Below are 288,358 nucleotides of genomic sequence, written 5' to 3'. Positions count from 1 at the left end.
TCGTTGGCCAATTAGAAATATGGCTAGACCCCTGCCCACGACCCTTCGCATCCCCATTCATGAACAGGCCGCCCAAAGCAGTCTAAAAGTGTCACAACACAAAACAAACACGCACCCCAATATTTATCTGTTGGGTGCTGCCATCTGCCGATAAAAATGAAATCTTTTGAGCCGCTGCCAACGGTGCGTTGTGAGAGATGGCGCTAGCGTACTTGCAATGCGCTGCTCGGCTAGGTGGTGCCACTCCCATTTCGCTTTACCCTTTCCCCTCAGCCGTACGACAGCGTCGAAAAATGAATAAAACAAGTTGGTGTAGACCCTAAGGCTGGTTACTGTGACATTTGGTTCGGGATGGACTCAAGCCTGTCCCATTTGTCAGAAACCACTTCTTCCGTTCAGTAAGGTTTTAAACGAGAACAGAAGAGCCAATTACAGGAGGCCAGAGGAGAAAGAGGAAAGGCTACGCAGCCCCAAAACGTTGGCGGCCCCCTGCAACTCTCTGCTTCAAGTTGTTCAGGGGGACCTCTCCCAGATCGCGTACATTACCTGCCATAATTAGGGCTGAGTTTTGTACTGGGCATGCAGCAGTTTAATACTGGTAGGAACATTGCAAAATCCTGCCAATGTTGATCAGAAAAATGATACATCGAGATTTTTTTTACGTCTGTCATTTTTTTTTTAAATTCCTGGTTCGATCTACCTTGAAAAATTGGTCACTTATGGCCGCAATCACAAACCAACTTTATCCCTGTCTAATGTGTTCCTTAAGTTTGAGTACCCTCTATGTGCGTTATAAGGGCACCAAAAATGGTAACAGGTGTGTAAGATCACTGCAAGATTTATTCTGTAGTTTGTCTAGTGTACTAGAGGTACAAAACCTATGAGAAAACCGTGAGATAAGGATCAGGTTCGTTTCTGATAAGGGGTCCCATTGCTTTGTGCGTCTTATGCGCGAGGCAGTTTGATCGATCCGCTAAGGTATACATGTGCGAACTGGCTCTCAGCGAGTCTATACGGCCTATGCTCCCCCCCTGAGTCGCCGTTTTTTCAAAAGTGTCACTTGTATCACCTATACAAATCGAAGACGCGAATATTGATGAAAAGGCATGCCACTCGTATCGTATGTTACATCGCAGTCTACGCTCGCTCCATATACGCAGCTGGTCTGACCAGGGGCTTCGGTCTGACCAGGGGCCTCCCTGTGCGTGTGTGGCCGTTATGCATATTTTTGTTTTTGCTAAGGCCAGAAAAGAAGGGGCCGCAGCAGCTTTTAGTGGGGGGCATGTCCCCCCCCCCCCCCATCCCCTTGGTGTCAAACCTGTGGGGGGGCGACGGCCCCCACTGCCTCCCTGGTTCCGGAGCCCCTGGGTATAACAACATCATGCGAAGTTTTGAAGCGTAAATTTGGAACCGGTTGCAAGTGCAAGGCTGGAGTGGAGGTGCGCTGCGAAAATGTTCTGGTCCCGTTGAAGTTTTTTTCGCGTGCACGTTGGCTTGCAGTCGCAACGCTTCCGCCTCCCACAACAAGCCGGCCTCTTCTACGGCACCAACCATGGCTATAGCTATGGCCATTACACAAGTGACGACATTCCACGCACCACTACACATGCCACACATGACGACATGACAAGAGATGACACAAAACGCCTGTTTAATTGAAATGACAGGGTGGGCTTGCAGAATACACATATTATACTGCAACAGGTACGTATAACTGACTCAACGGCTAGTCTGATGACGAAAAATAGGGATTAGAAACAGTAGTAAAACTTGGAGGAGCTTCACTTACAAGAATATAACATTATAAATCGCTATAGTCTACAGTGTCGCTTCTCGGACGGCTTCTGAATAGTGCCGCAAGAAAACGGTCACCTGGGTGCATCTAAAGCGGCCCTTTCGAACTATCCAGGGATGCTTACTACAAGTGCAGCTGCGAAGTGCCCACAGCGCCATAATATTTCCATTCACCAGTATCCACTATACGCATCTGTCAGGCAAGACGCGCACCTGCATGAGCAGTAGCGCCAGCTGTTGATGCTGTTGGTGACAACGATGCATATTGGGCCCGTGCGTCTCTCATATACATATGGTGGTTTTGGGATTTTAAACCCGACATATCAATCAATCAATGAATCAAGCAATCAATCAATCAATCAATGGGCCCGTGTGCTATTGGCCTCTAAACCAACCACTTGTGGGACATTTCACACGTTTTGATGCCTGGTGTAATTCTACGCTTCTGCCGCGCAATCGTATTTGTTATAATTGACAGTTGTAGTTTAGCGTTAGCGTGATAGCGTAGGTTAAGGGAGTGGCGTTACCGTGGAGCAAACGTTCGTTGTGGGAAGCGTCCTATAGTTTAGCGGGATAGCGTTTACGTGGTTTACGTGCCCCGGATGGGATGGTGGCGCCACCTGTTAGATTTTTAATAAGTTAAACAGTGAAAATGAAAAAAAAATTAGAATGTTTGCATATGCCACCGCGCGAAGCATTGTTAGAAGTTTATTTTAGTGATATAAAAAGTAAATAAATATGAACCACGCACAAAACGCGAAAACATCTACGTTGCCGATTTGTTTACATCGATCTTGTAGTTAGGCCTAGGCGTGTTCGAAATGGGAAGCTATCTCAAAAACTACGCCAACTTATCTGTAATACTCGGTCATCGAAGCTAACTGAAGGCAAGCGAAGCCACTTTGAACAGTCGTTTGAGGCGGACAAGGTGAATCCTTCAACAACTACGCCAAAATCACATCGAAGCGGGCGTCCGAAAGCGCCGCCATGTTTACGTACACTACGTACACCTACGGTACCACGGTAACGTACGTATACCACGGCATACGTACAAGCTAAAACTCCCTATACCGTACGGGAAGCTTTGCGGGTGACGTACGTATCTGCGCATGCGCACTTCGATTCCGGTATCACGGTACACCCGGTAACCCGGTATACTATAACTCTCTAATGACACTACTAGCACAATAACACTAGTACAGTGCTCTTTCATTTTTTTTTTCGCGAGAACTTTCAGGGCAGGCGTGGTTCCGTGGTGAAACACCTGTTTGCCACGCAGAATTCTCGGGTTCAATCACTGCTCGAACCTAAGGTTTTAATATTATTTCTTTATTTGCCTTTATTTAGCGTTTTCGCCCAACCACAACGCTGAGTATCGCTCCTATAGCCAATACGACACCTAACCTGCATGAAGCCAGAAATGCGGCGAAGCTATAGTTCTTCAACGCTAGTGCGTTAATAATGAATACTGATAATTCTTACATCCATGTAACAAGACCGATGCTTGGACTACTGGGCTGTATACTTCAGTATTCAGGTTATCCGCACAGGTTATCCAGGTTATCCTTGCGCAAACAAAGAAACGTATACATAGGACGGATGAAGACGGGGTAATGAACAATCTATAAATGAAAACTAACCAATGCATGTTATAAAAATAAATGGTCACAACCGAGAAGCAATCTAAGAGCAACAATATGTCTCAGAGAATAAGTGGAACTTACTGAACGAAAGAAAGTTCAGCCAGTCTGTACGAATTATGATGATAAGAGGATAGTTACCAATCACTAGAGAGGGCAAGGGAGAGAGAATACATTAATTATTACCGCAGTATGGTTGTTGTCCAGGGTTGTTCAAGTGTCGTATAAAAAATATATAATAGTTACGAACCGGCAAATGCTCCACCCCCGTCCAAGCTCTCGATACAGATGGTTGGTCCTGCAGGTGACAGCTTTGCGACTGCCTCATTTAGCGCTTGAATCTATGTAGTAATAAACGCCGAGATGGAAGGGAAAAAATTACGAAATCGTTGCACGAAAACTTAAGCTATTGGTGTTCAAAGTTAATAACAATAATAATTTGGGATGTTTAGCGTCCCGAAACCACGACATGAATACGAGGAATGCCGTAGTTGAAAGTTCCGCAAAAGAGTACACATTCAGTTTTATAAAAAGCAATAGAGACAAAAAGAAAAAAAAATCAACTGCCACACCTTGCCAAATTATACCTGGTGCCTCATTTCCACCTTATTATTATTTTTTACGTAGTTACTTGGCTCGAGACGGTTAAAGCCTTTGGCATGTACAACTTTCATAGAATGCCAACTCCTTATCAGACTTTTGTCATTGTCTTTCCGTCGTCCTTGTTTAGTTACACGCCCGTATCTCTAATTATGCAATGTTAAGAGTAGTAGTAGTGTTAATATTGACAAAATCAATATTATTAATGATAAGTTAACAAGTAAATATAATAGGCAGAGTAGGTTCACCGACTAACAATACTATATAGGGCAGATATCTCGAGAGTATCGTCTACTGAAACAGAATACACAAACAGTGTTGTCACACGCCATGAAAACAATAAATTTAACCATCTAGAATGGAGCACAGTCATGCAGGTGCGTTGAACTAATTGAGCAAAAATCAAAAAGGCGCACTCAATATTAAAAAAAATAAAACGTCTGTAAACACATTCGTGATGGAACGCTTTGCCTTAACGATAAGAAAGGTGACAACGAACTTTAGACTTGCGCATATAAAGGAACATAATCAAAAAGTAACTGCACAAAATAGACAAAGGGTCATTACGCGGCGACAAGGGTGGTCTTTGAAACGCCACATGACATAACGTGTTTCTTTCATCGACCAATCTCGGAGCGGCGCGTCTTTCTAGCAGTGTTATATGAGTCACTTTCGTAATCATGACGTCAGTATGTGAACACGCAGGTCAATAATGACGTAACCTCTTTAGGTTCTTGTTCTAAACTATTTTTTTTATTTTTTCCCGTCCGAGCAGTCTCGGTTAATTGACGTAACGGCATTGCACAACAATGTTTCCGCCGCAGATCAAAATTCTTTTAAGAATTATTGAATCAAGACTTTACAATACCTAAACCAGCACTCTTTCTGATAGAAGCGGCTCGGTAAGTCAAAAAACGCTCGCCCACCCACCCGCCCGCCTGCCCGCTCACCTGAGCGCGCGCACACACACACACGCAGACACACAAACACACACACGCACACACACACACACACACAGCGCGCGCATACAAACACACGCACGCAGCTGGTGATGTAACCTTGTGCTTCCTGTATTAACTTGCCGTAACCTGCTTGCTGATTGATGGCTTCTGACTGTGTCTACAAAACCTATACATAATTTGCTATCGGTAAATATGAATTACTAGCAGTTCTAAGGAAGCCAAGTACAATACACAGCAAGTTTCAGATAATTTATTCAGGCGCTATGGCCAAAACATAAAGTCACTTCGACATCTGTATACAGACGTTCACTAGCTAAAATGTGAATTTATCTGTTCAGATAATAATGAAGCCGTAACGTACAAATTGGCAGTAATGTAGATAACAAAGAACAATTAATAAAACTATAGTATGATTCATCGTTTAATTATAAAGCCTATTCAATATTAGCACTCATATTTTCCAGTTTAATCTTGTTCACATAGAAGTTTGAATTTTAAGAAAATTTCGTTCATTTCTTCCTTAGTTTTTACTATTTATCTTTTTTTAAACACTTGTGGATAGCATCCACAGAAACTTATGCCTCTGTTGGCACCGCCCCTCCTTCGTTTGAAGAACAATCAAACAGATACGTAAGCATTGGCCGTGGTAGCCATCGTTTTACCTTAGGATCGTGTTAAAACCCGTTAGGCTCGTGTAAATTAGAAAACTATTTTATTCATCTTGCCTGAATAAATCTTGTACCCATGTTGCTCTCAATTTAGCACTGTAATCGCCCCGCCGTGGTGGTCTAGTGGCTAAGGTACATCGGCTGCTGACCCGCAGGTCGCGGGTTCAAATCCCGGCTGCGGCGGCTGCATTTCCGATGGAGGCGGAAATGTTGTAGGCCCGTGTGCTCAGATTTGGGTGCACGTTAAAGAACCCCAGGTGGTCAAAATTTCCGGAGCCCTCCACTACGGCGTCTCTCATAATCATATGGTGGTTTTGGGACGTTAAACCCCACAAATCAATCAATCATTTGCACTGTAACGGAGAAACTTTGGCCGAAAGATACAGTAGACGTATAGCGTTTAACCATCTCTTGAACACAAAACGGAAGAGAGCGCAAGCTCCTTCCACCTTTGCCTTTTATCTGAGTGTGACATTGCCTGGTAGATAAGAGACCAAACTCATGAACGCACATTATTTTCGCCTGAAACTTCAGCATTCGATGGGAGCGTGTACAATGGCCTCCGATTTTTTTTTTTACACCTGACGCAAGCAGTCACCACGGAGCCACGCTGGTGTTTTAAAACTGTTCTGTAAAAAAAAAAAAAAACGCAATAAGGGTGTCGTATAGGAAGAGGGGGGGGGGGGGGATTTCTCTTAACGTATGCAATGTTGCATGGCAGAATCGTAGAATCGCACAAAGCGTTGAAACATTGTGAGTAGCGCAACGAGTGGGTGGAGTAAAGCTGCCCACCCACTGCAAAGTGTGCTGTTGCGCAGCTAGGTGCGTGTGGCACCTTAGGCGCTCGTTGCGAGTACTTTGCCAGTGTAGAAAAGAAAGAATTTCGCCTTGGGGGACACTTCACAACCGTAGTTGCAGTAGGCATTCTGTAGATAGAATAAAACGATCATTGCTATACGCGTGCAAACATTCCTTAGCTTCCAGCATGGTCGAAGGCGATGCGCAAGGGGCCTGAATACGCTAACGCATTTTGATTGAAGCCGAAGCTCAAGCTTCCTTTAAGTTTTCTGTGCGGCCGTGTAACGAGAATCATAAAAAAGATCAGGCGTCGACATTAAAACACAACAGCAATCTCATCGAGCAGCTCACCACATACACAACAAACCATATAGAGTTCCAATATATCATAGACCATTGTTTCGCGAGGCTTTGCCATATGAACGAGATGGTCATATCAGCCCTATATAAGTCCTTTTACACCTGTGCTCCCGTCTACCTTCCAAGAAAGAAACAATGAACGAAGGAAACGAGGCAGCCGAGAGGTTTCGGTATTTCAAAGTGGAGGTCGGCGTCTCAAGTGCTGCGCCCGCTCTTCAGCGAGAAAGCAGGTCAGGTGTGTGCAGGTGCGAAATGCGGCATCCTTATAACCTCTCCCTTCCTCACACTTTCTTGCTTTCTCTCTCTCTTTCACGTATTAGCGAAACTGGTGCCTGTAGCTTCCCAGGCTCGGAGGTTTCCAGTCTGGTGCGAGTGTATACATAGCATGCAGGGAGCGGTGTAACGTTCTCGAAGGTGTTGACACTGAGCAAACATATCTTTCTAAGGCTTCCCCGAGATCACGCGTGGTATGTGCTTCACGCGTTTCTGCTAAAGGTGAAGTACCCTATACACTACACATCAGTGGCCATGGCATGAGCGCCCCTGAAGTACTTCCAGGTATTACGCGAGGCAATACCGCGCTTCTGTTTTTTTTTTTCGGGGGGGGGGGGGGGAGGCTATTCGTTTTCATTTTGCATAACTTTCCAGGAAAGCATCGGTGGATGAGATTGCGGCTCGGATTCCCAGACTATATATAAGGAGTGCGCTCATACGCGCGTGCTGTGGCAACAGTTCTCTTCAAGACCAACACGTGATCGGATAGTGTTTGTTCAGCACGTCTCACCGGTGACTTAGCTCGGTCTAAAAAGAGACACTGGCCTTTTTTTTGTGTCCCGCAGTGCTTGGGAAAGATGATCCGGCTCAACGTACGAGTTGCCGATGGATAAGACGTGCATGCAAAAACAAGAGCGTTCAAGTGTAAGAAACTTCAACTTCATGAATTCGTGAAAAATGATAGTCCCGTTATGATGATTGTACAGACAGACAGACAGACAGACAGACAGACAGACAGACAGACAGACAGACAGACAGACAGACAGACAGACAGACAGACAGACAGACAGACAGACAGAGACAGATAGATAGATAGATAGATAGATAGATAGATAGATAGATAGATAGATAGATAGATAGATAGATAGATAGATAGATAGATAGGTAGATAGATAGACAGGACGTAGGACGGCGCTAACCTTGTCTAGTTTGTGTGTATGTAAACCCGTTGAGTGTGGCATTATAACCGCTTATGTTGAACAATTGCGCCTGCAGAGGACAACTGGGTTGATCTTGTGAACTCGTGCTAAGAGATTATGTATACACATCTGAAACGTTTTAAATATTGCATACTAAACATTCTAAAATGTACTTGAGCTAAATCGAAAATACATCTCGCACAGTACTTCGTACCAGAATATTCTGAGCATTTGGCCTGCAGACTGAATTGAGCAAATAGGTCACTTACAAGTCAGTCACTTACCCGAACCTCCACCGGCGCGTTACTAGTAAGTGGAGGTTTACATCATATTTACAGGGTAGTTAGAGCACACTGAAAGGCATGCAAGGCGGAGAAGCTTGATTTCTTATCACACAGCTTCATCAGTGTCTGCCCGACTTTGGTTTCATCTGCGGCGTCGCTTTGTAATGATTTTGACTATTCTAGTTAGGCTTTGGTTGACTGGGGTTGCGCACATGTTAAAGACGATAACTACACAGACATATAAATATTCTTTTTGGAACAATGCGACCACATGTATACTTAGGTGTCGTCAAAAACAAGAAAGCTTAATGAAGTATTATGGAAGGAGTAAGGCGCAAACGATACGAACACAGGCAGAGACATTCGTCCATGTCTCGTCTTATGTTCTTCTCGTTCACGCCTTATGGCTCCCGTAAAAGATGCGCCAGCTATCCCAACAAAATGTTCGACTTTAATGAAGTACGTTAACCAAGAGCAAGCACACATTCTCGCATAGAAAACGAAGCCAAGTCGGTAAAATAGACGAATGCACTCAAGATTCCTCAACGTGATTGTCTTTCTCTTCTATTTTTGTCCATGGGCAACAAAGGAAGTGTGGCCGACATTCTAATTTTAGTCGCGCGTGAAAAAAAAATACCGCACGAACATCCGGGAAGAGAGTTGACAGAGGTCCTGAAAGTTCGTTCTTCGAAAAATACAAAAAGACGCGAAAGAATAAATAGTAACAAGCGTTCAAATTATGATAAATAAGGCGACCGAAAATAAGTCTGGTACATAAGGTGGGCTGTCTTTCAGCTGTCGCCATTACGGCGACGGTTCGTGTTTCGTCTAGTGGGAGGCTACTCGGACCTAGCTGCGGGTGTGCACCTCCCAGAGTAGCACCATTTCCAAGAAGTCACGCTGCATCGGGGCTGGCTTTACGAAGGGTCCCACCGAGGTCAAAATATAGAAGCCTCGACCCCGGACCTTTTACTGCAGAGACGGATCTTGCCTGCGAAGAAAGCAAAGCCGAGCGAGTTCCTGGAACTGTCTCAAACCCCAGACGGAGGAGTTTTTTTACTGAGCCGGCCGGGGAGGGAGGAGCCTGGGCTGTTCATACGAGCCGCAGACAGTTCCCGGACTGAGACACTCGGTGATATAACCTCGTTTCACTCATTTAGTTTGGTGCAGCGACAGCGAAAGGCAAGTATATAGCGAGGAGGAAGCTGTTGCCGGATGGAAAAGTACTAGTCCACAAAAGAGGAGCTCGTACAACTGTGCGTACGTGTCTCGTACTGCATGCCTGTCAAGTTAAGAGACGCAAGCTTTTAGGGCGTTTCAATGCATTGTCAGAGCTGTAAGGTTTTCTTTTACGACATCGCTCTCGCGAGGCATGACGTAACGCTGCACGTCATTGTCGAGTGACGTGTGGACTGTGAGTGACGTGTTCCCTTGTTTCGGTAACCTCGCTGCGTGTGTATAGTGTGCAACACGAAACCACGGATAGGCAGGATTCCACAGACTGCATATTACCCAAGTGTATACATAACGTGCCCAACGCTGCCTACAACTTCGCATCCACTGGCAAAGACGACGGCTGGTTGGCTGTTGGTCGCGTCCAGACGACGACTTGGCTTGGCTTGCTCACTCTCACTGCCTAACCCGTGGACAGACGTCTGTTTGTATTGGACAACGTCTGCTCCTTAGCGGATGACGTTGTCGGCAGGGACACCTTTGTGCTGTTTTTGTTCGTGCCGTGGCGTTTGCTTCATGACCCTTCAAGCAGCGGCGGGGATAGACACCGCCTTCTTCAAAGCGCGGGGCCCAGCCATCTCTTTGGTTCCTTCTTCCACGCCTCGTATGACACCTCGAGCGCATCTCCCTCACTCTGACGCATATCTTGTCGACCGACTCGTTTCCTGCGAATCTAAAACCCGACACTAACGCCGCCGCCAGCTTGCTTGTCAGATCCTACAGCGGACGAGAAAAGGAGGCGTCGTACCAGACGAGCTCGTTCTGCTTTACCGAGAACTGCCAGACGAATCAAAGCAGCCCCTCGGACGTCGCCTTCTGCTTCTTTCGTTTTTGTCCTGCTTATCTCGCACCGCCGTCTGTTCCTCCTTCACCGTGCGTCGTCTGCTCGCGCGCGCCAAATAACCTCGTCAGCAGCATCGGCAGTCCTTTTGAATCTGTTAATGCCGCTGCGCTTGCCTCCGGGTTCGCTTTTGATGACTACTCTACGCTGTCTATCCCTCAGCGGCTATAGGTCACGAGGCGTGTGAAACATCGAAGGCGCACAACTGTGTGGTAATAGTAATAGACACAAGGGGGCAGGATCTACCGATTTCCACTAGAGCGTTGTTTTCCATGTCGCCTGTGCATCATTGGCTTGCCGTGAAGTGAGAGAACCGAAAGGGGCGTTTCACTTCCATGTGTCTATAATTTTTTTTCCAGAGCTGCAGCGCAGATAGCATATTGGTTCGAAACGAAAAGAAGGCACACAGCTGAGAAAGCCGAAGCGTGCTTGTAGAAAGGTCGATTTTTCTGGAGTACGCAATCTCTTTCGACGTTTCAGGGGGCGTGCCTACGTCTGTCGCCAATTTAGTTCCGGGATAGCCAGTAGGGCAGCGCTAGCGTGCTTACACAAAAAGCCAATGCGGCCTGCTGGCAATGAAGTGCACGCGCATGTGATGTGGTGGTGGAGGTAGAAGGAGGGGGTAGGGTTCTTTGAAAGATCTAGATCTTCGATCGCTTCGAAGCCGAGTAGTGACACTTGAAGGACAGCTATCTAGCGCTACCCGAGAAGAAAAAAAGCAGGGAGCAGATGACGAGAGTGGATTCGAGGGGTGGCTTGGGGTGGCGGCGAGGTGAGGAAGGTAGCGGGCGAGCAGGGGACGTGAGAGGTGACGCGAGATCATCGGAGATCAAGAGCTCGCCCAGTTTCGTCAGAGTGGTAGCCCCAAACGCCACCACAACCGTTCGCGGAGGGGGTGCACAGTCAAGGACTTTCGAGAGCTCACGCGGTACACACTTTCTCGGCTCACGTTCAAGCCTACACTCTTGTTCGCGGATGTCTTTTATTTCGTTTTCTAGACGTGGCGTATATATACCATCCCACACCCCACAACTTCATTCGTTTTCGCACTCATAGACAACGCTGTGGCGTCAAGTGCTGCGCAGAGGCCGACCACGTACCTCTCTGAAACCGGATGGCGGCGGGACCGAGTTGGATGTTTTCCAGCGACCCCCTGCGGCGAGAGATAACAAAAAAAGTGGCGACAAAGAACCGCACTTCTGCGGCGAGATCCGTGAGACAACGGGGCGCTCGCAGCGGCGGTGACTGCAACTGGAGTGCCGGTATTGACGAACTGTCTATCCCCGGATCGAAGGAACAAAGGAACCGCGCCTGCATGGCGCGCGTTTAATTCCCGTTCCAGCGGCGCGGTATATGCGGACCTGTATTAACTTTATGCGTGCTTTTCATTTCTGCCACCACGCGTCGTGCAGATCGGCGGCGGAGGCCACGGCTTTCTCAGAAGACGTGTACGTGAGAGCGGCATATTGGAGTGTATGCAAGTACCAGCGTTGCTCTTGTCTTCAGTTCTGTTTGGCGTTGCCGGATCCGCGAGAAATGGACTGCACCTTTAGCTTCGCGCTTTATTGTTCCAGGTGTCGGATCTTTTTGGAATTGAGGATGTAAGAAGGATCGATTGTAGAATGCACACATGACTTATACACAAGTAAGCTCAGCGGCTAATGACGAGAAGGTGTCTATATGCACAACACCCATGGATGTATCTGAGGTGTTAGAGACGCCTGGCACAAGCTACATCTTCAAACATATTGAATGGTAGTTTTTAAAAAAATGATAATAACCAACGCAGCCGGCTAAGATAGATAATTCTTCGAAACTACGTTAGCTCTGCATAGCTATATAAATACGGTTGCTTCAAAAAAAAAAATCCTCATATCCATACTTGCCGCCAAGAACTTCGCACTCGGCCACAGGGCCAATGCGTCACATTGACGTCAAAGATTTCAAGGCCCCAAAACGCGTTTCGGCCAATTCGGTGTCGAAGGTTTCTACGAGGACAACAAACTTGAAGTTCTGATCTGATTCGATAAGGTTGTGATGTGATGCTTGCTCACTGTAAACTGAAGACGAAAAACGTACTAACCTGCTGCTCCCAAGAATCAGGGTTTCCGATCACTGTAGAAAGTTGCTATTACGCGTATATAGATTAATGAGAGCTAACATACAATGATGCGAAGGAAAGTATAGCGTATGGTAGACCATCGAACGCGTTGCTCGAACGTAGCAGTCTAGCTGCCTGCCGGCGGCAAGTCAGCCTTTCATACTATTTTCTTTCTTCACATTTACCATACAGTTACTACATACTAAAACATCCCGTATAGTTTTTTTGGCACCATTGTCCATTAGGTTTCATTATTATTGTCTAACAAATGTCAGCACCTTCAATTTACATTCATAAAATAGATTGCGGAGATTAGTTATGCATATTGCACGCTTGGCAGCGAAATGCCCAAGACGCTCAACTATAGTCGCAGATTGAAGTAAAGCAATTACATCATCGAAAACGAAGAACCAGTCCTGCTCTTCTGTTGTAGCACAGAGCTGATGACTACAGCTGAGTTCACTCGCAACTACATTTCTGCGGACTGTCAAAAAGACGCCGCGTGCCAATCATCCTTCACTACAGCATACAAAAGCCACTGAAACAATAAATTATTACCCCTAAGCAAGAAGAGCAAATAATCGAACGAAGGTGCAAAGCAAAAAGAGAAGAGCGTTCACACTTCGCCTGGCCTGACCAGAGCCGGACACCCTTCCCGACGTCGGACGGCCAACCGAGTAATTATTGATCGAGTACGCGTAGCGGGAGACTGGCGAACACCTCCCCAAACAGCCGTCGTCTTCTCACTTCAGAGAATTGCTATACACCCAAAACCCCTCAACAACACAAGCCCCCGTTGCTGCCCTCCAAGCTCTTCCACATCTCTAACAAGTCGGGCGCAGAACCAAGCGAGTCCTGCTGTCGAGGTTTCGAACGCCGAAGCAACGGCGGACCTGTAAAGCACCTGCGCAAACATTGACAGACGGGGTGGAAGCCGTGAGGAAAGAAGGAAGGGGGGGACGGGTGCTGTGACAAGCTCGGACGTATGTCCTTCCGCACACACACCTCGCCGGGCATAAGAGAGTCCACACAAGAGCACGCTTCAGTACGGCACGCAGGGAACCTCTCATTAGCGTGAAAGCCTTTCACAAACGAGGCCGTACTTCGTGGAAGGCTGGCAGAAGGAGGACGCGAGGAACGGTCCAGGGGGTGCTGCTGACGTCTATTTACATTTGTTTTCTTTCTTCTCGTGATAAACAGACAACCACCATGTTGTGTGCTCCAAGCCTCCTCTATAGAGTTGGTCGTATACTGAGCATATGCTGTCTGCCGCTTCTGCCGTGCTCTTGGTCCGTCAGATGTGACGATGAAGAGCTCAGCCGGACAGCGGTGCATATTGTACGGTGCTTGTTGAATCCACAGGATGATGGAACCGCTAGCGTATATCTAGAGCTGGTCTTTTCGTTATCGCGTGGGCGTTCTCGCTTCGCCCTCAGTGGCGAGCAGCGGAATCTTTTTGTTGTCCTGATGCTCTCACTGTCCGGGAGGTAGCAGCAGTGACTACGAAAGCAGCAACTAGCAAAAGATGGCTGGGGGACGAAGAAACGTCAGCGAAGTGTTTGGCGTGAAGTAAAGTACGCCAGCTGGTGTAGCGTATATAGCGTTAGTCAAATATAAATGTATACCACACCAATGCTCGCAGTCGACTTAACGTCACTTTGCTCTATAACACGCGCCTACACATTCACAGCTGACCTCCGTCGTACATACTCTGTTCTTCTCATAGGCCGAGAGAAAAGAAAATTAGACACGAAAGAAACACGACAATCGTGTTGAGTGCCCATCCGTGTGATTGCTGTCAGAAAAGACGCGGTACCGAGTTGCTGATTGAAAACATATGGAAACCATTCTGAACTCTCTCGTTCAGCTTTACAAATTAACCAATAGAAAGGAAGGAGAAACAAAAATGAATAAATAACAATGCTCTTCAAGCGCAGTAGGGAAGGCGTTGAGCAACAAGGTTGTGCGTACTATTTCTATAGTAATTTTGTCCAGACAGACGTCACCGCCTTTATGTGAGCGTGGCATTTCAGGCATGTCTCCGTAAGCTGAACTTGCGTTACGTTAATGTGATGCTCCCGAGTAAAGGAGATGGTGATTGGATAAACAAAAGTGTCAAATTCACAAAAGGGAGCCACTATGGCAAATTGTATCCCTTTATTTTTGCATCTTGAAAGAGCTTATCTCAATTCCTTCGATCATGTGTGTTGACACAAGGAGGATGTAGTGTTGCGCACAGACCATCGAACAACGCAGTCATTGGCAATGTCCTAAACGAGACATCGACCAAAGCACATTCACAGTCGTCATCATCACTGCACATAAGGTGACTGACGTCAGCATGATTAGGCAGCAGCATAAAAATAATAACTGTTGGGGTTGCGAACATTGCCAAACAACGATATGATTATGAGAGACGCCGTATAGTAGAGGGCTCCGGAAATTTAGATCATCTAGGGTTCTTTAACGTGCACCGAAATCTAAGCATGCGGTCCTCAAGCATTTTGGCGCCCACGAAAAAGGGAGCCGCCGCGGCTGGGATTTGATCCCGTGACCTGCGAAGTGGCAGCCGAGTGCCTTAGCCACTTTAGACCAACGTGGCGGGTCGGAGCAGAATCTCACAGAGCTGAATTTCTCGTGCTTTCTCGTTTTAAGAAACCGTTGCGTGCATGAGCGGTACCGGTAACGGCCGAAATGTATGAATTCAGTGTGACGACGACAACTCGACCATTATCACTAACTTAATCATGTCGCTTGCTAGTTGATGTGAAAGTTTGTTTTGCATTTTTTATGCGTGCGTTGCCAGATCCCCCTGAGAGCTTTTTTTTTTACTTTGGGAACTCGTTCTGTGTTATATTTTCGTTTTATATGAATTTGTAATTGAGCAAGCTTCAGTATTCTAACTGCATTAAGTATTTCCTTAAAGGCAACGTCCAAGTGGGTTCGAATTTGTGAAAAATTGAAGTGACTCGACGAAAATGTATTAAAGGGATCAATTGCGCAGCAGAAAGTAAGGGCAGGGACAGCTCAAGAACGCAGCACACAGAAATTAAGAAACAACAACAGGTAAGAACAAGAACTTCACAAATCAACGATGTTGAAAACAAATAAATGAACTTTGGTCGGCCCGGCGAGATGGGCAGGTTGTACACTCTTAATCACTTGAAGTGCCGGATATAACCAGGAAACCGGGCAACTTTTCGTCTCGTTTTTCTGGATATAACAAGAATTTTAACGAGGGCCTGCTTTTGAAGTATATGCTGTGGCTTCGATATGAAACCGTCTGTGATCCCGAGAAATGTTCATGATGGTTGCCACACCCGAATCTGTGCTGTTTGCGCAGCCTCAAGCTCTCTCATTAGAAGGAAAAAAAAAACAGTGAACATGTATGTGCATGTTTCGCTTTTCCTTCCTTGGGGACCAAGTACGTCCAAATTAATGTAGTGGTTGATTTAGAGAACAATTAGTATCATTAGCTAGATATATCCCGATAACATACTCATGCTTCGCCGCTCTCAGTTATACATTATTTATTGCTTCTCAGCCCATCGAAGTCCGAAAAACTTTGGCTATGTGTACGCGCCGCCTACGTAGAACCGCCCACGCCCTGCATGACTGACTTGCACCTCAGAAAATAGCATTAGCCACGGCCCACCGGTTCAGGCCATGCGGACGTGACAAACTTGAAGGGAAGCCACCCCCAACTCTACACACTCAACCGAAACGCTAACGTTTATTAGCGCTTACTTTTTAAACCTCTCATTCCACGTGGTGGCTCTGACGCTTAAGAGCAAAGTAACGCATAGAAAGGCTTAGTTTCCGGAAGAAGCCGAAACTATGCAGCAAAAAAACAAAACGACCGACTCGCACGTATGAGCGCTTAGTACGCTTAAATATACGTGGATTTATACGCGAGCTGCAATACTAGGAGAGGCAGACGACACGGCCATACCGCGTTCGTCTCGTAGCAGACGACAGTTCCAGTCGCAGGCGCGCGAAGCGCTCCCTGCTACCACGGTCGTTTCGCCGATCTGCCTAATTGCGAGACAGGTCCTCAGCGCGCGCGACCGTTTACTCTCTGTCCCGAAGGGTCCCCGCTGTCGGGGCGCTTGCATTCCTTCATTACCACTGTGTGCCCACTTCGTGCCTCGCAGTACATTTTCCCAAAGCCTCTTTTCTTTCTTTCATCTGTACTCCGCCACCTTCCTCTCCTCCGCGCACCAGGCGAGCAAAGCGAGCGCGCCCCGGGAGTTCACGGCTGGCCGAGCGCGCAATCGCAAACGATGTCAGCGGTCTAATTTGAGGCTCGGGGAATTGGCAGCGCGGTGGCAGCGGTGCGAGACGTTAGGGCTAAGCGAACGTGGCTCAATCGTGCGAGTCGAGAAAAGAGAAAACGAGTGTGGACAGATTTCGGTGGTGGCCCTGGAAGAGTGGCAACGCGACACAAAGAAGGGGTCTGTCTCGCACCGAGCGGCCACCAGGGGGGGCTAGTGAGGTCGACGGAAGAGCGCGAGGAAGATGGGGGGACTTTTTCTAATTTGCATACTAAGCGCGGATGCCGCCGCCACGATGCCACCTCGAGTTCGTGCCGCGGTGACGACGTCGGGTCCTCTTCGGGCAAATACTGGGCGCTAATTGAATTTGACCACCGACAGGGGTCGCGCGCGTGCGGCCGGTTAGGCCTAACGTGGCGGTGACGGCCGCTCGCTCCGTGCCGTTTGTGTAATGAGAGGTTTGACGTTTGTGTTTGCCGGGCCGAACATGCTCACTTCCCAGGGGTTCCGTTGGAGGTGTGGTGACCTGAACTGTTACGGAATGGGGAGTGAGGTCTTTGCTCGGTGGTTGGCGTTTTACCGAGAAATGCTGTCGACCGCTTACGTAGTTGATGTGTCCCTGTCAGGTGGCGCTGTGCAACACCGGATGAAGTCTACGTGATATCTATATAGCTGCGTCGCATATACGATTGTATTAATGGGCGAGTGATTCTGAAAGTCGTGACGAGAAATGCCCCAGTGTACCTCACGACAGTGGTTGCTATTGGGTGACCGTGACGCTGACCAGGAGGGGATGGGGGATTGACACATCAAGACGAGAAATCACCTGCAAGAATTTATTTTTTTATATTTTTGTTGTAATATTTGCTCGTCACTGAAAGGGATGCAGAGAAACTGTTAGAAGTAAAAGTTCATATAAATATCTGCTTAAGCTATTTTACACATAACTAATATGCTACGACCCGAAGCGAGGTTGTTGATATTTTATTTTATTTATTTATTTATAAATACTACAATCCCTAGTCGGGACTTTGGTAGGGTGGGAAGATGAACAATGCATGATCTGGTACTACGAAATGTGTGGAACAAGTGGTAGGCGTAACCAGGTCACATAATTCGTATGACATAAAACAGAAAGTGACCTATCAAAAAAAATGAAACGCGGTTACACATCTGAACAATACACGTACGCATGCATACCAATACATATATAGCAATCCTCAATACAATTACGTGCACACAAGAACAAAATACCGAGTGTAGGTAAATAATATAGCAATAACGAAATGAAACACAAATACATGCATAGACCTTCAAGAATAAATGTGCACTCTTACTAAGTACGCATGTGTGCATATATACGAAATATAAATGAGATCCAGGTTCATGAACACAGACTAGAAGTAAAACTTGCCAATGAAGACTGTAACACTTGCTCATTTGTTAATAAATTCCAATCATTCACCGTTCTGGGGAAAAAAGAATATTTAAATGCATTATTTCGCGTTAGATGTGGTGTTAGTGTTCTATCATGCCGTAGTCTTGTGCTGTATCTAGAGGTGAGTGGCATAACAGAATATGTATCGACCTTAACATGCCCCATTAATATTTGGTAAAGAAACTTCAAACGTGAATGACGGTTTCTAGTGGATAGAGGTTGAAGCTTGGCTCTGGTTAACAGATCTGTTACTGATGTACGGTCATAGCGATTATATATAAATCGTACTGCTCTTTTCTGAATGGATTCCAGTTTATCAATATTTGTTTTGGTATATGGGTCCCAGATAATTGCAGCGTAGTCTAACCCGGGCAGAATAACGGATTTATACGCAAGGAGACGTACAGTGGGGGTGGATAGTTTCAGTGCTCTGCGGAGAAAAAATAGTTTACGTTGTGTGTGAGCTATGACTTGGTCGATGTGTTTATTCCACCGAAGGTCACTTGTTATTAAAAGGCCTAAGTATTTGTACTCGGTTACCTCACTGAGGTAATTGTTTTTGTAGCCGTAATAGTAAGTTAAGGGCGTTTTTTTGCGAGTAATTTTCATTGCTACTGTTTTTTCAAGATTAAGACACATCTGCCAACTTTCACACCATGACATAACCTTCTCAAAAGCTTGATTTAGGAGTAGCTGATCATTCGAGTTTTTAACTTCGCAGTACAGGATGCAGTCATCGGCGTAAAGTTTAATTTTTACAGGGATGCCGTCAACTATATCATTTATGAAAATGAGGAAAAAAAGTGGTCCGAGTACCGAACCCTGCGGGACACCAGATGATACAGAAACTCTACCCGAGCAATGTTGATTAAAAGAAACCATTTGTAGACGACCAGTTATGTATGATGAAATCCAGGATATTAGCTTAGGGTTTTGAAGTACCAAATTTAATTTATAAAGCAGTTTATTATGAGAAACCGTATCGAAAGCTTTGCGAAAGTCTAGAAAAATATATACACAAGTGTTCTAGAACTGCAAAAACAGCTCAAAAAACAGCTGCGCCTTAATGAGTTAAGAACCTGTGAAGTACTTTACTCCACCTGTTGTAATTTCTTCAGGCCATATCTCTTGTTTCATTTTCTCAAAGTCGTCGTCACAAACCATGCAGCCAGTTTACTTTTTCAGAAGCTTCGAATGCTTGCACCTAAAACATCCTTGAACATAGGGGCTAGGCTAGGCTGAATGAGGGAGGTTAAAAAAAGCATGGCGCTGCGGAGTAACAGGGGCAACACGGAAAATTCGTGAACACTTTTGCACCTCATACGGAACGTGGGACAGCATTGCCTTCAATGCGGAGCAGTCCTACGAGTCGAGCGTGAGGTGGTCACCCAAGGCGGGCTGCATTCACCCAAGGCGGGCTGCATTCACCCAAGGCGGGTCACCCAAGGCGGGCTGCATTCACAGCGAGGGCTGCATTCACAGCGACATCTCGTCACACGACTTGAGCCTCTTCAACGCTCTAGAACCTTCTTCGTCACGCTCGAGGTTAACTTGTCTAATTGTTACGGAAGAAACGGGTGCACAGCTTCTTATATTAGAGAGACAACTTCAAGTAAAGAATCTGGTGTTGGGCCTGTTGGTGTACAGCTTGGAAAAACGATGAACCCGGACCTGAAAGACACGTGTGCAAGTGCCCAAATAGTCGTCCGAGTCCCAGCGCCAAAATTTTGTTCCCTTGAGGGGGGTGGGGGGAGGCACAGTTATGTTCTCTACAGCAGACAGCTTGCCACCAGGCGGCGCAGGGGGCAATTCTCGCGTTGTCCATGTTGCTTATGTGGCCGACTGCACGTATACTATATACGCACGCAGTGTAAAAAGCCAGGAGACTGGTTTTTGTATATTCTTGCCTGACGTGCTGTATATAGTCGCCGTCTATACGCTGCTTCCACTCGTGAGTGGGGGGAGGAGGGTGGGGTTATCCGTCGAGAGTGTTTTCCGTAGTATTAACGCGCAATCCAAGCAATTCCCCTAACCTGAGTAAGGCACGCAAACGTTATCAGTCCATCTGGAACACGATATAATTACAAACTTTACCGCGATTTCGAAAAAAAAAACTTATAATGACGGGGCGGGGAGTGACTAGACCCCCCGCAGCGACCTCCATTTGCATGTGCCCACACAACTTTGCAGATGTTAAGTGGCCCGCGCGTCAACGCCCCACGCTCCTCGCCGTGGCTTATTTGTCTCGTGTGGTCTCGCTGCGCGAGAATAATTTCGTTGTATAGAGGGCGGGCCCGGGTTAAACTGTACACGCACACGCAATTGAAGGCCATGAGTCAAGCAGCTGTGTCCTTCCTGTCATTTCTACGGGCTGGAAAGAATGCGGGTGGTTTCCGGCTTTTTTCGGAGTCTGCAGGCCTCTAATGTTTACGGAGACCATTCGATTCGGAATGCCACAGCAGCGCCGTGCGTGGCTGTAGTCGTCAGAGGCATTGCCAGCCCATGCCCCCCCCCCTCCCCCCAATGTTTTTCACCATGGCATAGCGAGCGAAAAATGACAACTTCAAGGGTTGCCCTGCCCGAAATCAAGGTGGTGTACCCCCCTTCTCCCCACCCCCCCAAAATTCTGGCTACGTGCATGGCGTGTATACTACTTCACGGTTAAATTTACATTCTGCTATATTGAGCTGTTAATTTGGCCATTTTTTTTCTTAGGCGTGTTGGCAAACGCAACTCGAAAACTAATTCAGCGCCAGCGGCCATGGACGTAAGGGAGACGACCGCACAATGAGCCAACTTCAACAACTTGATTTCCAGGAAACACGAGCCTACACTTATCCATGCACAGTGGCGCCAGCTGTCCACTCACACCAGTCGAATTGCAGGCCACTCAATGGTAGCAAAAAGCGACACGTGTAGGAGGGCACCACCAATTGGTCAGTTATATCGGAGGATGGGCCTTTCTGGTTGGCTAGTGAGTGGACTGGTGGCGCCACTGTGTATGGATAGATATTTTGGAGTTTCCTGGAAATAAAGTCATTGAAGTTAACACACTCTGTTGTTGTCTCCCTTACATCCTTGGTTGCCAGCGCTGAATATGTTTTCGTGTTATGTTAAACTTGCTGTTTTGTATCGTTAGCAAGTAAACGAACAATACTTGCAATACGGCAGACATACAAACGAACAATACGGCAGACATATGCATGCGAATGAAAACGTTTGAGTTGGCGCATTCAACGTTTCATGACCTCTTCGATTCTAAGAGCACTACGCGGTAGAAAACACGGACTGGAAAAAAGACAAGCTGCGCTTGTCCTTGTCTTTTTCCCGTCCGTGTTTTCTACCGCGTAGTACTCTTAGATCATGTATCACCAACTGGCCCAATCGTCCGCCTCTTCGATTCATAGCGCGATATACGAAAAGTGGAAAATATTCGTTTACCAGCCCAATAGGGCAGCGTACATATATGTCTTACGTAAAATCATCTTTAGATAGATGCGTTATTAACCATTAAATTGTTATAGGCACAGTAGGTTTTGTGGAAGTACTTTATATGTCCTTTTTTTTTCTATCTCCACGGTTCTATACGTATAAGCTTGCGTACACAGGGCAGGCAAATTCTGGCTTCGCTTAACCTCACAGCTTCTACGTAAAGTACGTAAACCATGAAATAACAGGTTGTACCAAAATCGCACACGTAGAATCGACCAGTCAGCGCCGGTGAGAGACATCTTAGAAAAGGTTTATATCTATAGGAGGCAGTCAGACTTCTCAGAAGATGACATCCCTTTCGCCGGAATTTCAGTAGATAACAGACACGCTAAAAAACGCCGCCTTTTATTATAGTGTTCACGTAAACTGCCGTATAAAAGACGCCATCACCGTTACAAAAAAGGTTAGATGATGCAAACCACCGGGGAAGAATAAGCGAAAGGAAATTGCGTCAACTCACAACTATATATAACTTCGTTCCTGCAAAACGATCGAGCGAGGGAGTATAATCGTGTGATCAAGGACAATCTTTTGGCCCATTTGCCTATGCACTGCAGCGCCTGTGAATGCGAGGCAAGCATTTTCTCATATAACCATTCTAGATATAGAAGCAAGGAGGTGATAGAGTGAGAGACGCTATAGAAGAACATCTCAAGAGGCAGAAAAAAAAGACATTTGTATTAGCGATACATCGGAGCATGGCACGGCGTCCTGCTGAATTTAATTTTTTTATTTGTTTCTCTAAAAGCACGTGCATTGAGTGTGCGATTGTGCGATATGACGCATAGTTTGTTACTGTGCATGTGCGGCATCGTCGATAAATTGCGGTGGTTTTTACACGAATAAAGTTAGTTGCAAGTTGACGCTCTTTGCTTTCGCACATTTTTCCCCGATGATTTGCGTCGTCTAATTTTCTTGTAACACGCACCAACCAACCCGACATCAAATTTTACTGACTCCATTCAGCCCCGTATGCCGTTTCTTTAAGGTAGCAGCCAACCTTTCCCATCTTGAGCAGCTGTTTAGACAACCTCACAGCAGACAATAAATTCCAGCGCAAAACGTTGCAAGTTTCTCAATCGCTTCGACCGCACGGTCTTGATGAAGCCCATTTACTTCAAAAGAGCTCTTCCGTGGGTATTTAGGTGCTGCAGCATACATGCGTGCGCTTCAAATACGGAAATCCGCGGTGCACCAGTGGAGGCTTATTCATTTAATTGTTCCTAAACTGCCGCCAATGATGCACCTTTGACTTTTAGAATGGTGGGCAGGGTCGTTAAGTTCTAAAGAAAGAAATATAAAATCAAAAACGAAAAAAAAAAAACAACTGTAAGGAATGCTCCCCGGTAAAGCGTGCGAAATCTGGCATGCACGAGTTGAACTCGGCGAACGCCGCAGTCATGGGTGTTCCAGAATTGGAAGTTGGGGGAACGCCTTAATTGAAGCGAGCCAAATTAAGGGTGCCTTGGGAGTGGCGAAAGACAAGCCGTCCTAACATTAGCTAATGAAGGTTTTTTTTGTGTTGCTGCTTTTATGTGTTACCTCTTTCCCCTTTCTGTTTTCTCTTTATGCCGTGATCTTCTTGCATGTCGTTTTCTAAATGGTACCGATGCGAGAGTTCCATTACTCTAACATAACACGTTCTTTAGTGTGTGTGTGTGTGTGTGTGTGTGTGTGTGTGTGTGTGTGTGTGTGTGTGTGTGTGTGTGTGTGTGTGTGTGCGTGTGTGTGTGTGTGTGTGTGCTTGTGTGCGTGTGTGTGTGTGTGCGTGTGCACGCGTGTGTGCGTGCGTGTGCGTGTGTGCGTGTGTGCGTGTGCGTGTGTGTGTGTGCGTGTGTGCGCGTGTGTGCGTGCGTGTGTGTGTGCGTGTGCGCGTGTAATTGTGTAAAACAACACAATCTCTTCGCTCCATGCGTAATTTGCCTGAATAAAGTTTTAGCACACCAACCACACAGTGATACCGTACAACAGGTATACTGGATGGTCTATACGTCCAGTGCTTGCAAGCCTTCAGTATAGGCACCATGAACCGACGACCAACGGTGGAACGTGATACGCCTGAATTCCTGCATCCACTACTATCGAACTACACAGGAGTCTGAGTCTAGTTTAGGCTCATCTGTTTTTTTTTAATGTTCTCTCCTTTCTATCTCTCTCTTTTCATACCCATATCCTCTTCGCCCGGTGTAGGATAACAAACCGGATGCTCGCCTGGTTGACCTTCTTGCCTTTCGTTCCTCTACTTCCTCCTCTTTTTCTGGCTCGACTGGCGTAGGCATCATGCTTTCAGTAAAAAACGAACCTTTTTGACACGGCTGGAAGCGTGAAAACCCGGCACGTTGCTAACTCAGAACTAAAATATTTTAATTACGTTCGCATATACGCATGCGAAACTACACGTCGAAAGTCTGGTAAATGAGATACGTGATAAATTAAAACATGTCAGGTGAATACATCAAGCGCGCATTTCTGAATGTCGAAGTGTTGATGCACTCTGACATTTAAAAAAAAATGGTCAAGATATCCATAATCACATAACATGACGAGACTTGTCGCATGCCGCAGGGCCACATTCCATTTTAGAGTGCGAAGTTTTCCCACACCTACTATGCCCCAAGGACAGCCCTTATCGTAATATATATATATATATATATATGAAAGTAGATGCGCTTTCACATAACAACTGTTTATTGTGCCGACGTTTCGACGGGAACCCTTGAAAAAGACGGGGTTCCCGTCGAAACGTCGGCACAATAAACAGTTGTTATGTGAAAGCACATCTACTTTCATATTTATAACCTTGCGGCAACCGAAGTTATTCTTCTGTATATATATATATATATATATATATATATATATATATATATATATATATATATATATATATATTCTGATTATAAGGCAGATGCAGCAACGATGCTCGTTTTCATCATGCATGGTAAATAATAACTTTCTGACGCACTCACGAATGAAAGCAGTTGTGGCGTGCACATATTATGAGAAAATTATCTTTTCAAAAATTATGCGTCACTTTATAAAGAGCTCCTTCATAGTGAGATAAGTCTTGAGTTTTTTTTTTAATGTTAAGGGCAGGCAATATGCTATTTCTTCTGGAGCAAATAGAGTCTCATTAGTGATTAATGATGAATAAGTAAACAGTATAATATTCCGTGTTTGTAGAAGAATGACACACTATGTCGCAACATCTTTTTGTTAGATTTTTTTTTCTTTGTTGAGATTTCTGGCTAGAAGTTCTCGAACCTCATTTACGACGGACGGTTACAGCTTTACAGGCTACAAAACGGGCCGGAGAGAAAAGACCATCGACAGAACGGTATGAAAGACCGGAAATAATTGGACGCCCCTTTTGAAATTTAGAAATGCAGTTTCCTTTTTCTCTTCGTGAAGGCTGCGACTGCGACAGAGTTGTCGGAACTTAGTTCCGCTTCATCGGAGACTCGACGTAGGAGTTCTGCTCGTATATAATTGGTGTCCGAAAGAAGGTTTACCCAAACTGCATTGTTTTTTTTTTTCTTTCCGAGCTTCCATTAAATGTAAACTGCCGTTCTTTCTGAGTTAGTCTTATTCGCCGCATGCGGATTCCCTAAAGTGTAGAATCTATACCGTATCTATGTCCGACGAGTGTTCGCGCGGATTGTAGTTGCTACACAATACAGGCATGTGAATGATTCGAAATTTAGATTATTATAGTTGAGGTATGTCTTTATTCCCTACACGAGCACCTTTAATTTGGTACTACCAGTATTGTTGTACCAATACTCACATGCCATTTGTATTTTTTTTGCCAAACTACGAGTAACGTAATATTGCATCTCCACCTTGCCGAAATCCAATTACAGAATTTTGGTATATTAGTGGCTAGCGCAATGAGTGACACACTTGTTTCTTTTTGGCATGCATTTTTTTTTGCAATGTCTTGACAATGTTTTGTTCCTGTTCTGTACGCTACGATGGCAAGTTATAACGAGAGCAGTGGTTCTTGGAATCCATCAAGAACAAAGCATGTTCTTGGGTAAATCAACTTTTATCTTTCCTCCTCGTTGTAAAGTATAGGCCGGCTTTATGCTCTTATAGGCCACAGATGTCAGTCGGCTCTTTTTTTAAGGTCTTTATGTATTTCGTTTGTTTGCGGACGCGTATCAAATAATAATAATAATAATAATAATAATAATAATAATAATAATAATAATAATAATAATAATAATAATAATAATAATAATAATAATAATAATAATAATAATAAACCCTATTTTTTGAGCTTCTGACGCTTAACTCAGCTGATCGCCTCTGCTCCTCGTTTTCGCAAAGGCGAAGCCTGTCGCACACCACTCTAGTGGCACATTAAGTTGCCTTAGTTAAAACTGTGTATATAAATAGTTTTTCCGTGTTGTTGATGTTATTTCTCTGAAACTTTCTTTTCTTTTTTTTCATATCTTACGAGTTTAAATTATTACTCTGCAATAGCTACATAAACAATTCATTTTAAACCCTTTCCCTCAGTAATTGAATTAGTTTAGTAAGCAAGGCAGCGTCCGATTCATGGCCTATATTCCCCGGAGTGGGTTGATACAAGATGTTGAGGAATCAACCAACTATATAACCACCCTTTACGCTGTCGGTATTTCTGTGCCGTTAGCATTGACGCCGACAGTCTTGAATGTTAACTGAATGAGAGGTAGCATAATAATTTTGCCCTAATAAAACCAAAGTTTAAAATTTAAAGGTCATTGTCTGTCTGCAAAGCAATTTACGCTACGCTATATACAATCGAATATAGTGAAGGCACGTGTATTTTATACTTACAGAAATAATGTTATTTCACAACGATAAATAATGGGAAAAACAAAATTTCACGGGTACTGTACAACGAATAATGATTGCACTCTTCCCTCTACATGTCGGCTCTTCTTGACTGTCTATTAGTCAGTTACTACTTCAGATATATAAAAATTCACACGAACATTTCTTACTCGATCCTCAGTTAGGATACGAGCCATGCATGTGTGAAGGAACGTCCTCATCATCACAGTCATCAACTGCCCGCGAGCGTCCCAGAGTGACGCTCCGTATGCGGTCATCTTACTGTCCTATAGGACAGTGAAAGAAGTGCGTATCAAAGGTGTTGACGATGACGTCATTATCATAATTATCATCATCATGATCATCATCAATAAGAAAGATAACGACCAGAACCAGTGTAGTTCGATGTTTCGAATATTATACCTTTGGGAAACTCTCAATCAAGACATTTCCGTATCTGCACAGCTGTTGAAAAAAAAAAAAAAACTTCAACCAAGACAACTTTGATACTAGATTCTTAAATTACCTTTATTCACTTATATTGATTATTCTAACCTTGAAGTGAGTCATACAATTCATATCTATATATTGTTGTTATCATCATTATCTCAACTTTAGGCCCACTGCAGGACAAATGCACCGATTTCTTCTAATCACTTCATAATGTATTATTTGTACAATTATTATGTGATCCCTTATAATTATCTATTTCCGGGTGAATCCCCCCAAGTGGGCGTGAGTCATACATACATATAGGACACCATCATCATCATCACAATCATCTCTCATGTCTTGCCAATTGACCCGGCCCTGTGCTTTCTGCATCCATGCTTTTCATGTAAACTTCTTAATCTCATCTGTGCACCTGTTTTCTAGTCTCCCACTCACGCGTATGCCTTCTCTTATATATATATATATATATATATATATATATATATATATATATATATATATATATATATATATATATATATATATATATATATATATATATATATATATATATATATATATATCAACAGAAGAAGCGAACGAGCAAACGAAAAACGATGCCTTATTGCCAACGTTACGGCCGGGGACCGGCGTATGCCCTGACGAAGGCCGGTCCCCGGCCGTAACGTTGGCAATAAAGCATCGTTTTTCGTTTGCTCATTCGCTTCTTCTGTTGATATAACTCGACCGGAGTCCAGGAAGAAGTTTTAATATATATATATATATATATATATATATATATATATATATATATATATATATATATATATATATATATATATATATTATTGTTAACTTTTGGGTGGTGGCTTGAACTGCCCTGGCTACGCCGATGATTGCAGCCAATGTGCAGCCGCACTGATTTCGCATTCCAAGTTTCAAATGTCACCCTGCAAACGATTCGGAGCCGTCACCTTCTAATTCAGAGCTTCCGTTCAATGCCTCATGCCTTGTACGCAATCACGCTCGTGACAACCCACCCCTGAGAAGGGAAAGCCCCGTTGAAACTTTGTGGGATCAAAGCCGAGTACAATTAGGCCATCGCTTTGTCGAAATGGTGTGCGGGGAAAAAAAAAGATTGCGTCGATTGGATACGTGCATGGACAGAGAGGACGTGCAGGTCACGTGCATCGGCTTATCTATACAGAGATGTGTATATACAGTGCACGTGCGTCCCGCCACCTGCCCACCCACCCTCACGTTCTTATCTTTTTTGGAGCATCGGATTACCCAACTCGATTCCCATGAATCGCGCGTCAGAATGAGCTGTCACTTTCATTTCAGTCGTAGGCGATATACCCAGTACACAAGTATAGTTATGAATCACAAATACTGGCATTTTTTTTTTTTGGTTAGCCGGCTGTGACTTCTAGCTTTTGTTTCACTGCACTGTTACTTTTGGAGAAGAAAATATATAGAAAATTTCCGCAACTGGGGCTGACGGATTGACGAAGTGGTCCCAACATGAATACATGCACGTATTCATAAAAAAAAACCACATTAGCGAATCCAAATTCCCGTTACGGACTGGTGATACATTTAGTACACTCTTAATCAGGTCATGGTTGAAATGCTGGCTATATCCAGAAAACCAGACGAAAATGTCCCAGTTTCTTCGCTATATCCATAATTTTAGGCAGGACCTGATTAAGAGTGTACACTCTTCGAAAAAAAAAGTTAGTATTCAGTTAGTAAACGCGTGTGTTTCCTAGTTTCCGGAGCATTTTACAACCTCCGTGGCGTACTCTTACTGGGTACCAGCTAGTACAGCTAGTAATTTTAGCCGTTACTAACCAGGGAACCTTTCTTAGTGTTTCGAACTAAGAAACTGCCAAGCCACTATACGTTGCCAGATCGGTCGTATATGCCGCAGTACATTTTGCCGTGATAGTGACATCGTAAGCGAAATTCAGGCAAGCTCTAATTTTACTGACTTCTTCAAAATAACAGTTTCGTGCTACGTATTAGCACACACATAAGTAAATATAAGGGGACATGATGATGCATAGAAAACAACAATTGTCCTATCAATTCTCTGACTGCTAACCAGTACGCGATGTTTGGTCCCAAAGCACAGGTATATCTAGTCTTCAAACTGCTGCTACAGTAGAAAGCTGCTATATCCAGCTCTTGACGATTTACTTGTGCATGCATTTACATGCGTGTTCTCGTCATCCGCTCATATGAGTTCTCATACTCATATGAGTATGAGAACTCATCGTTTGAGTATGAAAATTATATGCTGATATGGACTCACATGAGCACATCATATGATCATATGAGTCCATATGAGATTCACCTATGATCATACGTGTAGGAATCTGATTTGATCATATAATCATGTCGTTAATTATGTATAAGTATGTTGATGTGCTGCGCACTTATCCCAGTATGGCGTAATTAAGAGCCATTTAAACTTTACGAGGGTCATGTCAATTCATTTTTTATTCTATACTTTTGTAATAGAATCATATTGATATGGCCACGCACACAAACATTTAACAAAATAGGCATAAACCTCTATTTGCGGGGGTTACTAACAGTTTAGTAATGAACTAACTACTCGAGTCAGCACTATTCCCTCACTAACTAGGTAGAAATTTTAGTTACCCAACGACGTAGTGCGTTTACCCAGCCTGTTTGTATTTGGGCTAGTTTTGGTTACGAGCACAACGAGGTAGTGCCTTTCACTAGGGTTACTTTTACTAGCTGCATTTACTAGCTGGTTATTGGATTTTGTGACAAGTAACAGGCTAGTACTTAGTTAGTCAATACACCAACCTTTTTTAAAGAGTGTATGCCAATGTATAAAGTTACATTAATACCACGTTTAATGTACGATCCGTGAAGGGTCATATTGAATTATAACTGAATATCTATATTTTACGTGGAAATTATGCGGAAAACATGCGGCAATAGCGCACTGTCACACAACAACTCTCTGCAAGCATGTAATAGCACCAATGTGAAACAAGTTCACTAGCAACAAAGCGTGCAGTGGAGCGGACGTTACTCGATGACTGTTTCCACGAGTGGCGTCGCGTGGGCTTCAGCGAGTGCAGTTTAAGATGCACCACCACTCCCGTGCGGCAAAGCTCTCCCTACCCGACAGGACAGCTCAGCGCGAGAACAGAGCCGAGGGCGAGGGATTAGGCTTAGGCTTCTTCCCCGAGCGTCTACGAGGTGTCGTTACTGTCTGTCTTTTCATGGCAGTCGCGATCGCACCGAGCATCGGGGTCGACGAAGCCTGCCTTTCCGTGTACATGTCAGGGAGGTTTCTTGCGAGCTCTTCCACTGCTCTCGCGGACATCTTTGACGTTAACATATAAATAGAGCGTGTAAACATTCGCTTGAATTCAGGGGCGTTCAAGTATATATACAGCGAATTTTCGAGACCGAATCGAATAGGAATAGCACATTCCAAGAGTCAAATCAAATGTGAACGACGATGTGATAATGAAAGACGCCGTAGTTGAACACTACAGAAAGTTTGACCATCAGGTGCTCTTAAACGTGCACCGACGACGGACACTACGCGGGCCTCAACCGCTTCACCACCATCAAAATGCCACCGCTGCGACCGGCACCGAACCCGCGACCTTCAGGTCAACAGGCGATTGATTGATTGATTGATTGATTGATATGTGGGGTTTAACGTCCCAAAACCACCATATGATTATGAGAGACGCCGTAGTGGAGGGCTCCGGAATTTCAGACCACCTGGGGAGGTCAGCAGGCGAGTGCCCTATAGCCACTCGCCATGGCGGACGTTTATTTATTGTTAAAATATTTATTACTAGGTGCATTTCTTGCAGTTAATACAAAATAATGCTCGGCCTGTAATGTTCACAAATGATTCGCTATAAAAGCAAAAATACATAAAGGGAAGAAATCAGCCAGTGCCAAGACTTCTAACTCTCCGCACGAAATGGAAATGGCCGTTAGAGTAGTACGTGTAGCCTACTCTAGTGTAGATTTATCACTATGCTATGGGCCGAAAGATTGATTGATATGTGGGGTTTAACGTCCCAAAACCATCATATGATTATGAGAGACGCAGTAGCGGAGGGCTCCGGAAATTACGACCACCTGGGGTTCTTTAACGTGCACCCAAATATGAGCACACGGGCCTACAACATTTCCGCCTCCATCGGAAATGCAGCCACTTCAGTCGGGATTTGAGCCCGCGACCTGCGGGTCAGCAGCCGAGTACCTTAGCCACTAGACCACCACGGCGGGGCTAGGGGCCGAAAGATGAAACTTATCGGAAGAGAGACTGGCAATAGTGGAGAAATAAATGTAGGGGGGGGGGGGGGTCAACCAGTCCAGGATAACCAATTTCCTACCCTACGCATGGGAACGGGACGTCGAATATTGAGCTTTAGCATTGAATTTATCGTGTAACTCGAACTATTCAAGACCATAAGCGGGAATGCTGGATGTGAAATGCCTGTTTAGACTTTACAAATGCTCTCGTTCTGCACACACACACACACACACACACACACACACACACACACACACACACACACACACACACACACACGCACGCACGCACGCACACACATACACACACACACGCGAGCACGAGCCGTCAATGTGCAAAATTTGCATATTACATACACTGTTTGCCCACAAACGTGCACGCAAGAACACTATGGAGGCGCAAGCCGACCTCAAGGGTGCGCACATATATGTGTACACTGCGTGCATATGCACAAAAAAAAAACATACCACACATGCGTACGCGTGCGATCTAGGGAGGCGCCAAAAGAAAACATGCTACCCCGACAAAAGCAAAAGTCAAAAGCGATATATACCTACGGCGGATACAGTGTTCTCAAAACTGAGTGCAAAACAAAAAAAAAAGATATAGCATGCGGAAGTCGTGACACTGAATGAGGAAAACAAGCAAGCCAGGATACTGGGGGAAAGGGAGAGGGAAAAGAGGTGGGTGGACAGAAGAAGAATCCCGAAATCTGCTACGTTCTAGCAAACCCCGCACATGTCAAGCGCGCTGCTCATCATCAGAGAGAGAGAGCTATACAGGACTCGCAAGCCGGATAAAGGCCTCGTGTGGCGGCAGGAAGCTAGGGGGGGGGAGGAAGAAGGGGGGATGGAGTGTCTGCTGCAGGAGCGAGTCCATAAAAGCTCTCGGGTGGAGAGAACTTAACAGATTAGCGCGGGGCGTAATTGAAATCAACATAATTGATGTTTCCCCACCGTCGAGTACGCTTCGTTCCATCACTGCCCTGCCGGTAAAAAAAAAAAAAATGGCGCGTGTGTGAAATAATAATGATAGCACAGACACATGCAGACAGACTGAAAAGAATGAAAAGCAAGATTTGAAAAAAAGGGAAAAAATGAACAACGGCAAAAGAAACGGGCCATGAAAGAAGGTGAGAGTCAACGGCATGAATGGGTGAGAAGGTGGTGTACGTGCAATATGCAGGACGGTGGATGAGATCTGCTGCGTTCAATCCATTTTCATCCTCATCGAGCGTTCTGTGTTTTTTTCCCTCGACGAGGATCTTCCCGATGCTTCGTTGATGTATGAACGTGCTGCAACCCTGTTCGGGAGTCCGTACACGAATGCGCGGATACGGCATGCATGCGCGGGGATGGTGGGATCGGGGGATTCGTGGGATGTAGGGAAGGGTGGCACGGCAGGCTGCGTAGCACGGCGAATATGTCGCAACTCGGGTGTCTGCGGAGCAGCTCCGCTGCGTTGCGGGGGATTCGCTAATAGCGGCGCACGCACCGATGTTTCAAAGCGGGATTAACTTCTCGCGATGAGAGTGGATCGAGCGAATCTGTGTTTGAAGGGAGGGTTACGTATAGTGGTGTGAGGAAGGGTTCTAACAAAGTCGTCTGAAAAAAAAAAAGCTTACGCTGGTACAAACAGACAAACAGACAAACAGAAGGTTTTATTGTGCTAAATGAAGAAGAATACATGTGCATGATATACAGAAAGATGTCCCATAGTCAGAGACTGCAAGGGGACCTCTTGTACAATGTAGAATTGAGAAGGATTGTGATGTACATAGCAGGGAGACAGAGCTACAGTAAAATGCAATTGAAACAAGTAAAGTAAGAATATACCCTTGTAATCTCACAGACACAATTTAAAAGCAAGAATAACGCGCTAACTTCAATCACAACGCTTGTTTTGCGATATAGTAGTGTCTTTATGCTTACATGCAGTGTTTTCTTCAGATTCGGTATAGTGTGCTGTTTTCTTGTGTGCACTGCTTGCCGCGTATAGAATGAAGCTGCACAGTTCGCGCTTTGGAATACGGTGGTGTCTCTATATGGAGCCTTTATGATCTCTATATGGATACTCACATGAAAAACGACTGAACCAGAACAAACTGGTGTGGTCGTGTTCTGGTCTGATGTGTAGATTGGTTGTCGTGTAGGTTGAAGTATGGAACGCCTTGGATGCTTCACTTCCGTGGCTATTTCTCTGAAGCGGCTTATCATTAGCCGTTTTTGCGCAATTAAACCCAACTTACGTAATTAGCAGAAGTATAATTAGGTACCTTTCTCCGTGCCATGGGTCATTTATTACGCTGTTTGTTACGATGCACTAACTATAGTCCAGCTCCCTCAGTTGTACAACGAAATATTTAAAGAAACAAGAGAAATAAGGGAATAGATGTATAAATAATTGAAGAGGATAATAGAACAAATAAGAAATAGTAAAGCAAATAGTAAAGGAGAAATAAAATAGAGGTATAACTCTAAGTACTGTTACTGTTTGGCCTATATAGGCTAAACAGTAACAGTACTTAACAACTTTGAGGCAGTAAATGGTTGTGAAACATTCACTTGATGTAGTACTTGCAGTATAGTGGCGGCCAAGTAAATATCTTTACATTACCATACCCCTTAATACGTTCAGGGAAGCAGTAGCGCGAGGTTGGTGACAGTCATATCCTTGCCATTAGGCTGACTAACACCAAAGAACTGAAATTACCTGAAAGGATAGGCTTACACTTAACTTTGTTTATGTGTGCCATTGGCAAATATATTGCAAAAGCATATAAGCTCCCACAGAACAGTGAAATGGGGCGACATAGCGCTGTTTCGCTAAATATCAAACGCTGATTACTTCACGTGACGATTCGCTGATCAATATCAGTGCACAAATTACACCACAAGAACAACCTTCTATACCCAGCTACACGAACGAATCATTAAGGCCAACCAGCACACGCGCACTATTATTAACGCGACATTTACTCTAACATGAACTTTGAAGCTACGTTTATGACAAAACACTTTGGGGCAGCGCCTTTTGTAGCTCTGAGCAGCTATAAACTTAGACATATAATCAATGCCATCTACTTAGACTCTGGTGCTTTACCGTTTCCTCCTAAGTACGTCACGGTGCAGCCCAAATATGTTATTCCTGCGTAATGAAGCAAATCATGATTTCTTTGAATTTACGTAAGGCTCTCACAGTACGGAATGACATTATACGGTCAGTAGAAGTAGCAACGTTTACTAACCGGTCACGTATTGAATTAGTAACCTTTGTAAACCCTGTCACGCTGAGTACACTCTTAATCATGTCCTGGTTAAATGCTGGATATCCAGGAAAATATGCTAAAAAAATAGCCGGTCTCCTGGCTACATCTAGGACTCTAAGCGGGACCTGATTAATAGATAGTAATGACAACCTTACTACCTTTCGTGTCTTTCTATTTTAGTATGACGTAAGTGTAAACTAGTACAGTTGGCACGGAGGCTTTGCGCTGTGTACAGTTATTATCCTTGGTACCAGTTTTTTTTTTTTTGATGAAAAAGGGACAGGCAACACAAATAACAAGGGAGCACTTAGTGCACACACAGTCTAAGTGGCTCTCAGGCATCCGTAAAGGTGCCAAAATACGTGCTGCACACTCAAAAGCAGCGCACACAGGGATTTCAATCCAATTACCACCTAATTCGCTTAAACGAAGGTCGGACGAAGCCCTCCACATTTAGCGGGGCCCTCTCTTTATACGTAAGAATAAGAAATCGGAAGGGGCCTTTAACGAGCACGACCCGAAATTTCTTTCACACACCGCCATGCGGCGCTATATAACGGACAACGTACTTCCGCATTCGTGATTCCCGTCGCTTAGAGCACTCGCATGAGAACCACTCGATAAAGGAAACAACGAACGAAGAAAAACAAGGGAGTGAACGGAAACATTCCGACGAGAAGCTGCTCGACTATGCAAGTCCCACGTCTGGGGATCGTTCGTGTGTGTGTGTTCGTGTGCGCGCGTGTACAATTCGCTCCAATGCAGCATGCGTAGCTTCAGATCGCTTATATTCGGTCATATTTTCGTATTTTCCTGCTTTCGATCGTGGGGTGAATGGGAGAACGAAAGCGTCCGTGGTTGAATGCCACTTTTCTTGCATCGTTCGTTCATGCTTCGCTTCATCAATAAAACACGTACGGAATACGTTTCCCATTTCTTTTCACCTTCTGAAGTAGAAGCAGCTGTCTTTTCTTTTTGTTTTTGTTTACCCTGACGACCTATTGGGCTTTACATAGGAAGTGGGGGGGGGGGGGATTCATATGTCAAGTAAAGCTCGAAAAGTGGAAAAGACGGTGAGCGAGTATATATAGTATACACAACAAGAGTTGCAATTAACCAACTATCCCAACAAGCAACCATTCCACTAATGTTTAGTGCAATAAACGCTAATGTTACATTCAAAGACTATAGAGGAGCTGATTACTCTCCTTTTTTTTTCTACTCTGAGCAGGCGTTTATTTTCAGCGTATACTGGTATGCGTTGACAACGTGCTCTGGGTGTCGCGAAATGTCTGCGCACGCATTATTCCGCTTTACTTGACACGTTTTGTTTCGCTTAAATGACTCCAGCTGCGACGGCAGTTTTGTATCGGCATTTCAGTACCATCTGTTCTCACAGGAAGCTGTCGTCAAGGCGGACCAATTCGCACAGCACCTATATAGCGGCTGTCTGCGTCCGCTCTAGCGGGGACAGCAACAAAGAAGGCGACCTAACGTTTCCTCGCTGCCACAAGTGTTGCAGGCCGATAATGCCCCTTTATTCATCCGATAATGCCCCTTTATTCGGAAAGTATAAAGGAGAGAAAGAGCGCAAAAGAGAAAGAGGGAGGGAAAAAGAGGGAGAGAATCTATGTGTTCTCGTTTTGCACATAGACGACAGAGGGCAGGTATTTCGTGTTCGACGTCTTTCACGCTGATTCCGAAGGCAAAAATAGATGGTGCAAGCGACGCCAAGCGACAGTCGGCAAAGCACCGTTGTCGCCAGTCAAGGGAGTTCAAACGGGGGTCGATGTCGACGAGACGGGTCCAGCCGGTGCAGTCATGTGCGTTGTAAACATGCAGCGTTCCGTACCGATTCTATACCTTCATTTGCAAGCTTGGCAATTCTCATTGCACCATCGGTTCTTGAGAATGGCGTGGAATCTTGGAAGCCTGCTCTCTCTTTCCGTCTGCCGTTAGTGCAGGATAGCAAACCGGATGCTATAATTACGATTGTCCACCCTGCCGTTCCTTCACTATTGTCCACACGACCGACGCGCCCGCTACAATGCATTGTCTATAGGTTTCATTTCATTTCATTTATTTACTACTTCACAGAGCAGATGGCATGGAAAAAAAAAAGCTCGACAGAGCTTGACTGTAGCTTCTAAGCCGGTTACAGTCCAGCCTCACGCAGTCGCAGTACACACACTTTGCGGAATAAAAAGAAATGAAAAACATTCATTACATGCAGAAAGCCATCAGCCATTTGAAACAGAATAAGCCCTCGGAATACTTCATGAAGGCCAGTCCACATTTGATAGACCAGATATAGGGTTCATTAAAAAAATGCTAAAAGCTCAGATCCATACAATATACATCAAACCTTCAAAAAATCAATACGATGGTAGATCGTGCGATATACCATGGTATATCGTCCAATAATGCCCCTTTATTCGGAAAGTATAGAAGAGAGAAAGAGCGCGAAAGAGAAAGAGGGAGGGGAAAAGAGGGAGAGAATCTATGTGTTCTCGTTTTGCACATAGACGACAAAGGGCAGGTATTTCGTGTTCGACGTCAATTTTCGCGCGTATATACGAATGCGAGCAAAACGGGGGTTCACACAGGACCGTTTGTCTTCACGTGTCTTGCGCGGCGAGGCGCCATATTGGAGCGGGGAAAAAAAACGACGGTAATTGCTCCGCGGCGAACTCGGGGAAAGGTGCGTGCATGAATGCGTATATATGGTGCGTGCCACTTGTGTATGTGTATACGTATCCGCGTCCGATGCGGTGCTCCGATAACCCCCGCGAGGCCACGCATTCGAAGCGTGCGATTCGCGTATATAGTCTTTTTTGTTTTTCGTGATTATGGCCGCCTTTCACGTGAAACCGGACAAAAGGGGTCGTGCACCCCGTTGTTCCCGTTTCGTGTGGGAAATATGCGGCCTCCCCGTGCACACGTGCGTATAGCGTGCGTATAGAACACTCAAAATTTAGCGGCACAAAGCTATATACCATTACAAAAATGCCACGCATGGACTTATGTGGAAAATCACGTATATAGCTATATCGGGAATAGGCATATCAGACCATATATGGAATAATCGCCATATATAAGTGCTACATATGTCTCATATGAAAAATTTCTTATATACCCATATATGGAATTTGCCTATATATGCGCTTCCTTGTGTATTGATACAGAAGCAATCACCAAGTTCGTTATTTATCAATGGCCTATGGTGAACAATCGGCATTCGTTACTTAGTAAATGCCTGTTAATAGCCTAATGGAAAGCTGCGGGGTCGTGAAGCTACTGCATAACGCAAATAGCTTGCACGCAGATTGTAAATCAGCTGCGCTACGGCGTGACCTGGTTGAGGACTTACCTGAATGCTATAAATGACGTGGATTATATAAATTATATATATATAAATGACGTGGAGAAGAATAAGAATGGGCTGGAGCACATTTGGCAAGCACTCTCAAATTATGACAGGTAGATTGCCATTATCCCTCAAGAGGAATGTATATAACAGCTGTATCTTGCCGGTACTTAGCTACGGAGCAGAAACCTGGAGACTTACAAAGAGGGTTCAGCTTAAATTGAGGACGACGCAGCGAGCAATGGAAAGAAAAATGGTAGGTGTAACCTTAAAAGACAAGGAGAGAGCAGAGTGGATTAGGGGACAAACGGTGGTTAAGGAAATCATAGTTGAAATAAAGAAGAGAAAATGGACATGGGCCGGGAATGTAGCGCGTAGACAGGATAACCGCTGGTCATTAAGGGTAACTAACTGGATTCCCAGAGAAGGGAAGCGGGTTAGGGGGAGACAGAAGGTTAGGTGGGCAGATGAGATTAAGAAGTTTGCGGGTATAAATTGGCAGCAGCAAGCACAGGACCGGGTTAACTGGCGGAACATGGGAGAGGCCTTTGTCCTGCAGTGGACTTAGTCAGGCTGCTGCTGCTGCTGCTGATGATGATGATGATATAACGAAGGCAATGTAATGCTAACCATGCAACGCCGCAGTACTGTGCGACGTGACTGGTATGCATTTCAACCCATGGGGAAAGTAACCTGCGTATACGCAGTGTGACCCAGCAATATGAGTGACGCATACAGTTTATTTTGTACATTGTGTACACAGTGTAACTATTTGATATCATGTGTAACTGGCATACAGTAGGTATCGCCTGAATTCGACGCGATTGAATTTGACATGTACCTCCGGCACCGGTGATATCACTAAAAAAATCACAGCATATCCTTCCTCCATGTATAGCACATCCACGCAGTAAATGCTGATGAGTGGAGCAAAACGTCCGCCAGTCCGTCCGTGTGTCTGTCTGTCCATCCGTGTGTCCGTCTGTCTGTCTGTGCGTCCGTGTGTGCGCCTGTCTGTCTCTACGTCCGTGCGTCCGTGCGTCCATGCGTCTGTCAGTCACTCCATCCGTCCGCGCGTGCGTCCATGCGTCCGTCTGTGCACGCACCAGTCTGTCCGTCCATCCCTGCGTCTGTCCATCCATGCGTCTGTCTGTCTGTCCATTCGTGCGTCTGTGTCTGTCTGTCCGTCCGTCCATTCGTCTGTGTGTGACTTCATGCGGGCGTCTACGCGTTCGTCTATTCGTCTGTCTGTCTGTACTTCCGTCCATCCGTCCATCCGTCCGTCCGCCCATTCGTCCGTCTGTCTGTACGCCTGTCTGTCCGTCCGTCCTTCCAGTGAACACACCAAATACCGCCATCCAGCAGACATTCCAAGAACTAAACGAGAGGTCGCTAACTACTACTACTACTACTACTACATACAACGTGGACGCACGACCCACAGCATAAGGGGCTTCGCCTCTAAAAGTTGATTTCTTGGGGCATATACGCTAAAGTTCCCATTACAATTCGACATGAAAGCGATCTTTCGAGAGAGACGAAAAGATACTGCTAGAATCATGTTGTTCATGGACAGATTAAAGGTCAGCCATATAAGAGAGTTCGCAGTGCATATAATCAAATCGTCCAATCTGTTTTGCCACGCCTTCTGTACTCTTGAACCTTAAAATCCGACCATGCAACAATTACACGAGACTCTGGATATGGCGAACTGAATGCCTTTTTTATTATATATACGTTCACGTGAAAACATGGTTGACTTCACCGACAGAAAAGGCCGCCATACCGAAACGCTGATAACTTCGCCTTCATGGTATTTCCCGCACCATGTGTGCTAACTCTGCAAGAAGGGCCGAATGATTCCTTCGGCTAATGGAATGAGCGCAGAGCGCACGAGCAACGCCGCTAAGTCCGGCGAGCCGTAATTTTCATGGTTTGGCGTGAACGGCCCGCAATTAATTTCTTCAGAGCTCATGATTACCATAACTCTCCATTAACTCAACTGAGGGTAAAGCATTTTTTTGTAGGGTAAAGCATTCTTGGAGGGTAAAGCATTCTTAAAGCATGCACACGCTTCTGAGGTGTATGGTTTCGCGAACATCTGTCAACGACGTACCCACACGGAAACGCAGACCTCACAAAGCTCCCATTCGAAAGTCAAAGCTAAATAATCCACTCCTGATCTAATGGACCCCAAAGCTTATGTCCTCCAACATCTGTCCCACAAATAGTTCGACAAACAATCCCCCCCCCCCCCCCAAAAAAAAAAGAAGCCGCAACAAACACAAGATTGGTTATCGTGGTCACGGAAATATAATCGCTGCACATGCACTCGTTGCAGACTGTAGCGCATGTAGACAAGCACAGGCGCACAGTATGACGCACTGACGTTTGTACGAGCACGTCTCAATTAGAGGCGCCCGCCCAAAAGAATCAATTGGCAGCTAAAGCTTGCCACGCACGCATCGTTAGAATTCAAAGCAGCAGCCTTTGCGTGTACACAGGCGTTTTGGCCGTTGTTCACCTACGCAAGGAGCTGCTAGAGCGGTGGTCAGACACAGCCTTGTAACGACCCTCCACGCTGCTTGCCCACAATGGTATATGTAATACATCACCGCGGAACACCGAGATGGCGGAACACGATAAACCGCGGCAGTATGCACACACTCGGTTTTAACGATTTCACGTAAAGCACGGCTATGTGTGTAGAGTGATTGGTGGTCGTTGCTCCGAATGCAAATACGTACGGACCGCACATCGAGAACCGCGAGCTGCCGAAAGAGGGAAAAACCGACAAAATGAAGTAAAAGAACACGAACGAATGGACAGGTATTTTGGAGTCGACGGGAAATGAGGGGGGCGTTACGCGTATACGGTCCACAACTCCTAAAACGTCCCCGATGAAGGCTGTTTGTCGTGTGTGTTTTCCGTCTTTGTTTTTTTCTTTTTAGGAACGAAAACGAGCAGTTGTCAGCGGATGCGTGAGGAGTCAAAGTGGGAGGTTGAGCGTATACCGCGCTATAGTGGATTCATGAATGGGCACAGATTCGCTCTATACTTGCGTAGACAGTTTTTCTTTTGTCTTAACGTGAAACTTGCCACTGGCATCTGCTGTCTGGTCATTTTGATGTAGTAAACAAAGAATTGAATGCTTCAGATTTTGCACGTTCAATTTAGGACGTGAATCAAGACACATTGACATTAACATTCAAACGAACACGATACCATATTTTGTATAGACAGGGTTTCTTATTCTTAGCACAAGATGAATGAAAGTTGACCCAGCGTGTTCACACTCGAAAAGACTGCTTTATCAGTTGAGTGAAAGAAAAAAAAATTAATCGAGATGCCTGTTTTACATTGCCGGTAATCGTATACTTCTTTACCAACAGTGATAAGCATTGCTCTGTGCCGGTAAAAAAAAAAGATACGTTTACACATGCCCTACAATGCAAACTACAATGCGAGTGTGATAATAATGATTAGTGGGGTTTAAGTGGGTGCCATAACCCAGATAAGGTCACGAGGGGTATGGCTTCTGAAAGTTGAACCATCTGGTGTTCTTCGATGCACAACGCATACAACACTGGCTTCAAGCATTTCGCCTCCATCGAACCCACGACCTTCGAGTCGGCGGCTGACCATCGTGAGGACAATGTGATCATGAACGAAACCCATACAAATGAATATATTAATCTTTATTGTAATATATTTTCAAGATGCCAAGACAGACAGACAGACAGACAGACAGACAGACAGACAGACAGACAGACAGACAGACAGACAGACAGACAGATCGACAGACAGACAGACAGACAGACAGACAGACAGACAGACAGACAGACAGACAGACAGACAGACAGACAGACAGACAGACAGACAGACAGACAGACAGACAGACAGACAGACAGACAGACAGACAGACAGATAGATAGATAGATAGATAGATAGATAGATAGATAGATAGATAGATAGATAGATAGATAGATAGATAGATAGATAGATAGATAGATAGATAGATAGATAGATAGATAGATAGATAGATAGACAGATAGATAGATAGATAGATAGATAGATAGATAGATAGATAGATAGGACTTCAAATTCATTTGGAACACCCTACGGTTCTTAAACGTGTACGTAAATCTAGGTATACACGAGAGTATTCAAATCTCACCGTCATCAATATATTCGTGCAGCCGCAGTGGTCGGGAACCAGACCCGAGTCCTGCAGATGCAGCGCCTCTCCGCTACGTATACATGTATACACCAAGCTATACAGCGGGCCGGTTGCAAATCCAGTGCCAGCTAGGAGGTGAATAATTGCAGTCATTTAATTCGGTCACAACTGATATCATGGACGACATCACATACACCCTTACTATAAACGCATGGAAAAAGTCTATAGCTGAAGACGTTGTCATCAAGAAAGATTTGCGAAAGGAGAACGTGGCAGCAATTTCAAATCCAAGCGTGTGTATGGTTGATTGTTTCTTCATTTTTTTCTGGTTATACAGTAGGCTCATCCTTACGAAAGATGGTTGGGTGTACCTCCAAGGTGAAAAAATAACCTCTCGATGAAATTTTTTGAGTTCGACGTGAGAGGTAAAAGACTCACGAGTGCTTGCCATATCGCGAAATTATGTGACAAGGGAAGCTTGGCGTGTGCGAACCTGACGTATGCTACTTTTCTCTCTTTCTTTGTTTATATATCTCTTTATATCGTTTTTTCTCTTTTTATTCTCTTGTCGTGATCTGTTTTTTTTTCATTTTTATCTCTCTCTCTTTTTGTATTCCTCTATTAATATCTTTCTTTTTGTTTTCCTATGTTTCTACCACTCTCTCGTTAGTTTTTTTGTCTTCCTTCTTTTTTGTCGCCCTCTCTTTTTTATCTTTCTTTTTGTCCTCCTCTAATTTTGCTTTATCTACTTCTATCACTTAGTCTTCCTCTCTTTCTTCGTCTTTCTCTCTATCTCTCTTACTCTCACATCACGCCCCGCCGCGGTGGTCTAGTGGCTAAGGTACTCGGCTGCTGACCCGCAGGTCGCGGGTTCGATTCCCGGCTGCGGCGGCTGCATTTCCGATGGAGGCGGAAATGTTGTAGGCCCGTGCACTCAGATTTGGGTGCACGTTAAAGAACCCCAGGTGCTCAAAATTTCCGGAGCCCTCCACTACGGCGTCTCTCCTAATCAAATGGTGGTTTTGGGACGTTAAACCCTACAAATCAATCAACTCTCACATCACGCTATATGCTCCGCCTCAACTATTTAAATTCCTCCATGCCGTGAATGAAAACCTTCAACCTCATGCTCAGCAGCGTCACATTTGTGTTTCTATAGGCCCTTTCCATGTTTGTAAACACAGGTAGGCCGATGTCGACATTATGGGTAAAATTATAGCGACGTCCGCACTAACTTTCGCCATAAGCGCTGAGGGCTGCATGCGGTGTGCGCCAACAAAACGACGTTATGAGACGCCATAAGCGTTGTGAAAGCGATAAGTGCTGAGGGCTGCGATGAACGCCAAAAAACAAAACTAAGTTGTGAGACGCGACTCATATCCAACCACGACGCAATTCGTCGGCATACCGTTTTTTTTTTTTTGGGGGGGGGGGGGGGGCGAAGCTCCTTATGGCGTGGCTTGGGCGTCCCTCGTAGCACGTAACCGCCAGTGGCACATACCCGAAATAGGTATAACATTTGACCTCCAAGGTGGTGCCGGTGAGAGATTTCTTCTGTGCGTTGTTTAACAATAAAAAATAGTGCTTAATGTACATGCCAATGGCTGCTAATGGGGAATCAGAGACAGGAGCATTCGGCTTTTAGTCAACGCGCACGCTGCGATCCCCATTAGCAGCCATTGGCATGTACATTGAGCACTATCGGACAAGAAAGGGTTGCTACATTATACTCGCTGGGTGTAACCTCCTTAGTTTTAGAAAGGTTTTGCGAGCGTTGAGCCGCAGGGCCATGAATACAATGAACTAGTATATACCATGAATGAATTCGAGGTGATTAAAGGGGGGAAGCAGATACGAAGCGCAAGCCGTAAGAAATTAAAAGCCGACTCCTCCTGTCTCTCAATTCACATTAGCAGCCACTGGCATGTACATTGAGCACCATCTGACAGGAAAAGGTTGCTACGTTATACTCGCTGGGCGTAACCTCCTTGGTTTTAGAAAGGTTTAGCGAGCATTGGGCCGCAGTGCCATGAATACAGTGAACTAGTATATACCATGAACTCAACAAGGTGGTTGAAGGTGGGAAGTAGACCCGAAGCGCAAGCCGTAAGAAAGTGTGCGTGTGCCACCTCTCGTTTAGTCCTTGGAATGTCCACTGAATGGCGGTGCTTCTATATGGGGAATATATGATAAAAAGATGCGCGATGGTGAGACTTGGAGAGTTGAATAGATGGACGAACGGACACACAGACAGATGCATGGATGGACGCATGAACGGACGCAGGGGCGGATGCATGAACGAACGCAGGGACGGGAGCACGAACAGACGCATGGACATTCACACAGACGGACGCATGGACGGACGAATGCTTCGCCCCACTCTCCATCATTCACTCCGTGGATATGCTGCCATTTTTTTCCTTCGTTGCTTGACTTAGAACGCCACATGCACCATTGAAAACCCATAGAGTTTCTTAATATACACTATAGAGAGAACTCTGGCGCTAGTGTCTATGGGAGCTGCAACACACGGCGCTTCAGCGAGCATGGGAATGATGGGTAGTACACACATTTTTCTAATTTTCGTACTTCTGGCCTGCTTCTGACTCCGTGTGTGTTCGTGTGGCTTGGAGTCGTTTTTTTTTTTACGAAAACATAAATAAGCAAATGTTCACCGTTTGCGCTTCACAACCTTATTCTTTTAGGCTTGCCATTTCGAATCAAGTCACTAAGTTCAAAAGGGTTCGTTCTTTTTTTCAAAACAAAACTGAAACACAGCATTAAACGAAGCCACAAGTACGATTCGCCGCCCGCAAGTACGAAGACTGGGCAAATGTGTGTACTACCCATCATTCTCATGGTCGCTGAACGATCGCAGCGCCAGAGTGCCCCCTAGTTACTTTTGAGAAACTCTATGTGAAAACCCAGCAGAAACCGGCAGAGCGTCTTTTGCCCACAAAGACAACGCCACCGCATTTTTGTGACATAAGTCCAGTGGAATTTGTGACGGGCAGCGCATCGTATGCGTGACCAACGATGAAATACTGAACGACATTCTGCCGCTAATAAAAACACACTGCAAAAGAAAGACACGAGCACGGCGCTATGGGCCGCCCGTGTCACCGCATTCAGGTTTCAACTTTGTGAGTGTCCGTCTTTTTAGCAGCAGAATGTCATTCGGTAAGCAATATATCCAAAGAAGAAATTCTTCTCAGCGATGCAGCAACGTGAAATGACAAGTGAGCTCTTTAAAAGGATCACATTGCCATACAACTAACGGCTGATCACCGACAAACCGGCGATCGAAAGAGCGTCAATTATTGGAAAACGGCACATATAGTATAATTCGCGTTCGCGACTTTCGAGGGTATAGCATGCATGTCTGTGCGCCTGCCCGATCTGAGTTTTTCGCGTACGTGACGCCACCACCGAAATCTGTGATGTAGGACAGCTTCTTGCTGAACTCTTGCTGAACTGAAATCTCTTGCTGAACTCGCCAATCACATTCTGAACGCATGTGAAGAGATGAAGCGTCCATATTCAAGGTTTCATCGCTAAATGCTCGCTAAGCTTTGCAGACTGCGTTTTCGGACGATTGCGTATATACAAAACAAACCGCTCAAGAGATTAGGTTTGGCCCTAAATTTAGCGCTTGCAGATTAGCTATGTGCCATAAACTCAATGTGCTTCAAATCTCTTAAAGCCCGTCGAGGGGATTTTAGAGTAAAGTGACGTGCATTGAAGCAGATCAGAAGTGAATCAACGCGAACTTAGCTGAATGAAAAGTGTGAATTTTGAAAGCTTCAAGTGACTTAGAACTAAGCGAGTTAGACCCGAGTCAAAAACTTTAATCGCGAACCAAGAGTCAATCAACGCGAATTAATATGAATCATACGAATTGACAGTGAGTGAATTAAGATGATACACAAGTTTCGCCTGTGATTCTCATAACGCTCTATAGTTAAAGAGACCTTATGGATTTTGTCTTGGACCACTAGTACTCAGTGAGGAACTTTTTTTAGGCCTTACACAGTGACTATGGTTGTATTCCTCTTACCATAAAATGTTTTATAATTTTTATCCATTTTTATTGACTGCGCAACTACACACCACGCCGGTTGGCCCAAATAGGCCTTGCCTATGATTCGAGTGCTGTTGTCTGTGTCCTTCTTTTTCTGGTCTTCCGTGTATCAATGCTTTTTGGGCGAGCTCTTTCATCATGCATCGATGAAGGACCAGCGCGAACAGACACAGCGAGGGAAACGATACATATACACAGGCACTGGCTCAGAACTCGATTTATTGGTAAAATAACACTTCATGTCCCCATCTTCGATCTGACATTCAAAGGGCCTTCTTTTGCCCATAGGTGCGGTTGCCAGTCAGCGCTTGCACGTAACGTGTCGGGTCTCTTGTTGGTGCATGACGCATTAATCAGGTCCCGCTTAAGATCATAGATATAGCTAGGAAACCGGACATTGTTCATTTGGTGTCCGGGTTGTAGCCGGCATTTAAACAGGGCCCTGATTAAGAGCGTATACCGCTAGTGCTCCTTCATCTGCCTTACGCGCTGTCGTTATTTCAGCTATGCAACTACGCCGCATATGTGCAAGTTCGCAATTTTTCATCTCTATTATCTTCCCCGCGCTCCTTCTCTCGCTCAAGCATCGCCTACCCTACCCACCAACGTCGACGCCACTTCAGCTGGCGCTGTCGCGTAGTCGGGTGCCGCATATAAAAAATGCGTTGCGGCCACACCACGCCGGCCATGCCACCCGCCTCTCTGGTTTTCGAGTGGCGGTGGCGGCGTTGCTTCGACGCGGTAGGAGGAACTGTCGCCACGCTCCGTGGACCCGAACGCCCCGCCAATCTCTCTCTCTTCTTCTCTCTCTCCCTCTCTATCTATCTCTCTCTCAGGCTCCATGGACCCGAACGACCCGCCAATCTCCGTCTCTCTCCTCTTCTCTCTGTCTCTCTCTCCAACTCACGGCTGTTGCGGAACAAACGAGCCGCCGAGAGGAACCATATAGGCCCAGCGAACAACCGCGCGCCGGGCCTATGCGGACCAGCTACCACCACAGACGACGGCTCGTTTGGTCGAATTTGCATGAAAATCAGATACATCCAGTCGGCGTTTCCTCCCCTTTCTCATCACTTCTCTCTCCCGGACACGTCGCTCTTATGTCCCTCCTCTCTCTCACTCTCCTTCGTCACCTCGTTTGGTCGGGTCGGCGCGCGCGCATGTCGTGTTAGGTAGCGTGTAATCCCACATCAACTCGCGTAAAAGGCCCGCCCTCAATTGTGGAGCCGGGCTAGCCCGGAACATATCAACATTGAAGGAAGCCGACAAAGGCGATATATATACGGATGTTTCGGGTTTCACGTGGGAGGCCTGGCTTGACTTTAAAAGGACGGAACGCGAAGGCTATGAGAATGTCAACGCGCATCACGTGACGTCCAGCTCCTTTGAGGAAAGTCCATTCACTGTGGCGTCTGCGACTGCCCAAACAGTGTTTTCAAATCCCCGCTTGCTCAATCATTAGGACAAAGGCACTCTGGCAGATTAACTCACCCAAATCAGAAGAATCGAACCAGCGGAACATGTGGCTATTGCTTTGACAATAGTATCAACATATTTTCATTATATCGTAGGGGCTTTAGAACTCTCAATTATCAGTGGTTATCGTGCCTACGCTGTATACGTGTCTGGCCCATGCATATCCATCTCTTTCCCTTAATTTCAGCTGTGATGTTCCTTACCCACACCAAGGGTAATTGATTGGATTCGAAGAGTAGGCGAATAAGTGAGGGAGAGATAGAATGTATAGGCGGGCAGATGAGATTAAGAAGCTTGCAGGTATAACGTGCCAGCACAAAGCACAAGAACAGGTTGATTGTATTGGAGGAACATGGGTGAGGTTACCGCCCTGTAGTGGACGTAGTTAGGTGGCTGCTGCTGCTGCTACTGATGATTGTGATTGTGATGATGATGGTTTAGAACAGCAGTGGGCAATTTTGCGAAAGGTCGTATCTCAGCTCCCGTGATGCATGTACTCTAAACACCCGTGGTTACCCAAAAATGATCAAAATTATTTGGAAACCACTGCACTCCAGGCAACTGTGTTACACACACCGCAGCTCGAGAAATCGCAAACCGTGCAGGCGGATGGATCATGATAGGATGTGGCCAAGATGGCATGGTCAGTTATCAGCAAATATTATTTGTTGAAATGTGACATCCCGAAACAGCGTTATAATTATGAGAGACGCTTTAGTTGAGCGCTCCGCAAATTTCGATTACCAGGCATTGTTTAACTTGCAGCTAAATTTTAGCACATGGGCTTCCAGAATTTGACCTCCATTGAAACGAGGCTGCCGTGGCAGAGATTTGAACACGTGACCTTCGGTTCAGCCTTCTAAAATCGTAATCATTCGAATACCGCGGAAGGTCGTTATCAGGAAATAACCTTGCCGAGGCTCTCGAAGATTCCTGCTCTTCAAACATCTACTAACAGATCACTTGTGCTTTATATCACATTAACACTCCACTGTTATCGCTGTAATATCTACACTGTATCCTTGCCGATACCTCTTCTACTTTGTTTTTGTTCGTTGTATTTTGAGATATGGTTTACTGTTCGTTCGCCCTCTCCCAACCCCACCATTATGTGGCCCCATTGGGGTCCTTAAGGGCGAAATAAATGATGATGGTGAATAAGTGCTCTGCTGTTCTATAAGCCCTCTTCGAGTGAGCATGTGAGTGAACAAGATGACCTACAGCTTCTGACGCACGGGCTTCGAACGAGAAACTACGGTATATAGAGGGCGCCGTATGCGAACTGTACACCTCACCGCGTATCCGGAGCTTGGGGGGGAAGGGGGGGGAGTGCAGACGGGCGAACAGCTGAACTGAACGTGGCTTTAGACCTGAGCGCAGGGGGGTGGAAAGACCGAAATTGTTTTCCTCGAATCCGCGCGCGCATGGCCAGCCACCCCGAATTCGGGCGACTCCGCGCGGTCGCTCACATTTGTCACTGCTGCCCTGGGGGCCATTCGGTACGTAATGTTGAGTGCCTGATGAATTGGGTATGCTTGGTGTATATTCACCCGTTGCTCAGCGAAGGGTTCCTTCCGTCGTGGCCCAATTTCGGTATATAGTATAGAAACTGGAGCGAAACGACTTGCTACGTGGGTCTCCTCTACAAGGAATGAATAATAATGTTAAAAAAGAATTTGGAGCGTACTTGCGTACTTCACTGCAGATGTCATTGAAAGACGATAGTCTTCTGTTGGTCGTCCGTTTTGTGCTCAGCGTAGCATTTTCAGCGCAGCCTAAGAAACCCTGGGGTCTTTAGTATTACGTATCATATTCATGTTAATGGGAAGAAACACACTACCTAATACTTGAGAATTGACGGTGCGCCCCAGTTATGCGTAATTTTTGCTTTTTGATCGACAATGTTCACGAGTATGAACGCAGCCACGAGTTCAAGGTGGCTGGGCGTTCGGCAAGTGCTTGTACATTGGGCGGACGGCTACATTGGGTGACCGACATACATACATACATACATACATACATACATACATACATACATACATACATACATACATACATACATACATACATACATACATACATACATACATACATACATACATACATACATACATACATACATACATACATACATACATACATACATACATACATACATACATACATACATACATACATACATACGTACATACGTACGTACATACGTACGTACATACGTACGTACATACGTACATACATACATACGTACATACATACGTGCATACATACGTGCATACATACATACATACGTGCATACATACATACATACATACATACGTACATACATACGTACGTACATACATACGTACATACATACATACGTACATACATACGTACGTACATACATACGTACGTACGTACATACATACATACATACATACATACATACATACATACATACATACATACATACATACATAGATACATACATAGATACATAGATACATACATACATAGATACATACATAGATACATAGATACATACATACATACATACATACATACATAGATACATACATACATACACACATACATACATACGTACATACATACGTACATACATACGTACATACATACGTGCATACATACATACATACGTACATACATACGTACATACATACGTGCATACATACGTGCATACATACGTGCATACATACGTGCATACATACATACATACATACATACATACATACATACATACATACATACATACATACATACATACATACGTACATACATACATACATACGTGCATACATACGTGCATACATACGTGCATACATACATACATACATACATACATACATACATACATACATACATACATACATACATACATACGTACATACATACGTACATACATACGTGCATACATACGTGCATACATACGTGCATACATACATACATACATACATACATACATACATACATACATACATACATACATACATACATACATACATACATACATACATACGTACATACATACATAGAGAGAGACGGACAGACAGTCAGAGACCAAAATATTTGCGTTAAGCATCCCATAAAGGACTACCGTCTTTTAAAAAATGCTCGCAGGGTCCCACACATTCGCTCAATACGACACGCAGGAGAAAGCCACCTTCTTGCGTTTATTTGTCTTCTCTCTCGATTTGATGACTCATGCCGAAATGACAACACTGTGTGTCTCATTATCGGATCGGTTGTATGGCGCGAAGAAATCAATTACTCCTCGTTACAGTTCGCAGCATGTGATGTACTTTTTCACCCAGCATACGTCCCCCCCCCCCTCCCGCTACCAAACTTCAGCCTCTATCACATGGGGACCACACGTGACGCGCCGAGAAATAATAGTCCAACCACACGCCAACTTTCACGCACGTATTACGTATATACGCAGCGTATACATACGGTAACTTTCACGTATACATGCGTACGTACAGTGTACGTACACGGCCGCATCCTCCTGTACATAGCGTACACAGCCGACCCTCAGGAAAATAACGCGCTATCATCCAAACCAACGGCGCGTCCACACACGACGTGACCATTCATCACTCGTTGCCCCGTCGTCGTTTGAGCTGTCAGCGATGCAAATGCGATCTTTCCGTGGTTGCCTTCCCTTCACATTGTCTTACATCTCATAAAGCGTCTTCTTTGTTGCTTAGCTACAGCGTCTCGGTGGCGACTCAAGCGGCATACAGCGGTGACCGCGTGCTCAACGAGATTCACGCGAGTTACCGCGAGAGCAGACTATAGCCGCTATCGCTGACCGCTGCAACGCCGTGGCTCGACTTGGCTCGACTTGGCTACACGCGGCAATATGTACGTACAAGAGTCGACTGTCAACGTATAATTGTACACGCTGTGACGTATGCACGTACGGTTGATAGATCTCGCTGCTGGCATGCGACGTGTATGGGAGCATGCCGGCAGCTCCGTGCATGGTTCGGGACAGTGAATTCGCACGGGATTCATTTATCATGTGCCTTCGCGCAAAGCCCCCATACACACTGGCAATTGTGTAGATGCTACGAGATGCGTGCGTAGCATAGATATAATAGGAGCTGCCGTCGTTCGCTTGTGTGTGTGTGTTGTGACGCGTACAGGGAATCTGCTTGGGCGATCTCCCACTGGCAGGATTGAAAATCGTACTTGTTTTTGTTACTGGACTAGCGATGCGTTTCTGCCCATAGAATACAAAGCCGAATGGGTGACGTTCTAAAGTTTTTTTTTTCTGTTTTCGAGAAATAGAGTGAATGATTGAGGAGCGTTGTGACACGTTGAAGACAAATCAGAGATCCTGGAAAATTTGTTTAAAAGCACAAAGGCGCAATGATCAGTATACTTTTGATGTTGATTGTAAAAAAAGAAGCAGTGCTTAAAAGAATGAAGGTTTGCCAATCCCCCAGAGTGGGTACGAGCCATGGATTAGAGGATACAAACAAACAAACAAACAAACACACAAACAAACAAACAAACAAACAAACAAACAAACAATGAAGGTACGTAAGACCCAGATGCTGATAAAGCTGGTTAATAGTAAGTATTGTATGTTCCAGAGTGTTTCAGTGCATAGCCTCCCTGTTCAGGCGCTGATAGTAAAATGATTTGTGTAGCCATCTGGTTTTGCTTCATTGAAGCGAAAAATTTGATCAACGAAAAACAACTGACACACGAGGACAGCAAAACAGATGTGCTTGTTCCCTTGTTCCCTTGCCTGGATTCAGTTCTGTTTTCTTGCCCTAGCTTATACACCTCTTCAGTGGCTTGAATAAATGGATCTCTGGGAAAATTATATCGTTTTAATCGCTTCACGCGAAATTCTGTCACACACATGCAGTGAATGAAATGGCAGAGTTACAATTCCCAATAATCACAGCCAAACGAGTCGAGTCAGATTGTAGCTTGTGCATTTGCCTAAGGTGAGTTAAAGGTGAAAGCCATCCTTCTTTCAAGTGGTCTTTCAGAAATAAAAAAAAAATTCTCTCTGCACCCGGCGTGCCTTTGCATTGCCTCGGGGATACGAGGCATCGGAAGTTTTTTGCGCCTTCTGTAGTTTTGCACTGCCTCCGGGATCAACACAGATTTAGCCAAGCGTCAACATCACATGCTGATGTCGTCGTGTGACGTCACGTTATGCGTAGTCATGGTGACGTCATGATGACTTCGCGAACTTTGGCGGCTTGTGACGTCGTGATGAGTACATATAAGATTACTTTTTTTTTTGCATCACTCGCGTTGGCGCCAACTCAGAGGACGCTGACGGTGACCCAATTGGCGTAAGATGAGGCATTTGAGGTTTTCGCTTTAACAATAACACTAAAAATTGGCCGTGTATCTGCGCGCATCGCTGCAAATGTCGCTGAAAGACGATGGTCTTCTGCTGCCCTTCTTTCGTGCATGGCATCGCATTTCCAGCACAACCTAAGCAACACTAGGCTCTTTAAAATTACATATTTGTGTGTTTTCTAGTAAAGGAACACACCACCTAATATGTATATACTGACGTTGCACCTCAGATATGCGTGATGTTAGCTTTGCGCAGAGGCAGTGTCGCCTCTAATGAAGTGCCAACTTGCTTTTAGATCGACTATGTTGAAAAGTATTAATGCAGTTTTAAGTTCAAGATGACTGGCTGTCGAGCAAGTGCTTCAAGCTTGGCCTGGTAGCTGGATCATTTCGTGAGACAGACAGACAGACAGACAGACAGACAGACAGACAGACGGACAGACAGACAGACAGACAGACAGACAGACAGACAGACAGACAGACAGACAGACAGACAGACAGACAGACAGACAGACAGACAGACAGACAGACAGACAGACAGACAGAGAGAGCAAGACAGACAACCGCAGACAGACGCAGCCAGACAGACAGACAGACACAGACAGACACAGACAGACAGACACAGACAGACAACCGCAGACAGACAACCGCAGACAGACAGACAGACAGACAGACAGACAGACAGACAGACAGACAGACAGACAGACAGACAGACAGACAGACAGACATAGAGAGAGAGAGACCGAAATTTCTATGTTCAAGTATCCCAAGAAAGACTACCGTCTCTAAAGAAGCAGAGAGGTCAAGGGTATAGATCCGTTCCCACGTTGAACGAGTGCTGCAGCTCAGAAACGTATGAGAAAAGCGCATATACGTAGCGTGATTCTCCCAAATCAAAGAGCCCACCAGTGCGTTCCGATATATACCCCGCTACAGACTCGTAAAATGATAGAAACGATCACGTAGGATTTATGGAGCCTCCGATGAGATAGGTTGAAGCTCGAGATGACAGGTTCTATTTCGCGTGCGTAACACAAAACAAGTATACGGCGGAGAGAAAAAAAAATGAAAATAATCGCTTTCGAGAGGACAAAACGAAACAAAAGAAGGGCGAATAATTGTCCAGGCAAGAACATGCCTCATAACACACACGCACAGGAAACTTGTGCGGAGATCCGAGTTATGTACGACATCATGGAACAAAAGAAGGCGAAGTCAGTGTTTTATCATTATACAACGAAGTTTCCTTTAGGCACGGGGATTCGGGATGACGAATGATCCGTCGAAATGCACGGCAGATCTCCAGCGATTCGAGATGTTGCATGGGAGGGTCGACATGTACGAGACGAGAGTGTTTTTCACGCAATCCCCGGCGGCAGCCCGCGGCGTGGCTTGGGTGGGTAGGAAATGCTCGCGTGCGAGAACCTTCGGCGCATCGAAAACTTCGATCGTCCCTCCGCCTCTTATACCTTTGACTGATTTCCTTTCGGGCTCTTTGTTTTTCGAGACCACTGTGAGAACCTTGTGTGCATATATGTATAGTCACGCGCATGGCGTATCACAGACACGCCACGCTTTAGAGAATTGTCGATATCAGTCGCACCGATAACTTTCCGTCTCAACAGTGTGCACATATTCGTCATGGACCGAACGGCGACCGTGATATGACGGTGAAAGATGGTACGTCTATTTTAGCCTTTTGTTTTCCCCGAGTGTGTGCCTGCGTATAAATACTCATCAGGCCCTTTGTCTGCAGAGAGACGAAAGGAAGGTCGACGAGTAAAATGTAAATGAAAGAAAAAGCGGATGTAATCATTGCATCGTGAAAGTGCATGTCCACGTGACGTGCTCGATTCTCGTCGTAAACCTCCCACGTGATTACTGTTTCTTGATGTGTTTATTTCTTCGGTAAGCGTCTCGGTTTCCGGGTATGAGCGTGCGACTGTATGTAACGAATGCGAACAAAACGTGAACGTACTATTAGGTGAGTATCGCGATAGGTTTCAGTAGTGCAGTGCGCTGTTCCGGATTCCATGCGTGGATACGAGCGAGGCGATGATGCCCTAATTGCGGGGAACACGCAGGCACGAAACGCTCGAAATACTATTATCTATAAACAAACTATAGCGCAGTTGAATACCGTTTTGCTGCACTCGCTCGCTGGATTCCGCGCCGACCGGTTGTGCCCTCGCGATCTCCGACGTCAGCGTAGCTCTGGCCGACTGTGCTGGCCCTACGTCATCTCCTGACGCCGATCTCCGACGACAGCCTATAGCTCTGACCTACTGGACTTGTCCTACACCATTATCCTGTCGCCGACAAGAGCTCTCGCTGAGTGGTGCCCCGTCCTCGGACTCCTGTGACCGTGTTTCCATCTTTCCTATCTCTCCTATCCCCTCATATGTCCTCACTCGCTGTCCTATAGCGCATCTCCCTCTCTCTATATATATACCTTTAATTCTATCCTTTTAATCCCTCCTTACCCCCATCCCTTGTGAGCTACTGTTGAGGTGTCGCACGCTGATGCAGACAGTTACCGAGCTCACTTTTCTCTTCTTTTCCCTCTTATAACCACAATCTCTCTTTTGCTGCGCTTTCTCCGCGTCTTGTGAAATGACTACATACCTTTAACAGCCAAGCGCACATCTACCGAAAGCTTTATCATTTTATGTATTAAAAATTGCGAAGGTATACGGTGCGTTCAAGCCGGCTATCCCAACATTTATAGCTAGTATCATACAAGATACTCACAACGATAAGAAAAATTATAAAAAAGAAAACAAGAATACTCTGAAGTACTATGCCCATATTTACAATACGGGCATATAACGCATGTGCACAGCCCATGGGCGCAGTCCAGTTTGTACAGCGAGGTGACATCGCTAATAGAGTCCTTACAGATAATTTTTATGCACTTACTTCTTCACTATGAGATATTCTCATTAATGTCTCAATGCTAGGGCAAGGAGGAATAAGAAGTATAGACAGTGCACGGACAGAAACAACAACAACAACAACAACAACAACAACAACAACAACAACAACAACAACAACAACAACAACAACAACAACAACAAATAAGTCAAACGAGAAGGAACAATGTTCGATGTGACACTTTTGTAAAGTTGGCAAGTGCAGGGTAAACAAATATAATAGTGTTTGGGATGACGACGATTTTGTGTTGCAAAACGCAGAGGGGCTTGTTTTTTGGGGTGGTCGGTGCTCTCTAATAGTAATCATGGTGTGCAGCGCGACAAGACTAAATGGACACACAGAAGGCGCCTGTGTCGTGTGTTTCCGTGCTACACCATGTTCATTACCAAGTGGCATACACGAAAGAGAAGGAATTTCGAGAACTCGTTTTCTTTCCCTCTCTTTTTTTGCCAGACATAAAAATTATTATAAGTAAAACACAACAAAGCAATGGAAAGTACATGAGACGTTACGTGTGGTAGTTTCGAAGTAAACGTTAAGAAAGGGAAGTAAACGACGAGATGACTTGCCGGTGGCAAGCTCGCTTCCTGCCGGCGCCAGTTATCTTTTCATCCACAACAAGAATTTGAAATCTGGGCTAATTGGTAGTAGTTCATTTTTCAGTAACTAACAGCGCAAGAAGGACGAAGACGAAGTTTATGACAAAACGAGCGCCGACTCTCAACTAAAGTTAATTAAAAGGACAGGCACGAATATATTCACAGGTGAATGAAATGGCGTTGGCGTGGACCTATCCGCCCCTAAAGTGTCACTTATCTTAGGATGCTTCACACGTCTGCCTTTGTTAGTATTACCGGCTTTTTGTAGATATGTTTTTTTTTGTCTTGAAGAAGTGATGTCACTTGAATGACCCTGCTGCACATGCGCAGTTGCTCTGCCGAAGCTGGTTCATTTGTGTATTTACAGGGTGTCCCAAGTAACTTTAGCCAGAGTTTAAAAATATGCTGGTAAACGCAATTCCGACGCGGCCAAATGCATGTTGTTTACCATTGCTTGTAGTTAGTCAGACAATTTTTTTGTGTTCTCAAATATTGTTTAATTAGATCCGTTTAATTAACTAACTTTGAAAGGAACGAAGATTGATAAAAATTTTTATGAGAAAGTTGTAGATCGGCTTGCAAAACGTCCGATTAGACAGTTTTGTAGTTTATATCCGTTAGGTATTAGTGTTTTTCTACTAATTACGAATTCCCGCGAAATACAAAAAACACCACGTGACAAACCTGCTTGTGCGCCAGTGTGCACAATGATTCTAGTGCTCCCTAACGTTCCTCGTACGAACGACCATAGCATTTGCCCCATTGTGCTGTCTCGACAGGCCGTATAACGATGGTGGTGGCTTTACGATAGCTTATCGCCTCAAAACTCACCACCGCAAAGAAAAAAAAAACATAGAGAGTGATACAGTACGCGCAGAGTTACAAAGATTGCTCCGCCGCGGTGGTCTAGTGGCTAAGGTACTCGGCTGCTGACCCGCAGGTCGCGGGCTCAAATGCCGGCTGCGGCGGCTGCATTTCCGATGGAGGCGGAAATGGTGTAGGCCCGTGTTCTCAGATTTGGGTGCACGTTGAAGAACCCCGTGTGGTCGAAATTTCCGGAGCCCTCCACTACGGCGTCTCTCATATGGTCGTTTTGGGACGTTAAACCCCACATATCAATCAATCAGAGTTACAAAGATTTGTCACACACTGAGATTGCTCTCTTTCTGCTCTCGTGCCGACGAAAGCGCTGCAGAAGCTAAGCTATAATAGATAAAGCAAGGTAATAAGGCACGTCACATGAGAGTTTTGACCAAGAGCACTTCATTTTTCTTTTATTTTTCTTGGAACAGGTGGCTTTTCGATGCAATCACGCGGACACGCAATAACAGGTCGCGGCCTTCCGCGACTGCCCAAGGCAGCTCCCGAGCGCGCCGTGCTCAAATGAGCCAATGGCGTGAAACATGGGCCTGTCACGTAGTGAATTTTGAGGCTGCAGCGTCATTTGTCGAAAGAAGATCAAGCAATTTTAGCTAACCTTGAAAATTCATTCGAAGTGCCAGACTGTGCGATGCACTATAATGTTTGGTACGCGTGTTTTCGGAAGCTTCGATTGCCGATCGGTAGCGCTTTCTAATGCATGATGCTCGAAAACTGTTGCAGGGCCTCTTTAAGCACAAGACCATTGTCATTCTCAGCATGCAGTTGGTGCAATAAGATAAGAAGACAAAGAGGAAGAAGTGGTCTTGCATATCATAGATTTTCCTGAAATTAACCACAGGGGACTCTGACGCTGCGATCGTTCAGCGACCATGGGAATGATGGATAGTACACACATTTGCCTTGGAGTCTTCATACTTGCGGGCGGCGAATCGTACTTGCGGCTTTGTTTATTGCTGCGTTTCGGTTTTGTTTTAAAAGAGAGATTCAACCCTTTTGAGCTTCGTGACCTGATTTGGAAAGGTAAGTCTAAGGGAATAAGGTGGTGAAGCGCAATCGCTGAACATTTGCTGATTTTTGTTTCGTGAGAAAACAGCTCCAAGCCGCACGAACAGGCATGGAGCCAAAAGCATACATGGAGCCGAAAGCAGGCCAGAAGTACGAAGACTAAACAAATATGTGTACTAGCCATCATTCCCATGCTCGCTGAAGCGCCGTGCGTTGCAGCTCCCATAGACACTAGTGCCAGAGTTCCCTCTAGTGTATCTTAGGAAACTCTATGTTTGATAGAACCCACGCATCGTCGAAAGTAAAATAATGTATTGCTAGCTTCTTCTGGCTTTGAATTTTTCACGATCACTAACTGATACTTCATATCAATGTATTATAAATTCCAGAAATTACACATGTGGTATAAGGCGTCGCTACCGACTACAGCGCTGTGCGGTGGCACGCGCTCGGTGGCCGCCACGGGGGAGAAGGAAGAAGATGAAATAAACAAGATGTCTCCGTTTATGCTGTGCTATTCATTATGCACGATGTAACATATTTTGGCGACGAGGATTCACCAGCCCATGTGCTACCGGCCTGAACCTCATCTGTGCCCTCGTTTATTGCCTACCATCTTCTACGATGAGTATTTCGGGGCTACAGCCGCCACCTCCGTTCCTGTCGTCACCTGGACACCCGGACATTCCATGGGGGCAATGGATCCAGGCTTTCAAGAATTACATGGTTGCTTCGGGCGCCTTCGACCTACCTGCCATTCGTCGGAAGGCGATCCTGCTCAACTGCTTGGGCTTGGAAGGACAACGTATCTTCCAGACTCTGACGACTACTGACGACCCGTGCCTCGTGCCTGCGAGCGCTGCGGCAGGTACACTGACGTCCCCTAGTCCTGATGTGTTCGACCGCGCCATCGCGACGCTGGAAGGTCACTTCAAAACCACGTTGAACGTCACTGCAGCGCGTCACCGTTTCCGTCAACGTACGCAGGCCCCAGGTGAGACTGCGGCTGATTACGTCACCGCGCTGAGAAGTCTTGTAGGAGCATGCAATTTCGGTGATCTAACGGACGACATGATACGCGACCAGCTCATAGAGAAAACCACAAGTGGATACTTACGTGAACGCCTTCTGCTGGAAGAGTCTCTCACGCTTTCTAAGGCTCTTACCATTGCCAAACAGCATGATCAAGCGACTAATGAAGCAAGAGAACTTGCACAAAATGACTTGCAAGTTCATCGTGTAAAAGATACTTCAAATCACAGAGAACGGCATTGTAGCACATGTACTTGCTATAACATGCACGGTCAAAGTCGCATATCTCCGAAAGAGCAAGTATGTTATCGTTGTGGTTCTACGGCACACCTTGCAAATAGCTCTCTGTGCAAGGCCAAAGCACATAGGTGTCGACAATGTGAGAAAATTGGCCATCTTGAAAAGGTGTGCAAGTCATTGCGGAAGTTTGAGAAGAATGTTCAGCATGTAGCGGAAGGTAACGATACAGCTGATCCAGACGACCATTTAAGTGGTTGTCAGATCTGGAGCCGTAAGAAGGGAATTTACGCAGCGTTGGAAATAGAAGGAATTTCTGTACCATTTTTGATCGATACAGGATCATCGGTTTCGATCCTGGCCGAAGAACTTTACCAACGCTATTTTTCTAAAGCGTATCCACTGAAGTCTACATCCGTCCAGCTTCTCGATTATTCAAAGGCAGCAATTCCTATACAAGGATGCTTCATTGCTACTGCCTCATTTCACGGCCGATGCACTTCTGTTCTACTATACGTTGTGCCTGGGGGAACGACCATTCTGGGATTAGACGGCATCGCTGCTCTGGATATGAAGATCCAAGGGTCACCGCTCAGGTGTCTTCTAATGACGCAAGAAACTCCGGTGCTACCTCCAGAATTACGTTCTGAGTTTGAGCACCTATTTGCAAAAGAGCTGGGAACTGTGAGAGGTTTCACTCACAAGGTCAGAGTTCGCGCGTCTGTACAACCGGTGGCCAGCAAACTGAGACGACTGCCACTTGTCATTCGCGAGCAAGTCTCGGCAGAAGTTCAGAAATTAGAAGCTCAGGGCATCATTGAGCGTGTCGACTCTTCTGAGTGGGTCTCCCCTATTGTCGTAGCCAGAAAAAAAGACGGCTCGATTCGCATGTGTGTTGACTTACGGGAGCCAAACAAAGCTGTGGTAGTAGACAGTTTTCCTTTGCCACAAACTGAGGAGCTCCTGAACAGCCTGGCTGGGGCACAGCGTTTCTCGAAGCTAGACTTAGCTTCTGCATATCACCAGTTACCGCTCAGTTTAGAGAGCCGTGACCTTACCACGTTCATCACTCACGATGGACTATTTCGCTTCAAGAGGGTTTGCTTCGGACTGGCGTCGGCGCCATCAGCGTTCCAGAAAATGATGCACATGATCTTGAAAGGGTGCAAATGTGTCCTATTTTACATTGATGACATCATCGTGTATGGGCGATCCCGAGAGGACCATTTGGGAAACTTGCGCGCTGTATTGCAACGTCTTTCTGATGCTGGCCTCCGGCTCAACAACAAGTGTGTCTTTGACGTGGCAGAGTTGACTTTTCTAGGTCACGTTGTGAGCGCCAAAGGATTATTTCCGTTGATGTCATCCATTGAGGCGATAACAAAGGCACCATCACCTACAAATATTAACGAACTCCGCTCGCTACTGGGGCTTGCAGGCTTCTATTCCAAGTTCATTCCTCATTTTTCGGATGTTGTCGAGCCAATGCGCGCCTTGCTACGAGGACAAGCCTCTTTCGTTTGGAGTGCGGCAGCACAGAGCAGTTTGGAGCGCCTGAAATCTCTGCTCACATCTTGCGAAGTGCTTCATCTTTTCGATCCTCACTTGCCTGTGTTCGTTACAACTGATGCTTCAGGATATGGATTAGGTGCAGTACTTCAGCAAGACAACGGGACCTCACTGCAAACTGTCGCATTCGCCTCCCGCACACTTCAACCGCATGAGCGGAAATACTCAGTCGGCGAACGTGAGGCCCTTGCCTGTGTTTGGGCTTGCGAACACTGGCACGTTTATCTATGGGGACGACCTTTCATCTTACGAACGGATCACGCAGCGCTGGTTACGCTTCTTTCGACGAAAGGCACCGGTCACCGACCATTAAGGATTGCGCGCTGGTCCTCACGGTTGCTCTGCTACAACTATACCGTCGAATACAGGAAAGGTAGCGAAAACGTCGTGGCTGACGCTCTCTCCAGGCTACCCGTCCAGAGTTTAATCCGCGATGCACCAGAAGAGGAATTTATCTGTTTGTTGTCTCCCGTAGTTACCATGCCAGAACTTCAAGAAGCAAGTGCCAATGATCAGATTATCTGTGAAGTTAAGCACTTCACGACTACTTCTTGGCCTGACAAGAAATCACTGTCAAAAGAATTGCTACCTTACTTTTACGTGAAGGCTGAACTCTCTGTTGTAAGTGATATCCTATGCCGGGGTGACAGGATTGTCGTGCCTGCAACGTTGACACGCCGCCTTATGGATCTGGCCCACGAGTCACATCCAGGCATTAGTCGTACCAAAGCTCGCCTGAGAGAGTCCTATTGGTGGCCATGCATGGATAGTCACATTGAAGAACTGGTGCGCACATGCGTGATTTGCCAGTCTTGTGACAAGTCCGCACGTACCTTTCCAGCGCCACTGCAACCTGTTCCTCTTCCTGACGCGGCGTGGGAAAAAATTGCCATCGACATTGTGGGACCTTTCACGCAAGCTTCGGCCGACTGCCGTTTTGCGATTACTGTTATTGACTATTATAGCAAGTGGCCTGAAGTGGCGTTCGTGCGAGATGCGACCACGTCTACAGTGAAGAAGTTTTTACTTGAACTTTTTGCGCGAGAAGGCTACCCACGTAGTATTGTATCCGATCATGGACCACAGTTCTCTTCAGCAAGCTTTGACGAGTTTCTCACGGAGCGTGGAATAACGCACTACAACTCTTCCGTGTATTACCCACAAGCTAACGGCTTGGTGGAGAGATTCAATAGGGTGCTGAAGTCGTACATTCAACTAGCCCTGCTTGAACGTCGTGACGTACGAACAGCCATGCTTGATTACCTGCAAGTATATCGCTGTACGCCTCACGCGACTACTGGTGCGACACCCGCTGTTCTTCTTCATCGACGCCAACCTCGCACCAGACTTGACATATTGGGATTGCCCGACAGATGCTTCAGCACGGACCCGTCAAGGGCGATTGAACAGCTACGAGAGCATGTCAAAAAGAAGCAAATGATCTCGAAGAGCTACACCGATGAAAAACGTGGAGCCAAGGAACCCAGTTTCGTCGTTGGTGATTACGTGCGCGTTAAGACAACTGCAGCTCACGGTAAGCTGTCTTCACAATTTTCCGCGCCCAAGAAGATCATTGGAAAACGGGGACCGGCCTCGTACCTTTTGGACGATGGGCGTGTGTGGAACGCATCTAAGTTAATCGCAGTTCACTCCGGAGCGGTCAACAAAATGAAATCGGGCACCCCTGCTGTTATGAACTGGACACCTGCATTTAATCGGTCTTCTCATGCATTACAGCCTGAAACCGCTGCCCTTATGAACTGGTCTCCTGCATCTGATCGGTCATCTAGTGCGCCCCAATGGGACACATCAAGAGCGGATGGTCATGAAAGGGCAGACCCCGTATCATCTCCAACAGACGGCACGCAAGCTTTGACCAGTCCAGGATTTAATGCGCCTGCAAGGAAAAGCAAGCGTAAAAAGAAGACCCCAAAGAAATTGAAGGACTTCGTTAGGAAGTAGACAAAACAGTTTTGTGTGTTTCTACCATTTATTTTTATTTTATTTTATTTTTTTTTTTTTGCAAGAGGGGATATGTGGTATAAGGCGTCGCTACCGACTACAGCGCTGTGCGGTGGCACGCGCTCGGTGGCCGCCACGGGGGAGAAGGAAGAAGATGAAATAAACAAGATGTCTCCGTTTATGCTGTGCTATTCATTATGCACGATGTAACAACACACAACAGAAATTATTGAATAAATTTACTCAATCCTCAGATAATAGTTTCCATTTTGTGTGAGCCATGTTCAGAGGGAACCATCATCATGAACAATAACAATGACAACAGCACCAACAACGATGACGACAACAACAACAACGCACACATGTCACTGTCTTTGAGTCATTCAGGAGTTTGAACTAAAATACCCTGCTAAATTAATCCGGATTTCAATATTTCATATCTATTATATGTGCTTTGCAACTTGATATGTGCCTGGAACTTAGGAGTCCAGGAGACCCTGTAGATTGCAATGAAAAGTCCACACAATATTTTGATATCAGCTAAGAATTTAGGAAACAGACGAAGAAGAAGGAGTCGTCCTGCGCTGAAGCCACGCGTACTTGGCCTGTCTTCCTAGCATTTTCAGGTGTAGCGTCCGCTGACGAGAACCACGCCGTAAGTGACGTCCCCTTTGACGTGCAACTGGTCGGATGGCGTCGTTGGTGACGCAGAACAGCCGTGAATTGGCAGCGGAACATCCGGAAATCTGCCCTCAGCGATTCCAGCAGGCCCTCGAGGACAAGGTAGTATATAGAATCACGTCTGCATGGCTGTATGACATTTATGGTCATAAATAATACATAATGCTCCCAAATATTATCCGTCTGCCTTATATTTCACTGCTAATCTAATGCGCAAGTTTTTTTTTTTGTGTGCCTGTTGGCTCCTTCGTTCTAGCCACGGATAGATTTGGCAGACCTAAAGCACATACTATTTTATTAATTGACATGAAAAGTTATTATACTTTTGTCGATAATATCATTATTATTAATTATTATTGCCATCAGTAATATTATTCAGCCCCGAGGCGCCATTTTAGAGAGAGAAGGGGTAGTTACGTGGACTTTTCCTTCAGCCCTTACTTGCTTGTGAGTCGGCAGCCGAGTATCAATGGCCAATAGACCACCACGGCGGGGCACCATTCTGGTGAAGTATGTAAAATCTTGAATACGGGTGTCCCTTTAGAGCCATAGTATCGACAAGCCGACGTGTCTTCATCGAAGCAGGAACTGCCTCGCGAGTCCAAAAATGCAATTAAGTTCGTCATTTTACAAATGCTTCACCACTTCATCGCCCACCTTTTCTCGTAGTTCCGTCTTCTTTGAGTTATGCCGCTGCAATGAAATTTCCGCGCAGAAACTTACAGATTGTGAACATCTATAGACAAGAGCACGCCTATCTCGCACCCAGGTGCCTTCGGCGGTATACCCTCGCTTCCAGATATGCCATAATTTGTTTTGAACTGCCAAGATGTGCCTCGCTAGCATGGCAAACAGTGGCTCTGGGAGCTTGAAATGTGAAAAAAAAAGCCTGTTCACGCTGCGCTAGCCTATAAGGAGTCATCTGGGTACCACTGCGCAGTCTTCGGATGCAAAAACAACCAGAGTAAGAGTAAGATATTACTAAGCACTGTCTGTACTATAGCGATGCAAAGAGACGTAAACGACGCGAAAAGCATAGCTTTCGACTCAGTCGAACTGCGGCATGTCTTGACCCACTAGGCGAATCTGTGCTTTCGGTCGGCGTCACCGTGTCATTTTAAAATCTTGTTCTGGTTGGCACTTTCGCAACGCGTGTGTGTTCCAAGTGCCCGGCATGAGTGGCAAACGATAAACACGTGCAGTGGATGAGCGCAAGTCGGAGCGAGGTTCTAGCGCTACGTTGACGAAGACTTACAGCACAAATTTTGCCTTGCCACAACCAAGGCATGCGGCAGTGCGACCGAGTCGAAAGCAACGCTTACTACCGCTGTTCGCGTTTCTTTCAATCGCAATAGTACGTATCTGATGAAGTTGCTTCCGAAGTCTGCAATGCACGTGCTACAGACATCTCGGACTGTCGAGGAAGGGCTCCTCGACGTCTCACACGAAATCAGCACAAAATTACAGGAGAGGAAGAGCGCGAAGCATCCTCACAGCCACACTCGGGTTGTGCAGTTTCGCGTTTGACTTGCGGAGCGTCTGCTCGCTGGCAGTGAATAGGTGTCGCTTCGCCGCAGTTGCAACAGATGGCGCGACGTGCTTTTCAATATGGCAGCACGCACACAGCTCGCTGTGTACTGGTGTATAGCGTGGCACCACCGATATTTAGTTGGTCCCTATCGGTGTAAAATGCGGGAAAAGACGTGGGGCCAATGTAGACGAACTGCGTAAGAATAGCAACTTGAGTAAGTTCACGTGCATTTATCTTTGCTTGACGCTGCGCTGATGGAACGAGGACGGATAATTTAAAAGCACAAGGACAGCGCCTGTCCTGCGCTTCAGAATTCTTCGTCTTCGTCCGATAAGGCCTGCACCAAGCTCAGATCAAGGTGGTTAAGGTTAATTCGAGGCTCAGCCCCAAATCACTTCGCGGTCATGGCGCGTTGTTAACCTGTACAGTTCAGTCTATTTCCATGGTTGTTCGGCGCAGATTCAGCGCTGCAGTGCCGACGAGGCACGCCTACGCATTCGGCGCTTCTGCTGCGCCTGCGCCATTATCGCCATCTTACTCCTCGCCGTCCTGCTCGTATACGTGGCCTTTGCGATACTCGCCGACGATGAGCCGCTGCTGGAAGAAACCATCGTCGTCAGCGTGACACCTAGTGAGTGGGTATCTATCTATCTATCTATCTATCTATCTATCTATCTATCTATCTATCTATCTATCTATCTATCTATCTATCTATCTATCTATCTATCTATCTATCTATCTATCTATCTATCTATCTATCTATCTATCTATCTATCTATCTATCTATCTATCTATCTATCTATCTATCTGTCTATCTATCTATCTATCTATCTATCTATCTATCTATCTATCTGTCTGTCTGTCTGTCTGTCTGTCTGTCTGTCTGTCTGTCTGTCTGTCTGTCTGTCTGTCTGTCTGTCTGTCTGTCTGTCTGTCTGTCTGTCTGTCTGTCTGTCTGTCTGTCTGTCTGTCTGTCTGTCTGTCTAAGTCCTTTAGTCAAGTTAGCACGTCAAGAACGGCTAGCTAGCTAGCTAGCTAGACGTTCTTGGCGTGCTAGCTTGACTAAAGGACAGACTATCGTTGAACGGCTTGCTGGTAGAAATAACTTCTAGTCTGAATACGATCATTTAGTGAATTGTACCATGCATCTGTGCTTGCGCGTTGTAATATGCACGTTGTATACTGAATAATGTTGTATCACTACTCACGGCCTGTTCTTCAATACATTATTATTATTGTATATAGTGCAGTGAAACAAGACAGCAGGAAGAAAGACGAACAATTGCCTCTTGTCCCTTCCTGTAGTCCCAGCTTGTTATGCTATTTATGAAAATAGAGACAACACACCAGCTTGCTCAACCTTCCGCTGTTTAAAGTATATTTCTTCTCTGCAGTCTTCAACGTTACAGAAACGCCACAGATTGCCAAAAGCCAAGGGAAGCGGTTGGCTACGGTGAGCGGGTCGGAGGAAGGCTACGCTCCGGCCGAAGAGGAGGGCACCGAGAGTGCCGAAGTGAAGCTTGTCAAAGGACTGGAATACTTTTGCGGCACACCCGAGTGTTCGAGGTACGTGGCGTTTATCCAGGGCCTGCTGGACGCGAGCCACAACCCCTGCCGCAACCTGTACGACCACGTGTGCACGCGTTGGCAGAGTGAGAACCAGGACTACGCCTCGCAGGAGACTCCCAGCGGCACGTACTCCGTAGTGGACGCGGTCGCGCGCGAGTACCGCGAGAAGCTCGCCCGTCTCCTACTGCGGGACGACTGCCCGCAGCCGAATGTCTGCCGCTTCTTCGCTGCCTGTTCCCGCGGCAATCTGACGACCAGCGCTGAGCTGGAAGGCTTGATGGGACCCCTGAGACTACGGGATTTCACGGTCGACGCCGTGGTGACGGCGATCGTTCAGATGGCTCGACTCGGGGTATCGCCGTTCTTCGACGTCTCTGTCACCAAGATAACGTCGTCATCGTCTTCTGCTGAAGTACGCATCAAACTTTCACAGCCCAGGGAGAAAAGTCCGGTCCAGGGCCCGACCAGTGCCCCAGTGGTTGGCAATACTACCCCCAATGTTCCGCGAATGTCGTCGCCACTGTGGTTGTACGGGACACGATGGACGAAACTACCCGGCCCAGGGACAGACCTAGAAGTACCAGAAGGTGAGTTTCGTGTGACCGTAGAGCAGAAATTGTGCTTAGAAGTGGCGCTAGAGTACGGCAACAGTCTGAAGAACTGCACCCTATCAAGCGACTCAGAGATCAGCCCAGCTTGGAACTACAGGTGGTATAAGACTGTTGGCATGTCGCTCCTGGCTCGAGAAACAGAGAGAGAACTCTCCGCCGCCTGGCTGAGCGTCGGAGGGTCCAGTGTAGGAGGCGGAAGCGAATCTCTGAAGCGCGCGAAGCTCTCGAGCGCCTGCCTGACGTTCATAGGCCGGTACGACCCATACAGTCCCTCCTACCTTGTGGGCACCGGTGAACTGCCCACAAGTTTGGTTCGCAGGGTCCGCTATCAGCTGCTAGCCCTCAAGAACATGATCGACCAGAAGCTCGGAAGGCCAAGTGGCGTCTCCCTCTCGCTTGGCTATCGTACACACCTGCAGAACGATCCCCTTGTCTTGTCGGAGTACCAGACCGACATCTACGGTAACGCGTCGGAAACGCCCAGTCTTCCGAGGTTCCTGAGGAACGCCACGTGGAAGCGCTGGACCGTGGAGAATGACGCTCCACGCGACGCCTTCGCGCCATCGCCGTTTCGCTCGAAGGTGACCGAGGGCGTTGCCGACGTCAACGTATTGGTGCCGCTGACGTTGTTGAACGCGACGGCCCTACAAGACCCCTGGCTCACGTACCTATCGCTGGCAAGGACCGCACCGCGCGTCGTCAAGACCATCTTGAGCGGGTCTCGCGAACTGTCCGAGCGCTTGAGCCAGACTCGCTTGGCCAAATGCGCGGCCAAAGCAGAGCGACGTCACCTTTCATTCCCCTCTGTCGTCGACGCCGAAGTCGACAGGGAGAAACATGACTTGAAGGAGCTGTCCAGTTTTTACGCGGCGTTCCATTTCTACCGACACTACGTCGGGCGCGGTTCGGCTGTTCCGGGAACGGAGCTCAACGGTGACTTGCTGTTTCTTCTTTACTACGCGTACAACATGTGTGAAGCCCTCGCCGTCGGACTCGAGACCAAGAACGCAGCTGCGGTGCGCAAGCGCCGGAGAAGAGTCCAGGCGCTAGCGAAGTCGTTCGCGGCCGTCCTGTTCCCGGCATGCGAAGCGCCCGTAGAGCTGGCGGACTGCGATTTAGAGAGCGAAGATCTGTTTCTGTCGGGGAACGAAGTTTCCAGTTCTGTCAGCTCTCACTGAGACAATATGAAATAACATCGCGCTTTCGTTGTGTGATAATTTAAAGTGAATTTCGGATCGAAATAAGAACTATTTCCTTCGATCGTGGAAGTTGTTTTCTATAAGAAATAAATTAATCTATTTATTTTGCCCTCAAGGCAAAGTGCATTACAGAGGGGAGGGGGGGGGGGTCATGTAGGGGGAGCAATACAACAAAGAAATACAGTACAGCAGCAACAACAACTAAACATATACACTTAACATCTGTTACATTATTATTAATGCAGTGCGGAAGCGTTCATTATCTTGAATGCTCGCAATTGGTCCGGGAAGGTGATTCCATTGGTTCGATGTACGAGAAATGAATGACTGAAAACAAGTATTAGTGGGGCACGTCATAATGCCTACTTTGTGAGGGTGGTCAGTGCGGGACGAAACACACGAAGGTGGGGAAATGAGAGCTGTGCGTAGAATAGAGTTGTGGTAATAAATTTTATGGAACAAGGAAAGCCTACTGTGTTTGCGACGGGTAGCCAGATGAGGTAATTGCAACGAATTTTTCATGGATGTGACACTATCTGTTCTGCTGTAATTGTGAAGAATGAAACGAGCGGCGCTGTTCTGGACTAGTTTCAATGATTTAATGAGAGTTTCAGAGCTGGGGTCCCAAATTGAAGCTGCGTATTCTAGTTTTGACCTAACTAATATTTTGTAAACAGTTGTTTTCAATGAGACCGGTGCGGAACGAAAGTTGCGGCGTAAGTAGCCTAACATGCGCTTATAGCGCTGGTAATTATATTTTCAACATGCAAAAACCCGGTTAGATTATCACAAATATTGACAATAAGTGCAATTTTGGCATTGTGTTCTTTCACGATGAGGCTAATATCTGTTATATATGCTTTCCAATATAGATAATTTCCTTTTTAATTTCAGTGTGGTGAACCTGCGGGAAAGCTGGTCAAGTTATATGCTATTGCAAAAGGACCGAACCGTCATTAACCATCAAACCATGACCGAGATAAACGGATTTTCGAGATAAGCAAAGTAGCGCTAATCGCCGGGAAACACGAGTGCTTTCCTGAAAAATCGCTACTATACTTACCGGCTCTTCAGCGGAAGTCTCTTATCTTTCTTTTCGTGCAGGTTTAAAAGGGGAAAAATTATAAACAAGAGGCTTTCACCAGCTGGGTTTTGCCGCACTGCCATTTTATTTAGCACCGAACTGAAAAACTGCCTAATGCTCACCTGCTTTGCGGTCGTATACTCGGGCAAGGCGTGCTCCTGCTGATTGACGCATCGCATCAGTCGATTTTTCCTCGCCGCTGCACTCGACCTTATTTCGAAGCAAGCGCAGCGAATTTCTTGTCTCGGAAGATGTCGGCGTACGTATACGTTAGTGGGCGTTTGAAGGATTTCGGCGTCCGTCATTTCTCCGGTCACCGCCACATACTGTTCACATGGCGCGTATATATACTCGAGAAAAGTCGCGTCATTTTCGGCAGCACCGGTACACCTGCAAGCTTGATGCACCTCTTGACGAAATTCCTCGCAATCTGTGAAGTCGTTTGTCTTTGCCGTTTCTGCTTCTGGCAAACTAGTGGCACGCGAAAAACCCAGCGTGCGCAAAGCAGTTAACGAAAACCGTTGCGTGAACTTGTTGCCACTCTGATGTCTTTTCATACCGTCAAATGGCGCTTCAACGTATGGGAAATACGGCCCTCGAACCCGGTTCAGCTCGCTGGATAAGCTCTGCTGAAATCCATCCAGCACCTATATACCGCTTGTTTTTTTCGGCACCGTCGAAAGCGTAGACAAGGAGATGCCGAATTCCTGCGCCATGCTCGATTTCGTTGGGGCTTCTTTGTCCACTTCCTTAATTAGGGCAACCTTACTTTTTCTAGCGTTAGCGACTTGCAATGCTTTGTCGCCATGATTGCCCCACTCACGCTAAGTTGCCGCTTCTCACCCACCTGAGTCAGCGAAAAATCCTTACCGCTCGGTATGCGCCGGAAACCACACCTCAGGGAAAATTATATGCACTGCACAAAGCGAATGAGACACATTACGGCAAGAGAGGGCCGAGGGCCTCCCTGCCCCGCCATGACGCGCCACAGGGTTGCTCAACAAAGTTGATACGTCGCTGGGCACTTCGCGTTCGCGGAAAGTTTCGACGTATGTGCGGTTAAATGAGGCAACAAAAAGTCAACGGACTTGAGGCGTAGTAATATCGCACGAATCTTGTGAAATGGTCCGGCAGCAAAATTTTCGTTCCACTCCTAGTCAATATTTTGAGTTATTCGCAATCCAACCCAAGAAACACTGCGAGATAAAGCGAAAAATATACATGGGACGTATATGAAAATGTTTGTTGCCACGGAAAATTTCGCCTTACCCATTTTTTCGAAACATTCGAGTTCGAGTTAACGAGATATTACTGTATATATATATGCATATAGAGATGTCAAACGTCCAATGTCTGATGTTAGTGAAGTGATATTTCCGAAACATATACAAAGTGTTAGCAATGCCTTTATTAAGGGCCATAAATCACAGTAAGATACACTTGTGTTGCGTGAGGCATTTGCGGTCCAGAGAAATGCGAATGCCCAGAAATGACAATCCGAATTTTCTACTTCAGGAATATAATTTACTTTTACCTCGATAACGGCGCTTCTTCGTTTGCTGGCTCTCTAGATGCGCATGTCGGGAAACTGAAACAAAGTACAATATAGCCTTCCGACTACACCAGGGAGACACAAGCAGTTTCCGCAAATCCACTGTATAGTTATGGAAAATTCAGGCGCCATAGGTTCCCGAACAACGATATGCAAATGAAGCACCCGTGTTTCGCAGGGCCGGTGGCCCGTCCGCAAAGCCACATTGGCGGGTTATCCTTCATTTAAAACGTTCGTATACTCCAATATATGCTCTCTTTATGGTCGCTATCTCATACGCTATGTGGCCCCCGGCCGCTGAAAGCATGTTGCAGTCGAGAAGGCCGGGCCCGAATGGAATCGAAAGCGACAGAAAGGGAAACCTATAGAGGGAGCGAGAGAGAAAGACGGCGAGGAAAAGAGTGAGAAAGAGAGGATGAATAGAGCGGTGGGTGAAGGCTGGGAGAGAGGGCGAAGAGGAAGGTCTATAGGGAGAGAGTGGGAGGATGAAAGGTGTAGCGGAGGAGGGAACAGAGGAAGTGGGGATGGGGATACAGTTGCCATGGCGATGAGCGGATTCGCGCCATCTTCCCGAGCCCCGGCCATATCGACCTCCGGGGTTTCTTCGTGGGCGAGAAGCGAAGAAGCCACGGTTGCGCCGAGAAACGATCGCGGGGAGCAGTTGCACAGCAGCGCGTTGCTTCGGGGAGCAAAGCTGTAGGGATATATACTGCAGGGCCACGGCACTATCCACCACGCCGGTATACAGCGGGAGAGGAGGTAACATATATACACACTGTTGGGGAGGAAGAACAACAAGGGCGCCCGCTGCGGAAGAGCCCAAGACGCATGCGTGCTAGAGGGATGCCGCCGCTATAGTTGTTGAAGCACCCTCCTCGATATACGGGGTGGGGTCACGGGGGGAGAAAAGAAACCAGCCATGCACTCCGGGATGCTATATCCGCAGCGCCGTTGCGGAGCGGACGTCGTACGGTCCTCGTTATGTCACATTTTCGAAGCAAAGCTCGTTATAACTTGGTGTTGGTGGGTGACGCCGTATGTGAATAAATAAATAAATAAATAAATAAATAAATAAATAAATAAATAAATAAATAAATAATGCACCCTGGAGGATGTATACTGTGATGCAGCCCTCCATAAGGTGTGCCTGTCGCATGCGCCTTTGTAAGTGCCATTTTTCGATGAATCATGCCCTCTGGATTAACGGTGGTCTGATCTGTTATAGAAGTGACTTGTAATTTTCACGTTTCCACATTTTTATTGTCACATAGATTGAAATTCATGACCCACTTATGTTAGATAGATATATGGGGTTTAACGTGCCAAAACCACCGTACGATTGTGAGAAACGCCGTAGTGGAGGGCTCCGGAAATTTCAACCACCTGGGGTTCTTTAACGTGCGCTCAAATCTGAGCACGCGGGCCTACAACATTTCCGCCTCCATCGGAAATGCAGCCGCCGCAGCCGGGATTCGATCCCGCGACCTGCGGGTCAGCAGCCGAGTACCTTAGCCACTAGACCACCGCGGTGGGGCACACGCCTATGTTGCCTGTTGTGATGGAAGAACACTTACAAGGGAGCATCGCACAAAAGCTTCGCTTGCTTCCAGAGTCGTAAAGGTGCGCCGACATGATTCGGAGACATCAAGAAAGGGACATTGTTTTTGTTTCCTTAGTATGCAGTGTTAACGCTCTCCACACACTGGAGTCAGCCAACCTGTACTAAGTATTTTTATTTTATTTTAACGTTTTTTTTCACTGATCATAAGCAACCCTGCAAGCCCAGAGCAATGTACGTTATCCCAACGAGTAAACAGAGTTCAAACAAATTTGCAAACTCTGAGTCCTGCATGAATGCTGCCTAATTCACTGAAACCCCTGTCAGGGTCACTGCCGAGGCAATGCACTCACCACTTCTTACGTGTAGCATGAGCAGATCCCAAATCCTCCTCTGGTGCGTCGCGAATAGCTGCTTTCCTGTGACGTCACACCGACATGACACACCACGGCGAAGCCGCCCCCTCAATATCTAAACCCAAAGTGCCTTATTGGGATAGCGGTGTTGAATAAATATGCACGCATATACATTCTCGGGCAACACAGCACTCGTTTTTGGGGTTTTTGAAACGCATGTTATCATTTACAGCAAAAATGCGAAAGTATTCAAAATTTATTGTCGGTACTCCTGTTAGAGCAAGGACCCTTAAATTTTTTTGGACATGATGCGTGGAAAGAAGTTAGTGAGAAGAAGGTACCGTACGAGAAAAAGCAAATTGACGATGTGAGGATCGCTAACTTTCATCTTTATACGTTTTACCCGTCCACGGGGTCTTGGTGGTGGCTCGCCACCATCGCTTCACAGCCATTTGGTGGGCCTACATCACTGATGCCGCCTGCATTTTTATTCGACCAGCTGTGAGTAGTGTAGTTCACTCAACTTCTGTGACGCATACGTGGTTGATGTCGATACTCGCCGAGCACGTACTGCAGGACAAAATTAAAGTTCTTCTACATTCCATTCGCTATCTTTGTTCTTTATTTTCAGTGGCCTAGCTAGTGATGAATAGCGGCACTAACCCTGTTTCTGTGGCACACAGCTGTTTCTGATGATGACATAGTATTCTGCTAGGCCACATAACAACCATGGCTAGCTTGCTTGCTCAACCCTTTACAAGTGGCTCGTAGCCACTATATACGGGGGATCGGACATTTAAATCAGCGGTTAAAATAAAAGAAAATATTAAAGTTCAGATTAAGAAAAATGAACTAATTGTTCTTCTAAGGGTTACGTAGGTACAGAAATTTATTATGCAATACCATCAAGGTAATTAAGCTCCGCTAATTGACAAATGTTTCGCATAGTTGTATAGCGACTTCGCTCTTCCGCTATACTGCCTGTCCGTTTAACGCGTACACCACTGGCATATCTGGTCGGAGCCGGCGAAACGAAGCCAGCTCTCCTCTTCTCGAGAATAGGCAGAGTCCAACGCCACAGCTAAAACAATCCGACTCAGCGACGTCAACTTCGAGGAAGTGCGGCTTATAAGACGTGATGAGAGAGAGAGAGAGAGAGAGAGAGAGAGGGGGGCGGGCGCAACAAAGCAAAACAAACGGGCAACAACCAATAAGCGCGTATAAGAGGAGCGCGACTTTCTCGCAAGCACTGCAGCGAAGTCGGCGTATAGAACGAGCAATCGATCGAGGTCCATGAAAGCGTGCCCTCTCGATAGGGAACTCCATGAAAGAAAACTAACCCGACAAACAAGCGGGCATCGAAGATATTTCTTGCCCCTATAAACTATTTTGCAAATGCGTTTAAGTAGTGTCGTACACAGGGCTGTTGTTGGCCTTTGTATTTTGTATCCTTGACAATTTACCGAACTATGTTACGGTATAGGCGCACACGGATGAAAAGAAGTGGCCTGGTGCATACGATGTTTCACGGCCTTGTTAATTTACGTTGGAATGTACAAAAACAAGAAGATATCGGCTTAACAGCTCAAGATGGCGGTGCCCCTCTATCTAGTCTATAGACACCATGTAAGTGCCATTATATACTGGCGGCGAATATTATATGCACAAAGACGTAAAAGTCACAAGTTACGAGATGCAATTACTCAAGCTAACATGCAGACGACACCACTCACATTTTAATTTCTCGGTTGATAGCAATATCGCAAAGGTGTTAAATAGCTCATTTCGCAGAGATTTCGTAGTCGGCTTGCTTGTTTGTGAGCGAAAATTCGAGGTGTTTAGAAGAAGTTAACGATGCACAGTACTTGGTATTGTTTTTTTTTTAAATTAAATGTATATAAGGAGAGGTTGGTGGCAATGCGTGGCACCGGCTATACTCTTTACTTGTATACTGTTGATTGGCACAAGCATGAGCTTCGCCTTCAGGAGTAGGTCATGATAGCTAATTGAGCCTCCTGAACATGCTAACATGCGTGGGTTTTCGGCGCATGCCTCGACCGTGTGGTGGGGGGAACGAAGTTCGCTCGCAACATTGGTCGTTTCAAAGTATGACTAAATTTGTAATTGCAAGCACAGGTGGTAATTGCCCACTAGCGCAATAATTTTTTATGCTAATCGGACCGAGGGCCCACTGCGCGTCCTTATATATATGTCAACACGCGAATCGAAGCCAAGGAAGTTTCAAAAAAGAATTGCTGGAGTGGAAGCTTCCGCAAAGCTTTTCCAGCAAAAGTGAAGCTGCAGCTTTCGCCCTCCGAAAATCTCAGAAACATGCCATTTTATGGTGGTGCCAACTTGAAGGTCAAGTAGTTTTAATCTGTTAGTTTATAACACACGTAATTATAAGTTAAAAGTTTTCGATGAAATAACCCGCAGAGTCGAGTATCGTTGACTTAATATAGTATAATAAAGTTTGTCTTGAATTCGAGGCTTACTAAAGAAAACTAGTAACCCAAGAACGCCCATTGAGCAGTATGTGACCCGAAAAAGTTGCCACGTTAAGCTCGTTGGGCGTGGGAGAAAAAATGCTCCTTCTCAACAAGTTAGGTGTACAATAAACTTCCCTTTCTCAATCGCGCAACGGAAACAGCTCATCATGCCCCTAGTAAGATGGCTGCCACATCCGCCATCTTACGATGGGTACGGCTTCATTGGTGGGCAATAATTTCCACTCCATTTTTTTTTTTTTGAACTACCTTAATCAGCGCAGCTCTGCGCATCGTTGATGGTACTTCTGCTTATGGTGGTTAAATGTGCCTGAGCGCTCTGCAATGGGTGTTGACCTTTAAAACACCAACTCGGTGCTCAATTCACATCTTTTGACAACTGGCGCGATTTTACGCTTCTGTCATGCAATATATATGATGCATTAAGAAGACTCCCACAGCTCTACAAGGCATTCATATATCGTGCTTTTTTTTCAAAGCAGCTTCCCCAAATTTTCGGCTCATGTACAAGATGATTTTTCGTTCACAACCAACCCCGACGCCGACACAAACGTCGATGCTGGCATTTGTGCAAAAGGAACTCTTTAACGCTGTCACGTTATTAAATACAGGGGCAGGTTGGTTTTTCTTGTGGCACAGTTTTGGTTTCCCCCTGTAGAAGCGAAGGCAGGTTAGCTATTATTGTATGCACGGATAATGCCACCGTGTTCTACTGTTGTAGACGAAGCTTAAGGGCGCCCCATTTTTTCTTTCATTACCCCTCCCCTCCTCCTCTCACTCGCACGTTTCGCAGCTCCTTCAGAAAGCGGACCATTGTGAGAGCATTCACGTTCATATCGTCGTTCAATTTAACGGTGCATTGTGCTGGACGCCACCACGCTCAGGCTCAGATTGCACCTGGATCGAAATGAAGCTTTCATCATCATCAGCAGCAGCAGCAGCAGCAGCAGCAGCATCACCACCAACACCACCACCACCACCACCATCATCATCATCAGCAGCAGCATCATTATTATCATCGTCACCACCACCACCATGTGCACCACCACCATCATCATCACCACCACCACCACCACCAGGCAATGCATATCGATTACGCCGTTTAGGATGTAAAAATTCAGACTCCTATGAATACTAAATTATGCATCTGACATTGCATTTACATTTAACCTCAACGGAGAGTAACTTGACAGAGAACTACCGTAAACGTTACTGATAGAACACGGCCTCCAGTTAGCGTCACATCCGAAACATTCGACAGATAAGTATTCGAAAGAAGATGACACGTTCTATATATACTGCACCGTGCAGCCGTATGCACTTCCTTTCACGTGTAAAATTTTTTGGTGAATTGTTAAGTGCACTATACATGTTTCAACTGATACGCCAAACACAAAACTCGTGCCGATAGAACTCAACAATAGGAACAATCGATCGTACATTGACATTCCTATATATAAAAACGCTTACAAAAGTTGACTATGCATGCACTAACCGTCACGTGAACGCAAATTAGATTAGTGAAGAGTGCGTTAAAGGAGTATGCGTGCGATGTCACTGAGGGGAGTTGGCAGTCACATTATCGGCCGCATTATCGTACTTCGTGGCGACCGCACCGCAGCCTGCAGTAAACTGGACACCGGACGCTTCGCAACCGGGCAGTATGATCTTGGCGAGTAGGTTGCTTATCCTGGGAAAATAATTTCGGCGAGTCCTCACCGTTGCTTCGGACACTGCGCCGTGCCGAGGAACGTTTAGATTCAGAGTGCCCCTTTTCGACGAAGCCGCTTCGCATTGATTGAACACGTAATAGAAGAGGAACAAAGAGTCCCCATCCAAGTCCGTGCCCGGAACGGAGTCTACGCGTTTGCCGACTCCGGAACGGTAAATATCCAAGCCAGTGTGGAAAGCGGCAAGTTCGAACGCTCCCAGATACGCCTCGAGTCGCCGAGTCGAACCGACACCGTCATCGTATTCGTTCGAAGGCGTAAAGTACTTGGACGCGCATTGACCGAACGGGGAAGACATCAGCTTCTTGGCCAGTTTACGCCGGTGGACCGCCGCCTCCAGGATTCTCGGCGTGTACCTGGCTGCGGCTAGGAGTCGCAGCCAGGGGTCCTTCATCGTCGTCAGGTTGAACACCGGTTCGGGGACGGCGATCAGAGACGGCGTAGTCTCGGATATGACCGCGGTCGTGCCGAGAGCGTTACCCCGGCTCGTGATACCGAGCCAAAGCTTCCAGGTCGAATTGGCGAGAAACCTGAGCAACCTTGAGCTTTCCGATTCGACGCCGTACAGGTCACCCAGGTGCGTCGACAGGGCCGTAAAGTTGTCGTCGAAAGCGGCCGGGAGTCCGTACGACACGGAGAGGTCGTCCAAGAGGGCGAGAGCATCCGCCTTCGCGACCCGGCGGATGGACTCCTTAGCGAGTTGTTCAAGCTGCGAGGCTTCGGTGGTGATGGCACTCCAGTAGGAGAGAAGGTATGGGTCGTGCATAGCCATCAGGTTGAGGCAGGCGTCCCGCAGGTCCTTATCCGCCTTCCAGCGCCGGTGACTGGCCGAATCAATCACCGAAATGGAGCCATCGTCATTGCCATCCGGAACAACGGTCGTCGACTCTGCCACAATCAACGAGCCCAGCTCACGGTCAACGGCCATGGTCAACAGCTCCACGCCTACAGACTTGTACCAACCGTAGTTCCAGTCGGGATTTATTGCCGAACCCGCTTCTAGGGAGCACTTCTTGTCGGCTTCGGGGACGCTCCGCACGATCTCGGAGCATATTATTCTTCCCAAAAGCACAATAAAAAGAGTTCGCTCCGCATCGCTGGTGTTACCGAGGTTGACGTCAATGGTCTCTCTGACCTCGGTCATTGATCGTTCGTTACTGAACTCACCGGAAGCGAACCAGGTGCCATTCAGGCCATTGGGGAAACCAGTAGATGCCTGTTTTAACAGCTTCACCCCGGTACCCCTAACCCTGGGGACTGATCCTTTATTCCTGGCCTCTCCGGAAACGAACAAGCCGCCATTCTGGCCATATGAGAAACCGGAAGCAGACGCCAGTTTGAGCCGCTTTACTATTTCCTTGGGCGTTGGTCGTATGCTACTGGGCTCACCAGAAGTGACCCAATCGCCAGTTGCAGGGCGCTCCACAAAACCGGAAGCAGAAGCCGGTCTGAAGAGTTTTACCCGGAAGGTCTCGGGGTATCCGGTCACCGACACGTCGAAGAAGGGCGAGAATCCGATCCTGGCCAGCCTCACGATGCTGGTCGCCAGGGCAACCACAGAGGGCGAGTTGCCGAGTTCCAGGAGACCCCGGATCTCATCGAGCTCGTAACGAGACGTAAGTTGGTTGCGGGTGCATTGCAAGAAGAAGCTGCGCATCTTCCTGAACGGCCGCCTCTTGTCGTCCACGTGCAGGCGACGAGCCAATTTTCTCCTGTAGCCGTCCAAGATGGCATCATCGATGGAGTACCTTCCGCGACGTATTGTAGATTTGGCGTGCCGCTCCCGCCAGCGCGTGCAGACGTGGTCGTACAGACTCTCGCACGGACTGAACGTCGGGTCTAACTGCTGTTCCAGGAAGGCGACCGTCCTCTGGCATTCCACTGTGTCGCAGAATGAAGTGGCTTTGCTAGCGTCACTTGATTTCGTCTCATCGGCCACCGATTCTCTGTCATCCAGGCTGAAAAGAGAGAGATGAGTTATGCACAACCCGTTCATCTATCGTCCTCGTACAAAGCTAATCATCATCATCGGGCTGACTGGGCCCACTGCAGGGCCAAGGCCTCCCGTGTTTCCCCAATGAACTCGGTCCTGCACCTGCTGCTTTCACGTTATTCTTACAATCTTCTTAATCTCATCTGCCCACCTAACCTTCTGTCTACACCCTCGTACGCTTGTACTCTCATGAAATATATATATGTTACTCCTAACGACCAGTGCTCATCCTGTCATTGCATTAGGTGCTGTGCACGAGTGCAGTAATTCTCGATTCTGGATAAGATGTCGTTAACATAAGTTTGCTCTTCGACCTGCATATACCTCGCGTAGAATAGTAACTTGATGTAGCACATATATGTAGGAATGCGTGCACGGAATGTTCATGTTGAGCTTCAAAATAGTGTATACAGCAAGATTAATAACCAAAAGCATTATCACACACTTCACACGCATTGAATTAATAAAAGTCTGATTGGACATGTGATGCACGTTTTGCTAACGGGTGTAGTGTACCTCAAAGTATTAATAATTAAAAGGCTCTCGGTGAAAGACTGACGCATGATGAAATCCTTTATAGGTCCAATAACCGTATACATTGTGCGATATTTTGCTTATATCTTCGTTGTTAAAACTGACTAAAAGTAGTGTGATACGCCACGTATATGATGCTTGGCAATGTACAGCGTCGTAAAAATCTAAGGTGGACACCTTATAAGTATCCAGGACGTCTTAGCAGCTGATGTTTAATACACAGTTAGGAAAATTATAGTATAAAGTTTATTGGCACCATGATTATACGGCATGTGATGGGTATATTCCGCATGAAGCAAAAGAGACGTTTGAGTCTCACCGTCTTGAATACTATCGAACTCTTCAGCTTAAAGGGACACTAAGCGGAAAACGATATTTTGCGGTAGTGAAGTACGTTATTATCTCGACTTGCATAGACCTTATGTTGCTAATTAGAATACAAATGTCTGTCGTGTAATTGTAGTAATTTTTTGTTTTGTTAATGTCTCCGTTGTGCGAACCTTCCATTCCGTGCAACAAGACTTCCGCTTCATGCCGACTGCTGACATGTACGGATGGCGAGGCCCGTCAGGTGGCGTTAAATTCGGTGCTTTTTTTTTCTCACCATCCCCAGTTTCTGCGTGCAAGCTGAAATAAAGTCTTGATCGATTGATATTGTTCGACTGATCTGTGGGTGCCATAGACCTAGCATACGAAGCTTTCTGAAATTTCATCGAGCCAATGCCACGAAAAAACGAAAAATACATTTTGAAATTTTCGACGTGACCCGCCGAAGTTTCGGCGCGTGACTTGAAAATGAAACTTCAACCTTGATTTTTCTCCGCTGATAATGAACTTATCATACTTAAACTTTCGACATTAGAGGTTCCGGAGTGCTGCAGTTTGTCAATCCGATTGAAGTCATCGTTTTATACGTTATTGGCTTTGTATAATGTGTTCAACCCTGCAAAACTCAAGTTAAACGTGTCACACGAAATGGAGCACGCTTACATCCACGACTCGGATTCTAGCCGTCGCCCCCGTCGCTGGCCGACGTTCGCGGTGTCGTTCGACGTGGCGTTGAACTCGTCGGTGATGTCACGGTACTGGCGAGGGGGCAGCGTCGCGGTGTCGTTCAATGTGGCGTTGAACTCGTCGGTGATGTCACGGTACTCGGGAGGCGGCAGAGTCGCGTTATCGTCGTTCAGCATCCAGAAGAGGCCCGTCAGCACGAGCGCCCCCACGGCGGCCAGGGCACCGAGACCCCAGAGGTCGCACGTCCTGGCACGCGATCGGTTCCAGGAGTACAGGTTGTCCCTGTCGTAGCGAGCGATGAGGGCGTTGCAGAACGCCCGCTGGTCGACGGCCGCGACCTGATGGTCAGTGTCCGCGGAGGAGGGGTCGCTTGAGGTGCTCTGCGGGACGACTTGTTATTGATCGCGTTGCTTATTGTTGTGCTATACTCATCCGCTATCGTATAGGTTCCTAAACCAAACTGTGCCTTTCACCGTCATCTGGCTCAACACAGATTATCGTCTCAGAACACTGGGCAGCTATGCGTCATCAGGGTGGTTCAGTTATGTTTTACCTATATATATATATATATATATATATATATATATAGGCATGGTGGTTGAGTGGCCGTAGCGTTGCATATAGTCAAGTAGATCCTCCGTGAGTGGTCACAACGTGGTTTATTTCGACGTTCCGGCGTAGAGTCTGGCCTTCATCATATATGCACCTGATGAAGGCCAGACTCTAGGTTTGAACCGCTCACAGAGGATCTACTTGACTATATATATATATATATATATATATATATATATATATATATATATATATCTTTCTTCTTATTTACATTCCATTAATGTTAATAACTTCCCCTGTACATTCCTTGGCATTACTGTCTGTTATATCTCATTATTATTGTGTTAAAAACACGGAAAAACGAGCCCTTAGGTATACACTTCTTTCCCTTATTTCATTGAACGAGGGTCTCGTACTGGCAGACTTGGTGTGTTTAGGTTGTATAAGAGGGACAATTAATCAGCTGCCCGCTCATAATAAGTTCACGTGCTACGTGACGCCAAACATGCGCATAAGAGTGTTTTCACACTCGTTGTTTGGCTTATAGATGGCGCTGACTGTCACTCCTACTTCTAAATTCACAGATAAACCCAAAAAAGTGGATGGAGGGAGTGCCGCTGTAATAGCTCAGTGGTTAGAGCATCGAACGCGTAATTCGAAGGTCGTAGGTTCGATTCCTGCTTACAGTTGGTAATTTTTTCATCCACTTTTCTTTCTTCTTATTTACATTCCATTAATGTTAATAACTTCCCCTGTACATTCCTTGGCATTACTGTCTGTTATATCTCATTATTATTGTGTTAAAAACACGGAAAAACGAGCCCTTAGGTATACACTTCTTTCCCTTATTTCATTGAACGAGGGTCTCGTACTGGCAGACTTGGTGTGTTTAGGTTGTATAAGAGGGACAATTAATCAGCTGCCCGCTCATAATAAGTTCACGTGCTACGTGACGCCAAACATGCGCATAAGAGTGTTTTCACACTCGTTGTTTGGCTTATAGATGGCGCTGACTGTCACTCCTACTTCTAAATTCACAGATAAACCCAAAAAAGTGGATGGAGGGAGTGCCGCTGTAATAGCTCAGTGGTTAGAGCATCGAACGCGTAATTCGAAGGTCGTAGGTTCGATTCCTGCTTACAGTTGGTAATTTTTTCATCCACTTTTCTTTCTTCTTATTTACATTCCATTAATGTTAATAACTTCCCCTGTACATTCCTTGGCATTACTGTCTGTTATATCTCATTATTATTGTGTTAAAAACACGGAAAAACGAGCCCTTAGGTATACACTTCTTTCCCTTATTTCATTGAACGAGGGTCTCGTACTGGCAGACTTGGTGTGTTTAGGTTGTATAGGAGGGACAATTAATCAGCTGCCCGCTCATAATAAGTTCACGTGCTACGTGACGCCAAACATGCGCATAAGAGTGTTTTCACACTCGTTGTTTGGCTTATAGATGGCGCTGACTGTCACTCCTACTTCTAAATTCACAGATAAACCCAAAAAAGTGGATGGAGGGAGTGCCGCTGTAATAGCTCAGTGGTTAGAGCATCGAACGCGTAATTCGAAGGTCGTAGGTTCGATTCCTGCTTACAGTTGGTAATTTTTTCATCCACTTTTCTTTCTTCTTATTTACATTCCATTAATGTTAATAACTTCCCCTGTACATTCCTTGGCATTACTGTCTGTTATATCTCATTATTATTGTGTTAAAAACACGGAAAAACGAGCCCTTAGGTATACACTTCTTTCCCTTATTTCATTGAACGAGGGTCTCGTACTGGCAGACTTGGTGTGTTTAGGTTGTATAAGAGGGACAATTAATCAGCTGCCCGCTCATAATAAGTTCACGTGCTACGTGACGCCAAACATGCGCATAAGAGTGTTTTCACACTCGTTGTTTGGCTTATAGATGGCGCTGACTGTCACTCCTACTTCTAAATTCACAGATAAACCCAAAAAAGTGGATGGAGGGAGTGCCGCTGTAATAGCTCAGTGGTTAGAGCATCGAACGCGTAATTCGAAGGTCGTAGGTTCGATTCCTGCTTACAGTTGGTAATTTTTTCATCCACTTTTCTTTCTTCTTATTTACATTCCATTAATGTTAATAACTTCCCCTGTACATTCCTTGGCATTACTGTCTGTTATATCTCATTATTATTGTGTTAAAAACACGGAAAAACGAGCCCTTAGGTATACACTTCTTTCCCTTATATATATATATATATATATAAGGGAAAGAAGTGTATACCTAAGGGCTCGTTTTCCGTGTTTTCACACAATATTAATGAGATCTAACAGACAGTAATGCCAAGGAATGTACAGGGGAAGTTATTAGAACCAATAAAATGTAAATAAAAAGAAAGAAGAAAGAAAAGTGGATGAAAAAATAACTGGTTATTTTTTCATCCACTTTTCTTTCTTCTTTCTTCTTATTTACATTCCATGGGTTCTAATAACTTACCCTGTACATTCCTTGGCATTACTGTCTGTTAGATCTCATATATATATATATATATATATATATATATATATACTCCTTATAACGCGACTCCATGCATAACCCTTATTTCTAAACAATAACCATCACCTTTCCAATGGTCACGCCTTTCGACGTGATCGCAGGGCCACTTACGGTGAGCGCATTATCAGCCAGGGTGTTTTTCAAATTCTTCATACACGCGAGAGCTAAGTGCTGCAGCTTTCAAGACAGGAAACGCTTGATGGTCGTCGTCGCTGTCCACTATTTTTTAGGTTTCGTTCAAAGTTCTCAATATATCCAGGAAGCCGGACATTTTTCGTCTATATTTTACTGGATACAGTCGGCGTTAACCAGCACCCGTGATTGCCCGGGAGAGTGACTCGCCGGAAATCTCGAGGGAGATCTTAGGGAACATAAAAAAAAAAAAAACAGCGATGTCACAGAACGCCGCGAGCTTTCGTACTCAACGCTACGCTACGTATTTGAGTGCACTGCAGGTCGCAGTGGGCTGCACATTAGCTATATAATATAGCCCGGAGTACTTGCACAACCCGATTTCGAACGATTTGCGTAAGGACATACTTGCGTTGTCATGATCAGGTGGCGGTGGTGATGGTGATGATAATTGCCTGTATGAATGGTTCACACCCACACTTGGGGATTGGCCAAGAAATGATGTATTCGAAGGGTAAAGTGATATCATATAAGATTTTTATGACTAAGGAATGATCGAATAGTTAGCACAAATTACAGATGTTAATTGGGGACATGTTCCCAATATACCACTGAGCGATACCCACAACGGGCCGATGGAGAAAAAAAACGAGCGACTTAACAATAAGTTTTGCTATCTTAATTATCACGATTTTTAGGGTAATAATATACTATCAAGGAACTTAAACTGTGTAGATTCTTCAGAGATGCGCACTTTGATTTTATTCTTTTCCACAATTTTACGATTGCGGGAGGAAGTGGACGACGCAATAGATGCGTGTTAATAGAGAATGCTAAGTTCATCGTTAAGAAAGATTATCAAAATCAAGCATATTCATTAAGAACTTAACATTTCGAAATTATGGGCATTTCATTTTAAATAACAAGGCATGCACCGTTCGTTTCATGGCCGAACCCCTATGGTGGGTTGAGCCAGGGTAAAAGGGACAAAAAAGAAAAACAAAAGAACACAGCAAACCAGGTTGGGTCTGGCACAGTCGTCTTTGTGTCTTCACTGTATTGAGAGTGAATCTTTGGAGCACTTTTTTTTTTTTTGTCATGCCGGAAATTCAAAAGTCAAAGGAAACGATTACTAGAAAAACCCCTACTAAAGTTCGACTTAAACTTGACACTTCCAGTGATTCTTTCATTTGGCGCAGTCGCATTTGGTTTCAGCCACAAGAACGTTTTTACCGCTGTTACAGGTTTTTCACTAGAATCTAAATGAATGGAATGCTAAACACAGCTAAATTATGTTGTTTTATATATAGACTTTTTTGTACTTGTTTATTATGTTAACGTTTTCAGGGTTTTTTTGTTTGTTTAGAAATCCATCACCTAACAATTATTACCATACATTCTTAGCTAATGAATTCAACCCTTTCTTTCAAGAAGTGAACTAATTTAAAAAGCAAGGCACCGTCCCATTCATGGCCTATCCCCTTAGGTGGGTTGCGCCATGTTGTTGAGGAACCAACCGACCAACCTTTCGAATTCTTCTATACGCCCCGTTTAAGGCTGCCTACACATTTAGCCCTGTCGAATAGCTAGATTACAAAAAAAGGGAAACACACATACGAGACCTTGTACGAGAGACTCCTCTGTACTGTAGCTTTTTAGATTCAACTTCCCGCATAGGGAAAGGGCTAAATTTAGGAAGGCTTTTAGTGGAGCCCTTCTAAAGAATCTGAACATAAAACCCGAAACAATAAACATGGGAAAGTGGACCCGCCCAGTTGCACTTCCAACGAAAGGGCAGGTGGGAGTGTAGCACCCTTACAAGATTCGCAACATTGTTACGCTGTTAGAAAAGCATCAAGAACTAAAAACAAAGAGCGATAGACAAGCATATAGTGTGCAATACATTTCGAGTGTGTTATCTCAAAAGCATGTCATTACGATATACATACAGATGATAATATGGATGTAGCAATCTGTATAGCGAACAACCATGTAAAGCAGCAGCGATGCATCAATAGTTAAATAAACAGTAATGTAGATAAACTAGTAAATATAGCAATGAGCTATATTCCTTTGTGATGGTTACTGTTTCGAGTATATCAATGATGTGCACTTGGGAAAGTAAACAGTTGAAACTGTACGCCCTACTTTTCCTGTTCAAGTCGCCCTCGTTTTTCGTTAGGTGCAACTACATTGTAACGTCGTATACCGACTATGGAACAAGTAGCACCCTTTGCTGCTCCTATAGAAAGATGGCGCAGCAACGCAAGTCCAGCGCACACGTCACCTCATTCAACCTTACCCTCAGAAACAGGTGTTCCGAGCCGGGCAAATGAACGAGAGCGAAGCGGTAAATAAATAAATAACGGCGAGGCGACGTTAAAGCGCGACGCGGTGAATTGGAGGGCCCGCCGCAGTAATGCGCATGAAGGCGCCACCAGCCTTCTAAAGCGTATACCGCGCCTCTCGCCTTGCACCCCTTTCTCGTTTCCTCCTCTCGAAAGAGCCGCAACCGAACTCCGCAATGATCGGTCCCGTGGCAACAACGACACACACTCTGGAGCGCGATATTCTGCGTAACATGGAGCTGTGCGTCCCTGCTTTTGAAGCAAGAAAGACAACCACGAACGAAACTGAAGGGGGAAAAAAATCGAAGATACCAGCAACGCTGGCATCGGCACGCGGGAAAATTGGGAGCCGCACTGGGAGACGGAGGGTTTTTGCGACAACGAGAGATTGGCGACACTCTACAGAGGTTCGCAGCGGTATATACGGAAATTTTGCGTCTCTTTACTTCATCTTTTTTTTTTCGAACGAGAGACGGTTTTTTTTTTTTTTTTAGAAGGTAAGGATATTGTGACAGGAAGAAAGGCGAGAGGAGTCACAGACACGACGCGAGGGAGAAAGAAGCTTTCTAAATATAAGAAGGAACGGTAATAGAGGGAAAAAAAAATGCGACGTAAGAAGAAGGGAGCGACGTAGAGGGCAGCATCGTCGTGCATTCGGTCGGAGAGAAGTGACAGTCGAGCGAGGGGCAGCAGAAAGTGAGGGAGAGAATATACGTGGAAAGAGAGAAAACGGACGTCCACTCATTGGCTGGCACGCAAAGACCGCGACCTTTAGGACGCCACGCCCACTCTCTTTTGAAACGTGACCGGCAGCCGACACGCCCACTGTGTCCCCCTCTTTTACAAGCCTCCCTCCGCACTCTCATGCCGGTACGTAACTCCACCCCACTCACTGCTGTACGCTCTCGCGCTCCCCTATAGTTCCCTCTTGCGACATCGAAAGAGCTTATACAGATGTAGAGATGAAGAAGGGAAGGGTAGAATAGAGCGATAAAGAGATGAGAGAGAGAAGTAAGGGGAAAGAGAGAACAGAAATCCAAATTGATATCGTCTGCGTGGAGGGCCTCGTCTCGTCGCCATTGCTGTGCTACCCGACAGCAGCGATCCGCTCGCCCTGCAGCCGACGGAGCTTCGATGTCCGTAGCTGTTCTTGTTTTTATTCTCGTTTCTACTTTGTTTTGTGCCCCCCCCCCCCACGCCCACCATGTCTGTTCCCACCCGAATACATACTTTCACATCATATCTTTTTTTTCTAATCTGATTTATAATTTGCGTTACCTTCCTCCGTTATCAGCGCTGTCCGTTTCTTTTGCCGCGTACAAGTCTGCTTCGATTGCGGCTTTATTTATTATTAGGAATTCATTTTTTCCGGATGAGCTACAGACAGTTGCACCGTTTAGTTCGAGCTTCTGTTTTCATCACACGTTGTTTCTAAAATATACATACACGCTGAGGCTTTTTTCCACGGAGAAAACGGTGTCTTCTAATACGTCCCTTCAAGATTCCCAGCGCGCCATGTCTCGACCATCGGTTAATTTTGATTTTTTCTTTATTTTTTTAAGGAATCGAGCTGTAGGGAAACTATAGGTGAAATAGCGAGGAAGGGTGTGACGCCCGCAGCAACGGGCTGCAGTGCGAGACCTGTGTAGTTAGACTTAGGTGCACCTTAAGTAACCCCAGGTGGTTCAAATTTTCGGAGCCCTTCAGTACGGCGTCACTAATGATTATATGACAACTATGGGAGGTTAAACGTAACAATTTTTATTCCAACAATTATAGGTGTACGCCCTTCTGTTCTTCAAAACCCTCACGAACGGCATAATAACACCTTTTTGCCAGTTACACCCTTCTCTGAGAGTGTACCAGCAAAGAAAAAGGTGTAAATCTGTAAAACACTCTTTTTACACCTATAAGGGTGTAAACATTTTTATTGTGTGGGCATGCTGTTCACTATTTCACGGATGGGTATCGGTGCTGCCTCATTGCCGTCAAGTATCTTTAACAACTAAATAGACAATACAATTGCGGTAGAGGCATGTGCGTGAAAATGTTTGGGCTGGCGCATTTGACATTTGGAGGCCTTGCTAATTCACGTCGCAATGTACAAAAATAATTACCAGCCCAAGGTGTAAGCGCGCAGGTGTCTTGCGCCATATCATCTATTAGCATAGCAAGGAGTTGGGTAAGAGAAGTTATGAAAGGAGGAGGAGAGTAGTGAATGTCATAGCCATCAATTGTATAGTATGTGTGAGGTGTAACATTATATGAGACAGGGAGAGCATAATGCGTCAGTGAACATATAGGGCTTTTTGATATTGTCACGGATGTGAGGCGTTGGCATGATGACCATTGGTCATTAAGGGTAACTGACCAGACTAAAAAAAAAGGGCAAACACGTAAGGGGGAAATCGAAAATTATAGCACTGGTTCTCATAGTCTCTTTTTGGTTAGATGCATCTATTTATAACTTTTTATCCGCTATGCCTTCTGTTTTCTGATTTTTGTCCAGCTTAGTTGACTGGAGACACCCCGCAAATGTGTGGCATTATTATCAGCATCCCAATGGCACAATGGTTGGTTGATTGGTTGTTCCTCAGAGTCCTGGTGCAACCCACCACGGGGGAGCGGCCATGAAACGGACGGTGCCTCATTTGTGAGATGGAATTGTTTTACCAGCCGGATTATTTAGATAAGGATGTTTAAACAAATGTGCCGACACATTTAAGGATCCCCTTCTTCACATCCACCACCATGATCATCATCGAGAGTCGCAGCCAGGGGACAAATTCGTTTCTTTATTTAAATGAATATATGCATTAGATCAAGCACCACTATTCCTATAGGTCATCGGTAATATTTCTATTATATCTCCATTATTCTAAATCTGCACATTTTTTAAAAGCCACTCAATTCTTCGCAAATCCCCCACGGTGGGTATGCGCCAGGGACAAAAAGTGAACAAGAAGAAGAGCGTGGGATGCTTCGAGCTTGCTGGCCATCGTCAATCAGGCTACAGGTCCTTTATACCCTCGTTTTGGGAACTATCGTATTTATTTTGGAAGTCACATACCTTCCTGGCATCTTCAGAGAGATGGATCTCGTTTGGAGCGGTTACGTGGTGGACACTCCCGGATGCAAAATGCCCTTCTACGATCCGTACCACTGGACCATCAAATGGAGCACGCTAAAAACACCGTTCAATTACGAAGGCTACTGCGTCAAAGTTACGAGACCCAGCGCACTGCGCCAAGCTATCGACGTCTTCAACATGGATGAGGAAGTCCTCCGAAGGGAGTACAATGCGAGCACCAATGACATCGGTTGCTACTACCAGGCGGTGCTCCGAAACGTGTCTGCGGTAAACCCGGACTCGGAGCCAGTCTTGGGACCTCCGGTCCGACTCGTCTTCGGCCAGCCTCTGCGACAAGACTACGTCCGCATCTCGTGCGAAGCACAAGGCACGCACCTGTTCTCCGAGTACTTCTTCGTGCCGGTGGAAAAGAGAGACGCCAGCGAGCCCCTATCTCCAGGACAGCTTAGCGTCCTAATCCTGGGCGTGGACTCGACGTCCCGGATCAACTTCAACCGCCGCATGGCCAGAACTCGAAGGTTTCTGGTGGAGGAACGCGGCGCCTACGAGTTCCTCATGTACAACAAGGTGGGCCAGAACTCGTTCCCGAATCTCGTGCCCCTGCTGACGGGCATATCAGGCGCCGACATGTCGCGCCTGTTCAGGAACAGTCACTACGACACACTGCCGGCCATCTGGAAGGTCTACAAGTCGCTCGGATACGCCACCTTCTTTCTGGAAGAGATGGCCAACTGGGCACTCTTCACGGGTGCACTGGGCTTCAAGGAGGCGCCTACCGATTACTACGCGCATCCCATGATGCTACTGATGGACACGAACACCTCGGATCCCGTGGCGTGCATGGGCGGTCGCCTGAAGACGAAGGAGGTGCTCAATTACCTCGCCAAGGTGCTCGAGTTGCACGAGAAGCGGAGGCTGTTCACCTTCGCCTGGCTGTCGTACATGTCCCACGACAGCATCGAACAGGTGGCGTGCATGGACGAGCCTGTCGAGTTGTTCTTCAGGAACCTCGCCGCCAGAGGTCTCCTGGACCACACGGCCGTCGTGTTTCTCAGCGATCACGGAATGCGGCAGGGAACGTTTCGCCGGACGGAGGTAGGCCGGCACGAGGACAAGACGCCGTTCTGCCTGTGGGTCCTGCCTCGCGGCTTCCTCGACGGACACCCCGAAGTCGCCGCCTCGCTGGAGGTCAACCAGCGGCGTCTCGTGACCACGTACGACTTTCACGCCACGCTCCTGAGCCTCGCCTCCCTTCCAGATCTGAGCGTGGTGCCGTCGAACAAGGGCTTGAGCCTGTTCCGACCCATGCTGCCAGAGAGGACTTGCGAGGAGGCCTTCGTGCCGCAAGCCTTCTGCGCGTGCGTCGGTGCCGAGAAGAAGCTGGACGACGCGTCGTTGGGCCGGTCGTTTGCCCTCTTCGCAGTCGCCCACATCAACGCCGTGGCGGAGGCGCGGTTCCCCGGCAAGTGCGCCGCCTGGCGTCTGGACAGCGTTGATGATACCAGCTCGTTCGGAGGACGCTCGGCGGGCAAGGTGCTGATACGCGTCTCGTTTAGGACGTCGCCCGAAGCCTATTTCGACGTCTACGGCGGCATACGCAACGCCTCGTCCTGGGAAAAGCACGTCGACTATGTGGACCGCAGTGACAGCTACGCCAACAAAACCACCTGCCTGGAGAAGAGCTCTTGGGCGAAGTTTTGCAATTGCAAAGACCAGGCATAATCGCTGATGCACGTCTTGTAATTCATATACGTGACGTAATGACCTATACTGATAAAAACAAACATATTGCGAACTATATGGCATACACCCGTGTGTTCCTTCTGCATGCGAAATCTCCCCCAGTTTTTTTGTTGCTTAGGTGTGTTTATGGGTGTTGTTTAGCTTGTTAAAGAGAGATTACAACAAGAAGCAACGCTCACGTTGAAAGACCGCACAATATATGGCCGCAGCTCTTTCATCACTGTATGCGGGGTTTTGTGTTCCAAGACAACCATATGATTATGATATAGACGCCTTACTAGAGGGCTTCTGAAATTTCGAGCGTCTGCGGTGTTCTTTATAAGGTGCAGTGACATCACAAAGTGTACTTTGCGATGTCACTGTTAGAGACAGAAATGTTAGAGACACGTGTACACACGTTAACATTTCGGCTCCATCGAAATGCGACCGCGGCGACTGGGGTCGAACCCACGACCATAGTGTCAGCAGCCGAGCACGCACCCATATCCACTGAGGCGGATCACTCAATTAATTTGACCGCCCCAAACACACAGCACATGACCTTTTGCACGACGGTATACACTATATAAAATTGATTGATTGACTGATATGTGGGGTTTACCATCCCAAAACCACCATATTATTTTGAGAGACGCCGTATAGTGGAGGGCTCCAGAAGTTTTGACCACCTGGGGCTCTTTAACGTGCACCCGAATCTGAGCACAGGGGCCTACAACATTTCCGCCTCCATCGGAAATGCAGCCGCCCCAGCCTGGATTCGATCCCGCGACCTGCTGGTCAGCAGCCGAGTACCTTAACCACTATAGACCACCGCGGCGGGGAAGTATACTATAGACCTTGGCACACGTTCAATGGATCTTTGGGGAACAATCATACTTTTAAATCTGGCGTAATGTAAGCTGTGAGATGTGTTTAAATTATGTTGTTCGAATTAAATATTAGCATGAATGGAGACCTGCAGTTCATTGAATACAAGAGAAGAGAGTCTCACTATATTGTGTGCTACGTCCTCATCAAGGAATACAGCAATAGTTCTTAAATCTTACGTATGGAAATATGTTAAAACTGTGGAGCCACATGCATACGTTGGTGACGGAATACCGCACGACTCGGCTGAGTATATATTCTTCGCTTCATTACCAGGTAAACATGTGCCCGCGTGTATACAGAGTATAACAGATTATAATATATATATATATATATATATATATATATATATATATATATATATATATATACGATCCTTTCTTATGTGCTATCTGCAAGTTAATTCAATATATATATATATATATATATATATATATATATATATATATATATATATATATATATATATATATATATTGTAGCGAAGCCTCCGAACTATGAAATGGGTCGAACTCTTGAGTACCTTCTAGTGGGGCTACCCAACAAGGACGCCGCTCGCACTGAGAGCCCGTGCTTGGCCGTTACTGTCGCCATTGTGCTTGCTCGCTGTGGACCGGCTATTAAACGCCTTAACAATATATATATATATATATATATATATATATATATATATATATATATATATATATATATATATATATATATATATATATATATATATATATATATATATATAAAATGTGTTGTTAAGGTATAGCGCTAATATCGTTCTTCTGCGAGTGTTGGTGTTGTTATATGTGCACGCCAATGTTGTTTTAGTGACGAAGCTCCTTAAGGCGTGGCTCTGTCCATCCATTGAATGTATGTAGTAGTACTTAGCCAGCGGTGGCGCATACCCGAAAGAAACTTGTGTCGTGCGAGGGGAAAAAACGAACACATGAAATAATAGACTGAGAAGACTTTCCTGCGTTCGTTTTTTCGCCTCGCGCTACATAAATTTCTTTCAAATGTTTCGCCAACAAGCCCACATCACCACTATTGTGGGCACATACCCGCTCTAGAGCGGGTATGTGCCACAGGAGATGTGACGTGGGAGATGGCGGTACTTGGAGTGTGCGCTAGATAGACGCATGGACAGACAGACTAGCAGACGGACGAACGGATGAATAGACGCGCGGACGTACGGATGGATGGATGAATGGATGAATGGACGCACAGACAGACAGACAGACAGACAGACAGACAGACAGACAGACAGACAGACAGACAGACAGACAGACAGACAGACAGACAGACAGATAGATAGATAGATAGATAGATAGATAGATAGATAGATAGATAGATAGATAGATAGATAGATAGATAGATAGATAGATAGATAGATAGATTCATGGATGGACGCATGGATGGTCGCGCGGACGGGCTGATGGACGCTTCGCCCCACTCATCATCATTCACTCCGTGGGTATGCTGTGATATTTTTGTGATTTTTGTGGAGGACCACGGTGTAGTCGCAATCCCGCGCCATATTCTGAGCAAGCGTTCTCGCCAAGATTTTCGTGTACTTCTGAATCCTGGTGCGCTTAATGCACCGCGCCACTGCTGTCAAAACCTGGGAAATATGATGTGATTACATTGGCAATCGTACTTTTAGCGAGGCGGTGGCGGCCTGCCTTACGTGCAGCGGGTGTTAGCCGGATGTTTTCCCAAGCGTGTTTAACAATTTCAGTATCATTTGTGGGAATTATTTCTAGCTTATTCCTGTAGGTGATTCCAGTATAGACAAATTCACTGTACTGTTTATTTTTCTTTCTTGTTATTTTTATCCGGGACCAGCAGTCGGGCACCAGAACCACAAGGCCACCGTGGCAGGCACCAATAATCGCAGGAACATAATCACAACACCACTGGTTTCATCTCGTAGGAAATGTGTAACCGAATAAAAAAAGTTATCAGTACGAACTCTGTCTGCGATGTGATTATACGCTGTATGAACGAAAATATGACGACTGTATCCTTCCGTTATACGCCTTGCATTGTATATGCACACAGCGCCTCTCAATATTATTTCTTCTTTCGTTCTTTTGAATTTGTCTCACCTTTGTGTGTATCTTGTATACTACTATATATATCTAGACGCTGGGACAGCCGTATCTCACGTATCGGTACCTCGTCACATTTTTAATATACAGGTAAAAGAAGTATACGTCCCCTATCGGCATTGTGTCATTGAGGAATAAAAGCAAACATCATCATCGACATCCACCTCGGACATCATCATAATTCGTTTTTAAACCAGTTATCATTCCATATGGGGCTATATACCCTGGGACACAGTCACATGGTTCTTCTCTTTTGGATTCAGAAATTATTCATCGATGCTGAAATATTATCGTGCGGAATTTTGCTAGCTCTCAATATTTAATTATTAGCAACTGGTAATAAAGCGAATTTATATCCCTACAAAATAAAAAAAAATATTACGCTGTGAAACTTTATGGAAGAAGTGCACCCACCACTGGGCCAATCACACCCCTGGGCCGGAGCCATCGTCATAGGTGACCATAATTCAGAAGAGCTCAATAATTTATAATGTATTCTGTAATATTTCTATTATAATACCTTCGTTACTCTAAAACATCAAGCTATTTAATAAAACCACTAGATTCATGGCCAATCCCCCACAGTAGGGGATTGGCCAAGAAAAAATTCACCACCCCACAGTGGGTGTGCGCCACAGTTAGGAGGCCAACAAGAACAAGAAACGCTCATAAAGCTTTCATTCCAGGCACTAGATTCCTTAAACATTTCTTAGGTCAAGCTTTAACGAAATAAATTACCAGGCCAGAATTTATGGTCATCTTTCATTTGCTTGGTACTATCAATAGCGTCCCACTGGCAAATTGTGCACTTATTATACTACAAAATTTCAATACAGTATACCAGCACTTAATTATTATTTATAAGGCTTGGTGGGGTTCCACCTCACAATATGCTATTGCTGTCAAGAGCATGAAAACATTGACAATTTTTCACGCGATAGCGTTAAAGAGCTCGTCTCGCAGAAAACCCACCGCCGGCGTCTGCCCCGTTGGTTGTGAGTGAAAAATCGTGAGTGTGTCTGTGACCGAAAAATCAAGTTACCGAGATAGCCGCGGGAGGCCGCTACTTGTCCACACGCGCGCCCGCCGTCACACTGAGAAAGCCGCGCATTCGAAGAAAAAAAGGTGCTCAAGGTCACGAGCCGCGGTAGTTTCTTTGCCCTGCCACCCCTCCCTGCTTAGCCCCGAGCGCTTTCGTCGGGACGAGAGGAGAGAGTGCAATTACAGCATGCGACAAACCTTTGTAACTTCACTCGTACTGCATGGATTCTTAAAATTTTCGCGGCGTTGAATTCACGAGGCAATAAGCTCTTCTAGTGAATTCATTCTATGGTTATTTGAAAAAGTGTTTCACGGCCCTTTAACGCATTTTGTTCGAAAAGTGTCACGACGAAAACAAGCCTATTCGGCGATAATAGCGCGCACTGGTCCAATTTACTGTGTGCGTGTTTGTGTGCGTGCGTGGGTATGTAACAAGACATATGAATAAGTTTGCACTTAGCGATTGAAGGGTGAACTAGGGCCCGGATTTCGCTATCGCGTTCAACAAGGGTCCCCCCCCCCCTTTTTTTTTACTTATACCCGCAAGCCACACGGGAAAAAATGAAATTTTGTTCAGAAACTCCAGAATCACTCGGAAATGATTTCGTTTGCATATGACGAAAATGCATTTCTGAATGTTTGATTATTTAGAATGTGTAAAATAAATATAAAATGGCATGCCAGTATTTTCTACTAATGAAATGTGTAAATACGCATGAAATTTGTAACTAATGCATACAATTGTGTGTTAGTGATGTGTAAATGTATATGTCACTGATGCAGACTGTTTTGGTAAATAGGGGGTGAAACCTTGTCAGGCTTTTAGCCTTTAGTCTTTGCCTCGCGCAGGGAAATTCTGTATTTTTTTTTGCTGCAAACAAACAATGTTGATGATAATGATGAATTCTCAAAATAATTTTTTCTCTTCGGGACGTCTTCTCTGGGCTACAGCAACAGCAACGTATGATAAGCCATGTGCCAATTTCCATGTGGCAAAAGAATTCTTTGATAATAATATTCCTAACCAAAACTTGGTACCTTGAAATTTTTCTCACTGGCTGCTGTGTTAGATATTGTTGAATTATTCTTATCGTTATTGCCTCCTAATGGCCTCGTCGTTCGTTTTTGCTTTGTTTATACCCTAGGCGATTCAATTATTTTTCATCTTTGGTCTTAAATTGAAAACTCGCCGAGTTTTTTTCGCATCCAGCTCAGTCGACTCGGAATATAATGATGATGATGATGCCTCTACCACGGATCATGCCCACTCACGGGAATTGGCCATCAGGCAATGATATGAATTATGATATGTGTCGTAGAGACAGTCTCTGATGATGACCTTAAAAATACAACAGGACACAAGCTTGGAGTTGAAAAATATTCTAGGCCCATGGCAGAGCAGCTCCAGTGCGTTAGACTCCACAAAAGCGCTATACTGACATTCTGACGGGCCACAGGCTGGAACGAAACGTTGTAAATAATGCAGTGCGTGTGAGCAACTGTATGTGTTATGTGATTGTTATGCGTGTATGTAACTGCATGTGTTGTGTGTTTATCATTGTATATATCATTGTCATCACCCGTCACCTAAAGTAGCCTGTCAGGTGAAAAACCAGGCAAGTTAACCTCTCTAGTTCCCCATAAAAATAATTATCTCTCTTTATTTAGATATTTTAAGTATTAGGTATTCATAACGGAAAAAGAAAAAAAGAACATGTACTTGAAAACACAAGGAGGCAAATAATTGTTTCTTTAAACTAGTCAGATCAGACAGCATACAGCCTTTACTTGACTATAAAATTTAGAGTAATAGCAACAACAAAACTTAAAATCGAAAAACATCTCCTTTTTCTTCTAAATCAATGCATGGAACCTCCCATGCCCCCATCCGAAAGCCTCCTGCATTTATACCACGGCTTTGAAATGAGTTCAAGATAAGAGACGCTGTAAGCTTTCGGCAAAACACCTCGTCGCGCACTGCTTCTCGATTCAACCCACTTTTGACCAAGTAATGATGTCATGTGCATGACGTCAGTATACGTGACGTCATGTTATGTGACGCTATACAGTGGCGTCATCATGATGTCTTGTGATGACATCACAAATAGTCGTGATCTGTGACATGCATGGCTAATTTGTTGTGGGTATACGCGCAAGAAACGTATATAGACAGACAATAGAACCACACAAGATTAATGAACTAAACGACTTTAATGAGACACCCAAAGCTCTAGCCTTCAAAAATCGTTCGTGTTATCAGCCATCGCTGTCATGTGGGCACCATAGTAAAGAGTATGAAACTACGAAATCTCGGCCAGTTCCCCACAGTGGGCATGAGCCAGAAGAGCATATATATGAAAAAGCAAGCAACCCGTCTTTTCTTCGTGCTCACATTTTCCCAAAATCATCCCGTGCTGTTAAAAATTATGTAGTCACCTTTCTCTAGCCTGCATAGTCCTAAATTGTTGACTTACATTAACCGGCGGCTTCTTGGCCAAATACCTTTAGTGGGTAAGAACCACAAGAGAGGATCAAGCAAGCAAGCAAAAGCTGCCGTGAGAGGAGAAGAGAAAGAAGAAGAAAAGCTGCCGCCATGTCTCTCGACACAATGCGGGCGCCTTCGGTCAAAAGCGACGCTTCCCGCCTCGATTCTCGCGACCAAAATATGCCCGAGAAACACCAGCCCGCTGTCCCCTACGGTCCTCCGGCACAGTCTCCCGAAGGGACCAATACCATTTTGCTGCGATGGTACGCCGATCTAGCCATCCAGCAGGAGCAGTGGAAGCGGCACAAGGAGCGAACGCGCGAACGCAAGGCGTACCTCACCGTCGGCGCCTCGGTCGCCGCAGTGCTACTCCTCATGATGGCGCTGGTGTCGAAGCACGTCTTTAGCGCGTCCAGCCTGCCCCGGGCGGGAACCATCTTTCACACCACTCCGCCCGCTCGCGAAGGCAATGTCACCAGCTGGTTCGTGCCGGCCACGAACGACGTGTATGACATGCAGCTCGACTCGGAGCTTGTCGACCGGGACGAAGGGCCACCACAGGTGGAGCCTGAATCTCTCAGGAGCGTGGCCGGCGAAGAATCGGTATTCGATAAATGTCGAACCAAATGCATCGGCGATGTTGAGTACAGTGAGAAATCAAGCCACGACGCGACATCGGGTGCTTCCGCAGACCACCACGCCAGTTTGGTTCGACGGCGTCCCAAGAACGGTGCGGAGAAGACCCGGAACACTGTACGAACACGTTGTCTGGAATGGTGCAGTCTGAGCGCAGGGGGCAGTCTGAATCATGGCGATGACGCTTCGCTGAGCAACACGAAGGAGACACGCAAGGAAAACTCCGAAAGAAACTCGGACGCAGCACCTCATGATTCTGAGTTGAAGAAGCCAGGTGACAGCAACACCGAGACAACTTTGGGCCGATCGGTGACCTTCGACGTCACTGCCTTCGTCACCAAGGTAACCACCAGTTCGAGCAACGCTGCAGCGGTGCCGCATCGCGTTACCACAGGCGGTACGCGTCCCGATTACTCCGGTGCCAAGGACAACGAAAAAAGAAGAATGAATTCATACGGGCGACCTGAACTATATTGAACTGAATACCATGTTCGACTCAGTTATAACAAAATCGAAAAAACAGAGCTGTAACAGTGTTGTAAACTATTACATGTGCACGTTAACGTTATCTCAAATAAATGCGAGCTTGGCGTGCCTATTTGAAAAATTGTAGAGTGATGACCATAAAGCTAAGGTCATTTCCGTGGTGTGTTGTTATCCTCAACCGGTGGCTCATATCAATGTAGACAAGTAGCGCATGGATACTGTATTAGATTGTTGTGTAACATTAGGGAAGTTGTCCTTTGTGATGTGTAGTTGGCTTCTTTGCACAAATGGGAGGACTGATGGGAAAGAAGTAGTAGCCAACGTAATGCAGCGAAAAAGTGTTTATACTGCACGCGAATATAAGAACACAAAAAGCACGGCTCAGTCACCACATCAAATTACCGATGTCATCACTGCGATATGACTGTTTTAGAAAATCTTGCTTTAATCTCGGTCGTAAAGGAAAATATTGAAACGCCGTTTGCCTGTATGGGTATAGAAAATAACAGCCCTCGATCCCAGCTTGTTTATTATTTGTCATCCATCACTTGTTGCCCATCTATTAATTGTGGCTGAACTTGCACTTCCGTATTGCACAGTTCATGATAACGGCTCTAAATTCTCAAGTTCGAATTTTCAATTCTTGGACATGTTGAACGCTCTTACGCGATACATTTTTATTTATTACGCTTCACCTTCATCTTGAAGCAAATGCCTTACTTTTCTTCTTTCATTACGGTTTCACTTATCGTCTATACACCCTTTGTAGTGGGCTAAGCTCATCACCTCTAGCAATTATCATTATTGCACAAAGAAGAAGACGTCCCGCACTGGGGCAATGCTGTGAGGGCTGCCCTGCCTTGAAATTACCGGTCTCTTCGAAGGCTATTCTTTTGACCACAGCGTCTCCTGCCTTTCCCCACCGCCCCTGTTCCAAATCCGTCTAATACTACCGCCTTCTGGAGACTCGCCATGCCCACATACATCGATGACGACGATTTTGACGACGAACCCGTGGCCAATCCCAAGACTGGGGCTCACGGCGCCACGGACAAGATTATGACCATGGAGGAAGAGCGCATTCGCGTCGACACCTCCCGCGTGCACCAACGCAAGCTGGGTATCGTCGTGGGGGCCGCGGTCCTGGCCATTCTGTCCTTTCTTCTGGCTCTCATTGGGTACGTCATGTTCTTCGGCCCCCCTCCCGAGTACTCCTTTACGCCAGCGACTCAGCGCGACCTGACGACGCCCAACAACACGGGACGAGATAATGACACCACTTTCCCGTCGCTGTTGCTTTCGAGCGGCGGCCTTCAGTACGACTACCACCTCGAGAGGTCGCTTATCGACGAGGAGAGGAACGCCAGCGCGCGCGGCGGGATAGACGCGAGGCTCTTCTGCCAGACATCCGAATGCAGGGCTTACGTTCACTTTTTGGAACACCAGCTGGACCCAAATCACGAAGCCTGCGAAAACTTGTACGACCACGTCTGCTCCAGGTGGAAGAAGCGGTACGAGAAGCTGGCCAGCGAACGCGGCTGCAGCGTCGCCTGCGTCGATGACATCTTTGCCGCGGATTACCAGGACAGGTTGATCGCGCTTCTGTTAAACAAAGGACGTGACTCTTACGCGGCTTTGCGTAACCTTTTTCAAGACTGCGTGAGCGGACGCCTGGCCACCGACGAAGACGTGGAGAGGACGCTGGACGCCATCATAGCTGTGGCGGAGAGCAATGATTCCTCGGTGGAAGCCATCGCCGGAGTTATCGCCCGCATGGCTGCCTTGGGTGCGTCACCCTTTTTTGAAGTCGCAGCCAACGTGACCGACGACACTGCCCACGTCTTGCTTCTACCGCGGCTGCCGTCTGACATAAAAGTGCCGTCGAGTTTCGATGTCACTGCGAGTGCCGGTGACGCAGCGGAGAGCTCTTTGGAAGGACATGAAGTAGCGGCGTTCCGGGATAGCCTTAGGCAACAGCTATGCTTGGAGCTAAAGAGGATGACGAGATCTGTCAATAACTGCGTTGTAACGCTTGTTTCGAACCTAACTTCTGCTTGGAGTAAGGAATGGTACCGAACCAACGGCCAGGAGCGTCTTTTCCAGAGTGCCGTGGCGACCCTGCAGCCCTTCCTGGCACTTACGACAGAACTCTCTGAAAATGCCGACCTTCAGCCATCGTCATCTGTTATTCCAGGCCACCTTAGAGGGCTACAAGCCTGTCTGCGTTTGATTGACAGCTACGACAGCGCTTCGCTGAGCTCGCTAGAAGCGAGTGTTTTTCCTCCGGCTTTACAAAACGAAGCGAGAGAAAGCTTGCGCGTCCTTAACAAAGCCCTGGGGGAGACGTTTCCTAGCGCACCTTCTATTAAATTCAAGTTAGGCCAACCACCGCCAACGACGGCGACGTTGACGAAGCAGGCTCTCAGACCGAAGTACGTCGTCAGTGGCCCCGACGTTGTAACCGCGTCTACCACGGGTGACTCCAAGTTAATGAAGCTCCTGCGTGCCACCACGTGGGACAAGTGGACCAATCACCGCGGCCGAAAATCAGCGGTCCTGGCATTTTCGACGTTGCCAACGTCTTCGGAAGACTCTCCAACGGTCTACGTGCCACTACCCGTCTTCAACGTAACCGCGACGAAAGACCCACTTGTAAAGAGCCTCAAGCTCGCCAGGATAGGACCTCGAGTGCTGAAGACCCTTTTCCGTGGGAAGCTAGCCACCGCGCTAAGTGGGTCTCGGCTCTCGCGTTGCATCTCCAAACTGCAGAAAGGTCGGCGCTTCGAGTCAGGTGGAAGAGTCGAGGTAGACGTGGAGGAGGCGGCAGCCTTTTACGTAGCTCTGAAAGCGTACCGTCGCGATGTCGGTGGCGAAGCACTTCCCATATCCGGCTCCCCCCTTAACAGTGATTCGCTATTTTTGATCTACTATGTACTGAACAAATGCGAAGTCGGCTTGGCCGCTCACAATGATCCGATTTGTCACGCCTCTTCTACCAATGGTGGCCGGAGTCAAGTGGAATCGATTATCGCGGCGTTTCCTGGTGTCCTTTTTGAAGAGTGTCAAAAGCCTCTGGACCCTTTTAGCTGCGACGTAGATGAACCGTAATGGCCAGGCGCAAGATGAATGGAACGCTTCAGTTTTCAGAATATGTGGTATCGGCATGCGTCGCACCGTAAACTGAAATTAGTTAATAAAGTTTCGTTTTGTGAACAAATGCTTTCCGTTTGTGCAGCGTTGTAAGCTACAACGTGAGCTATTCTGGAGCTGTACACCATTCCTATAATCGTAGTTTTCTATTTCGCTTGCACGATTGCTGTAGTGGCTCGCGCCGGTTGTACCTGCCTTACTGCAGGGCATGTCCAAAACAAGTGGTTCAATGTAGCCCCGGAAGCTTCACTTACCCATTTCGTACAACTGAACTATCCGTGGCTACAGCCGAGCACCTTTTATGGATATGCCCTGGGCTGAACCAGACACGACGGCGATACCTCAAAACAGTGGGTCTTCATCGAACGAGACCACCGGACTACGATTTGAAGCTCTAGAAAGCCGCATGAAGAGCTCTGTTGATCTATATGGCGGAAACTGGCCTATTATAAAACTGTGCGTGTCATTGGACACACTTTTAAAACGAAAAAAAAAAAAGCCTGGGGGTATATTTCTTTACGCTTGGAAGCCGGCTACCGAAACTACTAAACGAGAATATTTCACAGAAATTCGTAAAGTATAACATCACATTTATGGTTGGTCTATAGCAGAGCCCATGAGTCAGTCGATCCAGGTACAGGTCTTCTAAGCTTTGCCCTTCACCTGTCAACCGACAGCAGCGCCACTGACACGTCTACCGCGGCAAGGCCACCGCGTCATTTGCTAGGGTCACTCCCTACCCCATATAGTTTGCTAAAATCAACTATAGGGAGTACTCTGGCGCTGCGATCATTTAGCGACCATGGGAATGGTGGGTAACACAACAAATTTGCCGCGTCTTCGTGCTTGTGGACTTCGAACGCACACTTATGGCTTTGTTCATTGATGTGTTTTGGTTTTGTGTCGAATAAAAGAACAGACCGTTTTTATCCTTCGGGACCCTATTTGTATACCAGTTAGCTTGAAAAGTTGAGGCGGTGGCGCTGGACAACTGCTGAAGGTTTGCCGATTGTGTTCTCGTGACGAAGCAGCTTCAAGCCACGCGAATCCAAACAGAGCCGGAAGTACGAGGATCAGACAAGCTCGTGTACTACCATAGCCTCTTATATTTTTCTTGCCTGCCGGATGAGCGCGAAATGCCCATCATCTACGGCGGCGCCACCTACGTAGGGTTTAGGTTGTTTGTACTTGGCCTTTGGGATCAGCAATTTTGGCGTTTGCTAATTTCAGAGGCTATGCCTTGTATTGAAGGGGTCGCCTGCTGAATGAGTGTGAAACGCCTGTCATCTATGGTGGCGTTACTTACGTAGGGTTAATTATAGTTACGTTCACGCCTTTTAAAAACTTTTTACGTTATTTTTGTTGCATATAAGCTCCAAAAACAAAAAAAAAACTTATTTGAGGACAGCCCTACTTAAGTGGCGCCACCACCGCAGTTTCGACGATGGCTGCTTCCGAAGTGACCACCGATAATCCGGCAGGCAAGGGGAATCTAGTGTGGTACTACCTATCATTCCTATGTTCGCTGAAGCGCCATGCATTGCAGTCGCACTGGCGCCAAAGTTTCTTGTGGTGTATCTAACGGAAACTCTGGGGCTCCCACAACCTGTTCGACCACATCATGCCATTTTGTGGTATGCCACAGTGCTACACTTGTAAGGTGTGTGCACCATGGCTAGTTGGTGTAAAAAACATCTGCCATGTATCCACGGATATATTTTTTGGCAAATAAAATATCGTAATTTTAGTGACACATAAATATTACGTCAATAAATAAATTAATTGCAATAACTAAAAATGAAAATTTCTCTTATAGTAATAAAACAATTTTGTAGTCGGCCAAATGAATCTTTCTCTTTTTTTTTCTACAGCAGTCGTATCTAAGACCCAGTGCCGAGGTTGAGAATTGGTTAAGGAGTGACTGGATTATTCCATTAGGATGTTTAGGCTAGCATTACTGCACTTATCATATAAATATGAATTGCTAGTAATCAATAGCAAAACATTCATAATAATAATTTCGCATCATAATATTTTAGGCTAAGAGGAATCCCTCCACAGTGAAGCACACTTCCCTGTGGCTGCGTTCCATAGAACTGTGACCCCAAATTAATGGTTCTTTTAACTCCGGTGATAATTTCTGAGATTTCGCATGCGAGAACCTTACTTTTTCGTCTGGGTCTTTAGATTTAATACAGGCAAAAAGCTGGTTGCATCGCTACTAAACATTTCCCTATTGTCTCTAAAACATACCCTGCCATACTGTGTAAGCATTGAATTAGTCATTGTTGATTACCTACAATTTAAAGTTAAACATCACTTTACCTTATAGGGCCTCAATACGTTGAACCTTTTTAGGACATATTAGATTGACCACTGATCTCCAGCCATTCTGCGGTAGGGGGCACAAACCACTCTCACTGAGAAGAGGAAGAACCCCCCTTCTGGGCGCGGAGTAGGACAGCGACCAAGCATCTCGACAGGTCCGACTGATATCGCAGCGTGACTGTTGCCCTGTCGCGGACATTACACAAAAGAGCCGTCGAAAGGACGAAGTCACTACCCTGCTTCCTTTCGAGGGGTCAATGATCTTTGCGGATGACCATGGGCGACGACGAAACGCCGGAGGGCACTGGCACGGACGCCGGAACGGCGAGCGCAGGAACGGCTGCGGACACCGGAGCGGGCACGGCGACTCCCGAAGAGGACCCCACGTTCAAGGGAAGCAGCATGCAGTACTGCATAGGCATCTTCCTCATCGGCCTCTTCGTCTTCCTGGTCTACACGGTGGTAGGCGCGCTGGCCAACATAGAGATAAACTTCGACATCCCGTTCTTAACCCGGGGTAAGACGACCGCCGCGACGACCGCCGCCATGGAGACCAAGAACCAGACCGCAAACGAGACCTCACTGGAAGTCAAGCGATTCGACGATGACGTCGACATCATGCAGCTCCGAGAGGGTTACTACGAGCCGTACGAAGGCGTGGGCGAGGAGGACGTCCGGGTCAACTATGGCAGGTAGCAGCGCCCCTGCAGTGGACTGCCGTCGAGCGCAACTTCGAGGTAGTCCTGTACCTGTGCTCACAACGTCGTTCGTTTCATCACTTTCCTTCGACTGAAGCCTGCGTTCGGGGTGCGTTCCCCGTTCCTTGAACTCTTACAAAGCGCCCGGTTGAAGCACTGATGTATGAATTCGAAGCAGGGCATGGTCACTATTTAGATATTGCTTTGTCGCTACAAGGCCTTGTGCGACTAGACAATGTAGAAATGGGGTGTGCAAAAGAGCTGTTTACATTGTGATGTGATGCACGTGTAATCTGCGTGTTGGTGGTGCAATCGATGGTGGCGACCGAGGGTTGCCCCCTTGTCTGTCGCTCAGTGTGGAATGCGGAGTATTCTGTGGCGACTCGTCTAAGATTCGCATCGCCTCAAAGTGGACAACAATCGGCGGCTACTGTGACGAGTTTGTAGCGTCCCAGTGCTCTGAACTTGGCGAACAAGCGAATAATATAGCACTAATAGTAGGCAACATATGTGTTAGTTGATCTAGCGGGAATTACAGCAGGGAAATAAACTTCGACTTAACTTCGATGCAAGCAGTTAAAGAGTCTCTGAACGTTTCCGTACAGGCGGTTTTACGGTATGAAACTCTATTGAATGCGACCGTATGCCGCAATAAAACGCTTCGCATCTCACATAAGTGGGCCATGAAGCCATGTTTTCAGAGATATCTGGTGACAACATAGTATTGCGTTAGCGCAGTTCAGTTTCAGCGTGAAGAAAAGATTCTATACGGTCAAGAAGGGAAAAGCAGACAACAGTATGAGCGCTGTCGCCTGTTTTTTCCTTTCTTGACTATTAGTACCTTTTCTTCACGCTCAAACTGAACTGCGTTAACGCAAAACCATTTTATCATGCAACTTGCCCAGTCAGCAGTACTGGTGATAATGTTTGTGATATAGTTGGTGCATCGTAACTGCATCACGCATGACCTACAGGCCGCGAGACAAATGTCACCGCTTATCTTTTAAGAAGCTAAAATTGATGGGAAAGAATACTACAGCACATACAAGCACAGTTGTGTTACTTGTCCGAATTGTCTTTGTATTAGCGGTAATCAGTTAAGATACGTACCAACTATAGCCGACGCTATAGTTAGCTGTTATTTTCTTCCGCTACGATAGATGTATAGCGTTGGTTCACCAGTATGAAAGGGCAAGTCGAAGTGAACACACTCGAGAGACAGCTTGGCGGTATACTTTTACTAAACTCAGCGTCGTCGATGGCATGAGCCAGGTGCATGGCGATGCTTGGTGGCCACCATTACACTGACGGCAACTGCGACACAAGTTGATATGTGCATCGCCAAAGCAGGCGCAGTTTAAGCCCGAGAAACACAATTAAATTTGAAAAAGCAAAGAAGATTGCTGCTATCTCCCTTCATTGGCGATACTTTAGGTTTGGTCAGTATTTGTCCACGGCGCGATTCAAACCGGCATTGTTTCTTCTCTTTTAGGAACGAGGCACTTTAACACGGCACTATGTCCCTCCATCCAAAAACCACCGCCCGGCGTCTGCAGCAGATTCGGAACGCGAAACATCTGTGAACAACAAAAAGGTTATCAAAAGACTGTAAACCAGGGCAGACAAAAGGCCACAACATCGAAAGATCACCAACATTTAACCACACATCAGTCAAAGCATATGACAGAAGAAAAGGTTAACAAAAACAAAACAAAAGGCTGTTAACCAGACCAAATAAAAGGCCACGGTTCATGATCCAATGCAGTCCGTTTCGTCCCATCATCAGCATTGACTTTCTAGATTTGCTTAATGAAGTTTTCATAATTTTTAAAAATGTTTTCTCTATATGTCGTGCCTGCGAATATTTAGGCGTTCTCGCCTGACGCTCGCCTTCAATAAGTTGCGTCATTACGTTCGCTTTGTGCCAAAATACCCTATAGCGAGAAAGTTCCGGAAAGCGCAACTGCACTCAACAAGCGTGTGCATGGGATGGCGATCGTGAGATTCAGTGTTGCACAGACGCAGCACCAGTCGATCTTGCACCATCGAATCAGTGCAACTTTGCCCGGAGGTCAACCAAGGTGAAGATGCAGACTCAACGCTGGTTGACTACTTTCGAAAGCAACAACACAAACAACACAAACAACAGAACAGCGACAGCGAACAATAACCAGCTGTCAGTTGTACTTCAATTGATAACTACACATAAAATGAAATCACGAAGCGGCAAAAAAGCAAAAAAAAAACGCACAAAACGCGCTATACATGCGATTCTAGAATTAGAGCTTAGGAAATTAACGTCTTGTATTAACCAGCGTATTCCGTATAGTTTTATCTGTAAGACCACATGGAATGCGAAAGCAACTTCCCAGCTAAGCTTGAAAAGGCCGGTAGTCAAACAGTGACAACGACACCATTCTAGACTCGTGAACATATAAACAGCCCGATATTCATCATTCTTTCACTTTTCACGAAGGAACGGTAACAATGATGTTCCACCTACCGATACAGCATGAAAACAAGGAAACAGATTTTTTTTTTCATGTGAATCTTTCGTATTTGACGTTCGTCGAGCATCCTGTGCTTTCAGCCGATCCACTTAAAAACGAGAGCTTCTTCATTGGCTCCAATCATGATGGACGCAGCCAGCCATCACACAACTACTCTCATAGTTTCACGAACGTTACACTTACGGCTTTTAGCGGGCTGCGCTTTTTTTTTTTGCGTAAGCACTAAATATACGCACTCGGAAGAAAAGAGCGCTGAGCGCGCGAGAGTCGACCGAAGAGTAGTTTCGGGTTTCGGCGGGGGCGATTTGGCGCGCAAAACCCGATACCGTCGACGACGCAAACGACCAAATGTGTCCCCAGGGGACGGACAGGCGAGGGCTCTGTAGGCGCGTGTCGCGACAGAAAGATGTAGTTGAGAGAGGGGGGGAGGGGGGGCGTGATTGACAGCTATGGACGAAGAACGGCAGCTCGTGTCCTCTCTTGAATGCAAAAAGGGAAGTGAGCGTGGATAGTTTAGGGAGAAGTATGTAGAAAAAAAAAAGAATTCAAATGGGTGGGAAGCGAGTGGTCTCTCCGGAAGCTATATGACTGCTAGAATGCCCCGATGGACATGCAGAACATGTGACTCTGAGTGGGTTATTAGACACATGCATAAACCTTTCCCGATGAATATAAAAATATAAAGGAGAAACAAGGACAATCGACAGTTGTTACATACATACATACATACATACATACATACATACATACCTACATACATGCATGCATACATGCATGCATACATGCATACATGCATACATGCATGCATACATGCATACATGCATGCATACATACATGCATACATGCATACATACATACATACATGCATACATACATACATACATACATACATACATACATACATACATGCATACATACATACATACATACATACATACATACATACATCTAGATAAAGAATTCTTAATGGTCGCCAATATGAACTGAATGATACTTATGACATAGAAATATGCCTGCTGGCGAATGCTCGAACGGAAATATAGTTCCTGCTCCCCCCTCAACACCGAGTGAGGTTATTACTGCGGTAGCCTATACAGAGAAGTGCTCTATACGGCAATGCATTCTTTTCCGAAGAGCAGAACGCGTGCAGCGTCGTTCGGCTCGCCGTATATAAGCCCCTGTTTGTAAAAAATCCACAACACGCCACCTCTCGTCGCGTTCGGAGAGCATGACGCAATAGTCACTACAAAGCTAAATATAGAGAGAGCACTCCAGACCTGAGTCACAAACCCTTCATTCGTACATTACGACGCGCGTATAAAGCGGTGCCAAAACAAGGAAAGGAGCCACGAAACGCGGGGACAACGCCGTCGACGTTATGACGAGCTGCGGAGCGTCGAGGTTCTGATGCGCGCTATAGCCCGAGCACTGAGCAAGTCCTCTTTTTTGTCTTCGCTCGAGGCTGCAACTAAAATAACGGGATCGCACGGAGAAACCATTAACCGTCCTCTCCCGTTGGACAAGCAATCTACTTCGCTCCCGCCCCCGGCCTCCCGTTTCCATCGCTTTGACGTAACACCCGACCGTCGGCCGGCTGCCTGCAAAGGCCTCATTGTTTCCCTAAAAATTTCACCGCGCGTATTTTCTTTCCCTCTTTCCGTTATGAGTATATTCGTTTGAGTGTATTTCTCTAAGCATTTGTTTCGCTAAATAGTCCCTCCGTTAACGCTGAAAGAGCGCCGACAGGATGGCGTGTGCCCGACTGATTTATAAGCAAGAATTTAAGAGACTGTGGAACTAAAAATAAAAAAAAAATGGGGAAACCTCTGGGGAGCCGTGGGAGCTCATCGTTTTTTCGCTTTTTTTTTTGTTTTCTCTTGTTATTTTTTCATCGTGGCCGACTACTGTGTACGCACGACCACAGCAGCGTATATATACGATCGCGTGAGACGCGGAGCGCGAACATCCATTATCGGAAGCAGCCCGGTTTCGACTTCGTATCTGCTGGCACTCCTTCAACGCAGATTACCATGTGTTCGGATATGAGCAAGGAATATATATATATATATATATATATATATATATATATATATTGTAATGACGAAAACCGAAACTGGAACTCTCTCTGGCACAGACTCGCATGCTAGGAAGGAAGAGGAGGAAGACGAAGCAGAAGAAGAACAGCCGGCCTGCAGCAAAGGCGTTGTGTCTTATTTCTCGTCCTTACAATGGCGCAGCCGACGAAGAAAACGGCTTACGTCTCGGTTTCGTCATCCAGAACGCCCGCCGACGTGCAGCCGCGGTAAGCGTCGCTTGAGGACGGCGTCAAGCCCTCCTCGGCAGCTGTTTACTGACACCACCGTTCGGGGACGGCGTCAAGGCCTCCTCGCCGTCACGCTTCTTCGCTGATGGGACCCGCAAGGCGTCCGTCGCGGCCAGCATCGATCCCAGCACCGACGGATGGCGTCCAGGCCTCCGTTGTGGTTCCGGGAAACTTGTCCTGGGACGCGACACGTCGCGGCAACCATGCGCACGGGCCTCTCTCACCTAGGGATGGCGTACATGCCTCCTCCATACCTGGCAACCTGTCGGCGCTTCAAGCACCCACCGTGTACGGCGTCGAGGCCTACCCGGCGGCGCAAGACCGCTTCATCTACGCCACAGTACCAGGTCACAACTCATCACACGGGTTCCGCTTGCCTGGGAACGTCGTTGACGCTTCCAGCGCCCTGGAACCCATGTCCACGAATCCGACCACAGCTGGATTTCCAAGGGACGCCGTCCACGCGTCCTTGGTCAAGAATTGTACCACCTCGAATACCGCAGTCACTGTATCCTCCGCAGAGGCGGGCCTTGGCTCTTCGTGCGGATCACACGACAGCGCAGCGGAGCTGCAGCATACCATCGCGCAACTCCGTGTCACGACCAACGCCCTCATAGCGTCGAGTTCCAAGCTATGTCCTGCCATCTTGCCAACATTGTGCGCACTCAATGCCATGTTGGCTGCGGCCGCCGCACAAAACTTCGAGGTAAGCTCGCCCGAGAACCGTCGCAATCTCCGGCGTTCTCTCGCGGAGGTATCGGAGCAAGTGAACTGCTTGGCGGGGGCACATTTCGGAGTTCTGCCCGCCGTCCCGCCATCGCCGATTTCCTTCGCGCTACCGGAATTTCGCGGCTTCCAGGACGACGCCGAGGAATGGGTGGCAACCGTCAACGCTCTCGGAACGACTGAAGAGCAGAAGTGGGACATGGCCATAGATCGCCTGCGGGATGCTGCCGCAGCATGGCACAGGTACGAAGGCGTCAGGCAGCAGTCCTGGGCAGAATGGAGTGCAGCCCTGATTGCCGCTTTCGGACGGATTTCCTGTGACTCCAGCAAGTCCAGCTCGATCTTCCCCGAGGCCGAGGATGGAGCCCAGGCAGCGCCCCGCCTCGAGGCTGCAATCGTTCGTTGCAGCTCGTCAACGGAATGCTGCCAGGAGTTCCCTGCTGCTGACCCTGACCGAAGTGGCTGGAATCCTACACTACAGGTCCCGGACTCTGCATCGGTATTCGACCTGAAAATACCCCCACCAGACCTTCGTCCGGAGATACGGCCCTCGCGCTCGTCGTCTGAGGACATCGAGGCACTCAATCCTATTGTATTAGACACAACTGAACCCTACCAGACCACGATCATGCTCAGCCACGCAGACACTCGGCTACCAAGGAACGTTTCCTTCGAGAAAGCCCAGATACCTAGCTACGCTGAGGCCACTGCCATCGAGAACTTGCCGAGGACCAGCCCTCCTGCTGTTTCCTCCCAGCATACGATGTTTGCACATGACAGTTCGCCAGAAGCCACCGGCTCGACTACGTCTGGGAGTTCTGCTGTGGTATTTATGCCCAACCATGAGCTGCGTCCCATCTCATTTCAAGAAATGGCCCAAACGTCATCATGGCTGCCTCGCAGGGCATCCCGCTGCAGTTCAGTCCACCAGCGACGGTGGGACAAACACCAGCGTTTCCAGGTTACTCTGCGACCTTGCCGGAACAGTCAGGGCCGTCCACCTGAACTGCATTCTACGAGTTGGCAGGAAACGTTGCATCATGGACGAGTTCGACCACGGCGACAAAGTCAAGCCCACCCACCAAAAACTTTACCGCCAGCTCCGCGCGCGCACAGGACCCAGTCTCCATCACGACACGGTGAACGACCCAGACGACATAGCCAGTGTCGGCCGCCGGAGCCAATTTCGACAAACTTCCAGCGTGGTCGAGACCGACCACGACGATGTAGCCAACCTCGCCCACCTGAAGCACTGTCAACTGCTGCAGCTAGCCTTACCTACCAGAACATTGTCGTTTGGCCCAACGACAATGCTAGCAGTCATGGCCGAGTGTAATGACGAAAACCGAAACTGGAACTCTCTCTGGCACAGACTCGCATGCTAGGAAGGAAGAGGAGGAAGACGAAGCAGAAGAAGAACAGCCGGCCTGCAGCAAAGGCGTTGTGTCTTATTTCTCGTCCTTACAATATATATATATATATATATATATATATATATATATATATATATATATATATATATATATATATATATATATATATAGTCCAGTAGATCCTCCGTGGGCGGTCACAACGTGGTTTATTTTGACGTTTCGGCCTAGAGTCTGGCCTTCATCAGGATGAAGGCCAGAAGGCCATCAGGATGAATCCTGATGAAGGCCAGACTCTAGGCCGAAACGTCAAAATAAACCACGTTGTGACCGCCCACGGAAGATCTACTGGACTATATGCAATGCTACGGCCACTCAAGCACTATGCCTGCCTATATATATATATATATATATATACATATATATATATATATGTGTGTGTGTGTGTGTGTGTGTGTACATACATACATACATACATGCATACATACATGCTTGTATACGTATGTATGTATGCACGCACGCACGAGACCATGCGCTTCTTTTTTTTACTTGTTGGACGCGTCAGTCCTTGCTTCTCTAGCATATACAAGTATAACTTCACAAACGAACGGAAATTCCGGCCACACGCTCGTTGTTTATGCGGAGCATACTTCCGAAATTTATCACATTTTCCAGGTGTTCTCGAACGGCATGTTAAAGTGCCGTAAGGTGCCTTGGTTGGCGCGAGTTGGTGTGACATCTGCCAATTTAAACGGCGCGAAATATGAGACTGGTCAGCACTCAATGGCGGTGGCAAAAATGATTTTCGGGATAGAAAAGTGGGGTGGATGAGTGGGGGGGGGGGGCGGTTTCGCCAGAAGTGTGGGCTGCGCAGGAAAGTTGGGTCGGGTGCCAATTTATTTTGTTCTGGGTCGCATGGCAGTAAAGATACTCCAAGAAAGGGGGGGGGGGGGGATGGCACGCTCGATTTACGACGCCGTTGCTGCTCCCATGTCAGCGCGGGTAATGTACGGTTCGTGTTTAATTGAGTTTTCCCACTGCACGCCGTCTAACTTTGCAGATGTCGCTTTCAAGTACCTATATGAATATAATTTTTAAGATGTCACGTTTAAGTACCTATTATGTACCCAATCGTTAATATGTCAGTTGAAATCCTACTACTCTTGAATACATATACTATTCGTATATTTGCATACGATGATCTACGTAAACAACTATACTACCTACCGCTAGAAATATTTGAACAGCTATCCGATAACACCTATACCTGAACAAAAATTGGAGTCTTCGGTGAATGAAGTGCAGTCATATAGAGGGTCTCTCGTAGAGTGACGTGATTTTGTACCCGATGGCATACGACCGTTAATATTTGCCGATTGTGGCGGTATTGTCTAGATGACGCCTAATGCTGTGTACATATGGTCGCTACATACTTCATTGCTGCTATTGCTCTGTGACTGCAACGACTTCAACAGTGTACTTGTTTACTTGAAGTTTTACCGCACGGCCTTGAAAACTCCCGCTGTTTGTGACGACAGTAGATCGATTCGGTTTCAGGTTGCCAGACAAGTGGTAAGGAGCGGTTTAGATTTGATCCTGCAAGCGTCGCCAGTGCACCCCTCTTTATGCAGCCTTAGGCATTTAATTTTAGTATATTTAGTACCTTTAGCGCATTTTTATCCTTTATTTCAATTTGCTAGTCCTTGCAAGCACGTTAATATTGTAGATATTTTTCGCACTCATGCATCAGTTTCTAATTTTTTTTTGCTTTGTCTTCCTCTGGAATGCTCCCCTCAGAGCCTTCAAAGTTCTCTAAATAAATAAATAAATAAATAAATAAATAAATAAATAAATAAATAAATAAATAAATAAATAAATAAATAAATACATTCATAAAAAGAAAAATGGACTTCCCACAACTTCCTTTTTTGTTTATAACGTATTGAAATAAAACAAACTGAGTACATACGCTCATCAATCAATCAACAGGTAAGCACTTGAATAACACTGCATGGAAGACTACGGGACGTGCAGTAAATGGTTTCGAACTCAGAATTTCAGCCGGCGAAGAAGCGTGGGCAATGCCTCTCATACGTCGTGTACTAACGACCCGTTTGTTTTTTACTAGACCATTTTTTTAAATCTCCCTTAGGCACTAAAAAATGAAGAAGTCTATAATAAGTGAAAGCATACGCGAGGAACTTCAATGCTGAAGAGTAATTTTGCCGACGTTGCTTCCGTGATTTCGCTAACATTTTCGTTTTCCGCTGCGCATCCCCATAACGTCCCAGACGGCACGACAAAGCTGACGCAGAGTTTTTTTTTTTCTCAGTTATGGGTGGAACGGCGAATTGTAACGGCCTCGTTGAGAATGGTCGCCCCTGGGAACCTGCAATTTGCACGTTATTCCCGCGGGACAATATGCCCGAGTTTTACCGAAGCGAATCTTGTTATGCGTTACACATATGAATGACCAAGGTGGCCTATAGTTCGGCACACACTTCATTCGGGCGTTCGCAATAATAAAGTGCGGCCGTATACTGTGTTATTATTTACATGCATCATTGTCATGTTAAGCGTAAGCGCATGAAGAATATGTTAGAATGGCAAACGGCTAAGCTGGTCAATTCGCATTCATTCTAAAGAGACAGGACGTGCAGAAAGGTAGATTAGAGGTAAGTCTATAGACACCACTGCGTTTGTCCTAAATTCCCTCTTGTGTCTGTTTGCGGGTCTTGTCTTTTAAACGTGAAAGATATCCCTACAGACTCAGCACGGTATAGCCTGTGTGACCTGTACAATCTTTGTCAGGTCCCGGCTAAGGTGCTACTTATAGCCGGGAAACAGCACCAAAAGAAGGTCTAATGTCCTTGCTATATCCTGCAGTTTATGCAAGACATGAATAATAGTATGCATTCGGCAGAGTAGACCTTACAGCGGGATGAACGGAAGCTATAGGGATATTATGACGTCTGTGTTTAGACGGCCTTAATTCAGCCCTGAGGACTCGGCAGTGAACAGCCAACCTGAGGCGGGATACACACACACACACACACACACACACACACACACACACACACACACACACACACACACACACACACACACACACACACACACACACACACACACACACACACACACACACACACACACACACACACACACACACACACACACACACACACACACACACACACACACACACACACACACACACACACAACACACACACACACACACACACACACACACACACACACACACACACACACACACACACACACTGTGATGATGATGGTGATGACACCTGGTGAGGACGAAGACAAGGAGCCAGACGGCTGATGATGATTATGATAATGTACAGAGAGAACAAGCGCAGTACAAATGCCCACAATATAGTTTAAATTAAAAAGAACAAATAGACATGGGCCGGGCAACGCAGCAAGTAGGAAAGATAACCGCTGGTCATTAAGGGTAACTGAGTTACAAAAGAGAGCAAACGCACTTGAGGGGGAGAAAGAAAATCAGGTTGGCAGATGAGATTATTGAGTTTGTGGGTGTAACGTAGCAGCATGCAGAAAGCGAAGGACCGCTGGTTGATTAACGGAACGTGGAAGAAAAAGGCTTTGCTCTGCAGCGGGGGTAGTGAGGCTGATGATGATAATGATGATGATGAGTCAATGGACTCGACAGACATCGTCAGACGTAGTCTTAAAATTAGTTTTGCGAGAAGTAGGACAGAAGTATAGCCGTGGAAGTATACTCTTCTTCGTTCCCCAGAGTTCCCAACCTATATATATATATACAGTCATTAAGATAGTTTCTATTCGTCTTTTACTCATTTATGCTGTCCCTTTTATGTGTAGTTGTGAGTTATCAAAACCTTCATATAATGATGGAACAGCCTGATCTGACGTAGCCAATTTTCCTATATGTATGTGACATGCATAGTACTATTACTCAATAAACAATGTATACAGCATTACGACAATGATATCGTCACGGGATCGGGACGTAAACGAAGTGAGCCGACTACACGTCGAAGAAGAAACAGTTTATTCGGGGCCGATCTTGTGGCCACGCAAAAGGAAAGTAAGACGCTGGCACTGATGGCAGCGAACAGAGCGTCGGCCGTTGATCAACTGGCAAGCGTGTAAGTGTGTCGGCATTTATTTAAACTTGCCATCGAACATTGTAGCGTTATCGCTAGCGGTGACGTATGTTCCAGAATAATCTGAAACGTTCCCGAAGTGGGCATAACCTTAACAAAACGATCCACTGCGGGCTCGAAGCTTGTCGGACACCGTATAGGCGAGGTTCGCGCTGAACATATATCGTAACGGGGCGACAACAAACTTGAGGAAAGGAACGGGGCAGTATTTATGTCAATAGCACCTAACCACACGTGGATATGCCTTAAATCCCACAGGAAGAGGCGCACCTTTTAAAGACCCAGTTTTATTTCTCGTTATTATTTTTGCTCTTTCTCGTTCTTGCGGGTCACGTTGTCATTCACATTTTCAAGGACAAATATTCAACCCTTCCGCCCCGTCTGGTCAAATGCCGGGTATACTACAATCTCACGAAGAAAATGTTGGAGAGAGAGAAGAGGTACAAGTGATACCTAACGTGTAATTCAGTGTACTGCTCTCTTTTGCTAAAAAATAAATTAAACATACCTTGAGAATGGAGTATAAAAGTAATTCAAAAGAATTGTAGTAACAGGGGTTCTTGAAAGCTTACAACACGAACTCAATGTTTTTATTTCTCGCTCTCTCTTCAAACCGTCTCCTCGAAATCTCAGTTTTAAAATTTCACGAAGGAAGGTGTATATAAATCACGGAAATATCGCAGCTCCGGAAACATTAACAAGGTAATCTGCTTTCCACCACGGCAATCATTTTCCAAGCGCCAAATTACCTGCTGTGGAAATACACGTGTCCATCGTTTTCTTGGAAAAACTTGGCACTTGTTGGTCGCCGAGATATTTTCGCGAAAAGCAGGCAAGTGCTTTACGCACCCACGCCTGAAAAACTATCAACACGGCTGTGCGCACTGAATTAAATGCGGCCACGGCACTTCGAAATCAATTTGGATTACGCCGCCAACACGTTTATGCGTACAATGAAACCATCAATCATGAGTGAAAAAAAAATGGCGGGGAGATTTGTGCGTGAGCGGGGAAAAGGTGTTCAAACGTTACGAAGCAGCCAATTTCGAGCGTCCGTAGCGATCTATTTTTGCGGAGACCGTTTGGAAACGGATTGGAATGAGTGGCCTGCCGGCAAACACGCAACTCGGAATTGTAACACATTACAGACCTGGATTCATTATATTCGCGGACTCACAGGCACAGAAGCAACAGAAAGACACACATACAATGCGTGAACACGACCCTTTGCGAAGATATATAGAGAGGATTGGAATCATTGTCTCTCAAGATTGTGTAATTTCGACAGGGGGACCAACAAAACAAGCTGAGTGCGGGAACGTGAACGCATACATACATACATACATACATACATACATACATACATACATACATACATACATACATACATACATACATACATACATGCTACATGCGTACATGCATACATGCGTACATGCGTACATGCATACATGCATACATACATCCATGCATACATACTTCCATGCATACATGCATGCATGCATAAATGCATACATGCATACATGCGTGCATGCATACATGCATGCATGCATAAATGCATATATGCATATATGCATAAATGCATATATACATACATACATAAATGCATAAATGCATACATACATACATACATACATACATACATACATACATACATACATACATACATACATACATACATACATACATACATACATACATACATACATACATACATACATACATACATACATACATACATACATACATACATGCATAGAAAAATTGGAGCAGACAGACAGACACATATAGATAGATAGATAGATAGATAGATGCTTTTTATGTCTTTGTTATAGCTTTATAGTGCCGGCATGGGTGCAGTGTATTCAATTTTATAGAGGCAGTTGTAAACTATCATTTATAAGTTGTGTTTCTAAAAAAATGACTCATCGCTGTTTCCGACTTCGGGGCTTACATCTGCGCATTAGCATCCCGCACTCTCTTTCATCATCCCGCAATAAAGTTTATTATGGTTTCGAGTCTTAAAAATGTTAACGGGTATACATACATTGTTACACTGAACCTCAGTTACGCTTTATTTATCTTTTCTCTCTTGCGCTCAAATCTACTTATAGACCCATGGTGTACAGCCACGCAACTGTCAAGATTGTGCTGTTGAGAAAGACCCAGACGCAGTTTCCTTTTTTTATTTCGTTATTTCGCTTTCCAAAAATTGCGAAACGATAATTTTATTTCCTGTCTTTTACAGAGCTGCCGAACCTATATAGCCGCGATATGCGCTTTTAAGGGCCTCCGCACCGTCCCACTGCCCGCATCCCTCGCCCCTCTATACCTCTATACCCCACTCTTAATAACGGTATTTCTCGGATTCGTCAGACCGATTCGATAATGCCTCCCGTAATTAGAGGGAGGAAAAAAAAAGAGTACCGGTAACACGGGGAGAAAAACGCGAGAATCACTTGAAACATAGAGGGGCCGCCACATCAGGCCGACTCGTAAAAAAGAAAAAAAATGTACAGGCTATACGCTGGTTGCTGCAGCCAGACTCTTCCGTTCTCTCGACGCGAAACACCTGCGTGGGTTTTTTTCCGCGCCTGAAACACCGGCCTGAAACACAGTGGCTGCCGCACCGGACACAGGAAAAGAAAAATGCTTACGGCACGCGATATTCCAGAAAGAAAGTGATGGATCACCCATCGCCGCAAGATGAACGGTTTTGCGATGTATTCCGACTCCCGATTTTCGCGTATTCATATTTTTCTCTTCGCATGTTTTCTGTTTTCGTCTCGTTTGCCTAGGTCTTTTAGCGCAACCCTGATTCGAACGCACACCTCCCACACGAGAAAAGAAAGATTTAAAGAAAGCGCATAATGAGTTTAACCAAATCGGAAGACATTGAAATCAATAACGCAGGGGGGGGGGGCTTCTTAAACGGTATACACATCGCTTCGCTTCGAAACATCAGCACATGGATAGAAAGCAAAGAGAGAGCGAAAGACAGAATGTTGAAAGAATTGCATGAGCGGACGTTCTTGGACCTAACGCGTGGGGAAAGAAAGTATGTAAATTTCTGTGACGTAACGTATGCTCGCGTACTCGGTTGGAGTTGCCCAAACTCGAAAATCGGTCAAACGGCCTTCGATAAGGCGTCTTATATGCGCAAATATAGGTGGAATACTTCAATGTGTGCAAATTCAGAAAAAAAAAAACTTTTGGTTTGGAACAGTTCAGCACTTCAGAGCAGTTTTGGTGCATAGTCCATTGTATATAGACAGAAAAGAAAGAGAGGGGTGGGCGGGAACCTTGCGAAAGATCGAAATTGATAAAACCCGTTCTTTCATCCATGGAAGCGTGCTGCAGGCCTCATACTTGTTTTTGGGTTGTTATCATCGTTAATGCGGTTGCTGCTGCTTATACGAGTATAGAAGCACAACTTCGAGATCTTCTCTGGCGATGCTTTGAGGTGGGCCGATACTTCGATCCCATAAGCGTCGCTTTTCGATCGATTCATCGGGCAGTGAAGCTTACGAAGTTTGAATTTATTCACCTCGATGCGCAAGAATGCAAAAAACAACATATTTATTTTAAAAAAGGGAATAAAACCTTCTAGTTATAAACGTGAAACGTTGGACGTGTGAGGAAGTTTCGACGTTAAAGGAAATCATTTAAATATTGGTTTACTGCATAGTATACGGGCTCTTTTCTTCCCGAAAAAGCGGGTCGCTGTACGGTATAAACACTATTAGTTAGCTATCGTTGCGTCAGAAAAAGAGGATGCAGACGTTATAGATTCCCGTTTGCTTCTTCGACTTGCAGATCTTTCTGCCATATGTCGTCGTCAAAAAAAAAAAAAATGAATTTACGTCAGTTGACCCCGAATTGGAACATTTCTAGGTTCTCTCTTGCTTGTTGTTGTGCGTTTACGAAAAAAATAAATAGAAGTATATCGTAACGCTAACACAGAAGAAACGCGTTATACCTTCCTACACTGTTTACAAAAAAAAAAAAAGAGTAAGGCGTCGTCATTACCGTAACCCAGGAAAAGTAACGCAGGTTACTTCGACCGTTGCTCCGGGGTCATGAATTTTCATCAGCGTACTCTCGTTGCAGGAACCAGAATAACAAGTAAACAAATGTCATTTTGTAGTTCACATACAGCCTCTAACCAAAGCAGTGGTTCTAGCTTAATTATTGATATAATTAAGAAGCTTCGCAGAAATTTGCGGGACCCTAGTGATATAATATAACGACCTAATGTAGAGTTGCATGTAACGTCTCGTAACGCTGTGGCTTCTCAAAGTAACAGTAAACAGAACATGACATCTCAGCATCAATGCGCTCTGGAACGGTGAACGCGTAACTATTCTCTCGAATAATTTACAGGAATACTGGCGGTACAATTTTAATATGGCGCAAAACGTTTGCGCCGATCTTGTAGGAATGAAGAAAGCCCGAAATTGAAATGTTCCCGAAGAAATATTTTTTTTTCGCCTAAATGAATATTGCCCCTTCAGCTTATGTACAGCCGCGAAAGGTGCCTTATGGCAAGGCGTTTAGGGTGAGCTCGCTCGCTAAGGAATTAAACAACCAGAAATGTATACAGGCCGTTATAAAAGCGCATAGAAGCAAATCTCATTTTTTAAAAGACAGAACTTGAAAAACAACGCAATATTATCTAGGGGATAACGTACTGACAGCTAGAACACTTATCTATAGGATTGAAGAAACAGCCCTCGATTGTGGTGTCTGACTGTCGACCCGAGTGTCGGGGCTGTATTTCGATGTGTATAAACGCTATACCGTGTTCTTAGGTTTAGGTACACCATAAAGATACGCAGATGGTAGACGAAAGTTCCAGAGCCTTGCAGTACGGTGTTTCTCACCAACGTAACGTGCTTTTGGGACGTAAAAGACAATCACTCGTGATTGCTCTTTCGATAACTGTTGCAAGAAGCGTGTTTTTTTTTTTCACGAACACTCTTTCTTATTCTTGACGGAACGTTAGTCAAATTTGCAAACCAGACGAACGTTGATGTCTTCTTTCACGCTGGCAGAGCTGCCACCACACACACACACATATATATATATATATATATATATATATATATATATATATATATATATATATATGCAAGACACGACGAAACTTTCGTGGAAGCGTCTTTACTTAACGTTTTCAGCTGGTGGACCAGCCTTCGTCAGGGGCGCTTTGACGAAGGCTGGTCCACCAGCTGAAAACGTTAAGTAAAGACGCTTCCACGAAAGTTTCGTCGTCTCTTTCTTGCATACAATACGTCGGGTCCAGCGTGAATGACGTTCAACAAATCTGATATATATATATATATATATATATATATATATACTACGTCGAACATGTAAATAATAATTTCTACACACCGCATTTACCTTCCCCTCGACGAGGTGAACCTTCCCGGAAACGTCTTAAAATATCAGCACAGGTATATGCCTCAAATACCACATATCGAGGTAACAGGATATCCCAGTCAGCAACCCGCGAGTTCACGGAATCTATATATCTCCTCCCCTTAAGCCCACAAGAACTTAGACGGCGTGCTCTATTTCAACAGTTCGCACCAAAATTTTTCCCATCACACGTACGGTATACCGTGCCCGCCAAACATCTTGTCGAAGAAACGAAAGAAAGAAAGGGTGGTTTCTGAGACTCTTCTGTAGCTACGCCACTCTTCTTTTTTTTTTTCTCCTCCCATATCTAAAGCTCGATTGTCAAAACACGATGGCAACTTCTTCGAACACGACCCCAACGTACACACATAACACGAGCGTATACATCAACCAACGGCCACGGCACGTGGTTTTCAGAGAAACCGGGCGTTTTCCGAGAAAAATCTCGGTTATACATCGGACCCTCGAGTGACTGTTCGTGTAGCCCAGTGAGTCGTTCCGTATGCGTTCGTGGTCGAATACGAGAGAGATGTCAGAAGGGGACACGCAAAGAAAGAGTCGAGGAGTACGTATAGCTTCGGAGTGAGCCTCAGTTAAGTAAACACGGAGCGCGGAGTAAACGATAGACTTACAAGTACACTGCAGCACAGATCGAGAAACCTAAGCACACACGTGTCGCGAAATGCCCACTAGTCACACGTCTTTTGGCACTCTAAACAGAGCTCGGGCGCCCTCAATGTACGTACACACTAGCATGCAGGGCATCCATGGAAGCAGTGACATAGAAAGTTCTTAGTACTAAACGTAAACACACGCTAAAAAATGTTGCTATGCCTCAGTGGAATCGGATGTCTAGCATCTCGAAACGTGCAGACGCGTACGGAACGTCACGAAAAAGGAAATAGTGAATAAATAATAGACACACGCACACAACAAAATGAATAACCCATGGGGACGCGTCCCGTTGATTCGGGTTGACACGACCACAAGCGGCCGGGAGATGGGCAGGCAACGGGGACAAAAGATGACAAAGACGTTGCGAAGGAGTAAAAAGGGAAAAAAAAGAAGGTGTCAAGGGGCGCATTTGGAAGTGTTCGTCAGCAGGGGCCAACGTAGAGTCCTTCCCCCTCTTGCTTCTCACACGTCGTCTTCTCGAAGAAAGACCCCCCTCTCGTTCGCTCCGCAGGGGTCTGAGTACACAGATGCTACAGGACGTCCTCCGTAATACGTGCTGCATCTATGTACACAGACGACGCGAAGCTATGAAAGACGACAAGTACGACCACCTCCACCACTCGTCGTCCCACCTCAGCCGTCCGTCCTTCGGTCAGTCCGTCGCCTACGGACACCCTGTCCACCCTGTCCAGAAGAAGAGGGACATCATCAACAGCAAGCAGAGCAAAAAAATAGAAGGAGAGCAGAAGAATAAGAACAAGAAGAACGAGGAGAAGAAGAAGAGTTATTCCGGTTTACCTCCACGGTCCTGAGCCCTGCTGCCCGAGGTTTCGGAGTGCGAGGTGACAGTTTAGATATTCGCGTCTCCGAAGGTGCGAAAGCGCGTAAGCCAAACGAAGTAAGTATATAACAGCCACAGAAACGGCGGAGAGGGCCGTGCGTGCTTGTAGTACGCAATGGCGAGGAGGATCGGAGGTGGTCGGGGTCGCACAGCAGGACAGTGACATCGAACGACGATGAGGCGACAAGACCTTTTGCCACGGGGTGCGATGGACCCGGACATCTTGACACTCCCGTCGCGTTTTCGAGCGACGGGCGCATACAACAAGAACGGGGAGGACTTGAGAGGGCGTATACATGCAATGATGTCGAAGCGTGCACGCGCGGCCTTTTACGTATATTATTATACATGGACTGAACAGCGCTGAAGGTGTAGAGTGACCACTCGTCCGTGGAACTGTCAAAACTCTGCCCGGGAGCCGAGAGGAGACGACGAGTTGACGAGACGCGACCGCAGAAAGGCGCGAGGGGGTCCAGACTTGAAGGGTCGATGACGCGGTGATGAGAGCTTCATGTGCGGAAGAATATGAAGGGTGACGTAGGGGCATGCAGGACCTTGTCGGAGAAGGGGAGGGGGGAAGGGGGTCGTAATGGTGTGACTTGAGGTGCGGGCAATTTCTGGTGTGGCTTGAGAGGGAAGTGGTATCAGGTAGTTGGGGGGGGGGGAGAGTAGTACTCGCATGGCTTACGGGGGGGGGGGCAGTAGTGTGGCAGTGTTCCTTTCTCGCCTCCCTGCTGACGCCCATAAAGGAGGCGTACGTAAGGAGTAGAGAATGAAGGATGTCTATTGCTACAAAACTTCACCGGTCAGACCACGTGTTAAAGAGGCAGTGGACATGTAGCTGCTAAATCAAGTGTCCCGACATTACATTTTCTTATTTCGTGCATTTCTTGCGCGCGTGTGTATGTGCCTTTAGACAAAACTTGGACCTTCGAGGGTTCCAACACCTCGCGTTGCCTCTGCGTGCTTTCCTGCCGGGATCTTCAGAGATATCCTGTACGTTCCGCACCATTTTGTCTATCCCATGCAGCGTAGATCTTATATAGGCGCTTCATCTTCCTCGTTGTGGCGGGGACCTCAATGCTCTCTCCGTTGCAGATGCTTCAGATTGTAGTTTATTCTGCGCTCTCATATCCACGAGTGCTGCGCCTGTGGATCCACGTATGTCGACGAGAGTAACTATCTCTGGAAACAATTCCCCCCCCCCCCCCCCCAAAGTGAGTCAAGACGTCCTTCTTTACAGTCGACAGTTATAGCGCGAGAACAAAACAACGACGCAATTAGGTTAGGTTAGGTTAGGTTAGGTTCTCGCGCTATAACTATCGTCATGTCGTACCAACTAGCCCAAACTGCCACCACCTCTAAACAGTGTCATGTTTTGTGGTAGCTCACTACCCTTTTAGAATAGAGTAACACTCCATAGTATTTCCACCACATTCTTGACAACTCATATAACACACACTAAAAACCACCCGCAGAACGAATCTGAGGTTTGAACTCGAGGGGTTTCCAGGAAGGCTTGTTACTAGTGCAAAAACAGAAAAAAAAGAAAGCGCGTTAGCAGCAGAGAAATAAACTGGTAGTGTGCGTATAGCAAGAAGGCCGTGCAGTGTGTATAACCACGCTCTTCGAAGCCCAGCATTCCTGCGCGCACGTGTGCGGGGACGAGCAATAAAGTGTCCGCATACATATTCACGACCTTGGAAGAAAAGTAGATGCGTGCGCACGCAGAACTCGTATAAGCGCCGTTGTGCTGTACAGCGCGTTTGAATGCGCTGTAGCATATAAAGACGCACACGGTATAGATGTATGAGAAGCTGCCCTCCTCCTCCGCCTCCTCCTCCTCCTCTTCCACGCGATCTTGACGGCGTAAGCGAAAACGCCGGGCAGTGCGCTTTGACCTCTGTCGATCCGCGTGCGTAAAAGAAGACCCTGGGCCGGACTCCATGAACTATAGGAAGCCGCAGCTTTGGCGCGAAAATTCAAAAGAAACAAAAGTATAGAAGAAGAGCAAAGTATACCGCGGGGCAATCTGTTCGACAAACAAGGCCGACAGTGGAACGCGGTTTTTGGAGGAGTAGTTTCGTATACTGACCACCAGAGTGCAATAGGGGCGAGCCCGACTTTGAGGAGAAGCAGGGAGCGTATAGTAAATGAAATGAAGAAGAAGAAGAAAAAAAAAAGGAAAGAGTCGAGAGAGGACGACCTGGATTGAACGAGGCAGGCTCGCCAACAAATGTTTTTTTACGACGTCGGCGCGTGGTATGGGTGGGTGTGTGGGATATGCGTATAACTTTCCTACCGGCGATCGGTGCGGTCCATGGCACCGGCCCCGCCACCACGCGGCCGTATAGCGTCTACAGGCGTACGGTTTGCGGTTGCAGTTTTGTGCAGCGCACGATGTAGTGGGTTGCATGTAGCTTTACGCAGCGGCCTATAGGGAACACAGGGACAGCTGTTGCTAAAGAAAAGTTTCATCCGATATTTTATTTAGAGGACACAGTTCTCCCAGAAAATGGTGTACAATATTATCTGTTTTGAACAAAATGCAGTTGGTATAGCCAGCCAGCCAGCCAGCCAGCCAGCCAGCCAGCCAGCCAGCCAGCCAGCCAGCCAGGAAAAGATTGCCGGCTTTGGTGAGATATGAATTCGTGCATATCGCAATAATAATTATGTGCAGTGCTCGATTATTTTTCGTTGCAGAGAAGATTTTACATAAAATAGACTGCCGAGCACTTTAATGAGCATTCCCCATCGTTCAATGTTGTCGGGTTTCATTTTAAACATAGCATTGAAAATAATGTGACGAGGCACCCACCTGAGCATAATTATGGGCCTTGATATCAGCTGAATTCTCTTCTATAGACTCTATAAACATGGTTGTGGGTTCGGATTCCAACCGCGGCGTGGAATATTTTTCATCCACATCATCTCCTTCCCATTTTTTGTCATAAATATCAAACTGGAGTTAAAAACGACAAATATTGTCCCCAATGTGGTCTCCTCAGTTTACCTGTTGAAATAATTTGGTAAATGACATTTTTCTGTCCTTAACCTGTGCGTGTTGCAACCTTAGCGGGCAAAGCCTCCAGCTGCTAATTCCGAGAACATTTGAATGATTTCGGGCGGCTGCAAGTGGATGATGCCAAAATGATGTAACGCCTACGTATACTGAGATTTATAACCACGTAAAGGACACCAAGCGACCAAAGTTAATCTGGAGCCGCATACACTGCTGCACATCCCTTAATCAAATCGTGTTGTTGGCTTGTGACGCCTCTGAGCACACACGTATTCGTATAACAAAAAACACTTTGCATTTTTACAGACACGAAGACGTTCGGTTGATTAAGAAGTGTACGCGCATTCCGTAAAACCACCATGATTCCCGTGAGAATGCCTTTTTAATATATGAGTTGGTTTCGCATTCCCAAAACCATCGATCGATTGATTGATTGATTGATTGATTGATTGATATGTGGGGTTTAACGTCCCAAAACCACCATATGATTATGAGAGACGCCGTACTGGAGGGCTCCGGAAATTTCGACCACCTGGGGTTCTTTAACGTGCACCCAAATCTGAGCACACGGGCCTACAACATTTCCGCCTCCATCGGAAACGCAGCCGGGATTCGATCCCGCGACCTGCAGGTCAGCAGCCGAGTAGCTTAGCCACTAGACCACCACGGCGGGGCGCATTCCCAAAACCAGAATGTGGTTATTACATACGCCGTAATTAGGTAGCTCCGGAAATTCAGAGCGCCCGGTGTTCTATGACGTGCACCGACGTCACACTACACACGGGCCTTTAGAATTTCGCTATAAATGAAATGCAGCCGCCGCGGCTGGGAACATTGCGTCAACATCCGAGCACAATAGGACCCTCTGTAAGCACTAATACGAATTTGTACACTTACACAATGACAACGCATGTAAGGAATCGGCTCTCGACAGCGTATAGTTTAAGAAATGCTGCACGCAACTAAACAACACGAGCGCACTTCTTTTTCCGACGAGCCCGTACTTATAGCTCACTGCACACAGCGAGTGCGCAGGTTTACGACCCTTTTTTTTCAACTCATGCGAGTATACGCGAACTAGGTATCACGTATTCATGAACAGCTCAGAGCGGGCTGCCCGTATAGTGGACGGACGTCTCTACCTGTGCGAACTGCCTGCACCGTACATGCTCCTGCAGTGTGCACACCGGTATGTATGTATGCGCGCGTTACCGATGCATGCTGCTACACCCAGTAAGGAAAGATGCCCAGCAACCGCCGTCTCATTTTACTCCTTCTGCCATGTTTTACAGTCGTCCTTCCAGGTATGCGTGCGCTCATAGACGGCGCTCAGCTGGAATGCGAATTGGTTTACCGAAGGTTGTATAGACTACGCCTACCTATAAATACCGGGAGCAGTCAAGAGGGTGTCGTAAAGACCCTTGTACGCCAGTCTATGTCTAGACGCGCGCGCTTGCCTTGTTGCGCAACAGGTCGCGATGACCATGCCGCTGCGGTAGGTCCGGCGAACCGAGCACTGAACGGGAGAGAAACGCACGGGTAACATATAGAGGAGTGAATGAACCGGCGAAAGGGTCCATATACTGTACAGATTGGGCATGCCGCGCTACGGTTTTAAATTACGCTCTCAATCGGGTCCCCCGCAAATGTACCAGCTGTAGCCAGGAAACTAGACGAAGACGGTCGAGTGTCCCAGCTGTAAGCAGAAAATTACGCAGGACATGATTAATGGCGATATATTCGCATGCTTTTCTGAATGAGCTTATAAATCCCCGTTTCACTGTATAGTCGATCGGAAGCACGATATACGCTGTTTTGAGATGCAACTCCCCCCCCCCCCCCCCCCCCTCTTTTCTTTTTATACTTCCTTGCCCAAGCCTATACACGGGTTTCAGGCCCATCCCATCAACGCGCAGGGCACTCAATAAAGTTCCTTGATCTGATTTTATCTGTGCAAATATTAAGTTCATATCAGTAAAGTACACACATGAATCGCAGACAGTCATTTTGTTTCTCCAAACAATAACAATAAACAAACACTAGTTTCTAGAACCCTAACCAACGTCATCAAGGTGCCTCTAAGGAAGACGTGGATTATATCTCTTATACGACTGCCTCGAAAAACCACTTTCAGTTTCATTATAGAAGGGCCAACATCACAGCGAAGTGTAAACAGGGTGTGACGTATAGTTCTATAGGTCACGTGGAAAGAACAGCCATTGACGTGCCATAGCAGCACTGTGTATTCTGCTGCTATAGTTGGGCGCGACGCACGTAACCAACGTAAAGTGAATCGCCACACCCAGCAGTTTCGGCCCCGTCAGCACACAAGAGTTCGCAAACCCAGGAAATTGTGTTGCCTAGTCGTGATGATATTTCGTTGCGGTGGTGTTTGCTTGCGAATGCTGGGCGACGAAAACTTTCAAATCGAACTAAAACATTTTTTTACACGTGTTTCCTCACTACGGTGTGAGAAGAGCGTTCACACTGCACGCCGGGGAAACAACAACAACAACAACAACAAGAGAAAGAAGAAGAACAACAAGAAGAACAACCAGAAGAAGAACAAGAACAACAAGAAGAAGAACAAGAAGAACAAGAACAAGAAGAGGAAGAAGAAGAAGAACAACAACAACAACAACAACAACAACAACGACGACGACGACGACGACGACAACAACAACAACAAGAACAGCAACAACGACAACGACGACGATGACGACAAAGAAGCCCGTTTCGCGATGACCCCAAATTGTTCGAATACACTTTTAGGTTTCGGGACCTTGCTTCGTTACAGCATTAAACGCGTAGATATTTTAAACGGCATAAACGGTACATTAGCAGCTTTAGCCATGAAGTTCATCTGAACTTCTGGTAGGCTGGTGTGCCGAGCGTTGCCAATCAGCATACTGTCAGCTCGTGCCTTACGCTCACCAACACCCGTTTACGATCAGAGCGTATAGTATCATCAATTTAAGTAAAATTTTATGGCACCTTACGAAGATGATGGTGATAATAGATCACTGAATGTATTGTAACGAAATATTTCATCAAAGAGGCGAATTTATTTCAGCATTTATTTCGCGAAAATGCGTACCGTCGTTCGCGTGCTTTATTGGCTCACATATGATATCTTCCGATCTGATTGAATGATTGATTTGTTTGATTTGGGGGGGGGGGGGGGGTTAACGTGCCAAAACCAGCATAAGATTATGAGGGACGCCGTATAGTGGAGAGCTCCGGAAATTTCGACCACCTGAGGTTCTTTAACGTGCACCCCAAATCTTTTCTTCTGATCTACACGTACGTCGAATGGTAGTCTAAAAATTATGTTAGTCAACGCGACGTTCCGCTACGCAACAGAAATGAAGAAATACATGCATATTATTGACACAGAAATTACAGGGGGCGTATAGGCTTGCGATTAAAATTTGAACAGGAGGATGGGACCGCGACAGCGGTCAATTCCCTCTTGACGCCACCTCGTCCCCCCCCCCCCACCAAAAAAAAAAAAAACTACTAGACTAGTTTTAAACAGGCTTTATTTGCTTACTCGCTCAGGGAAACTTAAAATAAATGGAGACTGATAGATACATAACTCTCAACATTACCATGCAATGCTGATATTAGAATATGCGCATAATAATTTCCGCGGCGAGGCGCTAAAGAGAAACGCATGAGATATATTCGCATCTGGCTGTCACTGAATTAGATTATGGCAGTACATACCTATGAACGAATGAGTTATTTCAGTATTTAAATAAATATGAGTAGGTGAACTATGCACAAACAATACCGAGTCAAAGTATCATAGCTACAATGCACTCGGCGACTGCCAATTCCTTTCAAAAAGTGATTCTTAGGTGAGTTGTCGAGTCGTCATTTTTCACACTCGGTGCTGCAGCTTCAAGATCCTGTAACAAACTAGTTTTGGCGCCATTTTAAGAGGGTATATTCTTGTACCGTATAACCTGTGACTGTGCTGCGGGTAACGCCTAAAGCCTGTTTTTGCCTTGTGTGTGTGTTCTTAATTTTATTTATGTAATACAGCAGGCTACAGACATCACTTCGACTTTTCAATTCATTTTTCTGCTTTTGTGTTACAACGTTATAGGACAATTTTTTTACGAGTGCTGCACGTTAGCCGGTAGTCAATGGACGTCCACATTGACGCGAGATCCTGCAGCAATGCAGCTCATTCTTTTTCCCTCTTCAATTTTCATTTTTTCTTCTCCTTCTCGATTGATTTAACAAACCTAGTAATGATGTGGCGCCACTAAACAAAACTAAAATGTTGGGCCTGTTCTTGTAGAAGCCTCTTTAAAGAATAAGATAAGAAAAAAAAGTAAAAAAAAAACACACCGATGTTTCATACATGATGCTATTATTGTACTATTCTTTCTGCATCACATAAAAAACGTTTCCCTGTTGTATTTGGCATTTGCTGTTCATTTGTTTTTTATCGATGCATTACACTTTCATTCCTAGTATGTATTACCGAACGGCACTACACTATGGTGCATATGGTCTTCACTATCGTACTGAGAGCGCCCCGCTGCGGTGGCCTAGTGGCTAAGTATACTCGGCTGCTGACCCGCAAGTCGCGGGTTCTAATCCCGGTAGCGGTGGCTGCATTTTCGATGGAGGCGGAATTGTTGTGGGCCCGTGTGCTCAGATTTGGGTGCACGTTAAATAACTCCAGGTGGTCGAAATTTCGGGAGCCCTCCACTACGGCGTCTCTCATAATCATATGGTGGTTTTGGGACGATAAACCGCACAAATCAGATCATCATCATTATCCTACTGAGATCAACTTCCCGACTGTCTGCCTAAGGGACCAGAGCTTCATCACGCTGAAGAAGTTTCGACTGTTCCCCCGTTTACATCTCATGTACACATAAAACGTTGAAAATAAAAGATTTTGATCCCCTGATTTCCCCCCGGCAGACGCCGAGCCGTGCTACCAACTATACATGGTTGCAGAAATATACTTTGGGACAGCATATCCTGGCAGTAGAGGGAAGGCTATGGCAGCAGGGCTACCACACATTGTTGTTACTACGCCAGAAATTCAGCACGTTGCTTCTGATTTCAGTTCCAGTTTCGGTTTTGCTCGTTCACACCGTTACTGCTTTTATGACTATATACGGTAAAAATTGAATAGAAGAGAGACACATTTCAACTGTTATTGTGTGTTTCAGTGAAGCATTTTAAGTTTAATCGTATTGCAGAGCTAAACGGTGACTTCCCTGCCGCACATGAACCAACCTCCCTGTACTCCCTGTAACAATCTTTTATGACATGATAATAAACTGATTGATTGATTGTTTGATTGATTGAACCTCTACGTCAGGGACGCAATGTTTGTTACGGAGAAAAGGCGTGAAGAAAGCATGGCACCGTCTAAGAAATGAAAAATAAAAATCTCTTGAGGTATGCGATGGTTTCAATTTACCTAGGACTTATCGTAACTAGTCTAGTGTCATAATAAATGAAACAGTATTTATTTGAGCAGAGATAAATAGAAAAAAAATCAAAAAAAGCTTGGTACTATTTCTTGGCACATCAACAGGCGCTCGTTTCGGTTCTGTAGTACCCGAAGCACTGCCAAGAAGAGCTGTCCCCGGGTATAACGTGTCGTCCTCTCTTCAACCTTTACTCTTCTTATCCTGCACGTACTCGCCAAGGTTATACCATGTCGCCTCGAAAAAGCACGAACCCGCGGGCAATTCAAATATACCTCCGCATACAACGTGGCACATATTCAGCTGCGCACGCAGCTGCAGTGTGTACAAGCTTACGGCTGCGAAAACGAGGAACTATAAATGACAACACCTGACGTTCTAGAAGCTCGATCGAAAGGGCGATTGCGTGCGTAACGAAACCTCGGCTCTTCCTTGTGCGAGTTTGAGCATGTGGTTCCCGCCTTCGGTAAACAAAGGCAGCGACGCTGAAAGAATCCCGCGGACTCATTCGAGGAAGCGATGCCTGCGCAGCGAAATGCCGGTAGCCGCATTGCAATTAATATTCAACGTCACTCCCGCTCTCCATCTCTGCGTGGTTAAGGAAACAATACGTGAGAGAGAGTGATAGAGAGCGAGATAGAGAGAGAGAGAAGGGAACGACCAAAGGCAGAAACACAACGAGGTACGCCTCGTTCCAATGACCATCGTACATGTCAAGCCATACTACACCATTACGAGCCAAACAAAAGGACTCAGAAACCAACCAAAGAAGAGGTAAGAAGAGCACGCGAAATGCAAGTATTTCGCCGACGAGCCAAGACAAAAGACCATCGGTCGGCTGCACACACACACATGCGCCTCACGAAAACCAACCAATGTGCGCCTGGCACGCATTCTGCGTACAACAAGGAGCCACTTTATGCGGCTCTAAACCCCCGTGCTGCCATGCATACGCACAATGATTCGTTATCTCGGCGTGGAACTCCTCCATTATTCTCGCTAATCACAGGTGACTTCGAGGTCTCGGCATGGCTACACAGAAGAATCCACGAAGAAGGAGCTCCATCGGCAGTAAAACCGAAAAGAAAAAGCACACAAAGAAGTAAGTTTAGGCGCAGCGTCTGCTTCTTTGCTTCTTTTTTTTTTGTCTTCCGCGTACGTGTGCACACACCCGGATGAGTTCTACAGCGAACATGTGGGCGTAACTTAAGCGGCTGCAGGCCGTTGAGAAGCGTTAACTCCATGAACAGGAGGATGCATGCGTGTCGTCTGCTCTTTCGCCGCTGTCGTCTGCCTCTCCTCGCTTGGATTGGCTCCGGCTCGGAATGGCCTATACTCGTCCCCTCTGCTCTCGCCTTCTTATTTCCTTTTGTCCGCTTTCTCTAGCGGCTACGACTTCGTCTTGTCCCTCGAGCGGAGACGATTACCGCGATAGGCGTGTACACGCTTCGAATAGAGAGTGCGCGACTGAATGTAATTTGCATATACGTACATAACGCAGAAGGAGCGAAAGACGGCCGCGTTATTATTCCAACAAAATAATTTGCTTTCCTTGGAGGAGAGTGTAGTGTTCTAAGGAATAGCATCTGTAGACGAGGAAGAGTGCCAAGGAAAGCGCGTTTTTGTTTTATATACCGTATGTCCTATAACTAGCTCCCTGTTTATGCGATCCGATGAAACGCCTGAGCCTACGGAACCAAAAACACAACCTTCTCGCATAATGAGATCGCGATGAAGACGTCGTATGCAACAGACCGTGAACACGTAAGGTACTAATCGCTCAAAAACCGCTGATGGGGAGCTGGCAACATACACTCTATATATAGTGTAGTGGCTCATTAACGTAGGAATGTGAATGTTAATATACTATAAGCGTGTGCTACCATGCACGAGAGTCTATTGGGTATACAATAACGTTCGATTGTATTTCGTGGTGCTGCGATGCAAGGATGCCCGTTTTCTTGCCAGTTTCGTGAGTTCCTCGAGTGGCGTCGCTCACGGTGATTGATGGGAGCTCTACTATATGAATGTATGTGACTCTCCAAATGATGCCTATACTCCACGTGGACGTTCAAGTATGCAGACGCATGGTAATGCTCAGGAACTAATGAGGGTGATAGGACTATAAGGAATCCGGCCTTATTCCCATGCGAGAAGAAAACAGACGGGAAACTAAGCACGCGGAATGATTGACGACTTCTGCAAAAGCGCTGGGAACCGGAATCGTGCGCTCCTGACAAAGTGGCTTTTGCGAACTTTGACACTGTCTAAAAAGATTGCCAGAGGGGAGGTCACTCGTGATTCACGAAGAAGACTGTCCTCTGTGTCACACTTTGCGGTTGCACTGCTTTCAAATGCAAAAGATGTGCAGTGGTTCCGCTCATAAAAACGGCGGAAAGGTCGTCGAGTCAAAGATGACAATCGGCAATCGCTGGGGTTTAACTTCTCAAACGAAGTTGTGATTATAAGAGATGCCGTTGTGGTGGGCTTCGGAGATTTCGGCTACCTGGAGTTCTTTAGCGTGCACATAGATCTAATTAAACGCAGGCCTCAAGTGTTTCCGCCTCCGTCGAAAATGCGACCAGCCATGGACGGTATTCGAACCCGTGACCTTCGGATGTCGAGTCAAAGAACTACTTAACAGGGAGCACGCGTTGGCTGTTTGTTTTCTTGCACACATTTATTTACATGCAGCGCTTTTTTTTTAAATACACAGTTTTTTCTTGTGAAAACAGTCGCGACGAAGAAAAAAAAACGGCCTCTAATCTCTCGATGAGGCAAGATTGCACGAAAATGTTTCGGCAGCGTGAACATTATGCTCTTCTATAGAGTGCTTATCGGTCAAATCCTCTCCGCCAATCATATTTGTTTTCTTCCTTTTTTTTCTGCTTTCCCCGTCTTTAAAATCTTGCCGCGTGATAGTTGAGACACACTGTATAGCTGACATTGTCGGCGCAGGGCCAGATGCGAATCGGCGTTTGCTATTAACTATCTCTTTCACGGCAGCACGACGAGTCGAAACCAAGAGTCCAATCCAGAGTCACTCGATTACGCAACAAGGATACCAATATACAAACCGAGAGAGAGCGATGTAAAGAAATCGTGCATTAAAAAAAGAAAAAAAAAGAACTCAAAGTGATTTTCTCTATCACCCCGCTTCAGCTCCATCCGCCCCCGCTTTCCATTCTGCAGTCCCCTTGCTGTGTCGACACACCAGAACGCCACCGTTACCCGCGCTCTCATTTCAATTTCCACGCAAGCTCCCCCCACCAGATGGCGCGTCCTTTCACGCAGCGCCGCTGACGCTAACAGCACGTCTATACGGCACACGGAGCACCGACGCGCGCGCCACCAACCACACTCTCGACTTCAGCCGGCTTCGCTCGGCTTCTTCGCTACCGCTAGACACGCACGCACACACTCTGACACAGAGGGCGCTGGCGTGCGCGAAACCGCGAGAGTGCCAACGACGACCCGAGAGCCTCGCAAAGCTCCCCCCTCCTCTCTTTCTATTCTCTCCCGCGGGTTCGTACGAGTCCTCAAACACCATTATCCCGCATCGCAGCCTCCCCATGGCTGCGGGAGACGCGGCTGCGGAGGCGCCATATCAGCCCTCTTCACATCAACCACCAACCGGGTACATACACATCAGCAGCAGCAGTGAAGGCGACGACCGCGCTTCGCGTGGCGGGTGCTGACAACGGGAACGTGTTCAATCTATCGTGCGGATACTTTCGTAGCTCCCTTTCACGTCTCGCCCTTGCGTTCCTCAGAGAAGGAGGGGGGGGGGGGCAGAAATATGTACAGAGAGCTCAACCCCCCCCCCCCTCCAGAGAGAGAACGCTAAGCACATAATAAAGAAAGGAAGATAGATACTAGAGATATCAAAACAGAGTCGCTATACGCCCTTCTTCCCCGAACGAGTGCCGCCATTTCCGTTCCTTCTCCTCCGTGCTTTAGCCGCAATTCCACGTCGACGACACAAAACCAGGATAGAAAGGGGAAGAGAGGAAGCCATCACCGGCGACCCAACCAACCAATCGGAAACGAGAATCGCCGTCACACCGGAGCGCCGCACAACACCGCCGTTACCCGACGATGGCTCTCCCCGTTTTCTGCTTTCTTTTATATATGTGCCCCGATTTTGTCTTCGCTTCCTTGCTTTCTTCATCGCCGCTTCCTCCTCCCCTCATCTCTTACATTCGTCTCCCCCCCGATCTTTTTCCCTATTCTGAAAGCCAGATCCTTTCAGCTTCCCGACACGGGAATCCATTCCCTCTCTTTTCGCGTCTCCTTTTCCAGTTACAGAGAGCATGCTTACGGCTAAAGAAGATCACTGCTTCACCATCGCTTCTCCCTCTCAGTCTTCCCCCTTTCTCACATCGCACCTCATTTCGAGCGCGGCGCCTGGCCGCCACCGACAATTACAATCGACAGCAGCATGGGTTTTGGGGGGAGAATTCGGGAGCGCGACGCACCGACAGCGACAAAAAACGTGTGTGTCAGACGCTGATGACACCAGCCAGCAGGGCTTTCCTGTACGGCTTGCCGCTTGTCATCTTACCCTTCTCCATCTTACCCTTGCCCTCTTTCACGTCCACACAAATTCACTCGCTCAGCAGACATCTCGCGGGGCCGATGCAACGCGATGGGAACTCCACATGCCCCAGACAATGGCGCCCTGGACCCAGCTCCATTCTATTACTCTATGGTACGTATAAAGAGATGGGAGGCACCTACCGCCGTATCACGGCGTCTCGCATAACGCCCGTTGTCGCTCAATGGCGGCTGCGACTCGCCGAAGAGGACGCGGAGGGAGGGTTGTCTGCAGTCTCTCTATTCGAGAGCCATGCATAATTCATGCCATATTCGTTGCGCGCCCGCAGGATACCGTGTCACACCTCGCACACATCCACGTGTGTATACAGGAGGGCCGCTTCTAATGCGGGATCGGGTGTGATCTGTCGGATACGCTTTCGTCACACACATGGGCGTCGCGTGATGGAGGAGACGTGCACATGTATACCACGTGAGGGATGGAGTCAATACGAGCTCAGGGATGATATTCAGCGATCAGAGCCCAACTTGAGAGTATAGTCTCTCACTGATCTTTTAGATGTTCGCAAAGGAACGTTAGGTTGCCCCGCCGCGGTGGTCTAGTGGCTAAGGTACTCGGCTGCTGACCCGCAGGTCACGGGTTCAAATGCCGGCTGCGGCGGCTGCATTTCCGATGGAGGCGGAAATGTCGTAGGCCCGTGTGCTCAGATTCGGGTGCAACTTAAAGAACCCCAGGTGGTCGAAATTTCCGGAGCCCTCCACTACGGCGTCTCTCATAATCATATGGTGGTTTTGGGACGTTAAACCCCACAAATCAATCATCAATCAAAGGAACGTTAGGTTTTTTTTTTTTCTTTTTGTGATGGGTGGTGAGCGTGGACAAAGATGTCGTATCGTCTCACCTGGATGACGTCATGCGTTGCCTCCGGGAGCAGCCACGAAGGGGGTGAATGAGCCCAGTCCAATAAGCCATCTGTAAGAGAAACAAAAAAAAACATTTTTAAGACAAGTATACTTCTGTGGATAAGCATTGAACGTATGACCTGTTTTTGTAGCATTGCGAATTCATTGAGCGATATAAAACGCAGCACAGGCAAGAAACATCGGCGAAATATTGAACGCTATGTTCTAAGTTCTGACGAAAGAAATATGTTACCAAACTACATAAACTAACACAGTGGTGGAGATATAGTCAAAAGAATTAAGGAGCCTGTGTTTACCTAAACATGATTATGTGTCTTAACCACCGACCTGTGCATGCTGTTCAACGGAGTCGCGTATACTTGAATCTATTGAACAACAGCTACGGGTGTAACGTGACTGAGTTGTATGACTATTGGCATGCGTACATGTTACTAAAACATAAAATACAGAATTATGTATGCATATCGAATGTAGAAACGGCTGACTGTTGAAGATAACTAAAGCAGAGCACGTCAGTTAGAAGTTTCGTACCTCGTCAGGGTGAAAGGGCAATTTTATTCCGGGTTCCTATTCCATGGAAGAGAATTGCACTCCGTGATCGTGTTACAGAAAAACAGGGAATGCAATGAAATTCTTTCTGCCAATGGGTTCACGAATGTGATGTTTGTCTCTCACTGTTAACAAGTTAGCAGGTGGTATTGAGAAATTGGGCAAGCATAGGCAGCCAAAGTTGCTCAAACCTTTCGAAAGGCCTGCTCAGTGGATTCGCCGAAATAAGAAACATTTTTAAGCCGGTCTCTCACTTTTGAGGAAGAGTGGAAAAACCAATGGACCTAACCTAAGCTAACCTATCGTCAACTTGCAGGAAGATGAAAAGTGTCCGGAATCTTTTGTGCCAGCTAGGCAACCACCAGATTCGATTTCATATACTGGCAGAAGAACTTCCCTTGAAAAACATATTCCTGTTCACTGGAATTAAAAAAAAAAAGCTTCATGAAGACAAGTTTGATCAAAGACTGCTAAAAAACTGCTGATTTATGATCAGAAGTTTAAAAGAAAAGAATTTTGCATTCATTGAAATACTAGTCGCTAAACGTCCTCGGTAGAAGATGACACCTGTGACGAGAAATCAATTCGCTGAGACAGAACTGACGTGAGCTTAGACAGAAGTTGATATACAGAAGATGAGCTTGCTATAGTAAGTATCAATTACGAATAAAAAAAAGAATTCATGTCACCAAAATGCTTAAAACCTTCATGTCTGAGCCCACTCATATTTTTAAAATGTCTAGACATCTACTGCAGAGCTTGCACGTTATGTGCGTTCAAAGAGGTTAACCCTGCACGCAGAGAAGGGTTGTCGAAAAACTAAAACTAGCATAAAAATTGGGAAAACTATACTGTAAAGAAGTAGCTATAGCCAACTTGAGCCAAAATGTAGTAAAAGAAGCCGAAAGTAGCCACATTTCCGTGAGAACAATGCCGTCATCATTATTTCTATGACGCAAGGACAAATACTTCAGTGAAATTCGAAATAAGTAGCACACAAATTTCTGCAAATCAAAATTGTTGAGATACAGCCATAAACTACTGACTTTAGTAATTATTCGCTGCGGCATAACAGTGTCTCTTGAGCTGCTAAAGGAGGTGGTTTTATAGAATAGAGTATGCTGTCCTTTGCGTTATATAGCATTTTGCAGCGCCGCTACCATTACTTACCATTACCATTACATACCATTACATACCATTAATGTAGCGTATACGCACAGAAACTATGCAAACGCTGCGAACCGTTAGACTTTGTGGGAACATCTTCTTCAAGAACCTCATCTGATTTTTTTTTTAAAGCAGACTAAAAGTAACAACCCCGTGGTGACAACAAAAAATGAGTTCACCATGACTGCATGTTCTCAAGATCGCGGTCGCTTGGTTAATCACATTGAGTCACGCATAGTAGTCATTCGCGCCATCATTTATTGATTGATAATAAAGTTTGAGTAGTTACGGTTCTCGTGTCACTATTCGTACCAAATTCAAAAGGGTATACCACAAGCAAATCTCAAAAGAATCCGTTCTATACTGTCATCGATATGTGCAGAGCGCTCACTGCGAGGAGCGCTTTCGATTGTCTTCTCCCCTTCCAATTACGATTTGAATTCGGGTTTCGCAATGGGCGATCTGTAACACGAGGCCCCGTGCAAAAGTTCAGTTTTCTTCGAGACTTGCAGCCGCGCATTTAAAAGCCTGCAATTTTACGTAATACGAGTGTCTCATCCAATTTCGCAAGCTGCGAACATGCCTTAGCCGCCATGCTTTTACGCCTTATAATAATAAGTCAGTGACCGCGACGTTAACTAAATAGTAATTTGGAAATGCTGAGCCTTTCTTCCACCTCAACCCAAGCTCACCCGGGCACAGGCCACCACTTTGCGTTTATACTTCAAACAAACACGTATCCTTCACCTGTCCGCCTTCACCTCATATTCCCGGACGTCTACACAACCTCCCACTGCCGGTGCTGCGACACTCACCCTGCTACGCTTCCGCACGTGCTGTCGGATTGCCCGACAGAGTACAGACACACTAACGCCACGGCCCTTTCGTCAAAGCTCGGTTCGATTGAGGAAACAAGACAGTAACTAAAGCGTAGACAGGTATAGCGAAGGCATTTTTCGTTTCGTCACCGGGACAAAAAAAAAATGGCCGAATTGCAGTGAAAATAGCCAAACTCGGAAAACCTGCCCGCAGAAGTATACCATTCGCACTAATAAAATATAGACATGGTCCATAGCCAACTGTGGGCCTTCAGAATTTGCTTGATTTTGTGTGCGCATGTGTTTTTTCTAATTTATTTTATATCTCGCTATATCTATCCTCTTTCCGACCTTTTTCCCCACCCCCGTACAGGGTAGCAAACCAGTTCGTCTAGGTTAACCTTCCTGTCTCTTCCTTTTAATTATTTCTCTCTCTCTCTTTGCTTCGCATTTACTTACTTTTACGTCCAAAATCCACGATGAGGTTATGAAGCACTCAGTCTATATAACGTGGACCCTGAACAATTTCAGCCACCTGAAGTTATCTAAAGTATACAGCTTAACCTGCCATCTGGTGCACTTGCAGTGACCCTTATTAAACGACTAAATAAACGAATGCTCCAGCGGCACAGCATTCACTTGCTTCCAGCGTGGACGACGGTCATATCCCATCACATCCACGCAACAACGAAATGTGGCAACGTGCAACGACAAAGGACCTCAATAGATCAGGTTGCCATGTCAGTAATGGCTGAAAGCCGAAAAAGTGCGTGATCGAGAGAGTATCGATTGTTGGAAATTGGTTCATGAAACAACGCAAGCCATTGTCGCATCTTCGAGGGCCGCTCACCAGTGCCGGATTTTCCACGTACGAAGCCATCACCGAAATCTGCGGGTCATAACGAGCTTGTATTGAAAATGTGCCTGGAGCTTAACGTCCCGGTGCCGACATTCAAGGATACTTTTCTCTATCATCAGAACCATAACATCGCATAACATCCATATTTTCACTTCGCGCAGTAAGAAATATTACGTTCAGGAATTAATCAACTCATCCGATTTGTGTAGTTAACTGGTAATAGCTCTCCACAGTTCTGTGCTATTTTACTACTCCAATTTGCCTTTGTATAATTGATAACACTGATAACGAAACGTGTTGCATTTGTCACGTAGAGTTCATTAATATTGTTTTTTGTCTTCACTTGCTTTTGACTATTTCCTTGTTATTTTTCAATAGTGAGTATTACCATTATGTTGTGTATTGATCGTATTTTTATTATTAATCAAGATTATTTATTATTACTCACAAGTCCGTATACTATTGCTGTATTTTTTTGTAATTACCCCATCCATGTAGCCATAGCAGGTCCCCCTGTCAGTTTCTCTGAAACTTTGGGACCTCCTGCTGTAATAACGCTAAACATGTAGCTCAACTGAACCATTTAATAAACTTGACTTGACTTAACTTGACTTAACCGCATAAGGTGCTGTGAACTATACCCAGCATTATAGCATTCCTGTCACGACTATTCAACCATCCTAAACCATTACAAAGGGCTATGAATGAGCTCCATACAGCTATAGCAATGGAAGTTGCCGAGCCGTCAGGTTTTCCGGCGAAACCTTCAAGCTGGTTTAAGCGTATACAGTTTCCTATAAATGCCCCAGGGGGGACCCTGGCGCTAGTGCACACGGGAGCTGCAACGCACGACGCATCATGGGGAAATTATGGGTATAGTGCACGGATATTTCTAAACTTCGTTCCTTTGGCTCCGCATGGTCTGAATTTGCTTTGCCCACGAGACGAAATTCAGTAAAGGTTTGGCGGTTTCGCTTGTAACCACGTTGCCCATTCCTGGCTGATTATTTGAAACAATCTTACGAAGTTCACAACGGTTCATTACTTCGTTGTAAACAAAACCAAAACATTGTTATAAACAAAGCCCCAAGTGCGTTCGAGCCACGCAAGCGCCAAGACTAGTCAAGTCCGTGAACTATACCCAGCATTCCCGCAGCGACTGTTTGGCCATCCTGAACCATTACAAAGGGCTTGGGTCAGCCGGAGGCAAATTCAAACCGGCACGTTTCCAAACGTGCACATGTACCCTCATTGAAATGAGTCCCTCGGCATACTCTATACTCACCGCCCGTATAGTGCATAGCTAAAGCTGCTTTGCCCTATACGTCACGAGGGAATGTTAGGCCATTACAGATTTAGCACCATTACAGAATCCCACAGCAGAGTGATGGGGGGGGGGGGATACGCTAGTCAGCGATAACCTGGAAGATCAGCTGTGCCTCATCGAGCGGGCCCGCAAAGCGGCTGCTGCAAGTGAAGCCCTGGTCTGCGCCGGCCCTCCCCCCCCCCCCTCCCTCTCTTCCTCCGTCAGGCCAAAATGATACGACCACTCCGAGATTCTCCGCAGAATACTTTGATGAGCAAATAAAAAGGTTTTCATGATTCACCACCCGAAACATTTTCCGCCGAGAAACGCCTCTGCGATTTTTTGATATCCAACAACAAAAAAGTCGCATGGTATTAGGTGCAATAGAAATTTCCAAGACTAGACTAAACCAGGTTAAAAGAAATTATCTTCTTGTAGGTCTGATTATTTTGCCTGATTTGCGCTTTCGATACAATTAGGTCATAGCGAAGAGGTGTAGAATCTTTAGGAGCACACCAGATACTTTACGGTGGCTGTCCAACACGAAGTTCACAAGCCATTCTCATCCACCTTTGCTCCGTACACACTACGTTTTACCATTCATTTCATCGGAGTAGGGCCTTGATGTACAGGCCTACGGGACGGCTTTAAGCTCTCCCATAGTATAGAGTACCCAAGTACTCTAAATCGTTAACCACTTTTTCTAAGCACAAGTTGGTTGAACCCTTTGTGTTCTGTACATACTGTAAATAAAATTTTTCTAAACAGTTGGTAGAGTACCTTGTACTCTAAATCGTTACACCCACTTTATTTAAACACACACAAGTTGGCTCGTTGTCGTGGGACGGCTTTATGCTCTTCCATGGTAGTGCACCAAAGTACTTAAAATTGTTAACCACTCTTTGTAAACACATGCCCTTTTTCTGTTCGTCTGCGAGAGACGTGTAAAGCTTGGTTTCAGGCCTGCCTGGTTTTGGTAGGCTAATGTTTGATTAGCACTCGCACAAATACCTTGTAAATACTACGTGAATACCTAACATATAGATCTTTTATGTTTCATTTGCGTGTTCCTCGCTTACCATGTAATGCGTATATGTAAACATATCTTTTTGTAACAATTCTTGCGTATCTGTGTATGTTGTACGTGTTTTGTGTACATATGTAAACATGCCTTTTCGTAACAATTTTTTGTGTGTCTGTGGATGTTATGTTCTATCGCGATGTTCTGTTGTATTGTAAATGATGTTCGCTGTTCGTGAGAATAAATTTCTCTACACAAATGGATAATTGTTTCTTGTCGCTTTGTTTCGCTGAAGTGATTTTTTGTCGATGCGGCCTCATCACGTGAGAGGCCCATGGGACGGCTTTCAGCTCTCCCATGGTAGAGTACCAAGTCCTCTTAATCATTAATTAATTTTTCTAAACACGCATATTCCACTCGAAAATTGTCTTCTTTAAGCTGAAACTGCGAGAGCTGGATGCTTTCGTGTAGTATAGAGTACATGGTGTATACTCTGAATCGTCCAACATTCGTTCTAAACATCCTGCTCTTCTTCACAGAAGTGCTACTGTGACACAGTTGTGACTGGGACGGCGTTCTGCTCTCTTATAGTAGAGCGCCAAATACTCTAAATGGTTGAACACTTTTTCTAAACACGCTTAAAGCTCTTCATGCCTGAGCACGTGAAGTGCTCTGAAGCGTTCGAAATTTATTCCAAACATTTGCACTGGTGCCCCTTTTACGATCATCACAAATTCACAATAATGCTCATACGCAACTGTCTCCCTCGTGAAATACACTCTGTCTGTTTCACAAGCTGTTGGCAGTGCCAGCTCTCTCGTCGGACCGTTGAGCACAGCAAAAAATACCGCCCTTGAAGTATTTTAGCGATCCAGAACTATTTTGCACACTGCAAAGACACAAACACGATTATATGGTCAGGATTGATGTTGTAAAGCATCCAAACTTTTTTAGTCACTCGTGAAATCAATAGAAAAAGCCCGCATGGACGTATCTCAGCGGAAGCTTGTTGCGAAATGGTGTGCGCCGCCTTTTTCGAACATGGCGGCACCCGAGCTGGTCGAACTGTTGCCGAGTGTGCATGATTTTTTTTTCGAACTGGTGAAGCAGAAGGCTCTAAACGTTATTCAAGTGCTTCTCGTCAAGTGGGGGAAAAAGTTCGAGAGTGGATTCACTCACCAAAAGGAACGAAAAATCTGGGGGACCGTTAAGCTACGCCTTTAAAAGTTGAACGTGATAGCTAAATCCAGCTCCTAGTGCACCCTTCAACCGCTAAGTGCATCCTTATTCATATGTTTTGTTACTACACACGCATGCATGCACACAAACACGCACACCGTAGATTGGACCAGCGCGCGCTATTATCGCCGAATGGACTCGTTTTCGTCGTGACACCTGTCGAACAAAATGCGTTAAGGGAGCCCTGAAACACTTTTTCAAGTAACCATAGAATGAATTCACTAGAAGAGCTTATTGCCTCACGAATTCAACTCCGCAAAAAAATGTAAGAATCCATCCACTGCGATCGGAGTTACAAAGGTTTGTCGCATGCTGCAATTGCATTATCTCTCGTCCCGACGGAAGCACTGGAAGCTAAGCAGGGAGGTGTTGCAGGGCAAAGAAACTACCGCGCCTCGTGACCTTGAGCACTTTTTTTTTCTTCGAATGCGCGTCTTTGCCAGTGTGATTGCGCACGCACGTGTGGAGCGGCCTCCCGCGGCTTTCTCGGTAACTTGATTTTTTGGTCACAGACGCACAGACGATTTTTCACTCACAACCAACGGGGCCAACGCCGGCGGCTGGTTTTCTGCGACACGAGCTCTTTAACGCCATCGCGTTAAAACCTATACCCATATGAGGGAGTGAACGCTCTATCGGTGGAAAACGCTGTCGGCGAACGTGGACAGAGTCTTACCACTGATCAAGCAATTGTTACGCGAATGGTCATGATCAGGAGAATAAGCCGGACGATTTTGACTTGATCGTCTTTCGGACGGTGGTGCACATTTTTTTTTGGGGGGGGGGGGGGTTGAAATTTTCAACAATCACCAAGGTGAGCAAGCGTTTCGAAGAGGTGGTGGTGGTGGTAAAAAACATTTATTTCAGAAAAAGTCTACTAGAGAGTGCCGACGTCGAAGAGGATGAGACGTATACCAACCGTGCAACTTCCCTCCATGGTATGTATCATCTGCAGCGACGAAGGAGCGATCGCTGACGCAGCTTGGCTTCAAGCATACAAAGAACACTCTCCGAACGCATTTTACAGCGAAAGCTGTTATGAGATCACAGCTCGGTTCCCGCGCGGCGCCGTATATACAGGGTGTCCCACATAACTTGAGCCAAGAATTTGAAAGTGAAATGCACTTAGGAGGCGAATCGAACGAAGCGCTTATTACTCACACAAGCCTGTAGCTACTCAGGCTATTTTTTTATTTCTCCTCATACATATAATTAATCGTTCTTAATTACCTAGCTTTTGAAATTATGGGATGTAAACCAAAACTATGAACACTGATGTGTAGAGCACTATCAGAAACAACAGACTAAGTTGTTTTGCTGTACGGTACGTCTAGCGCTGTTATTTTTTCCGCGTTGTAAAAAAAAGCATAGCAGCACTATAGCATGCAGTGCGCTCGCGGTCCGTCATACGGCGTTTTTTTTTTCTTCACGTTTCGCGGGTTTTCTTCATAAGTTCCGTTCTCATAATGGTATCGATACCAAACTTGATATGGCACAACATGACTGCATGAAGAACATATTTGAGTAGTCAACACATGAAAATCATGACGTATACGTCAGAAACGTCACGATTTACATTTTATGCTTCTGCAACTCTTGCGGTGGTGTCGTTCGCATGCCATGTTGCAAAACTGGTATGGTATGCCATGATTTCATGGCGGACAAGAGCCACAGATTCTAACATGAAAATCTTGACATGCGTGTCATGTAACAACATGACTACAAGCCACGCTCATGATGCGCTCGCGGCCGTTTCACTAGCATCACATATACCAAATTTGGTATTACAGTACGTGAATGGATGACGAAGGTATGTGACTGGTGCAAACATGATAATCATGAGATGCGTGTCATGTAACAACTTGACTACATTCCACGCTCATGATGCGCTGGCGGCCGTTACGCTAGCTTCACTTATACTAAATGTGGTATTACGGGACGTGAGTGCATGACGAAGGTATGATACTAGTGCAAACATGATAAACATGAGATGCGTGCCACGTAACAACATGACTATAGTCATGTATACATGCTACGCTCATGATGCGTTCGCGGCCGTTTCGCTAGCTTCACACTGTGTACCAAACTCGGTATTACGCGACGCGAACAGAAGACATAGCTAAATGACACATCCAAATATGATAGTCAAGACACGCGCGTCATGTAACAACATGACTACATGCCACTCTGATGATGCGCTCGCAGCCGTTTCGTTAGCTTTACACATGTCAAATTTAGTAGCACGTGACGCCAATGGGTGAAGAAGGTATGTGACTGCTGCAAATATGATGATCATGAGATGCGTGTCATGTGAGAACATAACTACATGCCACAGTCAAGGCGCTAATAGAATTCGACGTGACGTGGTGCGCGTGCTCGCCAGCGTTCATTTCGTCGCGTCACAGCGGCTTTGCCATGCCAGGCGCCGGTCCTGCCATATAGCCTTCAGTTACCGAAAGAAATCGTTTAATACGACTACAATTTCTTTACCAAATAATTAAAGGGCATTACAAGCTTGATGTTTCCAATATCATTTCCTTTTCTTCTGGGTACGCCACCCGCCAAAGGCATCAACTTACAATAACCCCTTTCCGGTCCCGAAATAACTGCTTCAAATATTCCTTTTTCCCTCGTACAGTAACTCAGTGGAATGGACTAACTAATAACCAAGTGATGGAGCCGTCCTTAAAGTTGTTTGCAGCAAATTTGACCTGATTGTTCACATCATGCCGTTCTATTTTTTTGTTTGTTTGTTTGGTTTATGCATTCTTGAGTGCCAACATTGTGAAAATTATATCTGTAACCACCCTGCTAAAATCTCTGTAATAGGGATTGCAGTATGAATAAATAAATAAATAAATAAATAAATAAATATACTGAGTCGCAGGTGCGCTGCGTTGCTTTTGAAGCATGCGCGTTTTAGTGCGTCCGGCATCCCGCAGTAAGGAAACGAGGGAGACGCAGTGTTGTCTGGGTAACGCATCGGCGCGAAGTGCAGCATGTCGCATTTCGCATCAATTGCACTGGTCGCGCTGGTCACGCCTGGCGTAAGACTATACAGTGCTCGTGTTTTGCTAACGTAGTGTCACTGTGCCCAGCGTACGCGCGCGTCAACGCTACATTGTAGTATATTGGGCCCTTAATAGAGAGTTATAGTATACTGGGCTTATACCGGGTTACCGGGTGTACCGCGATACCGGAATCGAAGTGCGCATGCGCAGATACGTACGTCACCCGTACCGCTTCCCGTAAGCTCGGCATTTTTCAGATTTCACGTTACCGTGGTACCGTAGGTGTACCTATAGTGTACGTAAACATGGCGGCGCTCTCGGACGCCCGCTTCGAAGTGATTTTGGCGCAGTTGTTGAAAGATTCACCTTATTCGCAGCAAACGACTGTTCCAAGTGGCTTCTCTTGCCTTCAGTTAGCTTCGATGACTGAGTATTACGGATAAGTTGGCGTAGTTTTTGAGATAGTTTCCCATTTCGAACGCCTCTAGGCCTAACTACAAGATTGATGTAAACGAATCGGCAACATAGATGTTTTCGCGTTTTGTGCGTGGTTCATATTTATTTACTTTTATTATTACTGAAATAAACTTCTAAGAATGCTTCGCGCGGTTACATAAGCAAACATTCTCGTTTTCTTTTCATTTTCACTGTTTAACTTATTAACCATCTAATAGGTGGCGCCATCATCACAGCTGGGGCACGTAAACCACGTAAACGCTATCCCGTTAAACTATAAGATGCTGCCCACAACGAACGTTTCCTGCACGGTAACGCCTTTCTATTAACTTACGCTATCACGCTAACGGTAAACTATAACTGTCTAATGACGCGCTCGCGACCATTTCGCTAGCTCCACGTATTCGAAATTTGCTGTAACGTGACGTCAATGGATGACGAAATTCATGACTGGTGCAAACATAATAATCCTGACACACGTGTCATGTAAGAGCATGACAACATACCACGCTATAGCATACTCGCGGCCGTTTCACTAGCTGCACATGTTCTGAACTGGGTATCACGTGACGTGAATATATGACGAAGTTAAATGACACATCCAAACATGTTAACCATGACACGGAAGTCATTTACGGCATCATTTACCTACACCTTGTAACGTTGTGCTGATTTTAAAGTGACATATCAACATTCCTCAATCGTGCTTCGCAAATCATCGATTGCCACTGTACGTGGAATCTGCCCAATTTTTTTCAGCTATTAGCTATGGTGCATACCCAGTTCAGGTGTAAGTCCTCATCGTCGCCGGGAACTGCATCTCGTTACGCTATTCGCATTGTGCGACGACTGGTTGCTCTTTCGCTCTGTTAAAACGCTTTATAAGTCGTATTAACGCGATTGCTTTCCCGACATCAAGCCTACCTGAGGCAAGTTTGCCAGCAAGTCCCAAGCATCGGCGTGGCTCAGTGGTAGAACACTGGACTTGCACACAGCGGACCCGAGCTCGCAAGCCACACTGTGCTATTGGTTCTAGGTTTTTTTTTTCCTAATTTCGTGCGACGTGGTTACAGACACCGGAAGCGGCAGCGGATAACTACGGTGCTGTGCGAGACACGAATTGTGATCTCGTAACAGCTTTCGCTGTCAAAAAGGCGAGGCCTTACGTTCACACTTCTTTCAGTCATGTAGTAGAAGGGAGATGACTCTTTAAAGAACTCAATATTAAATGACGTAGAAGCGTATAGAATCGCGCCAACCATCAAAACATGTGAAACGTGCAACGAGTGGATGTTTTAAAGGCCCACCCAGTGTATATATACAGTGCGCTCAACACGCATGTTCGCGTGATGCCTTTATAGGCACGCGTAGAGGGCCATTCGCGGTTTCGCAAAAAAGCAACGATTAGGGCATAGCTCGCACTTAACAAATGTACTTTCAATACACATTCTACGATAGTTTGAAAAAAGCCAGTGTTGCTCGCGCGGTCGTTCATTCCCACACAGCTCGGCATACACCGAGACCGAAGCCATAGGCTATAGTAATTCAGAAAGTGATTCGCACAGTCACGCTATCGCTGTCTACTCTTGAAGGTCAGGCTCAAGCGTCGTCCAAGCTTTGAAATTGTGTTTCAATGGTTACTTAATTATTGCCCCGTTCCATTTCCCAAGTTTTTGTTATCGTCCCAAAACACCGTGCGCACGATTCTCAGCGCAAACCGCGCCTGCAGTTTTCGAGAAGGTTCCGGACTGTAGTAGATCATTTCGATAAGATCACGCCCACTGTGCGAATAGTACAGATTGTTCTGGAACGTACGCCGCCGCCAGCGGTAGCGCTAGAACATTCGACGGCAAGAGTATAAAATGCCGACGCGCTTCGCCGCTTGTCAGTTGTTGATCGAAGGCCGACGCTCCGTTCGCCGCTATCAGTCCGAGACTGCTATCTGTGCGAGACTGCTGCTGTAATTGGACTTTCCGTTTACCGGGCACAGGTTCGCCCAAATAAACAGTTAAGTCCTAACACGAAGTCTCCTGTCTTCGGCCACGTCACGACCCCGTGACATTATTGTCAAACAATATATACATAATTATCAATGGCGTCACCTCTGCTATATCCGCCAATTGGTGCCAGAAATAATAATAATAATAATAATAATAATAATGGAATGACGATTCTCATTTGCACAACATTATGAACTCTCGGGTAACGTGCAAGACTATAGACAGGAAATTTCCTTACGATAGTCGGTCACCACAGTGACCCACAGTGACCCACAGGGCGAGAGACACCGAGGGCTACATCTAAGAACTTCTCACGCTGCTTATAACAGCTTTTATCTTGGCCCCTGCCACTGTATAATCATGCTTACAAAAAATGAATAAACAAACAAACAAACAAGTTGGGCAAAGCGGAGTCGTCATTGCGTTCGCCACTATTGCATCCCCGGCGCAAAGCAACTTGGCGTACCTCACTGTAGATAAATCTGCCCCTCCTCGGTATACGCTTCATACACGACAAACGCGTTTTCGTACAGTAAACTACGCAGTCCCCCCAAAAACGTCCGAGAAGTGACGTGTGAATACAGCGCACCATTCTCGGCAACTGCTTGCCATCGCCGCCGCCGATCACAACATATATGGACCTCAGGCCGCGGGAGCAAAATATGACTGCAGCGCCAATAGTTCTCGCGATAGCCACGTGGCTCACACCTCCGGCGGAGCTTTGAACCTGAATTTCTTCTAGTAACGTTGCTACTCACTACCCGTGGTGCCCAGCTAAAGCTATAGCCTCTACCACGTCTCGTGGAAATGTCACGCCATGCATTACAGCCTTGGAACCAAGGAGCATGCATTCAAAAAAAAAAAAATGCTGGAATGGAAATGATTGCGCAGAAGTGAAGCCGTTCCTCTGGCACGATGGCGGCTGTGGCGGCCATCTTACTAGGGGCATGATAAAGTATCACGCTTCAGCAATTCAAAAACGAAGCGTTTCTCTCGCATGCCCAACGAGTTTAATGTGGGAATATTTTCGGGTCACATAGTGCTCCAAGTGCGTCTTCCAGTTGCTAGTTTTCCTTTGTGAGCCTCTAATTGGAGGCAAAACTCTTTGAAGATTCAGTCGTCCATACTCGTTTCTGTGTGTTATTTCGTTGAGAACAACTATCTTTAACCTAATACTGACGTAGCATTTACATACCATATCAAAGCCAGTTGATCTTTGAGTGGGCACTATCAGAAAAGAGCATCTTTCCCACCATCTTGGCAGTGGCAAAAGTTGGCTTCACTTCTGCTGGCAAGGCATTGCTGAAGCTTCCACTCAAGCAATTTTTCTTTAATCCTCCTCGCTTGGAACCAACACAGAATCGGACAGCGGAGCGAGAGGAGGAGCTGCTGGTCACCGAGAACCTGGAAGATCAGCTGAGTGATTGAACAGGCCCGCAGAGCGGCTGCTGAAAGCGGAGCCTCAGACTGAGCCGACCCCCCTCCTCCTCTCCCGCCCTTTCTCCAAGCCAAGAACGCCCGACTACTCGGAGCTTTTCCGCAGAATTACGTCCAGTGACTATATTATGTAAATCAGTTTTCACCACCACCACGTAAAATATTTTCCGCCGAGAAGCTTCTTCACTCACGATTTTTGACATTCAATGAAAAATGCCGCGTGACATGTGGTACAATAGAAACATTCGTGAGTGGGTCATATCAGGCTAAAAGAAATAAGTAATCCATGTTAATTATCAATTTAGCTCAATTTATATTTTTTATATAATTAAATCATGGCTATAAGTTAGAGAATCCTTGGAAGTGCACCATATCCATTGGCAGGGCTGTCGAACATTAGGTTCACATACAGTTCCCACTTTAAGTTGGTGTGCACTCTACACCTAATGATTCGCAATTGGCTCAGACATAGTAAGTACTCTAAATCGTTACCCACTTTTTCTAACCCCCCCCCCCTCCCCCCCCAGACATAGCTCCATTTGCGTAAAGCTTCGCGCTTCTCTTCACGCCTATAGGGGACGGCTAAGTGCTCTCCCATAGTTGAGTACGAAGTACTCGAAATCGTTAAACATTTGTTTAAACACAGACGTAGTTCCATACGCTGTATGGCCAAGCGAAGTACTGTCAAGTTGTGGGACGGCTCAGTGCTCTCCCGTAGTTGAGTACGAAGTGCTCGAAATCGTTAAACATATCTCTAAACACAGGCATACTTCATAATCGGACGGCTTTCAGCTCTCCCACAGTAGAGTACCGAAAACTTTAAATCGTTAACCACTTTTTTTCTAAACACACAGGCTTCAGACATAAGAAGAGGTCCTCGTCGAGTGTGAGGCCCACGGAACGGCTATATGCTTTGCCATAGTATAGAGTAACTAAAGTACTCTAAATCGTTACCCCCTTTTTCTAAACACACAGGCATGGGACGGCTTTATGCCCACCCAAAGTAGAGTACCTATTGCTCTAAAACTTTAACCCCTTTTTATAAGCACAGACTTTTTCTTCCCTGGAGAGGTTACCTAGTGCTGTCTCGCGAAAGGCATGGAACGGCTTATGGTTTCCCATAATAGAGTACATATTACTCTAAATCTGTAATCACTTTTTATAAGCACAGACTATTTCTTCCCTGGACAGGTTAGCGCTTTCCCGTAATAGAGTGCATAGGGCTCAAATGGGCAACTATTTTTTTTTAGAAAGACGTTCCCCTATATGCTGGGTGTACCAGAACAGTTCATGGCTCTCCCACAGAAGCGCGCGCGCATAGGGCTACAAAGCGTTCATAATTTATCCTAGACACATATCAGATGTCCTGATACAATCATGAGAAATTCATAATCGTTTTCTTGCGTTCTGTCATCCTCGCGAATTATAAACTGTTTTACAAGCTATTGGCAGTGCTGATAGAGGTAGAGCTCTCTCACCCAATCAGGGCCATGTGAGCACAATAGTCCCCGAAGTGTTTTTAGCAGTCCAGATCTATACTTTGCCCACTACAAACATACAACGCGATAGTATACTTGCTGTTGATGTTCTAAAGCATCCGAACTGTTCAAATCATTCGTGAAATCAATAAAAAAAAAGCCCGCACAGACGTATCAGATCATCCCGGCGTCGTTGGCCTAGTGGCTAAGTTACTTGGCTGCTGACCCGCAGGTCGCGGGATCGAATCATTTTCGATGGAGGCGAAAATGCTGTAGGCCCATGTGCTCAGATTTGGGTTCACGTTAAGAAACCCAGGGTGGTCAAAATATGCGGAGCCCTCCACTACAGCGTCTGTCAATCATATGGTGGCTTTGGAACGTTGAAACCCCACATATAAATCAATCTGTTAATATCTCACTCGTCGAATGACGTGCAGTAGGCAAAAGGGTGGTGTGCGGCGACGTTACTTGTCAATTGAATTAATGTGCATGTTTTCAGTATCGCATAAGCCATGCTAAAAATAAAACTCGATCTGCACATACATGATCTCACTTTAGGCCGATCCACGTTATTAAAAACTCATTGGGCACTTTCTTCATGTCATATAGCCATACGCAACTGGCATAAATGACGATGCTGAATGTGCGTTATAGAAAACTGCACGCGATGATCCATCGAAGGTATGGCTTCTCATTTTGAAGAATATATGTTATCATCAGAGGCCTACAGAAGTCAGCCGCCATTCAGTAGGTTGCGTTAACAAAAATCATGCAGCGCGATGGTCTAAATATCATGTGTGGACATACAACTATTATTTCTTTTTTCGTTCCCCACCAGGTCCACCATCCTGCACCCACACTTACAACTGCGTCCCTCACTCTCCATCCAATATACACATCTTCAAAGGAAAGTAACCAGGGCTTAGAGACACAATTAGAAAGGAAAAATAACGAAACAACAACGAAGTTCTTCGGCACTGTCATACAACGAGTCTGACGAGACGGGGCTCAGCCATCGGCAAATCCCCAGCGGACCTTGATCGGCTTTAACGCGCAGCGCTATGCTCGACTCGCCTGGACGACGACGACGACCATTACGCCAGCCTTTGCGACCCGCGGGGAAACGTTGGCGCCGGTAGAGAGAAAAAAACAAACAAAAAAAAAACGCGGGAAACTGCTTAGCGGCGGAGCGACCCGCCGCGTCGTCGTCTCCGCTTTCCCTCGGGGCTAATAAATTCGTTCTTATATCACATAATCTCTGCCCGACCAACCCCTCTCCCATCTTCCCCTCATCCCGGCGCTTCTACCCACGTCTCATAGCTCGCGCCCCTTTCTCCCTCTCGTCCCGATACGTCCCTACATCTCGCACATTCGTCGCCCAACAACGCTTCTTTTACTCCTTGTTTTTTTTTATCCCGCTCCCTATACAGCCTCATAGACTCCCGTCGAATCCCGCATCGCGACGGGTCATGCGGGATAGGTGAGGAGGAGGGTGGGGTGTCTCGAAAAGGAAATATAACTCCCCCTTCCCAATTTCTCCCTCCCCACATTAAAGCGCTCGCGGAAGCAGACACGACGAGCGGACGGTGAATGCGTCAGTCACAATGGAAGTGAAGGGGCTGGTAGGGAACAAGGGGAAAGGGGGCTTCGGTGCTCTGTCACTGTCCTTATATCCCTACACGTATATATGGGGCGGGATGGTTCCCGCAGTGCACTACAACAGCGTATACCCCCCCGCCCGGCTGCTGCTGCGTGGGGTTCTCTCCTTTTGCGAGCCTGACATGTGGGAGTGCTGAGTCGACGCTCGATTGAATGGAAGCGGATCCGCCCCGCGAGAAGGGGAGCGACGTGTGAATCGTTGACAACGGGCGGTGACGCCCTCTGTATCAAGCGTCGAGGCGAGCAGGGCGTGCGAGTGTGTAAACGCGTGCTGCGATATTTGTGCGCGCTCGCCCTGTCAGTATTTGGTCGCGCGTTCACGGGACTGTGCAGTTCGCGTTCACGCACGCAACTACGTATACACGCAAATTTAAACGCTGCACGAACACTTAAAACTATTCAAATGATGCATGCAATATATGTGTATAAGTATCATCATTATCATCACTATCTCGCTGCCTTACGTAGGCTGTGTTCCAATCCTAAGACAGCACGTAGACAGTCTACGCAGACTGCTTAGAAGACCGCACGGAGCCCATGCCGTCCGAGAATTGGGACACGTTTAGACAGCTTTTACGCGACGATGCGCCACCTCGCGTCGAGAAGAAAAAGCTAAAATAAACAAACGTAACAGTTGAAATTTCTGGCTTATTTCGTGTTAAAATCGAAAACAAATTAACGTTACTCACATTGAGCGTCCGGGAAAGCGTCTGCTTGTCGGCAGACGGCCATTCTGGCGAGATTTGATCCATCTGAGCGATTCGCTGAGCCACCATCTTGTTTAGACAGCAAAGTAGCCTGCATCGTATTTGTCTACGATGCGGTCTTCTCGAAGCTGTCTATTTTGTCGGCTACGTGAGAATTGGAATGGGACTTAAGATGGCCGCCGTTCATTTAGCTGTCTATTTAGTCATCTGCGGTGAGTATTGGAACACAGCCGTACACTGCAGGACGAAGGCCTCTCCCAATGATCTCAAGCCAAGCCAATCGAACGCCAACAGAATCCATTTCATTTTACGCCTTGTTCGTTAAGAACAGAAGGTTCACAAACGCACATATCTGGGCCAAGTCTCATGTTCCAGGATGCACCCCTCTGTTCACACAGGCTATAGGGAATTTTGAACTGTTAACTTGGCACATTTCGACTCGTGAGTGGTTCATCTTGCATTGGTGGCATTTACAAAATCTTATTCATTTGTCGTATAGGAATGGCCGACAACGCTCTCTGCGACGCCCGTCATTGCGAAGAGACGCTACACCACATCCTGTGCGACTGTCCGTTGTATGACATGCAGAGACAGTCACTGGCGTCCGTTCTTGCGCGAATCGACTACAGCCATATGTCTGTGGACACTATTCTTTCAAGTGCCCGCGGGAGAAGACATTGCAACAGAAGGCGACAAAAGCACTGTTGAAATTCCTACGCGACATGGACTTGAACAAGCGGCTGTAACAGCAATGTCACACACCGCGAAGACAAGACTGGACTATGACTGAGTGTGTGCGCTTGTGCTGCCTAATGTGCTGTGTTTATCTCTCTTCCCTCTCTCCTCTCTATATTTAATCTCCGCCATGCGCAGGGTAGCAAACCGGCTGTTTATTGGCTGGTTAACCTCCCTGTAGTTCTTTTCGTGCTATTTTCCTTCCTTCCTTCATTTTTATGCGCACGTGATGATTTTCGTCAAGTTTCTTTTTTCTGATATATATTTTCAGTCACGGTAAGAAAATTTGCGGTGTAGTAAGCGGTGTAATAAACACACAGTTGTTCGTTAGCGCTTGTGTTGTGTGATCATTCTTCGCCCCGTTTATGTGCTGTTTCGCCGTCAGTAAAAAATATACGTTTTTTTTTTTGCTCCCAAATAGCACAGGAGCTACAATGCCACATCAAAGCCAACGCAACGCGCGTTGAGCCTGCAACGTTGGGTGTGTCGAACTTGCGTAAATGTAGACGAACTCGTGGCTGCCGTGCTGCTTCCCCCACCGCTATCTATGTGCTGGTGCTATGCGCAAGTTTCCAATTCTGATTTGCAGCACACGTTGCCGTGTGAACTTGACAAAAACAGCTGTGCGCAACAAAATGAGGCTTTGCTATTCATCGTGAACAAGTTTTCTCTACCCGAAGCAGAACTAATACTACGTAAACGCCACTAATGAAATTCGGTCTGCGTCATCAAATATAAAGCTGCTTCAACGTTTCATTTTTTTTGCTGACTCATTGGTTGGAATGTTTCAATATTATTCTGGATCTCGCAAGGGCTCCGTATATTCTGCCTGATGTATACTGAGACGCATTTGTTATTTACCAGCTGACTTTATCGTAACTTATTGATGTGTTTGCACCTTATATCTGTGGCTTGAGAACAGAACAAGAGGAAGAAAAAAAGACAGTGGTCTCGATTGTAGTTTTACTTATCAAAATGACACTTTTTTTACTGTTGAATAGTAAGAGCTCTACCCATAATATACTCTTTTTGTCCTGTTCATCTACAAGTGTGGCGATAATATGAAATGACACGTATACCTCAGTGCCACGTATAGGTTCTCATTCATTTGCAAGTCCACCCAATGGCGGCCCTGCAAGCCAGTACAACGTATACTCGTTGCGACGTCACAAAGGTAGCACGACTGCATTTGCTTTATACCATATCTTTTCGATGTCATAGTTACAGCTGTCAGCTTTTGGTAAGAGTGATGTGGTGTTTTTTTTTTTTTTTTTGATGCGCGAATGAGCTATACCTATGAAATTGCGAACCATTTGAGGCCGAGTATGCTGGTTTGAACGAGTTTTAGAATCTTAGTATCTTTATGAGCTCTTGAAGTCATGAGCCTTTCTGAAAGGAATTCATGACTTTTCAGGCGTATGAGCATGCAATTTGTTAGGTTCCAGTGTGTCCCACTACTGTTGGAATTAGCGAGTATCAATTGCAAGACTAACATCAAACGAACATGCATATGAATTATCTCTCCCAACTTCCTGGCAATATTCCGCAAAACGCAGTAGAACATGCCCGTAGAGACACGTACTCACGGCAGTATACGCATGCATATATAGGCAACATACATGATAAAACGCCTCACATCGTCATCAACATTGTTTGGACTGGTATTGCAATGACGCATACTCATAAACATAACCGATTCATGCGCACATGTAGACTCGCAACAAGCAGCAGCTGACATATTTAGCGTGTCATTAAGAATCAATTTATTATCTATCTAATATCTATCTAATACCTATCTAATATCTATATCTATCTATGTAATATCTATATCTATCTATGTAATATCTATCTATCTATCTATGTAATATCTATCTATCTATCTATCTATCTAATATCTATCTATCTAATATCGTCCCTGTGCTCCAGTGTATTACTAGTTATTGCTTGAATGTATTGTTTGTATCCCACTCCTGCATGGGTTCGGGTAGGGCCTGCAGTATCTGTAAATAAATAAATAAATAAAAATCTATCTATGTAATATCTATCTATCTAATATCTATTTATTATCTATCTATCTATCTAATATCTATTTAATATCTATCTATCTATCTAATATCTATTTAATATCTATCTATCTATCTATCTATCTATCTAATATCTATTTAATATCTATCTATCTATCTAATATCTATTTAATATCTATCTATTTAATATCTATCTATCTATCTATCTATTTAATATCTATCTATTTAATATCTATCTATCTATCTATCTATCTATCTATCTATCTATCTATCTATCTATCTATCTATCTATCTATCTATCTATCTATCTATCTATCTATCTATCTATCTATCTATCTATCTATCTATCTATCTATCTATCTATCTATCTATCTATCTATCTATCTATCTATCTATCTATCTATCTATCTATCTATCTATCTACTATTTTTAAAGCTTACTTCTTCCAGTATACTTCCATGTTGAATCCATTCGCAGCATCTATTTATTCTTTGCCACCCGCTTTTCACGTTTTCCGTCAAAGCCACTGTTTTACATTCATATTTCTTGCACTTTCGTTCTCTCCATTCATCGCCTCTCTTTTTCGGAAGCCAGCTGAAGCCCAGCTGTCACAATACAGCCAGCAATGAAGTTCCCGTGCGCTTTCTTTCCTGGAACTCGGCTCCAGGGGGAAACGTCAACTTGCTCATTTTCTCGTTCTTTCATAATCCATCGTCTTTATTTTTCCTCCATATGCTGTAGTTCATGTTTTCTGGGAAACAAACACACGTACATTTCTCCGGTGGCTGTCCCCGACTACGGGGAAAATCTTGTAAGTTTATATTTGTAGTAAATTCAAGGTTTTTGATTGCCTAAATCATGATATAAAGATTACACACGAAAAAAAAAAAGGCCCTGACAAGGACTTTACGTTCTTAATCAAACACACATATTATGAGACGAAGCACGGTACGGCAGTAGCAAGGCTATATTTCGACACAGTCGTGCTAGATCAAAAGCGGCCCAGCCCACATGAGAAATGATGACGATGATCATTACAACAGTATGGATATACAGATGAAGTTGATGAAGTACATAGGCAGTGGTCATGTGATTTTGAGGGGCATCTTATATAGTGAGGCTGACCAGAGTGTTACACACCTCGTACTTTTCTCAAGTGGGCCGTAATTACGTACACCGGCCCTTTTCATGTCTCCGCAACGGAATTGTGACCGCCGGTTCCCACGAAAGTATACCCACCAGAAAAGCGAGAACGTCTATAATTCCTCCCCCCCCCCCCATATTCACCTCGACGATAGACATATAACTGCTGATTGATATGTGGGATTTAACGTCCCAAAACCACCACATGATTATGAGAGACGCCATAGTGGAGGGCTCCGGAAATTTCGGCCACCTGGGGTTCCTTAACGTGCACCCAAATCTGAGCACGGGCCTACCATCACTTCCGCCTCCGTCGAAAATGCAGCCGTCGCAGCCGGGATTCGATCCCGTGACCTGCGGATCAGCAGCCGAGTACCTCAACCACTAAACCACCGCGACGGGGCTAGACATACAACTGTCACGATCTTATTCGGGCATTATAATGCGTCGCAGTACGCTGACAGAGTTGATCGCTATACACGTTGAAGAGCGCGCGATGATTTCGATGTGGCATGGGAAAATCAAACACCCTCTGCATGGCTCAGTGTTCTGCTATGGTTCCGCAGTGGCGCCTCTGGGAACAGAGACGGCGGCTTCCCGCAGGAAGAAGCCGTGACCGATCTAGCGTAACGGTTTGCCGAAGTTGAAAAGCGTAAAATAAACACGCGTCCCACGAGTGTGCAGTGTTTGGTGGCATAGCCGTGTCACCTCCTTTGTCCGCGACGGCAGCACCTGACTACCCGATCGACCATGCCCCGGACAGGCAGACAAGTGACTATCAAGGAAAGCGACTCTCAAGACTAAACAAAAAATAAATTATGCGATGAAAGCATACACAGGGTGTCCCGGGTAAATCTAGCCAGAGTTTTAAAATATGCTGGCACACGCAATGACGACGCGACCAAATGCACGTTGCTCACCATTACTTTGCTCACCCTTACTTTGCTCACCATTACTTTGCTCACCCTTACTTTGCTCACCATTACTTTGCTCGCTTTGCACGTTGCTCACCAATACTTTTTAATTAGATCTGTTTCATTACCCAACTTTTCAAGAAACGAAGATGATTAAAAAATTTAAATGAGAAACTTGTAGATCGGTTTGCAAAACGACTGATTAGACAGTTTTGATCCTTCTATCTGTTAAGTATTGGTGTTTTTCTGCTAATTACAAATGCCCGCGAAATATAAAAAAAATACCACGTGACAAGCCCACTCGCGCGCCAGTACGCACGATGATTCTAGTGCTCCCTAACGTTTCACGTATGTTGTAGGCCCGTGTACTCAGATTTGGGTGCACGTTAAAGAACCCCAGGTGGTAAAAATTTCCGGAGCCCTCCACTACGGCGTCTCTCATAATCAAATAGTGGTTTTCGGGCGTTAAACCCCACAAATCAATCAATCAATCAAATCAACGTTTCACGTACAAACGGCAGGCTTCCCTTGCACCGGTTCATGACAGCGATAAGCAGTCACAGTGGTTATCGTTTTTGTGTCCGATAGCAAGACGTGTTCATCGTAAAGCCACCACGATAGTTGCCGGCCTGCTGGGACAGCACAATGCGGCATATATAATTAAACAATATTTGAGAACGCAAGAAATAGTCTAAACTCCAGGCAACGTTCAGCAACATGCATTTGGTCGCGTCGTAATTGTGTGTGTCGGCATATTTTTAAACTTTAGCTAAAGTTACCTGGGACACTCTGTATACGTTACGTTTCTAAAAAAAAAAACCGCATCATTTCAACTGCTGTTATAAATGTTAACCTTTCTTCTGTGTAACTTGAAAATATGTGTTTATTACTATTTTAACCAGTTTCCTGTATGTATTTCTATCTTAATCTCACAACAAGTGCAAGTTCTTGCGATGCTGTCATATTGTATGGGGAGACGGGAAAAGTGAAGCTGCCTTTACGCAGCTTTTGTCCCACCATATTTGCTGTTTCTGTACATACCTATGTGGCAATAAATTTTAAAAAATAAAGAAAAAAGTGCCGCCATATCCACGAAGTGAATGATGATGAGTGGGCGAAGCTCTGGAGGAAAACCTGGTAAACCATGAATCTTCCGTACATTTTGCCTACTCGATTTTATTACAATGTTCCCCCTAGCGTACGTCGCCGCACTAAATCGAACGATTGCCTTCCACCAATGACACGTGCCATATGTGACATCATTCCTATTTTATAACATCTCGCATCTTTCATCATCAACTACAAGTACCGCCGTCTAGTTTATAACATCTTGCATCTTTTCATCATCAGCTACAGGTCCCGCCATCTAGTGAGCACTGAAAGAACTAAACGAGAGGTGGCTACATGCAGGAGACGGAGCCGCCATCTAGTGAACACTGCAAGAACTAAACGAGAAGAGGCGACATACAGGAGACGGTACCGCCATCTAGTGGACACTGCAAGAACTAAACCAGAGGTGGCTACATACAGGCTACAGGGGACGCACAGCCCACGCCCTAAGGAGCTTCGCCCCTAAAAAAGCTTGCGCGAACGACGTGACGACGGGTGGGTTGACGGAACGACCGGCGGGCTGACCAGCATACCAACTGATCGACGTACTACAAGACCAGATGCGTCTTATTGACGAGCATCTGTAAGTGACGTCACAAACATACATGCGGACACATACACGCGTCGGTCACGTTAGTTCAATGCCTAATTGCAAAAAAGAAAAAAAACAAAAGGAAACCTTTAGAAAAACGCTTGACCTTATTGTTTTCGAGAGTAGAACGCGATAACGCAAGATAAAAATCTGCATGGCCTCGTGCGTATTTCCGATATACTATAAGCTGTTAGTCTATATACCTTCTAGTTTCGGTGCATGCCTCAACCGCACCGTAATGAAACCATATCCTGTGCGCCTAGCATTAACAGTTTGATTGACGCGTGGAGTTTAACGTCACCAAACCATGAGAGACGCCGTAGTGCAGGGCTCCGGAAATTTCGACCACCTGGGGTTCTTCAACGAGCACCCAAATCTGAACACAGGGGTCTTCAGCGTGATCTTCGGAAAATGCAGTCGCCGTAGCCGGGATTCAATCCCATGACCTGTGGGTCAGCAGCCGATTATCTTAGCCACGGTGGCGGGGCTAACATTGACAGTTTCAAACTATCCTAGAAAGCTATAGTGGCAAGTGAAGTTTCGAAGGCCCCACTAAGTCATAATTATTCCTCTTGTGAATGGGTGAAGCAACTAGGGCACGCTTGTAAAGCAACACGCAGAATTGCGCAGCTCCATGCTTTGTGGATGCTTTTTTATGATAATGAGAAATTCAGCAGATCCCGCTTACCTTGAAGATCAATTTTATACGAAGCGTGCAGAGGCAAGGTGAATGTATTTTTTAAGATTTTTTATTGGGTGGTACGTTATGAAGTCGCGCTCAATATATATGTACAAATACACGCACACACATGCATTAGACAGCCGCGTGTGTTTTATATTAGCAGCTGTTTGGAGTTGCGTGATGATGCACTCAACAGCATTAATATTAGCAACACCATAAGCGGTAAGCTGATATATGAAGCACTGGTGTTTGCGCTGATTGCTCATGACGGTGGTAGCCCTCAACCTCAGCGGATGGAGCCTGTAGCTACAATTGATGTTAGCCCAACATGACAGCTGTATCATAGGAGTACATATGTAATGTTTATAAAGTTTGATAGCCAGTACTTCAACCAGAATTGACGTTTCACGAACATTAGAGCCTATTTGCAAAGTACTTCCGAGACCTGGCGTGGCTCTGTGGTAGAATGCCTGATTGTCACGCAGAATGCTATAGGGTCCTGTTCCTAACATTATTAACATTTGTTATTTGCATTCGTCCGGTCAAGGCTGACTATGTCAGCTTTTTCTTAACGCTCATGCGTTAAAATTACCCGTGTGTGTTCTCGCCGTTCCTGGGTATATATATATATATGGAATGCCAGCTATGGCACATACCCGCATACCAGTGGCTCGTACCCGCCGCCGGGTATGTGCCACCGTGTTTTGGAAATAGCGTTTGACGACGTACGCGACGAGATTGTGACATTTTTCATGTCATGACCAGCCCGTCGTATTCGTCAAACCAGCTTATCCTCCCGTACTAATTTTGGTGTATCCCAAGTTAAGGGAGTGATAGATAGATTAGATTAATAGATTAATCGATTAATAGATTAGATTAATAGATTAATAGATTAGAATAATAGATTAGATTAATAGATCAATAGATTAGATTAATTGATTAATAGATTAGATTAATTGATTAATAGATTAGATAAATTGATTAATCGATAGATAGATAGATAGATAGATAGATAGATAGATAGATAGATAGATAGATAGATACTTGCAGTACGCAAAAGTGCTTTCAGTACGCAAAGAAATGCTTCGCATTTAGTAATTATGCTGGTGCGCATCGTAATATCATAATTGGCTGGCTTTTAATCTAACCACTCGTTGGGTAACTCACGGACTCGGACGGCTTGCGCCATTTTACGCTTCTGTCACGATATATTGCATGCATTTGGGAGCCTTTTCGCGCTACATGATTGTCCAAATAGCGTTTTTTTTTTTTTTACGAAACAGTTTTCTGCATGGTGTGAAAAGAAAATGCTGATATCCCTTTGCTAACCCCAGCGACAGCACAGTGAAAGGCTTACTTGATTTCAGTGCCCGCTTGATTCTACATTACGTTGCTTAATTCATAGTATATTTGATTCCCATAGTGCACTGTGAATCACATTCACCCTTAATTCGCATTTTTTGTTATTCTGAAGTGAGTCGCCTTTATTTCCACTGGTGTACCTTCGATTTCCTTTAATTGACATTCATTCTCACTTGATTCACCTTCGAAATTATCACTAGTCATCATTTTACCTAATCTTACCCATTAATTCCCCAATGATTAACTTTTATGCACACCCCAGAGAGGCGAATGTATGCGTGATACAAAAGTTTTAGTGCCATTCAGATGTGTTACTAATAAAGTTATAATAATGTAATTACTCTTTCCTGTAATCACGGACGTTTCGAAATCCCTATATGTATACAAGCGAAATATTTGAATAAACATGACTCGCAGCGTCCCCAACTGCTGAATAAAATATAACATGATCGCTTGCCTTGGTAGAGAATAAATTCACCAATCAGGGGAAAACAAGTAAGACAAGTTAACCTGAGTGCAAATTACAAACTTGATGAGTTGAACAAAGTTAGTTCTGTCGGATTTCAAAACTATATGCGCTAAAAATAAGTTTCATTGTATACGTATTGCGTGAATGAGGAACTTTTCTAAGAATAATTTCGAAATAACCTCGTTACTTTTCAAAAGCAACGGCCATATGACATGTGACATTCGGCAATATGTACCTTGTAATGTTATGCGTTTCCAATGCGAATAACTTTACCAAATGAATTAGTAATGTAACGTAATACTTTGGAGTAATTTTGACATCTCTAGCACCACTCTTGTTCACGCCGCCGACGCCGAATTCTTTCACTCAGGCGCTATACAAAACTTTCACTACAAATTGAGATTGTTCCGACGGCTACAGATTTAAAACCCCGACTCTTTGGTTACGAAGACCCGTGCTCTGAAACAGCGACCATAAGTGATCATTCTAAAGAAGAGGGCACTCAAAAACAGACACAAGCTGCAAGTGTATAGTCGGGGACAGCCTGAGATTAAAAGTAAGCTCCGTGCAGCGGCCGCTATAAACGTGTCTAGAAAAAGTAGTTAATGATTTAGAGTGCTTGGTACTCTACTACGGGACAGCATAAAGCCGTCCCGCGAGCCTCGCACTTGATTAGGCCGCGTTAACAAACATTACGCCGTGAACGCGACTTTACGACGGCTATACAGAGCGCCCAAATGAAAACAAGAAACTACGTACATAAATTTCTCGTATGTTTACAAAAAAAATGTTTTACGATTACGAGTACTTCGTACTCAACTTTGGGACAGAAGTGGGCTGTCCCGATAACTGGGCTTCAGCTTAAGATGCAGATTGCGACGTTGAAGCATGTCTGTTTAGCAAAAGTGGTAAACTATTTTGAGTATATGTATACTTGGTACTCCACTATGGGAGAGCATAAAGCCGTCCCGTAGGCCTCACACTTGGTGAGGCCTTATTGACGAAATTACAGCGGGAGCCTATTGAGGACTCCGTACAAGATTGACAACCACCACCCGAAAAAGGAGTTTACAAAAAGTTGATTTACACTATGTACATAACAAAGGCTTCATAACATTTCAGTAATAAGAGCACATACACTTTGGCACATCTATGTACCAAGACAAACATCACTATACGTTGCAATGAAGACACGATTGCCCAAATGAACGACGCAAAACGACAAAGGCTGGCTAACGCCTGTATACATATATCAGGCACATTACTTGCACTTACAGGCTCGTGCTCATGTCGCCAGTTTTAGATCGAAAAAACGTACTTTTTTCGGCGAACGTGATAGAACATTTTGTCTTCACTGTTATGTGCAACGCGACATTTTAGCAACGAACCACAACTTTTTAAATTTATATAATGGGTACTACTTGCATTACCACGAAAATGTGCTTATGGTAAGAATAGAAACCGCCAATCGTCGCTCTTGTGGACATAATAATGACAGGCGTGCCGCATTACTGGGGGTGGAGTGCGCATTTATTATTAAAGGTTGTAATCGACTACAGAAGTGTGCGGTGCCTTGACTGTCTCCTTGTTTCCGCGTTTGCACTCCCTGGCTCTTATTTATTCATTCATTGATCTTATTACATTAAATATCGCCGGTTTGAATATCACATCAGGGAGTTTGTGACATAACCAAATAGCACGAATACTTACCAACTGGCCCAGCTTCCTCTTATTCTGACTAGACATAGGTACACGCCTATCACCTGGGACACCTTTAATTTGGAATGTCTCACAATCTAGCAGTCAAGCCAATTCCGACACTACGCAAGCTTTTATTACACTGTATTGGAAGGAATCGTCGGTCTACCTTTGAATCAAATGTGGTTTGAGGTAGATACTTTAGGAAATGATGAGTTAGCGACGATTTCATGTTCAATGTCTGTGAGAAAAAAAATTACTACATATCTACGAGCTGTTTGAGGACGAGTGGGGCGAAGGAGACGGACGAACGCATGGACGGACGCACGAAAGCACTGATGGACTAACGGACGCTTCGCCCCCCCCCCCCTCATCACCATTCCCTTTGTGGATATGCTGTGACACCGTTTTTATTGATATGCAATGCAATGCAACTGGCTACTACGACGACACGGGACATACGACCCACGGCGTAAGGGGCTTCGCCCCTAAAAATGCGAATGGCTCTTTCCATAATGTTTTTGGATTGGTTTAATCCGTGTTGATACATAATTTTACGTGCGCCCACGCGAGATTCGAATTCAGTTGAAGTTCTCGCAGGAACACCCAACAGCACCTCCAGAGAGAACTGCATGTCAAATATATCGGTGTATCTAAATTCAAGAGCTCTCAAGCTGTCCTCTGACAAGAGCGTTGTCATGGTTTTCGCGAGCAGGAAAATGGAGAAGTGCCCATTATAGTGCTGCGTGGTCGTACCCTTCCATACGTCAAGACACAACGGTTCCTTGGAGTGGCAATTGATAGGAGTCCTACATTGTCTCTTCAAGTGAAGAAACTGAGGGAGAAGTTTTTGTAGGCGTCGCACATATTGCGATTTTTAGCAGGATCCCAGTGGGGCAGCAACGGCCGATCGATGGTGCTCCTTTATAAAGCCTATGTGTATGGGACATTGCTGTATTACCTACACGTCCTTAATATATCGCATATAAGCCGGAGGACACTCGGGGCAGCAACGCAACAACAGTTCTCGAAATTGTCTTGGTCTTCCACAGGGGTCGTCTCGAGCGGACACTGCAGCAGAATCAAGGTGCCTGCCTCTATATAGAAGTGACCTCTTCACAGGAGACACTTCGGATTCACCTCACTCATGTTATTTATTCCAAGACTCACTTCTTAAAGTATACTTCTCAAGCCAATCCTACATCTAGCTTCGGGAAGGCCGTAGAAAGTATATGAGCACGTATGTCAATACCTGCTCAGGCGTTACCTATTATGTCAAGTAACATCTCAACCTGGACACTGTCAGCACTTAAAATCGTTCCCCATATCCCCGGCATCAGCACAAAATGCAAATGCTCCAAGCAGCAACCCATCAGACAACGTTGCAGTATACGTACAAAGAATATGTTGACGTAATGCACATATTCACAAATGGCTACACAACACAATCTCGATCGTCGGACGGAGTCATCGTGCCCTCTACTGGAAAATTCTTGGCGTTTCACCTAGAGAGAGTGACATCTTCGGCGACTATATACTGTGTAGTTGTATGGAATAGTTGTATGGAATACTTGTATGGAATACTCGTATGGAAGCTCTAATAGTCATTCAACGACACCAGCTGCCAGAGAGATGGGCTGCATATACAGATTCTAAAGCAGCTCGTCAAAGTATGTGGAACAGGCATAACAGTGGGAATCAACAAGTTGTATACAGCATCTGATATCGCCCATCTCCATCACAGGGTTAAGGCTTCTGGACACAGCATTACGTTTTGATGGATGCCTGACCATGCTGGTATTTTGGAAAACGAAAAAGCTGATGAGGTTACCCGATATGAACTACAAAATAGGAATTTTAGAAGGATATTTTTTTTACAAAAGCCGACGCTTGGACTATCGCGAAACGGTACGCCAGGAAAAGACTGCCTTTGGAATTTGCCACTTCAGAACGATCGATTTCTCTATATTATTGACCCAACACTGAGCGCAGAACTCTCATTACTCATTCCCTCGCCACGAGACGTTATATCATCGCCTTCGACAGAACGTGGCATACACAAACAGCCACATGTACCGCATAGGGCGTACCAAAAGTTCGTGTTGTGATAACCGTGGCAGCATAGAGACGTTGCAGCACATACTACTATAGAATACCTTGCGTACCGCGATGAGAGGCAACTGTTCGAACAAGAAATGAACGTGATCTGCCACGAACAATTAACGTTGCGCAACGTATTAGGCCCTCTGTGCGGACCTTCCAAACATCGTCGGGTCATACTGTCATCGATCAATTACCTATCCGATATTGGCCTTGTTGGAAGGCTCCAATAGTATGACTCTCACATGTGAAAGAATTCATTTACCTGGTAAGCTAATGTAAATCGTTTAATCAAGTTCACTTTCTCCCAACTTTTTTCTTAGCTTTCTTTTCCCTATACTAAAATATTTTAGTCCCCTTCCCCGTCCCTATACAGAGTAGCATGCCAGCGATGCATACACGCCGGCAAAAATATCTGTTTTTCCTAATAATGAGTATATCTCTCTTTCTTTATTTTACTTCGTCTTATATTAGAGCGAGAGTGCTAAAGAAAAGTCTCGCAACAGGAAGACCTTCACACACAGAGTCTACACAAACTCTCACAGAGTCTACATAAGTGGGCACTTTCGAATTTCGCGGTTCGGCTAGAAACGAAAACAAATGTAATGATAAAATTGGTCGTACAAATCTACACTGTGACATACGTATACGAAGAATGCGAAACAAATATTAGATTTGAAAATTTGACATTACGCTCGCGCTGTGACACACGCAACAGATACAGTAAAAAAAAAAAAAACATTCTCACGCATATATCGAATTCCTTTTTTTTTAATACGTTAATAAAAACATACAAACACAAAAACGAAACGTACGCGATCAAACAGCCGATGCTTCGAATGCTTCGAAAATGAAAGATAGGGCGAGTTCATACGAAAACCCTGATAATTACAACGATGCTATTAGTTCATTACCAGCCGAAGATGCACACAAGCACAGCGCTGTCTCTCTCACATAGGCGTGTAGACGGGGGATCGCCCCCCCCCCCCGCCCCCCATAGTCACATAAGAGGGGGGCACAAGGTCAGCCACCAACATTGATATAATAGGGAGTGGGGCTGCGACTACGGGGGGGGGGGGGGGGGGTGCTGAGGCAGACCCACACATTATTGGCATAATATAGAGGGGGGCCTACACCAACGCTGACTCAGAACGTTAGTTTTTCATCGCAAGCACATGATATTGTTCCCTATATCAAGTTTACACGTCTTAATTTGCCAAGTTTCTTATTTGATCATGCGAAGTGTTGTAAGTGCTAAGAATAAAACAGATAAGGAAGCCAAGGAAGGCTTATGATGTTTTATGCATAGAATTAAATTAGGTGTTTTAAATAATTACATAAAGTGAATTGAATATGGAAAACAAATATAACTTGCGCCGGTCAAGTGGCAAGTAGTTTTTTCTGCCAATTCTACCTGTCCTAATTTAATAGTTGCTACACTAAAATCGAGAACTGTAAATTCGGCCTTTCCCGTTCGCGTTCCTGGCTTTATTCAGTGTTGTTTTCATCTACTTACGTCCAATTACTACTATTACTACTACTACTACTACTACTACAACTACTACTACTGCTACTACTGCTACTACTACTGCTACTAAAATATGACGGCTTATCGATGCGTTCGTTTTCTCTCGCTCATTGGAAGGAATTTCATTTACGAACTCGAGTACAGTGATTATTTATCAAATGCGTAGTCGAACAGCTCAGGAACACGGTTCGGCGGTGCCGAGACTGTCAGAAATGTACTCGACCGGCAAGAGATGGCGCCACGGTTCGCGCGCTCGCTCCTCGTAGATCGTTTCTCTCCGGTTTCACGGACTCGTCGCTGCTGTCAATGCGGAGGCCACTGAGCAGGAGGAGCCTATGAGGCTCCGGGCGGCGTTGTGAAGCGCGCCGTTGCCACAGCAACGCTACACTCTGAAGCAGATTTCGCCTAAATGAGGGGCATATGCTGGCAACCAGAGAAAAAGTGCGAAATTTCCTGGCTATATATATATATATATATATATATATATATATATATATATATATATATATATATATATATATATATATATATATATATATCTGCCTTTTAGGCAACGCCTGATCAAGAGTGGTAGGCGTCCGTATACGAGGTGGGTGCCCGTCCCTGCCCTAAGCAAATGGGGGGGGGGGGGAGGGGGGGGGGGTGCAAGCGTGTTGCATACATTCAATCTTCAGTCACGGCAACGCAGGTCTTAGACGATAACGGCGGCTGAGAAGCCATGATGTTGCATACAATGAATTGCTTACCGGCCATCGTTACTGCCAGAAGTCAGGGACCTATGGCGGGCCGTTGCAGGAAGCTATTAATCGCTTCATTTTTGTTTCTTTTTATTGATCGGGAAGCGTGTTTCTGGGTCTGGGCCACAAGGGTGTGGCGGGTGGGGATCTGGGAGTTGGGATAAAGCTTTGTCTCTCCCCCCCCCCCCCCCCCCTTTTACGGGAAACCTTGCGCTCGTTTATGACAGCAGCCGCTTAGTATGGTATATAGTATTGGCTAGAGGGTAACATCCCGAAACAAATAAAGATGTGATTATGAGGAACGCCGAGGTGGACGGTTCAGGAAATTTCGACCAGCGGGGGTTACCCGTGCACCTAATTCTAAGTACACAGGCTTCACGCATCTTAGCCTCCATTCAAATTATGGCCCAATTCGATCCCGCCACATTTGGGTGAGCAGGCGGGAACCGTGACTGCTATAACGCCGTTGCCCGATCACGACGCCCGAATCGAATAACGTTTTAAGGCCGTCCGAAAGAATAAGAGACGGCTAGAGCACATACGGCCGGCATTACCAAACCAGGACAGGCAGCTTAAAACTGTAGCACACTTTTAATGGCTGAAAGCGTACTACCATCCCTTTCTACATGTTTTATAATACGGGGAAGAAACTCGGGGGGAAGCTACCTACACTATAAAATAAATTAAAGACCATGCAGCGTGCGATGGACCGAAATATTCTGAATAATAAATGCGCAACTTTAGGCGAATGCGAGAGGGGGGGGGAGGGTAGGTAGCAGAACGAATGCGAGAGGGGGGGGGGGAGGGTAGGTAGCTGAAATCCTTGATGACATTAAGAAGAGCAAGATGTGGACGTCGGCTTGTCACGCTCTGGGACAACCGATGGTAGGCGAAAAGGACAGTAGGGTCACGAAGACATAGAAAATGCGGCCAAGGCCCGCAGATCGGTCGGTGAGGTGATTGAGCTAAGATGTTTGTATATCAGTAAAACAGAGTCAGATCGCGGAAGAAAGGGTAAACAGAGCATTGCTGGGAGATGCCTTTCCCTGTTCAGTTGATTGCGAATGTGTGGAAGCATCTTCTTTTAGCCACTACAAATGTAGGCGTTATATATTTAATTGCTGACGTCTAGAAACTTGAAGAATAACAAAGCAAGTGGTGCTTCGGTTTAGCGGGATCATTTTGTGTGTAAACATACGCATGCTCATGATTTCCCATCAAGACCGTAGGTTGGCGGCGGGGGGGGGGGGGGGGGTAGCAACGTTAAATCTTAGCCTTCCTTCCTTCCCCTGCTACACTCAATCTTGTCCTGGGTAAACGCGGCCTATAATAAGGACATCAGACAAGAAATGTCCAGTTTCCTGGCTATATCTAGTACTTTCAGCAGGACATCATAGAGAGTGTAGCTGAATCCAAACAACGTGCTTCCGAACAGACTAAGAAATGAAAATGAAGCAATGAATTGCCCCTTGCAATAACCTGCTTTTAGTCCCTGGCTTTCCGGTAGTAAGTATGGTACGTAAAAAGTTCTGAAACGCAACATCACGTGCCTTAATTAAGACGCCATTATGGTAAAAAACCTACGTAGTCTCAGCCCCGCTCTTGAACAACGTGACAAGTCTGACTGCGTGAAAGTGTATAGCACAGACCTTGCGCACACCTTCAGGGAATTACGAAAAGGGTGGAGGGCACCACCTGTGTGTTCTTGAGTCTACACATCATCATCATCATCATCATCATCATCATCACCACCATCATCATCATCGTCATCATCAGCCTGACTACGTCCACTGCAGGACAAAGGCATCTCCCATGTTCCGCCAGTTAACCCGGTCCTGTGCTTGCTGCTGCCAATTTATACCCGCAAACTTCTTAATCTCATCTGCCTACCTAACCTTCTGTCTCCCCCTAACCCGCTTCCCTTCTCTGGGAATCCAGTTAGTTACCCTTAATGACCAGCGGTTATCTACGCGCTACATGCCCGGCCCATGTCCATTTCCTCTTCTCGATTTAACTATGATATCCTTAACCCCCATTTGTTCCCTGATCCACTCTGCTCTCTTCCTGTCTCTTAAGGTTACACCTACCATTTTTCTTTCCATTGCTCGCTGCGTCGTCTGCACACGCCTGTGTATAAATGAATCTTTGCTACCTACACAATAGAGAAACCCATTGTAGTGAGCAGTTTTCTGAAATAAATAAATAAATAAATAAATAAATAAATAAATAAATAAATAAATAAATAAATAAATAAATAAATAAATAAATAAGCAGGCTAGCGAGGCGGAGGTAAGGCAGGGTCTACCGGACTACCAATAAAGTTGTTACCAACCAACCAATAAACAAGTAAACAGAGGTCTCTTTTAAGCTTCGCCTTCAAAGAAGAAGGCTAGCTATGGCATAATCGAGCCCAGTGTCACTCTCTATACTTCTAGCCTCTAGCTTCCGTTATTAGTGCATTCCTGCGACCTTGCAGTGAAGGAACGAATACGTGAACGTGTAACATCGGCACTTTCGAACTACCCATGCAATCCTACGGCAAGTACTGTTGCGAGACGCCTACTATGACATAATGCTCCCTTTTTCGAATCAGCGAAGAAGCCACAGCATACCGGTCTGTTTCCCTTTGCAACTTTTCCGATTTGCGATCATGGAACACGCCGATTTTTCCCCCGCAATCAACGAAGCCGATGCCTGAATTTCTGCGAAACGAGTTCTCCAGCTCTGTCATGCTGATAAACAAACAAGCAAACAAACGGACAAACAAACAAACAAATAAATAAATAAATAGTGGATATTTAACTCGCAAAAGTGCATGAACCACCCTACCGTTCTGAACTATTGTTTAAGTTTTTTTCTTTAGTGCGGGTTCTGTATTTTAGTGCGAGACCTGTATTGCGCAATCACATCGGAAAATGCGAAAATGAAGATAAGCAAAGTTGCAGGTAGATAGCCACGTTTCCAATTGTTTTCTTAGCTAGGAAACGTGTTCGTTAAACGAAGTCATTGCTAATAAAAGCTTATCCTTCTCGTATGCTTCGCTCAAAGAAGCGTGAACCAAAAAAGAAAAAGACGAATCCGATGGAATACGCTCATTGATTTCTTGGTTAGATAAAGGGAATCTTTAGTTCACATATAGAAGCACTACGTCTCTTCGAAAGTCAAGTTTCTAACGTATACGGATGATGAATGTATTAATCCTTAGAATTGAGGCTGTAGCGCGGAAGCGTTCTTTCCAGTTCCTGACGGGCACGATTGTAGACATATCCAGGTTTTACTGTGGTTCTTGGGACCGCAATAGTTGTCATTTAGAATTTCCAGCAATTTCGAAGGATTACCAAACAACTTACGAGAAACTGCATTTTTTTTCATCTGTTAGGTGTAAACTGTAACACTGATAAAAAGTCACAGCTTTGCCGCAAAGGCGAAGTGATGAACGCGATAACAACAATTTGGAAGGTCACGCGCTGAATGGAGAGCAGACCGAAACATGCCCCGCGTTTCTCACGCAAAAATGACGCACAAGACGTACTCGTCGGTACAGATGAACGCGAATATGTGACTCAGTTGTTACTTCGCTGTGTCTGAAAAGCGCGCCCTTTTCGCAAACGGAGACTGCGCATGAATTGCAGTGACCTTTGTGCACCCGGCAACTACAACAGAAACATTCGAGTGAAAGCCCAACGCCAGCTAAGGCGTACGATCGTCTCCAACACGAGACAAGGGCACGTGAGCGAGCATCACCCTATTCCACTCTGAGGGGGAAAGTACGCCTGGGAGATGAAAGCGCGCGCCACCACGCAATCATCGCGCCATCTTGCTGGTAATGCTAAAAACACGATAGTTCCCCCCCCGAGATGCCTATCACCAGTGGTAAGTGGTTGACATAAATAGCTTGTCATTTGAGCGTTGAAGGACAAGGTCTTCGGTAGCTCAGTGGTGAACACCTTATACTCACGTTTTAGAGGTCCCACGTTCGATTCCACGCGCCGCACTCTTCAAGATTTTTTTCTTGAGTTTTCATGTTATATATATATACTCATCCCCTGATGAAGGGAGGACCCCTCCCGAAACTGTTGGGAAATAAATTTATCCTTGTTTACAACGCTCCCGTTGTGCCATATCCCATACTTTCAAGAAGACTAACTGGCCCATTGAATTATTACTCCCACTATATATATATATATATATATATATATATATATATATATATATATATATATATATATATATATATATATATATATATATATATATATATATATATAGACACGTATGCATATACGGTGAGTCACGGTGACGCCGACGCCGGCAGCAAAATCCAGTGGAGAGTGTCCATATAAAGGCTATCGCAATCATATATTCTGATTGAGAGGAATAGCAACAATGCGACAGAACCATAAAATAATATTCCTTTGGTTCAAACAGCTGCGTAGATATCCACATGACAATGTTCCAACAAGGAGCTTCTGATTTCGCAAGTGAATTGAACTTTTTTTTTATCGAAGAAAATATGACCAAAAACGTTATATACATCTGGATTTCTATAGGAGAATGCCAGTACGGATTCACGCAACTGTAACATATATAAATGTAGAGGCAGAAGGCAGTGTTGTAGAGTAATTTAATGAGTTGTTAGCTTCAGATTACGAATACACTAAATACAAACTCACCACAATTAAACAGCATAGTATGGGTTTCTATACTAGACATAATTCAGTCATCAAATGTTTTTACACACCCTAAATGCGAACTGCTTTCTTCGACTCTGTCCACTCTCCGCTCTTACTCAGTTTCTACCCATCTTCCTGCTGCTACTATAATTACGGGTACAATCATGGTCTTTCTTGTCACCGTCGCCCCTTTCTCCAGAGGTATAAGCATTAAAATTAGACGTCGACACGGCGCATCATCTTCCTTTCACGCATCGAGTTACGTGACGAACAAGAAACCATCTCGCCTTTGTTATAGCAAAACGAGCGCCTCGCACCGCGACCTTCTACGACGAACAGACTCCCAACTTCGGTTCTCTTCGCGCAGACACGATATCGAGGCATCAAGCGCGCTACACCACGCTCTCTTCCTCGTTTTTTTGGTCAGGCTGTTCAAACGCCGCTTCAAAACGCCCAGGAGACACGTAGGATATACAGGCTAGAAGGCGTGACCGAGCGGAGTTGTTTTCACGGTCAGATCCTCCCCTCTCCCCTCCGTTTCCAAGCGCACACACACGCGCGCGCATGCGGAATGCACACCGTTTCTTTCTCTTATTACCGCGAGAGGGCGCGCATGAAGGCACCCATTCGCGCCCTCTCGCGTCGACGACGCTTTGTACGATAAGCCAAAGCCACACGCTGAAAACACGGGCTTCGGACTGACGAAGAGAGAGAGAGTGTGTGTGTGAGAGAGAGAAAGCAGCCGTGGCCTTCGAGAGGACAGCATATATGCAGAAGCGACACACGGTTTGACGGACATCAACGCATGAGGCGTCATGCGATGCGTCCATCGAGCCAAGGCAACGAGGGGGAAGGTTTGCCAGCCACCCACTGATGAGAGGGTCGCGTGACGAGATCGCTTCGAGAGAGCTTTCTTTCGCTTCTTTGCGGTTACGCCTCCTTCCAACCGCCAGAAGAAGGCCTTGCAAACGGTACGTCCGTGCGTATCGCTCTCCGAGTCGCAACTTCTTCCAACTTGGCGTCAAACGATGCCTCCGTGTATATCGTGTCAGTGAATGGCGGGAAAACGCAGCTATGGGCCGCGACTCACGTGGAGGAAAGACGTGCCTATATACCTCTCACCACCGCTACCTCCTTTCAGCCATCTAGACGTCGTCTCGGTGGGCACGTCTCCTCGCGTGGCGACGGCGATGGGTTTCCTTCGCGGCTGAGCGCGAGACACGCGGCCGGCCAGGAAGCCAACACTGTCATTAAAAAGCGAGGCGCGACGCAGTTGCTCGGCTTTTAAGGCCTTGTGCGCGGACGCTAATGTTCGCGTCGGTTGCAGTTGCGTGGCTCGGAGCGACGGCTAGCACGCTCGCTGTGCACCCTAGCGTACGCCCCCGACGTCGCCTGAGTCTCGAAAATTAGGCGAGTCATGACATGACTCTTCTGAAGGAGGCCAACGTGCTCATCGACTTCAAACATCTACTGTAATGGCGCATGTCGATAAGTCTACTGTAATTTTAAGCGCAGTGAAACACTAGAGCATAGAAGACGCTTGGGCATAGCACTCTGTACCTACTCGCAAGATGAGAAAAGCACACCGCACTGTACTAACCATTGTTGTTGGTGTCCTTCTCTATTCTTTTTAGGCGCTCGTGTTCCTTTGCGCGTAGCCTTGCGATATGCGGTACAAACTGGCCTCCATGTGCAGTTGTCTTCATTGGCCATTGGGTAGCCTACTTGATCATATATGTATGTCATTCTCGTAGATCGCATTGCCGATTGACAGCATCCGCCGCTTGAACTTCCTTACATCGCAACAGCAGATGTCCTCTTAGGCCGTTACGTAATGGTCCCAGTAATTGTTGAACTTTACCATAATGATAAACTTAATCCTGCTACTGAGCAGCCGCCGTGACACATTACGAGGCGCAAGTAGGCCATCATTTAATTGGCACCACGGAAGTTGTTCCTGCGTGAAAGTTTTTTTCTTTGTTTTTCGCGCACAAATACTTCTGCAAGAAAACGTACTTCGAGTGTTTTTTTTTTTTTTTCGTATCCTCAACTGCGCGCTAAGGGGCACTTGCCGAAGGCAGAATGATTGGCGGTTATTCTAAGACTCGCCAGTTGATTGATATGTAGGGTTTAACGTCCCAAAAACCATGCACCATATGATTACGAGAGACCCCGTAGTGGTGGGCTCTCGAAATTTCGACCACCGGCGGTTCTTTAACGTGCCCCAAATCTGAGCACACGGGGTTACACCATTTCCGCCTCCATCGAAAATGCAGCCGCCGCCACCAAGATTCGATCCCGTGACCTGCGGGTCAGCCACCGAGTACCTTAGCCACTAGACCACCGCGGTGGGGCTAAGACTCGCAACTTCCTGCCCATACTCATGAAAATAAATGAATAAACAACGAGTAGAAAATTCGAGCTAAAAAGGGTGGTCTGACAGGTGCCCATTACAAACATGGAACGGGTGTAACGTCGTTAAACTGAATAATTTTCTAGCAATGTCTGACTGTTGATGTGGGTTCTGCCCTAGGACTTCATGCTCTACCATAGTTTACATATTACCATGTACTCTAAATTGTTCAAGACTTTTTTTTTCTAAACACTCAAACTTAATAACCACACCTGACCTGCAAAAGCTCTCCCATAGATGAATACACCATGCTTGAAATCGCCCCACATTTGTTTTCAACAAAATTTCACTCAGGTGTCTTGCGTAGTAAAATGTACTCACCAAAAGAGTCGCACAGATTATCTCCTGTGCAGTGTTTGTGTGATGCCTAAGCGTAGTGTTTTATTATAAATACGTTTCAGCCATCCATACGGCGTTGCTTACGGGTCATATTGCTGCACCGTCTTTCATTTTCTTTCTATGGCGTTCATCCGCATCTTTGACGGTGCATGAAAGGCCTTCATTATGGTTGTTTCGCTGCGGTTTTATTCGGTGGCCAATCGCACCCATAAAGAAAAAAAGGCCTCGAAGACAGACAGAGACAGACAGACAGAGACAGACAGAGACATACAGAGACAGACAGAGACAGACAGACACAGACAGACACAGACAGACACAGACAGACAAAGACAGACAGAGACGGACAGACAGACAGACAGACACAGACAGACAGACACAGACAGACAGACAGAGACGGACAGACAGAGACGGACAGACAGACAGACAGATAGAGACAGACAGAGACAGACAGACACAGACAGACAGAGACAGACAAAGACAGACAGAGACAGACAGACAGACAAAGACAGACACAGACAGACAGAGACAGACAGAGACAGACAGACAGACACAGACAGACAGACACAGACAGACAGACAGACAGACAGAGACAGACACAGACAGACACAGACAGACACAGACAGACACAGACAGAAAGACACAGACAGACACAGACAGACACAGAAAGACCCAGGCAGACACAGACAGACACAGAAAGACACAGGCAGACAGACAGACACAGACAGAGACAGACAGACACAGACAGACACAGACAGACACAGACAGAGGCAGACAGACACAGACAGACAGACAGAGACAGACAGAGACAGACAGAGACAGACAGACAGACACAGACAGACAGACACAGACAGAGACAGACAGACACAGACAGACAGACAGAGACAGACAGACAGACACAGACAGAGAGACACAGACAGACACAGACAGACAGACACAGACAGACAGACACAGACAGACAGACAGACACAGACAGACACAGCCAGACACAGACAGACACAGCCAGACACAGACAGACACAGACAGACAGACACAGACAGACAGACACAGACAGACAGACAGAGACAGACAGACACAGACAGACAGAGACAGACAGACAGACAGACAGACAGACAGACAGACATACATACATACATACATACATAGAAAAACTACAGGTAATGAGGCACCTGACTACACTCTCATACAGGTCTCGCGTCAGTTGAATGATATAGCCAGGAAACGGGACATTTTTCGTCTCGTTACTTGGATACAGCCAGCATTAAACCAGGACCTAGTGAAGAGCAAGTTTATTTCAATTAGCTTCCAACTTCGCAGAGCATGCACGGATATTATGCACGGACGTTTACTGCCAATCCACTTGAATAAAGCTGCGCATGTATAGAACTCCCTTATCTCATCCCGACGTTTGAAACGCCCTCCGTTCATCGTCAAGGACTTGGTGAACCATTCTCACGTGCGCCACGGTTCGAAAGATTCTCAAAGGTTTACAAAACACGAACGCCGGTGCGTCGCATCTCGGATAGTGTAGCACTGCCTGCCATGCATAACGGCGAATACAGCAGAGACGTGAAAAATAATGCGCTCCCAAAAAGCAACGATGCTGTATACCTCCGTAGGCAGCAAGATATAGAAGAGGCGTGGAGTGCATGGCGTACCTCATAGAGCAGCACATACTGACCAAGCTGCTAAAGAATATTGTTTATGTGTGTATACCTCAGCGTCCGCCACGGGACGCAAACATCGCATCCTCGGATTCGGGTACCCCGCTAGTCTTATCATCGCAAGTTGTTCTTGCCTCAGCGTCATGGCTCCTCAATCGCGGTTCTAGATCTCTCCAGAGAGCGACGCGCCAGTACACATACTCCATATGTACGCGCGCGTTTCTTCTTGGTGTAGTCGGTTCAGGAGTTCTAGCAGCCCGCGTGGGGAAAAAAAAAAAAAAGAATGGAGCCCAATTACGCGAGCACCGTAGCGTGACTGACTCGGTGCGGTAACTAGCGCCCTCTCACCAACCTCCACAACAACCGTGGCAGGAGTGAAGGCGGCCAACTCTCAAAGGTTCACCCGTTACCACTTCCGAGTCTCGGTTGGCGTCCCTGCGATCCACATTGCCCCCTTTTGCCGTCAGACCATACGAGTGATTACTCTACTGATGATGCCATGCAGGCTTTCTGAGCGGCTTCTGAAGATTTGTCCCGCCGATAGTTTCGCGTGAAATGACATAGCGGGCGGTAGGCATGGCCGCAGAGGCTGTGGATACGGTCGGAGGCCTCCTCTTACATGACGACTTTGTGGCCGCAACGCATGTAGGTTTTCGCGATATCGTGCCCATGCCTGTCTAATGTGAGACTTGGGTGCTTTATGAACGCGGTTGTTCGCTGCTAGGGCTCTGAAAGGCGAAATAATGAACAGGAATGAAGGGAGGCCGATAACAATGTGACGCTGCTTTCCATGCTAGTAAGAGAGGTCACTTTATACGCTCCCTTTGCGATGAAATTAATCGGGAATCTTTCCGTTCTGTTTCGTTGCGACGTATTGCGCTGAAGGGTCGTGATAGATTGTGTAGGAAGTCGCGGGCTGACACGGCCCCAGCCGTGCATGGAAGGAATGGAGTTTACCCTGCTCTAGCATAGCCCCCTTCTTTCCCTCCCACCCCCCACCCCCCTCAAAGAACCAAGAACATTCCCGCTTTGTGCATATCCGCTAGTGGCCAGACATCTTTAACGCGTTTCCCTCAGCTTTCCAGTACTTCAATTCTCGAATGCTGGGGCTCGCTGTTGGGAATTTTCAGCCCGTACAACATTATTAACATGATTAGTGGCAGAACGCGGCCGCAAGATGGCATATCCTTTGGCAGGACGTGTGCTTGCTTTGAACTGTTCATTTGTTACAGACATGCAAAACGTATTTTTTTCAGAACGTACAACATTATTAACATGATTAGTGGCAGAACACGGCCACAAGATGGCATATCCTTCGGCAGGACGTGTGCTTGCTTTGAACTGTTCATTTGTTACAGACATACAAAACGTATTTGAACACGACAGAATTAAAGAGGTCATTTCGCAGAAGTCCCGGCGTCGTTGTGGTTGGTTGCGAGCGAAAATTCGAGAACGATGCCAATAAAAAAATACAATAAAAACTCTGGATCAGAGTTTGGATTGAACCCGGATCGCTTAGGTCCGAATGACGATCAAACCTGGGTCGTTTACGTGGCAAGCGGATGTTCTACCACGTGATCACGCGTCTGCTTGTGAATGCATTGAAAACTATTTCCTCTGCTTGAAAATGCAGTAGAAGTGGATCATGCTTTACACTCAAAGAGTTTTGAAATTTTACGCAAAAGAAATATTCAGAAGGTTCAACAAAGAAGCATTGCGATTTCTCTTGACCGATAACAATGTTTATTATCATCATCAGCCCGACTACGTCCACTTGCACGACAAAGGCCTCTCCCATGTTCCACCAGTCACCTCAGTCCTGTGCTTGCTGTGGCCACTTTATACCACTATTACAATATTACACAATATTACAGTTGCATAAACTGAACAGCAATTAGAGTTTTCGGAATATTTTGTGTTTGCGTGCTGAAATATAGCAATGTCTACGGCAATCAAAGCTGTACTTTGTGAAGAGATTATAATTGAACATATACCTAATATGATAGGCATTATCGTGAGTTAAAATAATGAATTTAAAGTGATTGCTGACACTGTTGCGTTGGCAACATTGAAGTTTTAAGCAAAATGCCTCCATTATGCGATCAATATGGCGTCGATAGTTCCGAAGTACAAAGGCTACATGCATCAGTGGGTCATTCCGCGTTCAAAAACAAGACAAGTAACCCCTCGCTGTTTCCACGTCCCATTCCTTCGAGCATTCCTCGTCGTTGCTGATTATTCGAAAAATATTCAGTACTTCGAATAGGCGCATTCGAGTACCGAATCGAATACAACGCCATTAGATTCACTATTCGAAATTTTTTTTTGAATATTCGCACACTCAAAGATTAGCAAAGGCGCGAATGCAAATGATTCACGCATAAACGTGATGGCAAAAAATGCCGCCACATCCACGAAGTGAATGATGATGAGTGGGCGAAGCTCCGGAGGTAAACCTGGTAAACCATGAATCCTCCGTACATTTTGCCCACTCGATTTTATTGCAACGCTGACACGCGCCATATGTGGCATCATTCCTATTTTACAACACCTCGCATCTTTCATAATCAACTACACGTACCGCCGTCTAGTTTATAACATCTTGCATCTTTTGGACGGATGGACGGACGGACGGACGGACGGACGGACGGACGGATGGATGGATGGATATGGCTGTACCCTTTAGATCGGGCGGTGGCTAGCGTAATACTTAGAACTGAACGAGAGGTGGCTACATACAGGGGACGCACAGCCCACGCCTTACGGAGCTTCGCTCCTAAAAAAAAAAAAAAAAAAGGCCTCCCTTTGTCTCTACTTTTACTTAGTTTCTGCGGCCAATGTAACTGGTAGCAAACGAGAGAACCGGGATAACGCCTGATCGAATCGATATCGGGTAGCAGCGCCGGCGGTTAAGTGGAGAGGGGGAATGCGTAGTGTGGCATTTCTCCGAGAGATGGTGACACTGCAGAGGGTGCGCGACGCCGCTGCGCGTTCTTTTTCGGATCCGAGCAATTGATAAAACGCCGGCGGACAAATATAGGTTACAGCCGCTCACTGTCCTCGTTGTGGTAGAAGGACGGGTGCGTTTTGTTAGCAAAGGTAATACTTGTAAGTACTTAAGCAAGTGCATGATTATAATATTGGTAGTAGCAGCAATAACGCCCCGCCTCGGTGGTCTAGTGGCTATAAGGTACTCGGCTTCTGCTGACCCGCAGGTCGCCGGATCGAATCCCGGCTGCGGCGGCTGCATTTCCGATGGAGGCGGAAATGTTGTAGGCCCGTCTGCTCAGATTTGGGTGCACGTTAAAGAACCACAGGTGGTCGATATTTCCGGAGCCGTCCACTACGGCGTCTCTCATAATCATATGGTGGTTGTGGGACGTTAAACCCCACATATCGATCAGTAGCGGCAATGACGAGAACATCTTTTTTTTTTTGTGGTAGGACACGTGATACGTGAAATTAGAACGAAAATTCTCACAGTGGAAAGAGAAAGCCATGTTCAAGTGATTTAATACTCTGCCACAACAGCTCCTTGGGACAGAACCTAAGGATACATTCAATCTCCGCCAGATAAACAGCGACGTGCTTTCAAATCATCAGCTAGGACCATTCATACATTGCAAACTGGTTTTGTTTCGAAGTCTTGAATATTTTTATGAGTGCAAGTAAAAAAGAATACATATCATTAACTAAAGACTCGTCGTTCCTGCCCAAAAATGATGTTTGATTGAGCCCTGATGCCCAAATATATGATAGAATTTCCCAAAATCGCTCAAGTCTTTGTCGTAAAACCGGCGACAAACAAATGTGTCTGTATGGCAACTGCAAGTTGGGACATTTGTCAGACGTCCGGAGGTCAGCATACGTAGTTGATGCTAGTGTCCTCGGGACGGCTTTAAGCTCTCCCATAGTAGAGTACTCTGTGCTCTGAATCGTTACCCCCTTTTTCTACCCCCCCCCCCTAAATCGTTATTAACTTTTTCTAAATACACAGTATGTGTGCACGTAAGCTGTGTATGACATATCCAGAAATCAAATTCTCTTAAACGAAAGTACGCTAAAGCATTATTTCTTTTTTCTAAACACAAATGTTTTCAGGCCTGCCTGGTTTTGGTAGGTTAATCTTTGTTTAGTACTTGCACAAATACCTTGTGAATACTATGTAAATACCTAACTTATTGATCATTACTTTTTATTTCTGTGTTCTTCGTTTACCATATATTCTGCTTACATGGACATATGTTTTTGTAACAACTTTTGGTATGTCTGTGAATGTTGTGTTCTGTCGCGATGTTTTGTTTGATTGTAATTGATGTTCACTGTCCGTGAGATTGATTGATTGATATGTGGGGTTTAACGTCCCAAAACCACCTTATGATTATGAGAGACGCCGTAGTGGAGGGCTCCGGAAATTTCGGCCACCTGGGGTTCTTTAACGTGCACCCAAATCTGAGCACGCGGGCCTACAACATTTCCGCCTCCATCGGAAATGCAGCCGTCGCAGCCGGGATTAGATCCCGCGACCCGTGGGTCAGCAGCCGAGTACCTTAGCCACTAGACCACCGCGGCGGGGCACTGTCCGTGAGAATAAATTTCTTTAAACACACAAGAGACTACAGTATACGAGGTAGTGCTTAGAATCAGAAGCGTTTGGCCATTTTCCAGAAATTTGTCGCTAATAAAGAGAGGAGCTGGACGACGTAAATGGATAGGAATCTGATGAGAATAATAGAAAACAAGATACACGAAGAAAACTATACATTGATGAAAGGGGACATCCCGGAATCGGAGGCACACGAGCGAGATCCAAATCGCGCACGTACTCACACGCGATCTCAGACGCAGCGGGTCTCCGGGTGCTCGTCCCCACGACAAGGGGCCCTCGACATTTCCGTGTTTGCTGAACGATCGTTTAGAGCGACCTCCACGGCAAACGGCGGCAGCGACTAAACTTGCTTCGTCACGGTCGCGACGTTGTAGAACCGCAAAGCGCTCAAATGCGCTCAACTCCGAAGCCAAACTTTGGAGCGCGTACGGCAACAGCTCGACGCCTTCATCTCGGTCGACCCTCCGAGATTCGCAGCTGGGTATTTGAAAGTACGAACGAACAAAAGAAAGAAAGAAAGAAAGAAAGAAAGAAAAAGAAAGAAAGAAAGAAAGAAAGAAAGAAAGAAAGAAAGAAAGAAAGAAAGAAAGAAAGAAAGAAAGAAAGAGCGAGAGTGGCTATGAGAAAAGAACCGAATGTTTGCCGCGTCGATTGAGATGTACCAGCGCTTCCTCTGTAGAACACACGAGAGGGCGACACAGGCGCAGTACATTCCTTTTGTGCAGTCAGCAGCCCCTATATTCTGAGTGCTATGCGAAGAGATGTGAGAAGGCGGTTACCCTCAAAGATTACCGGGATAAATGTTCTTTTTCTTTCTTTCGTTTGACCTTTCTTTTTTGCTTTGACATTTCGTTCTTTCTTTAAAGAAATAAGAACTGCAGTCGTGTCTCGCGCTCCAGATAGCTTTGAAATCGCCCGCTTGCGGAGAGGACTCGTCCGCAGATTCCTCGGGACGTTGACAGGTGACACACTAATTCTTTGTTTGAGATCGCCGACTGCGGCGGCGGCGAACCACGCGCGGAGCGCTATCATGTCCTCGCGTTTATGCGGGTCCGTTCAGGACACAGGGCAAACCTGACCGGACTCCATACAGACGCGACGAACGCAAACGGCAAGAGATGGCCGGCCGGGAGGGTCACGTTCGAAGTGGGCTCGTCTTTCTTCTCGGCCTATTTCGAACATCTTGACGGGACGAGTGTGGTTCTTTTTTTTAAGCGACCCGCCTGATTTGTTCTTTTTCTAAAGTGGAGACCTTAGATAACCGACTAAACTAAAAAATTGACCATTGGCGCCAACACCAGTGATTCAAGAAATCGTGATCACATGACCACGTCACCAGTCGATGTCATGATGCCACTAAGCTTTTGACACGAACAACTTCTATGGAGCTACTAGGTCGCATGTCAGCAGTTTTCTGGAACTGCCTCCTGTACGCTGTGTAAGCCACAATCGCCGAAAGATTTAGAAGCGTATGACGTCAAAGTGCTGACGTGCTCATAAAGAATCCTAATTATGGCACTCCAGTTCGGTGAACTACTTGTGATGGGCTTGAGAAGCTGTGTAGCTTTGGGCTTCTCTCATCCAAGGCCGGCATTGGAACAAGCATGCAATGGGAATATGAACTAGTGTGTCAGTGCATGAAACCACTCGCAAAAAAAGATTTCCCTCTTGGTGCATGAACCACTCTAGTAAATGTGCGCATCCACAATCGCCAGCGTTCAGGTTCTGTTATTATTAAAGCAGATGAAAAACAAAACGTGAACGAAAACAATAACTTTAAGCTGTCTGACGGCTGCTGACCCGCAGGGCGCGGGTTCGAATCCCGGCTGCGGCGGCTGCATTTCCGATGGAGGCGGAAATGTTGTAGGCCCGTGTGCTCAGATTTGGGTGCACGTTAAAGAACCCCAGGTGGTCAAAATTTCCGGAGCCCTCCACTACGGCGTCTCTCATAATCATATCGTGGTTTTGGGACGTTAAACCCCACAAATCAATCAATCAAATCAAGCTGTCTGACGGACGTTGTGTTAGCGTTCACAAGTATAAATGAGCATTGCATTCGCCTGAGCAATCAAACAACGCTGATGTGATTTCGGATCCCATGATCACTACTATAGTCATCGGTGTTTTAGGCAATACAAAAGATGTCCCCAGTGTCGTTGATTATTGCACAAACTCACAAGATCCGTGTCAAAGTTTGTTCCTGCGAGGAAGGAAAAAAATATGGATGTCTTCTCGTAAGAAGTGAGACATGTCGTTGCTTTTTTTGACTGCGCCCCTAAGCTCCACTATCCTTATCTTCCTTCTTCGGAGTCAAACTCTCAAAGCTGGCATCCGCTTACGCTCGTAGAATGGAGCATATAGACTGTCTTCCACTGCCGCAACTCTACTTGTGCAGCCTGTTTTGTTTTGTTCTGTAGGTAGAACCCATACCTAAGGTCCCTTAGATAAGCTTTCTTTTTTTTTTCATCTCAGTGTATTTTATAACAAACACAAAAGGAACTTCGCAAGTGATGATGACTAGCGGCACTGCATGCGAACAACGAATGAACGGCGCGAGATTTAAAGGGCCAGCAAGTCTAAGCGGCCGCGCGTGTACGCTTCAATCATAAACGATTCGTGTGCCACGGTCGCAAACGGTTCGAATCCAAAACCACCCCGGCAGAGCACTTATAACACGAGCCGCTCCGCGTATACAAGGCACGAATAGAGAAAAGCCGGCTCTTTCACCGACAGAGGCCGACACTTCCAGAGCTCCGTGCCCTTCGATCTATTCATCGCGTCAATCGCTGCGTTCACAATCACTTCGGAATCGCGGCTCGAAGGTACACGAACGGGTCGAACCACCACCAAACACCTTCAGCCGATCGACGATAAGGCAGAAGCCGTATAAGAGCTCTAGCAATACCGTGTAGATTCGTGTAAAGGCAGCAGTGTTTTTTCCCTGCTTATTATCCCGGTTTGTTCATAGCCCTACTTGACCACTCGAGCTAGTGAAAGGGAAATGGAATGAGGCAATACGCACACTCGAGATCTATTCAGTGCCCCGCCTGATCGGAAGTTAAAAGTATTTTCTGAAATTTATACAAGAGAGAAGCTCGAAGGAGTGCGAGTATACGTGTAACTATTCATGGAACTGTGTTGCATAAATGAAGAACAATAATGAGGCACCGATTCGCTTCTTGTAGACAGCTGTGCTGTAAGAACGCTTGTTATAGAATACATCATATTATACCCCTTTTTCTTGAGTACAGGGCAGAGCGTCGCAACCAACGTTTAACGAGACTCAGTCCGCTGTGTCGCCCAAGAGGCAGACGGAAATCGGGTGCCTTGTTCCCTCCTTTCCAGAATCACTCAAACTTCTTCGTGCTATAGACTGATGAGGAACCGGCCTTAACTGTAAAGAGAGTATTTTAGGAGCTTTTGTTGGCCTGTGAAGCCTTTGTTCGAGAAAGAAGCTTGTGCTACAGTTTCTCCTATCACGCCCTTGTAGGATCAACTGAACAGGTGCGCAGCTGAATGATGGTCGTGCTGGCACCTGACCGTTATTGTACGTGATAATGGGTGGTGCCCTCAGTCTACCTCTCATTAGTATAACGATTCTCATTAATTGCATCAGTGTCGTAGCCCTTCAAGATGGTCCCATGATATCACGTCGATATAATGAGCCAGAACAGTGGCATGTGATCACTGTATACGCGGGGTGTGGCCCTTATAACCGAGCGTGTGCGGTACGCTAGAATAACGAAGACGTTCCCTCCTGACGGGCTGTTGTGAGGGGCTCGAAGAAGACGAGACGCATTCTATAGACGGCGTGAAAAAAAAAAAAAGAGAGCACAGAAGACAGCACAGTGCGAACAGGCACACACTGCAGAAGAAGGCACCGCTTTTGCAACTGCAACACGGGTAGTAGTATATATACAGGTGACGACGGCACACGCACTCCCGCGTGGCTCAATCACTCGACGCTTTCGATTAAGGGCCCGCGCTGCTGCATGCATGCACTGTGCGCGGCGAAGGATGGTTTATTCGGCCTCGCGAGAGATGAAGAGTTGAGCAAACACGTCTTCCCTTTTGGTGCCCGTGCAGGCAGCCGGCTTCGATCGCTTGCCTCCATCCGCGAATTGCGCGGGGCGATGAAGGAGTGAATGTCGCCCATTCTTTCGCTCGGAAAACCACCGCGCACGCGCCTTGAATGCGCGTGCCTGTCTTTCTGTAACGTCATGATGACCGAAGAAGAAGTGGAAGGTGACTCTGAAAGCGGGAAGCATGGTACGGGAGAATGGAGGGGAATCCGGCCCACGCGAAAGCTTGTGCAGTTTTTGTACACGGCAAAGGGCGAAGGCCCTGTATACTTCATAAAGTGCAAAGCTTAACCGTTTGTGTTATCAACACGATTTAGGCAAAAAAATCGCCACGAGATGATGCCACCAGATAACGTGATGGCATGAAGTCAACAATGTGACGTCATGGCACGACATCGGCAATATGACGTCGTGGCATGGCATAAACCATATGCCGCCATGGCGTGGCATCAACCGTATGACATCATGGCGTAACATCGACCATATGACGTCATACAAGACGTGATAACATGACGCCATCATGACATTACCAAAATTCGTGAAGTCATCATCCGTGACTTAATGGGACGTCAAATGATGACATCACATAATATCGCTTCATAAGGATGGGCTGATCATAGAGGCTGTGCAAAACCAGGTGAAGTGCAGGAAGCTTGTGAGACCTGCCATCTCTGAGGCAATGCAAAAGCTCGTTGGGTGCCAAAGCTCTGAAGGGGTAATGGGGGATCCATACATTGACACATTGACTGAGAAGAAAAAGGCCATGGCTTCTGCCTTTCGGTCGTCTTAGTAAATATATAGGGAAGCTGCGAGTTTTCATTATTGACCGTTATGGGCCAGTGTGGATTCATTGTATACTTTTATGGACAACATCACGAGATGCAAATACAAGGACGCTTTTCTAGGCTTTCGTGGTCTTGGACTGCTACGAGCACATTATGAACTGCTCTTATAAAGCCTGAAGACAGTGAAGGATTTTCCCAGATTTTTACGGACATATATTCTATGCTTCGAGCCATCAGAAGTTTCTGTCTATCTTAGTTATGTCTCGTATGAGAAGGAAAAGCTCAGATCTGCCTGAGCTCAGTTAAGCTTCTTATTGGAGGGGAGGGGTTTGGCGTAAAAACTTTTTCACCGTCTCTTTAGCGTGATGGCGTAATGTCCATTCGCAAATAATCTAAGCTCCAAACACGGAAGTGTGGCAGCTTCGGCTATAGTTGGTATGGCATGACGATAGTTATAGCGCGAGAACAAAACGACGAAACAGAGACAAGAAGGACATGTGTCTTTCGTGTCCTTCTTGTCTCTCTGTCGTCGTTTTGTTCTCGCACTACAACTATCGTCCATCCGAACCCGGGTATTTCGCTTTTCTGGGTTACTTGAAGATATGTTGTCTTCACTTTCATAAAAAAAGGAGAAAAAAAATGTGATAACGTTATGTTTTCGCCTAAGGCGGTGACTGCGACACGGTGATTGCGATCTGTAAAGCCTATAATCTAACGAGCCTCGAACATTGTGGACGCCGAAAAAAACGATGCTCGGGCGTCGAGTCACGCGTGAGACATCACACTGTATATATATATTTTTGTGCCATTTAGTGCCCACACCATGATCTACTTTAATGCAGCATTTGCATCAGACATGTAAGGCAGTCGCTTTAACGTAAGTTAGTGACCTCAAGTGAATGCTGTGAGAACAAAGCATACGCAGATTCTGTGAATATAAGGGCACGAATGCCAATAACGTTCTGGCCAAGTACTTTAATTATGACCGTGAAGCAGTTTGCCAACTGCAGCGAAAGCTCGTTGGATTGGCATCACAGAAGCCGCCATATTGTAGTGCCCCTACACGCCTACGAACCCGAGCCCGTGACCGTAGGCAGGCGCGTAGAGGGTTAACTAATTCAGTGGTTTCACAGTATAGCGCTCCTTTAAACAGATCAGCCACGAGAATCAAGGACGCCAGCCGCCTCTCCGCCGGCAAAGTCTCGGGTCAGAGCTGCACGCCTAAGCCTCGTATTCAGAAACGCTCCTCGACTCGAATTCCATCCTTCACTTGACTGAGTTGAGCACTGCACCGCTGCTCGACTGAAATTGACGCTGCGCTTCTCAATGATCGCTGCAGAATATTGCCAATATGCAGTGACTTGGTCTACCAAGAGAGGGCGCTCCCATCGACGTTTTCAAGTCGAGGAGAGCTCTTGAGTGAAGGAGCGTTTGTGAATACGGGGGTAAGACTCAGCGACTGAAGCCGCCCTTTCTTCGTGCATAATGACCGCGCCGACACACAACACCCGTCAACGCAGAAGAAAACGAGAGCGCGCGCGCGCGCAATAAAGGCGCGAGGCGCGGATTGAATTGTGTTCGCCGATTAGGCGCAACCATCCGTCATAATCAACCAGAGCGCGCTCTAGCCTGGAGGCGCAGCACTATAACGGCGCGCGGCGCATGCCCGAAAGCAGCTTGCGCGTGCGCGTTGCGCACGCCCAACCACATTTCCGCGCCGCAGCGCGGCGCGCGCTCCGCGGGCAGCCTCAACTATACGTCCGGCGCCACATAACGCGACGCCATTTTTTCTCTCAGTTACGTGCAGCGCCTACAGGGATATCAGGGACTTCTTCGTAATGACAAGCCTGTACGATTAACTATAGAAAGTCAACTCTCTGCAGAATTCGCACAATCTAACGCGACAGTGTTATAGACGATAGTTATAGCGCGAGAACAAAACGACGACACCGAGACAAGAAGGACACGAAAGACGCGTGTCCTTCGTGTCCTTCTTGTCTCGGTGTCGTCGTTTCGTTCTCGCGCTATAACTATCGTGATGCCATACCATGTAGCCCAAGCTGCCACACTTCAAATCAAATCAAATCAAATCATATCATTTTATTTTCCCAGAAAGAAACAGGTTCTGGAGAGGTTCCCTGGCTAAAAGCTGTTTATGGTCAGCTTGACGAGGCCAGTGAACCCTATACAAGGCAGGTGGGACAATAACAAAGATGTGTATAACAATAAAGACCATAAGCTAACATTACAATACCAAATACGGTGTAATAAAAACATATATATACATGCCTACGAAACATCCTGATACCAGCATAGCACAGAAGATTACATGGACGCGAGCAAAAAAAAAAAAACAAAGAAAATATACTTCTAAGTATAATACTTCTAAGTATTATAGAGCTCGTTTCGCAGAAATTCCGTTGTCGGCATCGTGGGTAATATTTGAAAAATTGTCCGTGGGCGAAAATTCGAAGTAGGTGCAAGTAAATATGTGGGAATGAAACTAAGGGCTTTCAAAGTGGCAAGTAGGTATTCTGCGACAGAGCCGTGCCATTGCTTGGTATACTGCAACCGAAAAGACAGCGAATGATCCTGAAATGCGAGGAGTGTTCTGCACGCATGTGTCACCGCTTTGCAGAAGCTTAGAATCGCTCCATGCAGGCGTGAAGACGTGTGGATAGCAGAACGAGTGAAAGGTTTAAAGGGCCGCCCATTACAGGGCACTCCTACAAGTTTTATCGTCATCAGCAGCAACGGCAACAACAATGGGAACAGCTGCGTACGTTAACGTGTTCCTAAGGACTCAAAGAGAGTGTTTTAGTACTTGGTGTTTAGGAAAAAAATGGGTAACGATATAGAGTACTAGGTACTCTATTATGTGAGAGCTTAAAGCCGTCCCGTGTGCCTCACACTTGATGAGGCCGTGTTGACAAAAATTACGCACTGAACGAGTTAACGACGAGTAGTTCCACATAACAAAAGACAAAGTATACGCTTTCACCAACTGCTGATAGAGCCTGTTTAGAAAAATTCATTGTCACAAACATCAATAACATGCAACAGAATATTTTGTTCTTAGACATACAATAACGATGATGACAAAACATACGTCATTTACGTGAACAAAGATATGAGATGACGTTGAAAGAACATGTACATTCGATGGTTCGCCCAAAGAAAAAAAGAATTTGTGTAGTATGGGTACTTCGGAAGAGTTCTCTGCAGGCACACTGTATAGAACAGTTTCAAACGGCTAATATAACCGGCAAACACATCCCTTTTCGCGCGACATGATTTAGGCATGCACCGAGAAGCGGAACCAGGCCTGCAGTTGAGAAGACTACAGTAGACAACAAGACTAGCTTTTAAGACCACGAGGTAATTAATTTATTTTTTTTCAGAGCGCAAGCCTGCATAAAAGCCCAATTTCTCATCTATTGATGGCATGGTCTTCACTTGTAGTAGAAAAACGACGACCGAAAACTTTTGTGTCAGCACCTTTTCAAGGTTTCCCTTCGTTCCGAGTTTCCCACAGGTTCTTCGATGAAACCACAAAATGCTTCGAATTCCACAGCTGGTGGCGCCACGGTTGCAGCTCACTCCGTGGTGGTTCATTAATATGCCGCACGTACTCGCTGCAAGGGGTGCTACCGGCGGCTCCCAGGGAAGATTGATTTCGGCGATGGATTGACTGCGACGTTTTCACATCTTCGAGACATCCGTCGCTATAGAATCGAGTTACGAAAGGCGCCCGATTGAGTTGTACGAAAGCAGTTCTCATAGTATTATGTACTCGTTATCGCAAGCCTCTTATTTGTCCACTGTCACACAAATGCCTTTCAGAATGATCTTTGTTCACAAGACTTGCCCTGAATAAAGAAAAATATATTTCTCCCCAGACTGTAAACTGAGGTATGAACAGACAATTAACGAATAGCTTGAACTTACAATTAGGCCCGAAGACAGTGGGGTGCCTATATAGGTCCCTCTCCTTCTGAATTTCTGATAGACTGGGTCAGTCTGTCCAAAAGAAGAAATGACAATAGATGTTGTTCCTAAATAATCCAGGTCAAGAAAAAGTCTACGTCTGTGTGCTGCCTCCGCACAACTTGCGGCTGTGAAACGGAGTCTAGCAACCTTGTGCGATATTCTGCAGCCTTGCTTGAAAATTGAGAGTATTTGTACCTGCCTCAGCCATTATAACGTCTTCGTCGTACCAACGCCGACTAAATTTCAAGGCCGAAAGGCTGCCGCAGTGACGTCAGAGGGTGGGGGCCCAGTTACGCCGCGAACGCGGCGGGAAGCCCGCGTTTCGTTCACGTTTTAGGAGAAGCAACGCTCCCGCTCTCGCAGCTGCTGCGGCTAGATTGGGCCGAATAAAAGATGTGGAAAAAAAAAAGTCTTACTGAACATGCTCAGTTGGGCAACTGGGCCCCCACCCTCTGACGTCACTGCGGCAGCCTTTCGGCCTTGAAATTTAGTCGGCGTTGGCCGTACCCTTCCTTCAGTTCCAAATGAACATTTCAAACAATTTCCAAGGCTAAAAATTCTGCGGAGCTACTGAAGCGCACGGGTTAGTAGTTTTCGTCTGCCGCGTTGCGGCGCCACATGCGGAAGCGACGTTGCACCGCTGCCGATGGATAGGCGGTTGATTGATTGATTTGTGGGGTTTAACGTCCCAAAACCACCATTTGATTATGAGAGACGCCGTAGTGGAGGGCTCCGGAAATTTTGACCACCTGGGGTTCTTTAACGTGCACCCAAATCTGAGTACACGGGCCTACAACATTTCCGCCTCCGTCGGAAATGCAGCCGCCGCAGCCGGGAATCGAACCCGCGACCTGCGGGTCAGCAGCCGAGTACCTTAGCCACTAGACCACCGCGGCGGGGCCATAGGCGGTTTGTCGGTGGCACGCTTCGGCTACGCCAGTGCTGCAGGGCGCAAACCTTGAGCCCGGGTCCCCTGATCAAGCTCGCTCAACTGAAATATCGACCATTCGCGAGTTCGTTTAACTAAAAGGTTTTTGCACAGAAGCTATAGGAAAATATCGCCGGGTGTTATCCTAAAGCAGTTATGAAGCGTGGAAACTTGGGCAAGTTGGTAGGACATAACTGAATGCAGGAACAGCGCAACCTGGAAGTAGTTACTTCGTAACTACGGAAGCGAAAAAAAAAAACAAGGACAGAAAAGAGCGCTGACTTTCAACCTTGAGGTTGAAAGTCAGCGCTCTTTTCTGTCCTTGTTTTTTTTCGCTTCCGTAGTTACGAAGTAACTACTTCTAGGTTGCGCTGTTCCTGCATTCAGTTATCCAAAAGTTCGTTGTTTTGAAATATTCGTTAAAACAAAGTTCGTAAACCGGGAGTTCACTGTATAGAGATTTTGCTGCACGGTTCGATCCACGCCGCAGAGTGTCCTAATGCTAGCGTGCTAAAAAACCAAATAATAATCACAAAAAAGTCCGCCCAAAAGAACGAGAACTTAACTTGCTATTATGAAAATAACTTCAATTTTACTAAAAAATATCACTCTGATACGAAGGTGACTCGAGTGCTCGTTGGTGTGATCTGTCTATCTTGCCTGTCATGCGCTCGTAAAAAGCACCATGAAAAAAAATCTATTTCATTAATTTCTACAGCGAAAATATGCGTAAGTACGAACGAAAGTACATATTTACGTTTGAAGACTGTATCGAGGGAAGCCTCTATATGGTTGAACGAACCTTTGCCAGTGGGTGATTAACGTTACATGCTGAGTCGCCCAACGCATGAGTGATTTCAACACTCAACTGTAGCTCGAAGTCATCGACAAACGCGCTACAATAGTGAACGACAAACGTGCTATTGGCGAACGTGGTGATCACTGAAACAACTATATTTCGCAAGAAAAGGCCAGTAAAACGCGCAAGCGTCTGGGAAATTTTACGAGCAACTCGGTAAACACAGAAGCCCATATTCTCTTACTATAAGCGGCTCTGGCAACTCTGCCACATATAGGATGCGTCGTGGATAGAGTGCCGGAGGTCCCGCTTCTGTAGCTTATCCAAACAAAGCGTTACTATTATATAGGTATGTGAGTATAGCATAACGCAAGTGCTCCTAAGGTATAGCAAAGTCAAAAATGTTTTATTTCTTCTAAAGCCATGAGCCACGTGTTGAAGACCTCTGCACAATGTCATTCCTTGAGGAAAAGGACAGTTGAAGCTCGCGTCTGCCTACGGAAGGAACTGGTACAGGGGCTTGGCGATCAACGAAAACGACCGAAAAGAAACAACACCGTATAGGGATAGTTTGCTTGTTCGTCTGTCTGTCTGTTTCTTCGTGCGTTTGAACCACGGATCGTTAAACGGGGCTAATCCACCAGGTCCACACCGCTTTCTTCCGTGCATAGCCAAACGCACAGCGCGCTGACCGCCCACGACGGGGGTCAGTCGAGCCGAAATGGGAGACATGTCAGCTTCACTGCACTCGACGGCAAGCAACCCTTCCGCGTCAACGAATAGCTCTTATCGTAAACGAAGATCCATCGCACATGAACAACGTACAGGGCACGCATCGCGACCGTATATACAGTGTGGTGGTTGCCCCTTGTAGTTGCTTGTAGTCGGTTTGACGAAACAACGGAAACGATTCAGAAGATAAGAGAACCGGACAAAACGAAGTCGGTAAGCTTCACCAGCGCGTTCCTTGTTCGCAAGAAAAAAAGCAATGGTGACGGCCGTAAGGGTCCAGAAGCTTAGAAAATTCGTCGAAAACGATTGCCACGGTTCAAAGTGTGGCAGCTTGGGCTAGTTGGTATGGCATGACGATAGTTACAGCGCGAGAACAGAACGACGACACAGAGACAAGAAGTGTCTTTCGTGTCCTTCTTGTCTCCGTGTCGTCGGTTTGTTGTCGCGCTCTAACTATCGTCACGGTTCGGTTATGAGAGAGGCAAGACGCCTTCACAAAATGTGCTGCTGTTTATCGTCGAGTGTTTTCGCTGTTACCGTCCCCCAAGCACGCACGAACAACTTTCAGATATTGCGGTTATCAGAAGTTAGCTGTAGTTAACCGAACGAACTGTAGTGAAGTAATTTTATTGTTTATGTTTCGTTTACCATAGTTATCCACGCATACATTCCGGTGCTATCATTCATTCTGCTTTGCAGCATTATCAAGAGAAGCTCTCTGAGAATCAGTAGCTCTGCAGCAACCAACTTACAGCGAAACTGTGCCGATTATTCCTGACAGCCGCATTCTTTGAATTGCGCATATCGCGGAGAAAGAAATAGCTTGGCCAATTTTTATAGAAGAGAGTTAACCAGCAACTGCAGGCAGCTTATATACCGCTTAATGCTATGCTAACTTTACACCGAAAACCAAAGGGAGAGGGGAGGGAGAATCGCTATTTGTTTGAGCAAGGTCAAATGAACTCTCCTAATGTCTATATGAATAACAATAATAATATCTGGGCTTCTACGTAACAAAACCAAGACATAATTGTGACAAACGCCGTAGTGAACGACTCAGGAAATTTCGACCACTTGGGGTTCTTTAACGTGCGCTATAAATCTGAGCATACAGCCCTGTAGCATTTCCGCCTCCATTCCACAACCTGGGCGTCCACAACCAAGTTGCTTAGCCACTGAACCACCGTGGCGGGTAAACAAAAGTATGTGTTTCATTATCAATAGAGAGAATAATTCTTTTGGCCTGGTGGTACCTTCACGAAAAATGAACTGCAAGTATTGTTGAGCCGATACATTTACAGCATTAGAGGGACACGACTGCAGTGCGAAAAAGATTGATATGTGGGGTGTAACGTCCAAAAACTACCATATGATTATGAGAGAGGCCGTAGTGGATGGCTCCGGAAATTTTGACCGCCTGGGGTTCTTTAACAGCAGTGCGAAAAAAAAAAAAGAATGCAGTCGTCTGAGACAGAAAAGATTGCTTTGCCCTTCGAATCGTGTTGACTGCCCCTGGTCCATCGCTTGTCTTCTTCTTGCTCTCCTACTGTGGATCTCGCTCACTGTGAGGGATTGGCCAAGAACTAAGTTTTCTGATAAGGTTATGAAATTTGAGAACAATGGAGGTGATAGAAAAAAAACAGCAAATTTTGAATGAAGTTTTGATGCTCACTGACTAAAGTGATTAAAATATGATGCTTTTTATAATAGTAATAGTAATAGTAATAGTTATAAAAAGTTAAATGAATCAACATCCTTTTTTTAATAAAATAAACTTATACATGCGTCGACACAGAATGATAACATACATGTTAGCGAGCTAGTGTTTTAGTTTCATAAAGATAATTCCACACAGCCACCAAACTTTCGTCGTCGTCGTCTGGTGTGCGTTCTACTAGACGTAAAGATAGCAGCTAGGAGAAATAAATAAATAAGCAAACTCACCGCAGTGATCTAGTGGACAATGTGCTAACCCGCAGGTAGCGAGATCGAATTGTGGCTGCGGCCGCTGCTTTTTCAATGGAGGCAAAAATAACGGAGGCCCATGTACTTCAATGTAGGCGCACGTTAAAGAAACCCGCAGGTGGTTGAAATTTCCGGAGCACTCCACTACGGCGCCTCTGATAGTCATGTGATGGTTTTGGGTCGTTAAATGCCAACGATTGTAATAAATTAAAAAAATGTGTTTATCCCTCATGTTTGAGCGTTCTGCATTGTAACATGAAAGCGAAAGCATCCTGCACGTGAAGGTTGTGCATCAAGTTGCACGTGGCTGCACACGCTTGTGCATCAGGTTATACAATCGGTGGCCAGACACCTTGCTTAGAGAGCCTTCATATGCGCGCGTCTTGAAACGCGCGCACATGAAGGCTCCCTATATATGCTTGCTAGGCGCAAAAAGCCACATTGTGAGAGAAACGCATTAAAGGGGCACTAAAAATTTATAATAGTAAATTACTCTAATAATTACGAAGCCACCACACTTTGCCGCTATGGGACGCTTGGTTGACGCGAAAACACGAAAAAAGAAAATCGGGGTTTCGATCGACTATTTGAACTACGCGTTATCGGAAGGTTCTAGGTTCGGTCCCTATACCGGTGGCACACTGCCTTTTTATCCACTTTAATTTATTCACACTTATATCTATATTACAAGTAACAACCCCAATTAAACCTAGTTGTCCCATCTTGTTTTTCGATTTATTTAACTCTCCTTTTTTGCTAGACATCTTCCATAGCAGTAGAAGTACTTAGTACTCTAAAATCTCTAAACATTTTTACTAAACAAATAAATGTTATTTAACAAGCAAAAACAAAACCTTAACGCTCCCTTTCTTACGTAGGCGTAGAACACCACTTTGCCCACGGGCACATGCGCCAACAAAAGTGCACTGCTCCTGCAAACGACAAAAAGCGAACCCACGACCTGCAGTCCGTGTTTTGCCAAGGCTCCGGGAGACGCGTCGTGTATACACAGCCAAAGAGCAGCAGGGTGCCACGTCGCCTGTCAAGGTCTCAAGAACGCGTCGTTCAGAGCGTGGACAACAACCCCTTCGAACCTTTCCAACCCGAAGCAACCCCCCTCCCCTCCCCCCGCTTTTCCTCGTGATCCTTTACATGCTTCAGTAGCGTTGTTCGTTCGTGCGCGCCTGTGTAAACAAGCAGCGAGGCAGTGGACAACTGGTGCAATACTGCTTGTGTTGAGCTGCGTCTCCTTCGACATTCCGCTTGGTTTAGCCCTGTCCGGACGCTTAGCCCTTTTCATCCCCCTTTCCCAGCAGGTGACTCCGCTACATCGGCAAGGGGAGGCGGTGGGGATAGGGGTGGGTGGGAAGTGAAGCCAGTGCATCCTTATGAGTCTGCTAGATCATGAAACTATATAATGAATAAAAGGAATATGATATCGGTTTGAAATATATGGAGTATGCTCAGTATTGTATGCATATGTAAATAATGATGTTGCCTGTTTTTCACACAGTGTCTGAGGACACTGCAGAGTCTTTGTCTCATTCCAGTTTGCGTTAATCTATGTGAGAAATTCAGAACATGCCGAGCATAAGACGGAAGGCGTAGAAAAGTACAAATATCTGAAGTTCAGGCAACGGATCCAATCACTGTTTTTAATGCAGTGGGCGACGATTTAGATCGGTGATAACAAGCCGTAAAAAGGCCCCGCATTACTTTATACGTACGTTGCGTATTTGTGCATCACGCAAACAACAACAACAAAAAAAATCAGTGGACCCTAAAGCTTTGCCTTTAGAAGTTGAACGTGAGAGCGATGTTCTGTTCCGAGTGCGTACTTAAAACACTTCGTGCACGACAACTTTTTCAACTGGCCATTCACACAGTACGTGGGCTTAAGAAAGCAGGCGCAGTAGCGTATGGGCCTTTTGTAGTGGGTTAGCGCCTTTAAACCACGAAGCCATTAGGGCAATCACATGTTATGACACCAGATTTCAATGGACACGTGTACCAAGCATTAGTACTGCAATATTTCATGTTGTATTGTGAAGCATGTATAAAGGCAACGCCTCCTAGAAAAACTATGCCTGGAACGTCGCTCTCTTTTCAATTGGGAGCCTCCTGCCAGCGCGCAATCTCGGAGGCCACGCCTCTTGCCTTGTGTTGCGACCGGCCGCCGCGTGAGACCGCTCGCCTCAGTAGAACTCAGTCACGTGACATAACCGAACCGCTCTGTCACCTCACATCACGGCTGATCGGAGGCAACTGTGGGAGCACTTCTGTGTTCGCAGGGGGCGACCGTCGGAGACGCTCGCCTTCGTGCCGAAGGAGGAGGGTAAAATTAGAGGGTATGGCAGCACGTTCGCGGTGCACGTTCCAGGCATAATGTTTCTAGGAAGCGTTGATAGAGGACGCGCGTGTTTGCAAAGCATGTGTCAACTTCACTGCAAGGTAAAACATCCACTTGTCACGCAACGACCCAGGTTCGATCCCCAATCTGACTTTAAGTTTTATTGTTATTTATTTTATTTCCATCGTTCTCGATTTTTTGTTCACGCATAGGATTTACATGTAGGCGCGCACATACTTTTCTAATTGCACTGAATGCGAAGAAACGAGTGTGCCGATATCTACATCCGCCGACGTTATAGGACCTGCCGCCATCACTTCGCTTACGTGATGAAACCACCAGAGTTTCTTATGAATACACTAAAGGTAACTCTGGCGCTAATGTCTATGGGAACTGCAACGTACGTAGGGTGCTTCAGAGAGCACGGAAACGATGGGTAATACAGAAATTTGATCTTTACACTTTCGGCTCCGACTGGCTTGGCGTGGCTTCGAGCTACGTTGTCATGGGACGACAATCGGCAAATGAGCAGCAGTTTCACTTCACCACATTGACCTCTTTAGTATCGCCGATTAAAATCGGGCCATGAACTTCGCACAGGTCCATTCTGTTATTCGAACCAAAACCAAAACGCAGCAATAAACAAAGCCACAAGTTCGTTGAAAGCCTATACAAGCCCGAAGACTATAGGCAATTTCCCGTACTACCCATCATTCCCTTGATGGCCGAACGATCGCAGCGCCACACTCAGTGAAAGTTCATTTTAGGAAGCAATGTGGAAATCACCATGCCAGCACGTAACTTCTTCAGTTTTTCGCCATCGCGCTGTAACGCCTGCCTACCGACGGAGACCGGATGATTGCGAATGCATGGTAATGTGAATATTAGAGAGCACTTTCCCTAACGGGAAAACCGTGAAGTTTTCCATCCGTGTGGCCGGTGTACGACCTTTCTTTCTCATGGCGCAATGCACTCTCCAAACTCTTTCCCTCCTCCACGCCGGGAACCTGACCGTTATCCATGCACGCTCGCACAAGCAGCGGAACACGTCAGTTCCCCACGGACAACAACGTGCATTCAAATCCGCGATATAACGAAGAGCGGCAACAAGAAGCGGCCCGCAGTCACCGGCATAAAACGCCCTGCCGCGGTGGTCTAGTGGCTAAGGTACTCGGCTGCTGACCCGCAGGGCGCGGGTTTGAATCCCGGCTGCGGCGGCTGCATTTCCGATGGAGGCGGAAATGTTGTAGGCCCGTGTGCTCAGATTCGGGTGCACGTTAAAGAACCCCAGGTGGTCTAAATTTCCAGAGCCTTCCACTACGGCGTCTCTCATAATCATATAGTGGTTTTGGGACGTTAAACCTCACATATCAATCAATCAATCACCGGCATAAAAGGTCAGGATGGAACCCGTGAACCTTCAAGGGCCGCACTGCTGCGCGCTCGCCGGCACCGCGTTATTCCACGCTGCCGAAGTCTGTAGGTTTAATACAGTTTCTCACGACAGTCCGCGCAGAAAAGGACAAAAAAAAAAAAAAAAACACGAGCAAGGAACTACACGACACCAGCGATTCTCTCGTGTACTTTCTTGTTTTTCGTGTCCAACATTTTTTTTTTTGCGCTGACCGTCATGAGTATGTTCTAACTAGCTCAATTTGCTAAGTTATTAGAGTTTCACTTAATATCTTCGCGTTCTCTTGCCAAGGTGGACTAGTGGTTGTGGTGTTCAACTGCTGACCAGCCAGTCGCGGGACTGGATTCCAGCGATGGCGGCTGGGTTTTTCGATGTAGGCAAGAATTTTCCGAGGCCCGTGTATTTCGATTTATAAGGTGCATGTTAAAGAAGAACACCGGGTGATCGCAATTTCTGAAGCCCTCCATCACGGCGTTTCTCATGTCCATATCTTGGTTTTAGGGCACTGAGACTCATAAATTATTATTATTATTATTATTATTATTATCCTCGCATACAAAACGACTGACCCTGAAACAACGTCGGCGAGCATGTCGACAATCGCTAGACTGCCCATGCATGGGGCGCCTCATCCGCAGCCATTGTTTTAAAGCAACGCTCACCCTTTTGCCAGGTTCAAGGACTGCGTGTCTGCAACCATCGCGGCTAAAGCACTGCTGACGCGAGGAAAATGGGTGGAAGGGAACTCTAAAACCGACGACGCCACGCGCAAAATGCCGCGGTTAATTGAAGGGCTCTGCCTCAATGACGTGTTTCGAGGCGATTATTTAATCGCCGGCGGGAAAGTGGGGTGGGGCGTTGAAGGGAGGGGGAGAAGCGATTCCCCGTTCCTGTGCCCGCTCTTTTCCTCATTTCCTACAAATATTCCCACCAACTCTCTTCGCTAGCCTCCGACTCGACCCCCCTACTCAGCGGCGTCGGGGGAATAGGAAAAGGGAACAAAAAAAGGAAAACAAAGGAAAGGCACAGGCAAGTAGCACCGTTTGCACCCGGCCAAACGCTCTCCTTTTTTTCCCCGTCACCCACGTAGGAGCGTGGCACGCATTAGCCGCGGAACATTGATTTAGTGGGAGTGATTTTGGTCGAGTGGGGAAAGACGGGTGGCTAGGGAGGGGGAGGAAAGCGGGGAAGAGCGCGAAGGCAGAGGAGGGGGGCGTCCCTTCTTTCCCTAAATCTTCTCCCGAAATGGTGTTTCCGAACATGCAACGGGGTGCTATCTGCGAGTGCTGGCCTCCCTTTTTCTTCATCGTTTCCGCGCACGCTTTAGGTGGTGCGTTGCGAACGCCGGCGTGTGCCATATTTTGATCCGAGTGGGGCCCGAATTTCGAGCGCGGAGGCATTGTTTAAGGGATTCGTGGTAGGTAGACGGCCTGCAGGCCCAGTTTGTTCTACACCAGATGCCAGAAGTATTCTTCTTTTACTGACTGCTCCATGAAGTCTACTGCCTAAGTGAACCATTTGTAGATTTCACGAGGTTCTGCAGACAAGGAGAAGCGAAACGTTTCGTCAACAACTTGAGCTTTCGTATGCACTATACAAGACACTGCAACTATATTCATATTTGGTTACCGACCTTTGACCTGTATCTTTTCAGCACTCACATGCCAAGCTCGGCGTTCCAGGTATGCTCACTGTACGTACAATGTTATATTTGTATGTCACGTTATGTTCCATTGTTCGCGAAGACATTTTCCTTTTCTGTTTTAGCCGACTGATAATGACCGGGCCTGTGGAACATCAGTGTGCCAACTTCGTGTCACTAAAAAGGGAGAAGCATGTATAGAAATTACCAATCCCGAATCGGAAGGCTCGATATTTAGTCGTTCTGCTTTTTTCTGAAGTCTCTTCACTATCGGTTGCACCTCCGAGTTCAGCGTACAGCCAGCGTTGCACTTACGATAGTATAAGTTTTAACGTGACCTGTTTTTGCGGTTACTGACGTTACCTGGGTCTGAAGTATATCGCGTGTGTCCGATCACACTATATATTTATATATATAGGAACAACCAAATAAAGAAAAACATCTTACAACAGTTTCCTCGCGATTCCAGCCCTGAGAAAGTGGATAACGAGCGAAGTTGTGCAGTACCACTACTTAAACTGCAATGGAAGAAATGTTCATAAATGCGAAAGCGTCACATGACCGACGCAATAAAAAAAAAATATCCGCCGTTATATTCACATTGCAACGTATACAACCAATGTGACTGAGTGGTGACGTCACGTTTTACACGATATTACGTCACATATTCGCAAGTGCTTCTCGAAGAGTACTGCAGGGTTACACCAAGAAGCAAAAAGGAAAAAAAATACATTACTCAGAAAGATAACTTGCGCTTGAGTCGCGAAGCTTCATGGTTCGTATATAAAGCTTCGGCATTGATTATTTGCGAAAACAGCTAGACTTTGTTGGATTTTTCCTCCTTTAATGTACACGCCACACACTGTATGATGTCATCTTTATTAGGCTAATAAGTTTTGTAAGGGTATTTTTTGTGTTATATGGATCGCTTGCATGTGACGTCATGGTCGCATCTACAGCGTTTGGTTCACCGGCTTGGAGGTCTTCATAACACACAGGCAGCATAATTAGGTCGCGCTTCACCTGCTTAAATGTGATATCGATGAGGCCACAGTTTTATTGGCCCCTGTGGGTCAACAAGAGTACGTGCAAGTGACGTAATGATAACATTAACACGTGTAACGTCCCCAGCCTTACATGTGCCGTGCGGTGCACCGACATGGTGGTCTTCCATGTTGCCTCACCACGGTGTTTTTCCAATTGCGCTATCAAACGCAGAGGTATCCTACCTCACACATAGCTCGCACGTCTCATCAGCTTTTTGTTGTGTTTTGTCTCACTGAGCATGTGACATGTGTGTTTCTTTTAGTTTCTTAGGTTTTCCAGTTGTTATTTGTTGTGCTTATCTTTTGTAATAAAACGCAGGTGCAAGTCAGCGCTGCAGTCTGCCTTTTATTTTATCGTCCCCGTTTTTGTCGCGCTGATATTCGTTTAAGATGGTGGTCCTAATGATGTCAGTGGAAGCCGTATATAAAAGTACAAGTTGAGGGGAAAATAGAGGCTTGCGATGAATGAAAACTCGTAAACAAAGATTGGTGACCTTCAGCCGAGGCTCAATTCCGATAATCGGGCTTTTCTTCTTCGAGGTTGCGTGGCAAAACATCGACGTTGCAGCCTTGAAAAAGACAAGTCCACTTGTAGAAACACCAGCTCCAGCCCACACACCATATTGACGAATTTTTCGTCTCTTCTGTTTCTATATTTGTTATAGCCTATTTTTATGATGCCATGTTACTCTTTGCTATGAGAGATGCGGGAATGCGTAAATAAGGTAAGAAAAAAAAAGCAGCTACCAAATTCGATCGTGTAAGTTTCAATGCGCACATTTCGATAACGCTCATCATGCTCTGTACATCAGGCGCAGCACATGAGTAAGTGGTCTCGGATTTGACGCAGCCATGGAGAGGTGCCAAGGATGTGAAAAGAATAGTTGAGAAATAGCACCTGTTTCGGCAACAGGCAACTGCATGCCTATACTAGGCTTTTATGACCGTGGGTCATTTTGACTTCTCGCATTATTCAAAAGCTACCAGCATTCTTTCCTCCACGGCCCGTAAACTTTGTCCTCTTGCAGTTTAATGGGTTTGGAAACAATCGTAACTCCGTTTTCTGGGTCAACTCCCACCGCTAACAGCGTTTCGAAGTTGGTTCCACAAGTAGGAAAAAAAACAGAAAATGAGCACGCAGCTATAGAACCCCTCAGTGCCTGTCAGGCTATCCCGCTACTGAGCGGGTATCAACTTCCCTTCAAGAGCCACTCATGTGCTTCACAAACCTGCACTGCGATCACCGCACGTACATTTACCCGCGCTATATGCTGTGGGCAAGATGAGCGTGCAGCGCCAGAGGGCAGCATCAAACGACCACCACGCGCAAGGCTCAACTCGCAGCATATATCTTCCCTATACAAGTTTTGGTGCGCGTGCATACACACACTACATACGCACGCGCACAATGGCGACGAACTGTACAGCAGACGACTTGCTCCTTCATTCCGGTCGGTCGCCTGTCACAGCGCGTCTCTTCACGCTACACTTGACCGCTAGATGTCGCGCCACACGCAGTCCCAGAAGCTCCCCTCACCCCATGAAACCACACACCAGACGGCGCTGCCTGCCTGCCTGCCTGCCAGCCCTCATCCCCCTCCACCCTTTTTCTTCCCGCGCCACCACCCACCATTTTTTTTCTTTTTATTTCCTCCGTCATTCTTCGCAAGTTACCCCGAGGGCCCTCTCCCGTTTCTTCCCCACATCCCAAACCTTCAGCTCCTCTTCACGTCTTTTTCATTTTTTGTTTTCGTACTGACGGCACGGCTGCGTACGAGTTCTGGGTGTAACACAAGAGGCAGTTTTGGATACATTGCCCCGGCAGTTGATACACTTTCAACGCCAGTGGACCAGAAAAATGGTTTTTAACGTGCTCCCCAAGCGGGGATACGCTTCAACAGCGGTCGAGGAAGGGACGAGGGAGAGCGGAAGAATGATTTGGAGCTGGGCTCCCGCCGATTCTTACGTACAGCTTAGCCTACGGGCATGTTCATTGTGTACCCGCGCATACATTCCGTCTGAGCTCTTGTGGTAGAGGCGTCGCTCTGAAAGCTCTGTCCTTTCCCGGATGTGTAACAGCATGGGAACCCTAAAGGATATATTGGGACATGTTTCGTTTCTACATTATACTCTCCCTGGCTTACAGCCAGACACAAGCTGTTGACATGTAAAGCACCTATTATATATGAACAAAAAAAGAAGGGGGTATCACTGATAGATCGGACACAACGTAATGAAACCAACGGATATTTAAGCTAACGAAGGTACATAGTTAAAGGGGAGAGTTGGGCTTGTTCGTACATTATAATTCTGGCACACTTTGCGTCAATGAAAGGCTAAGGGAGCATGCGAGATTGTTCACTAGCGCGCAATCTCTGAGGCCATGGCTGGCCCTGTTTGGTCGTTCTTGTCTCCGTTATGTCACACTGTTTTTCGCCATAATAGCGTACGAGCAAGCACAAATCCACAAGCTTTTAAAGTGTTCTAAACCCATCACCTATTACGTACCTCCACCACCAACACCACTACGAGCACATGTTGACAAGTTTTTCGCGAGAAAAAATGACCAGCAACTGATCGTCCGTTCATCACAGTGTAGGAAACGAATTTCAAGGCGAGAACGTTTAATGTCAATTACTCGCGGTGACCGGTGCCCGTGCGGCAAACCTGACGCGGAGCCAGCTGTGCCACCTCCTCCTCATGCGGGAGGATTGACGAGCTTTATGAGCGCTGGAACACGGATGACATCTGCACGATGCATGCCCAAAGAGCCAGAATACGAACGCATGTGAAACGGGGGCGGATTACAGTCTCGCGTCTCACTGCAATTCAGGTAAAACATTAAAAAATAACAATAATAAAACGCACCCACATGCCGTTCGTGTGTCATTCTACTGCGACTGTAAGCAAAAAGAAAAGGCATAGGGAGACGAATGGCCTTGGGGTTTCTACGAACACAGTTTGCAATCTACCAAGTGTCCTTAATTTTATGTCACCACGTTGCCCGCCACTGAAGCGGCTGAAGGTCGACATTTTTAAATGTGTTTGAGTTTTGCGACATAGCGCGCTCATATATCCCTGAGTAAGACCAAAGTTGCTGATCAGAGCCACATCCGCTGTGGTATGTCGCTATCCAAGCGATCGAATTGCCATGGAGGCGATCATATTACCCACGCAATTCTCACATGTGCGCGGCTTACGCTATAGTACATGCTCTCCGCCTTCGGAGAAGAAAAAGTATCTTCAGAATAAATTGTTAATGCTTTATAGCACTATGAATATACCCTACTAGGGGAGAGTAATAAGCTGTCACGGAACTCATGAAGAATCATGTACTATTCAGAAAAAGTGTTTAACGATTTAGAGTATTTGGTACTCTACTATTCGCAACTCAAATGAACATGAAAGGGCACTGCGGAGTTGCAGCATGGCGGATTCACGGAGGTCACCACGTGCGCTGTCGCTAACACAAATATTGAGTTTTCTCAATATTTGCAATCTCACAACTCATCTCTCTACTGCAATCTCACAAATAGTGAGATTGCAGTTCGCGCTGCTTTGTTGAAGGGGGATGGGTGTTTGACGTGAATCGTCTTATTTTAGTCGGCACCAGTGGTCCCACAAGCGCGAGCGGCGTTCTTGAAGTGGTCGCGTTGTGTATGTAATGCACATGGCACACCGCATCTCTGCGAAATTCGTTTACATACTTCGGGCGCCGCTGCGACATGCAGTCACTGGATACGATGGTCATTTATTAGGTTCGAGTTAACAAGTTAACACTGGTGCCTCACCTGGAAAAAAGAAGTCTGCTTAACCGTTCGTTTTTCTTCACGGATGGCACGGTCCTACCGTGTTCCTACCGTATACGACTATAGAACTTGGTCTGTATGGACCTCAGTACGCAGCTTCCATATATTGCTGCTAGGTGCCGCATGAATTGCTGGAGTCGCGAATATGGAAGAGCAGAAAGCCGTCCTAAAAGGTATAAAATGGACCGCGCGGCTACACATTTGTATTTAGAAGAAGTGGTTAACGATTTAGAGTACTAGGTACTCTGCTACAAGACAGCATAAAGCCGTCCCACAGGTCTCACAGTGTCTTTAGAAAAAGTGATTACCGGTTTAGAGTACTGCGTACTCTATACTATGGGATAGCATATAAAGGCTTCACACTTGATGAGGCCGAGTTGACAAAAACTAATGGGTTGGACATAGAAAAGATACCACGAATTTCACGCTGTGATTGCAGTCCCTAAGAATGAATAGCGATTCCAACGCCACCAACGTTTACGTTTCGTGCCTATTGCTAGAAGTATAGCGCAATGTGTTCGCTGGTTTTACGCTCAATATGTGAACGTCACGTCAAACTGCGTAACGTACGCTGAGGTCACTTTATCCTCCAGTCGTCCTATTTTCGTCAGAAGCAAAAAAGTTACATGCTGAGGTAACGTTAGCCTTTTTTTTTTTACTAGCAGAGCAAGAGCGTCTTACGTGGGCAGTATACTTCAGCTGAGACTCAAGGCTTGGTGTACAGCGAACGTGCAGTGGTGTGCCAACTCTTCCACGAGTAAGGGGGGGGGAGGGTAAACCCCCTACTCGGATATATATATATATATATATATATATATATATATATATATATATATATATATATATATATATATATATATATATATATATATATATATATATATATGAGGTGTCACAAGGGATGCAGCACCAAAGCACTTCACAGAGAGCACAGGCTTTCTCCTTTGAATTCATTGACGTAGGCAGAACTTCATTTTTGGACCGGGACAAAGGCTTGCAAGCGCCGAAAGTGAACCAAGCTAAACCCGAGGAACAACAAACGGAGAGCACTCAATTGACCTCGAGAAATGCGAGGTTATATTCTCAGATGAAAATGCCACAATATATATATATATATATATATATATATATATATATATATATATATATATATATATATATATATATATATATATATATTTATATATATATATATAATCTGTGTGTGTGTGTGTGTGGAGAGAAAGAGAGAGAGAGAAGTTCAGCGACGCGCTCACACTTTGATATGAATTTGTATACACAGAGGTGACACGACTCGGTTCCTTAGATAACACGACGTTCAATCACACTTTAATGAATGGCGCCATTAGCCCGATTTCCGCGTCCAGATTAATTCGTCGCACTCATCGTCTCGCAATCGTAGTTTTGACAGAGAAGCGGTGACGATATATACTTCCTGAAAAAAAAAAAAGTATTTTCCGAAAGCAGCAAATGCTTTGGCCGGTGTTTAAAAACGAAAAAATAGAAAAGAACCCATGGACACAAAGCGTGGTGAAAGCGTTTGCTCATTCCCATCCGTAACTTCAACAAGTCACAGCATAATAAAAGCATGGACAAGTGAGGTAATATTATAGATCACTTGTTTAGCACTTCGCTGCTCTGCAATACTACAGCACAAGACGCGAACCCGTCGCATAGGCGACCCGCACCGCAAAGAGCCCACAAGAAAAATCTTTACAGAGGAAATGTTGGCCAAATTACACTATGTTGTATCATTGCCCCAGAACATTTTCATTCTCCCGTAAGAACATAATTTAGTGATTACTGTTGTGACGGGAAACTTGACCTTACTTGACGATAATTATAGCGCGAGAATAGAACGACGACACAAAGACAAGAAGGAAACGAGCGCTATACGTGTCCTTCTTGTCACCTTTGTCGTCGTTTTGTTCTCGCGCTGTAACTATCGTCATGTCATACCAACTAGCCCAAGCTGCCACACTTCACCGTATACTTGTTGGTTTGCCCAGAGTGCAGCAAAGGTGACCACTATCAAAAGTGGGGGGGGGGGGAGGGGCTCTGCTCTTCCCCAGTTTTTCTTAGTGGGGAGGACGCGCGCATGCATGGGCCGAAACGACAGAAAAGTCGCCACTTAACGTCAGGTCCCACGGTGACGTCATCAGTAGTGAATGTCGCTTGGTCAAAGGTGGGGTCAAACGCCGGAGGCAATGCAAAGCAAGGTGAGGTGCCGAATGCTTGCCATGTCTCCGATCTTGGAGGCAATGCAAAACAAGAAGACGTGCAGAAAGCTTGCCGTGTCTAAGATCTTGGAGGCGATGCCAAGCAGGGGAACATGCATAAAGGTTACCGTGCCTCAGATCTTGCAGACATTGCAAAACCTCGCTAGATGTAAAAAGCTTGCGGAGTGGGGCGCGGGAAGTTCGATACATCGGCAAAGAAGAAGACGGCTTTCGTTTCGCCTTCGATTCGACTGAGAAGAAACCACGACGCACCAAGGATTCACGGCGTTGCAAATTTTCTGTCTTTATTTTTTTTCTATACATTTATTTTCCGCCTGTAGTGCTGAAAATACCGCCCTATATCAGAAATGTGAAAAGCCGCAAGTTCCAGAAACCAAGCAGCCTGTTACAAAGGGAAGGCAGCCAACAACCACAAAATGAAGTCGCAAATAACTAGTGCAACACGCCGTGGGGTAAGCTGCAATTGAATGCGAACATCTCCTACAGTGCGGACACTGATCTGGCTATCCCAGATCCCATGGCGACCGTATTACACCGCGAGGCTTAGCGCGGATCGACACTATACACCTCGCGTGGTGTCCAGTAAGGGTGAACTTGATCTGCGGCCTTCCTTTCGCTGTCCACAGAATCAAGGTTGTCTGAGCTCCAGCCCCCCTGAGATCTGGGATCTGAGCCCAACCACACTGCTAATTGGACCAAATCAAACGAGGTATATAGCTGCGGAGCCTTGTGGAATTAAGCTTTTCTGGAGACGCGCCTTTAGCTCTGCTCCCAAACTCCGCAAAGGTCGCAGTGTGGTCTGAATGTGGTTCTTCGGTTGGCAACTTAGACGAGTAGAGTTCTGAACTCGTTGGCTTGTAAACTTTAAATGTCTCCTTAGACGCGAAAACTGGGCGGCGTTTCGATTCGGCGTCCACGCGAGTGATGCGAAAAACCACCACGTGAAAACACCATCGCGACGTCGCAGATCACCGGAATTTCTAAAGTCGTCGCACGCCATCGTAGCTTGGTCAGCGGTGGGCAGATCACGAAAGCAGAGTAAAACTCAAAGATTGCGGTGCCTCCGGTGTTGCAGACAGTGAGAAAATCAGATAAATGTGCAGATTTACACAAAATTCACAAAGCCCACTCTGCTCTTGTCTAAGACGACTGCGAGGCAGAACCATCGCTCTTCTATAGGGGAGAAGCTCCTTGAGTGTGGGTCATTCCCTCCTCCGTTCGTATGTAGTGTGTATGTAGCCACCTCTAGTTTTTACAATTACTCAAAAGAAGACGTTACGTGTATATGTCCTCAAAACAATATCACTAGATGACATTCATATTTTTCGTACAGTTTCGATTTGATTGATCGATATGATTGATTTAACGCCCGAAAGTTTTGGTATAGTTGACGATTAAAGAGGATTGATGGCATTGCCAAGTTTGCAGCATATATGCACGGAGCGAATGATGATGAGCAGGGCAAAGCGTCCGTCCGATCAAATGGAGTCCAAGCTTGTTCGCACAAATGTTTATGGAAGCCTACTAACGGGAGCCGACCTGGATAGACCTTTGCAGCATGAAAGACAAGTTGAGGTATGAATAGATAGAAACGCACAGTCGTACTTACCACACGAGCACGTAAGCACTAAAAGAAAAACAACGCAGCAGTTGTTTGCGTTCTCTTTTCCTCCATTACTTCACTGCATGGCTCGCCTTTCTTTGAGTGCGTATACGTACTTGCGCTTAAAGCTCTCGAATCATCATTATCATCATCATCCTGACTGCGCCCACTGCAGGACAAAGGCCTCTCCCATGTTCCGCCAGTTAACCCGGTCCTGTGCTTGCTGCTGCCAATTTATACCCACGAACTTCTTAATCTCATCTGCCCACCTAACCTCCTGTCTCCCCCTAACTCGCTTGCTTACTCTGGGAATCCAGTTAGTTACCCTGAATGACCAGCGGTTATACTGTCTACGCGCTACATGCCCGGCCCATGTCCATTTTCTCTTCTTGATTTCAACTATTATATCCTTCAACCACCGTTTGTTCCCTAATGCACTCTGCTCTCTTCTTGTCTCTTAAGGTTACACCTACCATTTTGTTTCCGTTGCTCGCCGCGAGATCTCTAATATGTGCACCAAATAAATTCTCCGACAGCTCCGTTCTTTTTCAGAAACGCAAAAGTGTTCGTCCGACTGACATACTGGACTCCAAAACTAACCGCTACACAGAGATCGACGAAAAAAAAAACAAACTAAGGTGGGTGGGGGAGTGCCCTCACAACCGCGGGTGGTCGATAAAACAGAGGCACCACGCCGGAAAGCGTTGACACGGCCCGTCTCACCCACAAAAAGCTATGGAGGCTTGTCGACGGGGGTTGACAGCGCAGCACATAGGGTACATACTTTTAAGCTGGACGTCGGAGGGCAACCCGACCCTCACAAACGCACGGTGCACGCTCAGACATCACTCCGTATACATCCAGAGGTGCTCTGGAAAAACGAGAAACTAACCAACCAGCCAGCCAACCAACCCTCCGTCCCGGTGTTCCCTTTCTTCCCGTCTCGCCCGAATGCTCACGCAGTCACCGTCGACGGGTCATTGTCGTCGACGTCGTCTCGTCCCTGCAACGTGGACGCACGCAGAGAACGAAACCAAAACCGGGCGAGCGAACAAAAGGAACCATCGGGTGCATGCGAGAAGGGAAGCAGGGATGGCCTAACTTGGGGCCTCACGTGGATTCAACGGGGTTTCAGAACCTCGGCAGCTTCTGGAGGGCTGGGAAAGGGCGGATGTAAGGAAGGCAGTTGGGGATGGAAGACCCTTCAGCCGGTCGAACGCACTCCTTGTGCGTTCAGCGGAAGAAGTGAAGAAGGTGAACGGAGGGGCCTCGTCTGTCCTTCCGTGCGAGATCAACTGACAAGAAAACGGAGCAACCGCGCAAATCTGGAAGGTTTTCGGGAAGAGACGTGAAGGGCTGGGGGCTGGTACGGCGACGGCGACTGAAGGCAGGAGTACGGGAAGGGTTGGGGGGGGGGGGGAGGAAGAAAGGGGAGGACTGAGATAAGGGGGTTGTGGGTGGAGGGTAACGAGTACTTTTATTCGGCTCTCGATCAGCGGCACTTGGGCGCGTTCTCCCGTGTCCAATTAGATTGGTTCCCCAAATCCTCGCCTAATTGGGACTGAATGTGAGTACTTTTTGCGATCCTTTTTCCTTTCTCCTTTCGTGCAGACCTTGGCTTACGTTCGGCACGTGGATAGAAGCCAACGAGCGGGTTGATGTGGAAGATGTCACACACGCGATGGCGGTGCAATGGCTGTGGTGTTTTCTTTAAGAGCGCCCCAAGGTCACAAGCTTATAGTTCAGGATGCCGCTGGAGTAGCAGGCTAGAAACCCGCTTTCCAGGCTGACCTCTCCTTCTTATTAAACACACTTTCTTTTTCAGGATGCCGTGATCATACACGGATTTACTCGAAATGTAAGAAAACTCGTCTAATGTATATTGGCTCACATAGAAAACAGTGTATTCGAAGGCGCTAACAACGAAATTTAAAAAAATTCAATACACAATTGGAAATTCAGCGGCTTTCCTTTTTGTTGCCTAAACAAATGATTCCTATCACAGTAACGAGGATTCGGGCAAGTTGGTACACATATTGTAACAATACTGATGTTGGCCTAGTTGGTACTTGCCTAATGATATGATCTGGCCGCAAATAACACTCACACAAAGTAAGGAACACGCTTGTGCTTGTCGTTGAGTTTCTTCACTGTGTGCGTGTGTGTGCGTGTGTGCGTGTGTGCGTGTGTGGTGCATGTGCGTGTGCGTGTTATTTGCTGCCAGAGCATGCAATTAATGGTACACATATTTCATGCAAGCCAGGAGGCGTAGGCAGATTTTTTTTTAAGTTGGGGTAGCATCATCTTTAATTTCGGGGAAGAGGGGGGAGGACAGGACTGGTGTACCGTGCCACCCCCTGGCTACGCCAATGATGGAAGTCTATCATCGCAAGTAAGCGCACACGAGAGACCAGATGCACACGACACAATTATTTTGTATCCCCTTGATCTCGCTTTCGTCCATGCTTTATTATTTTTCTTTCTTTATGGTTTTGTGCTGTATAAATTTCCGTTATACAAGGAATGGCTAAAAAGAGAATCCCGACGAAGATCATCTTTGATGTGGCTTTTTCCGTCGATTCACGGTGGTGGTGGCTATGGGGATCATATCGGTGCAGGTGGGGTTATAGCTTGGCAGGCCTGGCCGTTGATTTTCCCGTCCGAGCGCCTCCTTTCACAACGTGTTGGTTACCGTCCTGCCCTATCACATCTGATTCGCGATACTACACCAGTAAAGTTGGCTTTTGTTAATGTTATTGATTGTCATAAGGCCATTAGCAATCCACGTTTCTTAACAGCCACGTTCATTCCACTGGTTAATGACTTTGAGGTGAAACGATAGTTTCTAGATGTTTTATTGGCTTTATTACCCGCTCAATGAAGCTACCCTACGGGTGAGAGTCACTTCTTTGCAACCTCTCGCAGAGTACAAAATATCTCGCTGTAACAAAGCAAGGTTTACCATGGCCTTACGGAGACAAGGAGGAAGGTTTTCAGAATATTGAAATAAGCTAGATGATTCATAGAAAATGTATTTTCTAGAGCGCGAATGAGACACTGAAGACGAAAAAGAGAGACACTCTGCCCCCCCCCCCTCTACCCCCCCCTCTAAGTGGTGAACTCTGCACACACCTATGCTCGTCGTGTTTTGTTGCTGCATGCTGTTGTTTCCTTTGCACATTGCTCGTACCCAAAGGGGGGGATTGGCCGATTATAAGGTGAATTGGCGCGATACTTTCTGCATCGCTTGATTACTAAAAAGAACTTCAGTTATTTAATTACGATTTAAAGGGCCAATTGCGAATTCGAAGAAAAAAAGAATGAAGGAAAAGAAAAATTCATCTCTGTCTCCACTATAGCCCTTTTCTTCTTCGCGCCACAAGATTAATTTGCTTTGAAGACATTAATTCACGTCTTCACATCATTCCCACTACTTCGGTATGAAGGAAGAGTACACTGAGAAAATAGTGAGTAAAAAAAAGGCGTCTTTTTTGTTCCGCAACAATAATCATTAATCTTGCGTTATTTTCCTTGCATTATCGCCACGCGCCTGCCACTTTCAGGGCCCCGAACGACAGGCGCGTTGTGAGCGTGACATAGCAGTCTTGATAGTAAAGTGACCAGCGCTGAGTTTTAAAGAAAGGTAGCGCGGGTAAGGAATAAAGATGACGATTCTTGTTGTGGGACAAAAAAGACACCCTTTTAACTCGGTCATGTTTTTTTAGGGTGCACTAGCGTACGCATAGACACACAGCGTGCAATGATCATGAAGAAACAGGTATACACATTCTGTCGTACGACAAACGATACAGCGTATGCCGGATGAAGAATCCGATGCTACTTACAGCAACGTCTGCCATTGCCGAAATGACGGTGTAAAGCAACCGCAGACTCGGCTTACGTCTTCCCTCAGCGCTGGAACGAGAAAAGATGGCGACACGGAGATCATATACCGCGCGCTGACATACACGTAAACAGGAACAGCCACGCAGTGTATATACGCCGACGCAGGGGGCTAGCGAAAGCAGCACATACATGGAAGGGTTGTCCGGTATGTCATCAAGAAGGACACCACGAAGCGGGGAGGGGAAGAAGGTCCAAAACGTGGGCCCGTCGGTAACGAGGTACTCGCAGTCCAAGGCGTCGGATTACGAGCGTAAGCGCACTCTCGCGACTGGCGCGCCGACTGGCGGTCACGTTTGTCCCGACTGGAGTGAGGGTGCGCGGGTGTCGTTTTTATCTGTGGCGAGCGAAAATGATAGTGCGGACAGCGCGTCCACGGCGTAGCTCGTTAGGTAAATGTCCACGCAGCTTTTTTTTGTGTGTGTGTGCGCGTTGTGTGGTCTATAAATAGGGCGGCCAACGTCGCTCGTTATACACAATAGTGGCGTCGAATGTTGTCTGGACTACGTGGAGGAAGCGTTTTATTGATTTCAGAGAATACGGGGATGACGAACGAGTGTGCGCCTAATTAGGAGAATCGCGACTTGTTTTGCAGAGTGGGTACTACACGCTACTGGAAGAGTGTACAGAGTTAATCAACGCTGTTACTCATATAGCGTAATAATGCTTATATTGAACTGCGTACAGACTTTGGTCGGACATGCTCCCCTTCGGTTGTACTCATTTCTCTTTGTAACGAAGCCGAAAACGAAAGAGCGGCCATTAAATCGGCTTTAACGAAGAAAAATGTGGTGCGTGCGAGGCAACAGGAAATATAAAGCACAAATAAAATTTAATATTGAATGAGAATTCAGAACCACGTAGTTTTTATTTCATGTGTCCCATCCATCTTCAAAAAAAAAAAAAACGTGAACAGAGGCCTGTTTTTTCAAACGAACATAGTTCTGTTGCCATTTCACCGTACCATGTTCCAGTCAGCATAATCTGAAGAACCACAAAGAGGCAGATAAGGATGACCTCATTTGTAATGGGTTTCAAATCTAGAAAACTGTGATGGGTCGAGATTTTTTACGCGATCTGCACTGCGGACTTGTAACAGACAGTTTATATTTATAATGTTACAACAAATATTGGATATAATGAACTATTTTTCACAACACTACATAGTTATGAGGTTCCGTTGCGTAAGGTACTGACATGTAGCTCCTTAGTTGTGCCTTCATGATTGCTGGACTGTCCAGTATTGCACTGTATAGCCTGCGAGTCCTTGAGGACGAAAAATGGAAGGTTGTCGCTTTGGAGCTGTGGGCTGCATCGCTGGCAGTACACGAGCACATATACTGGTCTTGAGGAAAACCTCTAAGAATGTCACGTGAGTGCTTCAAAATGCTCTGTGTGCTGATGTATACACGTGTTGGAGAGTACATGCCGGTTAAAAAAGCATACTTAGGAGAGTTTGTAAGGATCCGTGGTGACTTATAAGCGAAAAAAAAAACATAGGACACAAAAAAGATACTGGGAGTCTTGAGCGCTCATCCCATCTAGTTCTTTATTGCGTATCATGTGTTTTTAGCACTTCTAACTAGAATCACGCCTACCAAATTTATAATTAAAGCTCTTTTTTATACAGTGCGTTAGCAAGAATGACGGAAATATGAGTGAATCTAAATATCTCTTTTTAGCGGCAGAGTCTTTGAAACGATGACGTAAAGGGCAACTTGCCATCACTTTCAAACCTCACATTCGTTGCCTAAAAAAAAAAAAAAGAGGCATAGCAATGAACATGCTTCTCATCTTGGACGTCATAAAAATCCAAATTTCTTCAGAAATATAACATACGTCGTTCCCTCTCGACGCACACCACCCAAGCATGCACCTTAAGTAAAAGCGGCTGCACTTGTGAAACATAGATATTCTCTTTCAAGACTCCCCACAGGTGCTTACCCACAAAGCATGCGATGCCGTTTTAAAGTTTCCATTGTCTGAAAGGCGAACAAGCTGCTTTATGCCATAGGCGTCGGGCTAAGAGCACCGAGGCATGCATGCACTTGAAGCCACGAGCTTACAGCAGCTATATATATATATATATATATATATATATATATATATATATATATATATATATATATATATATATATATATATATATATAATATCGTTTCTATCGGACGCCCCGTAGAGATCGGCATTCTATCCGATCCTTGCGAGACTTTCTCCCTCCCTCTCTATCTCACCATTCTTCGCAGTCCAACCTTCGCGAGCGCGCGTACAAAAAATGAAAAGCCTGTCGTGGTGGTGGTGGTGGTGGTGGCGGCGTCGTCTCTTCGGGACACCTCACTTGGGCGTTTTGATGGATCGCTCCCTGCCGCGGTAATTTGGCAGGATCGTCCCAATACGTTACGTGCCGCCGCCGTACACCTCCGCGGTGCGGTCACCTTCCCTAAGCGCTCGCGGTTCGGTGGTCACTCTCCCCCACCACCAAGGTGCATGCTGTACATAGTCTTTAACAATCTTGTATTATGAACCGTATGCGGCTGCCATAGACAACCCTAAACGTAAGCTCGCCAGTAAGTCGTTGCAAACACCTCCCTCTCTCCCGTTGTTGCTTGTACTTGAAGAACGTCTGCGAGCGTTCTTGTTCGGGCATTGCGACGGTCGTGAAGAAATGGTGCATTGGTGTCTACGCGCGTTGCCGATAACAACGTGAAAATTGCGCTACAGCGTAAGTGATGACAACTTTCGCCGCGCGTTGCGCAAAGTAATGAACAGCGTAAACACGCCCTGTTAATTATGACAGCAATGTAGAACTCTTATATAATAGCTGCTGCACGAGCTGACGGCCACAATTTTGGTGGGTATAGGCGATAAATTTGAAAACTGCCGTCAGGGCGCTTGTACGCATAATATGTGTCGCATAGCACGTAATAGATGCTACACTATCGTAATACGCGAAGCGCGTACTATGTATATCAACCCAGCGTAGTCACAATCACGTCGTATACCTGTAACAGAGCTGCATAAACACCTTCCTCCCCCTCCCTCCTCTCGGTTTTTTTTTTCTCCGGTACCTTCAAAAGTCCCCAGTTTTCCGTAGTAGAACGCATTCTCACGCAAGCTTGAGTCATCCCCCTTCGGATCATTTCACTAGTAGTACTACGATCACACAATACGAGAAGCAATGTCAGTTTCAGTGAAAAGATGCGTGGAACTATAAAGTCTCGAAGAATGTCACTGGATTGTCACATGATAACATCCAACAACCAAACCATTACTAAAACTTAACAGCGGTCATGCGTATCTGGTCTATAGTTAATTTGGCGCTACAAGAAATCGACACTGAGCTCAAGCGAAGGAACAGACCAGTGCACGCAAACGACACTGGCGGCACACCCGATTCTGCAACTTACAGCATTCTGAACACTGCACGGAATTACAGGCGGTGTTGTTCGTAGGCGGATTCAGAACGCACAGCGTTTCACTCTCTTTCTCGTTTTACTTTTTTTTTTCTTTTTACGTGCTCGTGTAACGGCGAGTGTATACAGCGCCGAGAAGAAGACGACCTGCCGAGCGAACGCGACGATGAGCCTCTTGCCGATGAGCGAACGCACCGCGTCACAGCGGGCAGTCCCCGAGTCTCGCTCGCTCCGGAAAGCGGCGGGGGATTCACACCTCGACGCTTTTCGTTTGTCGGGTTCGTACGTGTACCGCTCCGCGAGTGCAGAAGAAGCCGATGCATCTTCCGTCGCTGCCGGCCAGACTCCGTCTTCCAAGGAGTTGCACCGCGCCGCGCGAGTTCGGTGTGTATGAAATCGGCGCTCAAAGGACTTGACTGCACATAACGCAGTGCGAGCGCAGATGGACGAGAAACGAAAGACCGAAAAGAAAGACGGAAACGGAGATAAGGGGAGAGAGAGAAGGCGAAAGCAAACTTTATTTTCTCGGCGTGTCCGGTGCTGCTCATTTCTGGCGGGCGAGCTTCTTATGTGGCAGAGATGGGTACATGGGCATGACTTGACCGATGCGTGCGTGCTTGAGCTATGTACCGCATTTGCAGGCACATAACGCCATTAGTCTATTGACCGCGCACAGAAAACACAATTTCGCAACCAATTTGTAAAAAAAAAAAACATTTTCAGAACTATAATTATGAAACGGACAACATAAAGTTGTCTCAGAAAACGAAGAGTGAGCATTAGTGTCAACGCGAGTTGTGCGAGAAATGATCATGCGAATATGTCAAAACATGACGGCAAACCGCTGACGTGTGACGTCATTATGATGTGACAGGTCGATAGATTTCCACCATACGCTGACGTGTTCCCAGGATGATACCCAAGATGATGATCGTCTTCACATCCTAAGATGGCGTCTTCACATCGTAAGATGACGTCTTCACATCGTAAGATGACGTTTTCTCACCATAGCGATCGTGATGTCACAGGCGGCAAATGGTGCGACATCATACCGTCATCATGACGCATCCATTGACGTCAAATCACGCGACGTAGCATGTGACGCCAATATCTACGCAAGACATCGTCACTTGCGTGGATATTGACTACTGGGGAAAAAGGATAACAGCTACCTACTGGGGAAAAGGATAAGAGGAAAAAAATGGCTGCATATCCACGGAGTCGTCCAAGCATTCGTCCAAGCATTCGTCCTAGCATTCGTCCAAGTCGTCCAAGCATTCGTCCGTCCATTCGTTCTTGCTTCCGTCCGTCCATGCGTCCGTCTGTGTGACCGTCCATGCGTCCATCCGCCCGTCCGTGCGTGCGTCTGTTCGTGCATCCGTCCCTGCGTTCGTCCATGCATCCGCCCCTGTGTCCGTTCATGCGTCCATCCATGCATCTGTCTGTGTGTCCATTCGTCCATCCATTCAACACTCCAAGTACCACTATCTTGCATCTTTTCAGCATATATTCCCCATATAGAAGCACCGCCATCCAGCGGACATTCCAAGGACTAAACGAGAAGTGGCACACGCACACTTTCTTACGGCTTGCGCTTCAGGTCTACTTTCCACCTTTAACCACCTCGAGTTCATGGTATATACTAGTTCATTGTATTCATGGCACTGCGGCTCAACGCTCGCTAAACCTTTCTAAAACTAAGGAGGTTACACCCAGTGAGTATAGCGTAGCAACCCTTTCTTGTTAGATAGTGCTCAATGTACATGCCAATGGCTGTTAATGGGGATCGCAGCGTGCGCGTTACTAAAAGCGGAATGCTCCTGTCTCTCATTCCCTCTTAGCAGCCATTGGCATGTACATTGATACTATCTTTTATTGTTCAACAACGCACAGAAGAAATCTCTCACCGGCACCACCTTGGAGGTCAAAACGTTATACTTGTTACACACTACAACGGCTACGAGGGACGAACAGGTGCCGATATAAGGAGCTTCGCCCCTAAAAACGAGGTGTGAACTTTTGTGTCAAGGCTTTTTTTAAGCTCGTTTAAAATTTTTTATGGCCACCACCTGTTCAAATGGTCTGTGCAACCCCGCATGGAGCCAGGTGCGTTGAGGTGCCTAGTGCATTTTCATAACGGTGACAGGTGAGTCGTCAAAAGAGAGAAAGAGAGCAAGGAAGCGAAAAGGAGGAAGGTAAACGCGGGTGCATCCGGTTTGCTACCCTACACAGGGAGAGGGGGAATAGGGAGGGAAAATAAAATAAAGACAGGACAAATAATTCGCACGCTCACCGCAGCCTTCACCCTGTGGCACACACAGAAGGTTTCGAACAGGCAACTGTTACAGAGTGCGGTTCGATGGCGAGCGTGTTATAAACACGGGAGTGTCGTCAAGCCGAAGTTTATAGAACCATAAGGAATACCACCCCATAATGAAGCAGTTCGCCAGTCACAGTGACACGAACAGTGTCGCGAGCATTCACACGAGCATCCTACGATACCATCATAGGGTTTTCATGAGATTAAAGTTTCTTCGGCCGTTGGACAAACGCAATAGCGGCAATTTCGGAACTCCGTGCGCACCCATGTGCTCAGAACTGAAAGTTGGGCAGCAAGCAATTACAAGACTGTATAGTTTACAGTTTGCGAACCCACGAGTTCGGTAAGATCGGTACTGTTATACGCGCGTAAATGCGGCACACGTTCAACACTCGCTGCCCCTTTCTTTCGGTCTCTCGCGCGCTGCCCATTGCTCCTCTTCATCCGGGAGCGCGCCTTCTCGAGCCGATTTCCCAAGAGAGCCAACGCGAGGCGCGCTACACGGTGATTGGCCTTGCCGTACGTGTAAATGAATGCGCGGCACGGAGGTGGCGGAGAGAAGGCACGGCGTCGCATATCCGGCAACTCATTTGAGGGTCTTTAAGGATTACACCGGCTGCACCGCGATCAGCCTCGAGGTCACGACCCGTGGCCGGTAGTAGATCCATCTCGTCTTGCGTCGCATATGCCTCAAAGCGGCGCCCGTATGCCCGGGTGTCTATGAAGACACTGGAGTGCAGTTAATTTCTAGTGGGTTGGGGTGTAATAATAATACTTAACCCTAAATAATGATGTGGCTACGATAACGTCGTAGTGAAGGGCTCGAACCTCCACCATTTCGCCTTCATCTGAATGCGACCGCGGTCGAACCAATGAACTGCGGGTTAGCAGCCGAGCAGCGCAACCGCTGCACCATCGCGGCGGACTACAGTTGCAGCAGAATGACTTAGTGTGTGTAGAGTAGCGGGCATCAGAAATAGGTTGAACAAACTTGCATGCAATTAAAATTTGGATCTCCGCTACAATTTTGCAATAGAGTGGGGAAAAATGGGTGATATATATAATTGACGTTCATATCTGTCCGTCTATCTATCTATCTATCTATCTATCTATCTATCTATCTATCTATCTATCTATCTATCTATCTATCTATCTATCTATCTATCTATCTATCTATCTATCTGTGTCTGTCTGTCTGTCTCTGTGTCTGTCTGTCTGTCTCTGTGTCTGTCTGTCTGTCTCTGTCTGTCTGTCTGTGTCTCTGTCTGTGTCTCTGTCTCTGTGTCTGTCTGTCTGTCTGTCTGTCTGTCTGTCTGTCTGTCTGTGTATGTCTGTGTATGTCTGTGTCTGTATGTCTGTGTCTGTCTGTCTGTGTCTGTCTGTGTCTGTGTATGTCTGTGTCTGCATGTCTGTGTCTGTCTGTCTGTCTGTGTCTGTCTGTCTGACAGAAAAAAGCCAAAGAAACAAAAAAAAACAAAACAACGTAACACAGAGAAAAACACTGGGTTATGTGACGTCCAAAAATCCTGTTTTTGTTTTTGTTTTTTGTATTTTTTTTGTTTTTTACATTTTCTTTTCTTAGTTCTTGACACGTGTTTGTTTCCGGTTGTGGGCGCGTGCATATTTTGTTATATCACGTTATTGATGATGACAGGAGAAGTCGGGAATGACGTACATGCGTGTGATGTATTTATTAGTGTTCGCTTCGAGATAATACTTTCAGTTGCTAGTAAGCGCTTGTCTGTGTCCTCTCTGAGTGTGTGTATTTTTGCGCTTGTTTCATCATGAACCTTTACCAACACGCCCAACTGGCATCCTAAATACGCAGGCCAAACGTGTGAGCGTCAAGAGAAACCTGACATTGGCAGCGTTGAACCGACGAATGCAAAGAATATATGTCAGGGTCCCACCAGGAATCGAACTGAAACATTCCGCGTGGCAGTATTCTACCACAGAGTCATGCCAGGTCTCGGAACCACTTTTCAAGTAGACCCTAATGTTCCTGAAACGTCAACTGCGGTTGCAGTGCTGGCTATCCAATATTAAAAACATTACACATGTACTCATATGGCACAGGCATCACGTCGGGCTAACCTCAGTTGTATAGTTAGGTGCCATGCACTGAAGTCGATTTATGTAGCAGTGTCTATAGGGCGACCATGCTCGCCAACACCAGCGATTCATATCAGCTTATCGCTTCTGATGTCGCTAATACTCACGTTCCTGGTGGCATCGTTGGGCAAGTGCAAAGAACTGGTTATATAAACGCCTATACAACTCGTCAACAGATGTCTGTACGAGCAACACTTATACATATATTCAGCGTCATTTGATGAAGTGCCGTTCAATAAAAAAAATTATAAGACGGTCACTTTCCTTCCGCATGCATCGAATAACGTCGATTCCCAAGATGAATGAGATCTGCCGAATGTTTCTTATTGTAAATATGGGGCTGTTACTATATGTACATAGCCACATGTGTATAGTCATTACCAGGCAATATAGAGGAGCCCAGGAGAAGGCATTCCTCTCAAGATGTGTCCAAAGTTTATGCACACTATTCTGTGCACGTTTGTATTTCGAATAAGTAGTGCCCCAAAACTAAGGGCCTTTAATTAGTATGCTTTTTCTATGCTATTTATAATGTTTTTCGTGTTTTCCACGCCTTGACCAATGTATAGTGAGAGCCATACCCTCCGCGCACGTTTTCAATGGGACCAACGGGCCGTGAGCGGTGTACGATAAAGACTACAGCGCAGAATAAAGGATAATACGTCGCTACAAAATACCGGTTCCGGCAACAGTCGAACGCCGATTCACCGTTTGAAGTGGCTGGATTCCCCCCGTGTAACCAGTGGTTCATTAACTGCGCTCTCCCACGTTGTGTAACTACGCGGGATTGGAGTTGTGTAAGAATGATTACGTTAATGGAAACTCGGTGTTCTCGTATACTTCTCCCACCACTGGACGACTAATTAGGAAATGAAGAGAAAAGATCGGAATGACCAACGCAACGACGATGGGCTTGAGTGTTTCGACTATCGAGAGCAGGAGAGATTTGGATGACTAAACGCAACGACAGATGAACAGAAAGGGCGAGCCATTTCGACGTCTTTCGAAGAGACGACGAGGTTTATCACGTGGCCAAAATGAACCCGAACGAGATACAGCGCGTACAAGAACAGATCGAGAGGAAGTGCAACAAGAGGAGGAGGAGGAAACGGAAAGGAACGGCGCGCACACACGCGCGTCACACATGCCGCAGCGGCGCATTCCCAAAAGCGGCGGCGCGGGCCCGATGCATCATTCGCCGCGACGGATTACGTCACCCGGGCAAAAAAGTGATCGATGCAATTCGTACGCGATCCTCGTCTAGTTGTGGCATCCCGGCAAGCCTTCTTCGGCGGCCTCCCTGTCACACACACGCCGCCGCCGCCTTCGTTTTTCGCGTGTTCATCGCTTTGAACTTGCTCAGTCTATTTTCTCATAGCTGGGACGTGTTTCTACGCGGAGTGTGGTGCGCGATTCGAAAGACACACCTCTGGGTGTATGCTGCATCGGAAAAGAGCGTTTGGAAGACGGATACGCGGATTTCGAGGGAGGGAGCAGTCGCCGACTCGCGAAGTCGAGGACGCGGTCATACGCGAAGCCGGTTTATCACGGGAAGGCCGTCCGCGGTGGTGGCGAAGCGAGAAGGCACTTCGCTATGAAAAAAATGAATGTTCACATAAAATGCTAACACTATCGTATCAGTGGATTACACTTTTGCAACACCCGAGTGCAACATCCGGAAAGTGCGAGCTTAGAACCAGTGCGTGACGATGGTTATAGTCGGAGGATGGTGTTTAACAAAAAGCCCCAGCCTTTGTGGATGACTATATATGACAGCCCGTCACATAGTCTGTGTTTTACGTCTCTCTCTAACCTACTTTTCCACGGTGAATTTTTTTAACTTTCAGTAAAAAAACGTAACAAGGTTACCTTTCCGTAATGCCATGGGTCCGATTTCCGGCAGTGGTGGCCACATTTACGTTCGAGCGAACATAGAAAATACCCGAGGTGGCAGCTATTGTTTGTGGACTCGACACCACACTGCGATACCGCACCACACCACCCCTGTAGTCATGTCGCGTTTTTTTTTTTACAGAAGCCCGGAGAGAGAATAGAAAGTTACTATGAAAGGCAAATTTATTAGCCGTTTGCTGGCAACTAGTTTGCTACCCCTTAAAGGCGTGAAATTCCAAAATTTATACTGTTTCTATTAACCTTATCTCGCTTTTGCTTAGCGAGATTTGTTTTTTTTTCTCTTTATATTGCACGTCTCTCGATTCCAGAAGTTGGTGGCGAGAAGCTTGGAGCTCGAAGAGAAGGTATGGGCCGAATCCATCCCGCCTACCGGCAAAGTATAACCCTTCTGGATGCCCCATACATAAGAGAACGAACACCGTTGACGTAGTATTAGCAGCAGCAGCAGCACAAGCAATAGCAGTACAAACAGCGTACAACAAACGCCCACGAGAGGGAGCCATGATGGACACGTCCGATGTTCATCCGGCGCCTCGTCCCGAACAGATCAGCCCCGGCAGCGAGTCCACGTTCTACGCGGCTTATTTCTCATCCACCCCGGGTTGTGCTCACCGCCTCCTCCGACGTGGCACTTAGGGAGCAACGGATTGCTGCAGCAGCCGTAGCCGCTGGAAAAGCTTACAGGCATCAATCCAGATGCTGGCACGGGTTACGTTGAGGACTCACCCTGTTCCACGTGTAAAACCCCCGGAAAGCATACGCAAATAAGACACCGTGCTGCTAGAACCAACGAGAAACAAACAAACAAACGAAGGACGAAAAGAGCTCTGACAGTGGTAGATGATGGGTGAGGAATTTCGCGGCTCCTCTACACGGTACGGGCCGTATAACCGGAACGCGTTAGGCACGTGTGCGGGAAGTAAACAGAGTAAAAGAAAGGCTATAGCGCATCGGCCACAAAGGTTCGTGCGTGAGGAGTGATTAGATGTTTACGACGTGCGTCTGGTCTCTGAACAAGCTTTGTTGTATGAGACGTGGGAACGAAAAGCACGTGAAGAGAGCTGCGTTAAGGGCGGCGTCACGTCGCCACAACGGCGTTCTCCGGGTGGTTAATGAAGAAATCACTCGCGTCCGCTGGGGGCTTATATTCCTTTGTTTCGCTTCCCCTTTGGTAGGCCCTCACCTTTGCTTTGTTATTGGTTTGCCTTTACGCCCTTTTTTCTTTGTATTTGCTTTGGCTTCGCTTTGTCTTTTACATGTCTTTGCATTGATCTCGCTTCATTGTTGCTTGGTCATTACACTGCCTTGCTTTGCCTTTGTTTTGCCTTTGCCTTTGCAATGCATATGCTTTTGCTTCAGTTTACCTGCGCCTTGCATTTATCTGCCTTTGACCTGTTTTGTCAATGATTTGAATGCTTGCATTTTCTTTGTCTTTGCACAGTCCTGCTTTGCCTTCCCTTTGCATTTCGTTTACCTTCGTCATGTCTGTTTTGTCTTTGCTTTTTTTCATCTCTTCGTTGCTTTCCCTTTGCTTTTCTTTTGCTTTGCCTTTTCTCCCATGCTAGTTGTCTTGCTCGCTCACTTACTTGATTCTCAAGGCAACTCGCAACTCAACCATCGCATCAAGGAAAACGTTGTTTGCTTCATGGCTGGTCCACGCTCCGAGGATTTCTGTGGGATTAGGAAGAAAATTTGCTGTGAGGTTACGCTTAGGTTTTTCGCCGACCTCGGTGACTGCTAGGCAGTAGTTTTCGGGTGGTCTAGAAGCCCTTAGAAAATCGGCGTACTGCATGCAAGGAGGAATATATACAACAAAATGAAAGATGCTTTACCACGGAGACGCAAGTGGTGCTCACATAAGAACCAAAGACACATCTTAAGGGTGATGACACACGCACGCACGCGCACACACACACACACACACACACACACACACACACACACACACACACACACACACACACACACACACACACACACACACACACGCGCGCGCGCGCGCGCGCGCACACACACAAACACACACACACACACACATACATACACACACACACACACACACATACACACATACACACATACCGGCTGGTCCACGCTCCGAGGATTTCTGTGGGATTAGGAAGAAAATTTGCTGAGAGGTTACCCTTAGGTTTTTCGCCGACCTCGGTGACTGCTAGGCAGTAGTTTTCGGGTGGTCTAGAAGCCCTTAGAAAATCGGCGTACTGCATGCAAGGAGGAAATATACAACAAAATGAAAGATGCTTTACCACGGAGACGCAAGTGGTGCTCACATAAGAACCAAAGACACATCTTAAGGGTGATGACACACGCACACACGCACGCACACACACACACACACACACACACACACACACACACACACACACACACACACACACACACACACACACACACACACACACACACACACACACACACATACATACGCACACACACACACATACATACGCACACACATACACACACATACACACACACATACACACATACATACATACATACATACATACATACATACATACATACATACATACATACATACATACATACATACATACATACATACATACATACATACATACATACATACCAGCAAAGGCGCCATGCATGATTTGGGCCTACGGCCCATCACCGCTCCCTGCAGTTCTCTCCAGTCGGGGGATCAGGACGATATTACTGTCGGGTGGAAAGAAAAGTGGCCTGGAAACCGCGCAGCTGCCGCGGACTTGGACTGATGGCTCCGCGATGAAGCGCGTGGAGGGAAACATCACGCCAGCGGAAAAGAGAAAAAAAAAAAAGAGGCGGAGCGGGGGGGGGGGGGGGGTGTTTTTAGGGATAGGCAGGAGCACAGGCAGCTAGCCGGGCTGCGAGCGGAGCTATTAGCGCCCACGAACGCCACATATATACGGGACGCGACTCTCCTATACTCCTCTTTTTCCTTCGCTCCTGTACAAATACACTCCCGCTTATACGCGGTAAACAGAGAGCGCGTTATAGTGAGCCCGCGAAACTTTCGTGCCGCCGTGTAGGCCTGTACCCGCTATTTTCGGCGAAGGGTAAACGGGGGACTAAGTTGCAGGGCAAGGCGCGGACCGGAGAAGTTTGGGGATCGAAGAGAAAGTGGGGTTCACGCGTCTCACTCGAACTGGGCATGCCGAGGTGAGAACTGCTCGTCAGTCGCAATGAAGCTCCAATAATGACTTTGTATTGTTGGTGGAGCTTCGTATAGGAGTACAAGTCTTTGCCAGACAGTGCAGCTGAGCTTGCAGGTGAGGACTGGTCGGAACCAGAGGTCACATCAAATTCGGGGCAGCTCCAAGTGACGTGAGTTTCGTACGTTTGAAGTCGCTGCTAATTGTTATCGGGTTTAATCGCCTTCCAAGAAGAGCGGGGGTTAGAGTGCTATGGTCGTGCAAAACGAAACTCTTCCCAGATTGTTTTCAAAACTCGAAAACACACATTTCGCCACAAGTGAACGTTCTTTATATCGGTACATTTAAGGACATTTTGGTTCGCCGCCATACTGAAAATGCCATAGTATGACTCGCCACTTATTTGTTGAAGTCGTTTTTAAATAAATCATACAGTTCAAGGAGTTTTACATCCAAAAGCCACAATGTGATTATGACGCGTGTGCTGTGTAGTAGACGACTAGGGATATTTTGACCACCTGAGGTTTTTTAATGTGCAGATAAATCTAAATAAACCGTGCTCTAGCACTTCATCTCTATCGAATTGCGGCTGCCATGGCAAAGATTCTGCCTCACCTAATTCCTTTAGGTCCGCAGTAGGGCGCCACCGTCCAATATAGACAAACAAAGCCAAGTCGTGATCAGTTAGAACACACGCGATTTCCTGAAGAGCACACACGAATCGATGCGTGTTGTCGTAAACTTATACGAAATTATTGAGCACGTGACACACCGTGTATTCAACATAGGTGTGGGGCATTAATACGTTAGCGTAGAGCACTGTATGAACATGACGCAGAACACAGGGTTCACAAATCTAAAAGTGGTTTGAGCTGCCTGGGCAAGCTCGGGCAGTCCTTGTACCTTCGGCTGGCACCGATTACATAAAAGCGAGGTTGAGACATTTTTCTCGACCCACGCACCAATGAATGTTCCCCATATCTATTGAATTGTAGAACCTCTTGAAGTCAAGACCGAAGACACGCTCGAAATAACGCGCTAATTCATACCTGTCACTTGGTCTACCCAGTCCCGGCTAGATATAACACGGCTCTTAACAGGTGATGAAGTCATTCACACAGAACGCTTTCTGAATGAAAGGCACTGACCAGAGAACTTTTCAAAGGAGATTACACTCAGGTCGCTCTGATTGAGCGCACTGCCACGTCAGCGCGGATCAAAGCAACGCCGAACGCAATTAAGCTCGAAGCCTGCTAAAGCGATGAGCGAATGTGCGCGAGCCGGTCGGTCCCAGTGCCGTCTCCAATTTTCGGTTCGCCTTGGGCGAGCCTCTTCGCTACCTCTGCAGCTCTGCAGTAAGCCAGACACATTAGCTTTCACAAAAGACGCTGCAGATTGATTGCACGTGCTCTCGGGGGCGACCCAGAGAGACCGCATTGTTGGCGCGGAGAGTTCAAACACGCGCCAAAGATCGACGACAGCCTCAGCCCCGGTTTGTTCCGAACTCGCTCGCGCACGCGTAACTTTTGTTTAGAGGTATACGAGGCAAGCCGCGCGAGCATACCTTGGCAGCGTGTCTCCCGTTGTTCGGTAAAGGAAAAAAAAAGAACTCTGGGTAGCAAACAGTGCATGGTAGCACCCAGTGCAGATGACGAAAGAAGGACCGACCCGTTGGGTTGGCAGTGGGGGGGGGGGGGGGGGGTAGTATGCAAGAGCGAAAAACGGTGGCCGAACGTGAATCCACCTCTCTGTACAACACACACACACACACACACACACACACACACACACACACACACACACACACACACACACACACACACACACACACACACACACGTCTATACCAAACTCCATCCCCTTCCACAACCCCTGTCTGTGCGCCTGGCAGCAGCCCTTCGTGAAAGGAAACAGCGGCAGGTGCCTGCATGATGAGTCGGGTGACGCGGCGCTCTCCATGCACTACACCGTTGGGGCGCGAAAAGAAATAAAAGTGTGCGGTCAGGGCGCGCGCGCCGGTCTTCAGTCCCGGTCGGTCGCCCGAAGAACGTCCCGGGGATGTGTACACCAGAAGAGACAGCGAAGCCCGCGCGATGCATTGACCATCCAAACGCTTGAGAGCCGAAGAGAAAGGAGGCAGGCCAGAAAGAAGATGTGATTGACCACTCCATCTACGTCAGTGCACCGCTGGACGGTAACAAAAGGATCCAAAATGTCTTCCGATACGCCGCTGATGGGAGGACCTCTGACACGTCCACTCGCTGCCCTTCCTACCTAATTCTTCTGAACTCACTCTCTTCGCGCTGGTCTGTACGTCTCGCCACCTTCTTAGGTTCCTTCGCAGCCGAACGCATCAGCGGCAGAACATTGTCGAGTCGTATACGTGTGTGATTGTGCGTTGCGATGCGTCTTGCCGCCTCTTACGCTTTAACGCCCGTACGAAGCTGCGGGGCTCTTTCCGGAGGCACCCTGGTTGCCGGATGGCTGTCCAGCGTACACAAATCTCGCTCTGAGGAGCAGTCCTTTTTCTTCGTTAACTTCTTCCATCAGTATATATACTGCCGCGCTTCCTATGCACTTTCTTCTTCTTCTGCACCCTCACTCACACATGCCGGCCCAAAGGTTACGCCGACAATGGCTGGCGCGCGCCTCTTCTATTCACGTCGCTACTCGGGATTGGCTCGATGCATCGCGGCAGTAGTTGCGGATGGCTGCCCTTTTTTTGCGTGTGCGTGTGTCTGTGTTCACATACCTATGCATTGTATAGGTGCTGGCGGACGAGGCTTATATAGCTGGCGTTGTATAGTTGCGATGAAGACGTTGACTGTCGGCGTGCCGTCCGTCTCATCATGCTATAGCCGCTCGATAGATGGGCAGCACGCGAGCGGGTTGAGATTTTCTTTTTCTTCTATACAGTCTATGCCTTCTTTCAGCAGCTCATTGCTCTCTCGAATATTATTCAGCTTTTATTAGCTTCGCGACTTACTTGATTGGCTTATCGCCTTTCAGCGCACAAAGCGAGACATTTCGTTGTTTGTGTAGGGTTTGCTCAAGGTTTGTACATGTATGTCTGTTTTTTCCACCACTGTTATAGCCCAAATGGGGCTGAAAGTGTAATAAAATAAATAATAAAGAAAGAAAAACTGGCCCCGTATCTGCTTGTTAAACTGCAAATGTCGTCGAAAGACGATAGTCTTGCGTGTGGAGAGAGTGAACAAGACATTTATTTGATGTTCTGTGCAAGAAAATCGGTGAATGGTGTTCTGGAGGCGCTGAGCGAGTGCCTCGAGCGTGCAGCGGAGGCGAACGAGCGCGTGAAGTCACGTCACACGTGAGACATGAGCGCCATCTGGCAGTTTTCTTGGAAAACACAGCTCATGGCTCTGAGACGGCTGTGCGCGCCCGTCTCAGAGGTGATAAGGTGTAGAACGCAAGGCGACGTGTAGGTGCAACCACCGTCTCGTCTTAGCAAGCGTTGCATGGTCAGCGCAGCGTGATAAGCGCTACGGTCCTTAAAATTACTTATGTATGCCTTTTCTAGTAAAAGACGCACATGCGGAATATATACGTGCTGTTATGGTGCCCCAGACATGCGTAATTATTGCTTTATAGGAGGAGGAGGAGGATTAAAATAGGAAGGACAGGGACAATTGACAATTGCACAAGTATGAACGCTCAACATTGAGCAACATTGGTGGGTGCTGCGGATGGGGTCAACCGTTTCAAGAACCCGGGGTTATTAGGAGTAGACAGACAGACAGACAGACAGACAGACAGACAGACAGACAGACAGACAGACAGACAGACAGAGAGAGAGACAGACAGACAGACAGACAGACAGACAGATAGATAGATAGATAGATAGATAGATAGATAGATAGATAGATAGATAGATAGATAGATAGATAGATAGATAGATAGATAGATAGATAGATAGATAGATAGATAGATAGATAGATAGATAGATAGATAGATAGATTAAAATTTTTGCGTCGAAGACTATCGTCTTTGAAATTATCATTCCCTAGCACGGGCTAGCATATGACGCACTCTTTCAAATCAACACGCGCATTGCCAGAAATGTAAAACTTCCCTCGTCTGTATCCACGGTTGTAGGCGTGACTGATAGCCACGTACTCAGTGATCAGCATTTGAGATGCTACAGTCGGCATGTATGACAGCTGATTCTCTTTTTTTAGCCATAAGTGAACGCTTTCCTTTCACCTGGAAGTCAGAAGTTGTCACAGTGTGGGACAGCACGACTTTTTTTTTTTCTTTCGTTAGGCACCATATATAGGCTTGCGCAGACACAGGCTTCCCCTTCAGGACAGAATCGTGAGGGCTCGCATCGCCTCCCTCCCTCCACCACACCCCACCCATTCGTAGGCCTATGTTAGACGACATAATGAGTTATACCAGTGTCGTAAGCGCTCAACGGTGGCACAAAAAAAAGCGCCAGCTTCACAACATCACGTAGGCCGAGTGTCGCGTTTCCATCACTGAGCCCTGTAAACGAAGGAGGGGTTAATTTGGTTGAAAATCATATATTGTCATTCTCTAATAATGATGTTAAGCACAGTTTCTTATAGTGCCTAGCGAGAGTGAGGAGAGACGTGCAGATCACTCAGTGGAAGTGACCGGTAAGCGCGAAAAATTCCACGACTAACCCAAGAGTGTAAGCGAAAAAAAAAAATGCTGCAAACTCGCGTTTCTATAAGCGTGTATTTCATTAGGAGTTCGCGTAAACGTTCCCAGAAATCATTCGCTGCCAACGCAGCATTCGCCCCGGCTCGATCACGTTTTCTTCCTCGCAGAACCACCCTAAATGAGTGTAAGATCATGTACTCTGTGTTGCCCGCGTGACACAGCCTATACGCGCAGAAAATAGAAAGGCACCGCTGGCCTTTTCTCGCCCGACCAGTGCGAACAATGCGGACGCAAGGAATTCGCTCTATAAAGTGCTAGCCGCCTGTGACACGCAAAACGAAATACGAAAAAAAAACAACTGCACCAGCCTCATATCCGCACCATGCGGAAGCCAGCGGAAATGCAGCAGATTACGTGTAGCTACGAGGAAGTGAACATAACAACAAAAAAGGAAGCAAGGGCTTCGGGTGAGGACGTGCAACGTTCGGGAGACTGAGTGTGCCCGCAGAGCGAGTATAACGTCGAAGGAAGACTCGCAACGCTCGCGTAAGCTGCTACGTAAATTAAAAGCCACAACGCGATTTCGCGGTTGTCACTCCGACCGTCCTCTTTACGCGCGCCGCCTTTGTTCGCGTTGCTTGGCGAGAAGCTTTCGCGACTTGGGATGAAACCTTCGGGTTTGGTATTGTCGGCAAGCGCCGTGATGGAAATAAGATGCTGCGTTCGTGCTTTTTTTTTTCCTTACAAGAGACAAGCTCTTAACGGCCGGTGTGCTGCTAACTTCCCTTTCCTCCTTCTCGTTGTTTACTTGGACATAATAGAGAGATTACGGAGCCCGGAAATGGTGTGCCACCCCATCCGCTTCCACGCATACACAGGCACACAGACACTTATGCCGGCACGTATTCTTGTATTGCCCCGCCGCGGTGGTCTAGTGGCTAAGGTACTCGGCTGCTGACCCTCAGGTCGTGGGATCGAATCCCGGCTGCGGCGGCTGCATTTCCGATGGAGGCGGAAATGTTGTAGGCCCGTGTGCTCAAATTTGGGTGCACGTTAAAGAACTCCAGGTGGTCGAAATTTCCGGAGCCCTCCACTACGGCGTCTCTCATAATCATATGGTGGTTTTGGGACGTTAAACACCACATTTCAATCAATCAATCAATCAATCAATCAATCAATCAATCAATCAATCAATCAATCGTATTCTTCTATTGTAGCGTATTATTCCATCGCTGACGATAAGTTTGAAAGACGCGCATGCTATCAGCTTATATGAGATACGACTATAACACATGGTCGTGGCGAGGGCGCGTACAAGTACAGCGTACAATGATCCAAGTGGAAGTCTACACCCGGACGCATGCAGAAGACTCCACGCGAGTCGGCAAAAATATTGGAGCTGGCTCAGAGTCACTCGGGAAGTATATTTTTTTCTCCGAGGACTCACGGGTTCAGACTCACAAAATTTTCGACTAGCAGACTTAGTCGAACTCGGATTCGTCGTAATTATACTCGACCGGACTCGCTCGGACTCGGCCTCACCGAGATATTACTCAATCGGACTCAATTCGACTCGGGTCAAGCCGCGAGTCTGAGCGAGCTTGATTGAGTCGACGTGCGAGTCCGTTAGCTTGAAATTAGCCCTTTTCAGTCTCGAAGCCAATGCTCTTTAACGTCTATACCTAATGTAATCGGTGCTCGATGTGATAGTCATTTATATCTTGTAGCTTCAAATATGAGTTATGAAGACTTTCGATTAGTAAGGAACCATTTTATGAAATAAGCGCACCACAGGGGATATCTGTACCATGAAGTACTCCTAAAAGAGCTTAGAGGGTGAATGCCATAGTTGACCCCCCCCCCTCAAACTGGCGCCTCCCTTCAACAAATATTAGGTAGTGCGTTCTTGAAATAATCTTGAAATGATTTGAGTACAAACTTAATTCGATATAACGATGATAGTGGTGTAGAGAGGAAGAAGATTATGTGCCGCAGTGGGTCGTCGACATTCGTGTCGTCTACCACTCAGGACGAAAACACACTGATGCGGACACCCTCTCACGATCACCAGTGAGATCCAGCGCAGACCTGCATTCGGACGCCAACTTTCCCATCGCTCCCATATCCGTCTCAAGCATGTCGTCTGAACAGCGGAAAGACCCATGGATAAAATCTCTCCTCAACATTCTTTCCGAATCCTCATCGTCTGCGTACCCACGCGCTCTTCGCCGCCAAGCCACACAGTTCGAGATACGGGATGCGCAACGATACCGCAGAAACTACCATGCGGATGACCGTAAATGGCTCTTGGTTATACCACCCCACATGCGATCTGATGTCTGTGCGTATTTTCATGCCGACCCACAACATGCTCACGCTGGCGTGTTAAAAACATATCACCGGATCCGCCAGCGTTACTACTGGCGTGGTATGTACACCTTTGTACAAAATTACATTCGGTCCTATTCATTATGCCAACGACGAAAGACAGCGGCCCATTCACCCGGATTATTACGGCTTCTACCATGTCCGGCGCGCCCTTTCGACCGCGTTGGAATCGATTTGTATGGTCACCTTCCGTACACTGCCACTGGAAATCGATGGATCATTGTCGCGAACGACCATCTGACGAGGTATGCTGAAACAGCTCCACTACCTACGGCTGGTGCACGTGACGTAGCCAATTTCGTCTTGCGACGCTTCGTACTGCGTCATGGGGCACGACGTGAACTGCTGAGGGATCGAGGGCGTGTCTTTTTATCCGAAGTTGTACAACAACTCCTTCGGGCATGCCGCACGGTGCACCGCACCTCTACAGCCTACGACCCGCAGACCGACGGTCTAACTGAGCGCTTCAACCGAACGCTAGGAGACATGCTCGCCATGTATGTCAATTCCGACCAATAGAACTGGGATGTTATTATTCCATTTGTGACTTATGCGTACGACACCGCGACGCAGTCAACCACACGCTTCTCGCCTTTCTTTCTTTTATATGGGCGTGAGCCATGCTCCACCCTTGACACATTTTGCCGTATCATCCTGACGTCTCAGAGTTCAACCCTCTCTCTGAAATTGTGCACCACGCTGAAGAGTGTCGTCAGTTGGCCCGATCATTCACCTCGGACAAGCAAGCACTCGAAAAAGACCGCCCCGACCGCGACCAGCAAGTCGAGACTTTTGCTGTGGGCTCGCTCGTCTGGCTCCGTCTGCCCTTCCACTCCCCAGGTCTGTCCTCTAAGTTTGGCCCCAAGTTTCACGGTCCTTATCGCGTGGTCGAACGTCGATCTCGTAAGGTATGTAACTGCGCAAAAAACTGACGGAAACAAGAAGGAGAGAAAAAAAGGACAGACAAGCGCTTTTTTTCTCTCCTTCTTGTTTCCGTCAGTTTTTTGCGCAGTTACATACCTTATGGATCAGTACCAACTAGCCCAACTTACCATTCTTCTGTCGATCTCGTGTAACATACGTGATCGAGCCGGTCACGCCATCTACAGACAGGCGACGCCTTGGTCGTGAGACTGTCCACGTGAGTCGTCTCAAGCCATATCACGACCCACTCCTACTTTCGTCACCTCGACTTGCCAGGATGGCTCGTCTTCGTCGCCGGGGTATTGTCGAGAGGAAGAAGATTATGTGCCGCAGTGGGTCATGCCCTTAGCGAGAGGAGCCAAGCGCGAGCGTTTGCCCCGAGTGCTGTGATTTCCCGAGTCCGTTGCTGCCGCCCGCTTTCCGCATCAATAGACCTGCTGTGCAAGTACTACTTGTGCCAATAGACCCCCTTTCAGAGGTAACGCTGAAGAAGAGTAGTCGGGTCAATAGTCAATGGTAGAGACTCACCCCGACTCAGGCTCCAGCCCACGGCCTGATCTGAGTCTGAGTCGACTCATCAGCGAGCTCGCCGACCAGTCACTGCACTCGAAAATAATTATCACGGTACACTGGCCCGTAGGCTACTGGGCAAGTCGATATAACGATGATAGTAGTAACGCTGAAGAAGAGTAGTCGGGTCAATAGGTCGGCAAATAATGGTGGAGCTCACTCAGGCTGACTCGCGAAATATATTTTGCGCTTACGGCTCACTCCAACTTAGACTCATGAATATTTACGTGAACCGGGCTCATTCAGAATCGAACTCACGAAAATTTTCCTCAACCGAACTCGGACTCAAACTCACCAAAATAATACTCACCCAAACTCACCCCGACTCAGGCTCAGGCCCACGGCCTGATCTGAGTCGACTCATTAGCGAGCTCGCCGACCAGTCACTGCCCTTAAAAAAGGATTATCACGGTACACTGCGAGATTCCCGCAGGCTACTGAGCAATAGCTCCTGCCGTTGTAGCTCAGGGTGTGGTGTTGCCAAGCTTCAGGGCTGGGGTTTAGCATCCCAAAACCACAAAGTGACTACGAGAGACGCCTCAGTAGAGGGCTCAGGAAATTTCAACCACCTCCATGGTATTCTTTAACGTGCACTCAAATCTGACCAAAGGGGCCTCAAACACTTTCGCCTCTGTCGAAAATGTAGCCGCCGCAGCCGCGGGGTTCGATCCCGCGACCTTCGGGTTCGCAGTCGAACGCCAAAAGCACGAGACCACCGTGGCGGGGCCGGCATCACGCTTTTCGATGAACGGTATGACGGTATGATGAACGGTTCCTTGACGAATAGTCGTTGCTTCCACTCGTGCATGCCAAATTTGCTAGCCATTGAGTAGGCAGCCATTGTGCCTTTCTCTGAGGCAGGCGTATACTTATTTGTGTCCTTTCTCTGTGACTGCTTAGAGTATAGTAGACAACGACTATGCCATCGCAAAGAGCTTCGCAAATCAGATAATCAACCTCTGTCTGAGGAAAAGAATTTCACAATGTCGACAAGATGCAACTTCACAGAAGAAGGCCCTGAAAGTTGCTTCTGCACTGTTTGCGATCGACCGGCCTTTCTGAACGGTTGTAGCCAGAACGCCCTCCCTGTGTGTGTTTTCGTTTTCTCATGAGTGCACGTGCGTTTTTTTCCCTTTCTATTTACCCCCTCTTTCTTGCCTCTATCCCCCCCCCCCAGTGCTGGGTAGCAAACCATATGCCAATATCTGGTTAACCTCCCGGCCTTCCGTTTTCTCTTTTTCTCTCTCTCTCTCTCTCTCTGGTATATGCGTGCGTCCATATATATACTATGATGGTGATGATAATAAGAAGAGGAGGTAGAAGGCCGACTGATGGAAGAGTACCACTTGTCGCGTTAAGTACTGCAGATCACCGTAGACCAAACTTGCAAGCGCTTCGCACAAATTAAAGGCACGCGTATTGAAGCAGACGCTGGAGTCGGAAACTTTGCGTGCACTGCAGGCGTCTCAAACGTAACCACTGAAGAAAAAAAAAAGAACGTCCATAAAGTACGATCTTCACAGAAGCTCGTTCCATCACCCAGCGGGGCCAAACGTCTCTGCTACGCACATTCGACGCCGTCGGGCGGGGTCCGCTGGCTTGCCAGCATAGACCGCAGACCAATCAGCGGTAATTGCTGCGAAGCGAACGAACCGTTAACAAACGAATCAAGAGGCGAACCACGAAAAAAAAGAAATAAAAACAGATTCCTCATCATTTGCGGAGATCTTTAGAGTAGACGTAATGACGTTACTGGAACCCGGCGAAGAGAGAACGAATCCTCATTTGGAATGCTCAGCACGGACTCTTATTGAACACGCTCGCATTCCGCCGAAGCAAAGCCGAGCCAAAGCCCAGCCGAGTCAAAGCCAAGTGCGGTTAAATTGATGGAAAGAAGATGCAATCGGCTGCTGGAATAGCGGCGAGACTTGTGGCTCTACTGCAATGAACGAGAAAGAAGAAAGGGAATCGTCCTGCCGCCGAGATAGAATAAGGAATGAAACGTTATCCGCAATTGCGGGAAATGAGCAATTAGGCGCGAAAAAAAAAACGCGGGAAATTCGAGATATTTTTCGTTGCCCGGTAGGATGGCGGCGTAGATCGAAAGAGCAGAGAGTATGCCGACGACTCACTCGTTTTTTTTTCTTTTTTGCTACACTTAAATGCAGCTATATACGACACTGATAATTATGATTAAAATTCATCTGTGGAAAGCTTATGTAATGTTACAGAAGATGAATAAAAAAAGAGCAAGTTACGAATTCAAAGATTTAAATAACGCTTATACAATAAACTGAAAAACTCGCAGCTTACCTAATGCAGTCGGCCAAGGCCAAGTGAAAGCGAATGCAATCTTTTCTTCCCTCAGTTGGTGTACTAATTAATCCTAATCATTCCTATATTTTCGTGCAAATTTTGCGTGTTATTTTTCTTTGCCCAGGTAGCCTCATTAGTGTACACTATTCATTCATTGCAAAATTTTAACAAAGCGAGATCTCCTTGCAGTCCACAAGCGCGCAGAAACGAGCGAGTCATCATCTACGAACAAGAGAAAGAAAAAAAAAAGGCCCCGTTTATGCATGTGACACTGCAAATGTCGTCGAAAGACGGTAGTCTTGCGTCTGGAGAGAGGGAACAAAACGTTTATTTGATTTGCTACGCGAGAAAATCGGTTAATGGTATTCTGGAGGCGCTGCGTTATATAGAGGGCCTCGAGCATGCAGCGGAGGCGAGCGAGCGCATCAAGTCACGTCACACGTGAGCGCTATCTGGCAGTTATCTTGGAAAACAAAGTGCGTGGCGTGCGCGCTTCGTTTTAAGTGATAAGGTGTAGAACGCAAGGCGACGGGTATAGGTGCTACCACCGTGTTGTCTTAGCAAAGCGTTGGAAATACTTGCCTTTTCGTGCAAGCGTTGCATGGTCAGCGCAGCGTGATAAACGCTACGATCCTTAGAATTCCTTATGTATGCCTTTTTTTAGTAAAAGACACACATACAGAATATTGACGCGTCGTTAAGGTGCCTCAGATATGCGCAATAATTGCTTTTAAATTGACCGTCGCATAAATATAAACACTCATCCTTGAGTAATACTGCTGAGTGCTGCAGATAGGGTTGGCGGTTTGGGGTATCGTCTGCTGCTTTTTAAGGTACAGTTGAGGGCGGGCGGGCGGGCGGACAGACAGACAGACAGACAGACAGACAGACAGACAGACAGACAGACAGACAGACAGACAGACAGACAGACAGACAGACAGACAGACAGACAGACAGACAGACAGACAGACAGACAGACAGACAGACAGACAGACAGACAGACAGACAGACAGACAGACAGACAGACAGACAGACAGACAGACAGACAGACAGACAGACAGACAGACAGACAGACAGACAGACAGACAGACAGACAGACAGACAGACAGACAGACAGACAGACAGACAGACAGACAGACAGACAGACAGACAGACAGACAGACAGACAGACAGACAGACAGACAGACAGACAGACAGACAGACAGACAGACAGACAGACAGACAGACAGACAGACAGACAGACAGACAGACAGACAGACAGACAGACAGACAGACAGACAGACAGACAGACAGACAGACAGACAGACAGACAGACAGACAGACAGACAGACAGACAGACAGACAGACAGACAGACAGACAGACAGACAGACAGACAGACAGACAGACAGACAGACAGACAGACAGACAGACAGACAGACAGACAGACAGACAGACAGACAGACAGACAGACAGACAGACAGACAGACAGACAGATAGATAGATAGATAGATAGATAGATAGATAGATAGATAGATAGATAGATAGATAGATAGATAGATAGATAGATAGATAGATAGATAGATAGATAGATAGATAGATAGATAGATAGATAGATAGATAGATAGATAGATAGATAGATAGATAGATAGATAGATAGATAGATAGATAGATAGATAGATAGATAGATAGATAGATAGATAGATAGATAGATAGATAGATAGATAGATAGATAGATAGATAGATAGATAGATAGATAGATAGATAGATAGATAGATAGATAGATAGATAGATAGATAGATAGATAGATAGATAGATAGATAGATAGATAGATAGATAGATAGATAGATAGATAGATAGACAGACAGACAGACAGACAGACAGACAGACAGACAGACAGACAGACAGACAGACAGACAGACAGACAGACAGACAGACAGACAGACAGATAGATAGATAGATAGATAGATAGATAGATAGATAGATAGATAGATAGATAGATAGATAGATAGATAGATAGATAGATAGATAGATAGATAGATAGATAGATCAAAATTTTTGCGTCGAAGGTCCCCAAGAAAGACTATCGTCTTTAAATAAAAACGCCTTGGGCCGGCATTCGCACCACTTCTCTTCAAAGGGAAGGCACCTCGGTTATTCTCACCGAGCGAAACACAGGCACGCCAATTCACAGCGAAAAGTATGCAAAGGGACAACTGACACTGAACGCCGAAGATTGCGAGAGAACCTAGAGGTCAATGCGTTTCAATCTCTTTCACACCACCGCAGTCTGACCGGCTCTTCTGTACACCGCTGGTCCGATAGGTGAGAACGGCCCGGAGAGAGAGAGAGAGAGAGAGAGAGAGAGAGAGAGAGAGGCTCCGCTCAACGTCCATTTCGAAGCCAGCCAGACCAATGGTACGCTCAAATGTATAGTTGCGTGCAGAACAGGGCGAATTAGGAGCATTGGCAGATGTTGGAATACGCCCACGAGGAGAAAGCACTTGCTGTGCAGACTATTAGGTCTCCCAGATTCACACGTGTCTTGATGATTTTGATTGTGAAGACAATCGCTACCAGTCATTGTTGACTTGTTTGATTACTGACTTCGACGTGGTGTTTGGCCGCGCCTGTTAGTGCGAAAGGCATATACTAATGCAATGAGTGCAATAAGGAGACCGAGCTTAAACGAGGGCCACCTGGCCACGGTATTTCGCACTGCAGTTGACCTATATGTTGTACCAGAAAAACAAGTGTCGGCATTGCGTCTCTGAGCCCGAGGGTCTGTGCGGTTCAGCTCAGACCTGGAGTACACATACCGGGATGTCCAGCAAGCCGGGTAAGTCATTAAGTGCCAGTAACAATCGGCCGAAGCCTAGGTGGGGTCTATGCCCGTCCCACCAATTAGCAGGTCAATTAAGTTCTTTGATGATCTCATCTGAGTCATAACAATGACAATAATAACCGGTCTTGCAAAGTTTTCTGTACAATGTCTTCCTCAATCTTGGACAACGAACAAAGCTGTAGCTAAAAACTTTTTACGCTTACTATTTCAGCCACTGAGGTGCACATTTTAACTTATGATTCGAAATATCTTACAACAGATAAGTGAAAGCCACCCAAACAACTACCTCTGTGTTGTGCACTCAGACGCACAGCCAGAATCGTGAAATACCACTTGAGCAAAGAAAACAACCCACACTAGAACTCTTATTTGGGCCGGTTGGTGCGTGTCCGTAAAAAAAACGAGACAATAAGGTGAAAAACAGGTCAAGGGATGGATTGACTGCACAAGGGAACAAAACAGAGATGAACTGCAGCGTCAGTTAGTCCGTCTATATTTTGTCCCGTTGTTCGCTGTTTCACGATTTCCGTGTTTATACGGAGGGCCAGAGTTCAGGGCCCAAAGAGCGCCCGTCGTCCATCCGGTACCACCCGGAGCTTCACTGCACCGTACTAAACGGGTACTGAGGGACAAATCGGCGGGAGGCGCAGAAGAGCGGAGAAGGGCGCTGACGGAATTGGGAGCATATCAGTGTCACTCGCCCTCAAGCGGCGTGGCGGCTCCCTTTCTAAGTGAGCGGCGCGACCTGCGCAAAAAAGGCTCCCCCCCATCTTCTGGCACTGCGGCAAGCGCTTTGTCCTGACCGCCGCATTCCAGAGGCAATGGCGCGTGTAGTTTTTATATGGAGTCTCGGCAGAAGTGTCTGCGCTCTGTCTGCCAGCTGATCGGCGGCACCGTGGATGTCGCCGGCACGTGTCGCTTCTTTATATTGTTCTTCTTTAGTTTGATACAGCGTTCAACAACACTGCATCAGAGCCGTCGCCGAGTGACCGCGGTGCGATCCATCGCTCTTTCGATCCGTGAAGATCGGCTTCCTTGAACCCCCTCTCCCTCTCATTTTTTTTTCTACACCGCGCGTTTTCCTCCTCGCCCTCCAGCCACTTGACTGACAACCGCCGTCCTGAAGAGGGCAGCCGATTTCGGACTGCCAGTGCATCCACTTCTTGAAGGTACGCTGCACAAGAATAAATTAGCTTAATCTAATAATTTTTACTCGAAACTGCATTGTTATTTTCTGCCCACCCGCATAGATTTGTTAAGAAATGCCGAAACGAATGGCGAAAGCTTAACATTCCGCCGAAATCTACAACGGTGGCGTCCCGGACTTCAATCCGTTTTATTCGTATAATGGGCACAATTTGTCCATGGAAATTCCTCAAACTTACTACGTCAAGTACCTGGCGGCTTCCTCAAGAGACAACTTCTAATTTTGACCGACTTGAAACTACCTATAGGCCCGACTATTCCGTCGGGCCTATAGGTAGTATTCCGTCGGGCCTATAGGTAGTATAGGTAGCCTATAGGTATAGGTAGTTTGACGTCACCAGTAACCGTGACGTCAAAATCCATGACGTCACGGTTACTGGTGCGGTAACATCGAGGTGACGTCACCTGCCGCATTTTCTTAGCACTACTTTTTTTTTCGCTTGTCAAGCGTCTACTCGCAGCAAGCGCGGGGATTTTTGTTATGCGGCAGAGTAATTTACTATATTATGAAAAAAAAAAGTTTATATCTTTAGTGTCCCTTTGAGAAATGGTTTTCCTGGGTGAGCAGTACATGTGGAGGAGTATTCGTTCATGCTTTCTACGTGTCGCTAACATGGCATGCGCGAAGAACACGTCTTTTTGCCGCCTGGCGAAAACAGTCTTTAACCCTCGCTGACATGGCTACGAGAGGGCGCTGGCTAACACTCCCAGGTTTAGGTGTACAGAAATACCCGATAAAGTGAACGGGAGGGTGACCGCCGCTGTAACTCAATTGGTAGAGGATCATACACGTTATCTGAACTTCTGGAGGTTGTACATTCGTTCGCTATATAAAGGTGTGGAGATTTTTCGTGCCATCCACTTCATAAAGGCGCTTATAAAACGCTGGCGTAATGGTCGACCATTAGCTCAATGAACGCCAATGTACATTTAGAAGAGTGGTAGCTTGAGCTAGTTGGTATGACATGACGATAGTTATAGTGCGAGAACAGAACGATGACACAGTCCTTCGAGTCATTCGTGTCCTTCTTGTATCTGTGTCGTCGTGCTGTTCTCGCGCTATAACTATCGCCAACGCGCAGTTGAGACGAACTGTAGGTAGCACCGCATATGATATCCCACTATGTCTCAATATAGCGTTACGCATCGCTACTTCAGTGTCTTTGTTATTAGTTGTTATTCAGTGTGTGTTATTCAGTGTCTGTGTTATTAGTTGTTATTAGTTCAGTGCAATTAGGACGACGAACAATGTCTCTTATATATGCCTGTTTTGTCTTCATTCTATGTTGTTTTCATCAGGTTGAGCCTAACAAGGTAAAGAACCCTTGATTCATTCTCTCTGGCGTTCTTTACGTACGCAATGAAGACATATAATCAAACCACGAGATGAGAAAAAAAAAACTGAATATTCCCGCTGCTCCCGCAGGCAGCCTCGGGTTAGCGATTCCGATAAAGCGCATTTTAATGTACTGTGCAGTTGGTACGATTACGGTCTAATACTGCTGGGAAGTTCAGATTTCTCAGTGGCATTTAAATTTTCATGCCAACTGCACAAGGTAACGAAACGGGTGCACAACAAGGTGAATTATTTTGGGCGTGTAGAGACAATGGCTTGCGGGCAGCTTGCATGTAGACCACAGGGCAATAATGCCAGAAACCATTTTGGAATGAGTTCCTGAGAGGCCATCGCTGGTGAAGGCGACGAAGGCGGTACACATATCCTTCGAGACATCAGGCTTGCACCAGTGCTTATAGGTCGATGGCAATGTTGCGACAGTAACGTGTGCGACTTTGTGCATGTGCGCTCCCCAACTCTCCTTCTCTATCTTTAAAACCCCTCTATCACTCAGGCCGTTGTGTGGTCGCATACCAGTCATTCAAAAGTGTGTTAAGAAATATGGCTGAAGTGAAAGAGCTATAGCATGAATAACACGTTTAAAAAGCATGCTTAAAGAACCGAACTGTTCGCTCAGATCATCCTGGAAAAGTGTAAAAGTCGCATGACACGTGGTTGATTTCCATTTTCAGTGCATCCTTTCTGTCTTCTGTTCATTTCAGAACGCCTACTACACGAACACCTATGTAGAGAGAGAGAGAATAAGGATGAAAGAAAGACAGGGAGGTTAACCATGGCTGAGCCCGGTAGGCTACCTTGCACTGGGGAGAGGGTAAGGGGAATAAAAGTTAGAGAGAGAGAGAGAAAAAAGGAGAAAAATGTCACTCATGTGATCGACAAAACGGCAGTTGTAAATATTGCGCTTACCAATGACCTAACATAATTTACTCAGCTTTTGTGCTGGTTCTAAGACCAGAAGCTCCAATGTTATCGGAGGGCTAAGTATCAAATAATTTGAATGCCTGTACCAGAATATAGCATTAAAAAACGTATATGGAGCAGTACGACAGAGAATCGATTGGCATGGCGAACCCAGATAGTTCTCGAACATCCTTTATTAAAACGACCTCCAAGAACTGCTCAACTGACGTGGTCTTTTATCGAACCAATCATCGATCCTTACGATCGTACATCAAGTTGTTCAGATCGAAGTGTTCCTTCTGAAAATAATTGGTGATGATATTTTCCGGAAACTTACAAGTCATCACAGATCCTCAACCACTGTATGTCTAAAACCTACATGGACGTTTCATGTCGTAAGAAACGTAACGGCGTCATTTAACGGTCATGTAGGATCCGGTACGCAGACATTGCGAACCATTGAAATGCTATACAGTTTCTTCAGAAGCACCACAACATGTGGAAACCGTGAAGTTTTTCTTTTCATTTATTACGACTTCAATCAACTTTAGAGAACACAAGCTATGCATGTTTCCGCTCGGCTTTGCATTTAGTTAAGTGTCCTTCTTCGTATTGCTGTCAGTGCTTCTAAACGACGCCAACGCCTCTTCAAAAAAAAAAATGTGTAGTTATATGGATATAGTCGTTTAGCTGTTGCCTTCTACTACTAATAAAGATTCATGGCGAACTTTCTGACAAGTAAACGACTCCCTACGATGTCTCTATTTTATATGTTCAGAAACGTAATGCCTAAGATCGATTAGGCGTGTAAGACGACGTATGATTAATGTCTTACTAAGCACGCAGTGAAGTGCAGACTTCGGCGACATTTGAAACAGGTGGCAGCGTTTCAGTGTATTCAGCTGAAACGATTGGGCCGCTTCAACGAATGTTTAGCGTGAGCAAAGACCTTGTTATTTGTTTGAAGGCGAACTGCAGTTTCGGCACGAATTTTTTTTTCTTTTAACGTCGTCCGAAAGCTCCGTTCAATGGGTTTTCTTTCGTTAATTGTGTGCATTACAGTCGCCGTCTATAACACAAATCGGAAATCGTACTTTTGTTCTTTTTTACGTTAATCCACGACATGATTAGGAGGTGACCCACAAGGAAAGACACTAAATGATTGTGACCACCTCGGGTTTGTTAAAGTATCCCCGACTCCAAGTACACCAATATCATTTTAGAGGCGAAGCTCTGAAAGGCGTGTATTGTTCCCCCTCTGTAGTAACAGTAGTAGTAGTTGCAGTATGTAGCCACCTCTAGTTTATAAATTGCTTAATAGACGGCGTTTTGAATATATGTTTCTGGAAATATTCCTAGATGGCGTTAGTGGTTTTCCTATAGTTGACAATCTCGTATAGTTGACGGACGGACGGACGGAGAGACAGGCGGACAGACGCCTCGCCTCACTCGTCATCATTCACTCCATGGATATGCTGCGATTTCTGTTTACGCGAGAACCTTGATACATTTGTCGAGTTTAACGTCTCGAAACCGCCATATGATTATGAGGGACGCCGTAGTGGAGGGTTTCGGAAATTTCGACCACCTGGTGTTCTTCAACGTGCACCCAAATCTGAGCACACGGGCCTAATGGTGGCGTCACTGAAACGTTGTCCCGTCATATCGTTTCTTTATCAAAGACGCACCGATCACGGAATCCGTGCAAAAGCAGGTAATGTGCAGTAAGCATTCCGAGGACTACGGCAAAAATGTTAACATGTTGACCGACAAGAAAGCAAAGTAGACGATGTCTTCCTCTTGCGAGCCTTCTTAGGCGAGCGTAAAGGGACTGTGAGAGGTTTAAAACCATACAGCTTCCTGAAATACAAAGGAGGAAACTATGGCACTGCAATCGTTCAGCCGACAAGTGGCTCTGAAAAGAGGAAAAAGGAAGAAAGAAGCGCAGTCCCGTTACTGCCTCTCTCAATCGAGGGCACCTCCACAGTTATGCGCAGGGAAGGGGGGACCTCCACAGTTATGCACAGGGAAGGAGGGACCTCCACAGTTATGCGCAGGGAAGGGGGGAATGCGTTCAGCGTCCACGGGAATGATAGGTAGTACACGGTATTTCCAAGTCTTCGCACTCGCGGGCTTCTAACGCGCTTGTGGCTTCGTTCATTTCTGTGTTTTGGTTTTGTCTGGAATAAAAGAACGGACTGCTTTGTTGAACTCCGTGATCCGATTTCAATTGGTGAGCCCGGCTAAAAGGTTAAGGTGGTGAAGTGCAACTGCCAAAACATTTGCCGAATTTTGTTTCGTGACAAACACGCTCGAAGCCACGAGAAGCCAAACGGAGACGAAAGTACGAAAACTAGACAAATCTGTGTACTATACCCATCATTCCCATGCTTGCCGAAGCATCCTGCGTTGGAGCTGCCATAGACACAAGCGCCAGAGTTTCTTCTAGTGTATCTAGATGATACTTTATGATTTCAACTTCACAGTGCAGAAAGGAAGAGCGAGATATTTCTCTTCCTCTCTCTCTCTCTCTTTGTTGCAGTTCAGACCAATGAAGAAGCCACTGCGGTGCCCAGAAATTAAAGTCCCGGTGCTTTAGGCAGCTAGTACAACACCTCAGCTAACCAACTATACAATAATCAACACTCCGCCAGTAGGAGCGTAGCCAGGAAGTAGCACACCCCCCCCTTCCCCTCCTTAAGCCCCGAAAATTTTTTTCGCCATGGCGTAGAGACCAAAAAAATGACCTGATTTTTTCAAGGTGGAGCCCCTCCCGAAAACAAAGAGCCCCCCCCCCCCCCACCCCTCCAACGAAGAAAATTTCTGGACGCGCGCCTGTCAGGCAGGCACAGTTGAGCAACGCAGCTGTCACGTTAACGCGAAAGGTTGCACGTCACCACTTCTTGCGCAAAGCGTCACCATCGTCGTCGTCGGCTGTAACAACACCCGCAACAAGCTTGTTCCCTCCCGTGCGTGCAGGCGAGACACCTTCGAGCAGACGATGACGAGGCATCAAAAAACAGGTGAAGCACGAAGCAAAAAAACAAGGCGGACTCGTCCATTAGAGGAAGACAGAACACCAATTCGTCATGTCACAAGAGAACCGTGCAGTGAGTAACGCCGGGGCAACTAAGCGCCGGCGAATGAGACGCCCACAGAGGAGAACGAGAAGGAGGATGAAGAAGAGAAAAAAGAACAGAGGGTGGGCCATGCTGCAGCTGCCGTGCCCCTTTTCGGCAGACGGTGAGAAACAGTTCTCGCGCGCCTTTTTGCACAAGCGACAAGCGGCTCGCAGTCACGCACGCACCATCGCGTTAGCGCCATCTACCACGCACAGAAGCGGACTGGCTTGCAACACCCGTGGCTATACTACGCGCAGCGTCTGCAGGAATTTCGTGCAGTGAAGGCGAGACGGACGATAACATTCAATCAGGTCCCTCATGAATGAGTGTGTACTGATATGCGTAGGCGTACGCAACGTTCTTCATTAGTGCGAAGAAAACTTCGGCACAAAGCCCCCCCCCCCCCCCCCCCTCTTTCTCACCGGTCGAAAGAAAAGAAGCCTCGCAATGGATCGAAAGCATGAAGTCCGCACAAAAGCTGGTCTACAGCCTTTGTCTGCTGGTCTGCTGCTACAACTTTGCCTTGCCTTTGTCTTTGTCTGCTGCTACAGCTGGTCTACAGCAAGGCTGGTCTACAGCAAAGCTGTTGGGCCTTTAGCTGGTCTTGACTTGCATAGACCCGCTCACCTTTCTCTTTCCTACTCCTTTCTATTGCACACTATAGATACATGGTTGAGCATGCTCTTTTTTTTTGTCGTATCACTTGCTTGCTATCTATTTCGCTCTCTCTGTCTAGGTTTCTGTTCTTCGTTTTCTCTTTCTCCTTCCTTTGTTTATTTTTCTCTACTCGTCTCTGTAATCGCTGTCTCGCCTTCTGAAGTTTCCCCTTTCTTCTCTTTCTATATATTCCTCACTTCCCTATTTTACCCCTTCCAATATTTCTCTCTTCTTTGTGCTCATTATCCTCTCCCAGTATCCCACCTCCTCACCCTCAATTTCCTTCACCGCTCCGTTGGTGTACTATTATAATGATTGATTGATATGTGGGATTTAACGTCCCAAAACCACGATATGATTATGAGAGACGCCGTAGTGGAGAGCTCCGGAAATGACGACCACCTGGGGTTCTTTAACGTGCACTCAAATCTGAGGACACGGGCCTACAACATTTCCGCCTCTATCGGAAATGCAGCCGCCGCAGCCGGGATTAGATCCCGCGACCTACGGGTCAGCAGCCGAGTACCTTAGCCACTAGACCACCGCGGCGGGGCTGGTATAATAGTACACTACGCAAAGCATATGCTGTGCTCAGCGTGCGGGGATAGCGGAGAGGTTACTACACTCGGCTTTGTATGGCGGCTATTCGAGTTCGAATCTACCCCCCCCCCCCCCCCCAATTTTTTTCCAAGAATATTTGCCTTTCTTCCTCTCTTTCTTTTCATGTGTACCTCTTTCTCTATTTGTTCCTCTCTCGCTGTACTGATACAAATGAAAGAGGAAAATTCCAGTAAAATAACAATCCCAATCATTTTAAGGTCAACTTACTGTGATCGCACGACAGTTCGCGACCAAGAAACTTCATGGCATTGTGGCAAAGGTTCATCACTTGTTCCTAAGTCGTGGCTAAGGTGATTTCACTTTTCCCATACACACAAGTTTGCACATGATCTGGCCGCCCTAAGGAAACACCCAAAAACATGATAGTTCCATTGTCCTGCGTGCAAAACTTTTACATTTACGGACGTATAGAGAGAACTTCAACGCACAGGAGGAGACGCCCAGCCGATTCCTCTCTCCGAAAACCACTCCCCAATCTGGGCCCCGTCCGCAATCCTCTCTGACAGTCTCCCACGTTAACGCTTCTCTCTATCCCTTATAAGCTCACCTTATCAGTTACCTTGTGCACTTCTGCTCAGAGAGATGGAGAAAACTTTATTTTGGCATGACGCGGAACCCTGCAAATGGCTGAGCCTCTATTACAGCGTTCCGCGGCCCTTGCCATCATCTCTGCTCGTTGGACCAGCCGAAGCTCACCCACCAAAGGCTGAGCTGGACAGCAGTGCTTCCCGTTGTTTCTCTTTGTGGTTCATATTGTGGTGCTCTTTAATGTGTAGTGTACACTTCCACGTGATGCGAAACAGGGTGCTTGTGGTACCGCACCACGGACATTTATCTCTGTATGCTGTGGGGTAGAATATATGAAGCCTCTGTAAGCTGGTGCATGTGTGCGCCCGCAGTGTCCGTATCTCCATCCATTTTATTGCTTTGAGGTTCTTACGTGGTGATGTATCTGAGGTGTCCGACCCTGATAGAGACTCTTGTGGAGTGCACTTTGCTCTTCATTTCCTCTTTAAAAATTATTTTTCCCCTTTGCATAGTGCGGCGAGCCATAGAGATTTTGTGAACAGATTTTTCTTTAAGGAGTTTGTAATAATTGTTACCACGTGATGCACACGCAAAATATGACTCAATAATTCAGCGTTGATAGTTACAGATGGGTGTTATAGGAATACCGAAAGTAGAAGACGTGGGTGGAAATTCTGGTCCCGGCGGCTCCATTTCAGTGCAGGTGAAGACCCAACTGAATTCATAGATATATACGCTGTGCCCTTCACCATACTCTGTGCCACGTAATCATATTAGTAACAACTTGACAAGGCCCAGTTGGTTCGTGAGTATAGAGCAGAGAAAGGGACAGTGCGATAGTGACAAAGATGGCAAAGGATCGAAGACCACTTGTCCCGTGGTCCTTGCTCTTTGGTTGTCCCTGTTACATTTGCACCGCTACCTTTCTTGCTCTAATAATCATGTAGCATACCATGGGCGATGGTATGTGGTGTAAAGGGAACCCTTGATTCTTTTGCAATCCATGCACTCAATGAGGGAGCTGCAAAAGGGACCCTTGACCAACTGCGCGCTCTTATACTATCTCTAGCTAGAATTAAAAAAAAATGGTGATGGGCTCTGTCACGACACGACAATGCTGCTGACTACCGCATGCATGACATCCTGCAACTAGTTTTTGTGTTCCTATCATTAACCTAATGAAGCACATCCAATCAACTTTCAGAGCAACAAGGGTGCACAAAATATTTCAATGAACACGTTGTCGATCAGCTTGCAAAACGTCTGTGAACAGAGTATCTAACTCTGTCTTTCAAGTATCAGTACATTTCTGCTTAATTCTGAAGCCCACGAAGGAAACAAAAAAATATGCACCGTGACATGCCCGTTTGCGCGACTATGTGGGCTGTTATCGCAATGCTCCCTAACGTTCGGCGTGGAAAGGACGTAAGCATTCGGTCGGGTGTGCCGCCTCGACTGGGCATTGACGATGGCGGCGTCTCTACGGTAATGCACGCGTTTTGCTTGCGGTGCTAAAAGTGATAACTACTGCGTCTGCTTATCGTCCTTATGGACAGCCACTAGGGAAGCTTATAGATTGTACGCTGAATGTTAGGGAGCATAATGTCATGGCGAGCGTAATGTCGCTATAAGCGAGCATATATATATATATATATATATATATATATATATATATATATTGATACGCAACAGCCGGCACAGCCTGTCTGGAAGAAAGAGAAAGGAGAAAGACGACGTTGGTGGCTGGTTGTTTATGAACTGTCGCCATCTTGTTCGCCGAGCACAGTGCCTCGTATTTAATTTATTAAATAAGTTACCCGTAACATTATTGGTGGAGGTGCGGGGTAACTTATTTAATAAATTAAATACGAGGCACTGTGCTCGGCGAACAAGATGGATTTTCTAATCGCTCACTCGGCCCGTATAGATTGTTCAGCCGGCTGTCTTGACCTTGAAATGCCTCTACTTGCTGATGTGACCAACCCACCCCAAAGTCGCCTTTGCTGCATTGATTTCGCACGCCTTCCGCCTAACTGTGTCACACATATCGACCTCTTCTCTACACCACCTGTACCTGACGGCGATTACATGGTGGCACCAATTCATGCCGTGATGCTTACGCATGGCGTCGCTGTTCCGCACACCATTTTGACAATCGTTGGAAACCGCACATGCCTTCCTATTGTCAATTTTGCCCTCACTGCCCAAATTCTTCCACAAGGTATCTCCCTGGCCGAAATTACTGCTCTACAAGACCATACGGTTGAACCCTTCAGAGTGGATGATTGGTGCACCTCAGACAATGAACCAACTCTAACACGTCCATCGGGCGTCGACGTTGACCACATGGTACCATCAGACCTCGCTCCTGATCAAGCCGAAGCCCTTCGTCACGTCCTGGAGTCCTATAGTGACATTTTCGACTTCGCCAGCACGGCTTTAAGCCGAACGAGTGTTGTTACTCATCGCATCAATACCGGTGACGCGAGTCCCATTCACCGACGTCCATACCGTGTTTCCGCGTCCGAGCGCACAGTCATACAACAGGAAGTCGAAAAGATGCTTGCAAAGGACATAATCGAACCCTCTTGTAGCCCCTGGGCTTCTCCTGTCGTCCTGATCAGAAAGAAGGATGGAACATGGCGCTTTTGTGTAGATTATAGGCATCTCAACAAAATTACGAAGAAAGATGTTTATCCGTTGCCTAGAATTGACGATGCCTTAGACTGCCTTTACGGTGCTAAGTATTTTTCCACTATCGACCTTCGATCTGGCTATTGGCAGATCGCTGTGGACGAGATGGACCGTGAGAAGACCGCATTCGTCACTCCTGACGGTCTTTATCACTTCAAAGTTATGCCCTTTGGTCTCTGTAATGCGCCGGCCACATTCGAAAGAATGATGGACTCGTTGCTCCAAGGGTTTAAATGGTCAACCTGCTTATGTTATTTAGACGACGTTATCGTTTTCTCGCCCACATTCGACTCCCATCTCAAGCGTTTATCGGCGATTCTTGAAGTTTTTCGTCGAGCTGGACTTCAACTGAACTCGTCGAAATGCCACTTTGCTCGTCGTCAAATAACCGTACTTGGCCACATCGTCGATGCCGCAGGAGTCCGCCCGGATCCCGAGAAAATTCGCGCCGTCACGGACTTTCCTGTTCCGAAGTCAACAAAAGACGTTCGCAGTTTTGTGGGCTTGTGCTCCTACTTTAGACGGTTTGTTAAGGACTTCGCCATCATTGCACGCCCACTCACAAACCTCCTGAAGAAGGACACCCCGTTTTTCTGGGGCGCTGATCAAGCCTCATCTTTTTCCCAGCTCACGACGCTCCTTACAACACCACCGATTTTAGCCCATTTTGATCCATCAGCTCCAACCGAGGTTCGCACTGACGCTAGTGGGCATGGCATCGGTGCAATGCTAATGCAACATCAACGCGGACATGACCGTGTTATAGCATATGCAAGCCGCCTACTATCTACAGCCGAGCGCAACTATTCAATCACGGAACGTGAGTGTCTCGCTCTCGTGTGGGCAGTCGCCAAGTTTCGCCCATACTTATACGGGCGTCCATTCAGGGTAGTCACCGACCATCACGCACTCTGCTGGCTGGCCTCACTCAAGGATCCCACAGGACGCCTCGCTCGTTGGTCCCTACGATTACAAGAATACACGTTCACCGTAACGTACAAAACAGGGCGGTCACGCCAAGATGCTGATTGTTTATCACGCTACCCCGTGGAAGAGGCTGCCCATACTGACACCTTTCCAGACCTTCTGTCTGTGACGCAGCTACTCAACCTTGGGCACGAACAACGCCTGGATGCTTCCCTGCGAACCATCATTGGCAAACTTGAGTCAAGGCCTCGCGACGCATCTCTACAAATGTTCCTAGTAAAAGACGGCATCCTGTATCGCCGTAACCTTGATCCATATGGCCATGACTTGCTCCCCGTCATACCAGCACATCTTCGTGCGACTATTCTCAGCCAACTTCATGACGCTCCTTTGGCGGGCCACTTGGGCGTCTCTCGCACATACGACCGTGTACGTCGTCGTTTCTTTTGGCCTGGTCTTGCCCGCTCTGTTCGACGCTACGTCGCCGCTTGTGAACCCTGCCAGCGCCGCAAAAAGCCATCTTCCCTACCAGCTGGATTCCTTCAGCCAATCGACATTCCCATCGAACCTTTTTTTCGAGTTGGCCTCGACCTGCTTGGCCCATTCCCGATCTCCAGCTCAGGCAACAAATGGATCGCTGTCGCCACTGACTATGCGACACGGTACGCTATCACACGAGCACTTCCGACGAGTTGCGCAACCGATGTGGCGGACTTTCTGGTATATGATATTATTTTAGTACACGGAGCTCCACGCCAACTTCTCACTGACCGGGGCCGCACCTTCCTATCAGCTGTCGTTGATGAAATCCTGCGCTCTTGCTCTGCCAAGCACAAGTTTGCCACTTCGTACCATCCACAAACGAACGGTCTTACGGAGCGCCTCAACCGCACCATAACCGACATGCTTTCTAAATACGTAGCGGCCGACCACCGGGACTGGGACGTTCATTTGCCATTTGTGACGTTCGCATATAATTCGTCACGTCACGACACTGCCGGCTATTCACCATTCCATCTTCTATACGGCCGAGAACCCGCCCTACCATTTGACACCTTGCTGCCCTCGGTCACTGAGTATGTCGGCGAAGCCATCGCGCGAGCCGACCACGCACGCCAACTCGCCCGCAGCCGCCTGCAGGCTTCACAGGAGCGCCAAAGACAGCTCTACGATTCCCATCATCGAAACGTGCACTTTTCACCGGGTTCCCTTGTCCTCCTCTGGTCCCCCGCTCGGCGTGTAGGGCTTTCTGAAAAACTGCTGTCACGCTACACTGGACCACACCGCGTCGTTCGCCAGGTGACTGACGTTACATACGAGATCGTTCCAGCCGATTCAACGTCATCATCGTCACCTCCGAGTGACATCGTGCACATAGCTCGACTCAAGCCCTATCACCCTCCTTCTACCGCATCCGAGTCGCTCAAGCACCGAGACGGTGCTTCTACCACCGGGGGGTTATGATACGCAACAGCCGGCACAGCCTGTCTGGAAGAAAGAGAAAGACGACGTTGGTGGCTGGTTGTTTATGAACTGTCGCCATCTTGTTTGCCGAGCACAGTGCCTCGTATTTAATTTATTAAATAAGTTACCCGTAACATTATATATATATATATATATATATATATATATATATATATATATATATATATATATATATATATATATAAATATATATATAGGAGCGCAAGCGGGCATGCGATATAGTTGTTTTGTATATTGCCAGCTAGTGTAGTATGCAGAAAAACATCGGTAGTTAATAGATAGAAAGTTTGTCTGATCTGACGTTTTGCATATCTATATAGAACCTGCTCATTAGAATTTTCGGCGGGCTTCGTTGCCTCAGAAGTTAATTAAACAGGCCTAATTAGGCATGTAAATAGATAGCGAAAAAGGTGTAACGTAATTCATGAAATAGGCAGCAACATACATTCGGTCACGTGGTCGAAGTGAGCGTCGGCATGTTTTTAAACTCGGACGGAAAATATCTGGGAACCCTCCTTATGGAAATTGTATATATGCAATCTGTATAGAGACGAATGTTCTGTAAGTAAACACAGAATTACTGGCAGAAATACAGAGCGAGCTAGTGGGGTATTTAATTTGATATCATTATGGTCTTGTTATCTTTCTTAATGACCGCAATTAACCGGTAACATCATCATCATCATCATCATCAATCTCGATGTCAGCATCGAACACAACCCTCTTTGCGCGAAAAAACCAGGATAGGACTCTCACACGATGTACTCAATTTCTTTCGTGCTGCACATAGCACATCACTCTGCGGCAACCACGTTCGAGCAGGCCGCTTCAACAGGAGAGAACCGTTGGCGTGCCGCTATATAGACTTGGCGAGGCGTGAGTCCGATGTACTACGGTAGATAGAGTATAGGAGAGAAAGGGGGGGGGGGGTGCTTTCGCGGGAGCGAAGGCCCATAAGTTAGCGCAGCGTTGTAGATACCGCCGGGGCGGTGAGTGGCGGTAAATTGTCGCCGACAGGCAACCCGCCCAACCGGCTGCCGCGTCACGTGACCATGCGTGATGGAAGCCGCATCGCTACCGACACGAACGCACGCTATACGCGGTTTCGCACGTGTTTTGACGAATTGCCGAATGTCGCTGTTTACGGCTAGGAGAAATGAGAACGGTGAAACTTGGAAGACATCTATGCGTGAAGCCGTGGAGATTCTCACAATACTACCCATAGAGGGAAATCTGGCACCACCGTCTATGCCACTTGGGGCGCTGTTGGAGCGCTAGGAATGACGCTACACGTGTCAGCGAGGCTCGTGTTGGCTGGTGTTGAGCTGGGGTTCATTTCGAAGCTGGATAATACTCCGCAAATAAAGCTTTTCTAAAACAAATCTTTGATAAGCGGTCCTTATTCCTGGATATTACATTTTAAAATACAAGCACACGGAGCTGAATGCAGGAACAGCGCAACCTACAAGTAGTTACTTCGTAACTACGGAAGCGAAAAAACAAGGACAGAAAAGAGCGCTGACTTTCAACAAAAGGTTTAATATCGGAGGGATGTACATATATAGGCGAAAAATGAGAAAAAAAAATGGGCATGCGTAGAAGGGTGCAGGAACAACAACTGCGATACACTGTCAGCAAAACTCTTGTCTCTTGTTGAAAGGGCTGAGAAAACAACTGCATATGCAACTTAAAAAAGGTCAAGATACGCAATCTCCTTTTTCAACAATGCAACCGATGGGCAGCTTACACATTTACCGTCAAACTTGTTTATTTGGTAAGCTTCAATAATCTCACGCGTGGCCTGCGAGTTGTGCTTGCTTAATACCTCGCAACGCTCAAAAACTGGCACGCAGCCGCAGTCTCTGCAGTGGATTCCGAGGTGTCCTTGAACTGCGTTGTGAACATTGTTATTGTGCTCTCTTAAACGGTCATTAAGGCACCTTCCGGTTTGCCCTATGTATACCATTCCGCACGAAAGCGGAATGAGATATACGACACCAATGACACAAGGTACAAAGCGCGTTCTGTGTTTCACAGTGCACCTTCTTTTAATGGCAGCTGGATTATTCACCAGCTTACAAAGCTTTATAAGCTTTTCTGGGGCGGAAAAAATAACAGTGACACCAGCACGTTTACCGATTTTTTTCAGCCGATGCGACACGTTATGCAGATACGGAACTGCAACATATTTCATGGGAACAGACGCGCTTTGAGGCTGAGATCGCCCTCCTTGATATTTAATTTGCTTCAAAAGTTTTTCCGCAACAGCAGAAATCAGGGTGCTCGAGTAACCGGCGCTTAAGAGGTGCTCTACCTGTGCTTTAAAACTGCATTGCATCGAGTGCGGGCATGACCTCTTGAGAGCGTTTACCAGGCAACCTTTAATGATACCCCTTTTCACCAATTTTGAATGAGCTGAGTGGAAAGGTAAAAGCGGTTTACCACTCCTCGGTGAAAATAGCCAGCACAAATGAGTACTTCTAAGACAGAGTGTTAGGTCTAAGAACCTAATCAAATTTCCAGACGGTAACTCATGCGTAAGTTCAAGAGGAAACAAGTGCTTCTTAAACAAATCTAGAAGACTATGAACAACAACTCCAAAAACAGTATCTAAACAATCAATAAATACAATGAAATCATCAACGAACCTACAGACCTTCACAACGAGAGACAAGTCAAGATCTTTTTGAATGTAGCGACCCTTATGCGCGAGAAAGATGTCACTCAGGACTGGTGCCAAACAGGAACCTATACAAAGGCCGCTTTTTTGAATAAAATGTTGCTCATTCCAAGATGCAACCGTTGACTTTAAATAAAATGAAAGCAATTCTAGAAAACCTTGGACTGACATACCTGACGCATTCTGGAAGTTTATCGACCCAAACGAATCAATGCATTCTTCTAAACACTGGAGCAGTTCGTTATGTGGAAGTGAATAATATAGATCTTTCACGTCTATTGAGAAAGCCTTCAGTCCTATGTCATTAGACCTTAAAAACCTAATAACCGCCTCAGAGTCTTTTACCAGGAAAGGATCGTCAATAGTTAAAAGGTTGAGCTGTTCTTTTAAAAACAAGGCAACCTGTTTTTGCCAGGTCCCGTTCTCAGAAACTATAACCCGTAGTGGGCAGTCAATCTTATGCGTCTTTGCAGTAAAAAAGATGTCAAGACTTAGCTTCTCTGATTTGTCAATACATTTAGCAACTTTTTCTAGGCCGAGAGAGCTGCAAAGCCTTTTCGCTTTCAACTTAGCTTTTGCTATAGAAGAGTGGCTGGGTTTAAAAACAGAGTTTATAGCCATGGTGGCTTTGTCCTTAAACAAAAGGGAAGGCAAAACAGCAAAGCCACCTTCTTTGTCCGATGGTAAAAGAGCTAAGGACTGGGCTTTTAAGAAAGATACAACATTTCTAGTGGCCACTGCACTGCTAGGTGTTTTACAGCGTGTTAAAACGTCCACACCATCAGAAACACACCTGTTCATCTCGCTGTCCGGGGTGCGTCGAGCAACTTGTCGTACGAGTGTCAGTAGCTCTTGTGGCGTTTTTTGAGGTTCAACAGCAAACTTTGGTCCAAGTCCCAAGACATCATGCACTTTCTCAGGAAGTTCAACATCACCAACGATGTGTACCCGGTTCTTCGGCAAGACTGGCTTCTTTGAAGGGACAGCTCGTAGGCTAAGGAGTGTGTGTTGCCACATAAATTCCGTCGTGCTGTCAGCCAAGGCAGAGAACTCACGCCATTTCTTCTTGGCAGTAGAGGGCCTTTCTGAACGTCGTAGCTGCAGATAGAGGCTCTCGCGGCAAAGGCGAGCCTGGCGCAGCCATTCTGAACGCAAAATCTTGCAAATGCGAGCACCATGTCCAGGCGAAGGAGTGAAGCCAGCACAAAGGAACGCCACCTCTGCAGGCAAGACCTTGACACGGATGCAGTAGGCGAAGGACCTAGCTTTGCAAACAGCCATGGCGATGCGACCTATTAAAACACTGGGAGGAACAAAGGAGCAAGAAAAAGGGCCCGTTGTACTAGAAATGAAGTTATGAAGCGTGGAAGCTTGGGTAAGTTGGTAGGACATAACTGAATTCAGGAACAGCGCAACCTACAAGTAGTTACTTCGTAACTACGGAAGCGAAAAAACAAGGACAGAAAAGAGCGCTGACTTTCAACAAAGGTTTAATATCGGAGGGATGTACATATATAGGCGAAAAATGAGAAAAAAAAAATGGGCATGCGTAGAAGGGTGCAGGAACAACAACTGCGATACACTGTCGTTGATGATTTCATTGTATTTATTGATTGTTTAGATACTGTTTTTGGAGTTGTTGTTCATAGTCTTCTAGATTTGTTTAAGAAGCACTTGTTTCCTCTTGAACTTACGCATGAGTTACCGTCTGGAAATTTGATTAGGTTCTTAGACCTAACACTCTGTCTTAGAAGTACTCATTTGTGCTGGCTATTTTCACCGAGGAGTGGTAAACCGCTTTTACCTTTCCACTCAGCTCATTCAAAATTGGTGAAAAGGGGTATCATTAAAGGTTGCCTGGTAAACGCTCTCAAGAGGTCATGCCCGCACTCGATGCAATGCAGTTTTAAAGCACAGGTAGAGCGCCTCTTAAGCGCCGGTTACTCGAGCACCCTGATTTCTGCTGTTGCGGAAAAACTTTTGAAGCAAATTAAATATCAAGGAGGGCGATCTCAGCCTCAAAGCGCGTCTGTTCCCATGAAATATGTTGCAGTTCCGTATCTGCATAACGTGTCGCATCGGCTGAAAAAAATCGGTAAACGTGCTGGTGTCACTGTTATTTTTTCCGCCCCAGAAAAGCTTATAAAGCTTTGTAAGATGGTGAATAATCCAGCTGCCATTAAAAGAAGGTGCACTGTGAAACACAGAACGCGCTTTGTACCTTGTGTCATTGGTGTCGTATATCTCATTCCGCTTTCGTGCGGAATGGTATACATAGGGCAAACCGGAAGGTGCCTTAATGACCGTTTAAGAGAGCACAATAACAATGTTCACAACGCAGTTCAAGGACACCTCGGAATCCACTGCAGAGACTGCGGCTGCGTGCCAGTTTTTGAACGTTGCGAGGTATTAAGCAAGCACAACTCGCAGGCCACGCGTGAGATTATTGAAGCTTATAAAATAAACAAGTTTGACGGTAAATGTGTAAGCTGCCCATCGGTTGCATTGTTGAAAAAGGAGATTGCGTATCTTGACCTTTTTTAAGTTGCATATGCAGTTGTTTTCTCAGCCCTTTCAACAAGAGACAAGAGTTTTGCTGACAGTGTATCGCAGTTGTTGTTCCTGCACCCTTCTACGCATGCCCATTTTTTTCTCATTTTTCGCCTATATATGTACATCCCTCCGATATTAAACCTTTGTTGAAAGTCAGCGCTCTTTTCTGTCCTTGTTTTTTCGCTTCCGTAGTTACGAAGTAACTACTTGTAGGTTGCGCTGTTCCTGAATTCAGTTATGTCCTACCAACTTGCCCAAGCTTCCACGCTTCACACGCAGCTCTCCGGCATAACCAAACGGTGAAAAAAAAACGACCATAGTAGCGACAGAGTGAACGCTGACTTAGTCGTCTGCCTGCTAAGTTTACGGGGCCATTCATTACTTTCTACGCTTCGTCAAATTGTACATGAACGCAGAAGTTACATAAAACTCGTTTCTGTGCAATGATAGGAAATAAATAGCTCACTACGTGTGCCACTTGAACAGGAATGAACCGTTGGCATGCCGCTATATAGACTCGGCGAGACGCGAGTCCGATGTACTATAGAGTGGATAGAGGAGAGGAAAACGGGAGGGGGCGGAGAGGACGCGTTCTCGGGAGCGAAGGCTCATAAGTTAGCGCACCGTTGTAGATATCGCCGGGGCGATGAGGGGGGGGTAAACTCGTTTCTGTGCAATGATACGAAATAAATAGCTCGCTACGTGCTCCTTCAGAAAGAAATCAGCCATTCTGAAGCATGGAACGTGTTGAAAGCAGACGCGTCTTTGAGGTGTCCGGGCTTTACGTGAACGTTACGAATCCGAGTCAAGTTCGAAGCTCACATATCGCAACTTTCCCATGCGTCCAACAGATCACTGTGCCAGTTTTCCGTCTAGGTAAGTTGAGGGAACTGTATGTATGCTGCAAAGCCTAATTTAGGGTTATTTAGTAAGTGTGCGTCCTTTACTACACGGTTAAAGAGACAAAATGGCTAGGTGTCTGTACAACGTGTTGGATTACGCTTCTTACAGTTACTATTGATAATTGATATGTGGGGTTTAACGTCTCAAAACCACCACATGATTATGAGAGACGTCGTATAGTGGAGGGCTCCGGAAATCTCGACCACCCGAGGTTCTTTAACGTGCACCCAAATCTGAGCACACGGGCCTACAACATTTCCGCCTCCATCGGAAATGCAGCCGCCGAGACCGGGAGTTACTATTGGGCTGCCAGCTTCGATATTTCATCTGACATGAAAAGGAAAAAAAAAGTGAACATGGGCAGGCCCTGTAATACGAAAAACGGAAAAGGGATAAGCGTTGGACGTTTACAGACGGAATTGATACGGAGTAGATAAGCATACCTAGACGGAGTAAAGATAGTTCGCAGGCATAATATGGAAGTAGCTGGCACCGAAATACACCCTAAAAACACGAAAAAAAAAACGTCTTTTGACTCCAATATCTTTTTACATGTGAAATAGATGTGTAGCAGTCTCTTTAAAGAATCCTATTGACTCCCTTTGAAAGTCGTACGTGACGGGACACACATAAAGGTGGTAAGTGTGACTCTTTGAAAGGAGTGCGTCACTTGACTCTCACATGCAAAGAAGAGTAGAAGCTTTTAAACTATAGAGTATGTTTGCAGATCACTAGCAAAGGCTTTCATCATGCAGTGGATATAAACTAGCGCTAAAAAAATCATAATGGTGATGGTAGTGACCAGTGACCAAAAGCATCTTTAAAAAAAAAAACACTCACAGAGGGATATTTTTACGTCGACGCAAATGAAAAACTGGAAATTTACGTGTTGCGTTAACAGCGAACGCAGAACGATCGCACGACCATTCGTATGCTGCCGCGCCATTACATTACGTCACGCTGGTATAGATTTGATTTCGTCAGCGCTTCCTTGAATGAAGGGGACATGCAATTATAAAACTCTCCCTCTCTCTCTCAAACACATACTTAAGCGCACTTCTATAATCAATAATATACGTAAACAAAGCCAAACTATTTAACAAATCACCGAAGAAAACAGGCAAAAGAGAAATAGATAATGTTGAAAAAACTCGTTAAACGTATATGTAATCACAGCTTTGAACTGGGAATAAACGAAAGAATAGTGCAGAAAGGCTCGACTTCTCCTTGAACGGAGGGGCCGGACCGACGAGTGCTGCTATTATATTGACCACGCCTATACACGGGTTCCTCTAGAAGGTATACTGAAAAAATATGAAGAGAGATGGCCTATAGAGCGAGAGAGAAAGAAACACAGGTGGAAAGGCTATAGCCGGAAACAGCGTTGCCATGATCACGCACACGTTGAAGGCCAACCCGAGGGAGGACGGATCGTTCATTCGAGTTGCGAGACGGAGTCAATTCGTCGCCGCATACAGAGCGAGACTAGCGTCGAGTGCGAGCACGCGCGCGCCCATTAGCACCGCGAGCGTTTCTCTGCCCATTCACGGCCACTCCCGCGGCAGATCAATCAATGCAATCGGCCGCCGCGCGCACGGAGACGCTGAGCAGCAGCTTCGAGTGCTTCGCTGCGCGCAGAAGCCGAGGTGTTACGTCGGTAGCATAGAATGAAGAAGAAATATACATAAACGAGAAAAAAAAAATTCCAAGGTGTGCGCACAGATACGAGAAACCAGTCGTTTAACGTACGTGGGTTCGTCGAGGGAACGATTCATGCGACAGACGCCCCCATTGGTTGCACTGGAGCAGCCACCGGATGAAGCAAGGAGGTGGGGGCACCATTCTAACCATGGATGCCTTCATTTTTTTTTTTCAAAATTTTGCTCAAATATTGTCACATAGTTGCGATGGCCGAGAAGGCTGCGGCGAGACTGCAAAATACGGACCCCTTTATATTGGGTGAGCCTGTACCCTCCACGGTGGTCCGGTGCTTGTATAGTGCTCGATTACCGACCCGAAAGTCGTGGGTTCGAATCCCAGCAGCGCGGCCACATTTTCAATGAAGGCGAAAGGCTATAGTGGCGCGAGCTCTCAGATTTATGTGCATTGAAAAAAGAAAACTTCGGGTGATCTTCATTTCCAGAGCCCTCAACTACGCGGCGTCCCTTTTAATGATATCGAGGTTGTGGGACGTTAAACACAAACGAGTGTTACTATATCGGTGAACCTGTGCCGACGAACGCAAAGTACACGATATGCACGCTCTATACACTTACGGATGCGGCAAGAACAGTATATTCGGCCGTCGAGTAACCTGGCGTGGAAGGCGCGTCGGTATTTTATACATGCGGCATCGAAAATTCCAGCCCTATCGATGGTGACAGCGTTATGGGCCTATAAGGAACTCTGTTTAGATCCAGAACAAAATGCTCGTGTTGCGACCTCATGCTCATCAGAACAATAACAACTATTGGGGAATGGTGCTGGACATTCGGATGTGGCCCACGACGGGGCGGAGAGGCTATAATATCTGTCCCGGCGACGAAGCAACCCGCTACGTGCTATCCTTGACGCCCGAAAGGACCTAAACAAAGTTATACCATGCTATTCTGTGCCGGCGAGACGCACGCAAGGCAGTGGTTACACTTTCAACGAGTCGGCTACATCAAAATGTAAATAAAGGCGTGATTGCGGGGACACACACACACACACACGCACACACGCACACGCACACGCACACGCATACACACACACGCGCACACGCACACGCACACGCACACACACGCACGCACGCGCGCACGCACACTATGGTCGCTGTTGCTTCCCGACCCACCCGCGGTAGTCTAATGGTGCTCGACCACTGACCCACAAGTCACGGGATCGAATCCCGACCATGGCGGCCGTATTTTTGGTGCATGCGAAAATGCTAGAGGGCCGTGCACTTATATTCGGGTGCACCTTAAAAGATCCCATGTGGTTAAAATTTCCGGAGCCCTCCCATAGTTCCGGCGTCTCTCATGATCAAACCTTGGGGTGTCTGTCTGTTGGTTTTCTGATGTTAAACCACAATAACTATTACTATTCATCTGACCCCCTTACCCCCAAAATAGTTTATGGCTACACCCTTGATTGGATTTTGGGTACAGTTCCCATGCTATAGATAGTATTATCGTATCACTGCTTACCGTGCACTACATTTGTAACATCTTGTTAAATGTGCGTGTGTAAGTAAGTGTGTGTTCGTGCGTACGTGGGCGTGCCATGTAGAGCAGGGAAGTATTACGAGACTGCCTGGTCGAGTAGCTGAAGAGGGCAAAGTTTTCTTCGCTGGACGGAGACTTACGGCACAGTGTGCTCACGGTATGTCGCATATATAGCTCTTAGCGCGCTATATATGCGACATACGTTTCTTTGTTGCATATACTTGGCGCACCACGCTTTCTTAATTCACAAATATAGCTCTTAACGGGCTACATATGCGACATGCATTTCTTTGTTGCATATACTTGGCGCACCACACTTTTTTAATTCACATATATAGCCCTTAACGTGCTATATGTCGCATATAGAGCTCTTAATTAGCAATATATACGACATGCGTTTCTTTGTTGCATTTTTGGCGCACCAAGATTTCTTAATTCACATATACAACTCTTAACGAGTTGTATATGTGACATGCGTTTCTTCGTTGCATATACTAGGCGCACTACGCTTTCTTAATTCAGATATATAGCTCTTAACGTGCAATATTTGTGACATCTGTTTCTTTGTTGCGTATACTTGGAGCACCACGCTTTCCTAATACACATATATAGCTCTTAACGCGCTATATATGCGACATACGTTTCTTTGTTGCATATACTTGGCACACCACGCTTACTTAATTCACAAATATAGCTCTTAACAAGCTATATATGCGACATACGTTTCTTTGTTGCATATACTTGGCACACCACGCTTTCTTAATTCTCTTTTTTTTCTTCTTTTGAAAACCTTACTTCAGCTGGACCACCAGGCTGCTGGCCGCTTGTTCTCGCGCTTATGCGATCACGCGTGGCGCAATGACTCGCGTCGCCTCGAGATTGAATCAGTGGTTTTGCAAGTGCCCGCCGACATGCAACGTTCAAGAAACGACGTTTTAGAAAGACACACACACACAAATGACGAGTCGGGATTCAGCAGCGACCGCGAATTCCCGCTGTGTCCGAAGGTGTTTCCGATTAAAAGCCGCACTTTCGCGACGTGGGGTCCACCTCATATGCGGCGTGCGAGACAGTGATGGAACACAGCCGCAGTCGCGTATGAACGCGAAGCGCGCGTGCCACCACACGCGGTGGGAGTATTACACGCCTCTCCCAAAGCCGCCTTGTCTTTTTTTTTCTCCTTGTTTGCTTGGATGTTTGTGTACTTGTCTGTTTGTCCTGTTCTTCTCTTGTGAGATTAGCATTTAAAAGCTACCCGCACGACCCGTTTTGTCGATGCAAACGAGCGGTTCGCGGCAGCCACGGCGACGTATTAACCTTCTAACTGTTGTGGTGTCGCGGCCAAAAAGGTTTTTAAAGAATTGCTGGAAGAGAAATTACGCCTTAAAAGTGAAGCCTCGTCCACCCTAGGATGGCGCCCGAGCTGGACATCTTACTAGCTTACAGTATAAAATATTAGCGTTAAGCTATGATGCAAACCCAAGGGAACATTTCTTTCTTAAATTGACCCCTGATAACATGCTATACTGCACCAGAAGTCCCTATAGAGTGTGCCGTATTCATTCAGGCTAACTTACAGTTAACAGAGTGCAAAGAGAGTTTTCCCTTTCGTGCCGAGTTCTCCTGTATCTTATTTGAAGCATATTAATTAACAGCCACTGAAAGTCGCTTTGTTTACATTTTATATCATCCCGATGAGTAATTGCCCGCGAAGCGATTGCAGTCTAGGTCAGTTGTTGCCGGGACCAACAGCTTTCTCATGTTTAATATCCTCACTCATTGAAGGCATAGATGAGACCAACTCGGGTCATTCGATATTCTGTCGCGCCTTTCTTGAGCTTGCAGCCTGCAAGGTGGTGGTCGCTTACTCATTTTCAACGTTTGCAGTCAGCGCCGCGTGACAGGCAGTTGATCTACGGGAGCCCCTTTTTTACCGGCTCGCGAATAATACATCCTGTACTTTTGATCAACGTCACACTTGGCCAAATATCATCCTCCCTACTTTCTCTCTTACGAACATGGCATGACGGAAAGACTGGGAAGTGCCCGAGCGATTGCCACGGCATTGCCACGGTAATTGTCCCGGTAATGTCCCGACATTGCCACGGTAATTAAATTGTAGCAAGTCACCCAATGGTCAGTCCTATACTCTCGCTCTTGTGCTCTCCAAGTCTGCTGTTCCACAAGTTATTGGGCATGGAGACCTTATACGGTGAAGGAACGCAGCCAGCGCGCGTATTTGGCGCGTTTTCATTTGCGTTACAAGACCAATAATGTGCTCGTTGATGCTCAGAGCAGCAATCAAGCAGGCGCTCATGATGGTACACATTCGCGCATGATAAACACTTACGAAAACTGACGATGACTTGCGACGACGAAGTTCATTGCCCACAGTATTCAGCCCCCCCCCCCCCCCAAAAAAAAAAATCTTTCTCGACAGCACAAACCATCGCTCTCTCAATGAAAAACGGCAACAGCAAAACTATTGTTTCTGATAGAATTTCTAACTGCAGAGAACATGATTATTCAGTAGCGCTTGTCTATATAGGTAGCGTAAGGTAACGGCTCCAGCAAGGCCTCTAAACAATAGCGAGATTCAATAAATAGATGCTCCATCCCTGAAAGTGGTAGAAAGTCTCCAGATTTAGTAATAAATAGCTCACGTGAACGGCCGTGGCTTCGAATTCTACAAATTTTATACTGCATTCTTTTTCGGACTTATATAGCCCTCGACTTGTGTCTGTGTTGCTGCTTTTCAAAAACCTCTTGAAAGTCCTGACATATTATAAAGTAAGTATTCGACACTAATCACTCGAAGCTTTACTTTCGTCGGAAACAACGATCTGTTATGAGTATTTACCTAGCGCTTATATTAACAAAACCAAGCAATGTTATCTCCAAGAGGCAACCACCCGACAAGAACATGCATGTTTCCGAGAGTGAAGCGCTGGCTTTCCTTTGACCGTCAAGTTGATGCCAGAGCTTCCACTCCGAAACTTTAGTTTTCTAGTGTTGAATTCCAATGGCGGAGTCGGAGCAAGTTTTTCTGCTCCTTTCAGAGCAAGTGTGTTCCAATGACAGAGTGAGAGCGAGAGTCAAATGTTCCAATGAGAGAGCCGGAGTGGATTCAGAGCGGGAGTCCCTCCGTGGAGCAGGAAAAACTGCTCCGCCGAAATCGGTGGAGTGGACCGGAACTCAGCGTGACGCATTTCCTTTAACACGTTTGCCTGCTTGGGGGCGCGGCTGGCGCGGCGCGAGTTGTGTTGATAATGGCGGACGGCATGGACGGCTCGGCTACCTCGGCAAAGCGCGCGGCAATGCTTCTGCTACTCGATAGCGACAGCTCTGAGTCGGAAAGCTCAAGTACTGACACGAGTGATTCGTCGGACAGCGACAGCGACGCTAAAGCTTGCGCTTACGAGCGGGAATTTAACAAGTTGTTCCGCATTCCCGCGAAGAGGCCCAAAGTCGTCGGCTTCATCGAGGACGTCGTTCGGCAGTACTCGGACCACGAGGTAAAGAAATAGAAAAAAAGAAGGAAAGTATTATGCTCAAGGTTTAACACGTTGTGGTGTTTTCGTTTGTTTCTTTTCTTGAGCAGTTCCGGAGGCACTTTAGGCTGGCTCGACCTGTGGCCGAAAAGTTGGTCGCGGAGTTTGCTGTCTCGACAATGTGCCCTTCGAGCACACACGGAGGAGTTCAAGCGAAATCCGCGGAAACGCATGTCTTGACATTTATCTGGTTAGTTACACCTCCCCACCTTCACCCCCCCCCCTTTCTTTTTCTTTGTACGATGCCTGCACAAGAACGCATTTGACTATGAGCCTGTTGCTTACAGTGCAGTGTGATCTGAAGCTGTTTTTTTTTTCTTTCGGGTACCTGTAATCCCCCTGCGCAGGTACGCGGCCAACAAAACCTGCATGCGAGACGTGGCAAGCCGTTTCGACATGTCAGAAAGCACCGTGTACAGAGTTCTTCAGAGAGTAGCACAGTTCCTGATGACGCTGGGACCATCGGTGATCAAGTTTCCCGCAGACTTGGAGAACCTCACTAGCAGTTTTGAGAAGGTTTGCTTTGATTTTATTTATTGTGAGGACCAATAATATTGGCCGGCCAAGCTATGTTGATAATATCACAAACACGAGTGCACATTTTATTGTGGGTTATTTCAAGCTCAATTTTACGCTGAGGTGGGACTTTAAGAAAAATGTGATAGGTCGTGATGATAATACCGAGCTTCATCCAGTTGTGTTCGAAACATTCAACTTAGGTCTCTCCTGCAGTCACAGTCGATTCCTTGCATGCGGATGATGCTGCATGCTTTGTCATTTCTGTTCAGATGTACGATACAATATGAATGAGGTTTGGTTTTAAGTTTAAGAATGAAATTGCAATTACGTACTTCAACTCCCTTTAGGAAAAAACATATGCAGGCTTTGTTTTGTTTTCTCTCCCATTTTACCATTGTAAAAAGAGAGGTGGATAGCAAGAAAACGTGTAGTATATGGTGTGGACAGCAATGTATGTTATCTTAAATAGTTCTTAAAGTTGAATTTTGGTTTGCATTTTGAATCTTCACCATAAAATATATTGTGCTGAGTCATGAAGCGTATGCTGTGATTGTGAGTTAATGGGCTTGATCACCAGCCTTTCCTGTTAAAACTCCTCGCAAATGCTCATTTCTTGCTCAGGCATGGATGATATCACTCATTAGAAGAGTACAACTTGCTTGCAGGTGTCTGGAATGCCTGCTGTTATTGGCTGTATAGATGGATCGTATGTCAAGATACAGTGCCCAGCCAACAAGGTTGCCTCCACATACTGCAACAGGCACCATTACCTTTCACTAACGCTGCAAGCCGTCTGTGACCACAAGAGGCGCTTCCTCGATGCGTTCACTGGAACCTCCAGCAAAATGCTTGATTCTCATGTGTTTAGCTTATCGCCTCTTTCAAAGAACATAGCTTCAGTATGTCAGGGCCGTTATCATATATTAGGGGACGCAGCATATCCGCTGCGGGAGTACCTGTTGACACCATACAGGGATTACGGTGCAATGAATAAGCAACAAAAAAGCTTCAATTTTAAGTTTTCAGGCACACGAGTGCTCATTGAAAATGCATTCAGCACACTCAAGAAGCGCTTCAGGCAGCTCATGTACCTGGAGTTGCACACTATCCACTGGCTCAATAAGTTTATTACAAGCTGCTGTATCCTTCATAACTTGTGCATCGATTACGGTGATGAAGAGCCAGATGATGATAATGATGATGATGGAGCACCCAATGCTATTCAGTGGGAGAACTGCACAGATAACCACAGTGATAAAACTGATGAGGAGCGAGCTTTGCACAAGCTTGGCGAAATTAAGCGTGCAAAGGTATTGACCAAGCTCCTGCAAAGTGATTGTGGGAAATAACACCATAATTCTCTGTTTTGTCTGAACTGGCCCTTTAGTTCCCCACAGTAGTTTGGAGGCTGTGTGTGTGCACCAATGCGCAGCCCCCTTTATATACACAAACACATGTTTTGCACTGCACATTTTATTTCAACTAGCTAATAGTATTTTAGTCCACTGAAATTATTCATTGTCTAGGCCAAGAAATCGGCTCAAAAGCTTCATTTTTTCTTCGTGTTGTTTTGCTTTTTCTTGCCGAATGCGCTCCTTCTGCTCTTGCCTCTCTTGATGACGCTTCCTTCTTTCATTCTCGCGTTCAGTTCGTTTTTTTTCTTTTTCTTCCTGAATTTTCCTCATTTCATCAAAGAAGTGATTCATTTCCAGTAATCTAGAAGCCGAGGGTTTCGGCTTTTTGGGCTCAAGCTCCTTCGTTGTGCTGGTAGACTCCTGGCTAGTTGAACCTTGGCTTGTCAGCTCCTGGCTCCCTGATGCTTGGCTCGTCGACGCTTGTCTGGGTGGTCTTTTTATGGAGACTATTCCAGAGCTGTCCCTGAGCTCTTCTGGCTGAAGGCTGTCATCTAGCCAGCGTATTTTGGCAATGTCATCTTCAAAAGGAACGTCGCAAGGAGAATTCCCCGATTTGCTGTTATGTGCTGCAGCGCTTCTTTTTCGTCGCATGATTGTTTTGTAGCGGCTGCAGCACTGGTCAGCTGTTTTAGGGACCCCGACAGCCTCTGTAATGTCGGCCGCTATTTTGGCAAACATTGCCTTTTTATTTTTAAATTTTTCATCGGCCCTATTTGGGAAAAATACTGCTGGTAGTACTCGAGCAACAGCTTTGTTTCTCCCGCCGTCCACTCACAGCCTGTACCTGAAAAAAAAAGTGCTTGAGACATTTGTACAGACGTTACCAGTTGCACGTCACCCGACACAGTTGTTAGAGAGTTGTGGTATTCTGCTGTGTTGGTATTAATGTAGAGCTTATAGGCATATATAAGCACCAACCTGTTTTAGTTTGTCTTGATATCGATTTTTCTACTTTGATTTTTGTCGTTACAGTGCTTGGTGTTCTTTGCACTGATCTAACTGTATATATCATGTATAATTCATTACTTGAATGCATTTGTATCCTCTCCTGCTAGGGCCTCTAAATGGGCCTGCAGTTTTCTCTAAATAAATAAATAAATGGACTCACTGCGTTGCTCGCTCATTTGGCTGTGTTCTGGCACTGTGAATAGAAAAACCAAATGCATTGTTATTCATACAGCTGGTATACATGAAGCGACATAACGACCGATTTGTGTTCTGTGACACAAATTGCTGTACATTGAAGCACCATGTGAATTTCATGCAACTATGTATGCACTTAAGCTAAGCCATGTGAGGCTTCCTAACACAGCTTCACAAAACAGTAACTCTATGGTTGCTATGCTATCTCATCACGACACAAAATTTGGAATAACAATTTCACGTAAGCATACATGGTGGCATGCAAGTTCTTCAACAATAGCTCAACACATTGTGCGCATTCTTGATTGAATTACACACTCTCATCATGATGCACAGAGTTTCTGATCAGCTGACTGTTCATCAAAATGAAGCAGGATCTTTCAGGCCTGAAACAGGCAGTGACACTCCAGGAAAAGCAACGTAATTTCTGCGGACTGAGACCGATTCCTAATTTGGATGTGCTCAATGTCCCGAACTTGGTAATATTGCCAACCCATTAGATAGCAGAACATGCACACACGCTGCTACCTCTGCAGCTAAAATTTCCTGGGGGTTACTTTGGAGGTATCTCGCTGCAAATGCGTACCTGCCAACCTAGAGACTTATGAAATCGGGAGATTCGCCGCGGGAGCGGAGTAGGGGGCAGAAAACAATTGTTTTGGACGATCGGTCCAATTGCCCTTATACCAAACACGCTTGTCACCAACGCGGTTCGTTTCTATTCGTGTGGCTACATTCTAAAATGATAGGAAGTCGCTTCTTACTAATGACGCCGTTCCGTGCAAGAACAGCGGCGTCGCGCGCACGTTTACTTTTTGCTGTATATTTACAGCGGTGTTTGTGCAATCAATGCGGTGAAGGTTTTCGTTCTCCACGGACACAGGCAAACGAACAACGGTATGACGCATGCGATGCGTTTCAGTGACATGATCGCATCAGCAGTAGAGCAACGTTGCTACATGAACATAGCGTGTGCAGACAATCGCTCCACCCAACACGTGTGTTGCATTCAACTTACAATTACAGCACAGTGTTGAAATCGAGGAGACACTTACCATGTTGCTCCGCATACTGTGTGGTCACCATCGCAGACATCGTGGACAATAGCTGCTGCACGCTTGGCGTGATATCCATTTCACACAGGTGAATAGCGCTGAACAAGCAAACGAACGATGCGGCGATGCTGGTAAGCCACGTGGTAAACAGACAGCGGAAAAGACCACGCGCAAGGTATCCTGGGTAACGCAGCAGGGTTGTGTTCCGATGGCGGATTTGGAGGATTTGCTCTACGCCAGAGTCGAGTGCTCGCTCGCGGAGTCGGTCGGCTGCACCCACTCCGCCATTGGAATTCAACATAGGTTGCACCTGCACTCACGGTTAACTGTGGAAAGATGACAGCGATGACACGGTGGTGCTCCTATGAACCATAACTGTCATTTTGGCTATAGTAGCTGGCACCAGTAAATAACGCGTAAATGTAATTGTTGGTGTCTTGCGTCCAAAAACCACAGCGATTCCGTTATGAGAGACGGTGTAGCGGAGGGCTGTGGATTAAACACTCTGGTGTTTTCTTGTTTTTTTTAACAAGCACCTTAATCTAAGTGCACGGGCGTACACAATTTTTGTAAACATCGAGATGCAGCCGGCGCGGCCTGGATTTGAACCCACTACCTTCAGGCCAGCAGTGAATCGTCGTAACCTATATGTGGATCATCACAATTACTATATGCCACCTTGGTCAGGTGAAGTCAGAATATATTCGCAACGTATTGGTGGAGTCGCTAAATGGGACTGATGTCATGTTTACTGAATTTGTAGGCGGATGGCGCGACGTTTCAGTTTGTTGCGTACACGGAACACGAAAGTCCTTGTCTGCAATCTCGTCACGTCTCTTAACGCGTCACTGTGTAATCAATTCGGGGCTCCACCGATATTGGGATGACGTCATTTACGTCAGCAAGAGAGAACAGGGCAGTTTTTTTGGCGTCACACACGACCTGATTATAGGGGCGTGGAAACACACTTTTTTTTCGGGGAAGGGAGGGGGAGGGGGCAAGCTATGGTCATTTTTCGCTATGCATGCCATGGCGAAAGACATCTTTTTTTTTTTTTTTTGGGGGGGGGGGGGACTGGTCATCTGCCCAGCGACTTTGGCACACCGTCTCTTGTTTCACTATATATTGGCCATTGGCCAGTGAACTTCCGTACCTTTACAGTTTCATTAGATAAAGCTACGAGAATACGACACGTTCAGAATGTCGCTGCCAAAAAAAAAAAAATGTGCACGTGTACGACAACGTACAGAATAAACAGAGTTTATAAATACGTTACGAAGCTTGCAAGTGCTGTACTTGCAAGTTTTCAATTCGCGGATTGAAGATTTGCGAAATATAGCTTTTTTTTTTTTCCTTGGACAGTTGAAGTTACGTGAAAGGCATACACAAATCCTTGAGAGAGAAGCAACATACACATGCTTACAAACAAAGTAACACCTGTAAAGTTCGTGCATCTAGCAGCACAGACCGTTTCACAGCAAGCATTGTACAACAAGCGTCACAACCACCCAAGACACGGATTCTCGGGAATGAAATTCAATATTTCGTTTCTTTTTTTCCCTTTCTATCTTCCTACTTATTTTGCCCTCTGTTTTTTTTTTTTTACCTCGGAAGTGGACGACGAGTCATCCATCTTTTCAAAACGCGATCCCAGCAGAAAGCGCGCAAGAATTCGTGGCCGCCCCCCAAATTACGAGAAAGCCACGCTTTCCCAAAGCAACCCGACCCTCTCTTTTTGTGTCCGTTTAATTTATACCACTTTTCTGGGCCTGCTTTTACGGCGTAAATCGAGGCAGAAAGCTTCGTACACGATGTATGAAACTCGCGTTTGATTTAAAAGCTGCAACCCTCGCGAGGTGTCGCCCCATTCGTTACGTCTATCCGAGCATGAACGCAAGAATGTTGCGATATTTTGAAGAGGCCTCGGCGGCGCGCTTTATACTTCGCGAAAATTTCCTCGCCAACGAGCGGTGGGAGACTACGAAATACACTTTATCGTAGAAACAAAAGAAATGATTAAGCAATTACTTTGTGGTCTCTTTCTCGCAGTTGCGATATACTTTGTGGACAGCGCAAACACCTCATGACTGCGTTAACTGCGGCGTTTCCGAGGCCGCTGAAACTTGATATAGCAGACTATGTGCGCTTGGCCAAGGGTAGCTTGCACGTACGCTAACGCCATTAATCATTTCGGACAAGTTTGTTTGCTTCGTAATTGCGTACAGAGAGCGGACGATGTGTCTGCAGCTCGCGCGTGTGCTCGCAACATTCTCCCAAGTCGTGTGTCTCGGTTTGTACGTTGATTTATGGGCGGTGTTCTCGAAGGTTGAATGACCCATTTGGTTTCATTGAGTGGGTCTTTACTTGCGTTATGCTTGCTTTGTGCTGCAATACAAACGTTAAGGGCAAAAAAAAAAAAGAGTGCCCATAGAAGTATTTCACCCTTGCAGCAATGGTGAACCTCTGTTTTAGCGGGAGATTTGGGTGCATGTTAAAGAACCCCAGGTGGTCGAAATTTCCGGATCCCTCTACTACGGCGTCTCTCATAATCATATGGTGGTTTTGGGACGTTGAACCCCACATATCAATCAATCAAATCTGTTTTAGCGGGACTGCAAGGATTACGGTTGATACACATTCGAAGTATTCAAATAAAATGATTGATATGTGGAATTCGAAACGATCAGCATGACAGCTACACCTGCTGACGTGCTGATCTAAGAAACCTTCATTGTCATTGCGTACATTACGTGCGCACTCACGCGGGGGCTCATTGAGGGGCCTCGAAGTATACATTAATTATGAATCACCAACTGGCCTAATTGTCCACTGCTATTAAGTGCTGGACATAGGCAGGACGATGCGTCTCTTCCGTTTAGTTTTATGGCTACAAATGGCCCTTTTCCAGGGATTTGACAAAGAGCATCGGCTTTTATACCTATGCCGGAGTGAAGGAGGTCAGAATTGGTTTGACCATTTCGATCGCTCCTAAACGTGATTATATAGTGTCACGAACGTGAGAGCCTTTGCATTTCGCTACCATCACAGTGTGCGCTTCACCGCGACTGCGAATCGAGCCCACGACTATACACACACAGTCGACGTAACACCTTGTCGACGGGCTCTGCAAGAGTTAAACGACGTCCTAACCATATAACGCGACGCTGCATGCGCGAGACAGCTATGATTCTCGGAACCGTTTACACTCTTGTTCATCCACCTGCACGAAGCTCAGAAACCGTGACGCAATCTTATATTAGCGTCTCGAGTCAGACTCTTATCCCATGCACTTCGGCTCCCGTCGCGTGCAATCGGGTGTGTTGATACAATCGCGCTTCTCTCGATCCGAGATTGCCTTTCACCGGAACTACAACGAGAAAGACATGGACAGTGGCGATTTACTCGAAGTTCGAAGGAGTGGTCGCGCGTTCGCGAGGCAGCGAAGGAGTATAATACAGCCTGTCCAGCGCTCTGTCCGGCATCGCAGCGGGCATGGCGAGCCACACTAGCATATAGACGAGCCACGCTCACCGGCCACGCTTTTCGCGGTAAGCACGGCTAACGTAAATCTTTCTCGCCTCAACAACGCACCCACAGCGAGACGCTACACACGACACGCACACGAGGAACTCAACATATTGACGATGAGTTCGCGGAGATTTCGTCTTACATACGTTATGCCTCTCGGCTGCGTGTACGACTGGGGTGATAAGTTAGCAGCCGTGTCTGAAGACATAATCATCGGACTGTCCGAGATCGAAACAGTCGGCAAAGGCGTGATACGCGAAGGTGATAGACAGAGCCACGGCCACCGCATGTGTGTATACATCTCGTTGCTATCAGGACGTCCTTGCCCATCGTAGCTTCTGTCTGACATATGGGCAGAAACAAAAGAACAGACCGTTGGAAATGCGTTCATCCAGACGGGAGGGTCTCAGCGATGTGTCTGGCCTAAGCCTATATAGGAACACTTGTTTGTCGGCAAAGAGATGCGCACTTATTTATGCTGCGGCATGCACGCGCGGTTATATAAGCAAGCTTTTGCTGCGGCCACGCACTGACAACGCTCATTTGGCTTTGTTGTTTGCTTACTTTTACTCGGGGAAGGTTCGCTACGCGAAGGAGTCTGTGATTGCCAGGAAAGTCTCGGCTTTGCAGCCGCGAAAAAAAAAAAAAAAGCGAAGCCCGAGCCTGAACAGTACACGTATAGGCTGACGGTGGTTAAGCGGCTGGGCATCTATGTAGTGCACCTAAATCAATCATTTGTCCACAATGTTACTGAATAATGCAGAGTGTATATAAACGCTCCGTATGAACCGCGGAGCGTGAATGTACGCCCGGTCCGCTGTGTTAACCGGAAGACCAACAAACTGAGACACCTCGAGTGGCCTTTTCGGTCAATGTATTTTCCGCCGCTCTCCAGCAATGGTGCAAATAAAGTTGAATGCCATTACACACCATTCACACCGGCCTCTTATCTATGTGACCGGTGTGCCATCTGCATACGTGTCCTATAGGGCCTCCCAAACACTCCGGAATGCCGGGTTTAACGTTGCTTATATCCCAGCGCAGACATGGCTCAAGTACTGCAGTATATAACGTCGCAGTGTTATAGTATTCGAATCTCATGTGCCGTTGCACGTAGCGTCCCCTGCAAAAAGCTTGACCAATCTTGCACAGTTTACAAGCTACTGGTCAAGGTTTTTTAGTCCAATAGCTTAATTGTGATCTCATAGGTTTTAGAAGCTACTGCGTACTGAGAAATGCGGGATAAGCAGGCTGACGAGTAGGCGCGCGTTTGGTTTAGGGTCATGGCTAACTAACGCACAATTCATTGTATGCGTGCTTACGCTAAACCACTTGTCATAGTACACCACTACTCGAGGTTATCTTTTCTTTTACGCATGTTTTCAGCGGGAAGGAAAAACAGGGACGTGTAATTTGAAGTCGTACAGGTGACACGGGCTTGTACATACGCATCGAAGTGACCAATACTGCGAACACATTCCGGTTGCATTTACATATCTATTCACTTCAATCATGAGCAGCGTATTGCGGATATCCGACAGAGGGCAGTATAATGCTGTAAAATCCTGCACATATCTGCGTGTTTGTTTCAGCAGTACGTAAGGAGGTATCGACTAAAGAAAAAAAAAAAGAGGGGACCCCCCCAAACGGAAGCGGCGATTCTAATTCCACTCGGCACAACGACATATCGCAAAGGCGCGCCTTGTTAGTAACCACGCCAGAAACGACACACCTTCCCATCTCGCGCCGGCGCTCATTAAACAAGGCCCCGGCGCACAGTTCTCACTCCAAAAAAACGGCTGGCGACGAGTTCGCCTCGTTTGTAACTCGCCGCTTTTTGCTCGCGCATTTCGCGATAGTCGCCGTGGGGGTTTATTTCACAACGTGCCGCCTATAGAACGAACGAGTTCTTTCGCACACGCGTCCACAGTCGTTTTTTTTTGTTGCTGTTTTTTTACCCCTCCCACATACGGAGTGGGAGTAAACGTTGATGGATGAAGTGCCAAGACCGGTGTTACGAGCTGGTAAGCCATTGCAGCGTTCATGGATACCCACCGCGGGTCGCTCCGCACCGTCGCCTCTCTCTCTCTCTCTCTTGTGAACGAAAAAAAGAAAAGGCCACGGAATCTGATTACTTGGACCACGAGAAAGACACCTCAGTAATATACGGACAAGCCCTCGTTTTATCCTCTCCATCGTTTCTATTTCGTAACCTTCCCTCCTCCTGCGCTTCTCGTCTGGAGCGTCTTGGCCACCATGAAGAGGCCTCGTCGGGACCATTTATCAAGAGAGCACCTTTGAAGAAGCCACCGCCACGACCCTTTCGAGATCGTCTCGTATCGTTCGCACCTAAACGGAGCGGGTCACCCGATATTTGTGGTGCTTCACGCATGTCCCCGTGTCTCCCTCTATTAATTTTTTTTTTCGTCTGCCATGCTTGCTGCCGCTTATTTTGTTTGTTCCGACTGTTGGTCGCTAACGAGACGACCTTTTGGTGCTCCACACTGGACAAATAAATGGACAGTGATGAGCTGCAGAAACGCGATAGACTGCTAGCATGGCATTTGTTTTTCTTTAATTCTACCATGCAAAGACACGGAGACAAGTGAATAGGCTAATTTCGAAGCACAGTTTCGAAGCCTTGGTTCCTGAACTAAGGAAGAATCTGCACGGTTCTGCAGAAGTGTGTTCCAGATATGCGAGTCAATTGTAATTAGAAACTAATACCACTGGTGCGAAGAGCCAGCCGTTCTCGGCCCTCGCGCAGTAATGATGCCAGAAGAATGGCAAGGACTTCCAGAAGTGGCATGACGTAAGTTACTGCACACTGCCCTCCTTAACTTCATGTACCAATCATTGTCATTGAAAAGTACCGATACCTTTACGCAATGCCAAGCGGCACCTCGCCCTCAACGGTGACGTCAATTGACTTCCACGCCCTCATCCGGGCAGTCGTCAGCTGTGACCGGCTGTGACACATACACAGAAAGCGCCGCCATGCTGGTCAGCTATGGATAGCTTGCCCGTGACGTCATAGACGCCCAACACGGCAGCTCAGATGACGTCAGTGTTTTATAATCACACGGCGATTAACTTGCTTCAGAGCTAGTTAACTTGCTCTGATGTGGAACAGTGGAACGTTATTGGGCCTTTGTGTGTGAGTATGCTGAACCAGCATGCGATGCGCTCATATATAACACCAACATGACGTCACGAGGTTGGATTCCCGCTACGCTAGTAAGTGTTAGTAATGCGGTGACTGGGGCCAGTTAGTTCATATCGAAGGCTTGTAATACGCCTTGTAATACGCGTTTTGTAATACCTTGCACTGCATACATGAAGATAAGGAAATAAAGTAAGGTTACTTATTCCACAAGTTCACTTCAGAGGCAATAATGTCACTTTTATGCCATAGATACATGCCATTTATACCATTCATGGCACACATGTAATATATACAGATGTTAGCATAAGTGTGCAGAGCACGGTATCACGTGGCAGAAGGCATTGATGCTCTTCTGGCGACCAGACGCCTGCTGTGCCGTCGTATCAGTTGGCCTGTCATGTCTCTCTCTCCGACGCGCTCGTCGCCAAAACGACAAATCGGTGTTGCAGTCTTTGCTCCATCAAATTTGTGCTGCTTTTTTTTTATGTGGCGACTGCGACGGTTCCAGCGCCAGGCTCGCGCAGTTATTTATGCTGATTGATTAGCATAACTAAGCGTAGCCAGCCTCGCAAAACTTGATGAGGCCAAGCCCATAAAATTAAGTTTTTCTCAGCTCAGCCTGCCTTTGTCGCGGGGGTTAAGTAAATGTAAGTGTAGCCGAATATGATCCAGCTTAGTTGAGCACCGTATCACCTAATAAATTCGAGAGTAAGTTCAGTTAAGCTCAATTCAGCTTGCTATTTTTATGTTATGCTAGTAAAGCTGAGACGCGCACAGATGGGTCAAGTACACGTTCAGCCAAATCCAATAGAGCATAGTTGATCTATCATTTATTTAGCCGAGCAAACTCAGCCAAAAAAAAAAGAGGCAAACCTTTTTGCGGCCAATTAATCCAAGTCGACTTCCCCACGAGCCTCTATAGAGCTGCCAAAGTACCTTAGCAACCAGACCACCACAGTGCTGCACAGGAAAGCGGAGCTGAGAAAACTTGATTTTGTGTGCTTCGATTCATCAGGTTTTGCGACGCTGGCTAACGCCTAGTTATGCTAATCATCCGGCATTAATAACGACGCAAGCCCTGTGCTGGAACCGGCACCGTTGGAGCTGCTATGTAAAAAAAAATAAAAAAGAATATCGTCATTTAAAAAAAACGGCATGGAGTTCCAAGAGCAAACACAGCGACAATAAGGTGTCGTTTTGGCTACCAGCATGTCGGAGAGAGCGACATGGGATGCCAATACGACGGGTCTCGCATGCGCACAGCAACAGATGCTCGTGCCACTTTCTTATGAAGAATTGCTATGTCACGCTGATAACACGCGCTATGTGCGTGGCGGCCCGAGAGGCGGATGCGTGGTGCGACGGCTCGGAATGGTGGTACTTTCCTAAAAGTACCCAGGGGCTTGAAGGCCAAACCTCATAAGCGCGAAAATGCACGCGACAGCGACGAGCGACGCGACGTAGATCGTCTTCGCGCGATCAGTCGCTAGCGCAGGCAAACCTCATTCACGCGACGGCTTCGGCGAGCGAATTCCACTGTTGCTGGCATGAGGCCGTCTACTCGCACCAAGAAAACCGCGTAGCGAGTGGTATGCAATTTAAAAATGTCATATATTGTGTAATGAAACAGAAAGTGTTTATTATTGCCTTGCAGCACTTTTTTATATGCACATGCGTAATAAACATTGCGTTATTTCTTGCTGCGCATACGTCACTCGGGCAGGGTCACGTGCACATATGTAGTCTTCGTCTTTTCCGGTTTTTCGCTATTGGCTGCTTGAGCCCAGCACTTCCGGGCGATGAGCGACGGTTTCCAAATCTGAAGAACCGAGCGATCGCGCGAAAACGAGCACGCGACACGTCGCGCGAACGCCCTGTTTCGTCGCTCATAGCGTCGCTCGTCGCCGTCGCGTGCATTTTCGCGCTTATGAGGTTTGGCCCTTATTCGGCCACTGGATCTCGTCGTCTGCATTCTTATGCTCGCGCCCGTGCAGCCTCCTGCATTTTTAATCATATAGCGCGAGCATCGACCGCAGGCAGTACACATTAGCGCCTTCTATGGAAACGCCGATAATCTACGAGACCAGTAAGAGTACGCGAAGGCTCGCAAAGCAGCGCTAGAGCAAGCGTCGTCTGCCACGCTGTTCCCTTCAGGACGATGCCCGACCACTACAATGACTGTATTAGTCTCCCTAGATTAAAGGAAAGAGGAAAACAAAAGGGGTGTGAACAAAACCATGCGCACATCTTAAACCGCCAGTGCTCTACTGATTCGTGTTCTCTTGGTATTTCTCGTGATTACAGTCACAGATTGATTGGTATGTGGGGTTTAACGTCCCAAAATCACCATATAATTATGAGAGACGCCGTAGTGGAGGGCTCCGGAAATTTCGACCACCTGGGGTTCTTTAACGTGCACCCAAATCTGAGCACACGGGCCTACAGCATTTCCGCCTCCATCGGAAATGCAGCCGCCGCAGCCGGGATAGGAATCACAGTCACAGAAACAGCTCAAAGTTAATGCACAGAAAATTTTGGAATAAAACGTATTCAAAAAGTAATAAACTGCAAAAATTTGCCGCACGGTCTTCGTCAGTTTATTCCACCTAAAGGAGGTGCTAGTAATGGCAGCAGCGCATGCTATTGAACGTAAACGTGGAAATGTAAAAAAAAAAAAATGTTCGTGACGTTTCTATCTGCGATTCAGCGCACTCCGGGGTACCTTTAACGTGAAGAAAGGGAGCGCTTCATCTTCAAAGAACCAACCTGACAGACGACGGTTGCGCCAGCGCTGCTTTGTGCACCTGCGCGCATTGTGGTAGGCACTGCGCTGTGCTCCCGACCGGGTTGCAGAAATCAGGTGCCTTTTCTCATCTTCTAACCACTACCACCACCACCATTGTTGCCGGTCTCGCTGACTATCGCCGTTGTAACGCGCTGATACTGGCTGCTGACGACGTTCGTGCGATATTATCAAAAAGGCTGGAGGCTGTACATGCCATTTATGAGACGTCGAGTTTCCTACCGGGACGAATAAAATTGCCAATATTATTTTCTCGTGCCACCAATCGATTTACAGTTCTGGGACGTGAATCGAAGACATCAGCTTGTGAAAACTATACTGCGGTGACAAAGTACCACGCAAGCGGTATACACAAGCGTACCGCGTGGCTTCACGCATTCCACTTTTTACCTAAGGAATGCGATTGAAGAGAAACAGGAACTCGTCTTATGAAGCTGAATCTGCCACTTACACTCACCGTATACTTGGTCATGCGTCCGTCAGTCACTAGAAGCTCACTGCAGCATGTCCGTTGATGTCGGCGTGGCTGTGGACTTCGTCGTATACGCGAAATACGCACAGCACTCACTGGCTATGTAGCACGCGAATAACGCGTATACTATAGCACCGAGGAACCGGCAGCAGCAGTGTATACGTCCGGTCAGGCCACGCTGCAAGTTGTTGATGCTCTGTACTCCAGTTCACACAAAACCAATGGTCGGAGGTGTTACCTCAGTCTTGCGTCGAGTCTCGGTTACACACTTTAGGTGGGACACTTCACGGCTCGATTTCAAGGCGCCGTGGGACAACGCAGACGGTGTGGTGTATCCGACGCCGCCAACCGTCCGTTCACCGACTGCAGCGCACGTTGGTCTATCGGCAGTACTGTGAAACTTCGCGAACGGTAAGAATGGTTTTATCTTCAGTTGTTACGGCAACCGGTGCTTTTCGCGATATCTGGAATGATTAAGCGTTGCGGCGAAAGTAGGTCATGCGGCGGACCGACGGAAACGGCTGCATCATGCCCGTTCTGCAGCTGTGATAACACGCACCGAGCCACATACGCGACTACTTGTCAATGAAGTCACTTGTACCGAGAAGCGCCGGTTGCTGTAGCAACGGCAACGAGATCCTTTATGTCTTAGAATGTCGTGTTATACCCATTGACGAAACTTCAATAGAAAGACGCTGCCGTCCCCGGACGGACGAGGTTGCTCCAGTGCTGCTTTATTCAAATCTGTAGCTTTATCTGACATTTGATACATATCTAGCGCTGAGGTGAATTAGGCAAAAAAGCACAGAATATACACGGAGTGAATGATGATGAGTGGGGCGAAGCCTGTCTGTCTGGCTGACTGTCCGTCTGTCTTTCCGTGCGTCTGTCCATCCGTCTGTCTGTGTGTTCGTCTGCCCGTCCGTCTGTCTGTCTATCTTTCTGCCTTTTTGTCGTTTGTCTGATACTGCCGGTTACGCCTGTTGGAGTACAAGCCTAGACTAAGAGGAAACTTGTCCCTAAAGAAATCATGCAAACATGGCAAGAACCAGGGCCAGTATGAAGGCTGCGTTGTTAAGCCCCAACTGCAAGCACGCAATTTTCTAGCAACAGCATTTGCTGTCGCGGAGGCCCATCCGTGGCTGCAGCTCGTCACTTCGTTCGTTTCTGGAAAAATACAAAACATGGCTTGTCGCCCGGAAGCCAGCGTGGCGATTTGCGGCAACATGGCTGCGCCCCTGGTCCTCACTTTGGTTGCAACTCACTCCCGATGTTTGTTATCCCTGCGTACTTCAAGAAATGCAATGTATCAACCTCCTTTTATACATTCGCCTCTTGCGCGGAGAGTGATTGTTCTGTCGTAATTTTTTGTCGTAAATCTTGTTATCGAAGGATAATTTTGATTTTTCGACGGTAGCTTGTGTTAATCTGTAATAAAAGAAAACCAAGAGCTCAAAGCTGAAAATGACAGACTACATCGTAGAATAGAGGAGGTCGAAACTTACCAGCGCTCAAATAATCTGGAAATTAAGGGTGTCCCATCTGATGTTGAACCCCTTGATGCGGTTAAGAAAATCTGTGGTGCCATTCAAGAGGAAATAACTTCAGATGACGTCGATATCTGTCACAGAGTACCGACTGCTTGTCATGACCAAACTAATATAGTAGTCTGATTTGTGCGCAGGACTAAGAAGCTTGCCATTCTAGGCAAGTCAAAGAAAGTTAGGATTGACAGCAAGGACCTGGGCAGCCAGACGTCTTCTGCAGTATATGTCAATGAGCACTTGACGAAACACGGAAAACAGCTTCTTGTATCAGCTATTCAGAGAAAGAAGGAAATGCGTTGGAAATTTGTCTGGACATCGGGGGGGGGGGGCAAGATATTTGCTCGTAGAAACGAAACCTCGCCTATACTAAAGATAAGAAACGCAGATGATCTTGCCAAGATGACCGTGGAAGGGGGCGGAACTGCCACAGAGTGAACATTTTTTTTTTTTGAACATGCACAAACTGATATACGTTCGTTTAAGATGAGCACCGATACAGCAATACCTAGTGATGACTATCATGATAGCAGTTCTGCGAATGGTCTTCTTGGGGCTGCGCGCAGGTGCATAAAGGTTTTTCATTTAAACACACGCAGCATACGCCACAAGACAGATAAGATCCTCAGTATATTTAGCTCCCTTACATTTAGCTTTGACTTGTTGCTGTTCTCTGAAACCTGGCTAACTGTAGGCGAAGATCCACCATATTTTGAGAACTACACTTACAATGGCATAGTGCGTCCCGTTGGCAGAGGTGGTGGAGTGGCTATTTACGTCAAACAACCCTTAAAGCATGAAGTTGTCCCCCAATTTTCCCTGGTTAATGAAGTTGTAGAGTGCCTCATGGTTCGCTTAGAAAAAGCATTCGCTGTGATCGTTTACAGACCACCCTCTGGGTGTAAAACAAAGTTAATTTCATTCATTGAAGACGTTTTTGAGTACTTGTGTCCTACTGGCTTTCCATTTGTGATAATGGGCGATGCAAACATCGATATGCTCTCTTATAGGATGCAACTTCACGGCAGTTAATAGCGCTGGCAAATTCCTTTGCCTGTAATATCGTAATTTCTAAGGCAACCCGCCTAACTGCAGAGACTGCGACACTACTTGATATATGTTTGACGAACACACTCCCAACGTGTTGCGTTGCTGGATCGCTGGCAGTAGGTATAAGCGATCATCTACCTATCTTTTGCACCATTCCTTCTTCCAATGGTACTTGCAAAAGCAATAAAAAAGTACGGTCTCGTCAGATCAACGCTGACACGCTTGGAATCTTCCGGTATCGTGTTATTGCAACAGACTGGAACCACGTGTTACAAGAAAGGGATGCTAACTTGGCATACAAGCTATTCATTAATAAACTCATAAAATGTTATGATGAAGCTTTCCCGGTGTCTGTGAAGAACGCAAAACGCCAGAAAATTAGAAAACCTTGGATAAGTAATGCGCTATTTAAAAAAAATTACAAAGAAGAACAACATGTACCATGCGTTTTTAAAGACACGAGATATCAAATTACTCAGTGAGTTCAAAAAATACAGAAACCATCTAAATGGTGAAATAAGGCGCGTTAAATTCAGGTATTATGAGAATTTATTTAGTAGAATAAGTGATAATCCGAGCAAAATTTGGAGCGAGGTTAGAAATCTTTCTGGTCAAATAAAACAAAGCCACATTCCTAGGGTTTTGGAAAACTCTAGTGGCCTTGGTAACCGAGAGGTGGCAACGGCAATGAATAACTACTTCATAAAAAGTTGTGATTTCGATGATGCGGGGTATGACGAGGATACACAACTGCCTGTAAATGACCGTCGCTTATCTAACTCTATAGTTCTGCACACTATCTCATGTCATGAAACCGAAGAATTAATAACAAAGATAAAAAACAATTGTGCAGCAGGTTACGATGATGTTAAAGCTATACCAATAAAATACGTCGCTGATGTTATATCACCTGCGTTGTCACATATTATTAATTTAACTCTTGTTACCGGCGTATTTCCCGATGAATTAAAAATAGCTCGCGTATGTCCGGTTTTCAAGGGTGGTAATGACCAAGAGATTGGAAACTACCGACCGATATCGGTACTTCCGATTCTGTCAAAAGTTTTTGAAAGCGCTATTAATATTAGATTACAAAAATTTTTTGCGAAGTACAATGTAATAAGTGATGCCCAATTTGGCTTTCAAAAATGTAAATCCACCGAGCTTGCATTACTCAATATTAAAAACGAGATACTAACCAATTTTGAGAAAAAGCTATATACTCTTGGTCTTTTTGTTGACTTCCGCAAAGCATGCGACACCGTGCACCACAGTGTTCTTTTAGAAAAACTTAATAACTATGGTGTCCGTGGCGTTGCCAATAGGTTAATTCAAAATTACTTAACAGACCGCTATCAGTATGTCGCTATTAATCAAGAGACATCTCCCCGTGCGAGGGTCAACAAAGGTGTCCCACAAGGATCGATACTTGGTCCTCTGTTGTTTATAGTTTATGTAAATAACTTTTGTAGCATTCCGGATTCTCCTAAGTTAATCATGTATGCTGACGACACCAATATATTTTTTGCTGGTTCATCGATCTCTCAACTTGAAAAGTCTGTAAACACATATCTAAATAAGTTGTCTTCCTGGATTATATAAACAAGTTGCGGCTAAACGCGAGTAAAACTAAATATATATTGTTTGCACCCATTAATAAGCCACGGAATATAAGTCTAAGTGTCTCCTTTGAGGGTCAGACTTTAGAACAAGTCAAGGTACAGAAATTCTCGGGTGTGTGGTTCCAGGAAGACCTTTCCTGGAATGAACATATAAATAAATTGGCAGCAGATCTAAGTAGAAGCGTTGGCTGTATGTACAAACTATGTCCGTTATTACCACTTTGGCTAAAGAAAGCGTTATATTATACACTGATATATTCCAGGCTAAGTTATTGTGTCTTATGTTGGGGAACAACGACGGCTCAAAACGATAAAACATTACTTACACTACAAAAGAAGGTACTAAGACTATTCGAGGGATATTACGGTATGCCACAAGGTCTTAGCGCACGTCCGTTATTCCCTAAATATCTCATATTACAAGCAAACCAAATATATTATTATAAGTTATTATTGTATATCCAAAATAATAAACTATGCCCCATGTACGATTCTTCTCGATGTGCTGAGTACTATCTCCGTACACATAGTATAAGAACACCGAAAACTAGAACAACCTATGGTCAACAACATATTGATTATCAAATACCGAGTCTCCTCAACAAACTGGGTGACGTACTTGACCTAAATAAGAAAACTTCCAAAAATAAGTTCAAGGAATTTCTCCTTTATAATTGTATTGAATACACTTAATACAGAAATTTGGATTATTTATTACTTTCTGTGTCCCAATTGCTTAGAGTACGCTATTTGTGTCCTTTTGTTGTTGTTTTTTTTTGCTTATTGTTTGTTCAAGGTGCTTAGGAATGTATGTGTCTCCAGATGCTTTCCTTACCTCACCTATTGTATATATTGCGATGTTTTTTAGGTATTTCATTACTATTTACTGTCCTGTTCTTTCTTTATATTTGTGATGGTTACATGTGTGATCAGAATTTGCAAATTGTATCTGTATATAATGATGTTCTCTAATTGCGGCTAAGTTGTGTGTGACATGTTATTTTTAGTTTTTATTTTATTTTATTTTGCCAGACTGTATTTCGGAGCAAAAGCCTCCGTCAGGCTATGTAGCCTTTTGCTTTTGCTTCGTTTTTTCTGTTGCACGTACAGAAAAATAAATCTCAAATCTCTCTCTCTCTCTCTCAATTATGGTCGCTTGATGCAATGTGAAATCGTCATGCGAAGTGCGTCGTAGCCGTCGTAGACAACGCTTCTGGGCACCCTGTCACAGTGAAAATAAAGATTGCGCGCAAAAAGAAGGTTGTGAAATGCCTTTGTGACTTCCTTATGTCGCACAAGCCAGTAATAAATTGGCATGTTGTCGTCGACGTACTTATAAACTTTTATTCAAAATTCGTTGGTGTGCATGCGATAGTTTCCATTCAAGTAACCAAGACACTTTGTCTCCGACATGCGGTTGCAGCAGTCGCAACGGGAGGACGTGACGGAGCAAGTTTGACACTGTCAGTAGAAAATCGCGTGCGCGGGCCTTTACTGTCGCTTTTTCTTTCTGTGTTTGCTCCTTTTCTTGTTTTTTTGCCTATTATAGTTCACCTCAACGCGGGAATTGTATAAAATTTCAAACTTACAGCTATCCCAGACATGCTGCTTTATATATCCCGACCGATTCTGCGTGGTGAGTACTTCGTCGGTAGCGGAGAGATTTACGGTGGTGAAGCGATTTAGTGTTGTTTAGTTTATTTGTCAAAGACTGTCAGCCTTTCGCAGGCTGTTACAAAGAGTGGGTTGAGAGGTACAGAGGAGAAGTACATTGTTCAAGAAGTCAAACTACAGACATTGATAATAACCACCAAAACAACGAGGTATGGTAAATTTCGTAGTCAGGAAGGAAATGGATAGAATGTACACTAAGTCAAACTACACATTATTAATGACCACCAGAGCAGCAAACAATGCGTAAGGTTCGTAAGAACAAAGCAAAGATAAAATGAAGATTATATAATGACTGCGGAA

At 46.2% G+C, this 288,358-nt stretch overlaps 2 protein-coding genes and 1 long non-coding RNA gene across 4 annotated transcripts; 1 reads left to right on the top strand and 2 right to left on the bottom strand.

Annotated features, from left to right (window-relative positions):
- Window positions 1–76,568: 76,568 nt before the first annotated feature.
- LOC142765719 (uncharacterized) lies at window positions 76,569–282,536 on the bottom strand. 2 transcript variants are annotated; one of them, XM_075867203.1, is made up of 3 exons: window positions 282,148–282,536; window positions 137,276–137,346; window positions 76,569–79,517 (listed from the first exon to the last, which is right to left on the bottom strand). In XM_075867203.1, the coding sequence occupies exons 1-3, from the start codon at window positions 282,166–282,168 to the stop codon at window positions 77,384–77,386; spliced, it is 2,226 nt and encodes a 741-aa protein (XP_075723318.1). In that variant the 5' UTR covers window positions 282,169–282,536; the 3' UTR covers window positions 76,569–77,383. The 2 variants fall into 2 exon arrangements, with proteins under 2 accessions (XP_075723318.1, XP_075723319.1); XM_075867204.1 differs by having other exon boundaries at window positions 282,154–282,536.
- Window positions 89,670–91,472, top strand: LOC119168267 (uncharacterized). Its single transcript, XM_037419670.2, has one exon. It carries the CDS (start codon window positions 89,751–89,753, stop codon window positions 91,470–91,472), a length of 1,722 nt encoding a protein of 573 aa, XP_037275567.2. The 5' UTR covers window positions 89,670–89,750.
- LOC142765066 (uncharacterized) lies at window positions 270,752–272,358 on the bottom strand. Its single transcript, XR_012884046.1, has 3 exons — window positions 272,200–272,358; window positions 271,110–271,142; window positions 270,752–270,785 (listed from the first exon to the last, which is right to left on the bottom strand). It is a non-coding gene; the product is annotated as an uncharacterized LOC142765066 (long non-coding RNA).
- Window positions 282,537–288,358: the final 5,822 nt, after the last annotated feature.

Source organism: Rhipicephalus microplus, chromosome 6 (genome assembly GCF_043290135.1).
Source record: "Rhipicephalus microplus isolate Deutch F79 chromosome 6, USDA_Rmic, whole genome shotgun sequence".
NCBI lineage: Eukaryota > Metazoa > Arthropoda > Arachnida > Ixodida > Ixodidae > Rhipicephalus > Rhipicephalus microplus.
The sequence above is the reverse complement of the archived record's forward strand: the minus strand, read 5'-3'. Positions and strand labels throughout refer to the sequence as shown.

Excerpts from the sequence above, each read along its gene's own strand:
- LOC119168267 (XM_037419670.2), top strand. The coding sequence starts at position 89,751 with ATGGATCTCGTTTGGAGCGGTTACGTGGTGGACACTCCCGGATGCAAA.
- LOC142765719 (XM_075867203.1), bottom strand. The coding sequence starts at position 282,168 with ATGACCAAGTATACGGTGAGT. Across the intron at positions 137,347-282,147 it reads TGACCAAGTATACGGTGAGT|ATGGCTTATTGGACTGGGCT; the intron begins GTAAGTGGCAGA and ends TTTCTCTTACAG. Across the intron at positions 79,518-137,275 it reads CAACGCATGACGTCATCCAG|CCTGGATGACAGAGAATCGG; the intron begins GTGAGACGATAC and ends CTCTCTTTTCAG.